Source organism: Crinia signifera, chromosome 3 (genome assembly GCF_055691185.1).
Source record: "Crinia signifera chromosome 3, ASM5569118v1, whole genome shotgun sequence".
Taxonomy (NCBI): Eukaryota; Metazoa; Chordata; class Amphibia; order Anura; family Myobatrachidae; genus Crinia; species Crinia signifera.
In genome coordinates this window covers 208,897,084-209,185,441 of record NC_139219.1, presented here as the reverse complement: position 1 = coordinate 209,185,441, position 288,358 = coordinate 208,897,084, and the positions used below count along the sequence as shown (strand labels likewise).

Here is a 288,358-nt window from a genome sequence, read left to right as displayed (position 1 = left end):
GGGGGGCGCAGGGAAGGCAGGGCTAGGGGGCAGGGAAGGCAGGGCTAGGGGGGCACAGAGAAGGGAAGGCAGGGATATGGGGCACAGGGCAGGGAAGGCAGGGTTAGGGGGGCACAGAGAAGAGAAGGCAGGACTAGGGGGCACAGAGAAGAGAAGGCAGGGCTAGGGGGCAGAGAAGGCAGGGCTAGGGGGGCACAGAGAAGGGAAGGCAGGGCTAGGGGGCACAGGGCAAGGAAGGCAGGGTTAGGGGACACAGAGAAGAGAAGGCAGGGCTAGGGGGCACAGGGTATGGAAGGCTGGGTTAGGGGGCACAGGGCAGGGCTAGGAGGGCACAGGGAAGGCTGCGCTAGGGGGGCACAGGGCAGAGAAGGCAGGGCTAGGGGGCACAGGGTATGGAAGGCAGGGCTAGGGGGGCACAGGGCAGGGAAGGCAGGGCTAGGGGGCACAGGGTATGGAAGGCAGGGCTAGGGGGCACAGGGCAGGGAAGGCAGGGCTAGGGGGGCACAGGGCAGGGAAGGCAGGGCTAGTGGGCACAGGGTATGGAAGGCAGGGCTATGGGGGCACAGGACAGGGAAGGCAGGGCTAGGGGGCACAGGGTATGGAAGGCAGGGCTAGGGGGGCGCAGGGCTAGGGGGCACATGGTATGGAAGGCAGGGCTAGGGACACAGGGCAGGGAACACTGGAGAAAAGTTAGGCTGTAAGAGGGTATGGCATTGAAGTGCTAGTTCTTCAACAGCCACTTCAGCCAACTTATGTATGTCTCTTGTTGCCATGGGGCCGGGTTCCTCCTGCAGCAGAGATCATGAAGGAGCCTGCAGGCACACACGGAGAGCTCTGCCCTGCTCCCAGTAGTGCTTTGCAGGAGGCGGGTCTCACACACAGGCAGCAGCACTGTGGTTATGGAGAGGCAGTTGAGCTCTCTCCTCCCTCTGCAATCTGCTGCTGTCTCTCCCCAGCGGTGACAGTCTCACACACTCTGTTGGGGCAGGGATTAATTGCTAGTAACACACAGCTCCCTGATGCTGCTGTGCACTGCAGTGTGAAAAGGAAGTTCATCTCACACTGCACACAGCAGCACCAGGGAGCAGCTGTGTCTTACTAGCGAGCTCCGTGCCTCCTCCTCCCCCCCGGGACATGACAGCCGGGACAGTGGTATCGGCAGTAGCCCCCCCCTCTCGCCGGGTCTGCCTCACGGTGGCTACGCCACTGCGTAGGGGGAGCATTACAGAACAGCGCGGGGGGCGGCGCTTTAGCAGGAGGCTCTGACGCCGGGCAAAGCGGGGAGCGGGGGAGCCGGCGGCAGAGAGCACAGCTCCGGCGCCATGTGATATGTCGGCGCCTGGAGCTAGTGCTCCACCGGCTCCACCCTAGCTACGCCCCTGCTGTCAGGCACAAAACCCCAGAAACATACAGTACAGTAGGTGATCACTGTGGTGTTATAGGCTTACCTTCAAGTTAGGAAAGTTCTGTAGGATATCATCATGAACCTCTTCCACTGATAAAATGGTGTCTAAGAGCTGTACGTCCGCAAAACTGAACTGGTTTCCAACTAAGAAGTTCTGATTTTCTAAGGCCTGAAATAATAAACAAGTTACCATTAGCTGTATACCATATACTATAATTTGGTACTCTTTACTTAGAAGGGCGCCCATCTCGGCCATCTCGGGCATTGAATGCACTAAAAAATCAGGTGCAATGCGACAGACGAGATGCCCGAGATTTCCCATAGGGAACAATGTTAAATGTCTCAATTGACCCGATTTTCCTGTTCAATGCCTCAATTGACCCAATTTTTCCATAGGAAACAATGTTAAATGGGCCACAGAGGCCAAATAGGCACCCTGAAGTGAATAATGGCCACCCGAATTGTTAACGCCACCCCACGATCAACGTCAACCCGAAGCGTGGCGAGCGCAGCGAGCCCGCGAGGGGCGGCGGTACGCGTCCTACGACCTTTTTATACCCCCACTATCCACGTCGGCGTGGAGTTGAGAATAGTCGAGCCCGAAGCGTGGCGAGCGCAGCGAGCCCCGCGAGGGGACGCGGATACCTTCACTGGTATCCGCGTCCCCTCGCGGGCTTCACAGCTGTCCGCGTACCCTCGCGGGGCTCGCTGCGCTCGCCACGCTTCGGGCTCGGTGGCTCGCTGCGCTCGCCACACTTTCTATTCTCAACTCCACGCCGACGTGGATAGTGGGGGTATGAAAAGGTCGTAGGACGCGTACCGCCGCCCCTCGCGGGCTCGCTGCGCTCGCCACGCATCGGGTTGACGTTGATCGTGGGGTGGCGTTAACAATTCGGGTGGCCATTGTACACTTCAGGGTGCCTATTTGGCCTCTGTGGCCCATTTAACATTGTTTCCTATGGAAAAATCGGGTCAATTGAGGCATTGAACAGGAAAATTGGGTCAATTGAGACATTTAACATTGTTCCCTATGGGAAATCTCGGGCATCTCGTCGGTTGATCGCACCCGATTTTTTAGTGCATTCAATGCCCGAGATGCCAGAGATTTTTTACTAACGATGCCCACGATCAAAATCGTGGGCGCCCTTCTAAGTAAAGAGTACCTATAATTTATTAATTATAATTATATAATCTATAATATATTTATTAATACTATATACCCTATTCCTCATCCTGGCAATGTTAGTAGTAGTAGTAGTAGTAGTAGTTTGTTTATTTATAAGGCGCCACAAAACTAATTACAAGGTAACGTACAGGGTGTGTTGATAAAATACAGCATAAATAGGGGGTATATTTGGTCGCATGCGATGCAATGCGGCCGATTTTTCCGACCCGATTAAAAAATCGGGTCCCATCGCATCTGATTGCATGCCTTAAGTTAAGGCATGCAATCAAAAAATTGGGCGCCCAGATATTACACAAGTACCACGAAAAACAATAGGATAAGTAGGAACGGATGGAGGGGTAGGGTAGGCAGGATAGGAGGAGCAAATGTTAGACTTGGGTATGCTGCATGCTATCAGTGATTTATGTTAACATGGTTCACTATATCTACAATAATATAATTCTATATTCCTTGTTACAGAGGTTCTGAGGGGCAGATTTATTAAGCTGGGTGAAGTGATAAAGTGTTTATCACCGGCCAATCAGCTCCTACCTATCCAATCAGCTCCTACCTATCATTTTTCAAACCAAGCCTGTAACTTCACAGGTAGGAGCTGATTGGCCGGTGATAACAACCAGACACTTTATCACTTCACCGAGCTTAATAAATCTGCCCCTCAGTCCTCTAACTGTACTGCACAAGTAAGTTAAACTTTTACTGGGTCAGTAATTATCCCATATTTTTTATTTTTGATCATTTTGTCAAGAACACTGTGACTTTTGTAATATTTTCTTGATCATTGAGCACTGTCCAATTGATTAATTTAATTAGACGTACCTACCTTCTAGCATGAATTACCTAATAAAAGTTAAGTTTTAAATTGTTCAATTATCATCAGTAAAGTGTGCCCCAAAAAGCCTTTGTTGTTCTTCCTTTTTCTGTCACTGTTTTCGGTTGTTATGCTGAACACTTTTGGGAGCAACCAACCAGACACCACTGTTCTATTGATTGTCAGTGGTAATTATGTTGGTTAAATCAAATTATGTACGTGATTATTAATAATTTAACTCTGCTCACCAGTGTCACTCCCGACCCATATTTTATAAATTCAGTAATTATCCCACCTACTTCCATATAAGGAATTCCTCAAAACATGGCCTGTTGGAAAAGCTGAGAACCACTGATCTACAGTACGGACACATTTCATATATTTTGATAAAGCCTTTAAGTCCCATTTAGCATTGTACCATAACAAATATGCTAAAGTGAGCACCACAAAATCCTTGGAAACTTGAATGGGCCTGCATCTTGGTTTAATTCACATCAGAATATGATATAAATGTGAATCACTTCACGATCCGGGCAAAGTAGGGTTGGGTGCCTAAAGGGCCTGGAGCTGGAAACGTTCAGGGGCCTATTATGAGAAGAGGAGGTGGTGAAGCCAATGCCATGCCATACACTTTAAGCCGCAGTGTTTCCCTAAAAATGTAAAAGTACAAAAATTGCAGAAATGCGTAAAAAAGGAATGCAATTTTAATACTTGATGATGATTACGGCAGACCATGTGGCCAGCTGGTGTCTCTCCGGTAATCATTCTGCTGTCATGATGGTGGGCCTAATTTTATGTGGAGGCTTAGAGCTGTAGCTCCATAAGCCCTTTGTTAATATGACCCTGAATCCAGGCATTAAGAACTTATGTTTACCAATAATGGGCTTATGCAGGCTTTCTCTGCGGTTTGCCTTCAGAGGTTATTCGAGCGGTTTACATACAGTGGGCACACTGGGTGAAATTAGCTGCCAGTTTCTCTCCCCTCCCCCTGCCCAAAGTGGCAGCAGCCTCTCCTTCCCTGTGCAACCCAGCCAGAGTAGACGCAGCATTATCTTCCTCCCCCAAATCGAGAGTAGCAGTAAGGTTCTCTTCCCACCTCCACCTCCTTCCGAGCAGCAGCTGCAGTAGCCTCCCATCTCCCCGCCCCTATAAGAACAAAGGCATTATATGTGAGTGGCACTGCTAGGGGCATTACATTGCAAGTGTCACTAATGGGGCATTACAAACAGCAGTAGTTGCCGGCTTCTCCCCCCAAGCGGCAGCCACAGTAGCCTCTCCTCTCTCCCACCCCATCAGGACAGAGGCATTACGTGCGAGTGGCAGTACCAGGAGCATTAAGTGCGAGTGGCAGTACGGGGGCATTACATGCTAGTGGCACTACTGGGGGACATTAGGTACAAGTGGCCCTATTGGGACATTGCATACAAGTGGCACTACCGGGGGCATTGCATGTTAGTGGCACTACTGGGGGGGGGAATTAAGTATGAGTGGCACTACTGAGGCATTGGGTACGAATGACACTACCTGGCATTATGTGCAAATGTGGCACTACCAGGGGCATTATGAGCAATAGTAGCCGCCGGCTTCTCCTCCCAAGCTGCAGCCGCAGTAGCATCTCCTTTCCCTTACCCCATCAGAGCAGGAGCATTACGTGTGAGTGGCACTACTTGGGGACATTATGTGTAAGTGGTACTACCACGAGCATTATGTACTAGTGGCACTACCAGGGGTGTTTTGTGTGAGTGCCACTACATGTGAGTGGCACTACCGAGGGCATTATGTACGAGTGATCTTCCTGCAGCTGCAATGGCCTCACCTCTCCAGCACACCGTCAGAGCAGGAGAATTATGTATGTGTGGCACTACTGGGGGCATTACATGCAAGTGGCACCACTGAGGGCATTACGTATGAGTGGCACTACCAGAGGCATTAAGTGCAAGCAGCACTAGCATGGGCATTACATACAATTGGCATTGTGAGAAAATGGCACTACTGGGGGCATTATGTGTGTAACCAGAACTACTGGGAGCATTATATGAAAGTGGTACTAAAATGCAATGGGCAAGGGCACAAAAGATGGGGTGCCATGACACCTCGGGCTTCAGGCCTGTCGTTACCATGCCTGGTTTCCCTCCAAGATCTAAACATGGACACAGCATATTTTAATTTTCTGTCACAGGATACTCCACAGTGACTCCTGCATGACCGGTTTGCCATCTGACCACTGCAATCAATAACCTGGCACTGGTTAATGTAAAGAGGGTCAGAAAAACACTCCCAAATTGCGAGTGGACTTTCTCAGCATTTGAGAAATATGGTGCAAGTCCCCATCCTTCCACATCACCTGACCCCAATTCCTTGTTCTATCAGTTGTAGCTGATTCCAAGAACATAACCACCATTTACCATCAATTGCTATTGAAACCCATTGAGGTACCATCTGCATTATCACTCACTACCAATTCCAGCCACCACTGGTGTCCACCATCGGTACCTGTTGGCAACAGTGTTCTCCCAGAGGGTGTGCTACACAAGTAAATCTTTCAGCTGCAACTCAACACGGTGTAAGTCATTAGTACCACATCACATCTATCGGTACACATTCAATAATTCATCTCCATTGGTTGCAGCCAATATCTTCTTAGGTTCCAGGCAATCCTAGTATCTCCTTCTGTTCCAGCTGATTCCACCAATGCCTTCATTACAGCCATTTCAAAGACTCAGACCCGGTCCTTGTGGCCCATTAGACTATGTTTACCTATTGTAACAACCTGCTGTGGGCCTCCCTGCCCACTCCTGAGTATTTGCTATCTGTCCACACCTTCAGGCTCTGAACTCTGATACCCTCGGTGAGAGTTTACTACTGTACCTATGCAAAGAAAACCATTAAGCCTCCTTGTTGTCACTTCTCTCCAGCCCTAGAGCCATGTGCCAAAACAGGTCAGACAAATCCCGCAGGAGTGACAAACAGCAGATATACTAAGCCGTGAAAAGTGATAGAGTAGAGAGTGATAAACGCAGTCTGTTACATGGCAGTGAGGACTGTTGTGGATATGTCACACCTTCCGTAAGGAGTGTGTGGAGGAAAGGGGGGCGCAATTGACAAGGGTCGTTTCACCAGTGCAAGCTGCTGCTTAAAACCTGATTTTAGTGGAAACCAGTAACGTAGACTGATTCATAGCCACGCCCTCTTTTGCATGCGGGCGTGGCTACCCTCATCCGCCGCCTATCTGCCGCCGCTTCAGAGGGGAGGGGAGGAGAGCGCTCAGCACAGGGCGCATATCTCCTAGTCCTTCCCCTTCACTCTGTCTATCTTTTTGTCCCTGTCCATGCCGTCAGCCAATCAGTGCTTGCAGGCAGGCTCCTGATTGGCTGCGGGAGCGTGAGCCAATCAGAGATCGCGGGCCGGCAGCCAAACAAGAGCCAGCCCGCGAGATATGGCTGACAGGGAAAGACTCCTAGAAACAGTGAGGGGGAAGGCGATATGCGCCCTGCGCTGAGTGCTCCCCTCCCCTCTGAAGCGGTGCGGTGGCACTGGCGGCAGGAGACACAGGACAGCAGGCCAGGGGGGACACCGGACTGGGGTGTGGGCAGGAGGGGCATGTGCTGCGCTCTCCCCCGCCACCCCCACCCTCCCTAGCAGCAGCAGCAGATGGAGACAGCAACAATGGGGAGTTGCTGGTATGAAATTCTGGCACTGTGGGGCATATGTGTATCTGGCACTGTGGGGGCATATCTGGCACTGTGGAGGCATATGTGTATTTGGCACTGTGGGGGAGTATCTGGCACTGTGGGGGCATATGTGTATCTGGCACTGTGGGGAATATCTGGCACTGTGGGGGCATATGTATATCTGGCACTGTGGGGGAATATCTGGCACTGTTTGGGCATACAGTATGTGTCTCTGGCACTGTGGGGGCATATATGGCACTGTGGAGGCATATGTGTATTTGGCACTGTAGGGGAATATCTGGCACTGTGGGGGCATACTGTATGTGTATCTGGCACTGTGGGGGAATATCTGGCACTGTGGGGGCATATGTGTCTCTGGCACTGTGGGGGCATATGTGTATCTGGCAAAATGGGGGCATATCTGGCACTGTGGGGGCATATGTGTATTTGGCACTGTGGAGGAATATCTGGCACTGTGGGGGCTTATGTGTCTCTGGCACTATGGGAGCATATGTGTCTCTGGCACTGTGGGGGCATATGTATCTCTGGCACTGTGGGGGCATATGTGTCTATGGCACTGTGGGGGCATATGTGTCTCTGGCACTGTGGGGGCATATCTGGCACTGTGGGGGCATATGTTTAATGGACATCACATTGTGCGGTGTAATGGGCATCATGGTATGGGGCGTAATGGGCATTACAGTGTGGGGAGCATTGGTTAATTGCCATCACAGTGTGGGGTGTAATGGGCATCAAGGTGTGCGGCATAATGTGTAATCCGCCCCCTTCAGTGATGCCGGTGGCCGGGCCCGCCCCTTTTCTTGACGGCGGCAGCCGGGCCAGCCCCTTTTCATCACGGCGGCAGCCGGGCCTGCCCCTTTGGCAGCCCGGGACTGCCCAAAACAGTGATGTCGGCGGGCCCGGTCTGCCCCCCCCCCTTACGCTGCCCCCGTGCAGTGGCGCCCTGCCCACCCTAGTTCCTAGAAAGAACACTATCAATGCTTAGTACATCTGCCCCATAATGTGTAACATGGCTATTAATTGCCATTTGGGCATGTTTGTAAACTATTGGTTGAACAAACTAAGGAGTAGATGTCCATTTATAATGACCCTAGTTTTATTTACAATATCTACAGTAAATATGCTCTCCTCTACCTTAGAGACACTGCTGTCCCTCCAAATCAGTGCTATAATTTTTTTTAGGTACATAAAATAATACATAAGCATGTATTGCCCCAACTCCCATCCCCCCCCCCCTCTTTGGTGTTTTCAAGGTGCTCTAGGGAAGCAAAAACATTTTCCAAAATAGTGGACGCATGTAGAAAATGACACCATATAATAATGGGTGCAATATAAACAGGTGCACACTGGATCTTACTTTGTTATATACTGGAAAGTATCTATTCAATGCTCTGTCTTTGATGAGATTTCGTTGTTTCTTCTGCTCATCTTCATTTAAGAAGGACAGTGATGAGACCAACGTCATCAGGTCAGTGCATCCATCTACATACATGTCAATACTGAAATGAAATTAAGAACTGACAAAGTAAAGTATATAAAGGTCTTTAACGGTTAACTTTTACTGTATTTATATAATAAATTATATTATACCCACATTTCAGCTAAATTGAAGAGTCAGATTCTTAGGTACTTGTGGAGTATCACGGCTCCCATCGCATGCCATCGCATGCCATATATAGTGGCATGCGATGGCATGCGATGCGATTTTTACCGATTTTGGCCGTTTTTTTTACAAAATCGTATGCATCGCATGCGATTTGATCGCATGCGATCGCATACGATTTTGCACTGAAAAGCATCCAAATGCATTGGAATTTGTATTAAACATGTTCAATGGCCCCCAACTGGCATTTTTGAGGCTGTACCACCCCCACTATCAACGCGAACCCGAAGCGTGGCGAGCGCAGCGAGCCCGCAAGGGGCGGCGGTACGCGTCCTACGACCTTTTCATACCCCCACTATCCACGTCGGCGTGGAGTTGAGAATATAAAGTGTGGCGAGCGCAGCGAGCCACCGAGCCCGAAGCGTGGCGAGCACAGCGAGCCCCGCGAGGGGACGCGGACACCTGTGAAGCCCGTGAGGGGACACGTATACCTGTGAAGGTATCCGCGTGCGCTCGCCATGCTTCGGGCTCGGTGGCTCGCTGCGCTCGCCACACTTTCTATTCTCAACTCCACGCCGACGTGGATAGTGGGGGTATGAAAAGGTCGTAGGAAGCGTACCGCCACCCCACGCGGGCTCGCTGCGCTCGCCACGCTTCGGGTTTGCGTTGATAGTGGGGGTGGTACAGCCTCAAAAATGCCAGTTGGGGGCCATTGAACATGTTTAATACTAATTCCAATGCATTTGGATGCTTTTCAGTGCAAAATCGTATGCGATCGCATGGGATCAAATCGCATGCGATGCGATTTTTTTTCATACGATGGGCATCGTCGGAGCCGTGATACTCCACAAGTACCGATTCTTACAACACGTGCCTGTCAGGGCAGCGTCACAGCACACGCCTGTCAGGGCAGCGTCACAGCACACGCCTGTCAGGGCAGCGTCACAGCACACGCCTGTCAGGGCAGCGTCACAGCGCACGCCTGTCAGGGCAGCGTCACAGCACACGCCTGTCAGGGCAGTGTCACAGCACATGCCTGAGTTTCAGGGCAGAATAACAGGGCAGTGTAAATTTCATGCTTGACTATTCTCAACATGACATACTGCATGTGTATAATGCTGGCCGGGCCTGTCAATCACCCGTGGAACCCCGCCCACCGTTATATACACTGGTTTGAGTGACAGATCTGGCTAAATATATAAGAGATTACCTATCTTACATCCCTATTTTCTAGAGATGTGCGGGCTCGGATTCCCCAGATCCGAGCCAGCACGGATGTCATCAATCCGGGCCCGGATACGAGCAGCGCTCGGCGCTTCCCGCCCGATTCGAATCCGGGCGCACGGGCAAAACGTCATCGCCCGGCGTCGGATTCTCGCGAGATCACGGAACCCTTAAATTCCGCAACCTCGCGCCGCCATCTTCACTCCAATCTCGGAGAAGGGTAGGGAAGGGTGTGCTGCTGCTGTGTGTGGTCTCTGCTGGGGCCCGTGCTGCTGTGTACTGTGTCTCTGCTCAGTGATCAAGACATCACCATTGCAAGAATGACTGGTGCTGTGTTCTGTCTCTCCTTTGTGCTGGGGCCTGCCTCTGCTGAGTCTGCTCCTGTATAGTCAGTCACAATGTGATAGTCCACTGGTGCTGCTAGTGCCACTGCCTGCCCTGCACTGCCTAGTGTCTGCTGCAGTCTGCTCTCTGCTGTTGCCACTGGCTAGTGCCTACCAGTTCCTATTGCAGTATATAATTCCAGTATGCTGTTGCCCCTGGCTACCAGTACCTATCACAGTATATAATTCCAGTTTGCTGTTGCCACTGGCAGTGGCTACCAGTATTTTATTTATTGCAGTATATAATTCTAGTCTGCTGTTGCCACTGGCTACCAGTATTTATTGCAGTATATAATTCCAGTCTGCTGTTGCCGCTGGCTACCAGTATTATTTATCACAGTATATAAATCCAGTCTGCTGTTTCCACTGGCTACCAGTATTTATCGCAGTATATAATTCCAGTCTGCTGTTGCCGCTGGCTACCAGTATTATTTATCACAGTATATAAAAATCCAGTCTGCTGTTTCCACTGGCTACCAGTATTTATCGCAGTATATAATTCCAGTCTATTGCCACAGGCTACCAGTATTTATTGCAGTATATAATTCCAATCTGCTGTTTCCACTGGCTACCAGTACTATCAGTCCAGGGGTGCCCACATGTGTGCTGTATCCATCCAGGGGTGCCCACATGTGTGCTGTATTTGTCCAGGGGTGCCCCCATGTGTCCTGTATCAGTCCTGGGGTGCCCGCATGTGTGCCGTATAATTCCAAGGGTGCCCCATGTGTCCCATATCAGACCAGGGGAACTGCCCTTTTTTTTTATGAAAATAAAATTAAGTTTTTTTTTTTTTTTTTTACTGCAAGGGCTGTTAAATGCGCTGTTGTCCAGGGGTGAGCCAAGAGTGCTGTATAATTCATGGGGTGTTGCTAAGTAAGGTGTGCTGCTCTTTTTTATAATTAAAAGAATACACATTTTTATTTTTACTGCAGGAATTTGTCTGCCGTATAATTCCATGCCTGCCGCCATGTGTGCCGTAACAGTCCAGGGGTGCCGCCATCTGTGCCGTATAATTCCATGTGTGCTATATCAGGTCAGGGGTGCCACCATCTGTGCCGTATAATTCCTGGGGTAAGCCAAGTCTGCCGTATAATTCATGGGGTGCTGCCAAGTGTGCTGTATTAGTCCAGGGGTGATGCTAAGCGTGCCATTTCAGTCCAGGGGTGATGCTAGGTGTGCCGCATCAGACTAGGGGGGATGCTAAGTGTGCCATATCAGTCCAGGGGTGATGCTAAATGTGCCGTATCAGTCCAGGGGTGATGCTACCTGTGCCATATCAGTCCAGGGGTAATTCTAGGTGTGCAGTATCAGCCTAGAGGGTATGCTAAGTGTGCCATATCAGTCTAGTGTTTGTGCCGCACACTTGTGTGGCTTATCATAGTTATCCAGCTACCTCGGTGCAACCTTTTGCCCTAAAAACAATATTGTAAGGTGTGAGCTGTTCAGAATAGACTGTAAATGAGTGGAAATGAATGTTATTGAGGTTAATATAGCGTAGGAGCAAAAAAAAAATAATTCTGCGATTTTAGCAGTTTTTATGCTTTTTTAACAAAAAAATCAGAACCCAAAACCCAAGAAATCCAAACACAAAACACTTAGGAGGTGTTTTGGCAAAACCCATTAGAACCCAAAACCTCAAGGTAATCAGAACCCAAAACGCAAAACCCGAAAAGTGGCCGGTGCACATCTCTACTATTTTCATTAACTGGGATATCTGAGGTTTTTGTTCTATTAATGTATATTCTATTCCATGTGGTACCTGTATTGGGTTTTGAAAATCTATAGAAATATTACGGTCCTATGAATATTTATGTTCTGCTTTATAATTAGCATAAATGTAGAAATGTTGCTACCTATTCTCTATTAGGCATTCATTATCAGTGCAGTTTGCTGTGCATGAGCTGCAAAATCGCAGCAGCTTTTTATTTCAGGCTGTGACTGGGTCTTTATTTAGTAAAATGCCTTTTTCGGGCTGTAAAACTGTCATCTTTTTTTGGCAGGCTGCCTTATACATTAGGCTATAACTGTATCTTATCAGTGAACTGCCTTCTGGTTCTGGCTGTACAGTAACTGTATCTTTTCCACTCAGTGTCGGAACTTGTGGTCATTTGGCCCAGGTGCAAAAATATAATTTGGGCCCCCCTCCTCAACTCCAATTTAAGTTAACAATATGGAGCACAGCAGTGGGTGGTAGCAGTGGGCCCCTTACTCTTTAGGGCCCTGGTGCAATGCACCTGCTGCACCAATGGTAGTTCCGCCTCTGTTTCCACTGAACTGGTACACAGTTTCAATTGAATCATATCTCCGGGTATTTCGCCCGTTTTAGGTTTCCGGGTGTGGACGATTTTTATTTAGTAAAAAAAAAAAGAAGAGAAGTACTTACAATACCCTTTCCTTTAGGTTCTTTCCATATATGTTGTACTTTCCAGCTATGTAATTCAGGATGGCTCGTGTTTGTACAAGCTTCATGCCATCTATTTCCACCAATGGGACTTGCTGAAACATCAGATCTCCAGCTAAAGGGCAAGAAAAACAAATGAATGAATTTGGTTTAAATATTTGGCACAAAATGATATAGGGTTCTACTACGAGGAATAAAATAAACTAGGGCACTACCAGTTTCGGATTTAAGGGTCGACAGTGTCTAGACAGAAAGTCAATAGGTCAACACCAAATGGTTGACATGCACAAGGTCAACAGTGACAAAAGGCCGGCACAAGAAAACATGACAATTAAAACGTTGCCATGATATTGTTAGGGCAACACCTGAGCACGTAGACCCCAAATAGTGTACTGCGTACCATCAGCTTTACTGCTCCCAATCATAATCCAAGTGGATGTAAAGCTTGAAGAAGTCCAAGAAAATTAAAGTCATGAAAGACTCATGGCAACCTTTACATGTGTCGACCATTGCCATGGCAACCTTTTGCTTGTGTTTACCTTTTGTGAAAGTTGACATTATGCAGATTCAGGGATTGATTGCGATGGAAACCCAGCCCGGGAAATTTCTGAAAACAGCCCTATAAAAGGGGTGAAGTCAATAAACGGTTTTACCGGGCTGGCCCTATCACATGGAATTTGTTAGTTTGGTATTGATCAGCTCTCCCTCTCTGCTGCCCCCCCCCCCCCCCCCACTCCCCCACCCCAAAAAAATACTAGCCACAGTCAATGGATGAAAGCATCCAGTTTGCGTTCCATATAGTGGAACACAAATCCCGGAACTGGATCATCAGGGCCTGTAGGCAGGAACTGCTGGCCTGGAAGGCACTGTAAATCAGCCAGGGGGAATTGTCCTGCAAACACCGGCGCCACTCAGGGTGTTATCTGTACTAATCTGTGTGAACACTGCTGCTCTGCCTGCTGGGGATTGGAGAGATGTGAACCGTCACTCACGCTCTCTGCAAAGGATCATTTATGATACATGCACAGCAGCCCTCCCGCAGCCACTTGGGATTTCTGGGGCTGGCTGGCTCTGGTGGCATGTGGGCTGGCTGGTTGGCCTGGTATACCAGCATGCCAAGCCGTCAATGCAGACAGGAGGCAGTGAGATAGAAAAGGGTATTAATGTGTTTAGGAGAGAGAGTGCTGGAGAGTACGCAGAGACCAGAGAAGAGCGAGAGAAGAAGCTTGTATAGACAGTTTTTCACTTTTTTTTGTGTCTACGTGCCAACAGAGGGTTTTTCATGCCCTAGCATCCACTACAACGTGGTGGCAGAATAAAGTGTAAATATAGTGTACCTGAGGCATGGTAAGTGCAGCGGGCCATGCAAGGGGAAGCGGTACACGCGTTCAACATTTGGAACAAAAGCAACATGAAAAATTCATGTGGACCTTTTGACTGTCGACCATCCCATTGTTGACCTAGTGCTTGTGTCGCCCATCCGACCCTGTCAAACTTAGTCATGTCGACCTATTTCTAGTGTTGGCTTAAGCCCTTCAGTGGTTGACCCAATGCATGTCGACCTAAAATTGGGTCGATCCACTGTCCCATACCAAGGGCGTTACTGCCATAGGTGCAAGGGGTGCAGCTGCTATGGGGCCTAGAGCTGAAGGGGGCCCATCTTTACTGTCTTAAGCTGTGTACACACGGTACACTTATCGCTGGCAATATAGTTAGCTTTTGAATATATATGAATGGTTTTAGGTGTTTTTAATACATTGTCATATCATTATACCCAGTCTTTTATATTTTACCTTATTAGTGCGTTGTGTATTTTTCATAGTTTTAACCATGCTCAATGGGATTAGTGGACCCGAAAGAGGACCACATAAGGATAGCCGCTTGCAATGCTGCAAGGGGGGCACCATGTGATACATAAGAGGACTCTTGTGCCCCCTCAAAAACTCACATGGCAAAGACCCTACCGGGCCCCTCTACATGACTGGGCCTGGATAGAGCGTACATCCCCCTCTCTCGTGTCACTGATTATTCTCCTTTCAGCTTTCTTGGTAATACTGTACTTCCTCTTGTGACTCATCCTAATTCCACCATCACTAGCAACAGGAACCATTCAGGGCCCTTGCTGTGTCACCAAAGTAATCCAACTATACTGTAAGTCAGTAAAACCCATCAATGTTAATTATACTATAGAATAATAAAAAATACAGTACATTTAGCCAACTTCTCATATTCTGTCTTTGTTTCATACAATTTTTCTTCAAACTGTGAATAAAAAAAACAGGATTATATTAAAATTGTAGGTATTTCCTCATATATTGTCTTGCAATGAAATACAGTATATTTGTGCACTACATGTAAAAACCATGGTGAAAACTAATGGTGCGAAGACACAAGGGTTGTTTGAATCTCCAGCTGAGAAGTGTTAAGCTGAGTACAAACTAGAAGACATGTGTACCCGGAAAGACTGCAGGATACAGGACTCAGTGGGAGAGCCAGCATTGGCTAATGCATACATAATTGCAGATGACTGCAGCAACCGAATGCCTCCGGCGGCCATGCTGCGCCTTCGCTAGTTATGTCTCCCGTCGGCCCTTCATGCATGCCAACAAGACGTCTGTCAGAGGATGCCAATGACATATGCGGGAACGCACATCTTCAGCAACACAGAGCATACACACTGGACGATTTGAACATTTTGTTGCTCCAACCCCTTGGAATCAGTTCATAGTTGTTCAGTGTATGCCCAGCGACACACTCAGCAAATGTATAGTGAACTGTAGAGATTATAGCTGGATTTCTATTAAATACAGTAGATAATAATGTTCCCTCCATTGATAGGAATCTGTTTCCCCTACCGCCTGTATTTTCGCCAACAGATCAGAATTCCAGACAGTGAACTTACAATCTGATATTATACTTACCTCCACACCAACTGCTGCTAACAGCCACCTAATACACTCCATTCTTCCACGTCCATTGAAGTAGTGAAGTATTGGTTTCTCAGCCATGATTTCTAGCCCTAAAATGAGAAATTGAATGAAAATAATTACTGAATCTGCATCGATGGCAGTTAACACTGTTCAATTCAGTGTTATTTTTTAATTTCATTTTTGACTTGATTTTGCTTCTAGAAGCAAAATCGAATCGAACACATGTAAAAAAAATCGCAGCATGTGCACACCCCATTAGGTTTATGTTGGGATGGGCTGTCAGTATTTTGACCGTGGGTATCCGGACTGCAGGGATCCCATACCCAAGGCCTGATTCAGACCCATATGTAGAAGATTCACAAATTTCAAGCTGTGCAATGCGTTAAACTGCATTCTGACAGGGGGCGTTGCGAATGTCACAAAATGGCTATGGCGACGTGGTGTTGCAGGATGCTGAATTTTCCCTGTCCTCTTTGGGGGAGGGCTGTGGTTGCCTAAATGACCCTAAGAATGGAGTATCTCCATCTAGGCCAGGGATGGGGAACCTTTGGCCCTCCAGCTGTTGTTGAACTACACATCTCAGCATGCCAAGCAACAGTTATAGCATGTTCAATTATCAAAACTGTAGCAGGGCATGCTGGGACGTGGAGTTCAATAACAGCTGGAGGGTCAAAGGTTCCCCATCCCTGCTCTAGACTTATCTTAAAAATGCGATAAGTAAAGCAAAGGGCAGCTCCCCCAATAGCTGTCCCTTGCAATCAGTGCTGGACCCTGAATTCTGGGTTCATTACCAGGAGTACCTCTTCACATGCACATAAGGATGCGAAGGATGCGAAGGATGCTGGAAAGGCTCAAACTGGATCCCTCTGAGCTAGCAGAGGCTGGTGTTAACCTCTATGTCAGAGCATTGGCATCCAGTACTTACCAAAAAAAAAATAATATATATATATATATATATATATATATATATATATATATATATATATATTGCATCAGTAAATACAGCCCATTGTGTTTATTACCTCAGCAGTGAATTTGCTGAATTTTGGAGTCACCCAGACATGTCGTGTTTTTCAGGAAAAATTAATGGAACATATAGTCAAGACATTGCCATGGTTAGAAATAATGATTTTTTTATTTGAAAGAATAATTTGAATACTCCTTTTGCAGCAATTACAGCATTTTAGCTGTTAATTTGTTGAGGTAATCTGAAGAAATTTCACGCAACAGTTACACAAGTTGGATTGGCTTGATGGGCACTTCTTGCATACCATACGGTCAAGCTGATCTTACCACAGCTCAATGGGGTCGAGATCTGGTGACTGCGCTGGCCACTCCATTAAAGACAGAATGCCATCTGCCTCCTTCTTCCCTAAATAGTTCTTGCATAATTTGGAGGCAATGGCGTAACTATATGAGGCCTGGACACTTGGGGGTGCCCGTGGACCCAGCAGACAATCCACTGCACCCTTTTAAATGTGTTTATTCTAAATAGTAGTACTGCCTGTGAACGGGTTCAGTTCTGCATTTTACTACTTGAGCGGGAGGAAGGGAGGGACTGCCGCTGCGGATGCCCCAGATGTCTATAGTGAACATAGAGGGGAGGGACTCAGAAGGAGTTGATGCTACCCGGAGCTTCTGCCTGCAGGAGAAGAAGGAGGTTCCGCTGTTGCTGACTGGACCCTGCCCTGGAGTCACTCTGTGGAAGGGAGGGAGGAGGTGTCGCTTCTGCTGGCCGCATCCTGCCCTGGGAGTTGAGTCGCCACTCCACTTCATGGAGTGAGGAGGTGTGGCTGTCTGAAGCTTCTGCTGCTACCTGGACCCTTACCGTTAGCTTCTCCGTGAAGGGTAGGGAGGAGCCTCAGGTGCCGCTGCCATGAGCTGCTGCTGTCCGGACAATGCCATGGTGCTCCTCCATGGAGGGAGGGAGGAGGTGCCATTGCTGCTGCCTGGACTCTACCTGGAGCTTCTGCCTGGACCCTTCTCTTTAGTGGAGGAGAAGGAATGTGGTGCCGCTATCCGGAGCCAGCCTGCAGACAACAGACATGGTGATGGTGAGCAAATCCTCCCCCACACACACTTGTCTGTTGCCTCCTACATCTGTGTATATATTGCACACCCATCAATCTGTCCGCCCATATTATGGTGCTCAGTCCTGTCTCTATGGCTGTTTGTCAGTCTGTCCTCTATACCTCCTGTCCATCAATATAGTGCTCTGCCCCTCATATGGCGCTCTGTCCATCCATTCCGCTCTTCTGTCCATATGTCTATGCCCATTTGTTCATTTATGCCGGCCCACAACAGTCTTTTCATCTATGCCCCCATATTGGGATTTTGTCCATCCATATTTGCCTCCCATCCACCTGTCATTCTATGCCCCATATGTTGTTTTGTCTGTCCGTCCGTCTCCCCATCTATTCCCCCATATGGTGCACTCACTGTCAGTTTGTATTTGTCCCCTCGTCGGCCTAGCCCACCCCTGTCCGTCATCTGTCTTTCTCTCCCCCTGAAACAGTCTCTTTTCCAGACAGTCTCTTTCTCCCCCTCTCTCACTGACACACTATCGCCGAGATACCCTCTGTACTTCCTTGTCTCTCCTCTTTTCTATCCCTAAGGCCCCCCCTCTCTCTTCTTGACACCTTGTCTCTCTCCCTCTTTCCTTGACACTCTATTACTCTCTTGCAGCCCCTCTTTCTCCCTCCCTAGAATTCGCTCTCTTACTCCTGCTCGCACCCCTCACTTTCTCTCCTGACACCCTCTTTGTCTCTCACTCCCTTTACTCTCTGCCCCTTCTCACCCCTTTAAAAATTTGCTATGGAGCCCTCAAAATTCTAGTTACACCCCGGTTTGGAGGTGTGCTTTGGATCATTATCCTTTTGGAGGAGAAAATTGGCTCCAATCAAGTGCTGTCCACAGGGTATGGCATTGCGTTGCAAAAGGTGTGATAATGTTCCTTATTCAAAATCCCTTTTACCTTGTACACATCTCCCACTTTACCTGCACCAGACCATCACATTACCTGCACCATGATTGACAGATAGCGTAAGGCACTCTTCCAGCATCTTTTCACTTGTTCGGCATCTCACAAATGTTCTTCTGTGTGATCATAACACCTCAAACTTTGATTTGTTGGTGCATAACACTTTTTTCCACTCTTCCTCTGTCCAATGTCTGTGTTCTTTTGCCCATATTAATCTTTTCCTTGTATTGGCCAGTCTTAGATATTGCTTTTTCTTTGCCCCTTCACTATTAATGTTGACACTGGTGTCCTACAGGTACCATTTAATGAAGCTGCCAGGTAAGGACCTAACAATTTCTCGCATGGAATCGCCTTTTTTTCATAGAACAAGAATAGTCTCTTTTTCTGGGCCTTTTGAGAGTATAATCGAACGCACATGTGATGATTCAGATATTCAACTAGCTCAAAGGCCAGTTTTATAGCTTCTCTAATGAGCAAACCCACTTTTACCTGTGCTAAAATAATTGCACAAGGGTTTTCCAATCATCCATTCTAATGCGATTAGCAAACACAATGTGCCATTAGAACACTGGAGTGATGATTGCTGGAAATGGGCCTCTATACACCTATGTAGATATTCTATTTAAAAACCAGAGATTTGCAGATAGTATAGTCATTTACCATATTAACAATGTACTGTATAGCGGGTGTGGTACAGGGGTCCGACAATCGGGATCCTAACAGTCATTATCTCAACGTCGGGATCCCGACTGGCCGGACCCAGACAGCATGGCGAGCGCAACAGAGCCCCTTGTGGGCTTGCTGCGCTAGCCACGCGAGCCACCTATTCTATTCTCCCTCTATGGGGGTCATGGACCCCCACGAGGGAAAATAGCGGGTGGCTGCCGGGAACCCGGCTGTCAGTGTTTTGACAGTCAGGATCCCGATGTTGGGTGAACGACTGTCGGGACCCCGTCCGGCACCCCTGTATAGCGTGTATTTTGGATTCATTTAATGTTATCTTCATTGAAAAAAAACCCAGTGCATTTCTTAAAAAATTAAGGAAATTTCTAAGTGACCCCAAACTTTATATAGGAAGTTTTAATTTTAAACTACATTTTTATAATTCTATAAAGTCTATAGTCTAGTTGAGTAGTTAGAATGGGGTAATTATTATACTACACATCTCAGAACTAATGATGTCATACAAATTACAGAGGTAAGAAATCTTGGTCTCACTTTGTTCTTATATTAAAAAAATATTTGTATATGTTGTTAATCTTTGTATCATCTAATATGATTAAGCATACTTGCCTACTCTCCCGGAGCCTGCTGGAGACCACCAATTTAACCAGTTTTATTAGTGCCAGGAAGAGTTATTAGTGCCAGGAAGAGTTGGCACCCTTCCTGCATCCTGCCCACTGTCTAGTGGGCAGAATTGGGAGATTTATAGAGGGGATCCTAGGGTACTTGAGAAGTGGGCAGGGCCTAGTGATGTGTTTCTATAAAAAAATCCTAATTTTGCCACCACCATTAGGCAAATATGCACCATGTAATCATGGAAATTTCTCCTTATAAAGGGGTTGGGCCCACCTGCCTATCCTATTCAGGCTTCTCACAGAAAGGAAAAAGATAAGGTAAGCAAGTATGGGATTAGCTGTATTTACCCAGCAAAGGACATACAATTACATAAGTGAACAAACCAGTTTTTGGAAGCAATCCTCCAGTTCCCTATAAAATATCAGTTTCTTGCCTGCCCTATATGTGCAATTACTATTTGTAAAATCTTAAAAACAAAGAAACCTAATTAGGATTTCTCTCTGTATTTCTTGAGATGCTTCTAAATGGTCTATGTATTCATGTAGATTGAGATATCTCACTGCCATGTCACATGCTGAAAAATGAGTTATGAACTTGTTAGCTGATACTTTATAGCCGTCCACTTTATCTCTCACTAAGGCTTAGGGCATAGGCACCTAATGTTCTATGTATGTATGTATGTATGTATGTATGTATGTATGTATGTGTATATATATATATATATATATATATATATATACAAATCTTCATATAGATCAATAAGAATGTCCTATATCATAACTTTGCTCATATAAACTGTTAATCATTATAGTAAATATGAAAAAAGACTCTGTGGTGAAATGCAAAAATCTTAAACCTCTTTAGGATTATAAAGGGTATCCATTAATCATGGATTGCGGGTAATTGCATTGCCCGGGACTATGCAATTAGTCCAGTTAAACCAGCGATAGTGCTGGTTTATCTGGGATTTTGTTTCACCTGGCAGGTGCTAAGCCTCTACTTATACAATACAGCAAAACAATAGGTTGTTACAGGGAAATTAGCACATTGGCTGTTTGCAGGGAGACTACTGAAAATAATGGTACTTATATGTTAGTTGGGCGCCCACTATAGTTAGTACGCTCATACCCCCACTATCCATGTCGTCATGTAGTTGATTTTCTATAGTGAGCCCGAGCCTGAAGCGCGGCGAGCGTAGCGAGCCCCGCGAAATAGCTTAGTGGGCGCCCAACTAACATATAAGTACCAAAATAATGAATTCAATAGCATACCGCCCAACATTTATTTGGGCGGTATGCTATTACACATCTCACCTCATGTACTAAACTATTTTTAAACTTCCCTGTGCAAAGCCCTTTTAAAACTTCAACCTCACAGAGAATGAGAAAGAGAGGTCCAAGCCATAAGAACAAAATGTTAAATAGAAAGCAGCTACTGTATGCCACATTGCATCATGTAAAAGGGTTACTTTATATCCCCCCCTAGATATTTATTTTTCAAATAACAGCAGCTCGCTACTTTTCTGTACCCTTTTAAAACCTCTGTATTTTGGACCAAAAAAGTGAAAACTTGATTTTATATATACTATTCTTGCAAGGATGTAGCACTCTATATTGTGTTTATTTATTGTAATCTGTCCTTTGCAAAAACATTGAGCAAAGGGCTGTAGTAAATGTAAAATAAATAAATAAATAACTTACCCTGTATCCAGGTAAATGATTCCAGCAACGTAAGACGTGTTTGATAATTTGGCCACACTGAGAGCACTGCAGGTGGTGTAAGGAATCATTGAAGGGCTATATAGAAGGACAAAGCCCATCCCACAATACTTAATAAAACACACATACATTCTCAACCGGTTTAAGGTAAATGTAGATAGTGAGGCAGAAAAGGCCTCCTGTATCAACAATCATGTTACAGTATGATGCTCACTACAAACTGATATTTCACAGCCACCATACTGTTAAGAAATCAGGATAACTAGCCCAAATATTGTGCTCCATTTTATTTTTATTAATCATGGACAAGTGGGAGATTATGTGTAATGTGTGATTATCTGTGATCACAAGATTCTATATGTGCAGTCTCTCCTGAAGCCCAGTGTTCAGCTGTAGAGGTTATTAGGGTCTCAGTACAAAATACAATTTACTGCAAAGGTGTAAAGCTGCCCATACACGGTCCGTTTAACGGATCCGTTTGGGACTTAAACAGCACACATCGGATCGGATCGCATCCCTTGTGCATGCAGTGTGCATGCACTGCGATCCGATACGATGTGTACCTAGTACAAAAAGTATGTGCAGCACATACTTTTTGTACCGTACTATGTGATGCGCGGGAGCGCGCATCGCATAGTACAGAACGGATGCCGGCGAACGGCTCCGTGTATGGGCAGCTTTAGTCTCTACAGCAGTGGTGTCAAACTCAGGGCCCTCCAGCTGTTGTGGAACTACACGTCCCAGCAGGCCTTGCCACAGTTTTCGCAATCCATTATATAAAATCTGTCGCAGGGCATGCTGGGACGTGTAGTTCCACAAAAACTGGAGGGCCATGAGTTTGACACCACTGCTCTGCACAATCATCTGCATCAAGTAAAGCAACATAAAATGTTTTTGTAGTTGTATTTGGGTTTCTGGACTATACAGAGCAATGTACAGTATGGATCAGGCATGTGCAAACTATGGCCCTACTGCTGTTGTGAAACTACAAGTCCCATCATGCCTTGCCACAGTTTTGCTACTAGGGAATGCTAAAACTTTGGCAAGGCATGCTGGGATGTGTACTTTCACAACAGCTGGAGGGCCAAAGTTTGGACATGCCTTGTATAGATGGATTGCTAGGCTCGTGTATAGCTTACAGAGAATGTCTAGGTGGAAAGACATTAGGTTAACATGCACAAGGTTGACACAAGTAAAAGGGGGACATGGAACAGGTTGGCATAAGTTTTTCAAAAAATGTTGGTGTCCATGGCAACACCTGAGCACATGGAACCCCAATTAGTGTACCGTCGCTGTGCTACCCAGGGCCGGTGCAAGGTTTCGTGACACCCTAGGCAAAAAGTCTGCCGCCCGCCCCCCCCATAAAAATGTGCAAATGTGTGTGTAATACTGTATATACACATGCCTATTTAATTATTTAAAGTTTGTCTTACTTTTTTTTCTTCACCTGCACTGGCAGAGTGCACACAGTGCAGGGGCCACGGTTTGCTCCTCTGTACTCCAACGAGTCACAACTTTCTGTCCCCATTGGCTCTACCAGGATGGTCCTCACTTTAATGCTGTAAGGAGGCCGTAGCAGCAGGGGTGGCCGCGCCTGTGTGCCTCCCGCAGCCAGCAGTACATACAGAGCATGGCTGCGGGCAAGTGTGTCTGCGGGCGGGTGGGCGAGCGTGTCTGCGGGCGGGCGGGTGGGCGAGCATGTCGGCACGGGCTCGGCACCGGGTGGGGGGGGCAGGAGCTGCGGCTAAGTTGCCAGCGAGGGCAGGGGCAGGAGCTGCCGCCGCCCGCCGCCGAAGTTTCCCGCTGGCCGCTGGCGCCGCGGCCTGATGACCGTCCGGGCGACAGCGACTGACTGACTACTGTCTGTCATCGCTGGCGGCAGGCCGGCGGCAGCCATGTACACGGGCGGGGGGGACGGGGGTAGTCCGTTATACTTACAAGCTCAGCTGTGCAGTTGTTGCTGAGCCTCGCCCTCAGCCTGTGTGGAGTCCAGCCGCTGCCTTCTTCTTCCTCCTCCGGCTCTCTCCTCTGCGGTAGCGTCGACGTGCGTAGCAGCTTCCTCCTGCTGCTGCTGGCCAGGCCAGCTCACTACCGCCCTTCAGTGGCCGGCGCCCTAGGCAAATGCCTAACCTTGCCTAGTGGTGGCGCCGGCCCTGGTGCTACCAGTGCACTCAGGGGTTTTTGCTAGTTGCCAGGGGGTTTCTTGCTGATTGCCGGGGAGTTACATGTTTGTTCCCAGGGGGTTACATGCTCTTGTGGGTATGGGACAAAGGGTTGACAGTAATTAGGTCAACAGTCAATAAAGCATATAAATACTCTGTAGTCAAACATACATATTATTTGAACCATTGTCTTATGTTAATTGTCTTTTTGGATTATTGTTATATCTGACACGGGTTACAGTCGACCCTTTTAAGGTCGGCATACATTGGGTCGGCCACTGAAGGTAAGGTCGAAAGTGTTGAGAGGTCGACAAGCATCTGGTGGACAATGGGAAGGTCAACATGAGTTTTTCAAGTTTTTTTGAGCCAACATGTGCCAACAGGCGGTATTTCATGCCCTACCATCCTCTACAGCGTGGTGGCAGAATAAAATAGTGTGCCCGAAGCATGACGAGCACAGTGAGCCACGCACGGGAACACGGTACTTAGATGGTGTCCATATCGACGTGAAAAACTCTTGTTGACCTTTTGACTGTCGACCTTCCGACCCTGCCATTCTTACACATGTCAACCTATTTCAGGTGTCGACCTAAGGCCTGACGACCTAAATTGGGTCAACCCAATGACCCCTACACACTAGGCGATATTGTTAACAATCACTCAGAAAGGGGCTTCTGAGTGTTTTTTTCACAGTATCATCTATGAGGGGATTAAAGGTTACATTGCCAATTGTAAAGTGCAGCGGAATATGCTGCGCTATATAAGAAACTGTAAATAAATAAATAAAATAATACATTCCCGGAGAGATACTTTAATCACATATGATTCAGAGGTGGACATAGAAGCGTCCCCCCAGCTGCATTCATTGGTGGTTGCCCATCTGTGACTTTATGCATATGGTGATGCAAAGTCCGTCCATTGTGTACATCCGTGTGTCTGAATGTGCGAAGATCGAGGTGACACTTTTAGTATCCATAGATGCAGTAATACCGATTGGTGCATCCTTTGACACAAACTGCACTGGCCACACAGCAGGCATAGTTTTCTAATCTGGTAGGGCCTCCTATGTGAGCAGTCAAACACCTGTGTATGCAACCACTTTATCGGCATGCCCCCGATACTCCCATTACACGCCCATAAAGGCAGATCGGGGGAAATTTGCTAAAATGGGAGGACTATTTTTCATGGGCTGTTGCTATGGGCAACCAATCAGATTCTATTATTATTATAATTTTATTTATAAGGCGCCACAAGTGTTTCGCAGCGCCGTACAAAGGAACAGTACAGGGAGACAAAACTTGTCATAACATTGAATAAATAACAAAAATAGAGTACAAATAAAGAGCGCCACAGTTCAATACACATTACAGCCTAAATATAAGTAGTGTGGACTCAATCATCATACTACTAGAGGCTTGTGGCCAATGATGGAGATGAGAATGCGGACGAAGATGGTCACTGAGTATGGGAGAGCTGTGAGTGAAATGTGAAGAGAAGAGGGCTTTAACAACAGGAGGGAAGAGGGCCCTGCTCGGAGGAGCTTACAATCTAGTAGGAAGGGGAGACCGACAGATTACATGAGGTGCAAGCAAGTGGGTGGTGGCTAGATAGCAGGATGTAAACAGGCAAGGGGTTGGAGAACCAGCTAGTTTATGCAGTGGAAGGGTATGCTTTGATGAATAGGTGAGTTTTCAGTGCCCGTTTGAAGCTTTGCAAGGTCGGGGAGAGTCTAATGGAGCGAGGGAGTGCGTTCCACTGAAGGGGTGCAGCACGGGCAAAGTCCTGTACTCTAGCATGGGAAGCAGTGATCAGGGTGGAGGAGAGACGACAGTCGTTGGCCAACCGTAGAGGGCGGGAGGGTGTGTGAATGGAGATGAGGTTAGAGATATATGGAGCAATGGAATTAGAGATGGCCCTGTATGTGAGTGTGAGGTGTTTGAAGAGGATTCTGTAGGGGAATGGGAGCCAGTGCAGATTTTGTTGAAGGGGAGTGGCAGAGTTAGAATTAGACAATCTATTATCTTCTAGAAGTGCTAAATATAAGTAGATTCTGATTGGTTGCCCATAGCAGCAGCATCCCGTGTGAATTAGAACTCCCATCATCTCTATGTTTCATCAGGAATGCACACCACATTGTCAATACAGCGTTCTCAAGAAATTACAACTGCAATTATGTACGGACAAGGGGCCTGATTCAGACCTGATCCTTAAGCTGTGTATACTTGCAGCCTTGCGAACAGGTCAGCGCCACCCATGCATCCCCTCCCTAGAATGCAAAGGAATGTGTATGAGAGCACATCCCCTTGCATAGGGTTGAAAGGGAGAGAAAACAATCGATGGTCACCAATTATCAAATGATTTTTCTCCCCTTCCAAAATAAAAGTCAGTCTAAATGGACTTATTTCCACCGCTAAATGCCATGCCTGCATTCCCATGGGAATGTCCAGCATTTTCATGGGGACGCACATAAAAAGCTGGACGTTCCCCTGATCCCCTGATACTTAATATTTGTGGCTAACCCGAATTAGCTGCAAATATTACATAGAAAATGGGCCACTTAGAGCAGTGGTTCCCAAACTGTGCGCCGCGGCTCCCTGGGCAGGGGTGCCACGTCCAAGGCCAGTGTCATAGAGACAGCGGGGAGTGAGCGCTGTGAGGCGGGGGGGGATTGATTGAGCGCTGGGAGCGGGCAGGAGTGAGCGCTGGGAGGGGGTGGGGTTGAGCCCTGGGAGGCAGTGGGGATTAAGTGCTGGGAGGGGGACAGGTTTGAGCGGCGGGGAGTGAGCGCTTGGAGGGGTGTGAGCAGCTGGAGGTAGCGGGGGTGAGCGCCGGGAGGCATCGGGAAGTGAGCACTGGGCAGGTGCGCAGAGTGAGCAACTGGAAGGGGCGGGGGGTGAGAGTGGGATGAGTCAGAGTCAGCCGGAGTCATTCGATGGTGACTGATTTTCACCCTACAAACATGTTCACAAGCTGTGCACAGGGGAGGGGAATGGAGTTTAGCGAGACACTCGCAGCCCAGCAAGCAGGTCTGAGTCAGGTCCTTAGTAGACCTTGGGCTGATTTTTTTTTTTTTATTGGCTCCGTCCTGGTGACCAGGAATGTACTGCATACAGTACATAGCATTGTTTTTGACCTAACTAACTAAAAAAAGGGACAGTTCGGTAATTATTTTGGCTTAAGGGTGCCTTGAAAAAGTCATGGAGACCCAAAGGGTGCCTTGGACTGAAAAAGTTTGGGAACCACTGCCTTAGCCCTAAGTCTAATTGTGTGGAATGGATGTGGTTTATTCTTTTCCTGTTGCTCTGTAAAACCTCTGCAATTAATCGAGTCTGGCTCTGCAAAAAATGATCATACAAATGCCTATATAGTAACCACAGCGACACTAATTTAGTGCAGACTTTATTTTTTTGCTGTGTCATGATGACAGTATATATTCTACAGCGAGCCTGGTGCAGTGGCAAACATCAATGAAAGCTCATTTGTGGATAAGCAGCGTTCTTGTCAATCAAAATGTCCTCATATATTTACGCTTTGAAATTTAGTAACGGACAAGGTTATATGTTAAGAAATGTCATATTTCAAAATCATTTGATAATTTTAATAGTGCAACAAAACAGGTAAAAGTCCTAAAAGAAAAAGATCAAATGTTTCATAGCAGAATAATGGCCTCTTCCCAGGCGTGGACTGGTAACATAGAGAAAAATACCAGCAAGTGGCTATGGGGGGTATGCAATCTGGGATCATGGCTGTCGATCCCCGCCCACAGCCGTGATCCTGGCCCATTTGCGGTCAGATCGACCGCATAAGACAGACGAGATTCAATGGGCGCAAAGGGGGCGTGGCCGCGAAAAATTGTCGATCTGCGGCCCAGATAACGACAATCCACGGCCGTTATCGGCAGAACGGGCCCGACAGCTTCTGAAGTCGGGCCCGTTCTGCCGTGATCCCGCATCAATACTGTCGTTAATGACAGCATTGAATAGGGAGCCGCCGCTATTTCCCACGTCGGAAATAGCGACGGCACATTGCAAACCTATTTCTGCTTGAGGGGGGGTGGGCCCTCCGGGGGACACACATTATATATATAATTTTATATATTATATATATACTGAAAGGGTTAACAGGGTAGCCTCTGGGAGACCCTGCTCACAATGGCGTAACTATCGCCCCGCAGTCTCCCTGCTCTCCCGGCTCCTTCTGCAATAAAAAATGTGAAACACAGAAAATGGCTGCCTCCATAATGCTGACGGAGGCCTCCTCTAGCATCCTTAAAAAACGGTCTGCTATACGGGGGCAGCCCTTTTCTGAGTGACAAGTTTTTTATGACAGCAGGAGCCAGGAGAGCAGGGAGACGGAGAGCCGAAGCGCAGACTGATTCGCTGGCGGAAGGTCCCGGGGCAGATTCAGCGGCACTATGTGGAGGGGTAAGGGGGTTGGGGAGGTCAAGGTGGGGAGGTTGTGGTCGTGCTGGGGGGGGGGGGGGGGGCGCAAAAGATTTGTGGCAGGGGGGAGATTTTTTCATAGTTACGCCACTGCCTGCTCATATCACTGTGTTGAGTGTCAAAGTCTTAACCACCTAGGTTTTACACCGATAGGACATATCAACACAAGCATAAATACAGGGGTCAGAAACGCATGTCAGAACTTTTTAAACAGCCATAGACCTTAAAGTGGGCTCTAAAGTGAAACAAGGCCACAGAAGCATTTTATTCTTTGCTGCTAGAAATGCAATCTTGGGGCCTGATACTGACTTGATCGCAGAGCAAAATTGTTCTCAAAATAGGCACAACCATATGTACTGTAGGTGGGGCAGAGAGAAATTTGAGTGGGGTGTGTTGAAACTGAAATTTAAATTGCAATGTACAAATAAAGCAGCCAGTATTTACCATGCACAGAAACAAAATAACTCACCTAAATCTAACTGTCTCTACACATGTTACATCTGCTCCACCTGCAGTGCAGCATGGTTTTCCCCATTTTAAGAACCAATTTGTCCTAGGATCAGGTCTGCTGCCAGCCCCAGAGCATTACAATCTTAAATGAAGGTATCCCAGCCTGCTCATGCCTCAGTGCAATAAGGTATGGATCATTGGATAGACATGAACTAGGTTGACATGCAGGAAGGTCGACTGGGTAATTAGGTCAACACAAGGATTAGGTCGAAATGGGTCGTTTAAAAAAAAAAATCCCAAATGTCGACACAGTCGACATGGACACTGAAACGTAGCACCGCGTTCCCTCACATGGCTCGCAGCTGTGCTCGGTACACTATTTTATTCTCCCAGCTCGCCCTAGTGGATAGTAGGGCATGAAATACTGCCTGTCGCACATGTCGGCTCAAATAAAGTGAAAAAACCTCATACATATTGACCTTCCCCATGTTGACCTAATGCTTGTGTTGACCTAACCCATACCTCCCAACTTCTGTGCTGATGAAATAGCGTCCGAAAAGGGGGCGGGGTGTATGCAAATGAGGGTGCGGCTTATGCTAATTAGCAGCAACCTCATTTTCATATGAGAATAGACGCTGTGCGCATGCGCACAGCGTCTATTCTATTAGATTGGGGGGTCTCCAAACTGCCACCCCCCGCAGCGGGACAATGCCTGCCGCGGGTGGGACAGCGGGACAGGACCCGAAAATTGGGACTGTCCCACTGTAATCGTGACAGTTGGGAGGTATGCTAATCCATTTCAATCTTCAGTCATGTCAACCTTCCTGCTTGTCGACCTAGTGACCGTATACCATGCAATATGACGTAAAAATGGTGTAAATACAAGTGAGGTAGCTTATATGAAAGGTTGACCACTATTGGTCGACACATGAAAAGGGTCAACATTAAGTTTTTTTTTTAACCAATTCATTCAAAACAGGTGTTTTTTATTCTTTACGTTCCCATTAGGCATACCTTATGCATTTTTAACTTTTTCATGTATTGACTGTCAACTAATATAGTGGTTGACCCATTGACTGTTGACCTAGACACTGTCGACCTCATGACCCATGCCTCAAAGAAGCAAAGCAAACTAATGTGTTTTCTGGGGCACACTTATCACTTATCAGGAGACAGGCTGTTATCTTCATAATGTAACCTTTATTAAAGTTGAGTAAAGTTGGCTTTGTATGAATAAATGACTTTCGGCATTCTAGCTTGATCACAAAGTGAGTGCTTGTTGTTAGTTATCCAGGTAAAGTAAATCATAGAACAGGTAATTCACCAATTTACACCAATCCCTGGGTGAGGCTCAATGGCGAAATTGAAATGGATCTTTCCCATCAACAATATCACAATAAAGATGAATTATTCATCTTGGAGTGATAAATATGGTCTCCCGAACATATCCCAACAACACAACCCGCACCTATTACAGTGACCCTGTATTATCAGACATGGCAGCGGTAATCAGCGGTATTCTTAGTACCCTCTCAGAGGGGTAAATTTACGAAGATGGGAGTTTTATTAAAGATGGGATGTTGCCCATAGCAACGTCTTATTCATCACCTTCTAGAAGAAGAGAATAGATAGAATCTGATTGGTTGCCATGGTACAATGCAAAAAAAAGGGGTGTTGGTGATTGGTGGTTTTGTTTTTTGTCAAATCTTTGGGGGAATTCAGTTACTCACAGTTTTTGTGGGTTTTTTACACCTAAAAAATTGCCCGTTAAGGTCCCTGACCTACAGTATGTGTTTCTGTGGCTGCAATCATGAGACTTTTTTTTTTTTTTGGGTGGGGGGTTGTATCTGCCTGTCTCGGTTGGTTAACAAAAAGAAAATCCCACATGAGTAAATAGCCCTGGGCAGGTCAATTAACCACAGGCCATTACCATAGCATATTACCATAAGTGAGCATCTCCCAAACCTTTTATCATTAACACTTGAATGTTATAGTCAGTTAAGGGGCATACTGAGGGTGCAATTCCTGCTATGGTATTTCCCCTTGAAGTGCATGGAGGCGATTTTGGCTACATGCACTTGCCATATTGACTATGTGCTATTTGGCCTATGGCCTAATACATTACAAGGGACATAGAGCCTGATTCAGACCTGTTAGCAAGGCTGCACTTTTTGCAGTTGGACATGTGAAGCGAGGGGTAGATTTGGGGGAATTATTGTGTGCACAGGGTAAGTACTGTCTGCTATATTCTTACACTGCAATTTACATTTCAGTTTGAACACAGCCCACCCAAATCTCTCTCTGCACATGTTACATCTGCCCACCTGCAGTGCAGCATGGTTTTGTCCATCTGCAAAATGTGAAGCATTGCCAACAGGTTTGAATCAGGCCAATAGTCAAATACACCTTGCCTGCTCTCTTTCCTTGAGATGCTGACCTCACTGGGATGCGCATCAGTATCGCAGCTATAGACTAACTTTTTATACAATTGTGACTATATCCCGCCATGTGTATGCACCTTTAACTACTTTTCATATCTCCCTTCCATGAAAGGGTATTAAAAGGTACGGACTAAGCTTTATATTAAGCTGGCCATACACTTAAAAGATTTATCCCCTTTTTCACTGGATTCCAACAGATCGGGCCAAGAAAATCCGGTGAAAAGTGCCTAAATTGTATGTGCCTAACTCCAATTACGATCCACGGTTCCCAGCGCATCAGATCGGGATAACGTAAGTGCTGCACGTAAGATTTGTAGATTTGTCGGATACGGCAGCACTTGCTAAAGGACTGCATACGATGTATGCTGCCTGGCACCCTGACAGCCAGTTGCCAAGGTATTGCATGTGAAGCTGTACCCAACACCTCGGTTTGGGGCCTCTAGGCTGCAACCATTTGCTTAATATAAAATAATGTACATATATTCATATTACCCATAAAAGGTGTTAATCTGCTTTGACAGATCTGACCCGCTGTGCACCTCCTTAGAATTACTGTTCAAGTAACATAGGGAATTTTGGTAATAAATGCTGAAATGACAAATTAAAATGGTGGCACTTGTTTCAAGTAATAGTGGATTTACTGCCCTTTGTCCTCCAGCTTTTGAGTGGAGCACCTCAAGGCCATTCTAGAGCCCCTTGTTTTCACTATCAGAAAACAAATATAGCTTTCACTATTATTTTTTATCAACTTTTGATTTACTAGGAGCTACATGAGGGGGGCTGCAATGCCATACAGTGACAGGAACACATACATTACTACAATCTCTGCTCATGCTCCTATTTTCTCTATGACAGCAACTGTTCTATCATGCTTACACTGCACAAACACAAGCTGTCATCTAATAGCTGTGTACCAAGCCATTAGACTAATGGTGCGTACACGCGCATAGATTTGGCAAAAGATCTTGGCATTCCCGACGGATTGAAACTACCAATCGCTCAAATCAATTTGTGTATATGAACGATATATCGGACGATGCATGTACCCGCCGGTCGTTGGTAGAGGTCGCTGATCTTTCCTGCATGCAGAAAGATCAGCGACCAATCGTGTATGTACGGTGAACGATTTGGTAAGGCTGATTGACTGGCTCCCTCCACCATCGTTAAAGATCAATCGTTCATGTGTAATCGTTTGCTCAATCGTTCATCATTTGACACCAAATCGTTTGTGCAGGAATTCAGAAGAAATTGTTAAAGACATTGAATCGTTGCCCAAATCTATCCGTGTGTATGCACCTTAAGTAGTGGAGGCAGATTTTCTGGCTATAGATTATTACCTGGGTGGACGTGTAGATAAATTACCCACAGTTCTTAGATAAGGTGTGCCCAAATGAAGAGGAGACTTTTGCTGAAGTGGTGTGGTATATGATCGCAGTGGGTAAATGTGTTTGCCGATAGATGGCGTGGCGTGTTTCCCAGTTGCGCATGTGTAGTGAATGGCTTTTCCACAGTTTCTTCCAATTCTTGCACGGTCAGATGCATGATGGATTTCTCCAGATCAGCGCAAAGAGCAAATTTCTTTACGCAGAAGGCGAGCATGCTTCAATAATTTATCACAGCATGGGCGGTGTACGGAGAGCAGTGTCTCACACGGTGCACCATATTCTGGTGGTGTCAGCGTTATGAGGCAGGACGCCATGGCCCGGGCAGGCACACGTTGTCACCAACCCTGCCACGATTTTGGCTGTGGAGGATCTCATTCCCAAATGATGCACTGTGCGAGACAATGCTCTCTGAACACCGCTTTCATCCTGTGATAATTGCACTGATCTGGAGGAATCCTCATTATGACCGCATAAAACGATTTTCCAGGAATGGAGGAATAGAGGTAAAGTTGTCCACTACGCGTGCGCAACTGGGATAACACCGCGCCATCTATAAGCACACATTAACCCACTGTGATTAGATACAACGCTGCTACAGCAAACGTCACCTTTTCATTCCAGCACACCTTATACCTAGCCCTATATAGTCCGGCGGCCGGATAGCCTCCTGCCAGTCCTGATTCCGATAGTCAGTATACCGAAATCGGAATTTCGAATATTAATTGCCTGACCATCAGGATCCCGACTTACAGGGCTATTCTCCCTTGTGGGGGTCCACGACCCACATAGAGGGAGAATAGAACCTGTGGTGAGCGCAGTGAAGCACTGAACCTGCAGCGTGGTGAGTGCAGAGAGCCCACAAGGGGCTTCAATGTGCTTGCCCCCCTGTCGGAGTACCAGGAGTCAGGATTCCGATGTCAGTATACGGACCGTCAGACCACTTTACCACACCACATAGTCCATGAGTCGAGTGAGCTCATTTTACATACTGGGCAGTTAGTAAGAAAAAAAAAAGAGGACATATTACTTGGCTGTGCTAGCCATGCAGCAGGAATAAATAAGCACACTGACATTTAACATCATAGGGTAAATTTACTAAGATGGGATGTTGCCCATAGCAACCAGTCAGATTCTACTTCATATTTTTTTTAGCACCTACTAGAAAATATTAGATATAATCTAATTGGCTGCTATGGGAAACATCCCATCGTCAATAGAACTCCCATCTTAGTAAATGTATTCCTGGTGATACAGCACATCTATCTGTGCCAGCCAGCACCCAACAGCAAGAATATAACATTGTGCAATTTCTGAAAGAAGGATCTGTACAGAATTAAATATTCTGTAGCAAATGTAGTATTGGAGCAAGAATCTGCATTACATTAAATTGTATGTAAGAGGTAGAGATAACCCTGTAGCTGGGAATATGAACACCCTGAAGGTGCCCATACAACGGTGCGATTTGGCTTTTTATTCCACTTGATTCCAATGCATTGGGCTGAGAAATTGGGTGAAGAGTGGCCAAATGGCATTAGTTTGACATCCAGTTCTGTGGTTTGGGTCAGAGGTCAGACATGCTGCACATAAGATAAATCGGATGTGCAGCCATCAGTGCACATCGCGGGTTCATTTTAGCACCTGCAATGTATTGCATCCAATTTCTGAACTCCCCCAGCAGCTCCCTGGGAGTCCTTTTACATGGGATATATCCCATGTAAAAATTACGCATCAAGTGCCAATTCGTATGTAAGCACTCCAGTGGAGCTCCCGAGGCAAGTTCAAGGGAAATCTGGTCTGACCTGTGACACAGATAAGTCTGACCAGTGTATGACCACTTATTTGTGAAATCTGTTGTACTGAGTAGTAGTGCTGGTGGAAAAAAATTATACAAATAATAACACAGGCTGGCAGGTATGTGGTACAGTTTCTTGACCAATATTACACGTGCGTGTGTTTGTGATAGAAAAACAACTAGCATGATTGGACACACTAGATCACATGAGCATGCATTATTTCCAAAGGATCGCTCACCTGTCAGAGTAACTGCATGCCTGAACTACTTCCAACTCTCAAAGACCTCATCACAGAGCCACAGCTATGTCACTCAATAACTGTAAACACTAATGCCATTAACAGAGGGTTCACTCTTGGAGAAGAATCATATCCCTACGCTTCTACTAGCAGGTAATAGGGCAGGGATGTGCTTGTTTTCTGTGAGTAGTGTATTTTGCTACGTTACGACGTGGCAAAGAGACCTGAAATAGTTGACTAGATCCACCCACTGCACAACCACATGTACACATCCGTTTGCATCCCTGCACAAGTATTCGGGAGGTGGGGGAGCGTACCTTCGGCAGGGCAGTGCTAAACTGCTCACTAGGCTGCGAAACATGCAACCTAGCGAGCAGGTCTGAAATGAGCCCTTAGCCTCTACCACCTCTGACAATAGCCTATTCCACTCATTCACTACCCTTTCTGTGAAGTAATTTCCCCGGAACCTACCTCCCTCCGGATTCAGTATGAAATCCCGGCAGTTGGGATCCCGGCGTTCAAAATCCCGACCGCCGAAATCCCGACAAGGGGGGGACGTGGATGGCCCCCCCCTTGCTGGCTCGCTGCGCTCGCCACACAACGGGCCCGGTGCCTCGCTACGCTCGGCACGCTAATTTACTCTCCCTCCAGGGGTGTCGTGGACACCCACGGAGGGAGAAAGTGTCGGGATTTCGGCGGTCGGGATTTCGGCGGTCGGGATTCCGGCGTCGGGATTCTTAACGCCGGGATCCCGCCCGCTGGGATTTTAACTGCATCCCCTCCCTCCAGTATCAGCACATGCCCTCCAGTTCTAACATACCTCTTCCTTGAAGAATGTTTCCATCCTTCATCTTACAAGAAACTCTTCTTCTGGTTATGACGGCATCTCATAGCAATATTAGAACATCTTTGGCGGTCCTAGCACTTCATCATACACTTTTCTTCTATGATATACTTGAAGTTGCATCTTTCATCTCATCCTCTATATTGGTAAAAATGGTGTTGCTCCTGATGCAGAGAACAAATACACTGATCAAACTAGAGGTCAATATCCCTGCTCAATATTTATTTAAAAAAATACAACAAAATCTCAGCTATAAGATAAGGCCCTTTACTCCCTTTGCTGATACTAATGGGTAACTGCTTTCCAAACTCGGTCCTCATGGAACCTTAACAGTGCAAGTTTTAAAGGCAAGTTAGTACCATCTGTAGTGTTAAGTTGAGTCTACATCGGCTGTACAATTGAATGCCCAATGTACCATGGGCACGTCGGCGGGTGTGTACCCCTGATATATTTGTGAACTATAGGCAGGCACAGGCAGATTGCGTTGGCCCTACAGATATATTGGCGCACATATAGTGGCTGACATCACAACTGGACGGGCACATGTAAATGTGCAACCAGTTGTAACATCAAGCACAACACAGCGGGTTGATGATCAGTAAATGTGTGTGCACTCACTGATCATCAGATCGGCCGTGAGCCCAATCCACGACCTGTCAGTCTAGTCTTTACCCAGCATTAATCACCGGACGTACCTGTGCTCCTGCTAGTTGATCTGGAAAACATGCACAGTTAGGGCTATTTCACACTGTCCGGCTCCTGCCGGACGGCGAAATCCCACACGGCCAGGAAGCTGTGCCGTGCACAGTAGTTGTGAATGGACACTATTGTGTCCATTCACACGGGATGGCCACGGCTTGGACGTCCGGTTGCAGCCGGATCCCGCCACTGGAAGGGTCGGCTGCCGGGCTGTGGCCATCCCCTCCATGAGAAACTGATATGTGCAGCATGGCTTCCGTGCGGGTTTTCGCCGCCCGGCAGGAGCCAGAATGTGTGAAACCGCCCTTAGGGTTCCTAGAAGTACAAGTATTGACTTGTGTACAGAATTGAATAAACGGATTTGGGATCAGGACAATTTTGTGTATTGCAGAAATGGGGTTTACCCACATACAGTATATTATATAAGTACAACACCATAATATTAACTTTTGAACACATTGTGAAAAAAAAATTAAAAAAATAAGTGATACAAAAAATTCTGTGGAAGGACATCAGAGAATTGTAAAGCTATTCCTATTATACAGTATTTACCAAATTGATAGTGGATGTTTTAAGCTGCAGGTCTTTTCAGAGCATTGAACCAAGGGAGTTATTCAGATTGGATTGCATAAGCATTCCAACCCGCAGTTGTTTGATTATCGGGAAATTGAGCATGTACAGGACACTTAATTCACATGTGCAAAATAGGTCCTGCAATTGCATCTCAGAAATGCGAACACCTCTTTCTGATTGACAGGCAGAAGTAGCCACAGGAAAGGAAGAGGGCGAAGGCAGCTGGCATTTGGTAAAAAGTTCCCAGGAGTGGTGAGGTCAAGGACTGCATCACATACACAGTTTCTTGGGCTTGTGAAGCTCCCTGCGACTGATAGTATATGTAAGGTCAGACTTTCTTAGGCTTGGCAGATGTTCGATATCCATCCTGAACTATGATTGCATCGCAGTTCTAGCAATTGCAAATGCAGAAGGGAGGTGGTGTGCACTTCTCCTAAGGATCGCATATACTAAGCTGCTGTGAGCAGCTTAACGTATATGATCCATGCTAAATGAAGGGTATCCGGACTATTTGTAGACAACAAGTAGATAGACAGCCATTAGGTCGACACCATTAGTTCGACAACTCAATAGGTCGACATGCTTTTAGGTCGACATACCATTAGGTCGACATGTCATTAGGTCGACATACCATTAGGTCGACATGTCATTAGGTCGACATGTCATTAGGTCGACATGTCATTAGGTCGACACTGCCATTAGGTCGACAGTCAAAAGGTCGACATGGGTTTTTTCACTGTTTTTTGACCCGACATGTGCCGACAGGTGGTATTTCATGCCCTACTATCCACTAGGGCGTGGTGGGAGAATAAAATAGTGTGCCCGAAGCATTGCGAGCGAAGCGAGCGATGCGAGGGGCTGCGGTTCACTTCAAACTGTGTCCATGTCGACTGTGTCGACATTTCAGCCAAAAATAGTGAAAAAAACCATGTCGACCTTTTGACTGTCGACCTAGACACTGACGACCTAATGGCAGTGTCGACCTAATGACATGTCGACCTAATGGTATGTCGACCTAATGGTATGTCGACCTAATGACATGTCGACCTAATGACATGTCGACCTAATGACATGTCGACCTAAAAGCATGTCAACCTATTGAGTTGTCGAACTAATGGTGTCGACCTAATGGCTGTCTATCTACTTGTTGTCTACAAATGGTCCCACATCCAAATGAAGGGCCCTTATTGGATCATATATCATCTGCAAGACATGAGTAATTTTGACCTTACGCAGGCTTATAGTCGCAGGTAGTATTGCGATGCCCAGGAAACTCATTGCAATGCGTTCCTTGGCTTTGCCACAGCTGGAATACAGGGGCAACATGCCTTCGTCTTCTCCAATTGACAGCTGCCTTTGCACCTCCCTGAGAATGCCACTGCCTGTGAATCGTGAAGAGGCATTCGCAATACAATCGCACATAAGCAGAATGGATCCTCACGTGCAGTTTTAAGATTATTGGGAAACTGTGGGTCGGAACGCTTATACGATTAAAACTGAATAAGGGCCAATGTTTCCATTTCTTTTTTTTATATTTTATATGAAGAATATACAAAAGTGTAAGTTTGGTGGTGTTTACATCAGTGAAAGGTACTAAGGGCCCGATTCAGACCTGTGCATTGGCTGAGTATTTTCACTGCATAACGAGCAGGTAAACACCACCCCACCAAACCCTCCCCCATCCCCTCGCATGCGACAGACAAAGGAAAAAAGAGCTACAAGCACCCAGCCGCCACTGGCCAGATCCCAGCAGTCTGGACCCCAGACCCGCCACCCCCCTCACAACAGAAAATGTAGGGACTAGGCCGCTGTGAAAGGGGCAAACCCGGGAATGTCCCTGCATGAGCACTGGACTGTATTCCCAGGTAAGTCCCTGCATTTTCTGGTGTGATTGAAAGGGGTATTAAACTCTAGATCTTAACACCTGGGCCATAATAAAACAATGAAATCACCCCCTGGTGGGAAGTCAATTGTTTTTCCTAATAGTTTCACCTGGGTATGGGTAAAATCCGGAATCGGATAAGACACCGGAATGCCGGGCTGGACATCAAACTCTGCTTTCCGGAGCTTGTAGTATCCGGTCCGGGGGTGTCCTGTCCAGGGGTGCTCCATCTGATGAGGCTGCTCTCACACCTGTCACCTGGGAGAGGAGAGGGGGGAGAATACAGCCTCACCGCATGGTCCGGGGGTGTAATAAAAACTGGAACGTTCCAGACCACACGGGGAGGCTGTAATCTCCCCTTCCCCATGTCCCTGGTGTGAGCAATCACAGGCATTCCCCCGGACAAGACACCCCCCGCATGGGACACCCCTCGGACCAGACACTATAAGCTCCGGAATGCAGAGTTTGATGTCTGGTCCGGCGTTCCGGTGTCTTATCCGGGTCCGGTTTTTACTTAGTCCCGTTTCACCTTTTCTATTTTCTTGGTGCAGAGATACTGTATACACTAGGAGCGACCCTATGGCTCTGGGCTGGGGATGCATATACAACCTGAAACCAGCAATTATTTTAATTACAGATTACCTTGAAAATCCACAATAGAAAAAAAAAACTTTATATAAACAAAACAAAATATAAGTTACAATTGAATAAAGTAATTCCTCCGCAAGTTGTATGACGGGTCCTGCGGCATTGTATGATTAATATAGGATCGCATACAGGAGATTGCATGAGGATATAGGATAGACATCTACCCCCTGATGTTGCTACTGAGGGAAATCTATGTAGAATATAATGACATCTACCTCAGCAACCAAGACAGCCGTTATTACGAGTAATATGGAAGGAGTATACAGCACAGTAGAACACCAAACGTGACAGAAGGAAGAATATAGGCCAGGAGACGATGTGTGTGTTTGGCGTATTCGGGACAGCAGAGGGCGCAAAACGAAGCAGCATGATGCAGCCAGCCCGCGCCCGGGCCGAGACACGTGGTGCTTGAGCGCGCGGCCCCGACGCAGAACAGGGAGGAGGTGCGGCCAGTGCGTGAACCAATGTGTTTGCAGGATCAGTGTGTCGTCGTTCCAGTAAATGTGCACTCCCCAATACGGTAAGGGGTGTTTTGCATTCACCAATAGTGTGAGTACAGATTTGCATAGTCGCTGCAATGCTGATAATCTGTATTTCAGGAAAGAATATTCATTAAAAAGCATAAATCCAGAACTAATTACGATGTGAGCGTTATTGTATCTACAGTGGGAGCACTGCGGAATCTCAAGATAGTTAGCACTAATAAGTCACTATGAGTTACGAACATCAAATTTATAGGAGACATATATACAAGCAGCGAACACTATGCTTCTGGATGTGAGGGCGATCTGGCTGCGACATCTGTCACCCCATTGATCGCTAGGGTTGATTCGGCTGATCTGGCTGGCTAGGCGGGTGTCCCCTTCCTCCCTCACCGCTTCACATGCGTCCCTCCCGAAGCTGCGCGCTCGGTCGAAGAGGATGGCCTTCCCCGGTAGAAGCACCGATCTTCGGTCAAGGGTATACGAGTAGCTGCGCTCCCCTGCTAGATCCTCCAAACAAGCACCAAGGTCCCATTGTAGGAGAGAAACGTAGGGTAGCTCCAAGCTCCAAGTCTTCAAGACACATCCAAGTTAGGCGCTGCATGTGGCAGTATGCCTTAGCTTTTGTGTTTTATTATTACCTTGGTTTTATTTTAGTATTCTTTTACTATTGATTTCAATTTGATTGCTTACTAGGGATGGCCATCGACGCATCTTCCATCGATGTTTATCCCGGATCCATTGATGGCTATAAACTATTCTATCAGCAGCCATCGATGGTTCCCACCATCGTCTACTTGCGCATGTGCAGAGGAAGAACAGGGCGGTCGCCTCCGCCAGGAGGTGCACGCATGCATCTGACACGCTGGATAATAAGGTTTCTTCTACACATGCGCGCGCACCTTATTATCCAGGGCGTCAGGTATAGTTCTATCGTGCATGCGCGCACCTCCCGGCGGCGACGGCTCTTCCTCTGCGCATGCTCCTGGCTCCTGCTCCGGAGTCCATCTCACTCTGAACTTGTCTTGATTCCGGGTGAGTGGTGCAACGCCTGCTCACTTCCCCGGGCTGCACTGAGAGACCAGGCAGGCCACAGTGGCGTAACTAAGGCTCCGCAGCCCCAGCAGTCGCGGGGGGGAGCCGGCGCAACAGGGGCGCAGGTGTTGGAGAGGTGCACTCGGCAACCATCTCCATGGCAAGGCAAACCCAGCAGCCTGCATGCTGTTTGCCCCCTGCAGCCACCGTCCCCAGTTATAGGCGGTTCCCAGCGCAATCTAGCCGCAGCGTTGTGGCGCTGTCATCTCTGAGTGACAGCGCCGTTAGCCCCTCAGTGCGCCCTTACCAGCCAATTTAGCGCTGCTTGCTGTTCTACAAAAGCGCTGGTGTAGCCTCGGGAGTCCAGCGATATGTGTCTCCGCAGCGCTGTGGGGTGTCCCAGCGCTGCAGTGTGCCTGTCAGCATTCCTCCTGTAATGAGGAGAGCGGGCTCTGAGGAGACGCTGTATCAGTGTGCTGGGGAGCTGGCAATCACCGCCCGTCGGTGTCTCCTGCATAGCTCCTGCAGCGCTATTTAATTGCCTTCCACATTGAACCCTCCAGCTCCAGTCTGCATGGCTCCAGTCTGCATGGCTGTGAAGATTTCAAGCCAGCAGAGAGACCTCCATAGACAATTGTCTGCTGTATATCCCTAATGCTGCAGATAAGTACAAACACTGCATCAATACACATGATGAAGTTTGCCTGTGTACACCTGCCTGTGATTGTGATCCCCCCCCAGATGCTGAGATGTGTGCCCTGTGCAGCGCCCCCCCCCCCCCATGACGCTGAGAGGTGCACCCTGCGCTGCACTCTCCCCACTACTATGCTGAGATGTGCGCCCTGCACTGCGCTCTCCCCCCACAATGCTGAGATGCACGCCCTGCGCCGCGCTCTCCCCCCACAACAACGCTGAGATGTGCGCTTTGCACCGTGCACCCTAACCATACATACACACACACCCTGCAGCCTATAACACTAACCATACAACTCCCCGCATCCTATAACCCTAACCATGTGGTGTATAATGTAAGGTACATTATGTAGTGGGGTGTATAGTGTTAGTGGCATTACAGTGTGTATTGTACAGTGTAAGCGACATTAAGATCTATTGCATGATGTATAAGGGTCAGTACGTGGGGGAGGGGGGGGGGGCGCCAAAAATATTTTGGCTTGGGGGAGCAAAAATTTTAGTTACGCCACTGGCAGGCCACCACCAGTGCGCGCACACGCACAAACAACTTCAAGACAGTCCCGACTCCCAATGCCTCTGCGCCGCATGACATGATGCATTGATGACATCATTCATCAATTCAGAAAGAGTGAGTCACAGTCTAGGACTCGGAGAGGGCAGTATAGCCGGGCAGCTGGCCAGCAGCCAGCAGGGGGGGGGGGGGAATCGCCATCGGATGCCATCCATCGATGGCATCTAACTATTCGACCCTCGCCTATCGAAGCCCAAAACATCAATCACTAGGTCCCGACTATCGATGTTTTGGGAACATCGATAGTCGATGGCCATCCCTACTGCTTACAGGTTTTTTTTTATGTTTTCAAAATTCCTAAACTATCATTTATATTGTACCTAATTACATTTAAGGCAACGATTTGATGTGGCAGCCGAGAGGACAGCGCAAGGATGCTGCGCGTGCGGGTAGGATGCTGCAGTACAGTGAGTGTCTTTTTTTTCTCCTTAACTCATGTTTTAAGCACTGAAACCCCCACAACCAGATATTTTTTAATTGCTATTGGGAGGGAACAAACCTGCCGTAATCCAAAATTGGACATGCGGAGGTGGCTGTGCGGTTGTGGATGTGTTCTGAGAGCGAGGGAGCCAGGGTGCAGGGACAGGGGAGCCGAGGTACAAGGAGGCCAGGAGCAGGGACTGCGGCACAGGGAAGTCTGGATTGGGGACTGGTGATCCGGGAGCAGGGGGAGCCGGGACACAGGGGATGGGAGAAAGGGGGGATGGGACACAGGGAGCAAGGATGGGGGACCCAAGGTACAGGGAGCAGGGACGGGGAAGCCGAGGTTCAGGGAGGGCGGAAGCAGGGACTGGGGCACAGGGGAGCCGGTCGGGCGCAGTAACGGGAATGCCGTGGGATAGGTGACAGGGAGCTGGGGTACAGGTGATAGGGGAAGGGAGACCCGGATTAAAGCAGCACTTCTAGAAGCTTATTTGACAGTGGCTGCTGTGATTGCACAGCAGCTGGATCTGCTGTCCAACCACAGCAGCTGGATCTGCTGTCCAACCACAGCAGCCCCTGTCAATGATGAACTTCTAAAAGTGCTGCTTTTACCATTTTCTTGTAATGGAGGGAATGCTACAATCAGAGAGAGCCTCCATACACAGCATGATGTGTACATGATCAGCGCATGAAAGTGGCAGAATTGTCAAGTGTGCCTGAAGGAACAAGAGTGTTTGTTTCCAGCAATTATACAATAATCTTTCATGTACATAGGCAATAATCAACCAAAACAGTTGTGTAGTGGCCAGATCTGACTGATGTAATCAGAGTATGGCCAGTTTAACTACTGATGACTAGTCAAAGAAGATAACCTTCTTACAAACAAAATGAACCCGCTAGTCCAGGCATCAGGTATAATATTTTAGAAGAAGGCATCCTTGTTACAACTGGGAAGCAAAGTACTCTTGCGCTGATGACAACAATTACCAGGATTTAGGGCCTTATTCTGGTTGGAGCGTCCGGGCCGTACGCGTACGTCCCGGTTTTTTTTACGATCTGCGCATGTGCAGATACGCTAATGCGCCGGCGCGAGCACTCCACAACGCTTACGGCCGGTGTCTCAACGTGCGAAAAAACCTGTACGCGAGCGTACGGGTAATGGGGCGGCATAGGGGCGTGTTGATGGGAGCGGCCGAAATAATGAGGGAAAATGGGCGTAAATATGGGCGTACACGGGGGTGTGCACCAGAAATGAGCGGTGCTACTACCGCACGATCGACTAAGGCACCGTTCGTTTCGGACACCAAACAGGCGGCCGCCAACCGACAGCTAAAACCACTCCTACAGTTACCGTTTGCCAGCGTGCGCCTGAGTTGGCTAATTAACGCTGATTAGTACTCAAACACATACACCTGAATGTAATAAGCAATGCTGCAGTCTATTAACTCCAAACCATGATTTCACTGCCTGCAAGTCACACATGCAGCACGCAAACACATTGGAAGCTTATGTTTCTATACTTCTCCACATTTAAAGGTTTGTTTAATTTAAGGTAAGAATCTTTTTATACGCTAAGGTAGGTATTTGATAAACAGACACATTCACTACCTGCTTTCATAGACTTTACGCAGTAGCACACTCAATCTACACAAGTCGACATGTGTCAACGTGTTCACTCTAATACTAACATAGGTTTTGTATTTAGGATACAATAACATAAACCACATCTAACACCTACAAACGATGTTTCTGCAATGTTTGAAGCACATGACCACTATTTTCAACACAATCTTTGTATAGTACCCCAAATTATGACCTGTACCACTATCTCATCTGCTATGATTTGGATTTCACTACACTCTGGATGTAAGATGCCACCAATCACATTATTGCACTCTCATCTCTCTAACAAAGGATTCCTACATCTGCTTATGACACTGTCAAATCATATATATTTTAAAAGTTATGCATGTTTGTTCACAAGCTAATTTATCATGTTTGGCCCATTCACACATCTTTTTTTAGGGAGGACACATATGAATTCCTACACAAATGTACCTTTTCACCCTTGTTTGTCTGCCTCACCCACTCCATGAGGAAAGCATTGTTCTGGACCTGCTTTTACCTACTACTGTAGGAGCTACCTCACCTGCACACAAACTGCTTTCTCACCTATTAAGTTGCTCTGCACATGTGCTGACACAAACTAATTAGCAGGGAAAAGTTGGATAGGAACATGGGAATGGCCATGGAGAGGGTTACACATGGGAAACTTCCACCACACTTCAACAAATGTTCAAAAATACCCTGGTCAGTAAGTACACATAAATCTAGTATTTGTTTCACACAAGAAATTACACATACCACCATTTAGATTTAATTTGTAAAATTAATTTATTTGCTGTTCAGCATCACAGCTTGACACTTTAATGTGAGAAATCAAAAAAAAAAAAAAAAAATATACACACAAATAATAAAACAGCCAGAACAAGAGGTTGCATATCTCCAAACATGTGTTACCCTGCAAATGCAATGGTGAAAGAAATGGGGACACCAGAATACGTACTGCAACAACCAGGGTGACTACTAAGCAAGATACACACCACCAAAAAAAAAAACCTGCATTTGTAGAGGTCAAAATACGAACTTTCATGCCCATGGCACGCAAATGGATCGATGGGCAACTCAGGAAGCGGATGTCCAGTGCAATTTAAACCTTTGGCCTCCAACCACAGAGGAAGTGACCCAGGTCTCATTTGGGCCCTTTTTTGCCCCTTTTAGATGGGGCCTTGGGGACAGGGGCCTTTGGGTCAGCTGGCTTTCGGCGTCTTCCCCTAGTCGCCACAGGAGGGTCAGCCGAGGTGGAAGGTTGGGGAGCAGCTTGGGGTGGGGCAGCAGATGGGGGATTGTCCCTTAGGGACCTGGCGGTGGACAGCTGCTCCGCAAGAAGTTCATTCTGGCGGCTGAGGTGTTGGCCAATGCTTAGCATGCCAGCCGCCAGAGTTTCATTAATGCGGTTCAACGCCTCAACCTGCAGCTGGTTTGTGGCCTTCCACTCCGCCAGAAAATCCGCCACCTGCTGCTGACGGATCGCAGCATCCACCCCTTGCTGCTCGATCCTGTCCAGCGTCACCAACAGGCTCTCACTCAATGTCTCCTGTGGCTGGGGCTGGGGGCGACGTCTTGATGGAGGCTGGACCACCTGCTCCACCTGTGGCTCTGCAGAGGCCGATGCTGCCGGTACATCCTGACTTTCTGCTTCTGCTAGGATAAGAATTGAAAACAATGTCACCATCACATACGCAATAAAAAATATCTTTCTAAATACAATGCATTACTGTGACTTACCATCAAAAGCAGCAGCAAAGACCTCCACCGGGAGCTCACTGTCCATATTGGAGATCCCCCTGATCTCCCCCACATCGATCACATCACAGGAGTCCAGCTCCAGGGGGGTAAACTCCAAATGGTCAGGCATAGGACCGCTCCCGGTGGACATGCTGTGGTTGTACCGGTCAGTCATCTTCCTCTTCAGGGCACTTTTGAAGTCAGTCCACCTACAAGTTTAAAAATACAAATATCACCATGAGATATGTGCACCACTGTGCTACGTGTAGGGTTACCACCTAGTCCCTTTAATTCTGGACACATGTTACTTACACAGGTTCTGTGGCAGTTTAAAATTAGGTGAAGTGGAGTCTTGAAGTCAGCCAGCCACAGAACCTGTGTAATTAATATGTGTCCGGAATTAAAGGGACTAGGTGGTACCCCTAGCTACGTGACATTTCCTAGTGTGGGTGATCTTTTGTGCCATGTGTGGCCAAATATTTCTTTGATGGACCAAACCATGTGCACTGCAGGTGAGGCAGGTGTAAAACCCCACCCAAATCTGATTATCTCTGCACAAGTAACACCTGCCTCACCTGCAGTGCACATGGTTTTGTCCATCTAAGAAATATTTGGCCAGAAAGAGAGAACTAGAATAAGGGCCTCAGTTCCTGCTGGAGACTGCTGAACAAATTGCCCTGACAAACACACTAACCTTTTCTTCACCGCGTCCCAAGTTCTGACCACTGGTGACACCTGGTTCACTTCCTCTGTGATCTTGTCCCAAAGGTTTCTCCTTGCACTGGCACCTGGCTTCCTGGTTGCCAATTCAATCCATTCGCGTGCCCTGGGCACGAGAATTCGCATTTCGGCCTCTACAAATGCAGGGTTTCTCCTTCTGGTGGTGGTATCCTGCTCAGTCATCACCCTAGATGTTGCAGCACGTTTTCTGGTGACCCCAGCTCTCTCACCATGCACCTGCTGGGTCACACCTGTTTGGAGAGATGCAACCTCTTGTTCTGGCTGGCTGCTTGGCCCTTGTGGAGCTGGTGGAGGTTCACCAGGGCCTGTTACTGAGGGGCCCGCTTGATCTTGCAGGCGACTCCTCTCTTGGGCCCTCCTTCTCCGCTCCTCTTCCCTCTTCTGTAATGCTTGAAGCATGGATTCGGCTTGTGCTCTCTGCAGAGCGTCCTCTGCTGCTGAATCGTCAGAGTCAGACATGTTTGCAGCAATTGTGGCCTGCATCTGACTGAATATTTATATGTTAATCTCCCGCCACGAACAAGGGGGCGTATATTTTTCCCCGCAAGGTATATGCAAATTTACGCCGATATTTCCCGCCGATAATTGCCGCTTAAATTACGCAGGTCTCAATGCACCTGTTCAATCACCCGTATATGTATCTACTCAGGTTGTGGAGCATTGTGGGCTACATCGTGAAATGTGTGCACCTGTCATTCCAATGATGAGTGTTGTCAGCTGGTATCTGTTGGAGTTCGTGTATGCTTTGTGAGTCACATTTCAAAACATCACGTTATAATGCTTTCCTTACATATGTAATGTGTATGAAATTGTCATACAGCAACATGTTGCATTGTGGCCCTTTAGGCAGCGTAGTTATAAGTAGAGTGTTGCGTGTATCATTTTCCGCCTACTGTATATACAGTACTCCTCCCCATGCATATCGCTGTATCGTGCCCCCTTTAAGCAGCGTAGTTATAAGTAGACGGTTGCGTGTATTAATTTCCGCTTACTATATATATATACAGTACTTCTCTTCATGGCAATTGGTGTATTGAGCCCCCTTTAAGCAGCGTAGTTAGGAGTAGACGGGGTGCGTGTATTATTTTCCGCACACTGTAAATACAGTACTTCTCTCTTCATTGAATGCATGCTGTTGGTTGTGGTGTGTATATCGGAACGGTCCGCGTAAGTTTCTATTCGCATCCAGTTTGTTAATATAAGAGGGATTAATAAAGTTAATACCAAACAAACAATTTTTTCGACCAATCAGCAAGCACCAAAAGTGATATATGTACCTGCAATTAATAACTGCGCCATTGCCAATATGACTTCTACAAGAGCCAGGCCCTTTTCTACATGTGAGCTTTTGGCCCTGGTGGAAGTGATGGATCGTCACCTGGGGCCCAGGGGCCCATATGTATCTAATGCGGACAAGCGGCGGGCGTATAATGCTGCCCGCCGCCTGATATTTTCAACAACCGGCGTCCGCAGAAGCCTGGGCCAGGTTGAGCGGCGCTGGTCCGACCTGCGCCGGCGGCAGCCGGTTCTACTCAGCAGCCTTCGCCGCCATATTGCCCGATGTAAGTTTTGATTACTAGTATGTCAGCGTTTTTTAGCAATGTTTGGTGTATTTTTTATAAATATGTTCCTGAGTATGGGGGTGTATATGGGGTGTATAGGGGGTGTATAGGGGGTGTATATGGGTGTATATGGGGGTGTATATGGGTGTATATGGGGTGTATAGGGGGTGTATAGGGGGTGTATATGGGTGTATATGGGGGTGTATATGGGTGTATATGGGGGTGTATATGGGTGTATAGGGGGTGTATATGGGTGTATATGGGGGTGTATATGGGTGTATATGGGGGTGTATATGGGTGTATATGGGGGTGTATAGGGGGTGTATATGGGTGTATAGGGGGTGTATATGGGTGTATATGGGGGTGTATATGGGTGTATATGGGGGTGTATATGGGTGTATAGGGGGTGTATATGGGTGTATATGGGGGTGTATAGGGGGTGTATATGGGTGTATAGGGGGTGTATATGGGTGTATATGGGGGTGTATAGGGGGTGTATATGGGTGTATATGGGGTGTATAGGGGGTGTATATGGGTGTATATGGGGGTGTATAGGGGGGTTTAAGTAGTTGATCAGTTTTTGGGTGTAGGATATCAAATAGTTTGCATGATAAATGTCTGAAATTTCACAGCAATGATAATTTTGAAGGTTATGAGCATGACTAATGTGAATTTTTCTTTCCCCCTTTTTTATGAAACCCAATCTTCGATTTCTATGCCATCAACATGAACATTTCAGCACGGGCAAGGGCACGCATTGAAGCCCGGGAGCAGGCAGCCCGGGACCAGGCAGCCCGGGACCAGGCAGCCGAGGAGGAGGAGGAGGAAGAGGAGGAAGAGGAGGAGGAAGAAGAGGAGGAGGAGGAGGAGGAGGAGAAGAAAGAGGAGGAGGAAGAGGAGGAGAAGGAAGAAGAGGAGGAGGAGGAGGAGGAGGAGGAGAAGAAAGAGGAGGAGGAAGAGGAGGAGGAGGAAGAGGAGGAGGAGGAAGAAGAGGAGGAGGAAGAAGAGGAGACCCAGGGTGCAGTTTTCACCCACACAATTTCCCCATCCCCCACCCCCTCCACAACCCCCACCCCCTCCACAACCCCCACCCCCTCCACAACCCCCCCCCCTCCACAACCCCCCCCCCCCCTCCACAACCCACACCCCCTCCACAACCCCCACCCCCCCCCCTCCCCACCCCATTTCCAACCCCCCTACACCTCTCCACCACCCACCCCCAAACCTCTCCACTCCCCAGTAACACCCAGTACCTCGGGCCAAAGACCAGGACCATCCTCCTTGCTCCTGCCTTCCCCAACCACTCCACAGCCAACCAGCGGCGCCCAGGATGGCTCAAGTAGCCGTAAGTAAATAATGTGTCTAATGTTGACCTACACATTTCTACACATAAGCAATCACAACAACCACATATGTGTATCCAACATCAACATTAGTTGCAACATATCACTGCAGGGCGACCATGAGGTGTGTCCTGTCCTTCTCCAGGAACAAGGGTCCCCTTGGTGGTTTTTTTGAGTGTGGCCATGCCTCACCCCTTGAATAATTGACATAACAGTACATCCAATGAGATATCCGACATTAGTGGTGTGGTAGTTATGTGGTGTTGGGTAACTCCAGTTCCCAGCATGATGTGCAACACAGGGCCAGATTATAATGGAGGCGCAAGGGGTCAGTGCCCCTGGGACCCCCTCTAGCTATGGGCCCCCTGTGGTTGTCATTTTTTTTTTTTAAAAAGACAATGTTTAAGTTATGTTTTTTTTTTTTTGCTAAATGTTTTGTGCATGGGTGGGGTAGTGCTGCAGCTTCACCTATCTGCCAATGTGACAATGATTTATGGTGCTGAGCATCGGGAGGCAAGGCACACTGATTGCACAAGTGTGCAGTGCTTTTCTGGGAGTTGACTAAGTCCCATGACACTTTGCACCAGAGGACAGAGGCTGAGAAGTTTGTGCTGAGCTCTGATTGGTGGAGCTCATTACATACTTCTCAGGTCCATGGAGAACAGCAGCAGCAGCTTAGTCATAGGAGGGTTTTTAATCAGAGGCAGCACTAGGACTGTGAGGTCTCCTCCAGAGTAAGGGGCAGAGGGACAAACACAGGCTTTTCATGTGGTGTGTGTATATATATATATATATATATATATATGGTGTCTATTATTATTCCGAGTGCCGCCAACCCCCTGTCTATATATATATATATATATATATATATATATATATATATATATATATATATATATATATATATATATCCCCTGCAGGTAACCATTGACCAAGTTTATTCTGCCTTTACTCTATGTTTTGACAGTATAATATTCGGCCATGCAGTGTGCGGCCAGTAATGACAAGTGCAAGGGGGCCCCCCGCTCTAAAGTACCCCGGGCCCCCCAAAGGCTTAATCTGCCACTGGTGCAACTTAAATGTCGAGATTGTTTTGGTAATAGTGTGTGAGGCCATGCGGATGCATGCTTTACAAACATAGCTGTAGGCCTATAATTTGTACAGCAATGTCCTAAATTTAAAATAGTAAGGAGTGCTTAAGCCACAACAATGTCATAACCCTTAAATAGCACAGGCTAATTGTGAGGTTAGAGGACAGTCCCCCAAAAACAAAGTACCAATTGGGATACAGCATACATTCATTGATGAAGGAGTAATTGAATTAATGTTATTTACTATGTACAGTATGTGTGTGTTAACATATTTTTTTTTAGTACTGTGTTTACAGCAGACCCATCTTCAATGTAGTTTAAAAATGTATGTGCCCTTCACACATAACTCACAACTTTTTATTATGTACAAATACAACAAACATTTGTTTATGTTATATATTAATTTTTTTTTTTATCCCTTCACTACAGACACTGAACAGCAGCAGGAGGAGGTGGCAGCCCTTATTCGGGAGATCTTCCTGACCCTTTTTTATTTTCAACTTCTTTTTGGCCTACTGGAGGCCCGCATTTAATTTTTTTTTATCCCCCCCCCCCTTATTATGTTTGTAATAAATAAAAGTTGATATTGTATTATAAATTGCCTGTGTTTTTAATAATAAATATGTTAGAGGGCTTGTAAGGGTAGGTACATACAGATGTGTAATGTAAGTTATATTAGTAATTTGAGGTGAGGGGTAATGATTGATGTGTAAATGTGTGTGTTTTTGAGTAAAATAACACATAGTGAAAATGCATGAATGTTTAATGTTTTTCGATTAAAACATCACACATAACATCAGGGTAGGTATACATGTTACACATTTTGGACAAACTAATTATGGACATAATTTAGTACATATACAGAAACACCAACATAACTTGATTTAAAAGTAACAGCAATATGGGGACACATAGATAGTGATTAAAATGCCACATTAGAACATAACAAATATACATGTAATGTGGTTTAAAATGTAGTTTTATTAGGTCTTTATTAAGGTAGACAATTGAGTTAATAGAAAACAATAAGTGAATAACAAATAGATTAATTAATCAATTGTCAGATTAGTAGTTGAGAGGCAAGATTTGCAGGTCCATATATGTGAAGGGTATGCCAGCGTGCACGGACGTACGCTCACTCTCACGAGCGGTGACATAAGCTGAGTTTTCCATTGAAAACAATAGGGACCCGTCCGTGCAAGCTGGCGTACGCTCAGATCGCCGCAAGAAGGCGGTGGGGAGACGGAGGAAAGACGGCCGTAGACGGCGCCGTACGCTCAGTCGTACGCTAGTCGACGGAGTGTAAGGGCTGGGCCGACCGCGTACGTTGCCGTACGCTCATTTGTACACCACTCCCCTTCTACGTTATTTCTGCCCGTACGCAAGCGGCCGATTTGTGGGTGGACTTAACCCTAACGGCCGCGTACGGCTAGCGTGCGGTAATTGTGAACGTACGCACGTTTGGCCGCTCCGATCAGAATAAGGCCCTTAAAGTGGTCATGGGGAGGTGGTGGTGCTCATTTACCATGCCATCGACCCCCCCCCCCCCCCAAATTGCACGCCCCTGCAAACTATAAGTTTATGCCCTACCTCCCATACATTATAATGAGTCAGTGGTCCTACAATTGTACCCCCAATTTAAATTATTTCACACAGTAGCACAATCTCATTCACATTACACTGCATGTAGTGCCCATTTCTCACAATCTGACACAGAGTGAAATCGCTGCCATGTGTACGCACCTTAAGATGTGAAATACACTTCACAGGTCATTTTGCTATGGGCAACCAATCAGAAGCTACTTCTTATTTATTTACCACCCTCTAGAAGATAGTAGACAGAATGTGATTGGTTGCCCATAGCAACATGACCTGTGAAGTGTATTTCACATCTTAAGGTGCGTACACACGGGGGCGATTTGTATAATATAGCGGGAAATATGGTCGCTAAGCGACCATTTTGCCCACAATGGGAGTGTGCACTGGCGATATATCGCCGGGTGCGCGCTCCCGTTTTTACCACTGTAGTGATCGCTGGTCGCAGGAACATGCTCCTGTGACCAGCTGATTACCACTGCCGGGCTCCCCCTGCAGTTTCTTTTTGAAAAGGAGAAACTGAGCAATATATATCCCCCGTGTGTACGGGGCTTAAGTAAACTTCACCCTCAGTAGTTCCCATTTTTCATGTTACGCTACACAGTAGTACTCCGTTTACATGTATGCAACACAGTAGTGTTGCTTATACACAATGCCCACAGTAATACTGCCTCTTACACATAGGGCCTTATTCTGGTTCACTCCTTCTGGCAAATTCCTTCTTAGATGGACAAAACCATGTGCTCTGCAGGGGGGCAGATGTAACATGTGTAGAGAGAATTAGATTTGGGTGAGTTATTTTGTTTCTGTGCAGGGTAAATACTGGCTGCTTTATTTATACACTGCAATATAGATCTCACTTTGAAGTAAAACCCCACCCAAATCTAATTCTCTCTGCACAAGTAACATCTGCCCCCCTGCAGTGCACATGGTTTTGTCCATCTAAGACGGAATTTACCTAAACAACCCATAATGCCCACAGCAATATTACATACGCTGTGCCAGAAAAGGAAGCTGCTGGGACAGTCTTTACTGTTGGAATTATGGTGCACTTGGAACTAGTTCCCCCTAACCTTAGAGGTGGTGAAACCCAGTACCCCGCATCTCCCCACCACTTTAACCCCTGGCAATTACCAATACAAATTACGATGGTTTCAAATAGTTACATAGGCCTACCTCCCAACATTCTTCTAAAATCGAGACAGAAAAAATTGGCGTGGTCTATACCATAAGGGGCGTGGCCTCACTGGGATGCTGCAGCTGCAGGCCACTGCTGCTGTCCGGTGCTGTGCCGGACATTTCAGGACGATGGAGAATGCAGGAGGTATGTGAATATGTCTGCTTCAAAAGAAGTGCACTGAGGTAAAATGGTTCTTGGTTCATAAACCTCCTAGTAGGCCAGCCCCCTATTTATATGTAGCCTCAAAAGGCCCCCATACACTATACGATTTTGGGACGATTTCATCCGATTTCGGCACTTTGGGCCGATAACCGGTTGAAATCGCCCCAAAATCGCAGGTGTGTGATGTATGATCCGATGCGCGGTCCCGTGCGCATCGGACCGGATCAGGGAGGTCGGACGGTCAGCACATAAGATCATAGATTTTTAAAATCCCTGTCAAATGACCGGCCGTTCTGTGATTGGCTGAGAGCTCTCTCAGCCAATCACAGAACAGCCGGTCATTTGACAGGGATTTTGAAAATGTAATAGCCGCCACTGTGCGTCCCGTCCTGTCCCGCAGCGGCAGCGCTGCTATTTGTGATCACAGCTGCCCGGCCAGGTCATCAGCACTTGCCGCACCCGGCACCCGCCGGGAACTCATTTGTGAGCCGCCGCCGCCCGCCCCCACTACTGCCGCCGCCCGCCCCCACTGCTCCTCACCGCCCTGCAGCTCCCCATTTGTTTTACATGTGATAAATCGCAAGCGATTTATCACATGTAAAAACTGGCTCATCAAGTGCCAAATTGTATGTGAGCCTCCCGGGGAGCTGTCGGGCGGCTCACAGGAGAATTGGGTCCGACTTGTCCTAAGGACAAGTCGGCCTAATGTATGGGGGCCTAAACAATACAATCATGCAGCAGATGGATTGCATGAAGGATTGTGAGCACATTGTATGTCCAAAAAACACCAAGGACGCCGGGGAGTTGAAGGGAAAGTTGGACACAATCATGATTGCAAGCAGGTCTTTCTGATGTATGCTACCGTAATAGTACAACCAATCTCAATCTTATAATTTATTTAGCACCTTCTAGAAGATAATAGGTAGTATCTGATTGGTTGCCCATAGCAATCCCATCTGAAATTTCCCCCTATAGCTCTATGTTACATATAGATATGTTTTGGTCTTCTTGCTCTGGGTGGCAGGGCTGTATCTAGGTGTGTGCCAGCGTTGCTTTGCATGCAGCACATCTGCACTGTGGGTGCACCGCTGGCACACTCCTAGTTTGCTAAGCAGGGAAGCGCCTGGCATGAGAGGTGCTCTCCGCATGCTGCCGTATGCCAGTCTGACAAGCAGCAGGATTGGCAGCGCTATGTGCCTCCGCTCTGAGACCCCCATACATTTTCTCCCCCGCCAGTGGCAGCCACTCAGCAAGAGAAAGAGAGAGAGGCCAGCGGGGAACAGGCAGGAGATTTTAAAACCCATTCTAATCAATTGGCAACCGCTGATTGGCTGAGAGGGACATCTATCTGATTTCAATGGGACTTTTGAAACCTCCTGCCTGCCCACCACTACCACAGCCTGTTCTCCGCCAGCACCCCTGCACTGCCAGCACAACTGCACTGCCAACACAACCTCCCCACACACTGAAGATAATGCTTGTACTCCTGCACTCCCAACACAACAGGTATTGTATGTTGCTGGCTCCTGCACGGACAACACCGTCTTCTCCTTCAAACTGACCTGTACTGCTGACACAGATGGCACTCCTTCATTGCCACCACCACGCTCTGAAGACATCGACAGCACCCCTGCACTGCTGACACCCCGTCACTGTAAGTGTACTATTGTTGTATCCGACACATACTCTATCCAACCTACACTATGGCCCTTATTTTGGTTCACTCGCAAAGGCAAATTTCTCCTCAAATGGACAAAACCATGTGCACTGCAGGTGGGGCAGAAGTAACATGTGCAGAGAGATTTAGATTTGGGGGGAGTTATTTTGCTTCTGTGCATTTTTACACTGCAGTATAGATCTTAGTTTGTAGTAAAACCCCACCCAAATCTAATTCTCTCTGCACAAGTTACATCTGCCCCACCTGCAGTGCACATGGTTTTGAGAAGGAATTTGCCTTTGCGAGCAAACCAGAATAAGGGCCTTTTATCCCACTCTATGGGTGGGATGTTCTAAAATCCGCAGCCCTCTAACGCCCCCCTTCGCCGGGTACCACATATTTAATAATCGCATATGCTCTAACATATGCGATTATTAACGCAAGGGACAGCTCTTGTGACGGATCCCTCACACAGCGCTGCGGTAAGAAGCCCATAGGCTTTTGCAGGGAGTTGCCAGCTTTTGCTGGCGATTCCCTCCGCAGCCCTGACACTGCGGAGGGGGGTTAGAGAATACAGAAATGAGGTAGAAACCCAGATAACCATAATCCTATTTCTGGTTTAGAGCATCCCGCCCTGTGTCTGATGCATACTGTATCCGACTCACACTATATACCGCAACATATCTGACCCACATTATGTTATTTGCGGTACCCGGTACTATCTGATACATTATGCACATACGTTATATATTTGATATTTTTGTGTCAGTGGTAGCACACCCCTAATAACTATAAATTACGAGTCTTTTTGTAATTACATGACAGGGTATTGTCTAATCGCTGTGCCCAATTATCCCCCCACAAATGACATAACTCTCTTGTTGGATAAAATTGGCCACAGCAGCCATCTTTATTGAAACAATACAAAATTAACAATAATCAAAAACATTCCCCACGGAAGGTGGTCCCCGAGGCCCTCAATAAATCAATCCACACCTCTAAGCACTTCCAGGAGTTGTTACCCCCAGCCGATAGCGATTGGCTCGAGGGCACCAATTGTCAACACCCAGTGCTCATTAATTAGCCTCACCCAGGGGAGTCCAGCCCCCTCATGGGGCCCTCCCCGCCGCATAATTAAGCCTCAATGCCACTAACCTCGAGGACCCCCCTCCGCACAGGCCACTGTGACAAAAGACAACCTATCAATAATTCTTCCTAAAAATTATAAAATTAGGGAGGGTGGGTGGGAGCTGTTCAGAAAAATCTCCCAGTGACCCCTATTTCCTGCCTGCACCCTGCTTATATACCCTTACTACACCCCGTTAAGCCCCTCCCCCTATGACCCTCTCCTTAGACACCCCTTCTATGACTGTCCAGCTAGTCAGCTCCCTACAAACCCTGTCAGGGGAGCCTACCCCCAGGCTTTGCCTCCAGTCCGGCTCCTACATGACAGGGTATTGTCTAATCGCTGTGCCCAATTATCCCCCCACAAATGACATAACTCTCTTGTTGGATAAAATTGGCCACAGCAGCCATCTTTATTGAAACAATACAAAATTAACAATAATCAAAAACATTCCCCACGGAAGGTGGTCCCCGAGGCCCTCAATAAATCAATCCACACCTCTAAGCACTTCCAGGAGTTGTTACCCCCAGCCGATAGCGATTGGCTCGAGGGCACCAATTGTCAACACCCAGTGCTCATTAATTAGCCTCACCCAGGGGAGTCCAGCCCCCTCATGGGGCCCTCCCCGCCGCATAATTAAACCTCAATGCCACTAACCTCGAGGACCCCCCTCCGCCACCAAGCACGGGGTTAAGCCCTTGACCCCGGGCGACCCCCCCACATCCGGAACGCTGTTTCTATTCCTTCCTGTAGTCCCAAGGACCAAACATCGATCCCTACAGCGTTCAAATGCACACCGTCTCCTCTCCAAAAAGCACCGGCACCAGACTCAAGTTCCTTGTGCCTCACCACCACCGCGCCGTTTCTAGCCATAAAACGCCCAATTGCCCTGTTGACTTTTATCCGTGCCTTATTGATCTTGTCAGCCGACCTTGCATCCCTCCAATAACGGCGCGGCCAATATCCGACCAAACTGTGATCACCTCTGGAAACATTGCCCATAACCGTAAGAGATCAAACTTGATATCCCTTATCAACTCCCTAAATGGTCTGCTCCCAAGGTCATTCCCTCCCACGTGCAGAACTAATATGTCGGGAGCCCTATCAAGCCGCACAAAACGGTGAAATTCCTGTAACACTCCACTCCATACCATACCGCGCTTCCCCAGCCAGCGAACCACTGCCTCCTCTCTATCCAAACCTAGCTGGCGGCCGTTCGGTCTGACATCAGCCCGCAAAGCTCCCCAAAAGACATATGAATGTCCTAAAATCCAAATTAGGCACGGGGAATGCCCTAAAATTAGAAAGAACACAATCAGCCTCAACAATCCCCTAAACGAACATATGAACGAAAACGAGACGATTCCCATCGCCCAATGCGCTTAATCAGCTCATCTCCCAAACCCAACCTAGCAGCCTCAGTTGCGGCCCCGATGCGGAAAGAGTGACCCGCGCATTCCTCCCCCTTTAGGCCCAACGTCCGCAGGACTGCTCTAAACACGCTAGTGAACTGGAACCGTGATAAAAAGGACCCATTCGCATGCATCAGCAAAGGATCCCTTTCTCTGCCCACTCTGACTTCCTTAAATAACCTTAGCCGTGCCACCGGGCACATATCCGAGCCTAGTACAGAGAAAAGAACCACCTTCTTCCCCCTCCCTAATTGATCCGTCTTAGACCTCCTCACCACTAGCTCCACCCTATCCGAGTATAAATCCACATCCTCCCCTAACAAACCTCCCGGCCTGGAGACGCTTGGACTCACGAGTTCACCAATCCGCAGTGCCCCGAAGAAGGCAAGCGAAAAGGCTACCCCGAACAACCTTTCCTCGAAATTTGAACTACAGACCTCACCCAACTTCCTGCCCATATTCTGCAACAACTGGAAGGACACCGGCCTTCTCTGATCCTGTACTACATGTCCTTTTCTCCAGCCTTTTAAAGCCTGCGCAATCAGGAAATTCTTTGTGACATCAGGCCTCCCACCTGCACGAAACCCAAAAGCTAAGCCCGACATATAGCGCGTGATCTTTGCCACTGACCAACCAATCTCCTTACAATGGCCTATGTATAGCAAGACAGCCAACTCGTCATCATCCTCCTTCAAACCTACTACCTCACGCCATTCTAACCAGCTCCGCCATTCCTGATTGTATGCCGGCCATGTATTTGGGGCCAAGGATTCCCTGATGAGCTGATCGACTACCCGTCCAGCAGAGCCCAGAGCCGACTCGGGAACCCGGTCCCCTCCCTGTCCGCCTCTGGTGCCAACTCCCGGAATCGTTCCCACTGTGAACGAGATAAAGAATCCGCAATGCCGTTAGAGACACCGGGAACGTGCCTAGCCACAACCCACAAATTCAAAGCCAGGCATTCCAATACCAACTGCTGCAAAATAGTAACCACCGGCGGTGAAGATGCCGACAATTGATTAATAGCCATGACCACCCCCAAATTATCGCAGTAAAAACAAATCTTCCTATCGCGGAACAGCTCACCCCAAACAACAACAGCAACCAAAATAGGAAACAACTCCAACAATGCTAAATTTTTAACCAAGCCTCTCTGCACCCAAGACTCCGGCCACCGGCCCACACACCAATGTCCCTGGCAATAAGCCCCAAAACCGCCACTCCCAGCGGCGTCTGTGAAAAGGTCTATCTCTGTGGCCACGCAAGTGTCTGACATCCACAAAGCCCTGCCATTAAAGGTTTCCAGAAAAGATGCCCACACCCGCAAGTCCCCTTTCAACTCACTACCTAATCTGACAAAATGATGAGGAAGAACCACCCCTGCTGTCGCTGCTGCCAGCCTCCTGCTGAAAATGCGACCCATCGGCATAATGCGACACGCAAAATTCAACTTACCCAGCAAGGACTGTAATTCCCTCAATCTGATTTTCTTCAACAGCAACGCCCTCCCTACCTCGGCCTTCAAACCCAGTAATTTTTCTTCAGGCAAGCGACACTCCATATTCACAGTATCAATGACAATACCCAAAAAACTGATCACAGTCGCAGGGCCCTCCGTCTTTCCCGGAGCAAGCGGGACCCCAAAGTCTGCCGACACCCTTTCAACAGTCCTCAACAGTAAATCACATACACCGGTCCCCCCGGGACCAATACATAAGAAATCATCTAGGTAATGAATAACTGAACTGCACCCAGAGACATCCTTAACCACCCACTCCAAAAATGAACTAAAGGCCTCAAAATAAGCACACGACAAGGAGCACCCCATCGGTAAACAACGATCAACAAAAAACTCCCCATCCCAACAACATCCCAACAAGCGCAAACTGGTTGGATGAACAGGCAGCAACCGGAATGCCGATTCAATATCCGTCTTTGCCAACATGGCCCCTTTCCCAAACCGCTTCACCCACTTAACAGCCGCATCAAAGGATGTATAAACCACCGAGCAGATGTCGGGGTCAATGCCATCACTGACCGACGCCCCTTTTGGGAAGGATAAATGGTGTATCAGACAAAACTTGTTCGCCTCCTTTTTTGGCACCACCCCCAACGGAGAGACTATCAAATCTGGCCACGGTGCCGCCCTAAACGGTCCAGCCATACGACCCAGCTGCACCTCCTTAAACAGTTTTTCCTGCACCACTTCAGGATGCTCCCTAGCAGACTTCAAATTCCTCCTAAAACTTCCTGACACCTGCACGTCAGAAGGTATCTTAAAACCTTCCCTAAACCCCTCCTCCAACAAGGCGGCTGTCTGCTGGTCAGGATACCTACGCAGATAACCCAGCATCCATTCCAGCCGAACTGGTGTCGCCCCCTTTTGAACTACTGTCTCGGGACTTCCCTCTGAAGCATTTATTTGCCCCATGGTTCCCTCCACATGATGAACATTCATGCTTGAATTTGCATTTTGCTCCAAACCGGCATGACCCGTCGTTGAAGGCAAAGCAGAGTCCCTTCTGCATGGCCGTCCCACTTGTGGCCTCTCTCGGCCCCCCCCCATCCCCACGAAAGGGCTGCCCACTTTTTATGGGGGCCGTTACCTTTAACCATAAAGCAATATCCTTATGATCCCAACGAATGTTGGGGCGAACCGCCTTCCTCTGCCTAAACTGCTCATCATACCTGAGCCAAGCCATGCCCCCGTACACACGGTATGCCTCTCCTATCGCATCCATGTAACAGAATAAGCCTGAACAATTGTCAGGTGCCTTCTCCCCAATCACACTAGCTAAAATAGCAAATGCTTGTAACCAATTTGTGAATGACCGCGGTATCAGCCGTTCCTCCTCCTCCTTTTTCTCCTCCTTGCGGGGCCTATCCAGGTTAAAACGCTCTAAGGGTAGTAATGAAAATATATCCACATATTCCCCTTTCCAAATCTTCTCCCTCACCTCCTGCTTCAGGTGGGCCCCCAATGGCCCCTCAAAACATACATACACCTCCCCTTTCGCAGTGTCACTAAGCCTCCCACTCTCTTCCTGCGTCACCACACTGCCCCCTTCAGCCCCTGCCCTGCTGCTGCTTTGCTCCCCGCCGGATACCAGCACCACGCTGCTCCCCGGCACCCCACTGCTAACCGGCACCCCACTGCTAACCGTCACCCCACTGCTAACCGGCACCCCACTGCTAACAGGCACACTATTACTGACCGGCACACTAATGCTAGCTGGTGTGCCCGAATTCTGCGGTGCCCATGCTGCCGCCGGGGACGGCCCCGCCCCCTGCCGCAAACCCACCAGCCAATCTGCAAAACCACTCAATAATTCGGTAAAGCCCCTACTCATTTCCCCCTGGGGGGGCTAACCCTCCCCCCCCCTGACTTTGTGCTAAAGCATTAATAGACATAGAGACAGACTCACCAGGCTGCCTGGGGGCTGTGAACCCAGCAGCCGCAGGTCCAGTGTCCTGACGGGTCCCAGATGAGGAAGGACCAGGTATCTCTCCATCGTCTGCTGACGCTGCCATCTCTCTTCTCCTGTCATCCCGACCTTCAGGTATAGCACCAGCCGGCGTGACCTCGTTGGAGGCGGAGCCAGCTGTGCGTCTCTCGCTCCGTGTACCAGGCCTGCGGTCCGCAGCCTGTACTTCTGCCCCCCTGGCACGACTCACCCCGCGCTGGGCAGCAGCATGCCCCGCATGCCCCGCCGCTCCAGGTCCAGACCCACGCAACGCCGGATCTTCTTGCACGTGGGGGGGATTCCCCCCGCGCGGAGGGTTCCGCCTGCATGTTGGATTCCTCCCAGACCTGGTCCTGCGGGCGGAAGGTGCCCGGCCCGCAGCCTGGCCTGGAGGGTCCCTGACGGGGCTCCTAGAACGGCGCTGAACCCTGGGGGACACAGATGGGCTGAAGCGCTCCGGAGGCCTGGACCTCCGAGGCCGTGCGCCCGCTGGAGCAGCCTCCTGCGTTGCTGCTCCCAGTCCCTCCAGCAGACCTGACATCTGCTGCTGCAGCCACTCTGTCCCTCTGGTGCCTGCTGCCTCCCTGAGGGCAGCCAGCGCTGCAGATACCTCAGCATCAGCGTTTGGGGAAGCCATGGGAGATGCAGTGCTGCTTAGCTGTTCAGAAAAATCTCCCAGTGACCCCTATTTCCTGCCTGCACCCTGCTTATATACCCTTACTACACCCCGTTAAGCCCCTCCCCCTATGACCCTCTCCTTAGACACCCCTTCTATGACTGTCCAGCTAGTCAGCTCCCTACAAACCCTGTCAGGGGAGCCTACCCCCAGGCTTTGCCTCCAGTCCGGCTCCTACAATAACAGGGGGTCATAATTTATACCAGCAATCATAATATTTAATCCTGTGCGGCATATTCCCCCACTCTGTTCTCTACTATCTGATACACACTGTATCTAGCACAGTATCTCACCAACACTGTACTCAACACACACCTAACCCTGCACTGTATCTGAAGCGCATTGTAACCCTGTGTGTTTGCTGGTGCAGTGTGGTGTTACCCAGCGAGTGCTGCTGCAGTGCGTTGTTGTGGCGCTGTGTGCAGCTGCTGTGGAATGTGTACAAGTGTCACTGTGTGATGTAATGTAAATGACTGACACTACTGTGTGGTGTCATGTGAATTGATAATATGTGGTCATCAGGGCCGGCGCCACCACTAGGCAGCTCTAGGCATTTGCCTAGGGCGCCGGCACCTGGAGGGCGGCAGTTCGCCCCTCACCCCCAGCGAACTGTGTAAAAAAAATTGCTGCCCCGGCATCCCTGCAGTGCTGGGGCGGTCAGGGGTGTCCGTGCCGTAGGGGTACCTGCGGCGCCGTCATGTGTATAAAGCTGGCTGCGGCCGGCGGGGTCCCTGTAGTGAATAGAAAATAACTAGCGCTATGCGCGCGGCGGCACGGGAAGCGCTAGTTATTTGCTATTCACTACAGGGACCCCGCCGGCCGCAGCCAGCTTTATACACATGACGGCGCCACAGGTACCCCTACGGCACGGACACCCCTGACCGCCCCAGCACTGCAGGGATGCCGGGGCCGCAAGTTTTTTTCCACAGGTACCACCCCCCCTCCCTCCCACCGGCACCGGGGCGCCCCCACCCCGACTCGCCTGGGGCGCTCCGGTGCCTTGCACCGGCCCTGGTGGTCATACCCATTCCCAGTGAAACCATGCCCCTAAATTTTTGCGTGCACCTAAGGTATGCACTGTCAGCATGAAATATTATGTTCTTACTGTATGTAACAAGACTTCTGAATGAGCTGTTCACTAGGTAAGTGCAGACTGTACATGGTTGCACCATTTGAGGGGGGGGGATGAAATTGGGAGCAGGCCTTAAGCCTTGAAAAGTGACAATGGAGAGGGATAAACAACCATCTCCTACCTGTAATTTTTCAAACACAGCTTGTGACATGGAAGTTAGCAGCTAATTGGCTGGTGGGTCATCACTCTCTATATCACTTTTCAATGTGGCCCACAGAGAGGAGAGTAAACTGCTGGAGGGACACATGGCATGGAACTGTTGGAGGGACACAGGCGGTGAGCTGCTGGAGTAACCTAGGCAGATATGTGTAAAAATGGGCACTACTGTGGGCACTATGTGCAGGGGGCACTACTGTGGGCATTTTGTATAAGGGTACTATTGTGTAGCATAAACTTGTACATTGTAATGGGCAGTGCTACCATGGCAGTGGGTATTTGTGATGTGGCCATTGCACGCACTGTACAGCGGCACAATGGCCGGCGTGTGACATGTTACAGCTGCGCTGTATGAACCCTGGCAGCTGTCTACAGTCTCACTGTTTTCCCTGTCCCAGGATCGACATGTATTCGGGATAGAGGAGGTAGCAGCCAGGGGTATGGATCATTAGGTCACCAGCATGTTGGTCGATGGTCATTAGGTCGACACCATTAGCTCGACATGCATTTAGGTCGACATGACTAAAGGTCGACAAGGTCATTAGGTCGACATGGGTAAGGTTGACATGGTCATTAGGTCAACGTGGTTAAGGTCGACCGTGAAAAAGTCAACATTGTTTTACGTTTTTTTTTTCCCCACCCGAATGTCGACACAGTGAACATAAAGACTAAAATGTAGCACTGCGTCCCCTCGCTTGGCTCGAATGAGATCAACTACCTCTCGGGACTTCTTTATGTCTTGACTGGGTGAGACGAACCATAGTGACACCGCTGTTTCAGAACCACATGTAAAAATGACTGTACATTGGAGTGTTACAACATTTAATCACTACAATGTTCAGAGCATATGACAAACACCTCTGGAGATACAAACATTTATATATTTTTTTTGTGTTTTAAAGCACACACCCAAACTTGGCAACTGGAGAGCAAAAACTTTTAATGGTTTTTATCAGGGCAAATGTTACAATTGAGCTATGAAAGTTCTGTAGAACAAACAAGAGAGGTTGGAAATGTACAGAATGTGTCAGTTGCAATAGCCAGATGGCATAGACTAAAATGTCATTACATTTCCGGGCCCAGTACATTCTAATTAGAATGGCGCTTTTGGCTGTAACTGCAGAACGGTCTTCACTGCATTCACATATTTAGCATCGGGTGGAGGTTTCCTCTGACTACCGGGCTGCAAGAATGCCTTGATTGTAGGAATTTTGCTTGTTCTCTCCTTGAATTTCTAGTCAACAGGAATGAAACCAATTTTAAGTTAAATGTTCATCAATTAAGATACATAATTAACTTGAATAAACAATATAAGTACCCATACTGTGATTTCATGATGCAGATACTAAAGGGCATAATTACTTGGTGATTTATTGCTGCAGCAAAAACAAATTGCAGGCAATATGGTCGCTCAGCGACCATATTACCAGCGATATTGCACCATGTGTACACAGCTTTAGGCTGCGGTAGGGTGGATTAATGTTAGGATTATAATATTGTATATTGGACATGTGGATGCCACTATCGGCGTGCATTCGGCTCTTTCCAGATCGCTCGACGCCCACCCACCCAGGCTGCATCCTCCTGCCTACAGCCCAGCATTTTTTCAATCCCGGAATTCGAAAACCCGCCCCGGGAAATGGCCTCCCTAGTACAGATGTAATCAATATGGCTTGTTCTCGAAATACTTGCTACTTTTACATGTAGAAAATAGATCTCTCCCTCTCCACAATCAGTGTGCAAATTTTAAATCCCCTCCTCCCATAGCAGAACAGGATTTTCTATCCCATATCTTATCCATTCAACAATCTTAGAATCCAATCCAAAACAGTGTAATGCTGGCCTACCTGACTGACCTGATCGTGTGCAGGTCACAAGTGCGATCGAACGAGTGATCTATGTGATGTGATTGTAAAGGCCCATATGGTCTGTTTCCGACTGCAGTGCAGCATGTATGATGGTGTATGGCCGGATTAACATCTTGTGCCCGCCCCCAACAGGCAGGAGTATGCCTGCATTCGCTGGGGCCAACCCAGCATTTCTATGGGTGCACCCACCATTTTTCTGGGCATCCCCATGAAATGCTGGAGGTCCACCCTGGAATGCCCCCTGTCTGTCAGTCAACTGTCATATTGCCAGCGAAGGTTACCCTTCGCATGGTCAATACGTAAAGGGACACCTCGCACATCGTACCGTGCGCGGCCTATCAATGTTCATATGGGCTGCGAATTGGCAGCCCTCTGAACGGGTCTGAAGTGGGCCCTTGGTGTATTCGAATGAAGGAAAGAACATTGATATGATCATCCTTCATTAGATCATTCGGATGTGTACTCAGGATCCGAGGCGCTTGCAGCTGCTTATCACACTCCCTGTGCAGCCGGGCCAGGAATAAATATGATTTTCATTGACCAGCTCAATCACAGGTATCCCTGGTTTGAGTTTTTTTTCAATCCTGGGATTGGTTTCCTTGATGGCAATTACATTTTACAAAATAAAGTGATAAATTATGCACCTAGGTCTCAAAGATTCCAAAAGTTAGATATAGTATTAACTGCACTATAGTGCAAACTACTGAGGAGGAAAGGGAAGTACGTGACTATTTCTAACTAAGCGAGACAACCTTATTTTAGATCTGGCTCGTTAGCTTATTTTCTCTACTAGCAGGATACATACACACGGAATCCTGTCATTTAGGAAGCCGCAGGTCAAAAGACTGTCCCCGCATCCAGATATAGAGAATCCCAACCCCTGTGACCTTAAACCTCACCCCCTAACCTCCCTGCAGCCCGACCCTAAGCCTTCCTGCTAGTGCCTAACCCCAGTACCCTGCCGCCTAAACCTAACATTCCCCTATAAAGTACCTTACTTCAATCCCCATCCCCACAGCCTAACCCAGTGTCCCCTCACTAATGCCTGAACCAAACCCCTCACCCCCCTTCCCTGTCCCCAAGCTTGCTCTCCCGCATACTTAATGGATTGGGATGCTGGCTGACTGTATTCTCGCGTTTACATTCTGATCTATTTGAAGTTCCAGCCACGGTCTTCTTGTGGCAGTCGGGATGCCAGCGCCGGTATACTGAACGCTGGTATTCTGACCACATCTGCTACTTGCAGCAAACAGTTTTCCTGCTCACTGAACATAATTAAAGCACCTTGAGTTATTTAGGAGAAAGTTTTTATAAGTACAATTATTATTCTAATAAAGTTTTACATTTCCAAATGGGAAATTACCTGAAGCTGAGGAAACTCAGAGAGTATATCAGCATTCTTTTCTTCCCCCATCAGAATGGCCTCCAGCAGAAGTACATCAGCCACAGTAAGTCGATTTCCAACTAGATACTTCTCACCATGATCTCTTAAGACCTTATACATACAGAAAATGCATGTCAATTCCCATTAACAAATACTAAAGAGCATATTCATCACTGTCCTATAGAGCCCGCTATTGACTTGGTATCTGACTCTGAGTTGCTTTGGTAAATACTAAACTACTGGACCAATTCAATATTACTCCACTACATAGAGAGCTGCTATGAAAACAAGCTGCCCCTGCGAGCCCCATCACGAACACTTCCGCCAATTGTAATTTACTCTGCTGTAGGGGGCAAAGGATTCCTAATCAAAATTCGGATCTACTTCAGGAAGACGTGGGCTCCAGTAACTAATGCCATGTAAAGGCATCAGTTCCCACAATCAAACTCCAGTAACATTCAATTATCAGCTTTGCGGTATTGGGTTCCTACACTAGTACATGGGAACAGTAGGCAATGATGGGATTGCAAGGAAACAGGCGATATTCATGTTATCTCCTGTGTTACCTTTATATGCATCACCTTATTCCTACAAAAGTAGGTGAAGAATAATCTCTTCACTTACTATAAGGGAAAATGACGGCGTCCATAATTATAATAGGTTCTGACCGTGATGTAGGACGATGCTGCTAAATATATCAGAGCGTATTAATATTGTTGTTAAGTGCTCATTCAGACAAATGTGTGTTTAGGAGCATTGTCACATACTGCAATGGAGAAAAGTTCCAAGGAATCATGCAGCAAATGTATGTTGTCTACTGAAGCATTGCATCATGGGAATATGTTATCAGAGTAAGCAGCATGGCATTGCCACAGTGCATAGCTACAAAACATGCTACAGAAATGTGCATACGCAAAACATCGGTCCCCCGTGCGACTGTGCGGGGACTGAAACAATTACAATAAAGGCCATTATACGGTGTATCTACTAGATAGAAATAAGAACATGTACAGATTGGAAAGGGCACAAAAAAATGTATTACCTTTTCATACACCGGGAAATACCGATGCTTTGCTTTTTGCACAATGGTATCAAGGTGTCTCTCTTTATTTTCCGGCACCACAAACGGAAACCACAAAATTAACTCCACAAAATCCATGATACCCTCCGCATACATGTCAATGCTAAAAGACAAAAAGACATAAATGAAGACATCACATATTGGCAGTAGAATTGGGTCTAACTCGTGTTTGTACCCAAATGCAATTTTCTAGGCTACAGAGTTGCTGAGGTTAGATAGTAAAGCGGCCTCCCAGAAATGAAAACATTGCTTTTGTATTCAGCCTAGTGGATGAATACAAAAAGTGGATAATAACCTTAAATTGTGGATAATATCTAAAGTGGTACTATGCTAAACCGCAATAGGGGTGTATGATGATATATATATATATATATATATATATATATATATATATATATATATAAATACCAAGGGGGTCCGGCACTCCACTGTGCTGGTTACTTCGGCGGGTGCCAGCAATACACACACTGTGTCATATAATTACCGGGAAAGCAGCAGTCCAGCCAAATAATTCAAAAACGATTTTAGTGAACGAATGTGGCAAATCACATAGTAACGTTTCAACACCACCGTGGAGCCTGATGACGACACGGTGGTGTCGAAACGTTACTATGTGATTTGCCACATTTGTTCACTAAAATCGTTTTTTAATTATTTAGCTGGAGTGCTGCTTTCCGGGTAATTATATATATATATATTTTTGCATAGTTCAGACAAGCAAATCCTGGCTCCATTGAACAGTGCTTCTGGGATCCGGCACATGGGACCATGCCATGATCGAAGAGGCATAAATTAATCCCATCACCTGGAGGAAAGTTGGAATTTGGGGCACATCTCTCCCCTTAATTTTGCATGAATCAATGTTCATCGCATCTCACAGTCCAGCAGCAGAGGTGGATGCACCATTGCTTTCTGCATTACAGGCTGTGCAGTATCAGGCAGTCAGGCAGGAGTCATAATGTCCCTTATTGCATGTGTTAACAGGGCTCCCGGTACAGAGCTGATTAATTCTGCAGCAACACTAATTTATCTACAAGCCAGAGAGGAGATACCAGTCCCACCTGGCTTTTGAGGCCCCTGAGGGAATTTCAGCTCCAGCACTTTCAAAACAAAAAAGGATCCTATGATAGCGCCGGTTAATCCATCTGGGTGGTGGTAAAATCCCCTCTAAGGGGAACCAATATATCCCTTCTCACAAAACTGCATTACCTAGCATTTGATATTATAGAGATAGGAAGTGTTCTATGTATAAATAGAAAGTTAACGTGGGAGACTATAGTGGATCTATAAAAAGATCCAGTTATTGATCTAGATACCGCTCCTGCTGTCCACTATAAAATCTATTGCATAGGACTGTTCTACCTAATTATTTCTAACTTCTGGGACACTAAAGACGAGACACATCTCTCATCACCCACCAATGCCGAGAGCACATGGGAGAAAGCAGCATGTTGAGTAGTCCATACGTTTAACCAACCTAACCTCTGCTCTATCATCACTTTCTGGGCACACTCATTCACGATCGAAGTGACAATTCCCTGCAAGGGCAATAGCCAACCAGGGGGGTCTCTTCCCTAACGTGAACAGAAGCAACCCATTTTTTCATATCCATATCTGCAACTGTCGCACGGCTAAAACCCGCTCAATTGCGGGGATTGGTTAAGCCAATCCACTAACGACAATCAGCAACAGTTGCCACGCAACAATCACACTGCAGGGATATACTGACACACCTTTATCTACTCAGTATCTAATTTCCATTCCTCACTATCTGTCTCCATTTCTGATTATTTCTTTCTCCCCAATACATATGTGAAACAGAGCAGTGTAATCTTGTGACCACCAGATGGCGCTATAATAACAAATATATTGATACTGTGCGTTTGCTGAAATTTTCCCCTCTTTCTTTCCCTGATACCAGGGGTACTCTGTCTTTTATCAATGTCATACAGTAGGATACATGTATACATATTTTTTCTAACTAGACATTGATAATACAGTGAAGAAAATTCGCAATTCACCCACTATATAGAGGTGTCCTCTAACCAATTCTTTATTATTATTAATTATCACTTAATATTATCACCGATAGATAGGCAGTCTCGTTTAACAAAGATATAGAAAACTGATCCAAAACGTGAAGAGAATACTGCCAAACATAGACGGGGGTTTCATACATAAGGAATTGTGTGTATATGTTCTGTATTTCACGTATGTCCAATGTTATGTCCACATTTATTATAAAACCATTTTATGATTAAAAATTAAACGTTAAGTTTTAATTAAGTGTGCCCCCAAACAAAGAGAGTACTTTTTCTCTTTCTTTGTTTGATTCTATCTTACTCTCAGGGGAGCACCTCCACACCGCTTATTTGTGTCAAGGCACATTGATTTATATATTGTGGATAACCTATCATTGTCATCTCTTATTTTGAAAACGATCCTCCTGGTGGGTACTAGTGCATAGGTATACTGTCCCGTTCCCCGATATCCCATGCCTACATTGTTTGAAGCTTTGCAGAATTTCATTCACAGACCATTGCATTGTATGCTATTGTATTGCATGCGATGCGATTTGATGCGATTTGATGCGATTTTAATATGTACAGGCACCCAGATGCCTGTTTCATATGTGAAATGGCCCCCCAGACCCCATTTTTAATTGTATACCCACCCTGATGGCTAAATGACCCCCATTGTTAAAGCCACCCCACTATCAACGCCAACACGAAGCGTGGCGAGCGCCGGTGGTACGCGTCCTCCGACCTTTTCATACCCCCACTATCCACGTCGGCGTGGAGTTGATTTTATATAGTGTGGCGAGCGCAGCGAGCCACCGAGCCCAAAGCGTGGCGAGCGCAGCGAGCCCCGCGAGGGGACGTGGACACCTTCACAGCTATACGCGTCCCCTCGCGGGCTTCACAGGTATCCGGGTCCCCTCGCGGGGCTCGCTGCGCTCGCCACACTATATAAAATAAACTCCACGCCGACGTGGATAGTGGGGGTATGAAAAGGTCGGAGGACGCGTACCGCCGCCCCTCGCAGGCTCGCTGTGCTCGCCACGCTTCGGGTTGGCGTTGATAGTGGGGTGGCGTTAACAATGGGGGGCATTTAGCTATCAGGGTGGGTATACAATTAAAAATAGGGTCTGGGGGACCATTTCACATATGAAACAGGCATCTGGGTTCCTTCACATATTAAAATCGCGGCAAATCGCATCGCATGCAATCTGATTGTATGCGATGCGATTTGACGCGATTTTTAGGTGCGATGAAGAAAATCAGGCGCCCAGATAAGTCACAAGTACCGAAACAACAAATAGGACAAAATATCAGAAAACGTCAGCGTGCATAACTATTCACCCCCCTAAAGTCAGTCCTTTGCAGAGCCACCTTTTGCGCCAATTACAGCTGCCAGTTGCTTTGGATAAGTCTCTATGAGCTTGCCACTGGGATTTTTGCCCATTCCTCAAGGCAAAACTGCTCCAGCTCCTTCATGTTGGATGGTTTTCATTTGTGAACAGCAATCTTCAAGTCTGACCACAGATTCTATATTGGATGGACATCTGGGCTTTAACTACTAGGCAATTCCGATGATGCTGTCTCCACCATGATGGTGTTCTTTGGTGTTGGGTTTGCACCAGACATAGCATTTTCCTTGGTGGCAGAAATATTACATTTTAGTCTCATCTGACCAGAGCACCTTCCTCCATACATTTGGGGAGTTGCCACATGCCTTTTTGCAAACTCAAAACGTGCATTTTTTCTGGACACTATTTCATAAAGCCCAGCTCTATGGAGTGTACGGCTTATTTTGGTCCCATGCAAAGATACACCAGTCTCTGCTGTGGAACTCTGCAGCTACTTTAGGGTTACTTTTGGCCTCTCTGATTATTGCCTTCCTTGCCTGGGCTATGACTTTTGGTGGGTGGCCTTCTCTTGGCAGGTCTGTCTTCGTACCATGTTCTTTCCATTTGAATATGATGGATTTGAAGGTGCTCCGGGTGATCATCAAAGATTTCGATTTTTTTTAAATAACCCAACCCTGACTTGTACTTCTTAATAACTTTGTCTCTGACTTGTTTGGAGAGCTCATTGGTCTTCATGGTGTGATGCCTCCTGCTTAGTGGTGTTGCAGACTCTGTGGCTTTTCAGAAAAGGTGTGTGTTTATACTGACAGATCATGTGACACTTAGATTGCACAGATGGACTTCATTTCACCAATGATGTGACTTCTGAAGGTAATTGGTTGCACCAGAACTTTTAAATGGTTTCAAAGCAAAGTGTGTGTGTGTGTGTGTGTGTGGGGGGGGGGGGGGGGGGGGGGGAGCAAATATGCATATGCCCATTTTTATTTTTTACAATTATTTTTTATATACATTTTTCTCATTTAACTTCACCAACTTATACCGTGTTCTCACTGCCAGTGAGAAATACACGGTTTTTCCCTGGCATTAAAATGCCGGGTACTGCAGGGACGGATCCCCGTTCTCACTGCAAGGCAAATTCCCGGGTGAAGAAGGTCTACCCGGTAATTTGCCTTTTAACACAGGTTTTTATGCAGTGAGAACGGGTCAACCCGTGTCTGCATACCCGGATCTCAAACACAGGTTAAAAGAAGGGTTTTACACGTGTATGAGATCTGGGTATGCGACCCTTTCACACTGCTGAAAAACCCGTGTAAAATGGCAAATTCCCGGGTCGACTTGTAGACCCGGGAATTTGCCTGCAGTGAGAACAAGGTATTAGACTATTTTGTGCAGATCCTTCACATAAAATTCAGATGAAAAAAATATATATATATATTAAATTACAGGTTGTAATGTAACAAAATAGGTAAAAAAGCCAAGGGGGTGAATACTTTAGCAAGGCACTGTATATATATATATATATATATATATATATATATATATATATAGTTGCATTTTACATTGCATTGATGATATTGTATATAAGAAATGGTCCTACAAAGCTTTCTCCATCAGGTCCTTCCCATGCAAGCCATGCTTCTCGGCAATGTATCGCAGTATGGCTTTAGTCTGTACTAACTTCTGCCCATCGATTTCCACCATTGGTATTTGTTCAAATAGCAATACTCCATCTGAAAAAGGCAAAACATTTTAATATATATATATATATATATACATACACACACACACACACACACACACACATAAACACATATATACACACACACCTCTGGCAATCAGAATCAGTGGCGGCTCCTACCTTATAGTAGGAGGGGGGCTGCCACTGCTGCTCATGGCCGGTCCCCGCTGCTCCTCCCAGTGCCTGTACAATGATGACAGGCCCCCGGATTGCAGCCCATAGAAGCGAAAGAGGCAGCCCCTGAGGGAGGGAACACCTCCCAATGGGACTGCCTTTTGTGACTGGCTGGTCAGACTTCCAATAGGAAGCCATTGCCAGTCACAGTAAAGCCAGTGCAGTCTCACAGACTGCATCTGACTTCACAGTGGCAGATTTTTTACCTAGGAGTGCTGCAGTCCTGCAGCCCATTGGTAAAAAGAACCCACCATTGATCACTGTGTGCGACAGCTTCTCCCTACTACAAAGCACTGTACTCTTCTCACACAGGGCCTTATTCTAGTTCCTTTTCAAATGGACAAAACCATGTGCACTGCAGGTGGGGCAGATATAACATGTGCAGATAGAATTAGATTTGGTTGGGGTTTTTCTTAGTGAGATCTATATTGCAGTGTAGAAATAAAGCAGTCAGTTAGTATCCCTGCACCGAAACAAAATAACGCACCCAAATCTAATTCTATCTGTACCCGTTACATCTGCCACACCTGCAGTGCACATGGATTTGTTCATCTGATAAGGAATATGCCTCTAAGAGTGAACTAGAATAAGGCCCACAGTTTTGTGGACAAGGGAAAGGCTGGCAACATTTAGCTACATCATTACTGACAGAAAGTCAGTGGGTTACTGTAAAGCCAGTGGTTAATATAAAGTTAAGGATTTGAAAGCACTTTCGATTATACTACAGAATTTGCACCAAAGCAGCAAATACTAATACACTGTTTTGTAAAGTAAGCTGTCATAGCAGAGACATTATTGTAAGTATACTCTATGCAGCCAGAACAGATATAATATGATAGAAATGTGCTAGTACAGGTTGAGTATCACTTATCCAACATGCTCGGGACCAGAAGAATTTTGCATAACGGATTATTCCGTATTTCAGAATATTTTTTATATTTCAGTGATATATCTTGAGGTATCTTGCATTTATGTTGTACAAACACATCAAACACATGACATGCACACAAATATATTTTATTTGTGCATAAAACAAGGTTTAAAAACATGAAACAAAGTTTGTGTACTATCTCAGGCACTTAGGCCCTTATTCTGATCGGTGCGGATATTCCCGCATTCTTACGGTGCGGTCCGCACGCCACGGTGTTTTGCCGCGTGCGGCCATCGTCCGTAGAAACGCCCACGTGTCCTCCGCATTCGGACGGACTCACTCTTTAAGAACAGGGCGTGTTTACGGACGACATACAAAGCATGCGTGTGCGGGAGAAACACTCCGATTCGGCACGGTATTACAGAGTATTACAGAGTATGCTCGGGAATACCGCATCCGAACGGGAGCCAAGCGGTGCTACCGCACGTAAGCGGAGTATTTACGCCAAACAACCCACTATGAAGTATCTTCTGCTATACATCACATGACCCACTTATTCAATTACCTATCCTCATAAAAAACAAATAAATTTTTTTACTTTACCCAAAAATGTGTGGTTTCATGAGTACATGTCGAATACACATGTGTATTGCTAGTATTAATATTCTGTCATGTCCATTGTTAGCAGTTTGAAAGTGTCTGACAAGTACAGCATATGTGGGTGTTTAGTACGGGTTCCTTGAAGCAGCAATGGTTTCAATTAAAGCACTGACAAGCGTCCTATTAGTGAGTAATGAGTAAAGGAGTAGATTCTATTGGGTTCAGGTGTTAATGGTTGTAGTCATTAGGCGTACGTTCGCCTACCGCATGAACGAGTGGTGTCCGCAAAGCAATAGTACACTTGTGGACACCGCACATTTCTGGCCTTTTTGATCGCGTGCATTCGGAGTGGTTTCCGAATGTACGCCCCCCAACATAAGTGTACTCCCCCGTGTCCGCCCATGTTTCCGCCCCGTTTTGCCCACTTTGAAACTACGCCCATGTGTCATTCCGCATGACGCCCATAATACGCCCCTATTTCCCGAATGATAGCGGTGAACAGTTCTGGACGGGATCTGGCCGAACTGGTACCGAGTCAATGCGTGGCACATGCGCGTTGCGTTCGCCACGCATGCGCAGACGCCGTAAAGACGCGATCCGAAAGTATGCGGTAAAGTCCGCGTCAATCAGAATAAGGGCCTTAGTTTGAATGCCAACAATCATTTTCTTGCACATATTTAGTGCCAGTTACATATCATGCCCAGCGGCATAGCTTTGTTTGGGGCGCCCCCCCGCCGTTAATGGGGGGGCGCCCCCCCTCCCCGCCCGTCCGGCCCCCCCGTGTCCCCTGTGCCCCTTCCCCCCATTGCCGCATGCTTACCTGTCCGCGCGTCCCGGCTCCCCTCCTGGCTTCAATAAATTCTATGCAGACGGACCACGATAAAATGGCCGCCCCCATACCGCAGACAGTTTCAGAGAACAGTCTGCTTTATGGGGCGGCCATTTTATCGTGGTCCGTCTCCATAGCATTGATTGAAGCCAGGAGGGGAGCCGGGACGCGCGGACAGGTAAGCATGCGGGGGATGGGGGGCGGGGGGATTACTATAGCACCGCAGCCCCCCCGGCGCCCCCATATGCGGGGGCTGCGGTGCTATAGTTACACCACTGATCATGCCCTCAATAGTGCTGCTACAGTTAGGTGTGGTATGACTGCCCAACAATCGGGATATCGACAGTCAGTATACAGACATTGGAATCCCGACTGCCGGTGCTCCGACGGGCGGCCAGTGCAAACAAGCTTCTTGCAGACAGGAAGGGACACAATGCACAGATACAATGTCTATGTCTACTGAACATGAAAGCATGAAAAACCCATGTCAAACTTTTGACTGTCGACCTTCCCAATGTCAACCTAATACTTTTGTCTTCCTTTTGACCCTTTCAATCTTAGGTCAACCTTAGGCATGTTGACCTTTTGTCTGTGTAGACCTAAGGCATGTTGACCTTCAGTGGTCGACCTAATGTATGTCGACATAATGATCCATACCCAGTCAAAAAAAGGGGTAAACAACAATTATTAATTAATAAATTAATTTTGTTAGGGGTGCACAATTGGAGGGGTGTGTCCATCACCGCCTACTGGGCGTGTCCATCACCGCCTACAGGGCATCAATGTAAACTAAATAGAAGGTGACTCATTTATGTATATGCACTTCAGAATGAATCATCCCCCCCCCCCCCAACACATACTAGAAACAGGGACAGTGCACGCCGACGGCGCGCTGCAAATATTTACACTGTAATGCCACACATTGTAATGCTCATTACACATAATGCCACGCACAGTGATGCCAAATACATATAGTGCCACACACCATAATGTCCATAACAAATAAAGCCCACATAAAGCCACACACTGTAATGCCAATTACACATTATGCCAAATTTACACCGTAATGCCTATTACACGTCACACACTCATTACATAGTATACCAAATGCCACACCGTAATGCCCATTACACGTTGCTCCTCACACTGTGATGCCCATTACACATTGCACCTCACAATGTGATGCTCATTACTCCTCACAACATGATGCCCATTACACATTACACCTCACACCGTGATGCGCATTACACATTATGCCACACACCGTGATGCCCATTACAGATTAATTGACACACTGTGATGCCCATTACACATTATGCCACACACCGTAATGACTATTACACATTATGCCATTCCTTTGTCAGACATGTCCCCCCTCCCTGTGTCAGCCCTGTCCCCATTCCCCTCTGTCAGCCCTGTCCCTATTCCCCTGTGCCAGCCCTGTCCCCCTCCCCCTGTGTCAGCCCAGTCCCCCTCCTGTGTAAGCCCTGTCCCCCTCCCCCTGTGTCAGCCGTGGCCCCCTTCAGCTGTGTAGTGATTGATATATTTTTTGGCTATCACATACTGTTAAGTCGGGACTGGCAGTGCCCACTGCTGTGCTGGCTGCTAGCTGCTCGGAGACCAACCCAGAGTGAAAGGGCTCTGTTACTAGTAAGTGCCTCACCATCCACTGACCACGGGTGGCAGGGACATTATGTGTTTAAGCAGCACTAGTGGGTGCATTATGTATGTGTAAGGTAGTGGAACTACAAGGGGGCATTATATTTGTAAGGAGCTCTAGTATGGGCATTATGGCCCTTATTCAGATCTGATCGCAGTACAAATTTGTTCTCAAAATGGGCAAAACCATGTGCACTGCAGGTGGGGCAGATGTAAAAAGTACAATGTGTATAAAGCAGTGGCACTACAGGGGGGGCATTATATGTGTAAGCAAAAATACCATTATGTGTATAATGAAGCACTGCTGGGGGGCATTATGTGTATGCAACACTACAGGGTGCATTATGTGTAAGTGGCACTAAAATGGCACAGGGTGTGCAAAATTTATAATTACACCATTGCATGGTGATGCATGATGTGTGGCATAATGTGTAATCAGCATTACGGTGTGGGATAAAAATGAATTAAGCATTATGATGATGTGTGGCATGTGCAATGGGTATTATGGTGTGTGGCATAAAGTTATTTAAGCATTACGGTGTGTGGCATAGTGTCTACTAGGCATTACGGTGAGGGTCATAATGTGTAATGGGTACTACGGTGTGTGGCATATTCTGTAATGGGCATTACAGTTGCTCCAGGCAACATGTTATCTAGCTACTCTGCTCCACAGTGGCTAATATATCTGCAGTTATTCAGTCCGCATTACAGGGTCCTGATCATTCTTGTTTTTACCCAATCCCCTTATGAACATTAGCTAAGGCAAATTCCTTCTCAAATGGACAAAACCATGTGCACTGCAGGGGGGCAGATGTAACATGTGCAGGGAGATTTAGATTTGGGTGGGGTTTTACTTCAAAGTGAGATCTATATTGCAGTGTAAAAATAAAGCAGCCAGTATTTACCCTGCACAGAAACAAAATAACTCACCCAAATCTAGCTCTCTCTGCACAAGTTACATCTGCCCCACCTGAGATGCACATGGTTTTGTCCATTTGAGAAGGAAATTGCCTTTGCGAGTGAACCACAATAAGGGCCTTTGTGTACAATCCAGACTCTCTGCCAAGTAGGAAACTTGATGACATATGTAAAACGAAACAATTAATACAGTAACATTAGACTACCATGCACTACAGAGATTTGTACATACTTTTAAGTAATGCTTCAAATTTTTCTCTTGTTTCCAGAAACTCTTCTTCAAACTGCACAAGAAAAAGATTTAAGATCTTAGTAAGTTAGTTATTATTGAAGTCGTCAATGTAATAGAAGTATGAGCTTAAATACAAGGAAACCTACAAACCTCAACACCAGCTGCGGCTAACAACCAGCGTATGGACTCCATTTTACCTCTGCCATTCAAGTAGTACAGTTTGGGTTTTGCAGACATCTTTCTTTTTTACCTGAATTTGGGGAAAACAAATACATAAATCAGCTGGAAATACTACAGAGAAAGCAAAATTTACTATGAAATATAGGAAACTTTGTCAAGTCACCTTCCTATCAATATTTCCATCACACAGATACAGCATAACTATCCCAACAATATGGCTTCTGCACAGAGGAAATTGGCCAATGCTCAATTGCACTTCTCCTTCATTAGGATGATGGACCCATTTATAAACTGTGCATAGTAAAAAGCAATCCTAAAGCCTGAAGGGCATATGTATCACAGCTTGCAGAGAGATAAGTTATGAGAGATAAAGTACCAGCCAACTGCATCAGCTGTAGCCCATAGGAACCGGCTGATAACACAAGGAGTGGGTTCCTACAGGAAGTCAGCTCTCTGCCTATCGCAACCTGGTCTTGGGGAAGGAAACATCTCCCAATGGGACTGTCCATCATGTGGGTTACTGGTGGGTAGGACTTCCAGGAGATATTCACAGTGAAACCAGTGCAGTCTCATGGAGAGCACCTGGCTCCAGGGCATAAAGTGGTCATGCAGAGGTGGGGGAACTAATTTCTTTATGCCACCTAATTACACCCCATCCCCTCCCCCCATTAGGCAGAGACAGGGCCAGTGGTAGGGTTTTTGGCACCCCCCTGCAAATTAGAATGCTTTCCTGTAAGAATTACTGTGCAGGGCCAATGTGGAGGTTAAAATGTTTCACCTCACCATTAGAGGTGGCGGATCTCAGTTCCACTCTGTTCCCCCTCACTTTAACCCCTGCCTGGCTCACTGAGATGCGATGAGGTGTCAAATTTTACTGGGGTGACTGTAGTCATAGGTAGTGTGCATTCTAGCAGCCTGCAGCTTTCAAAAACTATGCAGTTCTTCTTCCCTGCCTGGGATGACGCTCTATGCTGTGGTTCTTCTATCACAGGTCTGGTCTCTATATCAGTGCTAAAATACAGACCACACCATCTCTAATAAAATTACATTTCTATTGAGAAAATAGAGCTTGAGGGTCTGATAGCCAAACAGGCTGAAAATTATTTTTTGCTAATGCAATTTAGATTTTAGAGCCACAACCAAAAATTAAACAAATTATTATACTTTTGTTTTGGGGCCACATGTGTGATATTGAGGCACATTGCATAATGCTGTTTGTTATCAGCAATGATTTTTCCTGCAATCGGTATCGGTCTATAATACCTCATTTTTATCAGATCTAAAATAAAGGCAGACTGAGCATAACAGGGATAACAAACCTAATTCTTGATGCATATACTGTTATATATTTGCTATGAGAGTTGCCCTAAAAATAAAACCAGATGCCCAAAGATGATTGTGACAAAATGATCAGAACCGTTATTGAGTGTACTGGAATATCTTCTAGCACATATTCGGTCCCCAGCATAAGCCGGAAAGCATCTATTTGGCCACATAATGGGGGAGATTCTCTAAGAATCTCCGCCCCCTTCGCTGCCCATCCCAATTATAATTATCGCATATGTTCTAACATATGCGATAATTATAGCAAAGGACAGCTCTTGTGCTAAGAGCTGTCCTTTGCGGTGAGAGTCGCCAGGTACCAGCAGGTCCCGGCGGCTCCCCCCTCCCTCCCACACCCGGCGCTGCTGCTGCTGTGCCAGGCTCTCCTCCTCCCTGCACCCGGAAGAGGATCAGTGCAGGGAGGAGGTCACATGTCCGGGCATCACAGCTCTGTGCTGCCCGGACACAGGTGAGGGGGGAGGGGGCGATGCGGGGCGGCGGGGGTCCGTGCGGGGCGGCAGGGGGTCGTTGCGGGGCGGCGGTGGGATGCGGTAGAAGCCCATAGGATTCTATGGGGCATCGCCAGATTTTTCTGGCGATGCCCAACCGCGCGGTAACCCGGCGGGGGATGCTTAGTGCATCCCAAAATAATGGGGTTTTTACCGCATTTCTAGCTTAGAGAATCTCCCCCAATATCTGTATTAAAGTGTGTGAAATTTAACTTTAATTTAACCCACGTATGTAAGCCTCACTGAAGCAAGAAGCTGATTGATTGGAGAAAATCTTGGATATTGTGGACCTGGTAACTTTGCGAACCTGGGAGTGTGGAGTCTGGTACAAAGAGCTGAAAGGGGGCACATATACCCCATATGAAAGACTGCCCATAGCACACCAGGAAGGATTATCCTTATAAAAACCTCCATAAGGCCACAGGAGATATTAACCCTTTTGATGCGGGACTGGTAACAATATAAAAAGCCAGTATTACCAAAGCCTCCTTACAGTCAATATAGAGCCTCATAATAAGTGATCCAGAATTTTATGTTGTATGTCCTGTATGTGTATGTAGATATATGTTTTACTGTGATAGAAGTGCACTTCATAATTGTTTTTAATTCATGATATTCTGATGAAAATAAATATACCATGTTTTTAATATAAAATTGTGTTTATTGACCTGGGTGTAGCTGCGCCTCCTATATAGAGAGCTGGTGATTTATTCACCAACTCCGACCCCTATTAATTTAACTCTGCTTGTCAAAAGGTGTGGATCATTAGGTCAAGGGTCATTAGGTCAACCGTGAATGTTCGACATGTGAAAAGGTTGACACGAATTTCACAGGTTTCTATGTGTCGATATTGACATGGGCCACAAAATAGAGTAGCGGGAACCCCTACATGGTGCCTCCCTTGGCACACTTATTTACAGTTTCTTGTATAACGCAGCATATTCCATTGTGCTTTACAATTGGAATCCGTGATAGGACAGTAATCACAGACATACGTACATAGAGGTAGGCCCTGCTTGCAAGCTTACAATTTATACAATACAATTGTAATCCACGTGGATCATAAAGTATGAGTAAGATATCTGAATGAAAAAAAGTGTAGACAATTGCCAGGCCAACTTATTGCTTGTGCATACCTCCCAACTTATGTGTTGGGGAAATAGGGACACTCGCGCGTCCGAAAAGGGGGCGGGTGTATGTAAATGAGGGCGCGGCTTATGCTAATTAGCCACATCCTCATTTTCATATGAGAATAGACGCTGTGCGCATGCGCACAGCGTCTATTCTATTAGATTGGGGGGTCTCCCAACTGCCACCCCCCACAGCGGGGCAATGCCTGTCGCGGGTGGGACAGGACCCGAAAATCGGGACTGTCCCGCTGTAATCGTGACAGTTGGGAGGTATGCTTGTGTCAAGGTCAACCTAAACAAACACAGGTCTTCCTGATGTAAGGCATGGCTTGATGGGCTTCATTAAATGAATAGACAAGAGATCAATTGGTGAAGCACACAGGCGGCACTGTAGGGTGTTTTCTGAATGTTTCAGAGCTGCATACATGAAGCTATAGTAATGTATATGTAGACATAGAGGCCTCTTTATCATAGGTCTTTTTTCATAAAATTATCCTATGCGAAAACATCAGTTTTTATTCCCACTATGACTATGTACTAACAACCTAATGCTGGAGATTTCACAGTAATCTCCTGAAAAAGCATCACTGCAGACTCCATTATTATCAGTGGGAACGACTGACCACTACTGTATGTACTTTGACTCCGCTGATTTACGCCATTTTCAGATGACGCAAACCACTTTGTACCTATGGAGGCATTCTTGCCGTAGAAAGATTTATGATCCCTCACCCAGTGTCAGTTTACTAGGAGGAGTCTCACAAATGTAAAACCCTCCTCCTTCAATAATCCGTGACTATAACTCACAGTGACAGCAGTTATTACTACTGCGGTCTCTTATATTTATAGGCAATACATAGCTGTGACATTTTTGAAAATACTGTAAAAATCAGTCACAAAATGTATTGTTAATGTCAGCACTGCTGCCTTTTATTATACATAAGCCCCTTAAACTTGAACAGACAATTTTCTATATGATGCAGTGCCTTTGAAGAACACCAGGATGAATACAAACTGCAAGTCACATTGTCCTTTTTCAAATTCGATATAGCCGCCAGGGTGCCATTTGTCCCATGATCCATTGTAGAAGACGGAACAACTGGGCAGCCTGGGGGTAGCAAGGTGCGCTGCTCATCTCCACTGGCTATTCTCTGTTGCCAAGAGCTCCCCTCTGCCAGCTCCCAGTGGAGGGGAGCTCCTGGCAGCTGTGATCCTCAGCTATTTTTTTATTTTAATATTTTAATTTCAGTGGCAGGCGTGCAGTGCGCCAGTAACAACCTGGGCAATGAAATCCCCCCTAGGCAACGAGCACATAATATTCCATGGTAACAAGCATATACTCAACCCATGGCAACAAGCAGGAATTCAGTGAGCATGTAACTCCTGGCAACTACCATTGTAGGTAATATGACATAATGTGTAATGGACATTATGGTGTGGGGCATATTGTGTAATGGGCATCACGGTGTGCGGCATAATGTCTAACTGGCATCACTGTGTGTTATTTTGTGAAGTTATTTTGTAATTTCAGATAATTGTGTTAGACGTTGGGTGATCTGTTCTTTTCTTGTTCGTATAGCTGCTCCAGATTGCGCAAACAGGGGTATTGTCCCCATTTTTTGTTTCGTAATGCAGAATTGACATCACAGTGTTGGGTGTAATGTGTAATTGACATCTTGGTGTCGGGCATAATGTGTAATTCGCATTACAGTGTGGGGCAGAACGTGTAATCAGCATCACAGTGTGGGGCATATTTATGGTGTGGGGCTGAGGAGACTAGCTGGGGGAGGGCGGCCGCCACCTGCCGATCATGATCCACGGGCGGGCTCCAGGGGGGTGGGGTGGGTGCGGGCGCTACCCCGCCGCAGGTTGCCGCTGATGACAAGTGGGGGGGGGGGGGTAGGACTGTGGGCAACAAATTAACGGACGGGCTCCAGGGAAGGGGGGGGCGGGGGTACAGCTCACTCACCCACTCCCTGGGATGAATAGCTGGTACCGTACTTGGCAGCTGAGCTGATTTCTTCCTGCTCTCCTCAGGCGGAAGCTTTCCTGCTACTGCAGCTCAGTACCGCCCTCCAGTGGCCGGCGCCCAAGGCAAATGCCTAAAGCTGCCTAGTGGTGGCGCCAGCCCTGCATGCTGGGTACATCAGCATGGGAAGAATCTACAGAATGTGCAGACTTTTTAAACAATTGATTTATTTAGTTCTTAAATAGCTGTATAAGTTATAAAACAAGTTTTAGTCTGTTTTATTTACTAACGATATATTGGAGGCTCTATGAAAGGGGTGTAGATCATAGGATTGACCCTTACTAGGTCGAAAGTCAATAGGTTGACATTGACAAAATGTCAACACAAACAAAATGTCAACAGGAAAAGAGGTTGACATAAATTTTTTCAAAATGTTTGTGTCAGTGTCATCATGAACCCCCAATTAGTGTAGAGCTTTGCTCGTCATGCTTTGGGCACATTGCCTTGTTGCGCTTGGCACATTTTACCATTGCTAATTGTAGTCCACATGGATCATAAAGCATGAAAATGTCCAAGAATAGAAACATATTGTGAAAAACTCATGTCAACCGCTTCATTTGTTGCCCATTGGCATGTTGGCCTTTTGCTTATGTTGACCTTTTGTCAGTATCAACCTAAAGCAGTGGTAGCCAACTCCAGTCCTCGAGAGCTGCCAAAAGTTCACATTTTCTAGATCACCTAGTTGAGGCACAGGTGTATTCATTACTAACTGACACATTATAAATGATCCACAGATGGAGCTAATAATTTCACTTGTGATTCTGTGAGGAGACCTGGAAAACGTGCACTGTTGGTAGCGCTCGAGGACTGGAGTTGGCTACCCCCAGGGGCAGATTGGCCACCCGGGAAACTGGGCAATATCACGGTGGGTCGGTGCAGATTTCCCCCTGGCTGGGACGCCAACTGTTCTACCATGGCCGGTGCTGGCGTCATCCTGCGGGGAATATATGCGGCCGCCATATTTGATTAGGGCTGTGCTGCCCTTTGTGAACAGGATTCTAACGAATGTAATTGGGAAGAATATCAAATTTACAACCACCAATGGATGCTTTCAGGGCGTGCCAATGAGTTTTGATGAAGTATTTAGCAAATGGGAAAGAAGTGCCTGGAACAAAAATCCTCTTTGGGCATTCCATTCTGAAAGTGGAACCAAGAAGAATCGTCTGGTCCTTCAAGTCAAGAGCCAAAAAATACAGCTAATGAAAGAGATAAAACCTTATCACAAGAGAGCGTTGAAGATGCTGGGAAGCCTGCCGGGGAAATGAGAGAGCCTGATCTACCTGCACCGCATGGGGTGCATGACAGTATCCTACAGGCCATTAAACGGGCAGTTGAGGATGAAGATGCAGACCAGTTAACAGCCTATGGCTATGAAAAGATGCGTTTATCTGTTTAATGTCCTTTTCAGAAACGGGCTACAAATGGCACTTGAAGACAAAAGCATTTTAAATGTGGTCCATGACTGGCGCTGGATGGGGGATGTCTCGTCCCACCAATATGGGGTGGTTCTTAGCAATGTCTTTGATACACAGGTAGGAGATGTATACCTGTTCATGGAAACCGGGGGCTTTATTCCTAATCGTACGTGTTCACTTAAGGAATATTTGACTCGACATCTCAACATGCCATCTTCACAAGTTTCATTCCTGACTTACAAGGATAACCCCAATATATGGCTTGACCGTCCAATATCTACACATTTGCTGAAAGAATTGGCCCTGGAAGTCTTACACCACTTGACTCTGCGCCTAGCAATGTTGGATGCCAGGTTAGCTGTTTTTACTATATTGGTTGATGGGTATTTAAATACGTATAGCCAAGGAGAAGTGGATGATTTGGGAAGCACTGAGATCTGCTCCAAGCTTCCAAAAGAAATTCAGCAACTTTTGTGTTTTCCAGCAAGTTAGGCGAGACTTACAAGCTGACTTACAAGCAAAGTTTAATAAACGATAACCCCACTATATGGCTTGATCGTCCAATGTCTACATGTGCCTTGAGTCCTGTTGGAGAAAGTGCACTATATAAATAAAACTTACTTACTACACATTTGCAACTTTCTGTTTTCCAGCAAGTTAGGGGAGGGGAAGCAATACACGAATACATTGTCAATGGCCAAGGGTTTCTTACCCGGGTGGAAAAGACAAGCCAATGAATGCACTGAGGAAGCTTGATTTGACTCTCAACAGTGGGATTGCTGAGCTCTGTGATTGTTACCAACCGTCTCGCAATACATTGCCGTAACAAGAAGTGGAGAGCAAACAGTTGTATGCAATTAAAGACAAGTCCACTTATCTTACATATCATTGACTCTTAGCAGTGGGATTAATGAATGGTTATGCAAGATCAATTGTCCTTGGTCCCTCCGACCCACCCATATGTTGCGGAAATAGGACATGCACATGTTAGCTGATTTTACATCATTGGGTGATGGGTATTTAAATACAGATAGCCAAGGAGCAGCGGATGATTTGGGCAGCATTGAGATCTGCAACTTTGTGTTTTCCATTAAGTTAGGCGAAACTTACAAGCTGACTTACAAGCAATTTAATAAACGATAACCCCATTATATAGCTTGATTGTCCAATGTCTACTCATTTGCACAGTGAATTCGCTCTGGAAGTCTTATACCGCTTGGCTCTGCACCTAGCACTGTTGGATGCCATGTTAGCTGATTTTACATCATTGGTTGATGGGTATTTAAATATATATAGCCAAGGAGCAGCGGATTATTTGGGATGCACTGAGATCTGCTCAGGGGATGCAGTTTAAATCCCGGTGGTCGGGATCCCGGCGTTCAAAATCCCGACGCCGGAATCCCGAACGCCGAAATCCCGACACTTTCTCCCCCCGTGGGTGTCCACGACACCCTCGGAGGGAGAATAAATTAGTGTGCCGAGCGGGATCCCGACCGCCGGCTTTTCATGCCGAATCCCTGCTCAGAGCTTCCAAAAGAAATTGTTTTCCAGCAAGTTAGGCGAGCGGAAGCTATACACAAATACATTGTCAATGGCCAAGGGTTTCTTACACGGGTCAAAAAGAGAAGCCAATGAATGGAATAGCTGCACAAGAGCGGACCCTACTGGCCAAACCTAACCTCCCCTTCTTTATTATATCCCCTTTAGTATATGCACTTGCACTTGAGTCAGGTGCATTCCCTCTCCTTTGCCTTTGTCGTTGGTGGCTGTGTAGGCATGAATGGCCTTTTGCTGCTCCTACATCCTCTGCAGCATATAGAGGGTGGAGTTCCAGCACGTCACAACCTCTTGTTTGAGGTGATGGCAGGGAAGGTTGATTAGTTTTTGCTGCCGCTCCACCCTTCGGCAGGCAGTGGTAGAATGGCAAAAGTGTTCAGCAATTTTGAGGGCCATCACAAGCATCTCCTGTATGCTCCGGTCACTTATTAGGTTGTCTTCCGACGGCGTCTGGTTGTGTGATGCAGGGCGAGAGCGGCAGCGGCGGGCTCCTGGAACAGTATTCGGAATATCTTCATCTGCATTACAGTGTGTCTGTGAATCTGACACAATCATGTACATGTTATCTGTGCTTAAGGTACAGTGCTTCCATTAACACTGCAGAATGGCTTACTGGAGACACCCTATCTAAGTGTGATTCAGTAGCAGGACAGGTGTGAGAAGCAGCCGCCATTTTTAATCCTTGTCTTGCACTTGTGATTTCAGTATCTGGGTCTGCTATTGTGATATGTCATCACCATCAGCAGCATCCTCCTCTTCATCAACTTCCTCCTCAGCGCCAGCTACATCAATTTCCTCCTCCTGGTGTACAACATTGACAACTTCAAAATCAGGAACTGGACTATGGGTGATCCTTCCAGCATATGCAGATGGCATGCTGCAAATGGTGGAAGGAGCCGCTTCTTCCCATACAGTGATGGGAAGGTCAGGCTTCGCAGCCACCAACACCCTTGGACTATCATTGGGGATTTGTGATACCGTGTCTTTTAGAAGGCTGAATTGTTTGCTGTCTTTTTGTTGACAGCTTAACTCTCTTTACATTTCTAGGTTGGAGGAAAGGAGGATGAGGAGGGCTGGGATCGTCGTGTAAAGCTGGACCACTAGTCACGAACATTGGCCAGGCCCTTAGCCGTTCCTTGCCACTTCCTGTGGTAATTGGCATGTTGGCAAGCGTACGTTTCTCCTCCAAGGATTTAAATTTTTTTTCTTAAACGTACTTGCCTTTTTGGATTTCACACGCCCTCGACAGTGACATTGGGCATCGGCATTGGCAGAAGACGTTGATGGCATTTCATCATCATGTTCTATGTCTTGACTAGTGGCAGCAGCTTCAGCACTTGGAGGAAGTGGTTCTAGTACTATTGGAGCCTTCATATTTTGGTTCTCCATTATCTTTCCGGAGTACAGCCACACAGCAGCAGAGACAGAAAAATGTAAAAGGATTATTATTTACGTCAGTAACCCTTATTGTAAAAAAAATAATGATTTATTATTTTGCAGCACCGATGTGCAGTGTGCACACAGGTGAGTTGAGACTTGTACTACCCTAGCCTGTCCCAGCACACAGCAGCAGACACAGAAAAATGTAAATGGATCTTAAGGAATTTATTTAGGTCAGTAACCTATATGTCATTGATAATTTTGGAGCACCAATTATTTTGCAGCACTGGTGTGCACACAGGTGAGGTGAGACTTGTAGTACCCTGTACAGCTAACAGTCACACAGCAGCAGACACAGACAAATTGAAAAGGATTATTAAGAAGTCAGTAACCCCTTTATTATTGTAAAATATTTTTTTTTTTCATTTTGCGTGTGGCCTGCACAGGTGAGGTGAGACTTGTAGTACCCTCTCCCGGCTTACAAAATGAGTAGGGGTCCCCCGTATTTTAAGAACCAGCCCCAGGCCAAACCAGTCAGCAGGGTAATGCCACAGCTGGGGGGAGACTTTTTATACAAGTCCCCCCGGCCAAAGCATTCATCCCTACCGACCAGTCAGCCTGGTCAGGGGCCCTGAGGGAGTGGGGACCCCCCCAATAAAGGGGTCCCCCCCTCCAGGACTTACCTGACCAGGCTGAAGCCTGGTGCTGTCCCCGGTGACCCTGGACGGTGGGCATCGAGCTGATAGTGGTGTAAAAAAAAGAATAAACTATTGTTTAAAACTGTGGAACTATGAGTCCCAGCAAGCCTCCCCCGCAAGCTGTGACTTGGAGAACCACAAGTCCCAGCCTGCGGGACATTAAAGGGCCCGCTGGTTCCACAGTAATAAAAAAAGTTAAAAAAACACACACTGACACATTTAATACATACATTACACACACACTGGCCCTTATTCTGATCGGTGCGGATATTCCCGCATTCTTACGGAGCGGTCCGCACGCCACGGTGTTTTGCCGCATGCGGCCATCGTCCGTAGAAACGCCCACGTGTCCTCCGCATTCGGACGGACTCACTCTTTAAGAACAGGGCGTGTTTACGGACGACATACAAACCATGCGTGTGCGGGAGAAACACTCCGATTCTGCACGGTATTACAGAGTATTACAGAGTATGCTCGGAAATACCGCATCCGACCGGGAGCCAAGCGGTGCTACCGCCCGTAAGCGGAGTATTTACGCCAAACAACCCACTATTAAGTATCTTCTGCAATACATCACATGACCCACTTATTCAATTACCTATCCTCATAAAAAACTGCTTATTTGGAATTGGAATCAATTAGATGCCAATATATCCTTACAAGCATGCCTAACACATGCATTGCACACATTAACCCTTACAGCAATTGAAGTGCAATGGTTTCAATTAAAGCACTGACAAGCGTCCTATTAGTGAGTAATGAGTAAAGGAGTCGATTCTATTGGGTTCAGGTGTTAATGCTTGTAGTCATTAGGCGTACGTTCGCCTACCGCATGAACGAGTGGTGTCCGCAAAGCAATAGTACACTTGTGGACACCGCACATTTCTTCCCTTTTTGATCGCGTGCATTCGGAGTGGTATCCGAATGTACGCCCCCCAACATAAGTGTACTCCCCCGTGTCCGCCCATGTTTCCGCCCCGTTTTGCCCACTTTGAAACTACGCCCATGTGTCATTCCGCATGACGCCCATAATACGCCCATATTTCCCGACTGATTGCGGGGAACAGTTTTGGACGGGATTTGGCCGAACAGGTACGGAGTCAAGGCGTGGCACATGCGCGTTGCGTTCTCCACGCATGCACAGACGCCGTAAAGACGCGATCCGAAAGTATGCGGTAAAGTCCGCGTCAATCAGAATAAGGGCCACTGATACTTACCTATCTTGATCCCGTAGGTAGGTCCCAGGGTCTTGGTCCGGTGCCTTGTCCTGGTCCGGATCCATGTCGGCATTCGGCTCCATGTCGATGTCCATGTCAGCGTCGTCCGTGTCGCGCTAAGAGGCCAATAGAATCATTCTGATGATCATATTGTCCCCCGTATTTTGGGAACCAGCCCCGGACCTGGAGCCTGGGGCTGGTTGTTAAAAATCGGGGAACCCCTATTTGTCGGGTTCCCTGATTTTTAATTACCGGCCCCGGCTCTTTCAGCCTGGGGGACCCCACGCTGTTATTTTTATTTATTTATTTATTTTTCTCTTTTTTTTACACTCTGCAGTCTGCAGGGATCTGACTGATCCATGCAGACTGGCTGCACAAATTCGTATTAGCGGTCGTTAATACGAATGGATACGCCATCAGAGGGTTACAAAGCAGTCGTATTTGACTGCTTTGTAAATCCCCCTCTGGAACACGACTTGGCATACGACGTATTTGGTCGTAGCCATTCGTATTAAGAATACGAATGCAACTTTTTGCATTCGGATTCTTAGTAAATTTCCCCCATAATATACAGCACAGGCTCTGTCAGTATACCACCACACAACACTACACTAACACAGTCAGACTCAGCAGGTTTTCAGTCACTATCAGCAGTGTAGTAGTTAAAACTACTACACCACGCAGGTTGCACAGCGGGGTGGGAGAGTGAGCTCGCGGGCGGGTGCCAGGGAAGACAGCCAGACGTGCACACTGTTCAATCTCCTAGACTGGAGTGAACATGGCGCCCGCGCGGCCGTCCTTAAATACATGTAGTGACGTTGTCCGGATCTAGTGAGATCCGACAGCGGGATCTCGCTGCCACCAGAAAGGAGCGGTCCAAGTCTGGGCGGGAAAACCCGAACAGGCTTGTGAATGCATTCGGATAGGGGGGTGTTCAGGGGTGTCTGGATTCCCGAAATCCGGATGCACTCATCTCTAATAATAATTAGAACAAACCCCTAGTTACTTGTTAGATTCCAAAATGTAGCCAATGATAAATTACTCACAGAGTAGGAGCAGGTCAGCAGCAGCAGCTCTCCTTTCTCCTTGGGATACACAGGGAAGGTTGTAGTGAGACTGGAGCTACACAACGGTTGCTTGTCTAATGAGGGGTGTATCCTGTAACCACATCTCTTTTATTTTATTAAAGGGCAGGCCAGTTAACTCATAATATTGCAGCAAACAACCTGGCTTGGCTGCAGTTTGCTTCACATTTATGTCCTAATTCCAGTTAATTATTAAATAAAAGTTAAAGCATGTTGTAATATGAAAAAGGACTTTCATTGTGGTGCCTATTTACTTTGAATCAGTTACTATGACATGAGGGCATGCACTTAGCCTGGAGGAGAGAAGGTTTATAACACTTAGAACTGGGATATGGGACCTTTGGTCCTCCAGCTGTTGGTGGACTACACTACACTACACTACACTACAACGGTTTTTCTATTTGTTGCAGGGCATGCTGGGATCATACTTGCCTACCCTCCCGGAATGGCCGGGAGGGTCCCGCAAATCGGGTCCCCCTCCCGGTCCCCCGGGAAGGGGGGCAAGTCTCCCGCATTTCCCTACAGCCCCGGCTCCCCCTCTCCCCCCGGTCTAAAAACTATGACTTTCGCGGGTCCGCGGGGAGGGGGCGGGGCTAAATGACGCAATTCGCGGCATTTCACGTCATTTTTAGCCCCTCCCCCCACCCACGGACCCGCAAATTGAGGCTTCAGCCGTCATGGGGACAGGGCTTGATGACATCACCCGTGCCCCGCCCCCAAAACAAAGCCTCTACCCGCCCCCTTTCACTCCTCTCCGGGCTTCTCCCAGAAAGGAGTATGCCAAAGTCGGCAAGTATGGCTGGGATGTGTAGTTTAACACTAAGGTTCCCTATTCCAACTTTTAAGGTTCCCCATCCTGACTTTTTTACGGTCAGGGCAGTAAAATTATGGAACTCTTCCATGTGAGGTGGTGTTGGCAGATACAATAACGTCAATTATAATAAGGCTAGATAATCATTTATTAGATACAAACATCCAGGGATAGAACAGGTAATCAAAGTTTGAACTTGATGGACGTAAGTCTTTTATCAACCTAAACTATTATGAAACTATGTAACATTAACATTGTAACCTGGTTAATCTTTCCTCATAGTCCAGTGACTCTAAACCTTTAATCTATTTTGCAAGATATCTTTTTTTAATAGAGCGGAGCCCAAAACTGAACACAGTATTCTAGATGAGGCCCGGGGCCAGACTAATGATTTATACAGTGGTAAAATGGTCGAGTCTTAAGGTTGACAGTAAGAAAGGTCAACAGGCCATAAGTTGATATGCTTTAGGTCTACAGGGTTGAAAGGTTGATATGAGATAGGTCGACATGATTTTTTTTTTGTGTGTCTGTCAACATCCATTGACACGGGCACCGTTTATGTGTACTGCTTCGCTCACCATGCTTCGGGCACAGTGCCTTGCTACACTTGGCACATTATTATAATATACCCCCATACACATGGGGCGACTGAGCCTTCATGGAGAGCGATACTGATTAGCACAGATCGCTCAGAACACAGCAATGTGTGCAATTGATGTGGCACGCCCAGTGTTCTTTGGTGAGAGAACACTCACAATGACTAGATTTATACTGCATGCAGTATAAATAGTCCAGCGATGTTGACGTGGGGGCCTGCACAAGGCGATTGCAGGGGGGCCTACACACGGAGCGCTGCAGTAGCGACACAGATGACTGAGGCGTCTGTCAGTTCACTTACTCCTCTGCACACAATTACGTCATCCTGCTCAATGTGCACTGACCGCAGAACACCAAGAAAGGACGGAGGCAGGGCCGGATTATAATGGAGGCCCTGTGGTTGGCATGTATTTAAAAAAAAATAAAAAAAATATTTTTTTTGCTAAAGGTTTTGTGCATGGGAGTGGGGTAGTGCTGCAGCTTCACCTATCTGCCAATGTGACAATGATTAATGGTGCTGAGCATCAGGAGCCAAGGCACACTGATTGCACAAGTGTGCAGTGCATTCCTGGGAGTTGTCTAAGTCCCATGACACTTTAAACCAGAGGGCAGAGGCTGAGAGGATTGAGCTGAGCTCTAATTGGTGGAGCTCATTACATGCCCATGGAGAACAGCAGCAGCAGCTTAGTCATGGGAGGGTTTTTAATCAAAGGCAGCACTAGGACTGTGAGGTCTCCTACAGAGTAAGGTGCAGAGGGACAAACACAGGCTTTTCATATGGTATGTATTTATGTGTATGTGTGTGTGTGTATATATATGTGTATATATATATATATATATATATATATATATATATATATATATGCAGTTACCCATTGACCAAGTTTATACTGCCTTTACTCTGTGTTTTGACAGTGTAATATTCTCCCATGCAGTGTGCGGCCAGTAATGACAAGTGCAAGGGGGCCCCCCTGGCTAAAGTACCCCGGGCCCCCCGAAGGCTTAATCTGGCACTGGACGGAGGGAGCGGCCTGTCACTGAGTAGCACTGCTATAGGAATCATTTCACTTTGTACAGTAAACCACCTTTTTGCCGGTACAGACCATAAAAGGTACTGTGCCAGCTAAAACTGGACAGTTAGACAGTGTGCTAAAGGTGCACATTTACTGTATCAACTACTCTGCTGAAACAGTAAAAATATGTCCTAACTTTCTGAACAACACCTCCAAACAGTGACGTGCGGTGAGGTTACTGGTCAGTGAGGCACTGTCTTGGTGGAGCCAGCACCGACGGACTCTGTAGGGAACGCTTGGGTCCTGGTTGCTTCTGCGCTGACAGGCAGGTGTAGGAGCTGCCACCTGCATAAGCAGCAGAGACAGGCAAAACAGCTCTTGCCTGTCAGCGCAGAAGCAACTTGGACCCAGCGCTCTCCGCAGACCCCGTCAGCGCAGGCTCCACCAACCCGCCACCAGATTGCACTTAATACAGTATGTTACCTATAATAATTAGGCCCCATGTTCTCACACTATCCTCACAAGCTACACCACTAGTAGTACCCCTTACATATTATATAACCCTTATAAACTAGAAACCTACCACCCCTCAGCAGCAGCAGCAGAACATCAACAAAAAAACTTGGGCTGTGAGAGGGTTTCTGGGCAACCAAAATGCCACCTCTGTGGGCTACAGCCCCTTATATAATACATAACAATCACCCCTAACAAATACTACATACTACATACTTTATACTTAAATACTACATATATTTCACCCAACACAACATACAGTACATATGACCCCTCCATTAGGTTTATACTACATTTATATCACCCCTACACACCCCTTGTATCCTAGATACCTATCCCCCCAAAAAACATCTCAAATACTGTATAGCTATCACTCGCCCACACACTAATTTATACCTCTAACCCAGTGATTTTCAACCTTTTTACCTCGCGGCACACTAAATAGGACTTTAAAATTGCCAAGGCACACCCTAAGATCCCCACAGGCCAAAACACATTGGCCACCACAGGAAAAAACAAACCTATTGGCCCCCACATTAAAAACAATCACACTGATCCCCACAAATAACAATAATAAAATACATTGGCCCTTTACATGAAAAGAAGAGACCAGTAAATAACATTTGAACTGGTGGTGACTGTAAATGGGTTTGGGCATCTCTAGATCTGGGGGCACACTTGAGAACAGCTCAAGGCACACTAGTGTGCCACGGCACAGTGGTTGAAAAACACTGCTCTAACCCCTCCACCACTCTGCCCCTTTTGTACAATAAAAAATAACTTTCACCTTACCCCATATACCACGCACCTTCTACTTTTAGTTTTCAGCACTCCGCATGATGTGGCTGCTCTGCTCTCTCCCTAAAGGGCAGGAGGCGGAGCCAGACGGGTGATAATAAAATTAATGGGAGCCCAGCCAGGACTAGTGACGCTGGGTTAGTGCAATATGTATTGCTGCAGGCGCCTAGCCGGCGTCTGGCACCCATCGGCGTCGTTAGGTAAGCCACCCAACTTCCCTGCTGCCAGCCCCCACTGCCTGAAATCCACACAGTCAGAGCCGCTTGAGCCGGCGGCGGTGACAAGGAGCGGGCGGCACAGGCGGTGAGGAGCAGTCATCCAAAGGCAGTTGAGCAGCCTTGGATGCCAGCCTGTAGATACTCCACTGGAAGTGCCTCGGTGACAGACTTTAGGGACGTGCTTTCTCCGTTATGAAAGCACGCCCCTGTCACAGAGGCAGATGTGCCTGCCCAATCACATCTACCTCAGTGACAGAGGCGTACTTTCATATAGGCAGAAAAGCACGTCCCCGTCACTGAGGCACTGCCACAGGTGCCGTTTCTACAGCTTTTTTTGAATGGGCTTTTACAGCCCAGTGCTCGGCTTCGCCCACTGCCCGCCCCCTGAGTCTAGACATTTATCATTGTTAGCGGGAGGCACCGCACTTGGTGCCTCCTAGACCAATATATATATTTTTTTTTAAAAGGGGTAAAAATGATTATAATATAAAGCATATACTTATGACACATAATATGTGTCATAAGTATTCACTTTGTATTATTTTAATTATGGTTAATCATTAATGACAGGGGAGGCTCTGCCTCCCCTGCCTCCCCTGACTGCACGTCCCTGCCTCCAAAGGAATATATAAAATGTTATATTTGAAAAGTAATGTAACAAGTCTTAGCAATACACAATATAGATTATGGAATACAGTGTTTTGATTGCCTTTCATGTTTAGAGCCAGTTTTATACAAAGAAATGGTTGAGTAATGAATTATTTCTTGGCAGTCTGTTATATTGCTGATATTAAATTTACACAAGTATTATGTACACAATACTTTAAAACACGTCGGAACCTTACCTGCTTGGACCCCTTTGGGAGAGTCATCTACTGGATCTGGGAAACTGCTTTGTGGTGAACATATCCGGAACTGTTACCTTTAGCAATTTTGAGAACTTTTTTACAAGTTCTCCACTGAATCCAGTAATTTCTCCCCCATTGGGGACACTTTTTAAATATTGTTTATTGTTTTTTTAGCTACTTGTTTTCCTATTGTGTGTATATATTAAAATTGTGTTACACTATATATGGTCAACTCTCTTCCATTTATGTCTAGTGTGGGACTGATGCAAGTTGAATGACCAAAGAATACCTACAATCACCATTTCCAGTAAAACTATTGAAGCAATAGAGAAGAGGAGACGCTTATCCCCTATTAGGTATGTACGGTACCTTCTTCTCTTTCTATTGCATGGTGAAGGGCTCCTTGCTATCTACTCACTAAGGGAGGTATTCAATGTCAGGGGCACGGCTGTCGAGCAAGCTTGACAGCCGTGCCCCTGTCCCTTTCTCGCTTTGCTCGACTTGAGCTCGGCGGTCGGGATTCAATTTCCAGGCCGCCGAATGGTGAGAAAGGGGCGTGGCCGCGAGCAGAGGGCGGAAATAGACGAGCTCCGGCCGGGATCTCGACTATTTCCGTCTTTTCTCGGCAGAACGAGCCCGACAGCTTGTGATGTCGGGCTCGTTCTGCCGAGAACCCCTCCTCCATGCTGACGAGAAAGACAGCATTGAATAGGGCCCCGCAGCCATCTCCCCCGTCGGGAGATGGCTGCGGGAGCACTCCAAACATTGAATACCCCTGTAAATATCTATTAGGAATACCAAACTACCATTACTCTGAACCCTCCAGCGCAATATTGAGGCGGAGAAAAGGAGACGTATCCATTATATCTATTATATCAGGAACGTGAAGTCTTCCTTTATTTGAAATACAGGCAGAGAATACAAACCCTTTTTGTGTTCTACAAAAAAAAATCACTTTTGTACCTGTTCAAATGTGGTGTGGGGACACCACAATAGTGTTTTTCTCCACCAGCTGCTTCAAGCGCATATTATCACATTCTCTACTCTTTTTTCATGAAACCGGTAGAACCGGACAAAAATTTGACGACCCGATCAGGTGGCAGCCCTACAGAGCTGCTGAATAAAAACCCCTAGGGCAGCCGCCCACGAGGGTCCCACAAAGCGTGTAGCTGAGCTGAAAGCAGGAGGAGGCCGAGCATCGGTGACACAAGCCTGCCGTGTAATAGTATGATAAACTCTGCATTAATAGATCCACAAGTAGTACAGTCTCTGTGTACATTCCGGCACACTGCAACTCCCAAAAACCAATGACGACCATCAAATGATTTCTCCTGCTAGCGGAGGCACACAAGTGGATGTGTTTTCATACACATCCTCTCATATGGTACTGAGGGGAATAGGCAGCAGCAGGCTTTCAGGCAGGTGGTGTCTCATGCACTCGTTAAGCTGCGATGTTCACAGCTTACCCAACCAACCTGAATCAGGCCCAGTGTGTGCACCAAATAATTTTTTCCACCAATTCAAAACAATTAGTTGATGACACTTTGGGCCGCATTTATCAAGCAATATTTGCGGTTAAATCCCCGAAAACATCAGTTTTCGGGGGTTAACCGCAAATACTTAGTATCCCCCAAATGTATTAAAGGGGGACCGCAGCAGGAATCTCCGATCCCCCCCTTCACCGCCGCCGGCCGCATCCCCCATAGGTTTCTACGGGGGATGCGAAGCTGCCCGATGTATCAACATCGGGCAGCCCGGCATTGCACCCCTGGGCAATCGCCATTCTGATATGGCGATAGCCCATTGTAGCCTATGGCTACACATCGCACTGCCGAGCGGGGCAGTGCGGTCAGAGGAGTCGGCGGGGGTCAGCGCATAACCACGCATGCGCTGACCCCCCGGCTTCCGGGTCAGGGCTTCGCAGGGATGGGCTCCTATTGGAGCCCTGTCCTTGCTTCCTCATAATGATACATACCAGCGGTATATCACAATACCGCAATGCAATGTCATCACGCCGGCATCGCTTTATAATGATAAATGCGCCCCTTTGTCATTTATAGAGTACCCAACTTGATTCAGAAGTGAGCCAACCCAAGCAAGCAACTGTGGAAAACTATTTTACACAGCAGATGTGTTATATGTAAAATTAGACTTGTTAGTGGTGTATCAAACTCCAATCTAAATTGCAGTGTAAATATCATGCTATGCAACAATTGCAGCCTACATGCAAAAGCAGCCAGCATTTACCCTGCATGCAAAGAAAAAAAAGAAAGAAAGGGATGGAACATTGGAACTTGGCTTGTCCAGGTGCAGTTACTTACCCTTTACATGTATCCTCAGAATCAGGCCACATGCCTCACTTCTGACAGTTTAAATATACACTTGTACCTCAGTTTTGAACCCTACATGGTGAGACCATGAACACTTGTGTGGAGGCTGCACAAGCACTTTGGGCCTTATTCTGCTCGGTATGGTGGGACCGTATACGGGCGGATCATTTTTTTTTCATCTGCGCATGCTCACGGACGGGTCTCTTAGTGCTAAAAAACCTGTCCGCAAGAGTACGGTAATTGTGGGGCGGCATGGGGGCGTTTTTAGGGTAGCGGCCGGAATAATGAGGAAAACTGGGCGTAAACATGGGCGTACACGGGGGTGTGCACCAAAAATGTACGGTGCTACAACCGCCTCGATCGGTGAACGCGCCGTGCATTTTGGCCCAAAAACAGGCGGACGCCAAAGATAGCTCCAGACCACCCCTAGAGATACCGCATGAGAGTGGACGCCTGGGTCTGCTAATTAACGCTGATTACTACACAAACACATACACCTAAATGTCTAAGCAATGCTGCAGGCTATTAAGTGAAAACCATTATTTCTCTACCTGCAAGCCACACACAGCCCTCAAACACATTGGAAGCATATCTTTCTACACTTCTCAACATGTAAAGGTTGTTTTCATTTTAGGTAAGATTCATTCAAAGACCTGCTTATATATGTCAAGGTAGTTATTTTATAACCATCTACACCCATTCAGAAAGTGTTTTTGTATACTTTAAAAAGCAGGACACTCAATTCACAGAAGTCGACATGTGTCAACTTTTTCACTGTAACACCAACATAACTTTATTTAAAAGTTAAACCAATGTGGGGACACATAGATAGTGATTAAAATGCCACATTAGAACATAATAAATATACATGTAATGATGGTTAAAATGTTGTTTTATTAGGGTGTTTATTAAGGTAGACAATTGAGTTAATAGAAAACAAATATTGAATAACAGTTAGAATAATAAATTAATTGTCTTAATTATAGTTGAAAGGCAAGATTTTGCAGTGCCCTATATGTGAAGGGTATGCCACCGTGCACGGACGTACGCTCACTCTCACGATCGGTGACACACGCTGAGTTTTCCATTGAAAAACGGCGAGACCCGTCCGTGCACTGTGGCGTACGCTCAGATATACGGAAGATGACGGTATGAAAACGGACGAGACCCTTCCGTATTAGGTGACGTACGCTCTGTTGTACGCCAGTTAACGGTGTCTAAGAGGAGACCCGTCCGTATACGGTGGCGTATGCTCAAGTGTACGCCACTCCCCATTGTCGGTGTTTGTGACTGTCGGTATGAGGCTGTTCTGTGGGCGGACTTTCGCTCACCGTCCGCGTATGGGAAACGTACGGGAAACAGACCATACATACGTTTCACCGACCTAACCAGAATAAGGCCCTTAGAGCAGTGATGGCTAACCTTGACACTCCAGCTGTTGTTGAACTACACATCCCAGCATGCCCTGTATCAGTTTTGAGCATGGCCAAGTAGTAAAACGGTTGTAGGGCATGCTGGGATGTGTAGTTCAACAACAGCTGGAGTGTCAAGGTTAGCCATCACTGACTTAGAAGAAAGTGCCCTACCACGACTCAAAAATTACAAGTAAAAAAAGCATACCCTACCATTTAATACGCATAGATGAATGAGGACATGACCAGGAATATGAACAAAAGTAAAACTTCAAAGAGAGATTGTGAATAATGAATATTTGGCAAGAAAGCACTTTATCTAGAAAAAAATAATCATCAGGTAAACTCCCTTTTTCTGTACTGTAAACAGCAGGAGTCTGCAATGAGCTCTGAAATAAGGAGGACTTTAGGAGTGGACCCAGAGATGACTGCAGGCGAAGAGCACATGTGAGCAGCCTGCTGGACCAGAAAGTGGAAGTAAAAAAAGCAGACTGCACGTGAAGCATGCTGTGAGAGCAAGGAGCTGGGAGAGCTCTAAGGCGCCTTTCACACGCTCCGGCTCCTGACGGGCGTCGAAACCGCACATGGCCAAAAGCCATGCCATACACAGAAGTTAATAATGGAAATGATTGTGTCCATTCACACGGGATGACCACGGCCCGGCCACCCGGTTACAGCAGGGTTGCCGACTTTAAGATTCTCCTCTCTGGGAGAAGCCCGGAGAGGAGAGTTTCAGCAGCCGCTCAGGGGGCGGGGCTTACGAGTGACATCACTAAGCCCCGCCCCATGCTGGTAAAGCAGGGAATTCACGGACCTCCGTGGAGGGGGCGGGGCTAAAATGACGCAATTGTGCCGTTTTAGCTCCGCCCCCTCATCTGAGACCCGAGGATTGCGGCATTTTATCTGAATCCGGGAGGGTTGCCCACCCTTCCGGGGGGCCGGGAGGGGGGTCCCGATTTTAGGGAGACTCCCGGAAATTCCGGGAGGGTCGGCAACCCTGGGTTACAGTCAGCCATCCCCACCATCCTAAACTTCTGTGTGCAGCACGGCTTCTTGACCATGCAGGGTTTCGCCGCCTGGCAGGAGCCAGAGTGTGTGAAAGGGGCCTAAGGGCAGAATCAGCAGTGTGCTGAGAGAGTGAGTGAGCATGTTACAGCCGTGAGCAGCAGTGTGCAGAGAGGGGAAGCGGTCATCTATTAGAATGAACTTAGGTCTACAGTCATTAGGTCGACCCCACTAGGTCGACTGGCAGGAAGGTCGACCTGACTTTAGGTCGACATGGGCCAAGGTCGACATGACTTAAGGTCGAATTTGCATAAAGGTCGACATGAGGAAGGTCGACTGGTCATAAGGTCGACATGAGATTTTTCACTGTTTTTTGAGCCGACATGTGCCGGCAGGCGGTATTTCATGCCCTACCATCCACTAGGGCTTGGAGGAGGTTATTAAAGCTGTGGCGAGCGAAGCGAGCCACCGTGCCCGATGCATTGCGAGCGAAGCGAGCGATGCGAGGGTCCGATTCTCAGTGCTAACTGTGTCCATGTCGACTGTGTCGACATTCGGATAAAAAAAGTGAAAAACCCATGTCGACCTTATGACCAGTCGACCTTCCTCATGTCGACCTTTATGTAAATTCGACCTTAAGTCATGTCGACCTTGGCCCATGTCGACCTTAAATCAGGTCGACCTTCCAGCCAGTCGACCTAATGGGGTAGACCTAATGACTGTAGACCTAAGTTCATTCTGACAGATTCCGCAGAGAGACAGAGCAGGCGTGTTACAGGCGTTTTACAGCCATGAGCAGAAGTGTGCAGAGTGATGCAGGACAGACCATGAGGAGCAGTGTGCAGAGTGATGCAGGACAGACCATGAGGAGCAGTGTGCAGAGTGATGCAGGACAGACCATGAGGAGCAGTGTGCAAAGTGATGCAGGACAGACCATGAGGAGCAGTGTGCAGAGTGATGCAGGACAGACCATGAGGAGCAGTGTGCAGAGTGATGCAGGACAGACCATGAGGAGCAGTGTGCAGAGTGATGCAGGACAGACCATGAGGAGTAGTGTGCAGAGTGATGCTGCAGTGGAATCCCTGCTGTACAGATAAAAGTGAGAAGGGCTCAGCATTCGGATGCTTTTTGACCCAGGGCATTGTGAGTATGTGTTGCCCTGTACACTCACATTGAACACTACTCCACACTATCATACACAGAACGTTTGCCCTATGGCCGGTTTCACACACTCCGGCTCCTGCCGGACGGTGAAATCCCACACGGCCAGGGAGCCAAGCCGCACACAGTAGTTTATCCTGGAGGGGATGGCCACAGCCCGGCAGCCGTCCCTTCCAGTGGCGGGATCCGGCTGCAGCCGTGCGGGCGGGCCGAGGCCGTCCCGTGTGAATGGACACAATAGTGTCCATTCACAACTACTGTGTGCGGCACGGCTCCCTGGCCGTGCGGGATTTTACCGTCTGGCAGGAGCCGGAGTGTGTGAAACCGGCCTAAGGGTAACACTCCAGACAAGTAGAGAGGAGAAAAGAGCCTTATATTAGTAGGTATCTTAGGGATTTGCTGATTCTGTGACTCAGTGACATTTCAGCTACACCAACTCAATATAACAGTCCATGTGGGGAAAGAGAGTAACTGGTCCCCATCCCACTAGTGAACAGGGTCTATGCAAAGGACTGGGCTCTAATTACAGAGGACAGTGTCTGTATTACAGTGCCTGGGAATAGCACCATCTAGTGCATGGACTTGGATATACAGCTCTAATTGCTTTGTGTAATGTAAACCATTGGAGTACAGTTACATACCTCCCAACTGTCACGATTTTAGAGGGACAGTCCCGATTTTCGGGTACTGTCCCGCTGTCCCACCCGCGGCAGGCATTGTCCCGCTGCGGGGGGTGGCAGTTGGGAGACCCCCCAATCTAGTAGAATAGACGCTGTGCGCATGCGCACAGCGTCTATTCTCGTATGAAAATGAGGTTGCGGCTAATTAGCATAAGTCGCGCCCTCATTTGCATACGCCCCACCCCCTTTTCGGGCGCGCGAGTGTCCCTATTTCCTCCGGCCAGAAGTTGGGAGGTATGCAGTTAATTCTTTTTTGTTGAGCTACAAAGACAGTCCTGTTGCCTTCTATTACACAACAAGGATTATTTCACCACTACCTCGGACAGGAATTCCTTTCATTGTTCACGGAACTAAACCTAAAAACAGTTAAACATGGGTTTTATATATGCATATATATATATTATATATCCCAATTCAATTACACATGACTAAACCATTGGGAAGACTGGGACAACTCAGTAATATGTTTGCCTTCTTGCAATGTTTAGATGTGATTAGATAGAAGATACTTCATCTTTGCTTTAGTGTGTCTAACTTTGCAGGGTTAGCTGGTGTATTGAATATGCATTATGTGTGAAATGTATAACATGCTTTATCTGTGCACAATTGATTGACATTTATGAGTATCCACATTGCGGGTAGTGTCCCTTCCATTTGTTAATAGTTAATAAAGCGACTTCAAGTTGAGGTCTTTAACCTGTAATATCGCAGACTTGGCCTGTATTCCTTTTACCTCTCTGATGACCAGCAAAGAATTCTCTGTGGGCAGAGTTGTCACGATCACCGTGCCGAAGAAGGAGAGTTTCTGCATTAACAACTGGTTAGTACATTTCTATACACTTACACCATACCGTAGTCAGGCGGGTATTACACATGTGCTTGCAAAGTTCTAAGTATAACAAAATAAATCTACATCAAAATTTCAAGTTACAAATTTTGCCAACTGGTTTCTTTTGTCATGTTTTTTTTATTTTTATTTTTTAATATGTTTATTCAGAGCCATTGCCTGTAGAAGGTAAACAGTGTACAATAAACAGTGTACAATAAACAACTTCTCGAACATAACATACGGGTACATGTTACACAGTTTTGAGGACTTATTATCTGAGGTAATACTAAATACCAAGCCTCTTTAGGCCATTTGGCCCACTGGACCGGGGTCTTATAAACCAGTATTATAGATGTCTGTTGAGATTTGCTGACCACCGGTATAGGTAAGAGTGTTGTGTCTGCATATACATTCAGGGGTAACTAGGCCCATCATTTTTCATATAATATAAGGGGTGGGTGGAGATTTTTATATGATGGTGTAAATAAGGACTAAAGGGTTGGGGAGGGGTGGGGGGGGGGGGAGTGTACCTTATTGGATTTCTGCTCTGTAGATCATTATGAAAACTTTAAACATTCATTCAAACTACAATGTCCTTACGAGTCTCAAGTATCTTGTAGATATTCTGTCTCAATTCTGGGTCACGACTGTCTATGAATAGTGTCCAGACAGCGTAGAAACGTGAAGAGGATGAGTTCGCGTTTCGAAGGGTGTCGTATCGGTCGTAGTACATATATTTTAAGAGGAGAGTCTCGACCTCAGTTACAGTGGGTACAAGAGGGGTGATCCAGGCATTTAAGATAGTTTTTTTTGGCTACCGTCACTATAAGTGTCAGGATGGGGATTAGGTATAGTTGAGAAGGGGGGAGCGAACATGGGTCGAAATTTGCAAAAAGAAGAAGGGATCGGGTGGAGTGAAACTTTTGTTTGGAAGTTCCGATTTATGAAATATATTAGTTTAAACCAAAATTTCTTTATACACCTATAGTTCCAAAAGTTATGGAGGTAATTTGCTAACTGGTGTTTGCATTTAGGGCATTTCCCCGTTTCCTCGGGTACATAGTGACTGCGTTGTTGTTGGGTGATATAAGCTCTGTGAAGCGTTTTGATATGCACCTCCTGAAGAATTGAGGCTTTCAGCGTACGTATGGTGGAGTGATAATATTTATAGAGTAGTGTTTTGTCGTCCGATATTTGAATATCTTGCGACCATTTATGTGTTATCTTTTCCCATACGACCTCCGCCGGCAGTTCCGCTAGGGTTTGATATAAAAATTTGGTTTTGTATTTGCCGTTTTGGAGTTTCATGATTAAAACATTTAGCCACGGTGGTGTTTGGCTCTGGGTGTTCATTTTGGGAAGAGATCTGGCATAGTGCAGTAATTGATATATAGCGAAGTAGCTGTTTGCGGGGAGACCGAACCCATCTTGGAGCTCCCCATTTTGCCCCCGGGGGCCAATACCTGTGAAATAGCTGTGAGGCCCTTGTTTCGCAGACGGTGGAAGATCGAGCTATCCACACCTGGTGGGAACATTGGGTTTCCCCAAATGGGAAGCCAGTTTGATACGCGGGGGTCGTGGTCCAGAGCAGTGGAGATCGTCCACCAGGCTGTGTGGACATCTTTGAAGAGAGGGTTTTTGTAAATGTGTGTTGGTATGAGAGTCTTAGGTGTGTGTAGAAGAGCGGCTGGGGAGTAAGGGGAGAACATAGCGCTGTCCACGTGGAAGTCTGAGTAGTCACTTTTCTCTAGTAGCCAACCCAGAGCAAATCTACACAGGAGTGACCTCGAGTATTGCTTTAGGTTTGGGATATTGAGGCCTCCCAGAGTTTTGGGGAGGTGTAGCTTGTGTAGTGCGATTTTTGTTTTTTTGCCATTCCAAAGGAACTGTGAGAGTAGGGAGTTAATTTTAAGAATATCTTTATTCTTTAGTGGGATAGGGAGCATTTGCATCACATACATCAGTTTGGGCAGAATCATAGATTTTATGACTTCTGTCCTACCTAGCAGTGACAGAGGCAGGTCTTTCCACGTGGACAGCGATTTGGTAATGTTTTGAATAATGGGGTCATAGTTGCTGGAGTATAGTCGGTCCATTGTTACGGGTATGTATATGCCTAGATATTTTATCTGGGTTTTTTTAATCTTTATGCTGCGGAGATTTTGATCATCTGGGAAAGAGGGGGGTGATCCTCTCAATGTCATCAGCTCTGATTTGTGAATGTTAATTTTATAGCCTGAGAAAGTGCCAAATTGTTGGATAATATGGTAGGCTTCGGGAAGTGAATGTTGTGGGGCAGTAAGAAATAAAAGCATATCATCTGCGAACAGGGATACTCTTAGGTCTACAGATCCAATTTGAATTCCTTGAAACCTCGGGGACTGTCGGAGGGCAATTGCCAAGGGTTCCAGGGCTAGGGCAAATAGGAGGGGTGACAAAGGGCACCCTTGCCTGGTGCCTCTTAAAATAGGGAACGGGTCTGAGAGAATCCCATTACAGTGTATTCTGGATGCAGAGTTGCTATAGAGTGTGTTTAATATGGAGATAAATTTTTCGGGGAAAGAGAATTTACGCAAAGTAGTATATAGATGATCCCAGTGGACCATGTCAAAAGCCTTTTCCGCATCCAGCGAAAGTATCGCCAGCACGGGGCCCGACACGGCCCACTGGGACTGCTGCAGCACAGACAGCACCCTCCTGATGTTCATTACCGGATTGCGTCCCATAACAAATCCAGTTTGGTCTTTGTGGACAAGGGTAGGTAACATTGGTTTTAGCCTGTCGGCCAAGATCTTAGTTAGGATTTTGTAATCCAGGTCTAGCAAGGATATAGATCTGTAGGAGCCTGGGTCCGATAACTCACGGCCCGGTTTGGGGAGTACTTTAATTGTGGCTGTGTTAAAGTAAAGAGGGGCTTGATCTGAGTGTAGAAGAGAGTTGTACATGTCCATTAGTATGGGGGCGATTTGTGGTGCAAGGAGCTTGAAATATTCTGACGTCAAGCCGTCTGGGCCTGGGGCTTTCCCGGGCTTGAGACCTGCTATAGCGTTCAGTACTTCGTCTAGTGAAAAATCTTTACAAAGAGAATCGGACATGGGTGCTGTCAAGTGTGGCGTCGAAAGATGTTCCCAGAATTGTGTGGCTGCACACTCATCGGAAACGGGGGCTGAGTATAATGATTTATAATAGGCATTTAAGGTATTGGCAATTTGCACGTTAGTGGAGGTTATGGTGCCATCTTGACTTTTCAGAGGATGGATTGTGGAGGGGGAGTTATGCCCTTTGAGTAGATTTGATAATAATCTACTAGATTTATTACCGTACTTGTGGAATTTAGCGTTGGAGGCGAAAGTGTAGAGTGCTTCAGATTTTATAAAGAGACCCTCAAATGTGGCCTTGGCCTGGGTGGAGCTAAGCTTGGTGGCTGGGGTGGGAGAGGATTTGTAACCCAAGAAAGCGGTAGTGAGGTCTGCTTGGGCTTGGGCAAAAGCTAGGGCTATCGTTTTACGTTGGTATGAGGTGTGTGCGATTATAGTTCCTCTGATTGCAGCTTTGGAAGCCTGCCAGAATAGAGCAGGGTTAGTACGGGCCGTTTCTTTGTTGTTTTGTGTATATTCGTCCCATGCTTTTAAAACCACTGTTTTTAGGGAGTCGGATGTAGTAATAGATGAGGGGCATCTCCATGATATGAACAAGCTTTTTTCTGGTGACACTTTCAGGGATATCCAAATCACAGCATGATTGGATAGTGAGATTGGTTCTATATGAGACATGAGTATTTTTGGGAAAAGATCCGTAGAAGTAAGTATGTAGTCTATCCTGGATAGTGTGCTGGTGGCTGAGGAAAGACACGTATAGTCACGATCAGTGGGATGGAAGTTCCTCCATACATCCTGCAGGTGTAGTTGAGCTGCTAGGGCCGGGACGCATAAACAAGGGAGTTTTCTTGAAGTAGGGAATTGTTTATCTAATTCTGGATGGGAAATTAAATTTAGATCTCCACAGAGAATGATTGGGAGATGCATGTGTGGGGTGAGTTGTTTAATGATAGTCTGAAAGAACGTTTTTGAGTAAGCATTAGGGGCATAGGTGTTGAGGAGGATATATTGTGTTTGTGCGATAGTGAAGCATGTTAGAGTATATCTACCCTCTGGGTCAGAGTATAAGGTGTCGGCTGTCAGCGGAATACGTCTCTTGCTCAGGACCACGACCCTCCGGGCCTTGGAATTATAAGATGCAAAGGAATGCACCTGCCACTGGAGAGCGTTAAGCTTGGCAACCTCGGTAGGCTTCAGATGAGTTTCCAGCAAGCACACAATGTCAAGGTTTAATTTATTTAAGTACATTAGAATCTTTTTGCGTTTTTGTGGGAGTTGATGCCACCCACATTCCAGCTACCCAATGTTAACGTGGTCATCTAGGTAAACGGAAGGGGAAAGGAGACAATTATATACAAAGCATACATTGATCTATACTTGTGAAGAATAGCATCTGCATAATGGTACCTTGTTGGGGGAGAGGAGGGGGATGGTGGAGGGGGGGGGGGGATGAATTAAAGTGTAGAGTTCCAAACATAAAAATAACAAAACATTTCGTCATCGATATTTTGTTTATCGATGAGGAGTGGTGCTCCTAAACCTCGGAGCCCATAGTTGAACATAACAGTAGAGGTACCTAGACCTCAAATTAACCGTCTGTCACCCGCCAGGCGAAACTAGAAAGTGGGTAGATGTGATAACAGGGGGAGGGGGGGGGGGTAGAGAATATGGTAAAAGGGAAGAGAGAGGGGTAAACACATAATATTGCAAATATCAAGAGCATACTGGCATATCCATACAGTGTATGTCTGCAAAACCCATATAGTTAGTTTAGTTCAAGTGGGGGGGGGGGGTTAAGTATTAAAGTAGCATCAGGGGAAGGGGGGGGGAGAGAGGTACAGTGATGAAAGGATGACTGTCCATCCATAAATGGAGCGTTTATACCTTTTTCAGTGAACAATTGAAATATGGAGTAAGATGAGAGGTAAGGTAAAGGTTAGGGGGGGGGGGGGAGGCTAGAGCCTCGACAGTTGAGAATTAAGTGCGTTATTCCAGGAAAACATTATCCATCTACTACTACTATTGCCGAACTGGGCCCGCCAACATTCAGCAAACAAAATAGTGATTGGCGGACAAGTTTCCATATTATCTTGTAGTAACAGTGGGGAGAAAAGCTTATAGACCAGTGTCTCGCTGCTTAAGTATCTGCCGCCCAGTCCGTTTGTTGGTCTGCGGGTGGTGCGGCTTCATCTAGGTAGGCTTCGGCGTCCAGGTGAGAGAGAAAGTCTTTAAATGAGTTCCCCTCATAGATGCGCAGACGCGCCGGGTACAACATGGCGAACTTTATCCCGTCGCGGATGAGTCTGGAGCAGGTGGGGGCGAAGTCTCTCCTAGCTTTGGAAAGCTCGGCGGAATAATCTTGGAAAACGAGGATCTTATGGCCTTGCCATGTAATGTCTCTGGTTTTGCGAGAGGATATCCATATGAGTTCCTTATGTAGGAAGTTTAAAGTCTTGAATATTACAGCACGGGGTCTGGCGCCTTCCTGTGGGCGTTGAGAGCCTAGTCTGTGTGCGCGTTCGATGATTAGATCATTACACCTGTCTGTAATATGCAAGAGTTCTGGCAAGGTGATTCTAATAAAGTCAAAGAGATCCTGTCCTTTCACAGATTCAGGGATGCCTATCAGGCGTAAGTTACATCTCCTGGACCTGTTTTCAAGGTCCTGAACTTTATTATGGAGGTAGTTTATTTCCTTGTTTGCAGATTTAAGAGATGATTTCAAGTCAGTAATGTCAGCAAAGTTTGCACACACTGTTTGCTCTGTGGAAATAACTCTCTGTTGGAGCTGATCTATCCTTCTGCCAAGATCATCAGTCTGTGCCTTTAGCAGAGGACCTATAGCTGTCCTGATGGCCATAATCATGTCCCCATATGTGACTGGGGAATCGGGGGAAGGTAGGGTCTGGAGCGGTTGCGGGCACTCACTGTGTGAAGCGCTCTGGTCATCTTGGTGAGAGAAGTGCAGGGTGGGAGTGGGACCCCTAGAGTCTGGGGCCGGCGAGGTTGGTGCTGCTCGGCGGGAGCCGGCTTCTTGCGCCATCTTGGGACCTGGTGTCTGGCGGTCCTTGTCTCTCCTGCGGGCTTGGTTGCTCGGCATAGCGTTGTAATAGCGCTTCATACAACGGGGTGCAGTTAGGGGGGAGTTGGGTTAGTGGCGGGCGGCGGTTATGTAGGCAAAAAGCCGTGTATATTAGGTTTTCGGGCTACCAGGTATTGGAGCTGAAGTCCCCTGCTACAGCTGCATCAGGGGGCGGGACTGGGAGTCCTCACTCATATAGAATGTATAGAATTGCTGAGCCAGATGTCAAGTCAGTTTAAAGGCAAAATAAAATATAATACAGGGTAAAATGCAAACATCACTGAGCTCTGGTGGTGGGGTGGTGGAGGATGGTGGTTTCCACCTGTGGCTATAGACCTGGGAGAAGAGCAGGGGAGTATTGTAATCAGCATGCAGCACCTGAGCCCCTGCTGCCTGGTAGTTTGTATCGGTATAAAAAGTCAGGCAGGTGCGGTTTTTATAGTGAGGGAGAACACAGTCCCTTCAAAGTGCAGCAGTCTGATGATGAAGGCTTGTAAGGCTTATTAGTAGCCTGGGGGCTGAAACAGATAGCCCAGGATCTGTTGTGTGCTGGTGCAGCGTTTTAAAATGGCGGCTGGGCTTTGGGAGCAGGGAGGTTTAAAAGCCTGAAATCGCACCCACTATTTTTTTCTGAAGGGAGAACTTCACTTGGGGAAGCCTCTGGGTGCCCCGGCTTGGTAGCGTCTCCCGGCTCCGCTGCTCTACCCAGCGGGCGTCCCCGGTATCTGGGCGCTTAGCTGGATGGGTTGAGGGCAATTTCGGGGGTCCAGGCGCCTGCAATTAGTGAGTTTATGGCGTCCTTAGACGGAGCTCTCCGGATCAGCGTCTGATCTAGGTCCCGGTCAGGCCACGCCCCTTCTTTTGTCATGTTAAGATACCAGCTTTGTCTTAAGCTTCCAAGGGGAATATACATCACAGCTTGGAGACCGATAATTGTGAGAGATAAAGTACAAACATGGTCGACATGGTGAAAAGGTCAACATGACAGTGGACGAAACTGCATATGGTCAACATCATTTTTACTTAGTCATATTTTACCATACACATGGACTAGGATTGGTGGTAAAGTGTGCCAAGCACAGTGGTTGAGCAGTGGTAGCGCAGCAAAGCCCTTACCTGAAGCATAGCGTGCAAACGCGGTACACTAATTGGGGGTCCATGTGTAAGAAGATAAACATTCACATCGCCGAAACCTTAAAACCTTTTCATGTCGCACTTTTGCTTGTGTAAACTTTTTTTGGAGTTGCCTCAATGAATCAAACACAGCATGGAAAATGTAAGGCAGAAGCTGATTGGCTAGTATATTCTCTAGAGCTTTAATAAATGCTATAAATGTTAAAATACACAGCCAATATATACAATTTACTGTCTGAAAAATAACAAACAAGCTTTTCCTAAAGCAGCTACAATTACATCTATGAAAGGTACAAAGAAATGTCAAAACTCTGTATTGATACAATGGAAACTCTCATACTTTAATATTAAGGCATTTGCAGCGAATAATTCCAATGGCATTCATTGTGTCAATGAAAATTTTAGATTAGAAGTTGAAAATGATTGTCAGTTTATTATTTTAGGCATCTGCATCTGGGGACAGCTCTTCCCTTAAGACCACTGGATTCATTTGGTTGCCCTGCATTTGTTGGAGCTATATTTAAGGCCAAACAGCAGCATTTTTGGAAATGATACAAGAGTCTGCAGTGCAAAAAATAAATTTACAGCCCCATTAAGACAAACTGAAATAAGAACAATAGCAAAATGTATTCCACACTTAAACCTAAAAGAATGGGAATCTAAGGGTATAAAAACCTTACAAGATATATATTCAGTAGAAGGCTTAATGTCCTTTTCGCAACTACAGATAAAATATGATATATCGACAGTAAATTTTTATAAATATTTACAAATAAGGAGTTGGTTGGCTGAGTCCCCAACATCCGAAGACACATTGGAAAACCTCCCCAATATCTTGTTAAATAAAATAAAAAATATGAATTATAAAGGGGGAATTACATTTTGGTATGCCTATATATTAAATAATAAATTGGAGGAGAAAATTATACCACAATTTAAATGGGAGCAAGAACTTAAGGTGTCCCTGGATGAAGGGGAATGGACTAATTTGTTCAACTCAATTCATGGGATGACCAAATCCAGCTCCCATATAGAAAAAATTTTGAGACTGTTCTATGCGACGTATCTAACACCAGAAAAAATTAATAAATTTTGTCCTCAACAACCAAATATATGTTGGAGATGTATGGAGGAAAGAGGGGATCTCCTGCATGTCTTTTGGGCATGCAAGGGTCTAAAAAGTCTGTGGCACGAAATAGAATGTCTAATCTGGCAAGTAACAGGAGTAAAAATAAACCTAACCCCCCAAATGGTATTGCTACACATATATAACAAAGAAGAGAAAATAAAAAATAAATATGTAGTTAATCAGATATATATTGCAGCTAAAACAGCAATAGGCCAGAACTGGAAACAAACTCAAGCACCAAAGCTAAATTTAGTAATGAGTAAAATAAATTACGCATATAAGATGGAAACACTAGATGTACAAGAAAGTAATGTAACAAAAAAATGGCAAATATGGAGAAAATATGTGGAAAAAATACCACTTGGGGGGATTTAAGAACAGTCCCAAGACTAAGAGAGATCGAGAAACCTATAAAACCTTGGAAATAAATTATTATATAACCACTTGTAACAACTGAGATTAATGAACACGAACCTGTAAATGTTAAATGTTAAATGTTTTGTATGTGAATGTAAATGTATACATGTGAGATATAAATACATGAATGTTCATGTTAAATATATCCAAGCGTATGTAATGTAAATGTTTTAAAAACGAAATAAAAAATAAAAATAAAAAAAAAAGAGTCTGCAGTGCAGAAATAAGTGAAGGTTCCACTCTGAGAGTTCTGTGCAGTGTAGTCTTAAAAAAAGAACAAAAACAGACTGTGAGCATGTATTGGGTTGCGTCAAAGACCTTCAGCATCAATAATGGAAATACCGAAACGAAGTACAATTTGTTTGAGGCAACCTGACAAATAGCTATGGTGATCGTTAAGGCCATATAAACTGGAGCAAACGGTTACTGCAGATTATTTGCTAGAACCTATTTCTCAAAACACAGCACCTCATGTTTTATGAAAAAAAAATGCTAGAAAAAAAAACAAATCAAAGAAAACAATGTAACTTGTATTAAAGGAATTTTTTTTTTAAATGCGTGCCAAACTTTTTCAGGCTAATACGTTAGGTGGCTCTTCGCCACCCAAATTTACTGCCAAGTGAATGGTGTAAAGGCTCATACACACTAGACGATATTGGTCACAATATGGGTCAGAAAGGACTTTCTGACCCATATTGTGACCAATATATTCCAGTGTGTATGATGCACGCTCCCGTGAGTCATTGACAACCCCCTCATTTGTCCATGCATGTTCGGACGAGGGAGGACATTGTCAACAACGGCAATGCTGCAGCATGAACACCCCCCCCCATGTATGTGCACAATGATGATGGCACAGACATGGTAACCTCCCTGACAAGTTGTGACATGTTCTCCCATGTAATAGCAGCAGTGGCAGTGCTACCATGGCAGTGGGTATTTTTGGCTCATCCGGTGTGGCATAATGTGAATTTTGGCTCATTCCATAGGAATTCTAAATAATATCAAGTTGCATAATGTATAAAAAAGGGCACTAGTACTAGATAGTATAAAGGATCCTACTATTGTGGTATATAAGGGGTATATGGTGTGGTATATAAGGGGTATATGGTGTGGTATATAAGGGGTATATGGTGTGGTACATTACACTTAAGGACATGCCCCCTTTTGAGTGGCCATACCCCCTTTTCTGGAGCGTGCACGCCTTCGGTTCACACAGAAAAATAGGTTTAACTTTTCTGTACCCCCACTTCAAAATGTCTACTTTGACCACTGTGTGCATGTGTATTCATAACAGTAAGACCGCTTTAAACATCAGCCATGGGGAGGGGGGCACCAACAATTATCTTGCCTCTGGACAACTAGGATAAACTTACACCAATGGTGTAACGTGATTAAGAGGCACTACTATAAGAAGAAATAGGAATTAGGAGCACTACATGTGGTGAAATGTGAATAAGATTGGCTAGGGTGTCGGGAACTGGGGTTAATATGTGACCAAGCCCCCTCATTGCAAGACCACTGTGCCTTTGTAAAGTTAAGGAAGTTGGGCACAAATTTATGGTTTGCCGGGGCTGCTGAAAACAATTGACCTGGCTCTGCCTAATGTGTGTGGGTGAAGGGGGGTGGAGAGAATGAGATCCACTACCTCTCCAGGACCACTTTATGCCCTGCCTGTTTGGCATGAACCATAGTGACACTACTGTATAACATGTAAAAATGACTGTACATTGGAGTGTTACAACATTCAATCAATACCATGTTCAGAGCATATGACAAACACCTCTGGAGATGCAAACATTTATTTTTTGTTTGTGTTTTAAAACACACACCCAAACTTGGCAACTGGAGAGTATAAACCGCTTTTAATGTTTTTTTATCAAGGCAAATGTTACAATTGAGCTACAGTATGAAAGTTCTGTAAAAAGGTTGGAAATGTAGGTGTCAGTTGCAATAGCCAGACGGCATGGACTAAAATGTCATTACATTCCATGGCCCAGTACATGCTAATTAGAATGGCGCTTTTGGCTGTATCAGCAGAACGGTCTTCACTGCATCCACATATTTAGCATCGGGTGGAGGTTTCCTCTGACTACCGGGCTGCAGGAATGCCTTGATTGTAGGAATTTCGCTTGTTCTCTCCTTGAAGTCCTAGTCAACAGGAATGAAACCATTTTTAAGTTAAATGCTCAGCATTTGAATAAACAATATAAAAAGTACCCACACTGTGATTTTCATGATGCAGATGCTAAAGGGCATAATTACAATTAATAGGATGTCCTTTATTTCACATACTAGGTGGTCAGAATGTCCATCCTAACAATTAGCGGCGTAACTCTAAATTTTGCTCCCCCCTGCCCAAAAAAAAAAGTGCTGCGCAAAATGTACTGCACTTTATTTATTTATATCTAGCCGGTGCAGATCGGTCTCTACCCTGCATCCAGTGGCTGAGTAGCATGGAAGCGTTGTGGAGCATTTCTAGGCGACATATACATTATTTTAAATATATTTCTTTATATTGGTGTAAAAAGAATGCATATCTGTTATTAACAGAGGTCAGTACGATAGTACTCCCATTCCAAATTACACCACACAGTAGCACAACAGAACCAGTGGCATAACTAGCCATTTTGGTACCCTGCACCAGGTGACTGCCCCACCACCACAGTCAAAACAGGGAGAGTGCGCAGCAAAATGTAGGAGAGTGGCTTCACGAGAAAGGGGCGTCGCCATATAAAAGTACTAACAACACCGTAATGCCCATAACACCACTCACAGTAATGCTCAATTATGTCATACATCATGATGCTCCTTACACAATATGCAGCACACCATAATGCCCATTACGACACATTATGCTCCACCCTATGCCCAGAGTACTCCTGCATATGCCTACATCATGTCCAGTTACCAACAGTAGCAGCGCTGTAATTATATATATATATATATATATATGAGATTTGCGGTGAGGCACTCGTGGCAATTATAATCCAGAACAAAGCTAGCCAACAGGAGATAGCTGCTATCTCCTGTTGGCTAGCTTTGTTCTGGATTATAATTGCCACGAGTGCCTCACCGCAAATCTCCTACCAATCCTCTGTGTAGGCACCGGCGCTGCTGTTTTTGCTGTTACAAGGAGTGCCAAACCCCTGTCTCATATATATATATATATAGATGTGGACGACCCGGCACTTCCAGAGACTGAATGCAATAACCTGGGTGCCCTTGCAGGTATAGATAAACGTAGTATAGATGTAGACCCCTGGGGGTTAGAACATCACACGGCACTCCGGGATTTTCGTGAATATAGTGAAGTTTAATGCAACAGTTTCGAGGCTTAAAGCCCCTTCGTCAGGCTAACAGCAGGGATAAAGTACAAGTGACAAGGTGCTTACCTATATAGTGTATGAAAGGTCCCTTTGGCGCCATGGATCGTAGGCGGCATCAGACGTCGGAGCGGGAGTGGCCTGCGGCCGTGCTGACGCACGGAGACTCACCTCCTGTTTCCGGCTGTGTCTGGTTGGCTGCAGCGGCTTAGCGTCCCGTTGCCATGCACACAGGCGTGAGCTTGCGCCGTTGCCAGGGTTACTGGTGCCGCTGATCACTTGGCTGGGGACTAAACAGAAAAAATAGTGATATACAGTGCTGTGTGATTATATGTGGAAATATTCATACACCATAAAGTTAAAATGCAAGACAGCAGCAGGTAAATAATATATATTTAAGCGGGGATTAACTGCGGCAAAGCTGTAACCAGGATCAGTAATCGTATTGACACATACAAGTCGACCAACTGTGTCGACACTATATCAAAAAAATCAAAAAACTCAAAAAATGTCCCGAATGTTAGGTACGGATACTTTTAAAGAGGCCCTGATTTAGACACTCGATTTTAAGTGAGGGAGTTCCACATTATCCGTTCATTCAAGCCCTTGGGGGCTACAGTGTCCAATTTGTAGATCCATCGTGCTTCTAGCCTCAATAGTGCCTTGTGTCTGTCTCCTCCTCTCGGCATAGGGGGAACGTGATCAATAATGTAATACTTTAGGGAAGACAGAGGGTGTTGTAGACGCTTAAAATGAACAGCCACTGGTTGTTCCATGGGTCGATTTTCCAGCGCAGCCCTAATTGCAGATCGATGCTGCGCCATCCTTTCCTTAAATTCCCGTGTCGACATGCCGACATAGTAGAGCCCACATGGGCACACTATGACGTATACTATAAATCTTGTACTACATGTGAGTACATGTCTGATGCGGTATGTTTCATCAGTATGGGGATTTTTAAAGGAAGAACAGGGTATTAGATGTTGACATGTTGTGCATTTGATGCATCTGTAGCACCCATTGGTTTTAGTAGTGCGTGCTATATTTCTGCTGGTATCGAAACCCGTAATGTCGGTGTGGACCAGAAGGTCCCGTAAGTTCCTTCCTCGTCTGTAGCACGTCATTGGGCGAATTTTAGAGAAGCACGGGAGATTTTTATCGGTCGCTAAGATCGGCCACAGAGCCTTGCTAGCTGTCGGAATCAATCTACTATTCGTGTCGTACGTAGTTATCCATGGGAACACCTCCTTGTTCTTATTGCTGGATCCACTAGCATTAAGTAGATCATCTCTTTGTAGACGTAACACTTTATTTTTTGCTAATTTCAACTCCCTTAGGTTATAACCACGTTGGTGGAACTTGTTAATGATGCCATCTAGTTCAATCGGTAATTGGATGGAGTTACTGCAAATGCGGGCTGCTCGTAGCATCTGGGAATACGCTAACCCTCGCTTTAGGGGCGGTGGGTGATGGCTGCTAGCTAGTAGCAGCGTATTCCGATCTGTGTTTTTGTAAAAGATATTGGTATGTAAAAAGCCATCCTTCAGTGTGACAGAGACATCCAGGAATTCAATGTGCTCCCTATGCCAGTTGTATGAAAGCTTGATGGGCCCTGGCATGGAGTTGATGTCCTGCATCAGGCTGGTGAACTCCTCTGGGGGTCCCCTCCATAGCATAAAGAGGTCATCAATAAATCTACATAGTAGGATGACATTATCCTTTCTGATGCTCTCGCTGAAGAAGTGGCGTTCTTGCTGGACCATGAAGGTGTTGGCATATGACGGTGCCACCGCCGACCCCATGGCACAGCCCTCTAGTTGCAGGTATATTTGACCATCGAAACGAAAAAAATTACATGTTAGTACAAGTTCCAGTAGTTGGAGGTACAAGGTTTTATCGAAAATGAATAAATCTCCCAACGAATCCAGGAATTGTTGCATAGCAAGAAGTCCCTGATTATGGGGGATAGAGGTGTATAATGATGTTACGTCCATAGTACACATAATTGTGTCATGAGGCAATTTGGGTAATCTGCGCAAACGGTTCAAAAAGTCGGTGGTGTCTCTGAGGTGTGTTTCCTGTTGGATTACAAAAGGTTGGATTAAACTGTCCAATAGTTGTGAAATTGGTTGAAACAGGCTTCCTTTGGCCGATATTATTGGGCGACCGGGTGGTAATGTGGCATTTTTGTGTATTTTAGGTACACTGTAGAGTATGGGGAGAATGGGATGATTGGTGGTTAATGACTCCATAAGTTTTTTACTGATTTTGTTATCTGTAACTGCTTGTTGTAGTAGTGTCGTCAACTCCTTCTGATATTTATCCGTGGGGTCTGTATGCAGTTTTTTGTACACTTTAGTGTCAGATAGTTGTCTGTTTAATTCTGCTTTATATGTACTGAGATCCTGTGCTTCTCTAAAATTCGCCCAATGACGTGCTACAGACGAGGAAGGAACTTACGGGACCTTCTGGTCCACACCGACATTACGGGTTTCGATACCAGCAGAAATATAGCACGCACTACTAAAACCAATGGGTGCTACAGATGCATCAAATGCACAACATGTCAACATCTAATACCCTGTTCTTCCTTTAAAAATCCCCATACTGATGAAACATACCGCATCAGACATGTACTCACATGTAGTACAAGATTTATAGTATACGTCATAGTGTGCCCATGTGGGCTCTACTATGTCGGCATGTCGACACGGGAATTTAAGGAAAGGATGGCGCAGCATCGATCTGCAATTAGGGCTGCGCTGGAAAATCGACCCATGGAACAACCAGTGGCTGTTCATTTTAAGCGTCTACAACACCCTCTGTCTTCCCTAAAGTATTACATTATTGATCACGTTCCCCCTATGCCGAGAGGAGGAGACAGACACAAGGCACTATTGAGGCTAGAAGCACGATGGATCTACAAATTGGACACTGTAGCCCCCAAGGGCTTGAATGAACGGATAATGTGGAACTCCCTCACTTAAAATCGAGTGTCTAAATCAGGGCCTCTTTAAAAGTATCCGTACCTAACATTCGGGACATTTTTTGAGTTTTTTGATTTTTTTGATATAGTGTCGACACAGTTGGTCGACTTGTATGTGTCAATACGATTACTGATCCTGGTTACAGCTTTGCCGCAGTTAATCCCCGCTTAAATATATATTATTTACCTGCTGCTGTCTTGCATTTTAACTTTATGGTGTATGAATATTTCCACATATAATCACACAGCACTGTATATCACTATTTTTTCTGTTTAGTCCCCAGCCAAGTGATCAGCGGCACCAGTAACCCTGGCAACGGCGCAAGCTCACGCCTGTGTGCATGGCAACGGGACGCTAAGCCGCTGCAGCCAACCAGACACAGCCGGAAACAGGAGGTGAGTCTCCGTGCGTCAGCACGGCCGCAGGCCACTCCCGCTCCGACGTCTGATGCCGCCTACGATCCATGGCGCCAAAGGGACCTTTCATACACTATATAGGTAAGCACCTTGTCACTTGTACTTTATCCCTGCTGTTAGCCTGACGAAGGGGCTTTAAGCCTCGAAACTGTTGCATTAAACTTCACTATATTCACGAAAATCCCGGAGTGCCGTGTGATGTTCTAACCCCCAGGGGTCTACATCTATACTACGTTTATATATATATATATATATATATATATATATATATATATATATATATATATATATATATATATATATATATATATATATATATATATATGGGGGGTTCTATCGGAGAGCGCTGAACGGTGTACCACCTAGTTACTTCAATGCAATATACAACACTGATACAATGTGTGTAATGACAGTTGATATTTGTCCCTTTCCCGAATGAGACGTGCCAATCTGTTCAAGGTATAAAAAAGTTCTTTATTGAAACCCAACGCGTTTCGTCAGAACGACTTCAGGGGTAAAAGCAAAATGATTTTCAAGTATGTGGTTTGATCAACTTTTAGTACTCGTACAAGGTAAAATCCATATGTGGGGGTTAGGCAAAAGCAGGCTTAGTGACAAGATGTGGGTGTAGATCCGCGGATAATAAAGGATGTTTAGGTCCCTATTATGATGGTTCAGGGGGAAAAATCCGTAAGGTTAGTAGATATCAGGTCTGTAGATGCTGGAGGCACTAGAAGTGTTCCAGTAGTAAGTGACTCTGTTATATATATACAGGATCTATTTAGTAGATGATTTTGAACTTTGTAGTTTTGGAGATCATTCGATTATAAGGTGCATTAACGTGCAGAGTTCTTTTGGTCGAGTATGGGTGAATATGGTCCTTAATTGTAGGATTACTCCATTCCAATAGGTAAGATGGGTAAAGGCTCCACCAGCCTTATATGGATAAAATACAGCGATTGTCAGGAAATAAAAACTCAATCACAATGTAGCACTTTTCAGGAGCTCCTTCACTGGCTGGTAGGAGCTCCTGAAAAGTGCTACATTGTGATTGAGTTTTTATTTCCTGACAATATATATATATATAAGCACCCCACTGACGAAGTCTCTGACGAAACGCATAGGGGCGTGGCCAACGTGACGTGATCCAAGACCCTGGCAACCAGCACACGCTTCCAGCCTGCAGCAGCCGGAGACGCCGGCAATTATCCCCGTTCTGCCTTGCAGAGGTCCCGTGAGTTACAACCACTCTGTAGCGGTGACATTGTGTATGCTGAACTTGCCAGTGGAAATATTGTTGAATCTAGTGGTAACCAGTCCACTCCAGACGTATAACTCGGTACGAGTTTTGTACATAGAGTGACCACTTGCGTTTTTTTTATATTTGTCTTTTTAAATAAAACGATATTGCACTTTTGCAATAATATATATATATATATATTACAGAGGAAGACCGCACTCGCACACATCTAGTGCAACTTGGGGTGCCTTATAAAGAGTGTATATTTTTAGGTATACACCCAAATATAGTCCAGGGTTCCCACACACTTGTGTAGGATATAGGGCACTCGCCGAAATTAAGAGTGTTAAACTCAATAATTTATCATCAAAGGCATTGATTTATTCCACAGAAAAGGTGCTTCATATGCTCCAACGTTTCGGTCCTTGCCTTGGACCTTTGTCAAGGAGCTTGTTATGAAGAAAAGAGCCAGCGTGGTTAAAGGTGGAAGGAACCTCCAGGATGGGGAGTCAGCACCTAAGGTGATAAATTATTGAGTTTAACACTCTTAATTTCGGCGAGTGCCCTATATCCTACACAAGTGTGTGGGAACCCTGGACTAATATATATATATATATATATATATATATATATATATATATATATATATATATATATATATATATATATATATATATATATATATATATATATATATATATATATATATCCCAGTTACCGACAGTAGCAGCGTAACTTATACTGTACATAACGCCCACACCAGTTGCCGACAGTAGTAGCGCTGCCTATACATATGCCCACACCAGTTGCCGACAGTAGTAGCGCTGCCTATACATATGCCCACACCAGTTGCCGACAGTAGTAGCGCTGCCTGTACTTATGCCCACACCAGTTCCCGACACTAATTGCACTGCCTATACATATGTCCACACCAGTTGCCGACACTAGTAGCGCTGCCTATAAATAATGCCCAAACCAGTTGCCGAGAGTAGTAGCATTGCCTATACATATGCCCACACCAGTTGCTGACAGCAGTAGTGCTGCCTTTTACATATGCCCACACCAGTTGCCGACAGTAGTAGTGCTGCCTGTACATATGCCCACACCAGTTGCCGACAGTAGTAGTGCTGCCTGTACATATGCCCACACCAGTTTCCGACACTAATAGCGCTGCCTATAAATAATGCACACACCAGTTGCCGACAGTAGTAGCATTGCCTATACATATACGCCCACAACAGTAGTGCTGCCTATACATATGCCCACACCAGTTGCCGACAGTAGAAGCGCTGCCTATACATATGCCCACACCAGTTGCTGACAGCAGTAGTGCTTCCTATACATATGCCCACACCAGTTGCCGACACTCGTAGCGCTGCCTATACATATGTCCACACCAGTTGCCGACACTAGTAGCGCTGCCTATAAATAATGCCCACACCAGTTGCTGACAGTAGTAGCACTGCCTATACATATGCCCACACCAGTTGCCGACACTAGTAGCGCTGCCTATACATATGCTGACACCATTTGCTGACAACGTGACAGGCGCAGCAGCAGCCACAGAGGAGAGGACAACAGCAAGTGCTCCGGGGCCCGGCCAGGTGCCGGCACCCACGCAGCCCCCGCTTCCCCAAGCAGCAGCAGGGGCTGCCTTAAGGCCCCCATACATTAGTCCGACTTGTCCTAAGGACAAGTCGGACCTGATTTCACCCTGCAGCTCCCCGGGAGGGGGACACACGATTAAGCACTTGATGTGCCAAGGTTTGCATATGATAAATCGCATGGATTTATCATATGCGGTCCCCGGGGAGCTGCAGGAGGAGGGAGCCGTGCGGGGGACATCAGCGGGAGGGGGATGCCGGCTAATAGAGAGCCGAGCAGGGGGAGGCTGCATAGGGAGCCGGGCAGGAGGAGGGTGACAGCGGGAGCAGCGCGCCGGGCAGTGCGGATGACGCTGGCTGCCGGGCAGTGGCGAGAGCCGGGAGGAAAACAGATAACTTGAAAAAAAATAAATAAAAAGCCCATACAGAATGACTAGCAAGCCATTGATTGGCTGAGACCTCTCTCAGCCAATCGCTGATTGGCTGAGAGAGGTCTCAGCCAATCAATGGCACGGCTCCGGGGCTGGGCTGCACATAAGATTTAGCAAATCTTATGTGCAGCCCGTCCGACCTCCTGACCCGATGCGCGCATCGGATCGGACGGGGTGTCTTCAAGTGCGATTTGGGCCGATTTCACGGCCCGATTCATCCGAATCGGGTGAAATCGTGCCCAAATCGCATAGTGTATGGGGGCCTTTACACTATCTACGCCACTGTTGTCCCATCCCATCGCAGATAATTACCAGGTACAAGCTTTTTTGCTGGTTTGGCACGGTAATTAGTGCAATGTGAAAGGGGTTACCAGTTACAGCTAACAGGTAGCAACACCGGCATTCGAACCGGGTAAAAAGAAGGAGTTCATACCAGTTCATTGCCATGTTGCTGTGCAATGTGAATGGGTTAACCGTGTCAAGCAACCAATTTCCCGTTCACAGTATGGAGGAGGCAGCACCAGCTCTAAGCGCTCCTCCTCTGCCCCCAATGACGCTCCGCTGCGCCCCCTCATGATATCAGCAAACCAGCAATATTGTGGGTTCGCTGCTGCAGTCTGAACAGACCGCACCGGGACTGAACCATTTAAAAGTCCCCAACCCTGCATTTGTCTGAAAGCAGTATTAGTGTTAGGTACTAGGGGAAAGGTTAGAGTTAGGCTGCGGGAGAGTGGAGTAATGTTGGGATTAGAATACTGTATATTGGACATGTGGTTGCTACTATTGGCGTGCTAAACAATGTGATCCTATGGAAGATGGCATGTTTCCCATTCCAAACAATCAGATTCTACGTCTTATTTATTTAGCACTTTCTAGAAGAGAATTGATAGAATCTGACTGGTTGGTGTGGGAAACATCTCGTCTTCAATAGAACTCCCAACTTGGTAAACAGTTTTCCTGCTTACTGAACATAATCAAAGCACCTTGATTTATTTAGGAGAAAGTGTTTTAGAAGTACAATTATTATTCTAATGAAGTTTTACATTTCCAAATGGGAAATTACCTGAAGGAGAGGAAACTCAGAGAGTATATCAGCATTCTTTTCTTCCCCCATCAGAATGGCCTCCAGCAGAAGTACATCAGCCACAGTAAGTCGATTTCCAACTAGATACTTCTCACCATGATCTCTTAAGACCTTATACATACAGAAAATGCATGTCAATTCCCATTAACAAATACTAAAGAGCATATTCATCACTGTCCTATAGAGCCCGCTATTGACTTTGCATCTGACTCTAAGTTGCTTTGGTAAACACTAAACTATGTACTGGAGTAATATTGAATTGGTCCAGTAGAGTGCGGCTATGAAAACATGCTGTCTTTGGAAACCCCATCACGAACACTTCCGCCAATTGTAATTTATGCTGCTTCCACATCACAAAATGAAGGTTCGCACTGGGACTTTGAAACGGGTCAGTCCCCACAGCGAACAGGCAATATTGCCAGCTCGCTGACATCTGGGGGCACGTTGGGGAGTGGCACATCATCTGAGGCGGGGGAGAGGCAGCACTTAGAGCTGGCGCTGCTCCAGGCACTGCCTCCTTCATAGTGTGAACAGGAAATGGGTCGCTCAACCCATTTAACCCGTTCACAACACGGCAAAGAACCAGTAAGAACTTTGCTTTTTTACTGCTACGTATTGCTGTGTTGTTACCCATTTAAGGGACACTGTAATCCCCTTCACATCCCACTAATTACCGGGTCAAAACTGCTTGTACCTGGTAAATAGTTGCAATGTGAAAGGGGTATTACTCTGCTGGAGGGGACAAAGGATTCCTAATCAAAATCCAGATCTACTTCAGGAAGACGTGGGCTCCAGTAACTAATGCCATGTAAAGGCATCAGTTCCCACACAAACTCCAGCAACTTTCAATTATCAGCTTTGCGGTATTGGGTTCCTACACTAGTGCATGGGAAGAGCAGGCAATGATGGGATTGCAAGGAAACAGGAGATATTCATGTTATCTCCTGTGTTACCTTTATATGCATCACCTTATTCCTACAAAAGTAGGTGAAGAATAATTTTTTCACTTACTATAAGGGAAAATGCAAAAGTCCATAATTATAATAGGTTCTGACCGTGATGTAGGACGATGTTGCTAAATATATCAGAGCGTATTAATATTGTTGTTAAGTGCTCATTCAGACAAATGTGTGTTTAGGAGCATTGGGGCAGATGTAGTAAGCCTTAACAAGAGATAAATGCAAGGGTGATAAAGAGATAAACGTCCAGCCAATCAGCTCCTTTCTGACTTTTTTCAAACTCAGCCTGTAACATGGCAGTTAGCAGGTGATTGGCTGGACGTTTATCTCTCTTCATCAGCCTTGCATTTATCTCGTTAAGGTTTAATACATCTGCCCCATTGTCACATACTGCAATGGAGAAAAGTTCCAAGGAATTATGCAGCAAATGTATGTTGTCTACTGAAGCATTGCATCATGGGAATAGGTTAGCAGAGTAAGCGCATGGCATTGCCACAGTGCATAGCTACAAAACATGCTACAGAAATGCACCTGCACAGATACAAAAAAAAAAAAAAAACCCTGTGCCAACGCGCGGACCAAATAAATTACAATCCCAACTTATCAGCAGACCAATCCACCAATGATTGGTCTGATCAGTAGACCAATCCACCAACCAGGAAGGTTGTGTGCACACAATCTGCATGCTGTCAATCAAACGACCAGTCGAGATTGTATGATTGCATACAATCTCGTTCTGATGTATGGCCACCTTTAGAATAAAGGCCATTATACTCTGCATCTACTAGATAGAAATAAGAACATGTACAGATTGGAAAGGGTACAATAAAATGTATTACCTTTTCATACACCGGGAAATACCGATGCTTTGCTTTTTGCACAATGGTATCAATGTGTTTCTCTTTATTTTCCGGCACCACAAACGGAAACCACAAAATTAACTCCACAAAATCCATGATACCCTCCGCATACATGTCAATGCTAAAGACATAAATGAAGACATCACATATTGGCAGTAGAATTAAAGTAATTATGGGCCTAACTCAGTGGTTCCCAAACTGTGTGCCTAGGCACCCTGAGGTGCCTCAGGACACTTGCAGGGGAGCCTTGGGTTGGTGGACCATGACCAATTCATATTAGTTATGTGCAATGTAACAGGCAAAACCAGTGCTAGTGGCTGCCAATCATAATATATATGGACAAACAGAAGCAAATCCTGTCCCTCACCACATAACTGTGACATATAAACACAATGTACTTACTTTTATATTTTTTCCTGAATTTCTCAATAAGAAACATTTGGCCTAGGGGTGCCTTGAAAACATTTTGATGCTCTAGGGTGCCGTGATTCCAAAAAGTTTGGGAACCCCTGGCCTAATTCAGGTTTGTACCCAAATGCAATTTTCTAGGCTACAGAGTTGCTGAGGTTAGATAGTAAAGCGGCCTCCCAGAAATGAAAACATTGCTTTTGTATTCAGCCTAGTGCAGGGGTTCCCAAACTTTTTACAAGGAGTACAATAGTTTATTCACAGCACCCCTAGGCAAAAAAAAAATATACTAAATAAATAAATAAATAAATAAATAAATAAATAAAAGTGAATTGTGTTTACAATATAACTGAACCTAAGGATCACATATAAAGGGTTCTGTTTGTACACATTTTATGATTGGCAGCCACCAGAACTGGCTTTGTCCATAAATAATTTTAGTTGGTCTTGTATCACCAACCCAAGGCACCCATGCAAGTGTCCCAAGTCACCCCAGGGAGCCACGGCACACAGTTTGGGAACCACTGTCCTAGAGGATGAATACAAAAAGTGTATAATAACCTTAAAAAGTGGATAATATCTAAAGTGGAACTATGCTAAACCGCAATAGGGGTGTATGATGATATATATAGATAGATATATATATTCTATTTTTTTTAATTTATTTATTTTTTGCATAGTTGAGACAAGCAAATCCTAGCTCCATTGAACAGTGCTTCTGAGATCCGGCACATGGGACCATGCCATGATCGAAGAGGCATAAGTGCACCATATGCCTCCTAGCCAGTCATTTGCTGGCTAGGAGGCATATAGTGCACAGGACCATGATTAAAAGGTACACAGCAGGACTGAAACATTGGATTTATGCAGTCACTTTAGGGATTAAATACTTTTTTTGCAAATGAAAAATGTGGTGAGCGCACAGCCTACTTCAATAGGATCGGAATAGCCACTTTGTGGCAATCTGCAGCAGCACACCTAAGAGGACTACTTAACCGTGAGTGCACAGGGAGATATATATATATATATATATAGATATAGATATATATATATATATATATATATATATAGAGATATATATATATATATATATAGAGATATATATTATTACACACACACACACACACACACACACACACACACACTCACACACACTTCACCCCACTTGGCATTTTTCAGGTTTTCTTGTTTCAAAATCTAGAATTAAAATGGATTGTTTGAAGCTTTGCAGAATTTCAGTCACAGACCATGCCTACAACTTTGAAGAAGCAAAAAACAAATCGGGCAAAATATCAGAAAACGTCAGCGTGCATATCTATTCACCCCCCTAAAGTCAGTACTTGCAGAGCCACCTTTTGTGCCAATTACAGCTGCCAGTCGCTTTGGATAAGTCTCTATGAGCTTGCCATATGTTGCCACTGGGATTTTTGCCCATTCCTTAAGGCAAAACTGCTCCAGCTCCTTCATGTTGGATGATTTCTGCTTGTGAACAGCAATCTTCAAGTCTGACCACAGATTCTCTATTGCAGGCTTTCCCAACCACGGTCCTCAAGGCACACCAACAGTGCAGGTTTTAGTGATATCCAGGCTTCAGCACAGATGGATTAATCAGAATCACTCGGGTACTAATTAAAGTCACCTGTGCTCAAGCCTGGATATCACTAAAACCTGCACTGTTGGCGTGCCTTGAGGACCGTGGTTGGGAAAGCCTGCTCTATTGGATGGACATCTGTGCTTTACATACTAGGCAATTCCGATTGTAGGTTTCCCCTTAAACCACTGGAGTGTTGCTTTAGCAGCATGCTTCAGGTCATTGTCTTGGTGGAAGGAGAACCTCGGTCCCAGTTACGAATCACAGGCAAACAGGTCTTTAGAGCGTACGGCTTATTGTGGTCTATGCGAAGATAAACCAGTCTCTGCTGTAGAAATCTGCAGCTCCTTCAGGGTTACTTTTGGTCTCTGTGCTGCCTCTGATTAATGCCCTCTTTACCTGGTTTATGCCTTTTGGTGGGTGGCACTCTTGGCAGGTCTGTCATGGTACCTTGTGCTTTCCATTTGACTTTAATGGCGTTCCGGGGATCAAAAGATTTGGATTTATTTTTATTACCCAACCCTGACTTGTACTTCTCAATAACTTTGTCCATGACTTGTTGGAGAGCTCATTGGTCTTCATGGAGTGATGCCTCTTGCTTATTAGTGGTGTTGTAGCCTCCGGGGCCTGTCAGAAAATGTGTGTTTATACCGACAGATCACTTGGTGGACTTCATTTCACCAATTATGTGACTTCTGAAGGTAATTGGTTGCACCAGAAATTTTGAAGGGGCTTCAAAGCAAAGTGTGTGGGGGGTGGAACAGATATGCACATGCAAATTGTGATTTCAAGTAAATCTTTTTTATATATATTTCACTTAACCAATTTGGACAATTTTGTGCAGATCCTTCACATAAAATTCAGATAAAATAATAATTAAATTACAGGTTGTAATGCAGGCATGTCCAAACGGTGGCCCTCCAGCTGTTGTGTTGAGTCCCATCATGCCTTGCCACAGTTTTGCTATTAGAAAATGCTAAAACTTTGGCAAAGTATGCTGGGATGTGTAGTTTCACAACAACTGGAGGGCCACAGTTTGGACATGCCAGTTGTAATGAACAAAATAGGTAAAAAAGCCAATGGGGTGAATACTTTAGCAAGGCACTATATATATATATATATATATATATATATATATATATATATATATATATATATATATATATATATATATATATAGTTGCATTTTACAGTGCATTGATGATATTGTATATAAGAAATGGTCCTACAAAGCTTTCTCCATCAGGTCCTTCCCATGCAAGCCATGCTTCTCGGCAATGTATCGCAGTATGGCTTTAGTCTGTACTAACTTCTGCCCATCGATTTCCACCATTGGGGTTTGTTGAAATAGCAATGATCCATCTGCAAAAGGCAAAAGTATATATTATTATTATTATTATATACATACTATACACACACACCCTCTGGAAATCAGTAGGAGGAGGCCTGCTGCTAGTACTCCTGGCCGGTCCCCGCTGCTCCTCCCAGTGCCTGTGCAATTATGACAGGCCCCAGGACTGGCACATGGGCGGTACCCACATCAGTACTGCGCATTCTCCATCTTCTATGGGCTGCTTCGGCACGGAGACTGGCATATGCCCAGTACCGAACTAGGTACTGTGCATGCACATACCCCTGGTTCTATGGATTTGTCTGCAGCCCATAGGAGCTAAAGAGGCAGCCCCGGAGGGAGGGAACACCTCCCAATGGGACTGCCTTTGGTGACTGGCTGGTCAAACTTCCAATAGGAAGTCATTGCCACAGACTGCATCTGGCTTCAGAGTGGCAGGTTTTTTACCTGGGGGTGCTGCAGTCCATTGGTAAAAATAAACTACCACTGATCACCGTGAGTGACAACTTCCCCCTACTACAAAGCACTGTACTCTTCTCACACAATTTTGTGGACAAGGGAAAGGCTGCCAACATTTAGCTGCATGAAGACTGACAGAAAGTCAGTGGGTTACTGTAAAGCCAGTGGTTAATATAAAGCAGCAGTTCACAAACTGTGTGTCCTGACCCTAAAGCGGGTCCCAGCCTTCTCAGCATGGGGTCTGGACTTCATATTGCTGACCATCAGACTGATGACTTTTCTAATCTCAGTCAAGCTGTGTACACACGGGGGCGATATATTGCTCAGCATTTCCTTTTCATCAGTGACCAGAGCTGATGAAAGGGAACCTCTGCCGGGGGAGCCACAGAGGGGATCAACTGGTCTCAGTGGGGCTGAAAACGGGAGCGTACACCCAGCGAATTATTGCCGATGCACACTCCAATTGCTGGCAATCTGGTTACTCAGCGACCATATTGCCAGTGATAAATGCCCGTGTGTACGCACCTTAAGTGATTCAGAGTCTAAAAATCTGTTGAATTGTCTGTTAAGGGCCATACACACTAGAAGATTTTAATTTCAAAAGAGCAAGAGATTTTCACGAGGTGAAAGACTTTGTTGAAAATCTTTCATTACTTGTGTACTAGCACGGCGCCCACGGTAATTAGTCGACCGATTTTTGATCGCATCGCATGCCATACACCCGATGGCATGCGATGCGATTTTGCCCCATATACAATGTTAAATGCACCCCCACGCCACCCCCCAAGTACAAACGTGAACCCGAAGTGTGGCGAGCGCAGCGAGTCCGCGAGGGGTGGCGGTACGCGTCCTACGAACTTTTAATACCCTCACTATCCACGTCGGCGTGGAGTTGATTTTATAATGTGTGGCGAGCGCATCGAGCCACCGAGCCCGAAGCGTGGCAAGCGCAGCGAGCCCCGTGAGGTGACACGTGTACCTGTGAAGTTCTGCGCATCCGCTCGCCTTGCTTCGGGCTCGGTGGCTCGCTGCGCTCGCCACACTTTATAACATCAACTCCACGCCGACGTGGATAGTGGGGGTATGAAAAGGTCGTAGGACGTGTACCGCTGCGCTCGCCATGCTTCGGGTTCACGTTTATACTTTGGGGGTGGCGTGGGGGTGCATTTAAACATTGCAAGCACCCATTAGGGTGCTTATACAAGTTATAATCGCATCCCATCGCATTGTATGACATTGTGGAACATCATGCGATATGGTCTGCGATGCGATGGGCGCCGTGATGTACACAATTACCAATATTTCAAATAAAAGTCTATTTACATAATGGTCTGCGTTTGAATTCCAAAGGTGGGAGCAGCGGCCATTTTATTCAGTGCATTTCTGTTCTTGATGCCTGATTGAAAACTGATCACTGGGCTGCATATATTGAGAGCCCAGAGATCAGGTACATGCTGCCCCATCTGGGGAAATCCCACCCATGTTCATGGCTGCAATTGTATTTGAAAACTGTGCATGTAGGGAGAATTCCGTTCACCTGCGCCAACAGTATATACTCTACTGCCATAATATAATTAGGGTTACCACCTTTGTTTTGAGAGATTCCCTTACAGTGGTCCACCCACTGCTTGCCCTTTACGCACCTTATCATGGTTTTTAATATTTGCTAAATATTTTATTCTTGATTTTGCACACCATAATGCCACTTACACATTATGCCACACATCATAATGCACATTACATGTTATGCCACACACTGCGATGGCTATTACACATTATGCTATACACCGTGATGCCCAATAAGTCACATACCATTGCCTATTACACATATTGCCACACACTGTGATGCCCATTAAATATTATGCAACACACCGTGATGCTCATTTCATATTATATCACACACCGCAATGGCGATTACATATTATGCCACATTAGTACTGCTTACCTACATGTTAATTGCTAGGGGTTTCTTGCTCAATGCTAGAGCCTTCATGCCATGGGTTAGTAAAGTGCTAGTTGCCAAGGGGGAGTTACATGTATACGTTACCACCATAAAAAAAAAAAAAAAAAAAAAAAATTATATATATATGCAGAAACATAACAACAGAGGAGCGCTCCATAGTGTAAAACTGATTTTTTTTAATTAGCATAAAATTGCTCCGGTGCAGTCTAGGTGGACTCGTACCAGAAATAAAACAGGTGTGGGCTGGGTACCACAAGGCGTATAATAACAAAGACCAGGCTTATCTCCTACCACCTCCGGGGCGCTGCGAACACGATCGGTATCCCGTCGGGCTCACACAAAGTGGGACACGGCGTTCCGAGAGTCCTAGCAGGAACAGATGAGGCAGGGGAGACCCGGCGTACAAGCAGGCTGACTTCACCAAGCCCTGCCCTAACGCGTTTCGTATAGGAACTTCGTCAGAGACGCCCTCTGACGAAGTTCCTATACGAAACGCGTTCGGGCTTGGTGACGTCAGCCTGCTTGTACGCCGGGTCTCCCCTGCCTCATCTGTTCCTGCTAGGACTCTCGGAACGCCGTGTCCCACTTTGTGTGAGCCCGACGGGATACCGATCATGTCCGCAGCGCCCCGGAGGTGGTAGGAGATAAGCCTGGTCTTTGTTATTATACGCCTTGTGGTACCCATCCCACACCTGTTTTATTTCTGGTACGAGTCCACCTAGACTGCACCGGAGCAATTTTATGCTTATTAAAAAATCAGTTTTACACTATGGAGCGCTCCTCTGTTGTTATGTTTCTGCAGATTGTTGTTTGATTCCTGGGGTCCTGGAATCTTGCGGAGTGAGCTGCAGTCCGGATTGGGACTTAGTGTACCTTTGAAAAGGGTTGGCCTTAACCCATTGCTAGCTGGCTGTGAGGATCGCAAACTAGCGCTGGATTGATACACCTGTGCACTTTCTATATATATATATATATATATATATATATATATATATATATATATATATATATATATATATATATATATATATATATATATATATATATATATATATATATATAGTAACCAAATAAAGGGCACACAGGGTCTTCAGGTAGGTGAAAACAAACGGACTGGTTTATTACACAGTCATAGGTGTGTCAACGTTTCGGGGTCGCCCCCGTCGTCACTTGTCCTGACGACGGGGGCGACCCCGAAACGTTGACACACCTATGACTGTGTAATAAACCAGTCCGTTTGTTTTCACCTACCTGAAGACCCTGTGTGCCCTTTATTTGGTTACTTATCATTGGGACTGCAAGGTTCCTTATTGCAGGCACCAGGGCAAGCTACCTTGGCTTACACCCAAGTCCAGGAGTGCCAGTTCTCTTGCTTTATATATATATATATATATATATATATATATATATATATATATATATATATATATATATATATATATATATTTATATTTTTTTTTTAAGAAATATGAAGCGGCACTCCAGTTCTTTAGTGAAATAAAGGGGATTCCTTATTTAAGCATCATTCTACGTTTTGGTCTGTTACCAGACTGTCATCAGGAGTGCCGCTTCATATTTCTTCAAAACCTACTTATTTGCAGTAGAGGGCACTGGCCAATTTACCTACATTTGGCGGGAGTGCCGGATTTACATCCAAATAAATAATAATAATAATAATAATAATAATAATAATAATAATAATAGGTGGCCAGTGGCAGCGGTAACGTATACTGTACATTGTTGGCCTGCACAGCAATGTATACCTTGCCGCCATAAAAATTAGACATTGGTGCCAGTAATATATACATTGCTGGCACGTGCCAGCAATGTATATATTACTGGCTTATTATACATTGGTGCCAGTGATATACAGATTGCTGGCATGTGCCAGCAATCTATATATTACTGGCTTAAAAAAACACATTGATGGGCAGTTGTATTTATATGCTCCACACTATGGAGCAGAGCAGCCAGCCAGGGGCGAGGCATTCTGATGGGGGCGGGGCGCTCCGCTTGTCTGTGTGGCCTGGCTGGGAAGACGCGGCAGAGCAGATCAGCTGCGTTGGCACGGCGGCGGGGTGAGTATATGCACTGGTGGGGGCGACAGGGGTGCAGGCAGCGGGAGTGGGAGCGGCCGGTCAGCTGGGCTGAAAGTTTCTGATCTTTCAGCCCGGCTGCCATACACACCTGGTGATGATGGCCCAAATATGAGCCATCATCGCCAGGCGTGCTGGTAAAACCAGCAGACGGACCACTTTGCTAGCAATGATGCGGGAGTCAGGCATCGGTGGATCATACACACTTGCAGACTTTAAGCTGAAAATCGTTTTGAGCGATTTTCAGCTAAAAAAAAAAAAAAAAAAAAAAAAAAAAAATCGGCAAGTGTGTATCATACTTGCCTACTTTTGAAAACTAGTTTCAGGGAGATTATAGTTGGTAATAGATTTTTGCAAAGTGCCCCATTGAGGGGGTGTGTCATGCGCCACCCAAAGGGCGTGTCTAGTTCTATATATGAAGCGATTGTGACACCTAGAAGCGTGGGTGTGTACTGCTACATCAGAGAGGAATCTTATAAAATGACTTATATCCAGATGTAGATGAGCCTCAGAGCAGTTAGTAAGAGCAACTATACTTGGTAAAGTGCTGGGAAATGGTGCAGATGATTCAATGTAAATTTATCTGTTTCTTATTCCTTTTTTCCCCAAAAATGTAACAGTTATATGTGGGCTAGGTGACATGAGGGAGATTGCGAGACTAATGAGGGAGAGAGGGAGATTGCTGCTATATCAGGGAGTCTCCTGCAGAATGCAGGAGGGTAGGCAAATATGGTGTGTATGCACTTTACTTTAGACTCCTCACATCACAATGCTGCCATGTATGTGCTGTCTGCTGACTACACATGTCCTTCTGTAGTCACTTGCTGGGGTCCTGTAATTATTTTTATTGTCTGATGGGGTCCCAGAGCAAAATAGTTTGAGGACCCCTGATATAGAGTTAAGGAATTTAAAGCACTTTCGAGTATACTCCAAAATTTGCACCAAAGCAGCAAGTGCTAATACACGGTTTCCTAAAGTAGGCTGTCATAACAGACATAGGTGCCGATTTATCGTATTGCTGGTGGGTGCTCAAGCCAAAACTATAGGGATGTGGCTTCAAGGGGAAGGTGTGTGGCCACAAAATAACACCAATTTATATTACGCAGCACAGTTTTACACATTACAGCACAATGTAACGATACACACCAATATATTTTTGTTCTATGGAATTAATAGTATATCAATTTGACATCATTTTGTGCCTCCAGAGTGCTGCCATTGTTGCATGTGCTGTCTGCTGAATACACGTCACATGTGTAGTCAGCAGATAGCACATGCATTGATGGCAGCATTGTGGAGGCACAACATGATGTAAAATAATTTATATATTATACAGCCAGATTCCATAGTACAAAAATATCTTTATCAACAGTTATCTGTGCATCATTTCTCTTCCTGAGGCTCACAGGTAACTGTTGATAAAGATATTTTTGGACCTGAGTCCTAACTGAGCATTGCAGTGAGCAGATATTTACTGGTCTGGGGTGGGGGCCTGCAAGCTGTTGCCTGCCTCCTCCTCGCACTGTAGGCGGCCGGGCCCGGGGGCGCACTGTGTGATTGTGCACGGAGGAGAGGGAGGGTAAGGTGGGCAATGGTGCCAGGCGGCCCCTGGTGAGCGTGATGCAGCAGGACATGTAAGACAGAGTGCGCGGCCGGGGCGTGGACTGCAGGCAGGACAGAAGTACAGTAGACCGGCCGCAGCGTGGGTATGATTTGATTCAGCACTGCTGCAGCCTGCAGTCTACCTTTGGCGGCCCAGCAGAGGCCAGAGGGACTTGGGGGGTGGCCAGTGGGTGCTCATGAATTTCTGTGGTTGCTCAAGCCCTTGAGAACCCACAGAATCGGCACCTATGATAACAGACTTTATTGTAACAAAGTTTGTGTACTCTCTCAGGCACTGAAGTGCCAGTTACATATCATGTCCTCAATAGCGCTGTTACAGAAGGGTGTGGTAGGACAGGATCCCGATTGTTGGGCAGTCAGTATACAGACATGGAAATCCTGACTGCCGGTGCTCTGACAGGGGGGGGGGAGGGCGAGAGCAAAGAAGCCCTTTGCGGACTCGCTGCTCTGGCCACACTGCGGGTACGCTGGCTCGCTTCGCTCCCCACAGGTTCTATTCTCCGTCTATGGGGGTCGTGGACCTCCGCAAGGGATAATAGACCCAGTCAGTCGGAATCCTCCTGTCAGAGCACCGGCAGATGGGATTCCGATGTCGGTATACTGACTGTCGGGATCCCGATTGTCAGGCAGTCATCCGGCACCCATAACATATGTACCCAGTAGTACTTAGATTTTTTTGTTTCAATAAGGGATACTCAACCTGTATATTATTTATAAAAGTCCAGCTGAGAAGTTCAATGGACAGGGTTGAATATGTACAAAGGAAAAATAGTTATAAATATAGTAGTGGCAACAATCAGTGTAGCCTTACTTTCTACTTTGGATCTTATACAAATTTAGCCACAAACATACAGTCACAGCAGATTTCGTGGCTAGAGTGACAATTTTTTCTGTAGCATATTGCATTTAAGCAGCACTAGCAGGAGCATTAAGTGTGTGTGTACGGCAGCGGCACTACAAGGGGGGCATTATATTTGTAAGCAGCACTACTATGGGCATTATGTGGGTGTGTAAAGCAGTGGCACTACAGGGGGCATTATATGTGTAAGCGGCACTACTGGAAGTATTGTGTGTATAATGGGGCACTGCTGGGGGGGCAATATATGTGTAAGCAACACTATAGGGTGCATTATGTGTAAGTGGAACTAAAATGCCATAGGGTGTGAAAAATTTATAATTACACCATTGCATGTATAGCGTTACTCTAAAGCATTATGGTGTGTGGCATAATGATAGGCATAAAAGTTAATTACGCATTATGAAGTGTGGCATGTGCAATGGGCATTATGGTGTGTGGCATCAAGTTACTTAGCATTACGGTGTGTGGTCTATTAGGTATTACGGTGAGGGTCATAATGTGTAATGGGCACTACGGTGTGTGGCAAATTCTGTAATGGGCATTACAGTTGCTCCGGGCACCATGTTATTTAGTTACTCCTCTGCTCCACAGTGGCTAAGATTTCTGCAGGCACTGGCATAACTATCAAGGGTGCAGCTGCTATGGGGCCCAAGCTGTGTCTGGGGCCTGCAGCTCCCCTACACCCAGTCCTGCCTTTCCTAAAAGACTGCCAGCTCCCTCTTCCCCACTACCCACCGGAGAGCAGCACCTAGCAGAGAGCTAACAATCCTCCCCCTGCCCTGCACAGGGCTGGCCGTAAAACACCGGTCTAACATGCAGCACTGTGGCCTACACTGTCACAGTGCTATTTCTTATACCGCTGCCAGCCAAATCCCATACAGCGCTCCTGGACCAGCAGTGACTCATGCGATCCATTTATCGTATACAAAGTGTGTGTAAGTGCACCCCACCCTCGTTCCCTGCACAATGTATGCACTAAATGTTTTTGTGTGTCAGTGAGCCCCTGGCCCCTGTTGTGTGTGTCTTTGTACCCCTCTACAGTGTGTGTGTGTGTGTGTGTGTGTGTGTGTGTGTGTGTGTGTGTGTGTGTGTGCGCGCGTGTGTGTGTGTCAGTGTTCCCCTTATAAAAGAGTAAAATATTTATGTGTGTGGGTTAGTGTGCCCCTGTATATGTGTGTGTCAGACTGCCATAGCTGAAGTTTGCCTCAGCTGGCTCTGGGCAGTGCCGGGATTTGAATGTCACCACCTCTGTTAATTTCATGCTCCTCTCTATCGCCCCCTAACACCCTCCTTTTACTCACTCTCTCTCCCTCCCTCCCCCCCCCCCAAGGGGCATAGTAGTGACAATGAAGGGGGGCCCCTCTGAAGATTTTGCTATGGGACCCACCAGTTCCTAGCTACGCCCCCCTGTCTGCAGGTATCTAGTTCAGGTCCTGGTCATTCCTGTTCTTACCTAATCCCCTTATGAACATTGGCCCTTATTCTGGTTCACTTGCAAAGGCAAATTCCTTCTCAAATGGAAAAAAAAACATGTGCACTGCAGGTGGGGCAGATGTAACATGTGCAGAGAGAATTAGATTCGGGTGGGGTTTTACTTCAAAGTGAAATCAATATTGCAGTGTAAGACATCTGCCTTCATAGGACATCTTTGACCAAGTGGATGTACAAGTTGAAATTGAGATATTCAAAATCAGCTAGTGTGGAAAAGTTGTAACTTGACCTGAATAAGAAACGTGCAAAGCATTTTGATCTGAGTCTGAGTCAACATCTTCTGTTCTGGCAAGAGACCTAAAGTTTCACTTTTTTTTTTTAGCTGAAAATAATTAAACCTATGAAGAATCTCATGAACCATCATTTCGCATTCGATGTTCCAGCCATCAATGTTCTAATCATTATTCCAAGTCATCAGTATACCCAGGCAACCCCAAGTAAAATACTTTGCCCTCAGTGTGGTTATCGGCTCATAGCGCTTATGAACTTCATCAGTACGCTGCACTGCATCTTTATCATCTTCTTTGTCATAGTCATTGTGTAACAGTCCTGTTGCCGTGCATACCTTACGCTCTGCCAGTTGCCAAGTAAGTTTAATTTATATAGCGCACTCTCTCCAACAGTACAATCTTCTTTGTTATCATCTGTTTCCTTTTACTCCTGCCTGCTTCCTGCTCATCCTGCCTCTGGGTGCACTACGGTACAATTTATGTACAAGGGTCTAATCAGACCTCCCCGATTCATTCATTGGTCCGAGCCTACACCTGAGGCCTTCTTCACATTGACTCAGACAACAGGCATGACAGCAAGAGCATTCCAGGTCTACAGAGAAGCAACGAGAAATGGAAAGAGACCCCTATTCAAACAGGGATGGTTTGTTGACAGTTCATCATGTCGACATATCCATAAAGACATACTGAATGTTAACATGGTCACTGTCGACAAATTATACTACACCCATATGCTATGCAAATATTTGACAGCAACTCTCAGGCATAATTCTAAAATCAGATATATTGTTTATTGAAAATAACAAAGGGGGTTGATCCTATTATGCGCGGATGATTCACGAGTGTGAATCATCACAGACCCGGTGCACTTTATGGCGGGCTGAATTTGCTTAAGAGTGCTCGCACTTTTAAGTGAATTTGGCCCTGTGAGAGGCTTAATTTGGGTGCCGTTTCCAGCGTTTAAACGGCACCCGAACGGCAACTCACACCCTTCAGCAATAATAGGATTGACCCTAGATTCTACTGCAGGAGTCCTCAAACTATTTTCCTCTGGGACCCCATCAGACGATAAAAAATAATGACAGGACCCCAGCAAGTTGCTGCAGAAGGTCATCACATCACAGACAGCACATACATGGCAGCATTGTGGAGGCACAAAATGATGGGAGGAGTCTAAAATAACAGACAATTCAACAGAATTTTCAGACTCCTTGAATCACTGGGGGAGATTCTCTAAAAATCTCTGCCCCCCCCCCCCCCCAATCGCAATTATAATTATTGCATATGTTCTAACATATGCGATAATTATAGCAAAGACCCAGCAGGTCCCGGCGCCTCCCCCCTCCCTCCCAGACCCGGCGCTGCAGCGCCGGGCTCTCCTCCTCCCTACACCCGGAAGAGGATCAGTGCAGGGAGGAGGTCACAGGTCCGGGCAGCACAGCTCTGGACACAGGTGAGGGCGCATTGCGGTAGAAGCCCATTGGCTTCTATGGGGCATCGCCAGATTTTTCTTACAGCATCCCAAAATGCTGTAAAAACACAGATAACAGGGTTTTTACCACATTTTTAGCTTAGAGAGAGATTAGAAAAGTTATCGGTCTGATGGTCAACAACATAGAGTCGCGACTTTATTCTGAGAAGGTCGGGACCCACAGTTTGAGAACCCCTGTTCTACTGGATATGCTATTGAAAGTTATTCATTCTATCAGTGGTGTCCAGCAGTACATACAGTATATGCAAATCACTGTTATTTACTAGGCAGTATTGATCAGCAATACTTTATTTCCTTTTTATGTGCTTACGGACCCAATTTAACAGTCTAATAGTGGACATCAAACAAAGTGTTTCGTATAAAACTGAACTAAAAAAAAACAGAAAAAAAAAAAAGACAAAACTGTGGGCCAAATGTAATAGTGTGAGAGTTTTAGAAAGTGAGAGATTTTGGGAGAGTTTTCCCATGTTTTTTAAAGCAGCAATCAATTACATGGCAAAATCAACCTGCCTCTTCACCCGGCAGAGTCTACTGTTCATCAGCGACCATCTGAGCTCCAGGAGTGGATGAGTGCCAGATGGCTGAGACTGAATCATCAGAAATCCTGATGATAAATCACAGGACAAAGACGGCAGCATAGCCAACTGAAAGGGGGGGGGGGGGGGAGCACTAAAAAACCTCTGATCATGTGCGGAATCTTGGTGTTGTCCTGGATAGTGGCACTTAAACATCAGGTGTCAGCCACAATCAAGTCCTTTTCTATCTTCTAAGGAATATAGCCAGAATCAAGCACTTAATTCCCTCTGAAGACCTGCCTGAAGTCATACATGCATTTATATCATCAGGCCTAGACTACTGCAATGCTCGCTACCTGGGTCTCACATCAAAAGAATTGCACCACTTGCAGCTGGTACAAAATGCAGCTGCTACACTATAAACCTGGGGTAGCCAACCCTAGTCCTCGAGAGCTACCAACAGTGCATGTTTTGCAGGTCTCCTCACAGAATCACAAGTGAGCTAATTAGCTCCATCTGTGGATCTGTTAAAATGTGTCAGTGATTAATGAGTGCAGCTATGCAGCAGCTAGGTTGTCTGGAAAATGTGAACTATTGGTAGCTCTCGAGGGTTGGCTACCACTGCTATAAACTAACCAGCCCCAGTCCTGCCACAACTCCCATTTCAAGATTGGCTTACTCACTTTCAAGGCCCTACATGACCAAGGCCCAAGGTACCTGCAGCAGCTTCTGATTTCTTACTGTCCTACTAACAGTACCCAGAATTACCCGAGCTTTCAACTTTGTTGCACCAACTCTATGGAACTCTCCTCCTCACACAGTGCGAGAAGCCCCCACTGTAGGGATTGGGATAATTTGGTAAAGGTCATTAGATCGACAATGTCCATGTCGACAGTCAAAAGGTTAACATGGGGTTAACCCCATGTCGACCTAAACATTGTCGAACTAACGACCTAATGACTGTCGCCCATAATGCTGTAGACCAAATGACCGCATACCCACTGTAGAACCCTTTAAGAATAGACTAAAAGACGTACCTATTTAGTCAAGCATTTTACTGATATCTACTGTTAAGCTTGTTATTTTGAGCTGTAAAGACAATGGTAAAGAACTTTGAGTCCAATTGGGAGAAGTGCTATGTTTTTATTATTATAAAAAATAAAGCAGTCAGTATTCCCTGCACAGAAACAAAATAACTCACCGCACATCGCCGGCTACCGCAGAGATAAATATTAGGTACTTGTGTATTATCACGGTGCCCATCGCATCGCAGACCAGAAGGCATGCGATGGTATGTTCCGCGATGTCATACAATGTTAAAATTGTATGGCATACAATGCGATTATAAATTGTATAAGCACCCTAATGGGGGCTTACAATGTTAAATTGACCCCCACTATGAACGTGAACCCGAAGCATGGCGGTACACGTCCTACGACCTTTTCATACCCCCACTATCCACACTGGCGTGGAGTTGATTTTATATAGTGTGGCGAGCGCAGGGGACGCGTATTACTTCACAGGTATATGCGTCCGCTCGCCATGCTTCGGGCTCGGTGGCTCGCTGCGCTCGACACTATATAAAATCAACTCCACGCTGACGTGGATAGTGGGGGTATAAAAAGGTCAGAGGACGCGTACCGCTGCGCTCGCCACGCTTCGGGTACACATTCATACTGGGGGGTGGCGTGGGGGTGCATTGAACATTTGAACAAAATGGGGGAGAAAAGAGGACTCTTTTTGGGGCACTCTTATGATAGGATGATTTTATCAATAAAACTTTAACTTTATTTGCTATATTTTTAAAACGGGGCTTACTCTTGGACGAGGTAGCCTATGTCACCAAATTTCGCACCAGTTTAGCAGTGAGCTTTTTACCTTATAGGCTATGTGCTGGGAATTTTGGCTCGGATGTGATTGGTCCAATAGTGAGACCAATCCAGGTAGTGATGTTTCGCTAGTGAGCCACGTGGCTCATTTTCATTGGGGCTCGTTAAGAGGCAAATTTGTTAAGTTTATTGGGGTTGTTTCCCCATTTTGGGGGAGACTGCTGTATTTGTTGGCCCTTGGTGGGTCGCCGCAGATGCCTTGCTCCTGATTGGGTTTACAGTAACACAGCAGTAATTTATAATATTCTACTAGCTCTCTAATGGTAGCTTTCAAAAGTAAGTACAGATAGATTTTCACAGTTCTAGACTTTGGCTGTAAGTGCTAATTGGGTGTGTCAAGTTTGCACAGCTTCTGTTCCTTGCACATTGGTGCTTGGAAAAGAAGAGAAAAAAACATGATGTGAACAAGCCGTCGAGGCGAAACGCGCGTCATCCATAGATCCGCTGACCACCAGCGCCGGTGGTTCAGCGTTAGGAGACTGCACAGCAGCAAGCCGCACGCAGCTCCAGCTGCAGAGAAGGAGAACCCACCCGGCACATACGCGCCGTTCTCCCCTCTAGCTCTCTCCACCAACCCACCTGCCTCTGCTCCCAGAGGGAATCAGCAGCCATAACGGAGGGACCTGGTAGCCGATAAACTGACAGACTGGGACCACATAGAAACACACTACAGAAAGGTACTCTATTCGCCCTCTCATCAGTGACTTGCCTTGGCTGTCCCTGCTCTGTCCGTGCACAACAGGGCAACCAGGCACTTAACACTGAAAGTAGAAGCGATATCTATACCTACTACTCTGCCTACAGAGTAGTAGGTATAGATACTCTCATTTACAGAGTCCTCTGTGGGAGATTTACTCAGACTACCAGTTGTACAATATACTCATGTTTGTTTGGAATCTTGCACACGGAACAGGGAAAAGCACAGATCAAGAGATCTGCACAAACAATTAGCTGTGCATCATACTCCTATCTGTTTGAATTTGATACACGCAACAAATGTGTTATATTGCTGTTTATTCTATGTGTGATACATGCAACAAAAGCGTTACAATTATCAATTAACCCCTTCCTGACAGAGCCAGTTTTTGCGTTCCTGACAGAGCCCTTTTTTTCAAATCTGACATGTATCACTTAAGTGGGTATAACTTTTTTTTGCTTTTACTTATCCCAGTGATTTTGAGATTGTTTTCTCGTGACACATTGTACTTCAAGTTAGTGGTAAATTTTGGTCGATACAGTCTGTGTTTTTTTGTGAAAAATACCAAAATGTCGTAAAAAAATGGAAAATTTTGCGATTTGCAAAATGTTAAATTTTCTGCTTGTGAGACAAATAATCTTACCACTCAAAATAGTTAATAACTAACATAGACCATATGTATACTTTATGTTGCCATCATTATTTCAACCTCATTTTCATTTTTTTGGACACTAGGAGGCTTAAAATATGAATAGCAAATTCTCAAATTTTCAAGAAAATTTCAAACACTGATTTTTTTAGGGACCAGTTCAGTTCTGATGTGACTTTGAGGGACTTGTATGTGAGACACCCCCATAAATGATGCCATTTCAAAAACTGCACCCCTCACAGTATTCAAAACAGCATTTTGGAAGTTTGTTAACCCTTTAGGTGTTTCACAGGAATTAAAACAAATTTTCTAGAGAAATGTGACTAAAAATTGATTCCCCCAATTCTTTGGTTTTCATAAATATCCTATATGTGGCCCTAGTGTGCACGGTGACCAAACCACAGGCTTCATAATAGAAGGAGCACCTACTTGATTTTGGAGCCTCCTTTTTATGAGATTATTTTTTAGGCACCATGTAGGTTTCTAGGCACCATAAGATGCTAAAAGTTAGGAACCCCCCCACAAGTGACCCCATTTTGCAAACTACACCCTTCAGGGAATTCATCAAGGGGTATAGTGTACATTTCAAACCCCCAGGGGTTTCACCAATTGTGGTACAACTGGGCAGTGAAAATGAAAAAAATTAATTTTTCATTTTCACAGCCCAGTTGTATCAAAATTGGTGAAACCCCTGGGGGTTTGAAATGTACACTATACCCCTTGATGAATTCCCTGAAGGGTGTAGTTTGCAAAATGGGGTCACTTGTGGGGGGGTTCCACTGTATGGGTGTTTCGGGGGTCATTCAACCAGAATCTGTGCTGCAAAATCCAAATATCACTCCTTCCCTTCTGAGTCCTGCCATGCACCCAACTGAAAATGAAAAATTGAGCCAGATCTGCATTTTTGTGTAAAAAAATGTAATTTTTTACAGAAAAATGCAGTTCTGGCTCAAAATTTTTCATTTTCACAAGGAATGAAGGAGACAAAGCACCCCAAAATCTGTGCCCCAATTTCTCCCGAGTACGGCAATGCCTCACATGTGACCAAAAAATACCAGTTGGGTGCATGGCAGGACTCAGAAGGGAAGGAGTGATATTTGGTGGTGGAATGAATGGTGGGTGCTATGTCGCATTAGCAAGACCCCCGAAGCACCAATACAGTGGAACCCCCCCACAAGTGACCCCATTTTGGTCACCAGCTTTGGGAGGGGGGCTGGCGCTGCGGCTGGCGGGGGGGTGGGAGGGGTGCTGGCGCTGCGGCAGCCGGGTGGGTGGGAGGGAGGGGGGCTGCCGGGTGGGAGGGGGGGGGGCTGGCGATCGGTGGTGATCGGTGCTGTACTTAACAGCACCGATCACCACCGATCACTGTGTTACCGAGCGGCTTAGCCGCCGGTAACACAGAAAACGCTGCAATTGGCTGTTCACATTTGAACAGCCAATCGCAGCGATCGCCGCGAGGGGGGATGTCTGCTGTCAGGGACAGCAGACATCTCCAAACTGTCACCGCGTCTATAGACGCGGTGACAGTTTAAAACCATGACGTATGTATACGTCTTCGGTCGGGAAGTACCTCCCGACCATGACGTATATATAGGTCATATGTCGGGAATATCATATATATATATATATATATATATATATATATATATATATATATATATATATATATATATATATATATATATATATATATATATATATATATATATATATATATTTCAGTTCATTATCATTATTTTTTTAAACTTTTTATGCAGCTCATGCTGCTGCTGAGGCTGGCAGGGGGGGGGGGGGAGGGGGGTGCGTGCGCTCCTGACGCTGCGTGCGCTCCTGACGCTGCCGCCGCCGGGTGAGCCTGCTGCCGGGCCGGGTGAGTGCCGGGTGGGTGGGAGGGGGGTGCTGCTCATCGGTGGTGATCGGTGCTGTACTTAACAGCACCGATCACCACCGATCCCTGTGTTACCGAGCGGCTTAGCCGCCGGTAACACAGGAAACGCTGTGAATGGCTGTTCAGATTTGAACAGCCAATTACAGCGATCGCCGACCGGGGGGGGGGGCACCCCTGCCCCCCCTGGGCGGCGAGGGGGGATGTCTGCTGTCAGGGACAGCAGACATCTCCTAACTGTCACCGCGTCTATAGACGCAGTGACAGTTAGAAGCCATGACGTACATGTACGTCAAATGTCGGGAAGTACTTCCCGACCATGACGTACATGTACGTCAAATGTCGGGAAGGGGTTAAGGAGATATATAACTCTCCAAACTGCTATTTACAGCAAAAATATAAAAAAAACTCTGTTGGTGTATAAATTAATTCCCTCTTTGTGCCTAAAGTGCAAAAGACCAGCAGCTGTGCAAGACTGACACGCACAACAAATACTTATAGCAAAGGCATAGAAATGTGTAAATTGCTCTTTTAATGCTATCACCAGAGAGCCAGCAAATGCCACGTATCTTTGCTATGTTACTGCTGTTTATAGCAAAGAATTAGAATTGCTTAAGTTATATTTTTGTACAACTACTGTAGGAGCCGGACTGGAGGCAAAGCCTGGGGGTAGGCTCCCCTGACAGGGTTTGTAGGGAGCTGACTAGCTGGACAGTCATAGAAGGGGTGTCTAAGGAGAGGGTCATAGGGGGAGGGGCTTAACGGGGTGTAGTAAGGGTATATAAGCAGAGTGCAGGCAGGAAATAGGGGTCACTGGGAGATTTTTCTGAACAGCTAAGCAGCACTGCATCTCCCATGGCTTCCCCAAACGCTGATGCTGAGGTATCTGCAGCGCTGGCTGCCCTCAGGGAGGCAGCAGGCACCAGAGGGACAGAGTGGCTGCAGCAGCAGATGTCAGGTCTGCTGGGGGGACTGGGAGCAGCAACGCAGGAGGCTGCTCCAGCGGGCGCACGGCCTCGGAGGTCCAGGCCTCCGGAGCGCTTCAGCCCATCCGTGTCCCCCAGGGTTCAGCGCCGTTCTAGGAGCCCCGTCAGGGACCCTCCAGGCCAGGCTGCGGGCCGGGCACCTTCCGCCCGCAGGACCAGGTCTGGGAGGAATCCAACATGCAGGCGGAACCCTCCGCGCGGGGGGAACCCCCCCCACGTGCAAGAAGATCCGGCGTCACGTGGGTCTGGACCTGGAGCGGCGGGGCATGCTGCTGCCCAGCGCGGGGTGAGTCGTGCCAGGGGGGCAGAAGTACAGGCTGCGGACCGCAGGCCTGGTACACGGAGCGAGAGACGCACAGCTGGCTCCGCCTCCAACGCGGTCACGCCGGCTGGTGCTATACCTGAAGGTCGGGAGGACAGGAGAAGAGAGATGGCAGCGTCAGCAGACGATGGAGAGATACCTGGTCCTTCTTCATCTGGGACCCGTCAGGACACTGGACCTGCGGCTGCTGGGTTCACAGCCCCCAGGCAGCCTGGTGAGTCTGTCTCTATGTCTATTAATGCTTTAGCACAAAGTCAGGGGGGGGGAGGGTTAGCCCCCCAGGGGGAAATGAGTAGGGGCTTTACCGAATTATTGAGTGGTTTTGCAGATTGGCTGGTGGGTTTGCGGCAGGGGCCGTCCCCGGCGGCAGCATGGGCACCGCAGAATTCGGGCACACCAGCTAGCATTAGTGTGCCGGTCAGTAATAGTGTGCCTGTTAGCAGTGGGGTGCCGGTTAGCAGTGGGGTGCCGGTTAGCAGTGGGGTGCCGGTTAGCAGTGGGGTGCCGGGGAGCAGCGTGGTGCTGGTATCCGGCGGGGAGCAAAGCAGCAGCAGGGCAGGGGCTGAAGGGGGCAGTGTGGTGACGCAGGATGAGAGTGGGAGGCTTAGTGACACTGCGAAAGGGGAGGTGTATGTATGTTTTGAGGGGCCATTGGGGGCCCACCTGAAGCAGGAGGTGAGGGAGAAGATTTGGAAAGGGGAATATGTGGATATATTTTCATTACTACCCTTAGAGCGTTTTAACCTGGATAGGCCCCGCAAGGAGGAGAAAAAGGAGGAGGAGGAACGGCGGCGGTATCGGCTGATACCGCGGTCATTCACAAATTGGTTACAGGCATTTGCTATTTTAGCTAGTGTGATTGGGGAGAAGGCACCTGACAATTGTTCAGGCTTATTCTGTTACATGGATGCGATAGGAGAGGCATACCGTGTGTACGGGGGCATGGCCTGGCTCAGGTATGATGAGCAGTTTAGGCAGAGGAAGGCGGTTCGCCCCAACATTCGTTGGGATCATAAGGATATTGCTTTATGGTTAAAGGTAACGGCCCCCATAAAAAGTGGGCAGCCCTTTCGTGGGGATGGGGGGGGGCCGAGAGAGGCCACAAGCGGGACGGCCATGCAGAAGGGACTCTGCTTTGCCTTCAACGACGGGTCATGCCGGTTTGGAGCAAAATGCAAATTCAAGCATGAATGTTCATCATGTGGAGGGAACCATGGGGCAAATAAATGCTTCAGAGGGAAGTCCCGAGACAGTAGTTCAAAAGGGGGCGACACCAGTTCGGCTGGAAAGGATGCTGGGTTATCTGCGTAGGTATCCTGACCAGCGGACAGCCGCCTTGTTGGAGGAGGGGTTTAGGGAAGGTTTTAAGATACCTTCTGACGTGCAGGTGTCAGGAAGTTTTAGGAGGAATTTGAAGTCTGCTAGGGAGCATCCTGCAGTGGTGCAGGAAAAACTGTTTAAGGAGGTGCAGCTGGGTCGTATGGCTGGACCGTTTAGGGCGGCACCGTGGCCAGATTTGATAGTCTCTCCGTTGGGGGTGGTGCCAAAAAAGGAGGCGAACAAGTTTCGTCTGATACACCATTTATCCTTCCCAAAAGGGGCGTCTGTCAATGATGGCATTGACCCCGACATCTGCTCGGTGGTTTATACATCCTTTGATGCGGCCGTTAAGTGGGTGAAGCGGTTTGGGAAAGGGGCCATGTTGGCAAAGACTGATATTGAATCGGCATTCCGGTTGCTGCCTGTTCATCCAACCAGTTTGCGCTTGTTGGGATGTTGTTGGGATGGGGAGTTTTTTGTTGATCGTTGTTTACCGATGGGGTGCTCCTTGTCGTGTGCTTATTTTGAGGCCTTTAGTTCCTTTTTGGAGTGGGTGGTTAAGGATGTCTCTGGGTGCAGTTCAGTTATTCATTACCTAGATGATTTTTTTATGTATTGGTCCCGGGGGGACCGGTGTATGTGATTTATTGTTGAGGACTGTTGAAAGGGTGTCGGCAGACTTTGGGGTCCCGCTTGCTCCGGGAAAGACGGAGGGCCCTGCGACTGTGATCAGTTTTTTGGGTATTGTCATTGATACTGTGAATATGGAGTGTCGCTTGCCTGAAGAAAAGTTACTGGGTTTGAAGGCCGAGGTAGGGAGGGCGTTGCTGTTGAAGAAAATCAGATTGAGGGAATTACAGTCCTTGCTGGGTAAGTTGAATTTTGCGTGTCGCATTATGCCGATGGGCCGCATTTTCAGCAGGAGGCTGGCAGCAGCGACAGCAGGGGTGGTTCTTCCTCATCATTTTGTCAGATTAGGTAGTGAGTTAAAAGGGGACTTGCGGGTGTGGGCATCTTTTCTGGAAACCTTTAATGGCAGGGCGTTGTGGATGTCATACACGTGCGTGGCTACAGAGCTAGACCTTTTCACAGACGCCGCTGGGAGTGGCGGTTTTGGGGCTTATTGCCAGGGACATTGGTGTGTGGGCCGGTGGCCGGAGTCTTGGGTGCAGAGAGGCTTGGTTAAAAATTTAGCATTGTTGGAATTGTTTCCTATTTTGGTTGCAGTTGTTGTTTGGGGTGAGCTGTTCCGCGATAGGAAGATTTGTTTTTACTGCGATAATTTGGGGGTGGTCATGGCTATTAATCAATTGTCGGCATCTTCACCGCCGGTGGTTACTATTTTGCAGCAGTTGGTATTGGAATGTCTGGCTTTGAATTTGTGGGTTGTGGCTAGGCACGTTCCCGGTGTCTCTAACGGCATTGCGGATTCTTTATCTCGTTCACAGTGGGAACGATTCCGGGAGTTGGCGCCAGAGGCGGACAGGGAGGGGACCGGGTTCCCGAGTCGGCTCTGGGCTCTGCTGGACGGGTAGTCGATCAGCTCATCAGGGAATCCTTGGCCCCAAATACATGGTCGGCATACAATCAGGAATGGCGGAGCTGGTTAGAATGGCGTGAGGTAGTAGGTTTGAAAGAGGATGATGACGAGTTGGCTGTCTTGCTATACATAGGCCATTGTAAGGAGATTGGTTGGTCAGTGGCTAAGATCACGCGCTGTATGGCGGGCTTAGCTTTTGGGTTTCGTGCAGGTGGGAGGCCTGATGTCACAAAGAATTTCCTGATTGCGCAGGCTTTAAAAGGCTGGAGAAAAGGACATGTAGTACAGGATCAGAGAAGGCCGGTGTCCTTCCAGTTGTTGCAGAATATGGGCAGGAAGTTGGGTGAGGTCTGTAGTTCCAATTTCGAGGAAAGGTTGTTCGGGGTAGCCTTTTCGCTTGCCTTCTTCGGGGCACTTCGGATTGGTGAACTCGTGAGTCCAAGCGTCTCCAGGCCGGGAGGTTTGTTAGGGGAGGATGTGGATTTATACTCGGATAGGGTGGAGCTAGTGGTGAGGAGGTCTAAGACGGATCAATTAGGGAGGGGGAAGAAGGTGGTTCTTTTCTCTGTACTAGGCTCGGATATGTGCCCGGTGGCACGGCTGAGGATATTTAAGGAAGTCAGAGTGGGCAGAGAAAGGGATCCTTTGCTGATGCATGCGAATGGGTCCTTTTTATCACGGTTCCAGTTCACAAGCGTGTTTAGAGCAGTCCTGCGGACGTTGGGCCTCAAGGGGGAGGAATACGCGGGTCACTCTTTCCGCATCGGGGCCGCAACTGAGGCTGCTAGGATGGGTTTGGGAGATGAGCTGATTAAGCGCATTGGGCGATGGGAATCGTCTCGTTTTCGTTCATATGTTCGTTTAGGGGATTGTTGAGGCTGATTGTGTTCTTTCTAATTTTAGGGCATCCCCCGTGCCTGATTTGGATTTTAGGACATTCATATGTCTTTTGGGGAGCTTTGCGGGCTGATGTCAGACCGAACGGCCGCCAGCTAGGTTTGGATAGAGAGGAGGCAGTGGTTCGATGGCTGGGGAAGCGCGGTATGGTATGGAGTGGAATGTTACAGGAATTTCACCGTTTTGTTCGGCTCGATAGGGCTCCCGACATATTAGTGTTGCACATGGGAGGGAATGACCTTGGGAGCAGACCATTTAGGGAGAGGAGACGGTGTGCATTTGAACGCTGTAGGGATCGATGTTTGGTCCTTGGGACTACAGGAAGGGATAGAAACAGCGTTCCGGATGTGGGGGGGTCGCCCGGGGTCAAGGGCTTAACCCCGTGCTTGGTGGCGGAGGGGGGTCCTCGAGGTTAGTGGCATTGAGGCTTAATTATGCGGCGGGGAGGGCCCCATGAGGGGGCTGGACTCCCCTGGGTGAGGCTAATTAATGAGCACTGGGTGTTGACAATTGGTGCCCTCGAGCCAATCGCTATCGGCTGGGGGTAACAACTCCTGGAAGTGCTTAGAGGTGTGGATTGATTTATTGAGGGCCTCGGGGACCACCTTCCGTGGGGAATGTTTTTGATTATTGTTAATTTTGTATTGTTTCAATAAAGATGGCTGCTGTGGCCAATTTTATCCAACAAGAGAGTTATGTCATTTGTGGGGGGATAATTGGGCACAGCGATTAGACAATACCCTGTCATGTAGGAGCCGGACTGGAGGCAAAGCCTGGGGGTAGGCTCCCCTGACAGGGTTTGTAGGGAGCTGACTAGCTGGACAGTCATAGAAGGGGTGTCTAAGGAGAGGGTCATAGGGGGAGGGGCTTAACGGGGTGTAGTAAGGGTATATAAGCAGAGTGCAGGCAGGAAATAGGGGTCACTGGGAGATTTTTCTGAACAGCTCCCACCCACCCTCCCTAATTTTATAATTTTTAGGAAGAATTATTGATAGGTTGTCTTTTGTCACAGTGGCCTGTGCGGAGGGGGGTCCTCGAGGTTAGTGGCATTGAGGCTTAATTATGCGGCGGGGAGGGCCCCATGAGGGGGCTGGACTCCCCTGGGTGAGGCTAATTAATGAGCACTGGGTGTTGACAATTGGTGCCCTCGAGCCAATCGCTATCGGCTGGGGGTAACAACTCCTGGAAGTGCTTAGAGGTGTGGATTGATTTATTGAGGGCCTCGGGGACCACCTTCCGTGGGGAATGTTTTTGATTATTGTTAATTTTGTATTGTTTCAATAAAGATGGCTGCTGTGGCCAATTTTATCCAACAAGAGAGTTATGTCATTTGTGGGGGGATAATTGGGCACAGCGATTAGACAATACCCTGTCATGTTTTTTTCTCTTCGTTTCCAAGCACCAATGTGCAAGGAACAGAAGCTGTGCAAACTTGACACACACAATTAGCACTTACAGCCAAAGTCTAGAACTGTGAAAATCTATCTGTACTTACTTTTGAAAGCTACCATTAGAGAGCTAGTAGAATATTATAAATTACTGCTGTGTTACTGTAAACCCAATCAGGAGCAAGGCATCTGTGGCGACCCACCAAGGGCCAACAAATACAGCAGTCTCCACCAAAATGGGGAAACAACCCCAATAAACTTAACAAATTTGCCTCTAACGAGCCCCAATGAAAATGAGCCACGTGGCTCACTAGCAACACATCACTACCTGGATTGGTCTCACTATTGGACCAATCACATCCGAACCAAAATCCCCAGCACATAGCCTATAAGGTAAAAAGCTCACTGCTAAACTGGTGCGAAATTTGGTGACATAGGCTACCTCGTCCAAGAGTAAGCCCAGTTTTAAAAATATAGCAAATAAAAGTTTTATTGATAAAATCATAATATTATAGGAGTGCCCCCCCCCCAAAAAAAGAGTCCTCTTTTCTCCCCCATTTTGTTCAAGTGTATACTCGGACTCATGGGAGCACCACCAACTGTTCAGTGTCTGTCCAATTAGGTACATAGACACACACCTTAGTTGGTACCAGGCTACTCAAGCCGAACCCCACTACGTGAGGCAAGGATATCTCTTGACCCCCCCCATCCCTAGTGGGTATAACTTAGTGCGGGATCCAAACAAAATCACATCCCCTACGTGCATTTAACATTGTAAGCACCCATTAGGGTGCTTATACAATTTAACATCGTATAGGGGGCTTACATCGCTGTGATAATACACAAGTACCAAATATTATAATAATTATGGCAAAGGACAGCTCTTGCGTTAAGAGCTGTCCTTTGCTATCCGACTGGTGATGTCCAGCGGGTCCTGCCGGGTCCCCCTTCTTCCCCTTACCCTGCCTGGATACTGCCGGGCGGCCTCTCCTCCTCCTCCTCCTCCCTCTGCACCCGGAAGAGAATTACAATGCAGGGAGGAGGGAGATCATAGGTGAGGGGGGGGGGGGGGGTTCGGTGGGTTGCGGTAGAAGCTCATAGGCTTTGGTGGGGCATGCTGGCGATGCCTCCCGTCGCGGTAAACCAGTGTTTTTTTTTTTTTTAGAGAATCACACACTGCAGTTTTTACCGCATTTTTGCTTTAGAGAATCTCCCCCTCTGTCATGTAGAAAACTTGATGACATATTTTAGAACCAAAACTATTCATACAGTAACAGGGACGGATTGGCCCACCGGGAAACCTGGCCATTTCCCGGTGGGCTGGCCCAAAAGTCATTAAAAAGGGGCCGGACGTGCACCCCCATGGACTGGCTGGGCCACGGGCAGTGGCCGCAGCACTTTGCCCAACTCCAAAATGGCCACTGTGCATGCAGCACCTCCCAGGCTCCCACCTCCCATTCCCAGTAGAAGGTGATCCGCCTGCCACCCCCACTCCTTCCGGGCATACCACCGCTGCCAGCATCCCCCCCCCCCGGCATACCAACACCGTCACCCCCTCCCCCATAAACTACCATGCAATACAGAGATTTGTACATACTTTTAAGTAATGCTTCATATTGTTCTCTTGTTTCCAGAAACTCTTCTTCAAACTGCACAAGAAAAAGATTTAAGATCTTAGTAAGTTAGTTATTATTGAAGTCGTCAATGTAATAGAAGTATGAGCTTAAATGCAAGGAAACCTACAAACCTCAACACCAGCTGCGGCTAACAACCAGCGTATGGACTCCATTTTACCTCTGCCATTGAAGTAGTACAGTTTGGGTTTTGCAGACATCTTTCTATTTTACCTGAATTTTGGGAATAAATACATAAATCACAACACGGCTGGAAATACTGAAAAGCAAGATTTACTATGAAAATAGTTTTAATATTTCCATCCTACAGATGCAGCATGACTATCCCAACAAAATGGCTTCTGCACGGAGGAAATTGCCCTTCATTAATGTGCATACACACTGTACAATTTTTCTGAACGAAATTGTATCTCAGTGCATTTCAGTCTGCATCCCCAGTCTGTGCTTCTATGCCCTTACCTGCGTACCCCACTCTGTAGTCCTATGTCCCTCCTATTCCTATGTCCCTCCCTGCGAGTCCCAGTCTGTCTTGATATGTCCTTACCTGCATGCCCCACTCTATATTCCCATAGCCATTACTACCCTGCTGTGACAGCCGCTCCTATACCTGTGCTTCCCATATACAGCCCTCTGTGCCCTCCCATTATTGCCCTGCTGGGAGATCAGCTCCTATACTTGTGTTGCCCCCAATATCCCCCTGTACTTTTCCATTACTGCCATGCTGTGAAAGCCACTCACACAGCTAGCGCTACCATTAGTCAGCTGCATAAAGGGACCCGCTCCTGAGGGGCCCCACTGAGTTCTTTTAACACAGAAATTACGGGATGGCCTTCATCTACATCTCACTGAGACACCGTCCTACCGAATACCTGCCCCACACCCTGACACTGAATACCCTTGGTGCCATGTAAGGGTTGAGTTAAGGGGCATGGCTTCTGTCAGGTGGGAGGTGCTAGGGGTGTGGCCCACAAGGGTGGGTGTAGAGGGGTGAGTTCCACCACTTTAAGCACTGGAGATAAGTTATGAGAGATAAAGTTATGAGATATAAAGTACCAGCCAACTGCATCAGCTGCAGCCCATAGAAACCGGCTATGGTTTATGATAACACAAGGAGTGGCTTCATACAGGAAGTCAGCTCTCTGCCTATCGCAACCTTGTCTTGGGGAAGGAAACGCCATCATGTGGGTTACTGGTGGGTAGGACTTCCAGGAGATATTCACAGTGAAACCAGTGCAGTCTCATGAAGAGCACCTGGCTCACAGAGATGAGTTGAGGTGTAAAATTTTACTGGGGTGACTGCAGTCATAGTTAGTTTGCATTCTAGCAGACTGCAGCTTTCAAAAACAGTTATTCTTCCCTGCCTGGGGTGTCGCTGGATGCTTTGGTGCTTCTAGCACAGGTCTGGTCTCTATATCAGTACTAAAATACAGACCATACTGTGCTTGAAGCACAATATTAGAGAGCACCAGCCCAATCAAAGACCAGGAACTGCGCAGGTTGCTACAAAGGAGTTTTTTGGGGGGAAAACCAGTGCTATTTATGTGCTTGCTTGAATGTGGAGTGAAGCAGACCCAAAATGGATTCAGGTGGACCGTACTCCAGTTTACTTCTCTTTTCAATTGCGCGCGCGCGCACACACACACACACACCTAACAATATCTATATGTGGATGGATATCACTGGTCAAAGAACAAATGGGATTCCTGTCACTCTGCACTTGCAGACACTTACTTTAAGTTTCTGCCTTGCATGCCCATAGCAATTTCTTTATCCTTTACATGTCCGGTTTGCATGATATGAGCAGTCAAAACGTAATATGACACTTAACAATGCTATCTCGCGTTCCTCTATCAGGTGCTTTAAAATACGCTCCCAATGCTCAAGATTAAAAAAGCACTTAATATCCAAATGGTAAAAACATGAAGAACAGTTAAAACACACAACAGTTCAGAGACACGGAGCAGAGAAGCGGTGAAGGAGAGATGTTCCGTCTGCAGATGCTGCTGGTAAGAGTCTGCTCACCACTCTCAGATGGATTCTCCCATCCACTCACAGACACGCTGGCCAAGTGTGCGGCATCAACGTGTTTTTTTTTTTTTTTATATTTTCCCTCCCCCCCCCCCAAGATGTCTGAATGATTTGGAAGGTACATGCAAAGCGAAGACTCTATGGTTTCTTAGCTTTGCATGTTCCCCTGCACAGGAACAGGGCGGGCAGCTGACGTCTGGTGAGGTCAGCTGCCCATCACTGCCCAATTTCCATGGGAACAACCATGAAACGCTGGGCGTTTTCATGAGCGGAGCCCTTCGCCACCGCCCAATACTGGTGTGTGCGAATTGAACCGTGCCCTCTTGCACCCAGCGTGTGCACAATTATGAGTTAGACATACAGATGGAGCACTGTACATCCTGGCTGGCGGGTCGCCAGAACGTCCCCGCTGGCGTCCTGCCAGCAGCCTCGCCATCCATTATACTGAGACGAGCGTGCGTCGCACGCGCGTCGCCGGGGCGAAGGAAACCCTGTCCGTCTCCGCCTCAGGGAGACAGACAGGGTTGGGGGGGGGGGTGCGGGCAGGTGGCGGGGACCCCGGGTTACCGCCGACAAGCCGGCGGGGACCCGGGGGAGCGGATGGAAGCGCCGTCGGCAGGGGACGCGCGCGCCTCTCGTGCGCGCGTGTCCCCTTCTCGCCATCGATATGGCGCTGATGGGGGATGGCGGCTGGCGTCGCCAGCGCCATCCCCTGCAAGGATGGGACATACTCCATCTGTATGCATTGAGTATTACATAATAAAGAAACTGAAGTTGTGATGTGCCTGCAGGGTACAACATTTGGATTTGGTGGTATAAGCAAATTGGTCTATCATTATAGGTCTACTCTAGTGCAACACAAACACACTAATCACAAATGTAAAATAAACATGTATATCCCCTCCCAGAATGCCTAGGAGATTTTTCTCCCTGACTTGATACAAAGCCAGCTTTGTGAATTCTAGGCTGGAAGCCAACTTCCCTTTTGCCTATTCAGCTGCGAGAGAGACTAGAAGAATGTTGGCAAGCACAGTGCATCACGCAATCTGATATTCATTCCTATTATGAAGGCAAGAAAACATTATGAAAGTAATGAAAAATAGCAATAACAAAATTGGTGAAAATATAGGGCCATTACTCAGAAGTGGTTAGATGGATCATTTATTATGCCACACACTGCATATAAAATTACATTTCCATTGAGAAAATAGAGCTTGAGGATCTGATAGCAGATAACCACACAGGCTGAAACTAATTATTTGCCAAAGCAATTTAGGTTTTAGAGCCACAACCAGAAATTAAAAAAAGTTATTTTACTATTGTTTTGAGGCCACATGTGTGATATTGGGGCACATTGCATAATGCTGTTTGTTATTAGCAATGATCTTTCCTGCAATCAGTATGGGTCTATAATACCTCATTTTTATCAGGTCCAAAATAAAGGCAGACTGAGCATAACAGGGATAACAAACCTAATTCTTGACACATATACTGTTATACATTTGCTATGAGAGTTGCCCTAAAAATAAAAAACCAGATGCAGTACTTGTGTATTATCACGGCGCCCAAGATTTTCATCGTAGGGCATTGTATTGGTTGCATCGCATGCGATTCGACCCGATTTTTAATAGTACAGACACCCTGATGGGTGATTACTATGTTAAATGCACCCCCATTGTTAACTCCACCCCCACTATTAACGCCAACCCAAAGCGTGGCGAGCGCAGCGAGCCCACGAAGGGCGGTGGTATGCGTCGTCCGACCTTTTCATACCCCCACTACCCACGTCAGCGTGGAGTTGATTTTAGATAGTGTGGCGAGCGCAGCAAGCCACCGAGCCCAAAGCGTGGCGAGCCCCACGAGGGGACACGGATTACTTCACATGTATTCCACGTCCGCTCGCCACACTATCTAAAATCAACTCCACGCCGACGTGGATAGTGGGGTTATGAAAAGGTCGGAGGATGCTTACCACCGCGCTCGCCATGCTTCGGGTTGGCGTTGATAGTGGGGGTGGTGTTAACAATGGGGGTGCATTTAACATAGTAATCACCCATCAGGGTGCTTGTACTATTAAATATCGCATGCCATTTTAATGGCATGCGATATTTTATTGTACAGTGCGGGTCTTTGGACCTGAAAATCAGGTCCCATCGCATCCCTTAATTAGTGGTATGCGATGCAATGGGCGCCGTGATAATACACAAGTACCCCAGATGCCCAAAGATGATCGGAACCGTTATGGAGCGTACTGGAATATCTTCTAGCACAGTGGTAGCCAACTCCAGTCCTCGATAGCTACCAACAGTTCACATTTTCCAGACAACCTAGCTGCTGCAAAAGGTGTTCTCAATACTTAGTGACACATTTTAAAAGATCCACAGGTGGAGCTAATTACTTCACTTGTGATTCTGTGAGGAGATCTGGAAAACATGCACCGTTGGTAGCTCTTGATGACTGGAGTTGGCTAACCCAGTTCTAGCACATATTCGGTCCCCAGCATAAGCTGGAAAGCATCTATTTGGCCAAATAAGATCTGTATTAAAATGTGTGAAATCAAACTTTAAAATGTACCTGTGCTTGTCAAAAGGTGTGGATCATTAGGTCAACCATGAATGAAATGGGGGACACGAATGTCACAAGTTTCTGGTGTCGATATTGACATGGGCCACAAAATAGTGTAGTGGGAACCCCTACATGGTGCCTCCCTTGGCACATTGATGCTCCTTTTACACCCAAATCCGACCCAGCATTTGGAACAGGGATCCAAGCCAGGCCAGATCTGGGATTTGTACCGTTTACACTCCCGTACCTACCCGCAGTGTAAATGGGGGCGGCGCTTGAAGAGGACATCTCCAAGTGTCGGGTCCCCCGAGAGTCGTGCTGGGGGCATGGCCAGCACAAAGGTAAGCTGCTGGGCTGCCCCCAGCCAACCCCATCTGCGAGGTGAATGGATGCCGCACACAGGCATCCATTCACCTCCTCCCTGCCTCCAGAGTTCAGCAGCGGAGGCTCCATGTTGACCGCAGGATGCTGCGGTCAGGAGGTTGGGCTTCACCCATTGCTGTAAACGGGAGCCGGGTCGGATGACCCGGCATACCAGCTTACACTGCCCTCTACCCAGGTCCTGCCTGTGTGCTACCCTGGTCAGGACCTGGGTAGAAGTCCTGTGTAAAGGGACACAGGTTAACCCTTTATTATACCACCGCTGACCCGGGTCCAAGAGGGAAAAAAAACCTGGCTTTTTGCGGCCGTGTAAAAGGGGTATTACTTATAGCTTCTTGTGTAACACAACATATTCCGTTGTGCTTCACAATTGGAATCAGTGATAGGACAGTAATCACAGACATCCGTACAATCTATACAATACAATTGTAATCCAAGTGGATTGTAATGTATGAACAAAACTCATGTCGACCATTGCAAGGTCAACTTATTACTTGTGTCAAGGTCAACTTAGTGCATGTCGATCTTTTGCCTGTCAACAAATAGTGGTATACAAAAATGACCTAACAACTGGAACCAAGCAAAATATCTTGGGTAAAACAATGTAAGCGAATACACTGCGCACAGCAGCCTTACAGGTAGCTCGCATAAAAAGCGGTGTCCAAAACCCTCCACCACAAGGACAACTAGAAAGAAATGCAAAGCAAACCTATGTGGCGCTTTCCAAATGTTTCCATATGGTGAATTAAGACTGCAGCTGTTCTCTCCAAGGGATACGGTTGGTCGACTTAAAGATGGTCAACAGGTGGTTAGGTTGACAGTCAAAAGGTCGACATGGGGTTTTTCACAGTTTTTTTGACCAGACAGGCGGTATTTCATGCCCTAGCATCCACTAAGGCGTGGAGGGAGAATAAATTGTGTGCCGAGCGCAGAAAGACACCGTGCCCGAAGCATGGTGAGCACAACAAGCCATGCGAGGGGGACGCGATGCACTTCTAACGGTGCCCACGTCGTCATTCGGGTAAAAAAACAAAACCTTATGTTGACCTCATGTGCATCGTAAGCGGGTCGTCCTGTGGTGTACCCCGCAATATAGTGTGATAATCCCTATGACCAGAGCTTGATTTGGATAGAAGGGGTTAAAGCCTGCACTGGTCATAAAGGTGAGAGGGCGGCCTGCTGTGCTCCTGCTAGACCGTCCCAATTATCCCTCCCCTTGAAATCATACTCTGAGACAAGTTTTGGGATTAAATCATTGGCCACAGTTTTATTCACAATCCTTAACCAACGTTTTGCAGGGTGAGGACAGAGAGCGGTGGGCAAGGTGCAAGAGCCTATCAATGCCGATCATTGATTCGCGCTGGGGCGTGCCACATACCTACGCGGTAGGCCCTCGGCAACGCCCCCTCCCGTTCCTGGGAGCCAGCCCCTGCAGATCACTCTCGCCTGGCGCGCAGCCGATGGCCCGCCGTTGAAAGCTGGAGCCTGGCGTGCGGCCCCCACGCCGAGGGTGAATCTGCCACCTCAGCTGGTTCCCCTCCTCCGCCTGCCTTGCGCACCGCCTCTTCCCGCCACTGAGGTTTCCGGGTATTGCCCGGGCACCGAAAAACCCCCACCCTGCACAAACGCCCTTCCCTCACACTCCCTGCGCTTCCCGGAGTGCGTTGTTAACCAGTCGATGCCAATGCCCGACAAATGCCCTCCATCCACCTCATACATGCCCTTGATCGTCGGGTTGATATCTGCATGTTGGATAACCCCCCTTCACACGCTTGGCTACTGCCACCTTTACCTTCTTCCTGGTCCTTCCAATGGCTCCTCCTTTCTTTGCCTCGCGCCATACCATCCTGTGGATGCTGCTGGACGACAGTACCCTAACCCTAAGTCGGTGCTGACCGTTCTTACCAGGTCAAGGGATCTGGCATCCCCTAACTCATTACCTCCCCGATGACCAACTATCGTGTCCGGCGTGCAGGCCATCCCCTTGCCCAGTGGCAATGCCTCCCTGGGCCCGTTCCACCTCATCCCCCTCTGCCAGAACCAAAACATTCGTCCTTCGCTCCTTGGCAGCCCTAGCTGCCTGCCGTAAGGCCTGGCCGCAGCCCTGACTTCGGCCCAGTGAACGTAGGAGTGGCCGACAATCCATATTTGTTTTAGGTTTGCATTCCCTGCGGAGGGGGAAGAGTTAATTAGCTGTCAGCTTGTTGGCGACCAGCTTGGCATAAATCTTATAACGATCCGATTTGCACCTACCCGGCGCTCTGCTCCCAGCACCTGCGCAGCCTTCACTAGCCACGGAAGTGGCCGCCCCAATCCTCAATGAATGGGAGCTAAACCTACCTGTCGGCCACCGCCTGCCGCTACGCCCTTCTTCAGGATAGCTGAAAACTGGTATTTGGTTAGCGGTGACCCGTTCTGCGTGCGCAAGGAAATTCCCCTTGCTCGCTGTCCTCATACCTACAAAGGCCCTAACCACTGCCACCAGGCACGTTGCCGGGTCCGCGTGACGGTTAAGCTGGACCCATTTACCCTTGCCCTCCTGATCCGTCTTTGACTTGTGAATCTTGCACAGCGCCGCCTGCTCAGTTACTGCCACATTTCTATGCTGCGGGCCCTCTCCTGTTGACAACCTCGTTCCCGCCACTACTAAAAGCCATTGCGAATGCCGCCCTGAACAGGGCTGCTTCCCTCTGGCCCTGGCAGACAGTTGTAATCTGGTCCCACAAAATCCACAACCTTTCTATTGTGATGGGTTGCCTTGCATCCGGCCTCTTCGCCTCCATTCTGGCCCAGACCCTCCTGGTCATATGCACTGCGAATGACTTCGCCCTGTCGACCCTGCCACTGAGCTTGTCGAAACAAGATGCCTGCCAGCAAGGCGCCTAGCCGGGATTTTAAGGCCTGCTCCTGCCTGAGCTTGGCCAAGAAAGCCAACAGCTGCTGCTGCGCGCTGAGTCTCTCGGCACCTACCGTAACCTGGCAATCCTTCCAGCAATTCCATGCCACCTTGTATGCTTCCCAAGTCCTTGGTGCCGGTGACCGCTCCGCCTGGCTAGCTAACTCGGCTTGCCTATCTGCCAGAGGCATGAAGGGCATGTTAGACCTGCTCTGACAGCTTCCCCGTTCTGCCGCGACAGCGTGTCCGCTATCACGCTCTTTCCCCTGGCACATGCTTTTCCCTGAATGTAATATTGTGGTGACAGCGTGTCCGCTATCACGTTCTTTTCCCCTGGCACATGCTTTGCCCTGAATGTAATGTTGTGGCGCAGGCATTTCACAACCAATCTCCTAACCCGCCTGACTACTGGTGATGATGACGCCCGCTGGCTGTTTACTGCCTGCACTACCCCCAGGTAGCCGCACCATAATTGAATTTGCCTGTTGGCCAGCCTCTCTCCCCAGATTGTCACTGCTACCAGTACTGGGAATAGCCCCAGAGCTGCAAGGTTCCTGGTGAGACCTGCTTCCCCCCGCGTTGGTGGCCGCCACTGGGCACACCATTCTCCCTGCCAGTATGCCCCAAAGCCTGTGGCTCATGCGGCATCCGTAAATAAATGCATTGCGCGATTGGGCCGCATAGGCTCTGGCCACATATGCACCCTGTTTAGGCATTGGAGGAATTCCTCCCATACTAGCAAATCTCTGCACTTCCTTGTTGATGTGCAGAAAGTGATTTTTCCTTGCTATGCTCACAGCGGGCTTGCTCCCGCCGTTGCTTAAATATCCTGCCCATCGGGATCAACCTGCAAGCAAAATTGATGCTTCCCAACAATGATTGGAGCTGCCCCGGTGCAACCGTTCTTGCTCCGGCACAATACCTGACCCCTCTAACCAGCTTTCCCACTTCTGGCAATCTGCACTCCTGCTTGGCCAAATCAATCTCTATCTCCACGTAAGACAGAACTGCTTTGGGCCCTTGCGTTTTCAAGGAGCAATGGGCACGCTGAATTCCTTCAGCATTCCCTCCGCAAGAGGTTGCACTATGGCGAGATGGGTGGCCCTGCCACCACGCAATCGTCCAGGTAGTGCGCAATTGCCGCTGACCCGGTTCTCTCTTTCCAGCACCACTGCCGGCATGAACTAACTGCTTCAAATATGCGCAAGATATAGCGCATCCCCTCAGAAGACATTTGTCTATAAGATGTACCCATCAAAACTTAGCCCCTGTGACAAAAAACTCTCGGGGCGCAGGGGCAGCAGCCTAATGGCTGACTCCATGTCAAACCTTGTCATAAGCGCCCCCCCTGCCTTGCGCTCGGACTATCCTGACGGGTGAGTCGAACGACTGGTATTGCACTGAGCACTCGTCCCTGTCCAAGGGCATCGTTTACCGATGCCCCTTCCGGATAAGACAGGTGCTGAATGAGCCTGAATTTACCAGGTGCCCTTTTGGGAACCAGTCCTAACCATTAGCTAACTATTCCTGCCAATGAGGGAGTTCCGAATGGCCCTTTCATCCTGCCTAAAGCCTGTTCTTTGATGCTGTTGTCCCTTACCGCCCCGGCTGCTCCCCAATAGATTTCAGGGTTTCTTGAGCTGCCGGAGGGTGTCACATTCCTGGTTATAGGTATCCTAACCCCCCCCCCCTGCTCCCATCCCAGATCCAGCATAGCCTTTGTGTGGCTGTTATCACCCTGGGGGGTGGTGGGACACCGCCTCCCCCCTCTCCCCTGGCCCATCAGAGCTACTTCCTGCAATAACACCTAACTGGCATGGTGGAGGCTACTAACCTGCCCTCCGGCCGTATAACAAAGGAATTCCTATGGAAAATGTCCATTCTGCCTCATTGCACACGCCAATCCATAGCCAATGCCCGTAAAATCATTTTTACAGTGGCTAACTTATGCCCCTCTTGCGTGCCATAAGGCCCTGTCTTTTAATATAGATTGCCTGTATGTTGGTTTGTTGTCCCTCCGTGTAGGGGGGGCCTGAGAAGAACGCCACCCCCCCTTTCCTCCCCTGTACCGGGACGTGTGCCTTCTGCAAACCGCCCTAGGCACCCTTACAACACACCCACATCATTGCTAACATCCTGGTTCTTATAATGCATAACTCTCTAGCATAGCTCAACATTCTAAGTCCCTTGCATGTTACCTAGCATTGCTAACAGTCATGCTCCCCTTCTTGGCATATTACATCCTGGACAGCGCATATTGTCGTCCTATTATTACTATTATCATCAGATAGATAGATAGATAGATAGATACACACACACAGGGTTCCACAGCACCCGGTTACGGAGTACGCATAATCAAACAGGGAAACAGTAACTACTAGATAGCATTGCTAACCTCTGGATAATGTCTATACATATCATGGCATAGTACATAGTATTGCTAACATTCTGTATACTGTCTACCTTGGCATACTACATGCTATTCAGGTTATCAACATTTGTTTTACCAATCCTGTGCGTCGTCTGCTTTTCTCCCGCGTCGACCATGGTGACCTTCTTCTCATGCCCCCCGCTATCTGCGCCGCACAATGCGCAAGGAGGTGACATCGATGAGCAAATGGGTTCTGGCTGAGACGACGTGAAATGCTGAAGCCACGCCGACCATAGCGGTGCCCGTCAATCGCTTTCCTTGCCTGCTCCCTGCAGCCCGATGGCCTGCCGACACCTTCTTGGCCTGATGCCTGTGCTCCCTCCCTGTGGCCATTAGGCCCTCTGTGGTGATCCGCGGGCATCACCCTGGCCACAGCCTCATGGTATCCCCTTGCCCGGCTCCTGCCGCCACACCCAGGCGGACTCTGATGCTTTCCTTTGTATCTCCTCCATCCGTGCTGATAAACATGCTCGCCTTGATGAAAAGCTTGCTCCTCTTCTGAGCGACTAGCGCGGCTGCAGCAGAGCCTTACTGCTGCACCGTGGTGCTAGCTGCTCCATGCTGGCGCTGCCAATACTACCTGCTTGATTTTTGATATTCCTCCTTGCTGCTGGGCACTTTGATGTGCTGCGGCCACTAGGGGGAGCCCCTCCCAGCCGAGCTACTCTGTGCTGCTGCTCTCCTCCCCCACTTCCTCAAAGAATTTGCTGCTGCTCCCTTTGTCCTGCTGGACTCCTCCCCCACTTCCTCCTCGTGCTCATGCTGGCTGTGGGATTAGGCCCTGGAAGCTGTAAGGAGGATGGCTGGATGCTGCTGCTGTAATCCCTCAGACGATGCGGATAGGCTTCCCTGTGTCTCCCGGCGACGACGTTGCTGGTGCAGATCTCCCGGCAGCTGTGGGGCATGATGACACAGACTGCTAACGCTCAGCTCCACTCCCTGGGTAGCTGCTGATGGCGCTGGGGATTTCCACTACTCCCTCTGCCTCCTAGCTATGCCTGTGCCGTGCCCCTGTGCTTCTGTCCCGCTGGTTGTGGCTTCTCCTCTTGTGCTGTATGGATGCCGGCTGTATGCTGCTGCTGCTCCGCTTGCCGCCTCTCCTCTCGAGCCGTATGGATGCCGGCTGTATGCTGCCTCTGTTGCTGACGCCCCTCAGACCCTTTGGGCAGTTTTCCAGCAGCTGTGAGGCAGGCTGATGCCGACTGCTAACGCCCTGCTCTGGTCCCTGGCTGATAGATCTCCCACTCGGTGCTCGATACAAGGTAAGGAGGCCTTGCCCTATGTCCCCTCTGCGGCCTGTGCTTCAGTTTCAAGCTGCTGGGTGAAGTCTACAACCCTGCTCTGATCGTGTTCTGATGATGTGTGCTCAGCCTCCCCCTGCCCCAGTCTTTTAAACCCCTTCCTGGCAGTTCCCTCCCCCTGGTGCTTCATTGGCTGCCCTTGTCCCCCAAGTGTGAAAGGGGGCGGGGATACCATCCCGACCCCCCCCCCTTTGTTGTGCCAGGTCACCAGTAGCGCGGCCTGCCCCTCCCCCTTATGCCGCGTCGGCGCCATACCGTCACCTGTGCTCCCTTAGGGATTATCAAACTAACTTTTGAACACCTTCATTTGTGACTGAATGGAGGATAGCCAGAAGTGGGGGTGGGGAGCAGCCAGCAAGCATTTATCTATTTTGTTAAAACTGTACCACAAAGCATTCTTGTCCCTGTGCACACACAGCAAGGAGAACTAGTCATTACTAGAACAGTCCTTTCGATGTAAAGGGCCCTATTCAGACATAAACAAACACAGGTCTTCCTGATGTAAGGCATGACTTGATGGGCTTCATTAAATGAATAGACAAGAGATCAATTGGTGAAGCACACAGGCAGCACTGTAGGGTGTTTTCTGGGGACTATGTAGAGATTACAGCCTCCCCATATGGTCCGGACCGTTACGGTTTTTTGTTACATGACCGGACCATACAGGGAGGCTTTATTCTCCCCCCTACTCCTCTCCCTGGTGACAGGTGTCACATAAAGTCCCAGACAGGACACCCCCCAGACTGCAGATTTTGGGGCTTTTCTGGGTCTGGTTTTACACATACCCGGTTTTCTGAATGTTTCAGAGCTGCATACATTAAGCTATAGTAATGGAAATGGTACTTGTTTCCTAGCACGGCGCCCGTTGCAGGTGATCGCATACCTTAACTTAAGGTATGTGATGGACGCAACCGACGCGATTTCAGGGCTATTTTTAGCCTTTTCCCCGACAATTAAGAAATCGCGTCCATCGCATGCCTTAAGTTAAGGCATACGATGCGACCGATGCGATGGACGCGATTTTACATAGGGAACAATGTTAAATGGGACAATGGACCCGATTTTTCATTGTATACCCACTGTTATGGGTATTTTACATGTGAAATGCCCCCCCCCCCCCCATTGTTAACGCCACCCCACAATGAACGTGAACCCGAAGCGTGGCGAGCGCTGCGAGCCCGCGAGGGGTGGTGGTACGTGTCCTCTGACCTTTTCATACCCCCACTATCCATGTCAGCGTGGAGTCGATTTTATATAGTGTGGCGAGCCCAGCGAGCCCGAAGCGTGGCGAGCGCAGCGAGCCCCGCGTGGGAACGCATAATGCCTGTGAAGTAATGCTCGCCACGCTTCGGGCTCGCCACACTATATAAGATCAACTCCACACCGACGTGGATAGTGGGGGCATGAAAAGGACGGAGGACGTGTATTGCCGCCGCTCGCCACACTTCGGGTTGGCGTTCATCGTGGGGTGGCGTTAACAATGGTGGGGCATTTGACCCATTAGGGTGGGAATACAATGAAAATTGGGGTCTGGGGGGCATTTAACATTGGGCCCAATGTAAAATCGGGTCTCAGGGACCATTTTACATTGGTTCCGATGTAAAAATCGTATCGCATGCAATTTAGTTGCATGCGATGGACGCGATTTTTTAGGACCCGATGGATACAATCAAAATCGCAGGCGCCGTGCTAGGAAACAAATTCCATGGAAATTTAGACAGAGGGCCCATTTTGAGATGGCGCAAACCACTTTGTACCTATGGAGGCATTCTTGCGGTAGAAAGATTTAGGATCCCTCACCCAGTGTAGGAGGAGTCTCTAACAAATGTAAAACCCTCCTCCTCCAATAATCCGTGACTATGGGCCCTATTCTAGTTCACTCTTTCTGACAAAATCCTTCTTAGATGGACAAAACCATGTGCACTGCAGGGGGGCAGATGTAACATGTGCAGAGAGAATTAGATTTGGGTGAGTCATTTTGTTTCTGTGCAGGCTGCTTTACTTTTACACTGCAATATAGACCTCACTTTGAAGTAAAACCCCACCCAAATCTAATTCTCTCTGCACATGTTACATCTGCCCCCCTGCAGTGCACATGGTTTTGTCCATCTATGAAGGATTTTGTCAGAAAGAGTGAACTAAAATAAGGCCCTATAACTCACAGTTGGGCAGATGTATGATCAGACAATATGGGGGAGAAGGGTATCAGCGCACGTTATGTGCACTGATACCGCTCCCCCCCCCATGTATGACGGCACCAGCGTGCGGTAATGGACAGGGGTGCTATGCTATATCGGCGCTGCTATCTAAGGGCTAGATTCCTGCTTCCCCTCATTAGCCACGTGAAGCAGTTAGGGGATACCAACAAGATGTACTAACATCTTGCCGGCCGAAGCAGGGGAGTGCTAACACCCCACTCCTGGAGACAGCGCATTCAGTTAATACTGATGCGCCGTCTCCCCCCCCCGGCCGGCTCACTGCGCATGTGCGGGATCTCGCTACTCTCACAAGATCCCCAGCGCAGCTCAGAGCCAGCAGCAGGGACAGCGCTGTCCCTGCTGTGGGCATAGGGCTCCGCCGCCTGCAGCTGTCGAAGTCGATAGGATAAATTATGCTGGTGCGCAGTACGGAATACCGTAGCTGCGTTATGCCCCCTGCCCCACACGGCCGCGCGACAGACACCTGCTCGGCGGGTGTCATAGATCAGGGGAAGCGCTATCCCCTTCTTTAGCGTATATGCCCTTGATCACCACTTCATAATTCTACCCCTAAATGATAGCAGGCTGAATGTATGAACAGTCAGCATCGCTGACCGTTCCACCCGCTGCTGCTTTTGGCTTCGCCAGCAACAGGCAGGCGAAGCCCTATCTAAACAGCAGGGACAGCACTGTCCCTGCTGTTAGCTCTGGGCTGCACTGGGGATCTCACGTGAGCAGAGAGATCCTGCGCGTGCCCACTCGAGCCGGCCGGGGGACAGGAGACAGCGCATCAGTGTAAACTGATGCGCTATCTCCAGGAGGGGACATCGCCGGAGGGGGGAGTTAGCCCTCCCCCGCTTCAGCGGACAAGATGTTAATACATCTTGTCGGTCTCCCCTCCTGCTTCGCCTCGCTAATGAGGTGAAGCAGGAAGTATTATAGCGGCGCCAGTGACAGCAGTTATAAATACTTTTTTTTTTTTTTTTATAGGCAATACATAGCTGTGACATTTTTGAAAATACTGCAAAAATCAGGCACAAAATGTATTGTTCATGTCAGCACTGCTGCCTTTTATTATACATAAGACCCTTACGCTTGAACAGATGATTTTCTAAGTATACGATGCAGTGTATTTGAAAAAAATAAGGATGGATACAAACTGCAAGTCACATTGTCCTTTTTCAAATCAGATATGCAGATTCTTCATAGGTTACAGTTTAAAATAGGTTACCCATACTTGCCTATAGGGTCATTTCTGGAGGTGGACAAGCTGTGCAGCCGTTCGGTGCGCCGCACCTGCCACCACGTGACTGCACGGCTTGTCCGCCACTGCTATAGTCCTCAGGGTGCAAGCTGCCCCATGACCCATTGTAGGAGCTGGAACAGCCTGGGGTAGCGAGTTGCACCACTCACCTTCGCCGGCTATTCTCTACTGCCAGGAGCTCCCCTCTGCTGGCCCCCAGCGGAGGGGAGCTCCTGGCAGCCGCGATTCTCAGCTAGTTTTTATTTTTTCCATTTAATCAGTGAGCGCGCCATTAACCCCCTGGGCAATGAGCATGTTAAATGCCATGGCAACGAGCAGGAAATCCCCCATGGCAATGAGCATGTTATCACCCCATGGCAACGAGCAGAAAATCCTGCATGGCGATGTATAGGTAACTCCTGGCAACTACCATGTAGGTAAGATACACTTATGTGACATAGGGGGTTATTCTGGTTGATTCATAGCAGGGCCGTGTTCGCACGGAGACCAATACTTTTGTACTGCCCATGAGCATTTCTGCGCATATGCATACGAAGGATCGTTGCACCCATAGCGAACAGACTCGCCGGGTGCATGCACCCAGGACAGCGGGTGGAGAGGGGCGGCGGGCATCTCCATTAGCATATGTGAAAACCCAGCATTTCATGGGCGTTCTCATGCTAATGAGGCCATGACGTGGGTGCAGGGATGGGCAGCTGACACCACTGGATGTCAGATGCCCGGCCATTTCCTTCCCAGCATGCACGCATATGTAAGTGACTTCAGAGTCATTTTTATATGCGGGCACTTTAACCATCATTCAATGGTCCCTGACCATCGAATGATGTGGGTGGATCCCTCTAGGCTGCGAATGGAAATTACTGGGTAACATCCATTCGCAAGTCCCTGTGAGCGCATCGCCCTTGTGAATGGGTGGCGCCAGCCTTGCAAGGCGGGGTTTGGTGGACTTGCAAGGCTTCGAATTCACAGCCTTGCGAAACAACCAGAATAAACCCCATAATGCAGGGGTTCCCAATCTCTTTCTAAACACGTCACCCTAGAGTATCAGAATTTTTCCAGGCGCCCCTAGGCCCCCCAAAAAATATATATCAAATTAGTAGATTGTGTTTATATGTGCTTATTAGGTTCAGTTATGTGGTAAAGGGCAGGATTTGATTCTGATTTTAGACATTTTATTATTGGCAGCCACCAGCACTGGTTTTGTCCAGAAATAATTGATCATAAATAATTTGAATTGGTCCTGGACGACCAACCCGAGACACCCCAGGGAGCCTAGGCGCACAGTTTGGGAACCACTGCCATAATGTATTATGGACATCACAGTGTGGGGTGTAATGGGCATCACAATGTAGGGTGCAATGTGTAATCGGCATTACAGTGTGGGGCATATTGTGCAATTGGCATTACACAGGGGTTAAAGTGAGGGGGACCTCCAATGGTGAGGTGGAACATTTTAACCTCCACATTGGCCCTGCACAGTTATTCTCACAGAAAAGCATTCTAGTTTGCAGGGGGATGCCAAAAACCCTACCACTGGCCTGGTCTCTGCCTAATGGGGGTAGGGGGTAAATAGGTGGCACAGAGAAATGAGTTCCCCCACCTCTGCATGACCGCTTTAAGACCTGGCATTACACAATGCAGTGCATGCATGCTACATACAAATAGCTACAGAAGTTATAAACATGGTATAAATACAAAATATTGTATGTTGTCAAATAGACTCTTAAAGGACTATGACTTTTAGGGACTAGTCAGCATACAAAAGATGGGTAGATTTGCGACACTTCCGATAACGATATCAGCACCGCTCAGGGATAAACAATCTAGTGCAGAAACCAGCGGCTCCGAAACTGGGTGCCACAGAGCACTTGCAGGGGTGCCCTGGGTTGGTGGTGCAGGACCAAATCAAATTATTTATGTAATAGGCAAAACCAGGTGCACATGGCTTCCAATCGTAAAATATGTGGAATCCACTCTCTCACCACCTCAATTATCCTAAGGATGACAGATAAACAGTTTATTTAATGTCATTTTTTTTTGTAAAGTACTAAATCAGGGTTGCCTACCTGACCCTCTCCTTCAGGCAGAAAATGCTGTTCCTGGACGTCACTGATAATGTATGATGGGAGCTAGGATAATTGATAAGAAAGGTGTTTCCCCACAGGTGATGTTAATCATACATTTCCAGGGAAGGCCAGGAACAGACAATTTTCTCCTTGAAGGAGAGGGTCAGGTAGGCAACCTTGTACTATATATGAAAATATAGTCCTAGGGGTTTCACAGACAATAAAAATTCAAGCAGTTGTTATATATAATATAGCATACTTGCCTACTTTTTAAAACTAGTTTCAGGGAGATTATAGTTGGCAGTAGAACTTTGCACAGAGCCCCACTGAGGGGGCGTGTCATGCTCCACTTAAAGGGCATGTCTAGTTATATATATGGAGAGATTGTGAATGTGGCACCTAGAAGCGTGGGTGTGTACTGCTTAGGGTTACCACCTAGTCCCTTTAATTCCGGACACATGTTAATTACACAGGTTCTGTGGCAGTTTAAAATCAGGTGAAGTGGAGTCTTGAAGTCAGCCAGCCACAGAACCTGTGTAATTAATATGTGTCCGGAATTAAAGGGACTAGGTGGTAACCCTAGTACTGCTACATCTGAGAGGAATCTTTTAAAATGGCTTATATACAAATGTAGATGAGCCCCAAAGCAGTTAGTAAGAGCTACTATACTTGCTAAAGTGCTGGGAAATGGTGCTGATGATATCTATTGCTCATTACTTTTGCCTGAAAAAAAAAAGTAACAGTGTAATGTGGGCTATGTGAAATGAGGGAGATTGCTAGACTAATGAGGGAGATTGCTACTATTTCAGGGAGTCTCCTGCAGAATGCAGGAGGGTAGGTAACTATGCAATATAGTCAAAAATTATCTTGCAGCATGTACACACCTATAGGGTGCATCAGGTGCCAGCAGTAGTCAGGATCACCTTTGTATGGAGTACAGGGTCACTTTCACGGCTGGTTATTTAGCATTCAGAAGTAGAATACTCAACATCAGTATTTGTGATAAAAACAGAACTTGTGGTTCTATATGAACTGGAATAACGTGGGTAGTGCATTCTGTTCAGACTAGCCCTGGGAAGTGAATAACCTGATTGCTGCATGGTGTAGGGAGGACCGCAGCTTCTGCCTGGCTAGTGACACGTATATAACTGGACTGATAGTAGGCAGTGAGTACTCATTTCATCAGTTCATTTATACCTGTAGCTGATTACTTTCTGCACTTTAATACAATAGAAATACTAATTAGCACAAACCACCTAGTAACTTGTTAGATACCAAAATGTAGCCAATGATAAATTACTCACAGAGTAGGAGCAGGTCAGCAGCAGCAGCTCTCCTTTCTCCTTGGGATACACAGAGAAGTCTGTAGTGAGACTGGAGCTACACAACTGTTGCTTGTCTGGTGAGGGGTGTATCCTGCAACCACATCTCTCACACTCTTTTTAAAGGGCAGGCCAGTTTACTCATAATATTGCAGCAAATAAGAAATCTGATATTTGCAGCTGCACAGAAAACAACCTGGCTTGGCTGCAGTTTGCTTCACATTTATGTCCTAATTCCAGTTAATTCTTAAATAACAGTAAAAGCATGCTGTAATATGAGAACATTTGTTGAACTTAAACAAAATCTAAACTACTTAATCAAATTGACAAAAATGGTTTGTGTATCAAATGCATACATATAGGGTGACCAACTCATCCCTTTAATCTGGGACACATATTAATTACACAGGTTCTGTGGCTGGCTTTCACCTGGTTTTAAACTGCCACACCTCAAGACTCCATTTCACCTGGTTTTAAACTGCCACAGAACCTGGGTTGGTCACCCTACATACATCCCAACATGACCCATTCCATGAGAGACACAATGCTCTGCTCCTGGACTTCCCTCTTAATGGGGGGATGCTCTAACATCTGGAGCCCCGGGCCTTACCACCCCCCGTATTGTTACTAATTGTATATGCTACTAGTAAAGCAAAGGACAGCTCTTGCATTAAGAGCTGTCCTTTGTGATGCGGCGCTGTCCCATGTGCAGAGTGACGATGTCTGGCATGCTGGGAGGGATCCGTGATGGATCTGTCGGTACTTGTTTCCTAGCACGGCCACACCGATTAGCAAAGGGGTGATCGTGTCGGAAAAATCGCGTCGGTCGCATCGCATGCGATGCGACCGACGCGATCGACCCGATTTTTACATAGAATGAAATGTGAATAGGGTCCCTGGGACCCTATTTCACATTGGATTTAATGTAAACTATTCCCCAGACCCCCAATTTTAACCCCTGAACGCCACCCCACAATTGACGCCAACCCAAAGCGTGGCGAGTGCAGCAAGCCTGCGAGGGGCGGCGGTGCGCGTCCTCCGACCTTTTCATACCCCTACTATCCACGTCGGCGTGGAGTTGAGAATATAAAGTGTGGCGAGCCCCGTGAGGGGACGCGTATATCTTCACAGGTATGCGCGTCCGCTCGCCTCGCTGCGCTCGCCACACTTTATATTCTCAACTCCACGCCGACGTGGATAGTAGGGGTATGAAAAGGTCGGAGGACGCGCACCGACGCCGCTCGCCACGCTTCGGGTTGGCGTCAATCGTGTGGTGATGCTCACAATGGCCTTGCATAACCCATGACTGGGCCATATACAATGTTAAATGGGTCATATTGGCCCATTTCACATTGTTCCCTATGTAAAATGGACTTAATCAAGTCCATCTCATCTTGTGCCATTATAATGGCACAAGACCGACCCGATGCTCCCGATTTCAATGTTAAAAATATTTTAACATTGAAGCCTATGGCAAAATCGGGGGCATCGCGTCGGTCGCGTCGGGGGCCATGTTAATGCTCGCGACCGACGCGATGCCCCCGATTTTTCCTTTGCCGGCAAAATGGACCTGATTTCAAAGGAAATCGGGTCCATCGCGGGCATCGTGTACCTTAACTTAAAGGTACACGATGCCCGCGATTGTGGCCATGCTAGGAAACAAGTACCGATCTGTCAAACAGCGATGCGAAGAGAAGCCCATAGACTTCTACGGGCGATTCCCTCCACAGCGCTGACCCGGCATTTGGGTTTCAGAGCATGTGAAAATGCAGTAAAAACCCAATCATTTCCCTCACCTGTGTTTAACAGGTTAATTGATAAGAAAGGTATATTACCACAGATGATGGAATAATAAACTAAGAGCAAAGCACTGTGTCCCTCCTGGAGAGGGAGGTATGCATAATAGCAATATGGCATGGTTGCCTACCTAACCTGTCCTTCAGGGAGACAATGCTCTGTTCCTGGACTTCCCTGGTAATGTATGATTGCCATCACCTGTGGTGAAACGCCTTTCTTATCAATTACCTAGCTCCCCACAGGTGGTAGCAATCATACATTACCAGGGAAGCCCAGGAGCAGAGTATTTTCTCCCTGAAGGAGAGGGTCAGGTAGGCAACCCTGCCATATGGGCTGGGTCAGAGGGTCTCAAACACTGTAATCAAGGCACAACAACAGTCCAGGTTTTAACTATATCCGTGGGGGTGCCGGACAGTTTCCCAACAGTCATTACCCTGACGTCGGGATCCCGACAGTCAAAACCCCGACACTCGGGGTCCCGACGGCCACCGGCTATTCTCCCTAGTGGGGGTCCACGACCCCTATAGAGGGAGAATAGAATAGGCGGCGAGCGTAGCGAGCCACCGTGCCCGCAGCAAGCCCACAAGGGGCTTTGTTGCGCTGCCCCACTGTCTGAGTTCGGCCAGCCAGGATCCCGACATCAGGCTTATGACTGTCGGGACCATATACCACACCAATCCATGGCTCCCGTGGTGTAACAATGGTGCCACAGACTATACCTTCCGACATGACCCTTTCCAGGAGGGATACATTGCTCTGCTCCTGGACTTCCCTCATAATGTATGATTACCATCACCTGTGGTGGAACACCTTTCTTATCAATGAACCTGTTCAACACAGATGATGGTAATCAATCATACATTCAGAGGAAAGTCCAGGAGCAGAGCATTGTGTCCTTCCTGGCATGGGTCATGTGGGGAAGTATGACAGACCCCATGTGGCTTGGGGTCTGCAGGGCACCCAGAAAATGCCTGGCCCATACCTCCCAACATGACCCTCTCCAGGAGGGACATAATGCTCTGTTTCTGGACTTTCCTCTGAATGTATGATTGCCGTCACCTGTGCCAAACAGGGTAATTGATAAGAAAGGTTGCTTCCATTCTGCCGGGTTCACGGCTCTCACCTGAGCCTCACTCCCCCATGACAACAAGCATTAAACGCCCTTGGCAGAGCATGTAATCCCCTGTGGTAATCAGCATGAAACCCACTTGGCAATGAGCATGTAATCCCCCATGCAATGAGCATGAAACCCCTTGGCATCGAGCATGAAGACCCTGGCATTGAGAAAGAAACTCCTAGCAATGAGCATGTGAGTAAGTGGCACTTATGTGGCATTATATGTAATGGGCATTACAGTGTGGGGCATAATGTGAAGTGGGCATTATGGTGTGGAACATAATGTGTAATGGGCATTACGTTGTGTGGTATAATGTGTAAGATTCATTACGGTGTGGCATAATATGGCCATGTAAACTTGCGAGCAGGGCCCTCCTACCTCTATGTCGGTTTGGTTCTACCCAGTTTGTTTAATCACCATTGTTTCCAATTGTAAAGCGCAACGGAATATGCCTCGCTATATAAGAAACTGTAAATAAAATATTGTTACGTAACCACTCCTCTAGTTTCATATGACACATGGCCACGCATGCACCTATGGTGCGCACTTATAGTACCACTAAGAAATAGTTTCTACTTGCGCCACTGTGGGTATAGACCAGAGATGGCATAGATTGACAGACGAGCAGGCAGAGCACTGTATGGGGGTATACAGTGGCTGGGTCAGGCAAATTCATGGAAGCCGAGGGCAGTAACCTCTCAAGTCACCAGCTGCAGGTACATGAATAGGGGAGGAGGCTGAGGAGGCACCCGGGTAGGAGGAGTCGGGAGAATGCTACAGCTGCTACTCTGCTAGCCTGGTGGCCAGTGAGCAGCAGAAGTACCACCAGTCTGCACATGCACCCTCCCTTCCCTCCTCCAACCTGCCCGACCCCATGGCAGCAGTGATTAAAAAAAACGGGGGGAAAAAACAACATTTTTAGAGGGTGCAGTGGGATTGCCTTGGGGCTCCCCAAGCTGCCGTGCCCCATAGCAGCTGCATTCCCTCACCTTCTATAGTTACACCCAGGGCTATGGAGTCGTTAGATAAATGTTCCGACTCCTCGACTCCGACTCCTCTGTATTAATATGCGAATGTATTTGATACATTCCTTGAAGGAAAGAAAGGCAACATACATATTATTACTACAGAAACTAGAGGCTGGGAAGCCAAAAGTCTACTGTATTGAACAGTTTAAGCAAATGACAAACACAATGAAGTTTTATTATTTTTTTTATTAATTAATTAAATGGCTGGATAGTAGCAGTAGGCATAAACATCAGGAACAGGAACTTTACCAGTTCAAAGATAAAAACCACATTATTTGGTTGTTTTGGGAACAAAAACAAAGCTTATCTATATGAACCAAAATCAAACTCTGTAAAACCTAGAAATGGTTTATATTAAACTTGAAATGTAGTTATAGGCTTAGCAAATGTATAGATAGACAGTTTCTTCCAGAAACACGTACACATGTCTACCCTCATACAGACAAGCAGGCATGCAGGTTTTAAAATAAATATAAACACGAACAGTTGAATCCAAGAAGCTGTTCCATCAAGTCCTTCTAAGCTCTTATAGCTATAGAGAAGAATCTTCACTCAATAGGAAAGGTTCAGAAGTGTGGAGCATGAGTTCCGCATGCTTTGTGACGACAACAAAAATCAACGAGCCACAATCTCCACTGGTTTGCTTGCTCGTCACCGTTCAATTCATGGACACAAGGAACGATTTCTTTACCGAATCGTTACTGGCGACGAAAAATGGTGCCTGTACATCAGGATTCAGTATATAATCCCGGCGGTCGGGATCCCGGCGTTCAAAATCCCGACGCCGAAATCCCGACAAGGGGGGGACGTGGATCGCCCCCCCTTGCGGACTCGCTGCGCTCGCCACGCAGCGGGCCCGGTGCCTCGCTACGCTAATTTATTCTCCCTCCAGGGGTGTCGTGGACACCCACGGAGGGAGAAAGTATCGGGATTTCGTTGGTCGGGATTCTGAACGCCGGGATCCCGACCGCCGGGATTTAAACTGCATCCCGTACATCAATATGAACCAGCGTAAGGAATGGCTTAACCAAGGTAAACAAATGACCCTGCGCATGAAACAAGATCTTCATCCGCGTAAAAAGATGTTGTGCGTATGGTGGGAGAGCTTGGTTGAATGAATTTTTCGAGTCTACACCAGGTGATTTCTACCAACAAGGTATTGAAAACCTTATTGAACGTTGGAAATAAGTTGTAAACTACAAGGGAGAATACATTTATAAGTATTGGTGCTCCGAATTGTGCGTTGCGTTCCATATAGTGAAGCACATGAAAAGCATGCTTTTTCACGGTCACTTAACGTGTTCGTTTTGCGGTTATGTGAGGCACTGCATGCATTGGTCTTTATTCTTACAGTAGAGAAGTCATTAATTATAATTTTCGGAGTCGGTGCATTGTTTGCCGACTCCAACTGCAGGTACTCGAAATTTCCTCCGACTTAGACTCCTCGACTCAGACTCCACAGCTCTGGTTACACCACTGATGGGTAGAGTGTTAAAATTCCAGTAAACATATTGGATTGCAGAATTTTGCAGTGAGAACCCCAAGTCCAGGTTAAGGTGGCCATTTTTTTTTTTTTTTCGTTGAAAGTTGTGTAATGAACATATCACCTGTTTGGTCAGGACTCTCAGGGGATGATATATAAAAGCCTTTGGAGAGGCAGATCAGCTTCTGTCATTTCATTGACTGTGATAGATAATTAAGTTAGAAACTGATTGGTTGAATGCGGATAGTAGTTTAGTGCGACTCTACCTACAGCTGGTCCTGGACTGCTGCACTGCTGACACGGTCAGCAATAACACAGCAGCATTAAGGGGCTCATTTATCAAACCATATTTGCGGCTAAATCCCCGAAAACACCCGTTTTCAGGGTTGAGCCGCAAATATTAAGTATCTCCTAAATGTATCAAAGGGGGATCTCCGATCCCTGCTGCGATCCCCCCTGCACCGCCGCATCCCCCATAGGTTTCTATGGGGGATGCGAAGCTGCCCGATGTATTAACATCAGGCAGCCCAGCTTCGCATCCCTGGGCTATCGCCATTCTGTGATGGCGATAGCCCATTGTAGCCTATGGCTGTGGGATCGCACTGCCGAGCGGGGCAGTGCGGTCAGATGGATCGGCGCATTACAGCGCATGCACAGACCCCCCGGCTTCTGGGCTTCACAGGGACAGGCTCCTTTCGGAGCCCTGTCTCTGCACCCTTCTAATCATACATCCAAGCGGTGTAACTCAACACCGCAATGCGATGTCCGGCGATGCCACTACCCTAAAACTTTTGAAGGTCACACAGCTCACACAAATGATTCAGTATGACTCATTGAAATGCCGCTGGCACGGGATGCAAATGCTGACAGTGAATGTCGGGTCACGGCCTCATCACCCATTGCACCACCAGGGCTCCGTGGAGCAGGTATCCCAAAACACTAGCTGACTGTGTAGCCCGGGGGGGGTTGTCACATGGCACTGCCCCCCAAGCCCAACCCGCCACTGCTTATTTATTCAGTATAGGCTTGGACTCTTAGGGGTCTTGTATATGAAGGGTCTAGTTAGAAAGGGTCAGCTTTAAATCAATAGCAGCGTTATACTGACGTAAAATAGAAGTTAAACAGAAGGCAAACGACAAAAGAACATTTCTACAAAAAGTCTGCATTACAATCAGAAAACTCAGGCTCATTATGTGGCCTCTCCTTGCCTTTGCCATGAGAACACCTGGACCAGGCCAACCACCCCCTACAGCTGAGAAGACCAGGACTGTTCCCAGGACTACACCTCATGAAAAAGTTTCCGGTTACTGTGGAAACGAAACGCGTCGACTTCACTTCCGCCTGTCATTTCCGCTTGTGGGGAACCTCCGTGGCCGTGCAAAGCCGAATAGCTGCGCTCCTTCTCTCTTCAACTGGAGCCGCTACCAGCCAGCCCAAACGAATTGTCTCAAGCCAGCAGAAAGCGCACATATTGCTCTAATCACCGCCGTCCTTACAGGATCCGCTACATATGGCAGACTCTCACCTGGGGCTACCAATAATCTGCCTTGTCGGGTCGAGCCGTTGGAAAAATCCGGCTCCCCGTATCCTGCTATCTACATACTCGAGCGGAGGGTGAGATATTACATCCATTTTACGCTGGACTGCACATGCTTGCTAATAACAGACTATCTGGCGTTTATTGCTTGATCGCTAACCAAGCTTACTGTGCCCTAACTGACTGTTTTGCGCTATACTAACCATTGGCTTGCCTGACATTCACCTCCTATTAATCTTATTGGAATTTACCCCTCATTAACCTTTATAGTGACAGATACGGAGACTCTCACACCAACCACTATTTCAAAGTGCTTTATTATTGCCATTGGGCATATTTCAATTATATAGTCTTTGATCTTTCTAACTTGATAGTTTTATATGCATGTTTTTCTTTGTCAATGTCTTATATGTAATTTGTGTCATTTATACTTTATGCCTTCCTTTTTATATACAAAATATATTTTTACCTACAGTGTGTCCAGTGATCATTTTACCTGGTGGGCTTCACACAACAACTAAGAAATTATACCCAGCAGCGCAAAGTGTTTATTTCTTTGTTCCCTGTCGGGGGCAAGCCTACATAGTAACACTTCCAGCATATGTGAATGTGCTCCCCACTTTCGCACACCCACCCATTCCGCTCCCAGACCAGGATATTTATTATTTATGGCCAAAATAATGATTGCCAAGTTTCCCCCTTTTTGTGGTCCCCATGCAAAGGTGTTTTTTTTGTTTAGGCTGTCCCCCCTCCCCCCAAACAGTGTACTTCCACCTCACAGTGTGCTATTCCTGTAAGAACACTACACAGATTGCACATCCTGCCAGCCTTGACCTACGCAGTGCACCCAATGGTTGCCTAGGATGGTTCCCCTGTGGGCAGGATGTGCTTAACTTGGATGTTTCCGTGCAAGGTATGTCAAGTTATCCAGCATGGTGAGAAAATTGTGTATCAAAGACTTTTGGGCATAAGTTCCCATATAGATCTATTTACAATCTACTATTGTAAAGCGCAACGGAATCTGCTGCGCTATATAAGAAACTGTAAATAAATATAGATCAATCACACCAGGCTGCTCAGTGTTAAAAGTAATCCTCTAAGAAAAGTGCAGTATTGTCAGACATTAGCGTAAATGTTTCTATGGCTTCCTAAGCCTTAGGGTTGGTACACACTAGAGCAAAATCAGACGATTTGCCGTACTGGAACATTTAGTCTAGCTCGTGTATAGGCACAATTGTGCGCTACCAGGGGATACATACGACATCCTCTGCACTGCCTACTGCATGGTCAATCAGACAATATCGTATGCAATTTTGTGATCATGTATTGTGTACGGCCAATGATTTTATCACTTAGTCTGATTTGGCATCTGTACAAATTCTTCAATTAACTAGTGCTCGTTTTATTGTGCAAGTAAGTTTAGTTTATATAGCGCATGTTCTCCAACAGGACTCAAAGGCATTTTACAGACATTAAAAACAATGCACATAGGCGGTTATTCTGGTTTATTCACAAGGCTGCGAATTAGCAGCCTTGCGAGTCCACCAAACCCCACCTTGCAAATGCCCGGCAGCCCGCCCCCCCCTCACAGCATGGGTTTGCCTGCACAGGCTGTGAATGGATGTCTAGCATGCTGCAGGGAACACCGCACCCACATCTTTTGATGGTCGCAGACCATCGAAAGATGTGGAAGTTTCACGCATATAAAAGTGACTTTCAAGTCACTTACATGTGTGTGTGCACGCTGGGATGTCAGTGATGTCAGCTGCCTGCCCCCCACACCCGCGTCACAGCCTTGTTACCATGAGAACATCCATGAAATGCTGGGCGTTCCCATATGGCAAAGGGGCTGCCCCCCCGCCCTTCTCCACCCCCCGCTCGCTGTGTAGGGTGTGTGCACCCGGCAAACCAAATGTTTGCCATGGGTGCACGTATCCTGCATCTGCACATGTGCAGAAATGCGCCTGCGAGTGCACAGAGGACCAAACGGATATGAATAAGGGCCAAAGTGTGTACAGAAGTAACAATAAATAGTGTACATTCAAAAAAAACCCCGATAGTTTGGTCGTTTGCTAGATTGTACAGTACTTATGTGCAATATAGTTGGTTTTGGACTCAAAAAAAAAAAAAAAAAAAAAAAAAATCGCCCCAACCACTGACCCCTAGATGCTTTTTAAAAAGTAGTTCATTCTTCTTCTAGGGTTTTGGTAACAGAACAAAAAAATCAAATCAAGCAAAAGATGTAAGAAAACAGACTTTTATTGTAAGATCTGTAGAAAGTGACACATGCAATAAAAACCGTAAACAGTAATTGCCTAGAAATTAGAATGCAATATATACAAGGGCATTTGTAGTGACAACATATACTAATAAGCCAGAACATTATTAGCAGTTCTTCTGGTATAAAGACTGCACAGGAAAGGTAAGGGATTCGGTCAGGGACCAATGGAGAACAAGTATTGACATAATACACACTTATTGGCAAATTCATCATTAACATGTAAATAATAGAAACAAGCATGTCAGTTACACCAAACCATTGTATCAAATTCCTATTTGGTCCTTTTAGATCATAGAAAAAATGCAATATATGTGTGTGTGATTATGTATTTATAGCCAGTCAATATATGGAGCCAATACTAAGCAAAGCCCCTGCAGGCTGTACAACATATTTTAAAATGATTCTCAGTGGACACTTAAAATATATAAAGAACAACCTTTCCAAAATAGGCGAATTGATAATTTTGATAGCTGATATTGTATATATATGATATAATTCCCTAAGGTCTGTCCCATCTTTAATGCACATACAGCGAAAGCCAGTGAGAACGCCACCCACACAAAAGCTACTACTTCCAGAGATGGGACAGGCCTAGCACTGCTGAATAGGGACAGGGATAGGTAAAGAAGGGTGGATGGAATGGAGCAGATTGGGTTGTTGGAGAGAGATCAGCAGCAGGCAGAGCACAAGGCGGAGACAGACGGAGGTGACCTGGTACTAATGTAAGTACGTGTGTGTGTGTGTGTGTGTGTGTATATATATGTATATATATATATATATATATATATATATATATATATATATATATATATATATATATATATATATATATATATATATATATATATATATATATATATATATATATATATACATACATACATACATACATATATATATACACACACACACACACACATATACACACACACATATTATTTGGGCTAAAAGCAGACAATAGCCATGAAACTGGGAACACATTAAGATGGGATCATTTTGAACGATATGACCAATGTGACATAATCCAGTGTGTACACACCACCGTGCACTCCCGTGGGTCAGTGTCTTCAGGTTGGTTATGCATGCAGCTCAATTTGATTATATTACCAGCAATTTTCAGCACATAGTGCGAAGCGCACAGACTACCTACATCTACATCTGGTATATCACACACCAGAATGAGGCACAACATATTGTAAAGGTTGTTTAGAAGAACGTACAGTGGGCCCAATTCAGGTAGGCTCTGAATGGGGCGAATTTGGCCCTGTTCCAATGTTTGAGAGTCTGTGCATGCGCGTATTTGTGCATGTGCAGACCCCAGCAACGAATGGCTTTGGCAAGTTACACACGCGCCGGGCCATTTGTTGCAGGGAGGGCGGACAACGGTGGGAACTGGTCTCAGCCATGGGAAAGCCCAGGGTTTTATGGGCGTTCCCATAGGTAAGCCAGCAGGCAGATGCATGCCAGGGGTGGGCGGCTGATGTCACAGGATGTCAGCTGCCCTCCCTATCTTCCTCCAGGTGCACGCAAATAAAAAAATCAGTTTTCCCTGATTTGTGAAGGCAGGAGAAATCATTCGATGGTCGCCGACTATCGAATGATTTCTCCTGCTAGCAGAGGCATCAGGCTTTCACAGCTTACCCAACCAACCTGAATCAGGCCCAATGTGTATGCACTAAATCAGTTCAACACAATTAGTTGATGACACTTTGTCATTTGCAGAGTACCCAACCTGATTCAGAAGCGAGCCAATCCAAGCAAACAATTGTGAACTGTGGAAAACTATTTTACACTGCAGATGGGGTTATACTGTATGTACAATTGGATTTGGAAGTGGTGTATCAAACTCCAATCTAAATTGCAGTGTAAATATAAAACTGTGCAACGATTGCAGCCTACATGCAAAAGCAGCCAGGATTTACCCTGCATGCAAAGAAAAAAAGAAAAGAAAGAAAGGGATGGAACATTGGAACTTGGCTTGTCCAGGTGCAGTTACTTACCCTTTACATGTATTCCCACCTCAGAATCAGGCCACATGCCTCACTTCTGACAGTTTAAATATACACTTGTAGTAAACCCTACATGGTGAGACCATGAACACTTGTGTGTGTAGGCTGCACAAGCACTTCGAGCAGTGATGGCTAACCTTGACACTCCAGCTGTTGTTTAACTACACATCCCAGCATGCCCTGCATCAGTTTTAGCATTGCCAAATACTACAATTTTAGCAGGGCATGCTGGGATGTGTAGTTCAACAACAGCTGGAGTGTCAAGGTTAGCCATCACTGACTTAGAAGAACACACCACTGACTTAGAAGAACACACCTTACCACTAAATTACAAGTAAAAAAAGCATACCCTACCATTCATTTAATACACATTAGAATTATGATAAATGAGGACATTACCACGAATATGAACAAAAGTAAAAACTTTGTTTTTAAAATGTAAAATTTCAGATTATGTCCTGAGAGATTGGTAATAATGAATATTTGGCAGAAATCACTTTATCTAGAAAAAAAATAAACATCAGTCCACTAAATGTTATTATAACTATATAGAAATATTCAACAATTATGCATAATGCATTCGTTGTTACATCTAAATCATGTACTTGCAAAGTTCTAAGTATAACAAAATAAATATACATCAAAATTTCAAGGTACAAATTTGGCAACCGGTTTCTTTTGTCCTTTTACATGTTCTCATGTTAAGATACCAGCTTTGTCTTAAGCTTACAAGGGGAATATTCATCGCAGCTTGGAGACCGATAAAGTACAAACCCAATCAGATTCTGCCATTTTTCAAATAATATCTGGACTTTAGGTTGACAGCAATAAGCTCAAGAGTAAAACACAGCCTGTAAAATGTAAGGCAGAAGTTGATTGGCTAGTATTTTCTCTCAATTTTATCTCTCGCTGTGCCTAAATACATACCCCAAATGTTAAAATACACAGCCAATATATACAATTTACTGTGAAAAATAACAAACAAGCTTTTCCTAAAGCAGCTACAATTACATCTATGAAAGGTACAAAGAAATGTCAAAACTCTGTATTGATACAATGGAAACTCTCATACTTTAATATTAAGGCATTTGCAGCGAATGATTCCAATGGCATTCATTGTGTCAATGAAAATTTTAGATTAGAAGTTGAATATGATTGTCAGTTTATTATTTTAGGCATCTGCATCTGGGGACAGCTCTTCACTTAAGACCACTGGATTCATTCGGTTGCCCTGCATTTGTTGGAGCTATATTTAAGGCCAAACAGCAGCATGCTTGGAAATGATACAAGAGTCTGCAGTGCAGAAATAAGTGAAGGTTCCACTCTGTGAGAGTTCTGTGCAGTGTAGTCTTAAAAAAAAGAACAAAAACAGACTGTGAGCATGTATTGGGTTGCGTCAAAGACCTTCAGCATCAATAACAGAAATACTGATACGAAGGACTTTCTGACCGATATTGTGAACAATATCATCCATTGTGTACGATGCATGCTCCCATGCGTCGTTAACAACCCCCTCATTTGTCCAAGCATGTTTGGACGAGGGAGGACATGGTCAACAACGACAATGCTGCAGCATGAACCCTCTGGTTGCCGGCTCTGTTGCATACGGCATCGGCAAGTATGTACACACTTGCCGATGCCCTGTCCGCCCCACCACCGACATCGGCAAGTTTATGGGGCTTAAGTTGTTTTACTACAGGAAGTAACTGCACTGTATGGCTTAGCAATGCTGAGAAGAACATCAAGTAGTTTGAAATGAATGAACTTCCCAGAAGACAAAAACAGCATCTGGATATTATTACTTAAAACTCAAAACAATAAACCAGTTATGCATGCAAAGCAGCCTGCACATCACAGGACATATTTCCTGGTGGTTACTGCATGTATGAAAATCTCTGCCTGGTAATAGAAGTAGCCATATGAAAAACACTACTATATACTGTATGCTTTTGAAATAAGAGAAAACTTTAGGTGCCAAAAGCACCAACTTTACCAACATGCACTGCATGAGGTATTACCCAGATCGCAGAAAAGTATGCCTCATCTTTCATCCACTTCCTCACAATAGTGGCGTGGGTAGCCACTCGCAGAACCAGAGCATAATATTCTGCTTATATTGAACTACTTATTTATATTGTATACTTGCATAGAGACTCCTGAAGGACCATTGGTGGGGAATCTGTTTATAAAAATGTGCTTTGAAAGAAAGAAAAAATAAATAAGAAGGTAGATTCTTGGAAAAAAGGTAGGCACTGTATGTTTGGCACTGGGAAAACAGAAGTGCTTTACATTGCTATCTGCGCCCACCATATTTGGCTATCCAGTCTGTTCTTCCATGGATTGGCTGAAGAGGGGGTGGCGGTCTGGGAGATAGTGCAGGGGAGCTTTTGGATGAAGAGTTCAAGGTAGACTGCCCCAGACACAATCCAGATTTCAAAGGCCCAAACTCTAAACAGAAAATAAAACAGTATTGTATTATTGTTACATACTTCATTTCTGTTGATAAAATGTGTTACTGACTGAACCTAAACTGCAAAAAAGTATTCACAAATGACCTCTTTAGCTTAGCTTCATAAAGCAATATTTGTCAACATACAGTACGTGACATCATTGATAGTTCATCTCAACGTTTTCTATTGAAACCTTGTTTTTATTTATTTTTTAAAGAAATCCTTATATAAACAGCTGAAATTTACCAGATAATGTGCCATTTCATGCAACAGCCCAGTTAGTATATGATCCCTATTTAGAAAAAGACACTAAGGGGGATATTCAATCGCCGTCGAGCATCTCCCGTGGGGGAGATGCTCGACGGGCCCTATTCAATGCTGTCTTCCCCGACAGCATTGAACAGGGTTTCCTGGCAGAACGAGCCCGACATCTCTAGCTGTCGGGCTCGTTCTGCCGAGAACAGCCGGGAAGTGACGAGCTGCCGGCTGCATCTCGTCACTTCCCGGCCGCAACTCGCGGCCACGCCCCCTTCTCGCCCCGCTGCAGGCGGGACATTGAATCCCGCCTGCATGTTCTCGGTCGAGCTGACCGAGAACGGGACTGGGTTTCGGCAGGCGAGCAAGCTCGTCTGCCGTGACCCGAAGATTGAATACCTCCCTAAATCTGTTGAAAATAAACCTACAGGCCAGCTCCCAATTCACAGTGAGAAAGTATACGGCCGCAGTACAGATTATAAAATTAACTCCCAACATTATAACCACATAAGTCCCAACACGTATCAAGCCCAGAGACTTTAAATTTTGACTTATTTGTGGACACTTAAAATCCCAAATAAGAAAAAAAGAGCCAGGTAGGACTATAACTATTATTTAATTAAATGTAAACACGACCAATAATATCCTGCCCAGAATACAAAAAAAACAGAACACAAATCAGTGACAAAACATTTTTACACATAAGTGTAGCACATCAGCAAATCATAGACGGAATTCTTACAAAGAGTCACTCATGTTCCATAAAAAAAAAAAAAAAAGATATATATATATATATATATATATATATATATATATATATATATCACACATCCCAGCATCTGCCAGCTCTGAAGTCTTTTCATACGATTCATGTATTGGCACAAAGGACTAGCTTCTTACATACAGGACTGAGGTACTATTCATTCAGTTAATTAGTCCGCACAACCAGTTTTTAGTAGATTGCTGAAAAGAAATATAACCAGAACTAGCAGCTCCTCTACAGAGTACAGTCTGCGACGAGAGACTTTTGCAAATGTTGCACAATTATATTGTGTCTTTAATAATCTATGTCTACACTATGGGGGAAATTCAATTGCTTTTGAGCACCAATCACATCTTATGCCCCATCTGAAATGATTGGCGAAATTCAGCTTTTTTTTTTCGTCGCACAAGTCAAGCCTAAATAAAATCGGTACTTGTTTCCTAGCACAGCTCCCATCGTATGCCATCGCATACCACTAATTAAGGTATGCAATGGGACTCGATTTTCGGGTCCTAAGAACCGCACTGTACAATTTTAATATCGCGTTGCATCGATTTTTTTTAATTGTACAGGCACCCTGATGGGTGATTACCATGTTAAATGCACCCCCATTGTTAACGCCACCCCCACTATCAACGCCAACCCGAAGTGTGGCGACGGTACGTGTCCTCCGACCTTTTCATACCCCCACTATCCACGTTGGCTTGGAGTTTATTTTATATAATGTGGCGAGCGCATCGAGCCACCAAACCCGAAGAGTGGCAAGCGCAGGGAGCCCCGCGGAATACATGTGAAGTAATCCGCGTCCGCTCGCCACGCTTCGGGCTCGCCACACTATATAAAATCAACTCCACGAAGACGTTTCGGGTTGCCGTTCATAGTGGGGGTGGCGTTAACAATGGGCGTGCATTTAACAGAGTAATCACCCATCAAGGTGCCTGTACAATAATAATAAAAAAAAAACGGGTCTGATCGCATCGCATGCGATCGAAACGATGGCATAAGATGAAAATCGTGGGCGCCGTGCTAGGAAACAAGTACCAATAAATCGGTTTGATCTGTGTAAAATGGCCTAACCATATTAACCCTGTGAGTGGTGACATCTGCAAGAGGTGCAAAATATCCGCTAAAAAAGGTCAGCGTCACTCGCTAAATTCAAGCAAAATATTGCGTGTGTAAAAAAAAAAATATAATAATAATATTATATATATATATATATATATATATATATATATATATATATATATATATATATATATATATATATATATATATATAATTTTCTTTATAAAAAGGTAAACATAGGTAATAATGATGAATAAAATGTTTGCTTGGCAATTTTTACACCTACTTTGACAAATTCGCTTGGCACTCAAAGGGTTAAGTCCTGGATAGAGCGCCTAAAACCAGGACTTCTGGGTGATTTCTGGCTAGACTACTCATGGGTCTGCTAGCAGAAATAATGCCATTGGGATAGCAATACTGCAATTCATTTTTTTTTTTTTAAGTTGATTTTTAGCATCATGTGCATTATTAAATTGATGCAGTAATAGTGTATAGTTCTCATTGGATTGCAGTGGTGTGGTTTCTTATTTCTATTCCATTAGGTTAGTCACCATATATAGGGCAGCTTTGATTCATTTTAATTTTTCTCTTATTTATTACAGCATTTATTAGGGATATTTAATTAGTGCCATGAGGTGTTTTTCTCTCCTATGACTTCTATCCATGGGGAACCTTGAGGTAAAAATTTTATACAACCTGAAAGGGGCAGACAATGCAAGGAACTACTAAGAAAACAATGTAGTAGACAGAGGTTCCCAACCCCAATCCTCAAGTACCACAAATAGCCACGTTCTGTGGATCTCTTTATTCATACATAGGTGTGTTAATCTAATTTGCTGGATCAGTAATTAACCCACCTGTATCCAGACATAGGGCCAGATTCAGTAAAGCAAAAAGTAATAAGTAAATAATGGCTGCTTTTGCATGTGTTTGAACACACCCCACCCAAATCGAAATCTCTCTGCATATGTTACATCTGCCCCTTCTGCAACGCAACATGGTTTTGCTTACTCGTGTGCTTTTTAAATGTAACCTGTTGGGAAAACATGAGGGTGGAGAGCGACTGTACAAGATAAAAATCATGTTTGTCTACAAATAATGAATTCAGACTCCACTAAATACTTATTTATAAACGTACTAGGAGATGGCTCTGTAAGTGGTGCTAAACGGGTCTTTTGTCCAATAGAACTTATTTCTTGTTTTAGGTAAGTAGGAACGTAACCAGTTACTGCGCTGCCGTCTCCAGACAGACCTGAAAGAAGAAGAAAATCTCTTATGCCATTACAGACAAAGAATTCATATAGGAATGTGGCATTAGGTGCCCATACACTGGTGCGTATTATCTGACCTTAAAGTCAGACAAAATTTCCCTGCAGATCTCCTGGAGGCTTATATCCGATTTGGCACTTGATGTGCCATTTTTCCATTGCATGCAATTTATCTAATGCACATCACATGTACCATCAGAGTTATCTCTGTGTGTTTGTGGATGAGTGGGTGGGTCCGGGAATATGTCAGTCAAGTACATCAGATAAATTGCATGCCATATATCTAATGTGCTTAAAATAGGCCCAATTTGTACCGGACGAGTGCGATCCAGATTAATTTTTTGTACAACACGTTCAATCTGTTAGGTCCAATCTGATGCGATTGGGAGCACGCATCAGATCAGATGTGCTGTGAAACACATGCGATTTGGCCTGCTTACCGGCACAATACATTGGAATCAGACAATATCTGGCCAAATCGCACTAGTGTATGGGCACCATTAGTTTGTCAAACTGCAGACTAGATTGCAATGTGTGCAACTATATCAATCTTTAACATTCTTGGAAACTCTGCAGCATTAATATAGCATTTGATACCGCAAAATACACAATTGCTCCATATAAAATGCAAAGACATAGATCACTACATTCAGGTGTACTTTACATAGATATTTAAGGCCTCAACTTAACAGTCAATATAAAACACATACATACCTGGTGCTGCACCAAAAGCTTTCATTGGCTGACTAATATTTGGCCACTGGGAATAGGCATTACTTGCATCTTTACTTGGGTTATTTATAGCACGGTTCTTAATGGAGATTCCTTCATAAGCAAGACATAAAAGATGTTAGTATGCTTGTGCAACACCTGCAGAAACATAGCAAAGGTGGGCCCCCTTACCTCAGTAATAAAACAAGATAAAGATAGATCGATACAACTTTATTGTCATTATCCTAATTTAGGACAACAAAATTCAATTTAGCATCCATCCGTACACATACATATTATAAAAAACCAGAAGTCCATAACAAATTTACAATGAATACTTAAAACCCATTAACCCCCCGCCTAAGCCACATTCCCTATTTAATTTAACAATAGCCCTTGGAAAGAAGCTATTCTTCATCCTAGACGTCCTATTCCGTAGGCACCTGAACCGCCTACCTGACGGTAATAGCACAAATAATCCGTTTGCCGGATGAGTGATGTCTTTTAGAATATTGTGTGCTCTTCGTAAGCAGCGTTTACTCTGATTCTCCTCAGCAGACGGGAGTGTAGTACCCATTATACGTTGGGCCGATTTAATCACCCTCTGTATAAGTTTCCTTTCTGCAGTGGTACAATTTCCATACCAAACAGAAATGCAGCTGGTCAAAATGCTCTCCACTGCACATCGATAAAAATTTAGCAATATACGCTGTGACAGTTGATGTTTTTTCAACATCCTAAGGAAAAAAAGGCATTGATGAGCCTTTTTTACCAAGCATTTAATATTGATTGACCAGGTTAGGTCCTCAGAAATCTGAGTCCCCAAGAATCTGAAGCTGGAAACACGTTCCACACATACCGTTAATTTGTATCGGCATGATTGGGGTAGATTTTTCTTCCAAAAATCCACCACAATCTCCTTAGTCTTGCTAGCATTAAGAAAGAGATTATTTACTCCACACCAATCCACCAGATGCTGAATCTCATTCCTATATGCTATTTCATTGCAATTGTCAATTAACCCAATTAATGTTGTATCGTCTGCAAATTTAATGATGGTGTTAGAATTGTAAACCGACTTGCAGTCAGATGTAAAGATAGAATAAAGAAACGGGCTCAATACACAGCCTTGCGGCACTCCAGTATTCAGCCTAGTCGATTCAGAGCTCACTGTACCTATCCTGACTACTTGAGGCCTATCGCTTAAGAAATCCCCTATCCAGTTACATAATGGACCGTTAATCCCTAGATCTACCAGTTTTGAAACTAGTCTAGTTGGTAACACCGTATTGAACGCCGAACTGAAGTCGACAAACAACAGTCGGGCGTACGTATTGTTGTTCTCCAGATGTGAAAGCACAGTATGAATTAACAGAGAAACTGCGTCATCAATACTTCTATTGCTGCGGTACGCAAACTGGAATGGATCTAAAGACGGGGAGAGACCAGCCTTCAGATGTACTAACACCAACCGCTCAAAGCACTTCATGATTATTGGTGTAAGAGCCACTGGACGGTAATCATTCAAACTCATCGGCCTGGGATTTTTAGGCACCGGGATGATAGCAGTACTTTTAAAGCAAGCAGGAACAGCCGACGCAGACAAGGACATATTAAAAATGTCTGTAAAGACCCCCGTCAGCTGTTCAGCACAAGCTCTCAGTACTCGTCCCGGTATAAATTATAAGAAACCATTAATAAATAAACTAATACCAGTTTGGTTTCCAACTGTAAAGCGTAACAGTATATGCTGGTGCTATAGAAGTAAACTTTACTATTGATGACTAGTTTTAAGGCCCGTCCAACGGAGGGGGCAAAGGTTTATGCTTATTCAATTCTTATTCCACCTTCCCTTACCAACAAAGCAGAAGCTGCTGCAGCAGCCAGAGCAAGTATCCAACTATCCACCTCCCCTTCCCAATAACAGAAGAGCATAAGCTGCAGGTACAGAAGATCCTGAAAATCCTCAATGAATAAGCAAACAGTCAAGAGAAAAAAAAACCTGAGGGGATCGATCTCTCATGGATTTCACAGCGATATCTACAGTGTTCAATACACAGACCACTCTGCTGATGAGTCGCTTAAAAATTTCAGTTTGTCAAAAGTTTTGTAAAGTGAAAATCTTTTTCATTTAATTATAATCCTGTAAGTCAGTGGTTCTTAACCCTGGTCCTCAAGTACCCCCAACAGTGCATGTTTTGCAGGTCTCCACACAGAATCACAAGTGCTATAATTAGCTCCACCTGTGGATCTTTTCAAATGTGTCTGAATAATGAGTGCACCTGCTGGGTGACCTGGAAAACGTGCACTGTTGGGGGTACTTGAGGACCAGGGTTCGGAACCACTGCTGTAAGTGTTCACTTAAGGGAGTCCGTTTATTGTGTTGTAGTCAGAAAGTCATAAGCTTTCCAATGACATACAGTATCAGAATGAATTAAAACAACAGAACACTCTTAATGGTTTGCCCAATTAAATCCATTTTCGAACTTGGATCCATCCCTTAAGATGATACGGTAGTGTGCAAAGTTTGAAGATTATTAATTAAAGCGTTCCAGAGTTATCATGGAACATCTATATATCTATATACACACACACCATTCAATTATACTGTAGATTAATTATAATGGGTCATTACTTATGGGATGAATGGCTCTATCCATGTCACAATAGACTGCAATTTAATAGAGATTAAAAAAGATGTCAGAGGTACATTGGCTGCAGGGTAACATTTGCAGAAGGAACTACTTGTACTGACCAGGCAAATACCTGGAGTGCTTCAGATAATGTTGCTTAGCCGATGTTCTGGATGCTGCTGTGTCTTGCCGAGAGAAAGATGACTGTGCAGGTCCAGCTGGACCACTGTGGTCCTCTTTCTTCAAATCCAAAATGCTCTCAAAACTGCATCAGCAAAGTAATGTAATAAAATCAATAAATTAGAAATGTAGTAATAACCATGAGAAAATCCTATCCATACAGCATTCCTTGTCTTATATAGTGGGTGTATGCACACAAAGAAGACATACAGATCTACACATAGGGGGAAAAAAACAGGTCATGTTTACCTACAAAGAGCATCTTCACTTGATCTGAGCTTTTCATTCTTCATTTCAGTTCTATTAACTGAAGAGTGAATATCAAGATCTTTCAGGTCTTCCCATTCATCGGCTCCCTTCAGTGTTCTAGTGACATGTCCCCATCGTCGCCTATTCTTTGCATTGAGATTAGTACTGTCTAAATCCGACAAAGCTTTCTGAAATGGGAACAAACTTTTATTAGTCCCTACTAGTGCCTGTTTTTGGAGACCCCATATCACTATTTGTAGCCTGTGACTTTCTGCTTGACCCCCCCCCATGTCCAAAGTCCCACACACAGCCCTGTGCCTCAAACAGGGCTAATGTAATTATCACCTAGTGTTCATTCTAGCATTTTGCATCTTTCAAAACCCGTGCAGGTCCTCTTTCTTAGTGTCAGGGCAGACATAGCGGAGTAACGGGTACTGTTCAGCGATACTCGCTTGGCCAGAAGGAGCTTGCACACAGTCTCCAATATGGCTGCCCACACATTCATGGTATGGCTGCATCACGCTGTGGTTGGACCGGACGGCAGGATTTCAGGGTGGACTCCGCTATGTCTGCACTGACACTTCAATATACGTGTTCACACAGTGCTGCACTGTATTTCCCCTGAAATCTGGTCGGTAGTGGCCGGTTCCTGTTCTGCAGGATCCGGCCCACTTCTGTGTGTAACCCTAACAGCCTGGTGCAGTGGGTTTGCCAAGTGTGGTCCAAGCTTTACCTGGAAAGTCACTTTTTGACTTTGTGTATGTAGCAGTCTGAGGTGTCGCGCTTCTAGTACAGTCTGGTCTGTATTGAAATGCAGCAATACAGACCAGACTGTACTAGAAGCGCGACACCCCAGGTAGGAAAGAGGAACGGCACAGGTTTTTTAATGGGGCAGGGTGCTAACATGAACACTAATCACCTTCTACATTGGATATAACAATGATTGGCTACAGATCTGCCTGGTCATGACTACTTGAGGTATATGGACATACCAAATAAACAGGAACAGACAATGTAATACTATGTGTCTAGGCCACATACAATATGGTTATGGGCAGTACGGACGGTGTAATGGTTAGCATTACTGCCTCACAGCGCTGAGGTCATGGGTTCGATACCCACCATGGCTCTAACTGTGCGGAGTTTGTATAATCTCCCCGTGCTTGCGTGGGTTTACTCCGGGTACTCCGGTTTCCTCCCACAATCCAAAAATATACAGATAGGTTAATTGGTTTCCAACAAAAAAAAAAATTTACCCTAGAATGTCTGTGTGTGCGTGTACATGTGGTAGGGAATATAGATTGTAAGCTCCACTGGGGCAGGGACTGATGTGAATGTTAAAGTATACTCTGTAAAGCGCTGCGGAATATGTGTGCGCTATATAAGAAACTGTTAATAAATAAAAATAATAATAAATAAAAGCATCTGACTATACAGACAAGTTAAACAATCTGCAAGCATAATTTTGGGTTGTGGGAGGAAACCAATTACCCACTAAGGAAACCCATGCAAGCACAGGGAGAATAAACAAACCCCAGTGTGGAGTAGATGTTGAACGATTCCACTCTATGGTACAATACAACCATAAACTGCCTGCTAAACTTATGCTGCCTTATACGCTATAGGCTAGAAATACTCCATGCTACTTACAGAGGGATATGCTCGGTTGCTTAATTCAGGCAGTATTTGGTGGTTTACTGAAATCTTCCCTTGGGAGACATCAGCGGAATCTGCCACAGATGTGCTCAACTTCAAAGGATGTCCATTCGATTGGCTTTGCTGCAGAGCTCGAGATGAAAGGCGAATGTGAGATTTTGGTGGAGGCTGCAGCGGTGGCACAGGCTTCATATGTAATGGAATTTGCTTTTCTTGAAGGTCTTTCTGTGGTTTTGTTAAATCTTGAATTCTTTGGGGTGTTCCAAGTGCCTGACCCAAATTAAAATAAGGGTGCCTGAGAGCCTAAAAATAAATAAACAGAAATTTATGTAAAATTTTTACTATAAGAGTCTATTGTATGCGATGTGGAACCAGTCAGGTGTCATAGTTTTTTAGATTTAGCCCAAGGTTCTCAAGGTGGAAGCCTGCACATTCTAATACTACCATACATCTACTAACATCAGATTAAGTCAAATGAAAACATGCACCGAAACGAATGTGTGCTATACGTATACTACATTAAATGTTATATCTTAACAGCAGTGATGCTTCACCACCACTAATAGGCCTGGCCTGGGCATCATTTCCCCGATACCTCATGTTATCAAGTATTATGCTGCACGTGTCGGGACCTCGATCTTGTGTGTTTTTGCCCAATAAAAGCCCCCACTAATTGGATACCGCGATAATGGCCAATGATCATTAGCTATTTTTAACAGCCAAAAATACATTGGCTATGATAGAATAGTCTATACACTCAGCATTTTTTCCTCTCTTTCAGTCCTGCTGGAGAAAAGCGCTATATAATTTAATATTATTAATATTATTATTACACAATTGGCAAATTCAGCATGGCTTGCTGATTGTCAAAAATAGCTATTAGGTGTGATAGGTCGGGCTGTGGTCACGCCCAGTGTTTCAAGGGCTTACCCATGAAAACGCTGGGTGTTCCCATGGTAATTGGGGCAGGCAGCAGAAGTCACCAGATGTCAGCTGTCTGCCCTCTTCCCGTACAGGGACGAGGGCAGAGAGAGAGTATTTTATATCTGTGAGAACCTTAGAAATCATTCACTGGTCGTTGACTATCAAATAATTTCTGCCCCCATTTGCATGGGTGTGGGTGAAATCTGCATGCGGGTGGCATTTAGAAGACCCGCAAAGCTGCGAATGCCACAGCTTTGTGGGTCAATCAGAATGACCTCCAATATGAGACACATGTTTAGCTTGCTTTTGGCTTCTTATTTAGCATACAGAAAGGGGGAAGTGTAGCAGCGCTGATTAGAGTAAATATAATTAAAATACCATAAAAACAGTGCAGATTGGACTGATTGTACAATTTAAAAGAAATATAATTTATTAAATGGTGAGACCAAACTACATCTTGAAAGACCCCAACATCATCTTTGGGAGTTTCCATCCTGGGTGTCTCCCCTACTCTGGACGGTGACTCGGCCCACATTCCAACTCAGGGCCTTGAGTCCCAGGGAGAGCTACATCACACCCCTACAACGTGCCTACAGGTGGACGGTAACCCAATTTCGCTTATTGCATTTGCACTTTATGACTACATTTCCAGGCGTAATAGGAACGGACAGTCCCACATCACTTGTTCCCCCAGGACCTACCCCTTGTGTTTTATCAGCATATTTTGGTCTCACCATTTAATAAATTATATTTCTTTTAAATTGTACAATCAGTCCAATCTGCACTGTTTTTATGGTATTTTAATTATATTTACTCTAATCAGCGCTGCTACACTTCCCCCTTTCTTCTTGCATAGTTCGGACGTGACAACCCCGACACAAACCAGCAGCTGCTAGTGACTCAACACAAGTCACGGCGCCACCCACCCCGTACCCCTCCCTTGTGGAGAAGTACAACACTTTCTTCTTATTTAGCATACACTCACATTTGTCTATTATCCCTGCTAAAGAGGAACGGGGCTCACCTTACTTGCTGTTGGTCTCTTTTTAGGGTCCCACTGCAGCATATCTCGCATTATCTGAATGCCATCAGAGCTTGCATTGGGGATTAATGTTTTAAGGTTGTTTGGTACACACTGAGGCCAGCGAAAATTCATTGTACTTGCCAGCTGGTAACCTTCAGGCCAGTCAGTCTATAAAATAAATTGAATTAGCAGAACATAACAACATACAATACCATATATGTTTGACAGTGCAATCTTTCTGGTTGAAGTGAAAATCTGCTATTGTATGGGAGCAATGACAAACATTTGCTCCCAAAGGCCGGAACATTGTTAAAAATGGTTGTTCGTATAAACTGATTAAATCAAATGGCTTTAACCAATTTGCTTGACCATCAGACAGAGGGGTATGATACCGCTTCTCCATGTATGAAGGAGAAGTGTGCACGCCGATAGAAGGGGGAACAGTCAGTAGCAATGATTGTTCCGACAGCTGAAGCTATCCATATCGACAGCTGCAGGTGTCCCTGCCAATACACCGCAGAAGACGTGTGAGACCTTGCCCATTGAGCTGGCAGAGTGTTAGATGCAGCGCAGTAGCAGTGGGTGCCCTGTGTAATTTTTTTTTTCATAAAAGGGGCCAATCGTGTTTGGTGTGCCATGAGTTGAAAAAGGTTGAAAATCACTGCTCTATATCCTATGGTACAAGAGGCCTGCATACAACATGATTTTTTGGTATCTCTCAGGGACAATGTAGTCTCTCATGTAGACAACAATTGCTGTATAAAATTGGTGGCTTCAAAGGGAGAGGGACCACGAAGTGTCAAGCTATTCTTTACATTTTAAGTCCTCACAATCTTTATCAAAGAGCCTCAGGAGGTATGTTTCCATAATAATTGCAGACTTAATTTCTCCCCACTGGTAGAGTACCTAGATCCCCGAAGCAGCCAATCACTGAGGGGGGCTGCACGATTTTTATCACTAGTCAAGGTGATTTGATTCGGATTCTTAGGATGTGAGCAGGATGCAGGAGGGTCCCTACTCTTTCAGAGTCTGTAAATATTCTAATACTCTTAGTTAACAAAACTGCAAGTAAAAAAGTTTTTTTATTGTAAACAGTACAGATTGGCTTCATATATAAACATTTTTGAACAGTCATGTAAAGACAGAGCAGTGGGAAACCGGTGGCCCTCATACCTTCTTTGGAGTTCCTAGAACTTGGCAAATCTTGAAAATGGTGTCAATTTCACTGGAACCTGGGAATAGAGGCCTCAGAGTATAAATTTCAGCCATTATGCAGCCGACAGCCCAGATATCAATGGGAGAGTTATAGCTGGTAGATCTAAGTAAAACCTCTGGTGCCCTGTACCTGTGAATACAGACAAAATGTACCATCAATGGGTGAATAGCAATAGCAATTTAGCACTGCCAGTTCTAGGTAATTATAAAGCAATCCAATGAGTATCATACAGCATGCCCCACGAACGTGGTCAGCTAAAACCACCAGGTCCCCCGCAGCTGGGTCATATTTGAAATCTCTGGAATTCTGGGTAACCCAGACCTCCATAGCCTTGGATACCCAACAGCCCACCTGAGCTGGGCAATGTAAGACACCGGCAGCAGTATATATAGTTTTTAACGTTGTTTCCAATTTCCGGTCAGAGATTTTTTAGAGAAGCTTAACTTTCTGCTAACAGAAGGAAAAGGGTAGGAGGATATAAATCTCTGTGACAACTGAAATTTTTTATCCAGGTGCTTCCAAGCATCCGATAAATAAAGGTCTAGTTCCACAGAGACAGGAAAGGCTGCTGGCTTTTTGTGTCTCTTACCAAACATAGGGCCTTATTTTGGTTCATTCTTTCTGACAAAATCCTTCTTAGATGGGCAAAACCATGTGCACTGCAGGTGGGGCAGATGTAACATGTGCAGAGAGAATTAGATTTGGGTGGGGTTTTACTTCAAAGTGAGATCTATATTGCAGTGTAAAAATAAAGCAGGCAGTATTTTCCCTGCACAGAAACAAAATTACTCACCCAAATCTAATTCTCTCTGCACATGTTACATCTGCCCCCCTGCAGTGCACATGGTTTTGTCCATCTAAGAAGGATTTTGTCAGAAAGAATGAACCAAAATAAGGCCCTCAGTCGGTCGGGATGGGACCTGATCCAAATCCTGTACATTAAGGGTTAATTTAACCTTGTCAATTAAATCCTCCAGCCCCTGAGAAACTTGCTCAGGTTCCTACAGCCTCAACCTCGGCCACATCAGGGAAGTCACCCTCCTCTAATGCAGACATGTCATCCCCACAGTCATCCGACTGCACTACCAGCCTTTAATGCAATAATGGAGGTGGGGGCGGTCTGTGAAGACACACCAGGTGCCAGGGCCTTATGCTGTGTACACATGGTGAGATTCCCTTGCTATTCGACTTTATGGTGTGTACACACTGGTACAATCAGCATGAGATTTTGACTATATAGTCCAAATCACATGCAGATCGCACAGGTTTTTTACCTTGCGATCCCTATGCGTGCTCCTGTGGCAGCACAAATCGAAACCCAGAGAGACAGGGCTGCAATGGCCATATAGTGCACATCTGCACTATATAGTCACAATCACATTCATGTCAAGTGGCTTGCCATGCAATTCGATCCCAGTGGGGAACTGATTGCATCGGGATCGAATAGCAAACCTAATCTACCGTGTGTACACACCATTAGCTCAGAGGCTGAAGGCCCATACACACTAGAAGATTTTCATTTCAAAAGACTTTGGTGACAGATATATCTTTCAAAAATTTTGGCAAAGTAGTGCATACACACTGAACTATTTTCCCAAAGAGCTAGGAGATTTTCAGGAGGTGAAAGACTTTATGTAAATAGACTTTTATATGAAAGATTTTCAGCAATGATCTGATCAGAACTGATCACTGGGCTACATATATTCGGAGCCCAGCAATCAGGTTAACGCCACCGCACCCAGGGCGAAATCCTTCCCATGTGCACAGCTGCAACTTCATTTTCAGCTGTGTATGTAGGGAGAAACTATTCACCATCAAATGACGCCAGTAATCCAGGACTACTCAGCACTGCGATGACTGTGGGGGTGGGTCGCTGATGACTCAGAATGGCTGGCGAACACCTGAATTTTCTGGTGAACTCCCAGATAATGGTAAGGACAGGCCCCAAAATGTCTGACTGCTGTCAATAGGACCGCAAACGACCAGCGATCACAGGTGTTTGACAGTGGCAACGGAAACGCATATATTGCTGGCGCAGGCCAGCAATGCAGGTGTTACCCCATAACAATGTACGTTGGTGGGCAGTGGTGTCGGCGACGCTATACGGAGCAGTTGGAGTGAGCACTGAGCAGCACTTCTGGGGCAGGGACAAGGGGAGGCAGCGGGGCGGTCCGCCGGGCTCAAAGTGGCTTGTCTTTTAGCCTGGCGGCCGTGAGGGGCGTACACACACAGCGATGATGGCTGATAAACCAGCCATCATCGCTGGCATACTGGTAAAACCAGCAGACGGGAGATTTTGCTAGCGATGATGCGGGAGAGCGGATCATCATTAGTCTACCATCGGTGGCCCATACACACTGGGCGATTTTCAGCTGAAAATCGCCCAAAACAGCCAAAATGAGCGATTTTCAGCTGAAAATCGTCTAGTGTGTATGGGCCTTAACAGACATTACATAAGATAACCGTGAGGTCCATACATCCTGTTGGGTTGTTAATGCAGGAGGGGCTGCTGCACATGTTTCACAGAGCAGGGCACCCTGAGAATGAGAAGTGAACTTAGAGTTACATTTCCTGCAGGTCAGCATCTTAGAAGTGCCTCCTGCCATCTCACACAAGAATACTCTATACACTGTTAGTATAGGATAGTAAGAATTACTGTACAGGAGAGAAGCACAAAGGAAAAAGGCTATGTCACAATAGCGCTATGGTATACGAATATGCAGAGAACTAGGACAGCAAATTTATACACAGCCTGCACTCTCTTGACAAGCCACTAAACCCCACTTTCTGACTCACAGATCTTGGGGTAGAGGCAGCGGGACACAGGACAGCCTGGCTTACTTCTCCCTAGCAGCATGCGTGTTATAAAATGGCCACCGCAGGAGAAAAGGCTGGGGCAGCTGGGAGCCAGAGCGCGCAGTGTAGCAGACCGGCGGCTGGCCCTGCCCCCTTTGCTATGGCGTCTGTATTGAAAATGGCCACTTAAAATGACACTTTTTTTTTTGCCTGGGCTGCCTTCTAGCTGGGAGTCAGGGTGTACTCTCCACTGCCCAGCTGTGGACATAAAAGCAAAGGACCCCAATGTGCGCTGCGGTATCCGGTCCTCACTGCAACGGAGGTTACAGCACCACATGCAGTGGTGATAGAGAGCCCCAGCAGCGCCCGCATCGCAAGTAGGTAGTGGACGGCGCTACCTGCCTGTCCTGTCTGAGTAAAAAAACCTCCGATCCCTGCTGGGATCCCTCATGTACCGCCGCCAGCCGCCATTTCCAGTGCTTCTATGGGGAAGCGAAGCTGCCCGATGTATCAACAACATTGGGCAAAAGTGCATTGCACCCTCGGGCTACCGCAATTCTGAGATGGTGGTAGCCCATTGCAGCCTATGGGCTACACACCACACATCTGCCAGGGCAGCGCTAACCATGCATGCTCAGATACCCCGACTTAGCACATCGCAGGGATGGGCTACTTTCGAAGCCCAGTCCCTGCATGTTAGGGATGATATATCACACGTTAGGATCGCATTGTAAAATGCGATCCTTGTTGGCAATATTCCGCTCAGATCACATTGTAAATTCGATCAATAATAAATGGGCCCCTTAGACTGCCTTGGGGAGAATTAGAAGGGGAGGAGCTAGCCACACTGTTTAATATCTAAAGTGCCCATGCTCCTTGTGATCGCCTTCTATTCCCCACTGTAATGCACTGCAGTGCCACCTAGTGTATGAAGGAGAAAAACAGCAAACTGGGAGCATTGAATACTGCCCTATAGCTAAGATTCAGAGGTGGCTTATTTAGAATTAAAGCAAAAAGTTCTGTTTTTGAATACATGATTGAAACCTGTCCACAGTGCCACTAGTCGACGCAACAGCTGTCGACCGTGTAAATCCCACTATCCACGCCAACCCGAAGAGTGGCAAGTGCAGCGGTACGCGTCCTACGACCTTTTCATACCCCCACTATCCACGTCGGCGTGGAGTTGAGAATAGAAAGTGTGGCGAGCGCAACGAGCCACTGAGCCCGAAGTGTGGCAAACGCAGCGAGGGGACGCTGACACCTGTGAAGCCTGCGAGGGGACGCAGATACCTGTGAAGGTATCCGCGCTCCCTCGCCACACTTTCTATTCTCAACTCCATGCCGACGTGGATAGTGGGGGTATGAAAAGGTCGTAGGACGCGTACCGCCGCCGCTTGCCACTCTTCGGGTTGGCGTGGATAGTGGGATTTACACGGTCGACAGCTGTTGCGTCGACTAGTGGCACTGTGGACAGGTTTCAATAGTGTACCCCTAGACCCAACTAAATTTAGATGCTTTAGCGTCTAAATTTAGATGTACCCCTAGTCCCAACTAAATTCAGAGGCTTTAGCGTCTAAGTCCAGAAACCCCCGGTTTGTTAGCGGCTAGCAGTTAGTCCGGTTTTCTGACGCTTTAGCGCCTACGTCCAGAAACCCTGGCTTGTTAGCGGCAAGCAGGTAGTCCGGTTTTCTGGCGCTTTTGCGTCTAAATTTAGCGTCTGCATGGGGGACTCCCCCTTTGATAGCGATGTGCCGGGGTGTCCACTTTTACATGCCCCCGTTGTCAGCGGTGCGCAGGGCTGCCTATTTCACCGTGGAACTACAAGTACCACAGTGACCTGTCAGCGCCTGGGCAATGCAATGCTGCTGCCCGGCGCTACACTGATAACGTAAGCTGACAATACGTAGCTTACAGCTAGAGCAGTTAAACAGAGCTTCTGGCAGGCTGCCAAGAGACAGAGTGTGCGCGCGGTGGCGCCGTGAAACTACACAAGTACCATAAAGAAAGTATAAGATTTAATTGTTAGGGGGTAATTAGGGGCCAAATGTATGTAAGTCTGTGTTTATGTTAGGTGTGGGGGCGGGGGGGTTGATATTGTATTGTCTATCCTTGAATATGTCACAAAATTGTAAAAAAAAATTAATAGCAATGTGGTATATAAATGTATGATGAATTTTTTACTTGAATAAAACTCAAATTAAAAAAATAAGATTTAATTGTTTATTTATAACCAATGTAAATACCGCATTTAAATAAAATCACCAGCGGTGTCTGGTTGGGGGTGCTCCCAAACAATGTTCAGTACTGAAACTGATATTGCGGGTCATAAGAATGACCTAAAGAGAACACAGACCACATCGGTTAATTTAAAAAAAAAAAAAAAAAAAAAAAAAGGGGATTTTGGTCCTACCTGTAAAATCCTTTTTTCTGAATCCATGGTGGACACTGGGACAGTGGGGTGTGGGTGGAGCTTCAGCTACAGGCACCAAGTAGAATAGAGTTCTTCAAGTGCAGCCCAGGCTCCTCCTCCTCCACGCCCCTACAGGCTTCAGTTTGTTCAACAGCTTACCCGCAAGGTACAGGAAAAGGAAGAGAAATAGGAAAGAAACCAGCAACCCAAAGGAAGAATAAGTTTCAGGAAGGTGTAAGCCGACCCCCATTACTGTAGATCAGTGTGCGAGGGCGGGCGCCCAGTGTCCACCATGGATTCAGAAAAAAGGATTTTACAGGTAGGACCAAAATCCCCTTTTTTCATTCATGCCAATGGTGGTCACTGGGACAGTGGGCTGTCCCTTTTACGGGAGGGAACGCACCTGAGCTGCACTGATGACGCGTTGCCCAAAAGCAGAATCTGCCCTGGCGAACGTGTCAAAATGGTAAAATTTTAAAAAGGTGTGTGGAGAGGACCAAGTTGCCGCGCGACACAACTGTTCTGCTGAGGCTCCCTGATGAGCCGCCCAAGAGGCTGCTACCGAACGCGTGGAGTGGGCTCTGACAGAGGATGGAACTGGCTTATTAGAAGATACATAAGTCTGTTTTATAGTTAGCCGCAACCATCGAGCCAATGTCTGCTTCGTTGCCGGCCAACCTCTCTTGTTTGCATCATAGAGCACGAACAGGGCCTCTGTCTTGCGTAAGGATTGAGTCCTATTAACGTAAACTTTTAAAGCTCTTGTAACATCCAAAGAGCGTAACTCTGGGGAGTCCTCCAACTGGGAGAAGGCAGGGACAACAATATCCTGGTTTATGTGAAAACTGGAAATAACTTTGGGCAGGAACTCCTTTTTAGTTCTTAAGACTGCCCTGTCCGGGTGGAACACCAGATACGGAGATGCACTGGATAATGCTGACAGGTCGGAAACTCTTCTGGCTGAAGAAATAGCCAGTAGGAACACCGTTTTCCATGTTAGCCACCTGAGCTCTGCAGATTCTAGGGGCTCAAACGGTGGTTTTTGCAGTGCTGAGAGTACCACTGTGAGGTCCCAAGGCTGGATTGGGGGCACAAAGGGAGGTTGTATGTGAAGGACGCCTTGTAAAAAGGTCTGTATAGCCATCCTCTTTGCTAATTTCCGCTGAAACAAAATAGAGAGCGCGGAAACTTGGACCTTTAAGGAGGACAACCTAAGGCCCAAATCCAGGCCCGCCTGCAAGAAGGCCAGGATCCTGGAAAGTCGAAACTCCCTAGGCGGGAGGTTCCTCTTCGCACACCAGGTGAAAAAGGCATTCCAGATTCGATAGTAGATCCGGGAAGAAGCAGGTTTCCTTGCTGCTATCATGGTTTTTATGACTGGTAATGAAAATCCCTTCTCTCTTAAAACTTCCGTTTCAAGAGCCACGCCGTCAAAGCTAGTCTGCCTAGATTCGGATGAAGGCATGGTCCTTGTACTAGCAAGTCCGGACGAGCTGGCAGTCTCCAAGGTGGCTGCAGAGACATCTCCCGAAGGTCTGAGTACCAGGCCCTGCGGGGCCAGTCTGGGGCCAGGAGGATTGCTGTGGTCCCTTCTTGTTTGAGGCGTCTGAGGACTCTTGGTAGCAGTGCCACTGGAGGAAAAATGTAGACCAGGGAGAATGGCCATGGAGCCGACAGGGCATCCACCAGATGTGCCTGTGGGTCCCTGGAGCGAGCCCCGTAACGGGGTAACTTTTTGTTGACGCTTGAGGCCATTAGGTCTATTTGCGGGAGTCCCCATCTGTTGACTAGTTCCTGGAACACATCCTCGTGGAGCCCCCATTCGCCTGACTGTACCTCCTGGCGGCTCAGAAAATCGGCCTCCCAGTTCTGAACCCCTGGTATGTGTACCGCTGACAAAGCTAACAGGTGATGTTCTGCCCACTGCAGAATTGATGTTACCTCCCTCATGGCTGCTAGGCTCCTGGTCCCCCCCTGGTGGTTGACGTATGCCACCGCAGTGGCATTGTCTGATTGAATCTTCACCGGTTTGGAGTGAATCAGAGGGCCTGCTGACTTGAGGGCTAGCAGGATGGCTCTTAGCTCCAGTATGTTTATTGGGAGCAGCGCCTCCTCCCTCGACCAACGGCCTTGGAAGGAATGTTCTGCCAGAACAGCTCCCCACCCTCGGAGGCTGGCGTCCGTTGTTAACATCACCCATTGAGGGATGACAAACTGGCGCCCTTTTTGAAGGTTTAGAGGACTGAGCCACCATGTGAGCGACAGACGTGTCTGCCTGGACAGAACAAAGGTCTGCGATTTCAGGCTTGGTTGGGAACGGTTCCAGTGACGCAGCATTTCCCTCTGCAGGGGCCTGGAGTGGAACTGCGCAAATTCCGCCATGTCGTAACAAGAGACCATCTTGCCTAGGACCTTCATGCACAGGTGCACAGAGACCCTTTGTTGCTTCAGGAACAGTTTCAGGAGGTCTCTGAGGAGTATCCACTTGTCCTCCGGCAGGTAAACCCTGAGAGTTTTTGTGTCTATCAAGGCTCCTAGATGCACCATCCGCTGTGATGGGGTTGTTGAGGATTTTTTCCAATTTATGAGCCAGACGTGGGTCTGCAGGAGGGAAACAGTTAGCTCCAGATGCCTCTGGAGTGTCTGTGCGGATTGAGCCAGTATCAAGAGGTCGTCTAGATATGGTAGTAGACGAACGCCCTGGGCCCTTAGGGCCGCCGCCATGGTGGCCATGATCTTTGTAAAGATTCGTGGCGCGGTCGACAGCCCGAAGGGGAGGGCTATGAACTGGTAGTGGTTGCTTTTGACTGCGAACCTGAGGTAGCACTGGCTGTCCGATCGAATTGGCACATGGAGGTAGGCATCCTGGATGTCCAGGGATGCCATGAAGTCCCCCGGTTCCAGAGATTGCAGGATAGACCTGAGGGACTCCATCCTGAACTTGGGGATACAGAGATGTTTGTTCAGGCCCTTCAGGTTGAGGATGGGCCGGTATGACCCGTCCGGCTTTGTCACCAGGAACAGGCTTGAGTAGAAACCTGCTCCTCGCTGAGAAAGTGGGACAGGTACTATGACCCCTGCTGCCAGCAGGGTGTGAATGGAGCTGGTCAGAGCAGCCGCTCTGTCCTTCTCCCGGGGCATGCTTGTTGTGAAAAACCGAGATGGCGGACGCCCCTGAAAGGAGAGGGAGTAACCCTGGGCCACTATGGTGTTTACCCACCTGTCGGTGGTAGTGGCCTGCCAAACCCCGGCAAATGACAACAGGCGACCGCCCACCTGATGTGGTTGGTGGGCCGCCTGATCCTCATGCTGAGGGCTTGTCGGCCTGTTTTGGGGCCTGACGGCGACCCGCCCAGGACTGTTTGGTCTTGGGAGCGGATGGACGCCTTGTGGGGGCCTGCGCCCTTGATGAAGGCTGACCCCTGGGCCTCCCCTGTGGACGGAAGGTCCGAAAGGACTGAGATCTAGGCCTAGCCGGTGCCGAAGGCAGAAAAGCTGTTTTGGACGTTGCAATGGTGGCTACAATCTTGTCCAGCTCGGAGCCGAACAGAACCTCCCCTGAGAATGGAAGGGCCTCCAATGCCTTTTTGGAATCAGAATCTGCGTTCCAAGTACGCAGCCACAGTGCACGCCGGGCAGCAATTGAAGAAGCTGAAATTTTTGAGGAGAGGGCAGCTGCATCTATCGCTGCCTCTTCCAGGTATGTGGCCCCTTCCCTAATGAGGTCCACCGTTGATAACAATTCAGAGCGACGTGTGCCTGAGGAAATCTGCTCCTGTAGGGAGTCAGCCCAAGTTGCAATTGCCTTTGCTACCCAGGCTGAGGCCATAGCTGGTCTTGCTGACACGCCAGCATTGGAGAACACTGATTTTAGGCAGTGTTCAATCTTCCTGTCAGTAGGGTCCTTAAGAGAGGCCACTGTAGGAATGGGAAGGGTAGTGGCCTTAACTAGGCGGGCTACGTGAGCGTCGACCTGTGGAGGCTCCTCCCATTTCTTACGGTCCGCTGGAGCGAATGGGAAGAAGGAAATCAGGCGTTTGGACACTAAAAACTTTTTGTTAGAGTGTTGCCACGCTTCAGATAAGACCTCATTTAAGTCTGAATTTGAGGGAAAAAGAGCCAACTCCTTCTTTTTCTTTTTAAAAAGAAGTGTGTCAGGTGCTGTGGCCTGGGTGTCCTGTATATTGAGAGACATCCTAACAGCTTTAACTAAGGAGTCTACTCTGGACTGGGTCATTCTTTCCTCCTTATCAGGTTCATCTATGTCAACATCATCTATGTCAACATCTTCGTCTGTGTCGACCAGCACCTGGTCACCCAAGTCATCCCCAGCATCTGATTGATTAGAAGCTAAAGGAGCTTGTGCTTTGCGTTTAGGTGGAGCCCTCAATGCAGATTGCAGAGAAGCAGACACCTGGACTAAATCCTGAACAGAGGTGGATAAACCCTGTACCCAGGCCGGCTCTGATGCAGCAACAGCAGGCTGAGCTGGCAATGGCTGCGCAGCCGACTCTCTGTTTGCAGCTAACTGAGTAGCTAACTCCTTCATGGCTGCTGAGAGAGTGGAAGCCCAACTGGGTTCTGTTGGGACTGAGGGGCCCCCCAGGGAGTCCTGTGCAGAACAGCGTTCACACAAACCAGCTTGCTCCTGTATGGAGGAATAATTCTCCTTACAGTTAGTGCATGTATAAGCATGCAGCTTAGGTGAATCCCTAGCTGGCTTTGCTTTGGGGTTTTTCTGTGACATTTTAACACAGACAGGCCCTGTGTGCACTGGTTACAATAATACAGTGGACAGTAACACCCTCTGAAACTATAAAGGTATACAGATGGATGACAGTAGAAAAGACACTATACTCTCTGACACTCAGCCAAATACTGAGGTACAGAGGGCTGCAGACAAAACCTGTTCCTGTAGCGTGTAGAGGAGCAGGGATTCCGGTGCACCTCTCCCACAGTGTAGTCCCGCGTAATGGCGTCTTCAGTATGCTGCTGGGGCGTGGGGAAGCTAAGCTCAGGCGGGAAAACAGCGTTATGTCGCTCTGAGCGTGGAGGCGGGGAGCTGTGGATCAAGGCCCCGCCTCCCCTGGAACCATCAGTGCCCTGCGCCATTAACAAAAATGGCGCTCCACAGTACGGCTCCCTGGTGGTCTAGTGGCCGCGCAGAAAAGACTGGGTGCCACTGCCAGGGTCACCCGGGCTGCACCCCGCCCGGTGACTGGACCGCACATATAATGGTGCGCGCGTCCCCTCACATGGAGGTCCCGCTTACCTGTGGTGGAGCGCGGCGTCCTCCGTGTCATGAGGAGAGCGGCGGGTCTGGCTATGAAAGTCAGCGCGCCGCTGCCAGCCACAGGGGAGCAGCGTAACGCTGTCTCCGTGTAAAAAAATTAAAATAAAAAAAAAAAATTGAAGATTTCAGACAGGGCACGGAGCCCTGTCCCATGGTACCTGTGCCTTGAGGCACCAAGAAACAACTGAAGCCTGTAGGGGCGTGGAGGAGGAGGAGCCTGGGCTGCATTCGAAGAACTCTATTCTACTTGGTGCCTGTAGCTGAAGCTCCACCCACACCCCACTGTCCCAGTGACCACCATTGGCATGAATGAAAAATATATATATATATTAATGTCCTGAGGCACTCGCAACTCCTTTCATTCAATTCAAAGTGAAGAAATAAATGACAGCATAGACCAGAGGCTGTGATACCGACGTTTCGGGCTTGTATACCCTTTATCAAGACATGTCTTGATAAAGGGTATACAAGCCCGAAACGTCGGTATCACAGCCTCTGGTCTATGCTGTCATTTATTTCTTCACTTTGAATTGAATGAAAGGAGTTGCGAGTGCCTCAGGACATTCACCCTATATATCTCCCTGCAAAGGGATTGAGAGCACCGGCACCGTTTGTACGACTAAGGAGAGTGCCAGGCATTTGAACAAATATATATCTCCAGATGTCTTGCACCCTGTGGTTGATACTTTGCACACGGGTCCAGATACAGATGTGGTTGCAATGAGGATTTGTACCCAGTGAAGCAGTAATCATCCTACTGCGCATGCCTCAATACTACAGTCTCAACGCGTCAATGTACTTTTAGGATGCCATTAGTAGTGAGGAACTCATTTCAAAGTGATTTACAGGAAGGGGCCATTTTGGGAAGGAGTGGCCACAAAAATGAAGGAATGTCACATTCTTTCTCAGCGCCGGAGCAATTCTGCGACACCAAAAGGTATAATCAGGGAGTCAATATTCCACACATCTATATGGGGCTGCTCTTTTCTGGGGGCTGTTACGCTTGTTGCTCTGTAGTTCTGAAGCTTTAAAAATCACAGCTGCATAGACATTAGTGACCACATCTGAATCAGGCCCACAGTGTGATGCTATGTACCACTTTGCCAAAGAAAAAATATTTGGCACAAGAAAATGCAGATAGGTTTTACAAATATGCTGAAACAGTTTACATGCATATAGATGTGTCTAGTCTTCACTTAGCCCTTTTACTGGCACCCTGTGAACACAGCCTGCCTGTGCTGCATGGCATCTAGTCGCATTAGGTGAAGAGCTTTAGCCTAGCTCCTCCGTATGTGCCGGGCACACCCACATCAGTGACGGCAGCAGCCAGGATGCCGGTGAGGCCATGCCCACTCCTCAAGCATGCACACTCTGGCAAAAAGCACCATTTAGTTCACCACAAACGTGGCAATTTAACAGCACCAAAACAGAAGTGAACTAAGAAGCAAAACTAAGTATGCCATCTAGTGTTCTAATCGCGAAAGACCGCTCTGATACCAGTGGCCCGGTCCATGCATCATTATGCTTTCATTTAGGACTTTATATTAATTATTTTTAGACAAAATATACTAATCCTATGCACTTATAAGCAAAAGAGAGGGCAAAGTAGCAATGCAAAGGTGAAGAAAAGATATGAGCGATGACCACTTCCACCATCTTAGCTGCAGAGTGGTGGAAGGATCAGACGTACTAACATTTGCAAAGACTGGAAAAATCATTCAATGGTTCATGAATTGCGACATGATAGCAAATAGCGATCCATTTGCATATTTCTCGCAATTTAGCAAGGAGCATCTTTTCTTTCAGTCCAAGGCAACTTGTCAGATCAGGTCTGAATCAGGCCCATAATCAGGTGTCTATGGTCTCATTTAGGGCAAACAGATACCAGGATAATATAAAACTTGAATTATTACAGTATCTAAAATATATCCTTACTTAGTAAATGAACTGTTGTAAGACAGAGCAAACATCACTGTAAAGGATAATTATTCTGTTACAGTTCTCATACAGTTGCCTGGCTTGGAACCTACATGAAAAAGAGCCTGTAAGCAAAGAGTTGATATTTACCATCTGGTTGACACATAATCTGTGTAAGGTGGTCGTGATCTGGTTTCTCGAGCCAATCCAAAATCTGCTATTTTCACAAGTTCTGGTCCCATGCAGAGCAGATTTTCAGGTTTTAGGTCTCTGTGAAAGAACCCTGAAAATCAAAGGAGAACAAAATATGAGGGTTATTCAGCTTTGCTCGCAATCCTAATGATCATCAAACAACCGCACATGCTTACGGATCAGAGCGCGCTTACGCACAGATCATAGCGGGCATGTGCAAGGCCAAATGGTGATGAATATAATTGCAAACCCCTTGCAATTTGAGTGACAGGAAAGCCAGGGTTTGGGAGTTGACACCAGTCTTTTTCTGGGAGTGTCATAAAAAAAAAAAAAGACCGTGCCCAGGCGGTCTCAATGATGGCGTGGAACGTTAGCTCTGGCCCCGATCAGCCTGTATCTGCTGCAGACTTATGGACGGGTCAGAGAGTGATGCACAATTCAACAGACTGGGAAAATCATTTGATCTTGAGTTGCAAATGGATTTGCAGATGGCATGCGATCAGTGATCCATTTGCATGTCACTTGCAGACTTACACAGGGTGCAATCTCAATCTAGAACAGGGGGGAGTTAGTCAGTCGCACAAGACTAAAATTAATGCAGGTGAACCCCCTTCAATTACATCATTGTATGTGCTCAACGATTTTTGACAGGGTCGGGGTGTGCTACCATTGGACATGTGGAATTGGAAAGAATTTGAGAAAGAGAGGCGGAGATGTCCTGTATCTGTGCACCAATTTGCTCTTGGTGCACCGATACAGGACATCTCCCCTTCTCTTTCTCAAATTCTTTGCAATCTCAATCTGTCTGGGCAGCAGCAGCAATCTGATTGCAGTCCTCTGCAAATTTACACAGCAGCGATCAGGGCTGGGAAGTAATGAGAGACGATTTTTGTCACATTTTGTAAAATGTCCGATCGGCCAATGTAATAACGTCCGAGTTCACCAAAACTCAGAACGTGTCAGCTCCAAATGAGAGCGGTCAGAAAAACTCAGATCCAGATGTTTTGCCCATGTTAAAAAGAACTTGGCCAATGTAATGTAGAGAAATGTTTAAATGACCTTACAAGTACAAAATAGTTCATATAATGTACATGTCATTTTTCTGTTTTTCCCCATGAAATGCATGTTCTTAACGTGGAGATGCTAACTAGACACATAAGCAACGTTTGCTGATTAAATTATCTATAGCATGCCTATATACACTGTTGGCTGAGAAACAATGTAGCATTATTTATGTACATCCAGTCGCAATTAGAGAAAAGTCGCATATATAGATCATTGTATGAGAATGTATCTGCATAACAAATAAGGTTACACTGACTCAATTTAAATGGCATAGCATTTACAAACTGTGTTTTGGTACTGTGAGTTATGTATCAGCATGTCATTTGAATTATGTACATGTAGTGTCACATGCTTTTAATAGGTGTGTAACCAGCAACCCTGGTACAAAAGTGTTAATATTCTAAACTAAAAAATTTCAGTTGTGTAAAGGCCTTACCGTATTTGTGTATAAAAGCTAGCCCTTGCAGTATCTGGTACATGATGTTCCGGATGGTAGATTCAGGAAATAATTTGTTCCTGTAGAGGATCAAAAAGAAGCATACAGTATAATTCAACCTTGTTGTTTATGATGTGGCTGCAACCTGCGGCTACACACCAGTACTTTACTAATTAATATTGAGCTCAACACTGGGAAATGGTACAATCACTATAGCTAATGTAACTAGAAAAATGATGGCCAATTCTGTCCAGAAATACATACCGATCTTTCATCAGCTGGTACAGATTTTCCTTCATGTATTCAAATACAAAGTAGAGGTGATCATTTTCTCTGATTACTTCCTTCAGTTTAATGACATTGGCATGATGAAGCTTCCTCAGTGACTAGGATATAAACAAATGTGTAAACCAGCAAGTACTCACAATTAAATTGGTACCATTCAACAGAGTTCTTTTCATTTTAAAAAAGTGCATTGTTTTATATACTGGGTCACCTCAGTCTGCCCTCATCCTGCCGCACCCCACCACATCTATATATGTTGTTCCAAACCCTGCTCCAGCCCTGTCCAGCCATCGCTGCTATGCGTTGCTGCAAACTCCATACTTGCCTTGTTATCATCTAGTTCTCCTCCTCGCCTAGGTTAATCAGGTCTCCCTAGCAGCGTGAGCCACTGGGCGGACATGCCCCCCCTCCACCGCTGACGGATGTGGATTGGAAGATCTACTTGCCATGCTTCAGGCCATGTAGCCCACTTGAGGGTAAAGTATGAAAAAGTCCCAACCCTCCATTTTGTTTTTTCTTTAAATTGTTAAAAACGCATTTCGACTTTTGTTTGTCGACCAGTGCCATATTGAACTATTGGCTGTCTACCTAGATACTGTAGACCTTTCAACCACTTTCCACACTGCCACTGTGCATGCATATGTAGGAGACAAAGTGGAATGATTATAGACAGCATGCAAATTCAGTAAAACTGCACATTTATATAATGGTCTCAGGGTATGGCAATTGCCGCCCTTTTGCATTCATTATGTACTTTATTTCACAAACACACATTTTTTGGACTACGGAATAGAAGCAAGCTGTAGAGAGCTACAAGAAGAGTGAAATACAAACACCATACAAGGGTATGCATCCAGTGCTGCCATGAGCAACCACTGCTGTGGTTTCACAGAATAAAAAAAAAGTCATTTACATTTATGACTTTTCTATATTTATCTTCTCAGCACCCCAGGTACAGGTGTGTCTGCATACAAGCCTGTTACGATGTGATCTCGGTTATATCAGCAGATTATAAATATACTCACACCTGCTGTAAGACAAATACTGAAGAGTCATCATGCTGCATGGTTGGTGTGCAGATGGGGTTTTATTGCAATACAGCCTTACATTGATCTCATTGGGGAATTCTAAATATTTATTTTAATGTTTTAATTATGCACCCTTATCGATATTTTAATTAATGCAGAGCTTTCTGGTGCTGGTAATTTCATCAAGGGAAAGGGGAGACAGAGAGAGACACTGATGTATTCCTGTGTTAGATTTATATTACATGTGGTGTCCAAAACCAGAAGAAAAAAAAAAAAACATACGCGTGGGAGGCATCTGGGGGACTCGCAAGGCTGCGAAATTTGCAGCCTTGCGAGTCAACCAGAATAAGGACCAAAGTCTTGCACATCCTGCTTTGTGCAGGCTATTACATTAACCACTGCCTTGTAAAAAGACTGAATGTAAGTGAGTATCCAAAGCGAATGAAAGAGTCAAAGTGGAAAACCCAGAAAAGAGTATTAGGCTATACTGGGACAGAGGTTTGGTTCTACCCTCCTGGTGTCACATTATGACAGGAATTTAATAAGCTACAGTAAATTACTAATGTTATTTGATCCATCAGAGGTTGTCTGGGACTAAAGGTCCATACACACTGGGTCGATGATTGGGTTGGACTATACCCCGCATGTATGGACAGCGATGATCGGGTTGGACTATGCCCAGCATGTATGGACAGCGATGATCGGGTTGGACTATGCCCAGCGATGATCGGGTTGGACTATGCCCAGCATGTACAGATGTAGCCGGCTACATCTTTGCAGGGGCTGGCGCACCAAGACGCTTGCGCACCCCGTGGCAACGGAGCCTGCATATGTATTAAAGCTTCAATTATCATTCTGACCTCCAGTATGCGGACTAGGTACCATGCAAATAACTTAAAAAGATCAGCAGTCATATGTAAAACACATACAAGAGGATACATACTGTATGAATATAATCACTACATCTCAGTGATGCATTTTAAAAGCTACCATTGATAAACAGTAGTATTTCTACTCTATAGCTGAACAATAGCTATATACCTCCTCCATGCACTCAGTGTGATTTGTGGTGGCAGCTACTACTCTCCTAAACCATGTGCAAAGTTGATGCCTGTAGCAGGTGAGTGTCGTTTGACCAAATATACACAAAAGCATTGGGCAGTAATAGCAGAACATGCCCACTCTGCACCCTAGCACTCGCTTATGAAAACAAAACATTTACCTTTAGCTCTCGAAGATTCATGCATTCCTCCCAGGAATAAAACTTTCTTTTCATTCTGTTGCATAAAAAAAAGAAAAAGAAAAAAAAGGTACCAATTAATTTCTGTTATGCACAATAAATGAAATTTTTTTTTTCAGCATTAACAACAAGGCAAAACATTATTGACAAACATTTCTGAAATATTGGGGTAAGCTAAGGATTGACACCACTATTGGATGTGTATGCACACAATTCAATTGCTCCCCCAAAAGAGTCCTTAAGAAATGCCATAAAAAACACATACAGAAATGAATTAGGAGAGTTCCCATATGAAGGCTCTAGTTAGAAACGGCCAGCTTAAAATCAATAGCAGCATTATACTGGCGTTTCATTACTTATAACTTCATTGGGTAGCAAATGTTAATGGGCTCCTCCTCTCTCTCCGTTTAGTTAACAGGGAATCCTATGTAGAACACTACTGCATACTATTGCCGCTGTTTGTACTGATATTATATTAGGTCATTTTGCTAAACTGTGCTTTTATATAATTGTAGTGATTACATTTCATGGGTCAAACAAAAGGTTATTGTGGTTTTATATCTGTGCTATGTTAAGAACTTTGAACTATAGGGACAGTGTTACTGGGTTGTGGTATAGCAGGTCGACAGGGTTTAGATCGCAAGGTAAGGTAAGACGGGTTGACTAAGGGTGGTCAACCATACCATGGTCAATCTAAAACTAGTTGACCCGGCGTCCGGATACCGCGTTACTGACCTTACATCGGTTAGATTTTAATTAACACCTCTTGCTGGAGGGGGAGGTAGTAATCAGGATGATACACATGTTTCTGTAACCTTATTTATTCAGTATAGATTTGGACACTAGTCCTTTAGGACTCTAGGGTGTCTAGCATTTGAAGGGTCTAGTTAGTAAGTACAAATAACAAACTAAAATGACTACATAAACACTGCATTACAACCTCTCCTCACCTTTGCCATGAGAACATCTGGACCAGGCCCTCCATCCCTACGTATGATAACTCCAGGACTGTTCCCAGGCCTACCCCTAATGATGAGCAGGGAGCTGTGGGGCAAAGCCTATGTAGCACCACTTCCAGTGTACTTGAATGTGCTCCCCACTTTCTCACACCCACCCGTTCTGCTCCCATGAGATCAGGACATTTCTGACTATCAAAATAAAGATTCCCAAATTTTCCTCCTTTCTGTGTTTTTATCATGTATTTGTTTTATTTTTTCCTCCCACAGTGTATTTCCAGTGCTATTCCTGTAATGTATACCTCCGCAGATTGCACACCCTGCCAGCAGTGACCTACACAGCGCACCAGCTGGTTACCTTAGATCAGGGCTGGGCAACACCGGCCCTCCAGATGTTGATGAACTACACATCCCAGCATGCCTTGCATCAGTTTCAGCATGGCCACATAGCAAAACTAATGCAAAGCATCCTGGGATGTGTAGTTCATTAACATCTGGAGGGCCGGTGTTGCCCAGCCCTGCCTTAGATGGTTCCCCTGCAGGCAGGATGTGCCTCATGTGGATGTTTCCATACACTGTATATCATACTACTACACAAGCATCCACTTCCCATATCTGCATTGGGTCATTATATTGCTCTCCTACCACACAGTGTAACCCTCGTATTGCGCCCAACATGGATGCCTCATCTGGTACACTTGTGGATGAGATGAAAAATACATGGACCTGACTGTATTATTTGTATCATTTCTTCTAGGGGTAAGCTATTCCACCCAGAGTAATGCAACACAGTGTGCCCAAAATGTCTTCCTCACCTGGTGCCTTGTTTGGGTGGAATACAACTTGTGGAAGTTATTATATAAAATGTCTGCACAAACACTACATTGTGCCTACTGTATTATCAATGCTTTCTTTTAGGTCTGTGTGACTTATCTATTGCTGTATTACTCAAATCAGTTGTATTATGTGCATTGTTTTGATGTCTGTAAAGCACCTTGAGTACTGTTGGAGAAAGTGCGCTATATAAATAAAACTTATGTACTAGTTCAAATGTTCTCCTTATATGTTATAAATTACATTAAAAAAGCTTCTGAAGAACATATTTGAAGACTGCATGCTAACAGCTAACATAGGTTAACAAATGGTTCCAGACATTTAAAAGGTGGCAAAACCCTAAACAAACATGGAAAAATTGGCAAAAAAAGTCAAGGGGAATATGTTGTAGTGGATTTTTCACTCCACCCTAAAAAAAAAAAAAATCAAGATAAATCTGCACCACCAGACACATTGGGGCTGATTCATTTGTTTTGTGGTCTCCCAAACATAAGAGGCACCAAGGAACGGAAAGCTATGGGAAAATACTGGAGCGACAGTCTGAGAGAAGGAGGAAAAAAAAACACTACGTGGACAATAGGCAAGAGCATTGATGACCTAGTTTATGGGTTTTTGTTTTATTATTATTAGTTATGTTTTCATTGTGAAGTATATTTGTCCTGTCCCTGTAAAGTGATGTAATTGATTGTATTTTGTATGGAAATAAGAATAAAGAGAATTGAAGGAAGAAAAAAAAGAGACATAACAGGCACCAAGCACAGCTTTTAACTGACCCTCCTTTGGACAGGTATGCCCCTGCATGTGTGGCCACTGAAACACAGTTTAGCCAGGAAAAGCCACTAAACTTCTGGTATTTTCTCACATTTCATGCCACACCTCAGGATGCTGCAAACTGAAATGTGTCTCTCTGGCTGCATGCACTCTGTAATGGAGCAACAATTAAATTGCGCCATCTAGTGACAGCCAGGAAGATCAACTGTTGAATTACCGGATTCAACTGTTGTTTCCCATGTAATAACAACATGACAACAAATATTAATAATGGCATCAACATGTGGGTTACGCTATCACAATTTAAATGAATCGCAAGCAAATGTTTGTGTTTTATCTTCTTAACAAGTTAACAGAAAAATCATATTTCCAAATCATATTTCCAAATATACTCTGAAATAGTGAAACTAAAATAGAATTAAAAAAACAAAAGTTTTTACTTTTTAATAGCAACCAGCTCTCCAGATTCCGTGCTTCTTGCAAGAAGGACGGAGCCATAGGTGCCATCTCCAAGCTGTTTGAATGTTGTGTAACGGTTCATGGTGACAGATCAAGGATGGAATGGACATTTCAATGGGAACAGTGTAGTCCAGCAGTAACTGAAAATCTTAATGGAATCACAGTGAAAGGAGAACGGTGCACTGTAGGTAGTCATGCTGTAAATGACAAGAATGTAAGATACGATTTAAGTCACTTCTGATTAGTAAAAAAAATATCACATGGCGGTCAACATTTAAACATTCCACCACTGCCTTACAATATATTAAATTAAACCTTTATAAATCTGTATTGCATGTGAAAGTTCCAGAATATATTCATCAAATCACAAAATATAGCAAGGCTAGTTAACGTGAAGCAATCCAGATGCACAAAGGGCTCAGATGGCCATTCCAAAGTCTCTCATAATGAATAATGTGCCAGTGGTTGCCATGGCAGAGGGCACCACAAAAAAAAACAAACAGGTGGTTGTGGCTTTAGATTTCCGGTTTGCAAAAAAAAAAATGCTTAAAGATTAAAAGGAGAGCAAATATCTTCACATCAAAAGCTTTTAGTTTGCTAAATAAAAATGCAGGCAGTGCAAATAAGAACAGTTCAAACCATTCATGCAGTAGTATTACCTTATGTGTGGTAACACACAAGGGACATGGAGGAAAAGCACTGTACACTAGTAATTAGCCTGACTTCCTGTAAAAATCTCCATGGAAAACAAATAGTATGTGCTGCCTCCCTTAGTAACATGTCATGGGTATAAATGGAATGTACCTGGGGGATGAACTTCAGCCAAAATCAATAAATATTAAAAGCAATGAGCGTAAGTTACTGTAAATGTGAACAATACATTTAAATATTGCTAGCTTACTTAAACAATGTATAAAACATTCAACGCATTCTTACAATTGTAAAAACTTTGTAAACCAAAGAAGCAGGTGACAGGTCATTGAAAAAAGATTGTTATATCAAAGTAGAAAGCCACTAAAACCAATTAAGTACTGTTCCCAGCTAGACCATGTTTAACATCACTTGATGTGCCAAAAGTTTAAAGTGCCCTACACACGGGCTGACGAGCTCTCAGCAAAGCTACATCGCTCAGAACACAGCGCTGCAGAGAACTGTGTGCTGAGCGAGGTGTCAGAGTCAGTGTTGTCCATTGAGAACATTGGCCCCAAACGATTAATAGCTTGCGTGCAGGATTCAGACCGGTGGCGTCGCACATTTAAATCACTGTGTAGTCTATACACACACAAAGCGATTTACATGCGTTTTCAAAGTGATTTAGAAAAACCGTTCAAAAAAATGCCTGAATGTCGGCCCGTGTGTAGGGCCCATTAGACTTTCATAAATGACAAACTACTGAATTACCAAACATAAAATAAACTAGATGAGTACAGCAGGAGAGCGAAGGATGCATTTTGCAGCCTACCCCAAGGGCCTGAATCACGGCCGCAAATTTGCACAGCCAGCAAGCAGTTTAGCCTTCGTCCCGCTCTAGAGAAATTCTGCCTTGCGAATTAATGTGCTCTCTGTGTGAATGGATGTGTACCGCTGCACACCCATGATATTTTTTGTCACTCCCATGTAACGGTCACTTCTCACCAGCACACGCCCACTCCCTGTCAATCACCAGGCGTACGGCCAGCTAAAAGAAACATTTGCAGGACTTGATCGCAGCCGGCCATTATGCACGCAGATTGCGGCCCATACGCAGTACATAGATAAAATCGCCCACTGTGCGATTTCGCAGCCATGCTATCAGGTCTGAATGGAGCCCCAAGTTGTTGCAGAACTGATGTACTATACTCATGTTGGGAGTTTCAATATTCGAGTCAGAAAATCTCTTATATATAACTGCTGCACTTCTCTTTTAAATAACCTTTATTGCTGTTTATAAATCTGAGTGTTCCTCACTATAACATATATTAACGCTTAATACATATCAAAAAGGAGAGAACTGGATGCAGATAAAACTATTACTAAATGAATCACTTAAGAAATATTAAACCATAGATACGTTTGGATCCTTTTTTTCCCTTTACACAAAAGAAAAAAAAAATGCATTGGGTCGCCCATTGAAGGTCAACATAGCTTAAGTCGACACCTGAAATAGGTCGACATAAGCATTTGGTCAACGGTCAAATAATGGACAATGGTGTTCCACTCTTTTCTTTTAGCCGACAGTCGGTATTTCATGCCCTACCATCCACTAGGGCATGGAGGGAGAATAGTGTACCCGAAGCATGGCGAGTGCAGCAAAGGGACTTGGTGCAGCAAAGCAGTATCCATGGTGACCAAGTTAAAATTTGGGACAAATAAGAAGTGTTCAAACCATTGTCGATCTTTTGACTGACAACCTAGCCATTTATACTTGTGTTGGCCTTCCAACCATGTCAACCTATTTCAAGTGTCCACCTGCGCTATGTGGACCTTCAGTGGTCGATCCAATGCATGTCGACCTTGGGTTGGCTGACCCAATGACCCATACCCCTGTGATTTCATGTCGAGACCCTCCCTAGTGTTCAAGCGAGCATAGGAATGTTTATCTGTAATAGCAAATCAGCAGACATTTAAGTAAGCACAGCCAGTCTATAACATAAAGCAGAAAGGAGATGGGGTTACAAGCAAAGGCCACTGGTAGCCCTTCTCCGTTTGATCTAATGAAAGTGATTATAAACATACCATGCCTGATGAAGAAAGAATGTGTGTGCGTGGTGCGCAACCAAACAGCAGCTGACACGGGGTTGTCAGACCCCAATGGGTTAAAAATTAAGAAAAAAGGAGTGTCAGCGCTGGCTATGCCAATGATTGAATCAGATGGTTCTCAAAATATATAACAAATTTAATAAACATAAAAAATACAATATAATTGGAAATCAATGTATTAGATAAAAAGGTGTGAATCAATTGGCTGAATGTCCAATTAATAATCTTTAAAAGTATATCACTGGGATATTTGGGCTTGGTGGCACTTAAAAACTGACAATCAATGTTACCATCCTGGGTGGTCTGGTGTATGGATGTGTCCAGACTGGTGACTGAAAGTGTCCTGAGTTTGTCCTATGTGTTCAAGGACTCACGGTTCCCACTTGTGCAGCATTCCTCTTCTTTTTGCTGGAATAATTAGGGATCAGGCGGTTATCCCAAATGCGATTGATCCAGTTGAATATCGAGGGACATCTGTGGGTAGGTCGGACAGGTCACCGGTTCAGCAAGGATGGTGTCAGTATGCCTGGTTTATAATAGCTCAACGCGTTTCCCCGGAAGGTTTGTGCATCCGGCTTCCTCAGGAGCAAGCCTGATGCAGAGCAGAACGTATGACAGGTATATTCAAAAAGGTCCACGAGGGTTTTTTTATGGAGAGGATCGCCGAACACAAGACATCCTCGCCGCTTAACTCGCTCGCCTTATTCTTTGTTCTGGGGAATCCGAGCCATCAGAGGAGCCCGCTGCATATAGCCACGAATCTCACCACTTTGATGGCCACACTCGCCATTTCCTCCTCGCTTTCTAGGAATAGCGGGGTGTAAATGGCGAGTGCAGGGGGTCAGTTGAATACCGAGGGCAGGCTATGGCAGCAAGCAATAGGCACTGCTCGCAGTCATACCTCGCCTAATCAGCATTGAATACACCCCAGTGTCTGTAGGACACAATGGAGAGTTGGATGCACGTAACAGGTTGATAGAACAGAAGGATATGCAGGTTTGGCCGAGAGTGACAATACATGTGTTGAGATGTATTTCTTCAACAGGACTGGTACCATTGGGCAGTGATGATGGTAATTAAAATCAGTGTATGGATAGGAGTTGTCCGCTGGCAACACTGCATATGGACAATAATGTGCATTTAGTTTCTGCCACCTTGTGTTTACGCTGCATAAGAACCACATGATTAATGACAGGTATCTAAAAGAAGGACCACATCTTATACATGAACTAACATTAGAAGACATTACAAAATTCACATATGTGAATGTGGACAGAATAATGTACACAATTCAGGAGCCTTTGAAAACCTACATGTATAAACCTGGAAACTTACAGGCATGTCCAAACTACGGACCTCCAGCTGTTGTGAAACTACAAGTCCCATCATGCCTTGCCACAGTTTTACTATTAGGGAATGCTAACACTATGGCAAGGCATGCTGGGACGTGTAGTTTCACAACAGCTGGAGGGCCGCAGTCTGGACATGCCTGCTTACACCTACCAGCACGTTAACAAAGTCGGGCTGAGGCTAGCAACCTCCTGTTTACTCATTTTGCTCTTGGGACCTGGTTTCCCCTACTGAATTATGTAATGTAATCTGTATACTTGCCAGCGCAATTGCAGCATTCATATGCTGTTATTATGGATGTATAACCTTGTTGCTGGATCATAGAGCCACATTGGTCATTTGATTCAAGTACTGTATAATTTTCATTTTTTCTGCAGTCTTCACTATAGGAGATAGGCAGCTTTTAGTAGTTATAGCTTATTAATCAGTATCTGATCCTATTTCACAAATCGTGTATGAATAGGGAAAATAAAACAGTTGTTCATATAGCTACAGTACCCTGTTTATCTCTTATATATTTGGCTACATGTGTCAATCATCCTGAGAGTGTGTCTAATGCTGGGCGGGGTCACACATGAAACTCCACCCCCCACCCAGCCTTATACACGCACACCACACATAATACACACACGTAGCCAAATATATAAGAGATAATACACACATATTGGCCCCTGCCTGCACTACACCCCCGCAATACCACACACCTATAATACCCACAGACACATGTAGCCACATATATAACTATCACTCTGACCCGGCACCTGCGCTCACCCCTGTCTTGCGGGATCTCACGCACCACCCACACGTTTAAGGCAGCACTATCCCACTCGCGCGGCAACTCCCAGTGCCACCCCAGCACGCTCCGCACATACAGTGCAGCCCTGTGCGCCCGCTGCCTGATAAATCCTCCCGCCGCCATCCTGAACCGCTCACACCGCCACAGGCACCTTGACCCTGCGCCCAATGACTGACACGCCCTCCAGCCACGATACTACTGTGCCCGATGCCTGTCACTACCACCCGCCGTGCACACTAAGCTCCCACTCACCTCACACTTGCCTCTCCACGGACACCAGACCGGCACCCAACAAGACACAACACTGCCCACTATACCACCAACTGATCACAGGTAAATTTTGGACACTATTGTAACAACGCCTACACTCTGTACATATGCTACTGCACCTAGCCTGCAGCACAACAAATAACACCCCTTAATGCTACCACAATCCACCCCCACCCAAAACTAATACCACACACACACACACACACACTCTCTTTCCACCACTATATCTGTACTGTCTTACCTGTCTACCCTTCTGGCTGGTGCAATCACCATGTGGCGCCGACGAATGGCTGCCTGGGTGCTGTAGAGCTCAGTAAATATGTTGTCCATGTCCCTCATTAGAATGCATCTAGTGCATATCTGTATGTGTGATGTATATCTGTACTGCCATTGTTGCCCGTTTTGACAACCCTTTGTATTACAGTATGTGCATTATTTTTAATGTCTGTAAAGCGCCTTGAGTCCTGTTGGAGAAAGTGCGCTATATAAATAAAACTTACTTACTACTTACACTATACCACCAACGCATGCACTTTACACCTAAACTTACAGAACTCCAACAAAATCCATAACCCAACATACCCCTAACCCACAACACACACCCCTCCACCCCCACACACAATTCACCAAAATACAAACATAATTAAAAAACAACATTATTTGTAAATTTAATGGGGCACAGCCCCCTACGACGGTGTGAAGAGTGCCCGTAGGGTGCAATGAATCACCTAGTCCAATGGTTCCCAAACTGTGTGCCGTGGCTCCCTGGGGTGCCTCAGGACATTTGCAGGGGTGCCCCGGGTTGGTGGTGCAGGACCAATTCAAATTATTTATGGTTAATTATTTATAGGCAAAACCAGTTCTGGTGGCTTCCCATCTTAAAATGTGTACAAACAGAAGCAAATACTGCCCTTTACCACATAACTGAACATAAGAATCGCATATAAACTCAATCTATATGTATTGTTTTGTTTTTTTATGGCCTAGGGGTGCCGTGAAAAAATCCTGATACTGTAGGATGTCGTGATTCAAAAAAGATTGGGAACCCCTGACCTAGTCACTAATATAAGTCTGGTTCCAAACCTATTGGGGCCCATACATCTACAGATTGATTGTCAGATTGGGCTGATTGGAACACAATCCTGGTAATATCTGAATTACATCTTTTGGCAGTTTTCCAGCATTTCAAAGGAAATGGTCAGCTGTCATTTGCTCTCATCCATTACCAGGATTTTGTTCCAACCAGACCAATCTGACAATCGATCTGTAGATGTATGGACACCTTAAGTTCAGAATAAGTGCCACGTCTTTATAATAAATATATGTATAGAGAAAAATGCAAGTCAAATCTACATTTTTCATTATACTGCTGCTGTGTGTATAAACACATTGCTAAACTTACATGAGACTCTTGCACACAGATGTGACTGTGTGTGGTATGTGCATTGCGGTCTAGCACCGGCACCAACCTACCTCATGTAGTTTTGGCACAGCTGAGTATGAACTGTGTCCCTCTATCGGCTCTCTGGTTCCGGTGCCCTCATGCCCTGCCGCCCGCTCCCCCTCCTCTTACTGGTTCCGTTACACACTCTCGCCAACTTAATGGCTACATACCCCCGCCCGCAGCGCCGCTACACTCTCCAATCCATACAGGTCTCTGCACTGATCATTACCTCGCGCTCACGTCACGACCGCAGCCTAGCCCCGCCTCCCCGCACACAGGCCGGAACCAAGCGTCCGCCTGTCCCAGCCTCCTCTCTGGTCTTACAAGCTTGTTGTCACTCTTCTCTCTGGTTCCGGCGATCTTATCTTGCCAGCGTCAGTTTCTCCTCTCTGGTTCCGGTGTTTTCTCTACTGCGTTCGGTGCTGTGTGCCTGCTGCTCCCGGCGCTGTCCTCGCACTCGGCTACCGGGTGTCTCCGTTCAGTCATGGCTGCTGCCCGCAGGTCTCGTTCAGACTCCCGCTGCGTCCTGCGTTTCTCCGACCGAGAACTGTGCTGAGCTACGAGGAGCCCGCGGCCGCCCAGCATGGTAATCCCCGGGCAGCCAGCTGTGTGGTGTTTGTGACTGTGGTGGGCGCCGCTGTGTATGTTCGTGCGGGGCCAACTGGTGCCCGCTGCTCACGTGATGTGGTGGGCTGCCCAATGGGAGCTCGTCAGGCCTTGCTGCTGCCCCAATCCCGGAGGGTGCATATAGGAGCGCCGCACCAACCCCTCAACCAATCCCCCAGCATGTCATGCACTTGCTTGCTGCGGTTGTGTTCCTAGGTGTCTAGAATAAGGTTAATCAAACTATAAGAAAAAAGAGAACGACCTACTTATCAATGGTGGTGAAGGACTGCTAGGATACTACTGCCCCTTACCCTTAAATAGTACAGGGTATTTCAAAAAGGTGGGCCCAATTTCAAAGCAATACATTCCACAATGGAAATGTTACAATGTTACAATTACACAAAAAGTAAAAAAAAAAATGGTTCTAAACACCCCTCTCCCGCTGTACGGAAAACACTGAGAATGTCCCAAACCAGTGACTTCCACTTAAGTCATCACTGCTGTGATCATTCAGACCGGTCCCTAATGGCAGCATGAAAACACGCCTAGTATGTGCGCTGAATGTCGTTAAGAACGCACGCTTCTCTGCATCATTGATGCCCCTTCCATAATGACGCATGGATGCCCGGCATCGGTAAGTGTGTGTGCACTTGCTGATGCTGGCATGCCACAGCTGCCAATATCTGCATTGGGGGGCGGGGGCTCGTTTAGTTTGTATGGGGCTGTAGTCCATTGATATTCCTATGCCCATGCCCTTTCTTGTGGTAAGTTTCAGTCATGGGTGGTATGCGGTTGCAGAGATTTAGTGATTTTGATTAGTCCCATGTTTTTTAAACACCCTGTATAAATGGTTATGGATCATATGGTCTACAGTGAATGACCCAACACCAAAAGGTTGACATTGACAAAATGTCGATACATTAAAAGGTTGACATGGGTTTTTTGTGGCAATAATCACACCTGAGTATGTGTACCGTTACAGGACTTGCTTCTCTCGCCATCCTTCGGGCCAAGTGCCTTGCTACGCTGCGCTCAGAACACTCTACAGTTCCCAATTGGAACCCAACTGGATGGTAAAGTAGGGATAGACATTGCATCGCAATGTTTTACTACCATCAATGCTTTTGTTCCGATGGTAGTAATCTTGCTATTCGATGGCGGCATTCCAATGTTTGTCTCCATCGAAGGTAAACATTTAATGGTGTTCTGATGGTCCCATCCCCCAGCCAGCCACCGTGCTATATGTTAGGGCAAGCGTAATTTTTTTTTTTTCGCATGCGCCAATCATATGAATTCTTTCTCTATCTGAATCTTTTGTTGCGGTGGTGAATGACCAGTGGATCGAAAGATGTGATGGTGGGCTTTCAATGTCCATCTCTATGCTAAAGTATCAAACAGTTAAAAAAAGAAAAAAAAGGAAAATCCTGAAAAATAAATATTCATGTGTCGTTCTTTGCCAAGTTGACCTTTTTTTTTTTTTTTTTGTCAATGTTGACCTTTTGCACGTCAGCCTATCATCCAGATACCGTGTAAGTAAAGCAAGACATTGGTCCCCCCAGCTCACTGAATGGTATTAGTAACCAATCTTGAACACTACATGATAATAGAATTCAGAGATATTGGTTACATATACCTGCGCAGGTGTGTGATATGCCCCCAAGCCACGTCAAGGCTTCTCTGTATATTGGGGGTCCCTAGCGCTATATCTAGGTGCAGGCTGCGGCACCACAAAAACTATCATAAGCTATATCATCCAGATACCATATAAACTCATACTATAATTCAGTGCAATTTTTAGGATAAAATATGTAATAACATTATGGAAATCCAAAATAGTGTCTACAGTTTCAGCACATTCCCAAAGTTTAGTAGTAATTCCTTAAATGTAAGGAAAAAAAACAAAGAGGATACTCAGTGGTGAAATACAGTATTTATTAAATAGAAGCGGCAAAATGTAATGGGTCCAAATTTATCAGGAGGTATGTGATGCCAGACAAATTATGATTATTATCATTTTTTTTTTTTTTTAAAGCAGAAATCATTTACAAGGCAGAGTCTTTGCAACATGTTAAAATATATCAATAGTTTTCAAACTGTTTAGCTCTGGGACGGTTATGGTACTGTATATTAGACCTTCAATGTCTAGGTCTATAGTCATATGGTCAACCACTAATGTTAGACAGGGTACAAGGTCGACAGGGTCAACATGGTCAAAGGGTCGACATGAAAAAGGTTGACACGTGTTTTTCATGTTTTTGGTGTCTGTTGACATGGACACTTAAGTGTACCGTGTCATGCTTCAGACTCGGTGCCACGCTGCACTCAGCACACTATTATATTCTCCCTCCACGCTGTACTGGATGGTAGGGCATGAAATAAAATCAAACTTTTTTTGACATGTTATAAGAATGTCTAATCTGTAATTTGATGCTTTTTGGAGATGTTTCCATCTTTCCTTGGCTTCTTTTTGCACATTAAAATTAATTTTTGGGTGGGGTGCCCAAACTTTTGCTCCCCACTGTATCCTCTCTCACTTTCTCTTTCACCCTTGACATCCTCCTGACCCCTAGCCAAAACTGCTGGGTCACTGCAATCCATTGTATTTTGTGCAGTAAGGAACACCTCTCCTTATGTATAAATTCCTATTTCATTATAGGTTGTAAGCTTGCGAGCAGGGCCCTCCTACCTTTTTGACTGTCTGTAAATACCTAGTTTGTTGTATCACTGTTTTGAATTGTAAAGTACAACAGTGTTTGCTGCGCTATATAAGAAACATAATAAATATATAATGAATGCTTTCATGCCAGCATGTATGTGAACGTTTCATTTTTGGCATAAAAGTCTATGATGTGGTGATGATGTGCACATTGGCATGAATAACAACCCACTGTTTTGGAAATGGTCTAATACATTACATATTTGGGTGGGTGTATATATAATGTAATATAAAATAACATCCGGGATTACACTTTGAAAGTAAATTCTCTTTAATGAAATGGTGCCAGCATCTTGGTGCAGTGTGTAGCATTTCTGTGCATAAAGACACATCTAGAGTCAGGTGCTACTCTTCTGCAGTCATTTCCTTGTGTACAAAACAGGGTGTGTCATAGAAAGTAAATCTACGGTTGATGCCAAGCAAAATGGATACTCATTATGCACACAATTTCTAGATATTATTTGACATAAGGTCCCATTTCAAAGTTAGTCAAGTGTTAAAAACAGTCCATATAGCTGTCACTTATAAACCCATTCCAGCACGTTTGTGGCCCACAACCAATCAGGTAAAATATTGTAAACCTTCCATCCTAGTACCACCCTTCTTGTGGCATTGGGCATAGTTCAGAGGTGTATGCAGTACCGAAGTTTGTGCAATATTTTTTTTGCTTCTGTGTTAAAAGACTAGGAAACCCTTGGTGTGCACACACGAACCGTGAGTGCGATGGTGTATGCAGTTGTGTACAAAATAGCTATTACTTAAGATGGCGCTTACGATAGCTGAGATCCCTGGCCTAACAAACTGTACTCAGTGGATTCAGAGTCTTATCTCACTTTAGCCTACTCTCCGCTGAAAGGGTGTAATTTAGTGTCAACTTTGTATGTGCTAAGAGTTCCAAGTGCATATAGGGCATGTAGTTAGCATGCTTGGAACAGACTGATGTCTTTGACCCTGTTTGGGGCTGGTGTCTTTACATGCCCTTAGTGATTTCGGCTGTTTCCACAAGTGGATGGCCTCATATCGATCTCCTATGCTACATCCCTTCTACACAACCCTGGTACTAGTTTGTTTTTCTTAGGAGTAATACATTATTATCCATACAAGCCCATATCTGACACATAATTTGGGATGAGTATGTGCAAGGTGATCCTCCTAGTGAGTTTCTCTTTTAAGCAGGGTACTGAAGCTACCAGCTCTTTCTTTGGAAGGTGTGAGTATGCTGGTCACCAAGCCAAGGTGATATTGTGATTGGTTGGTTTATTCCTCCCCAAGCTGTTTTCTCACTTTTTTTTAATTCTAAAAGAGAACATAATCTATACTTTTCAGTCTTGGTAGATTGTAAACAGTCTCTTGTTTTAATTCTGAGCCAGCGTCCAGTTTATATAAGGGTATCTTCTAAAATAATATGATATTAAAGGTGTATTGATGGGTTTTCCAAATAATTTCCAAGGCATATGCTGTTCAGGGGAGCATACCTCTTTTGTACCCCTTCCACACCCGGGTTACTGCCGTGTCTACCTAGGTCAAGGTGCAGTGTGAAAGCACCACAGCTTATACCCACGCGTTTAATGTGAAAGTGCCAGCCCCTGGTTGTAGATGGGTTGGACCCAGGATCCAGTTCCCGGGTCTGACCCAGCATATTCAATGTGAAAGTGTTATTAGTGTCCTGTCTCACCCCTATGGTCAGTGCATTCTTGGCCCTATGGAATCAGATTTGTGACAATGTAGTCCACCTTAACCAAGCTCTAGGAAACCATGTAGTAAGGATACCATGCCTCAGCTTTGTTTTATTTTGCCTTCTTTTAATCATAGATTGTGGTAAAATGCAGGCTTGTGAAAAGCTATATATAATAGCATGCCTCCCAACTGTCCTGATTTTTGCAGGACAGTCCAGTTTATTTTAGGTTGCCATGCTGTCCCACCTGCGGTCATCAGTGTCCTGTGGTGGTGGGGGTAGTTGGGAGTCCCCCTGTCACTTAGCAGAGCAATAGCCGCAGGTGCTTGCGCACAGTGTCTATTCACAGGAGAGAGGGACAGGGGACGTAGCTCATGATTGCAGCACAATCAGCCCCTCCCATCAGAGGCAATGTCCCCTTTCCGTAACCTAAGTATATAATATATATTAGGCATGTCGAAACTGTGTCCCTCCAGCTGTTATGAAACTACACATCCCAGCATGCCTTGATATAGTTTTAGCATTCCCTAATAGCAAAACTCTGGCAGGGCATAATGGGACTTGTAGTTTCACAACACCTGGAGGGCAGTAGTTTGGACATGCCTGATATATACAGTATAGTCACAATATACCATACGACTTAAATGAAAGCCTTTCCCTTTCATGTAAACATGAATTGAAACACACTTATCTGCTATTCTGCCTGTTTAAGTAGGTTTGTGTTATAGGGCAAAATGCCGCATAGCAGTTGTCTATAATATTTCAGGGGTTGAGTGGAAGGTGTTAGACATTCTCCTAAAATGCACATGAGATTAATGTAATTAACTGTTCTATAAATAGGATACATTACCATATTTAATAAGCATAATCTTTATCAAATCAAATTATGGAGATAATAATAATAGTTATATTTTTTAATTTATCTTAATTACCAGGCGGAAGGTGATGAAGATTGTTATCCTGACATCCTGAAGGATGAGGAAAATAGAAGATCCGGCGAGTCAAATCTCCAGGTTAATTGTCTTTTAATCTCTCCACACGCACTAACACTTTTGTGGTTTTGGGAATTTGTACAGCATATGCAAATGCTGAGGTGCATGGAATACTTTCAATAAACTGAGGGGGACATTTTTAGGAAAATTTCGCCCAAAACAAAAAATGCAGTTTTGGTGCAATAGTTATATTAAGGGGGGTATTCAATATGTGCTGATATTTCCACCTTTGGATATTCAGTGGTGTCTCTTCCGAAAGCATTGAAGACTTTCAGATTCTACAACATTAAAAATTGACGGATCTTGGGGGCGGCAGGCATTTCTCCAGTCAGCAGCGGCCGCTGTATCAGCGCTGATACTGTAGTTGTGGCAGTACTCTACAGCAGCAGCCACAGCTTCAGTATCAGCACTGATACAGCGATCCCTGCTGACAGACACCCTGATAAATTTTTTATAGTTGAAGCAGAATTGTCGGAAAAGGGCGCTGAGGTGACAAATTAGCGGCTGATTCCAGGAAAAAGCACAGGGATTGGCGAGTAATTCACCGATCCCTGTGTTTTCGGTCTATCAGAGAGGCGAAATTTGACCTATGAATATTGAAAATGGTCGATATTTCTGCCTGTGAGAAATATTGACCAACATTGAATACCCCCCTAAAACTCTTGAAGGGTTCCTTTCTTCTTCTTACCATCAGGTTTTGCCTTAAAAGTGTGCACAAAATCCTGAACCTCTGTCAACTCAGAGGCAATTACATTTAGCCCCATATCATGCTTGAGCACACATGAAGTTTGGATAAATGCACACACACAAGTTTGGGAGTAGGCTTTACTCTTAATTCTTCTAAATATATATTAAGGTCCATGCAATTGGGAGTGAGTCTGTAAAAGCAAACTTTCATAGAACGTGCATACATTGCGTGGGAGCACAGCTCAGAAATGCAAGATACAATTACAAATGGCAACTCGAGGAATTAGCAGTGAGGCTGCACAATTTCTGTACAAAAAGCAACCTGGGAGAAGTTCACAAAAAAGTGAGGAAACATCCTTTACTCCAGTGGCAATGGAGATGACTGTTATGCTGCTTTCACACCGCAAAACCTTTATTAGACCAGGTATTTAAAACTGTTTTTAAAACGGGTCAGAGCAAGTTTACCCCCTTTCACATCTAAATACCTGGTCTAAAGCAGGTTTGCGGTGTGAAAGCGATGGTGAAAACGGTAAATTCTGGGCAGCTTACCACCCCCACCCCCCCCCCCCCCCCCCCTCCCTCAGGGCCGTCTTAACATGAGGGCCCCCGGGCTTATTCATCATATTCAATCATAGGCAAAAAAAAATTTCAGCTAATTAAAGTCCTTACAGTATTTTAGGGTTCAGAAAAATGTCTAGAGTGATTTTACTTGCATTCTAATACAAGATTATGCAATGTTGGAAACGCTTTTAAACTCCCATCTACAAGATAACAAGAAAAAACCCTTTCCCATTAATACAACATATTTACTTACATTTTGAACATAATTTAACCCAATCACTGATGTTTTTAGACAATACACCTAATTTTATTGGCTAAATTTTTTTATTTAAACCACTTCATGTGCATGAAGAGTGTCCCAGAGGTTCTGCGCTGTGTTCTTGAAGGTTTACTTTAACATAAATAATTCCTCCCTGCTCAGGGGAATGTGCACAAACATATGAATTTCCATAAAAAAATGCAATGCAGGTTTGAATTGCAAAGCAATTCATGTGACACGTGTTGTTAGAATGGCTCGCTGAGGCCAACTTGCTCCTAATTGTATAGTTCCAATAATATTTAGGTGGAATTTTAAATGCAGCAAAATCGTGGTCTTTTTAGGAATAGAATAATGTAATATCAATCTTATCTATCTATCTCAAGCATGCCCAAACTTGTAGTTTCACAGCTATTGTGAAACTACAAGTTCCATCATGCCTTGCCACAGTATTGCTATTAGGGAATGCTAAAACAATGGCAAGGCATGCTGGGATGTGGGTGTGAAATGCCGCCTGTCGACGGTATTCCATGTCGACCTTTTCACTGTCAACCAATAGTGGTCAACCTAGTGTCAATCTATGTCTGCGACACTCCAATGAAGTAGATAACTTGTGTGCATTCGCAAGGTATCCAGGTGACACCCAGGAAAAACATTTCACAGAGAGAGCTGTCCTCCATCAAGGTGCAAGTACAAGGTGTGGGGTAGCACAGGTTGCTAAATATTTCTAGATGCACCTGCCTTAGTTTTGGTCTGACTTAGGGGGGTATTCAATCTTCGGGTCACGGCAGACGAGCTTGCTCGCCTGCCGTGACCCAGTCCCGTTCTCGGTCAGCTCGACCGAGAACATGCAGGCGGGATTCAATGTCCCGCCTGCAGCGGGACGAGAAGGGGGCGTGGCCGCGAGTTGCGGCCGGGAAGTGACGAGATGCAGCCGGCAGCTCGTCACTTCCCGGCTGTTCTCGGCAGAACGAGCCTGACAGCTAGAGATGTCGGGCTCGTTCTGCCAGGAAACCCTGTTCAATGCTGTCGGGGAAGACAGCATTGAATAGGGCCCGTCGAGCATCTCCCCCACGGGAGATGCTCGACGGCGATTGAATATCCCCCTTAGAGGTAAATTTACTAAGGCTTCAATACAAAGAGGTGATGTTGTTCATAGCAACCAATCAAATTCTGTTTCTAATTTTCTAGGATGCAATAGAAAAATGATAGGCATAATTCAAATGGTTGCTATGGACAAAATCAACTCTTTATTTTTAGAAGCTTTAGTAAATGTACTCCTTAGATTCAACACAGTGGAATAGAAATGCCAATTTTATTTTTGTTCTTCTACATGCTTGGCCTATCAGGAAGAACTACAGAAGTTTAGAGCTCGATGGATGTCTGAACTTGCTCCGGGAGTAAGTTCTTCAGGGTTAGAGACTCAGCTCCGCAGAGGGGCAGTGAGAGATACCAAAGCAAAGCAAGAATTGGCTAAGGAGGAGAAGGTAATTTATAATTCATTGCTACATTCCTTTTTATTACATGCTAGTGGTACGGTAATTATTTTCTTCACTTCACTGGGCATGCTTTGTTATGATAGAGTGATTTATTATTTTTGTTTTTTATTTTATTAAAAAAAAGGTTTGGAGTTTATTAAGACAATAAATTATGCTTGGGTACTTGTGTAGTTTCACAACGGCAATTACATAGTCAGCGTAGTGTCCCCGTCAGAATCGGCATAGTGTTTCCGCGGTCAGCATCCCTGTCAGTATCAGCATTGTGTTCCCGCAGCCAGCGTAGTTAGCATATTCAGCACCCCTGTCAGTATCAGCATCGTATATCCGCAGCCAGCATAGTAAGCCTAGTCAGTACGTTTGCGGTTAGCCAGAGCTTACGTAGTTGGCGTAGTCGTCAGCGTTATGTAGTTAGCGTAGCCAGTCAGCATTGTGTCACCACTTACTGTTTCAGATGGATGACATGACAGGTGTGAATGTGTTCCTGAAACACCCCCACTATCCATGCCAGCCCTAAGCGTGGTGAGCGGACATATGCGTCCTCTCGACCTGTTCATACCCCCACTATCCACGTGTGGCGAGTGCACCGAGCCCGAAGCTTGGCGAGCGGCCACGTAAAACGAACCCGAAGTTTGGCGAGCGGCCACGTAAAACGAACCCGACGCGTGGTGAGCGGTCGAGTATTACTTGACGTGTATTCCGCGTCCCCACGTGGGGCTCGCTGGGTTCGTCATGTTTCGGGCTCGCTGCGCTCGCCACACTTTAGTAAATTAATTCCATGCCGACGTGAATAGTGGGGGTATGAACAGGCTGGGAGGACACATACCGTGTCCCCTCGCCATGCTTTCAGCTGGCATGGATAGTAGGGGTTTGAATTGGAGGCATTTGCCAGTATGTAACATGGAGCACTGGCAAATGCGTCCTTTATTGTGTATGAGATGCACTAGCGCCCCCTTCCCCTTTATGCACAAGACGCACGCGCTACTGAACCCCTAACACTGTCCGTTTCGCTAAAGCAGACATGGCAGGGTTGCCGTACCCTGCCGCAAGAATTACTGAGATGCACAAGCGTATGAGACGCTTGTGCGTCTCAGGCAGATGGGGGCGCCTCTCCACCAGCGCAGGGGATCTGGTGGTTACCGGCGCTCACTAGGCTTTCCGGGGACACTATGCTGACTACGCTGGGACACTACACTGACTGCGTAGCGTAAGGTGCCGCTGTGAAACTACACAAGAACCTATACTTGTCTTAATACAGCATTTCCATGGTACATTGTTGTAATGTTCCAACCCAGCAGTGCAGTTATCTCCTTCAGGATAAGTATAAAGACTAATATAAAGTATAAAGACTAATGTTTTGACCCACCTCTTTCTCATCCAGGCGAGAGAACTCTTTCTTCAAGCTGCAGAGCAAGAACAAAATGGGGCACTCTATGAAGGTATTTGTTTATATTCATGTGTATCCTGTAGCCGCTGTTTCTGACATTATGGTATTGGAAATATGGACTGCCAGACAAATCGTGTTGTCCAATAGCCCCATTAAATACTGGGTCTTATTCAGAACTCCATTTATGCGAGGAAGGAAAAGAGGTGTACCTTTTCCCCAGGCTTGTTGGAGGGAGCTGGGTCAACTGACACTTTATATAGTCCTCATTTGCAATGATGATAAAGTGTAAAAATCTCAGCAGTAAAGCAGGTGTGGTTAAGAAGTGTCTGCAAAGTTCAGCTTTTATGTTTTGTCCTAAACGTCTGTTATCATACGATTTTGAAACACGAACTCCACCTTCAACCTGGAAATTTACATGTCTGTCTGTCTATATCCTCATTAGGAGCATTTTAAGAGAGGAGGAGTCATTGAGCTTTCCACATTTGTGTATGTATGCTTTTGATTCCCATGATGTTGCTCAGGTAATGGTTCTTACGAGACTTAAAGTGGTCCTGGAGAGGCGGTGGAACTCATCATCTTCTGCTACCCGCTCTCATGCTGAATGAATGTTTGATTATATACGCCTTTTCTTGTGCTCCACCACAGAGTGTGAAACTGTGACATATACCTGTTCCATCTTCCTGCTGATTTTTGTAGCGTTTCTGGAGAGTTAGGGATAGTTTGTGTGGGTCCCTGTTCACTGCAAAACCTAGATGTTCTCTTTGACACCTGCAGAACAGTGCTGCTTAAGAGAGCTGTATTTGGTGACATTGGGGTAGATGTATTAAGCCTGGAGAAGAGATAAACTAGAGATAAAGTGGAGATAAAGTGAAAGGAGATAAAGCACCAGCCAATGAACTGTGTTTGAATATGACAGTTGGGAGTTGATTGGCTGGTGCTTTATCTCCTTTCACTTTATCTCCACTTTATCTCAAGTTTAACTCTCCTCCAGGCTTAATACATTTGCCCCACTATGTCTAATCTTGACAGCCTGGATTCCATGGAAATAGTTCTGAATATGGATTATCCGTTGTCAGCTCCTATGCCGATATTTGATGGTTATAGTGAAAGTGGGGTCTACAGCCGTTATTTCCTGACCTCACTGCTCGCACCCACCCCACAGCTGAAGAGAGTGTGAAAGTCATGGATTTCTGTCTTAGGCTGTCATTTTGCTATGGTTTGGTGGCAAGAAGGGCTCTCTGCAGGCTTTGCTCTGTAACCTGGTTATTGATCGTTTATTTATTTTCTGGGGTTTACTGGCATAGATAAGATGACTTTTGACTTTGTCGTCTGCATCCTTTATATCCTTAGCAATACCGTATCTTCAATTTGTCTTTAGTGATAATTAGATAAATTATGGATTAATGATTTGAAAGTGACCACAAAGCTTTGCACCAAATTTGTAATTAAAGGGAATTTGCTAGATTTATAACTAGTGTGAAAATGTAATCCTCCTAGCATCTAATTTCCAAATGTCCTGGTTAGAAGTTCTTAGATTTGTGATGAAGTTTTTTGCATGAGGCCAACCTTCACTAACGGTTGGTAGTTTATCAAAACTAAAGCGTCATGCAGAGATTTGTGCAAAAAAAAAAAAATACAGCATTAAAAGCAACCTTTTGAATTTTACAAGCTCTTTTTTGGTATATTGATGTGGGGACTTCACACCCATTAAGCTGGCACCCGGGCAGGATGTATATATGTGTGTGTATATATCTATGTCAGTGTGTTTATGCTGTGGAGGCCAATCTCTGAGGGTGAGCGGATCCAAATTGTCTAGAAACGGCCATGATCTTTGCCCAACCTTCGGTGGTGATTTCAGAAGTTTTTACCTTGATTGGAACATACTAATGTATGTTTTTACAAATTAAGCTTAAAGTTGACAAAATAGTCTTGTCACAGCAAGTCTGCATTTGTCCATGGTGGCTATGCCACTACCAGTTCTTGAAGAACTGGTAACTTTGTCGCCATGGGGCCATGCACAATGGTCATGTAATAACAGCCACAGGTGTCGGGCCTCTTTGCCACAGGTTTCCAAGCCTGAACAAGGGTTTCTTTGCCTCAGGATCCCAAGCCAAAAACGTTGCTTTCATTTGTGTCAACAATAACATTTTCATCAATGCTCACCACATTTTTTTGTTACTTTTATTAGCCTTCACTAGGGATAATGTGGGGATCACTCCAGCAAGAGACCAAGTTAATCTTTTTAATGAACACTATGGTCCCCAATGGCTTAAACGAAGAAAACAGCTATGCGGCTTTCCTGTGAGTCATAGCTATATCAGAATTCCTAAAAAAAAAATGAACTCAGACTATAAGTACCTGAGATCTACTTTATAACTCACACACACTTTGCACAATATATATATATATATCAAGCTGCAATGTTCTAATACAAATGAATGTATGCATACTAACAGGCTCTGTTATACTTAACAAAAATCCATTAAAAATCAACTAAATCAATATATCAATACCAATGATCCCAAGTGGATCTGTTCGCAAACCACTTACTAATATGGACAAGTATAATAGTTTGCACGATTACGTCAGTAGCTATCTCACGTCACGTTTTAATGGCTTCATTTTTTTCATTTTGATGTACACGTTTTTCGTTTAATTCAATATCACTCCCCTGATATACACTCGACACCAGTAGTCGTCAACATTTTTATAAATATATTTTATCAATAATACTTAATAAAACTATCTCATCTCTATTATATTTTATTATTTCACATAGAATAAACAAATTTGGTACTTGTGTATTATCAGGGCGCCTGGCTACGCTACGTTTTCAACCAGCCATTATACCCCCACTATCCACGTCATACCCCCACTATTCACGTCAGTGTGGAGTTGATTTTGTAAAGTGTGGCGAGCCACCGAGCCCACACTTTATAAAATCAACTCCACGCCGATGTGGATACTGCGGGTATGACGTGGATAGTGGGGATATTAAGCATTGTGTATTTTTAGGGCTCCAGAACCACTTACGTAGTTTACGTAGCCAGCATAGTGCCGTATTGATATTCTGAATACACCACTACGTAAACTACATAATGGGCGCCCTGATAATACACAAGTACCACAAAATTGATAACATTATCAATTGTCACTAAGATGTCAAATTTTATTTCACCCAATGAATAAAATAAATATTATAGAACGTTTTGATTTGTATATTCACTCACTTTGTCTCTCTCTCTCTCTCTCCAGAGATCCCATATTTGATACCCTGGCTCAATGTCACACACCAACACAACTATCGTTCCCCGTCAAACTCAATTCACTAGTATTCGTTATTAACGCCAAACAAAATCACTGAATGCACTAATAATAGATTCAAGTTCAATACACTAGACTTACATTTCTTATACACCCATACACAATATTATAATATTAAAAATGAACAGACCACACATGCTATATACAGACATCTCTAACAAGAAAATAGTATGTCTCAAATTGCTGTTACAAACAAATAACTCTCAACCAATTCCGCATAAATAAATTAAAATACTTCTGCTTCTCCTTCTGAGGTAAATTAATATTGCACCAGTTCTCTTTCTTACAAATAAGCATAATAATGAATTAACTATATGATCGTAGTCACTAGTCCGCCCACGTCTATCAAAAAATGGGGAGGAACGTATGAAACGATATCAGCCCTGATTGGCTGAAACATGAAGTAACTGCTATTTAAATCCAACGAGGACTCCCGGACGGGTTGCCCTGAGAGAGCCATCCTGCGAAACGCTCGTTGGCCTTACCAGCCGTGTGGTCGTCTCTGTGTGCCGCTCCGCCTAATGTGAATTATTGTCAGCCTCACCATACTAGTCCTTCTACGGATTCTAATGTTCTTGCTTTGTTGTACCCTCAACTGCAGCAGACACCGTATTGTCCGCGCACACGGCAATCGGTAGCACAGATCCCGCAGCAGGGTGTCGTGTCTGCCGCTAACAGTTGTACATTAAGACCATACTTCTGACACTGCATAGCAGACAGGATTCTCTACCACTGAGTTGTCACATTTATTGGCTCATAACTAATACTGTCTTATTAATACATATCAGATCAATAACTGCTCCAGTGTGAACAACCTCAACTCTGCGGAGATATACCAATTATATGGTAATAAAAGGTGGATGGTTGTCATGCAATTTAATTATACAGCTACCACCTTCTATGGAATAACAACACTGTAGAGCAGTGATTTTCAACCTTTTTCAGGTCGCGGCACACCAGACAAGACTTCAAAATTGCCAAGGCATACCAACATTTTTTAATCAGATATTCCAGATATTTTGCATACCATAATGCCAGTTACATGTTATATCACACACATTAATGGCCATTACAAATTATGCCACACATCGTGATGCCAATTACAAGCTATGCCATATACCGCAATGGCCATTACATATTATGCCAGGACTCAACAAATTTCTTGCAAACGAGGGACAATATGGACAGTGCCAAATTTTTCAACATAATGCCAACACACCGCACACCCATTATATAGTATACCACATTACACATTACATGTTATGCCACACACCGTAATGCCCATTGCACATTTTAGTGAACTTTGTAATTCCGATTACACATAAGCCCACACATGATGCCCATGACATACTATGTAACACTCCGCAATGCCCATGACATACTATGTAACACTCCGCAATGCCCATGACATACTATATAACACTCCGCAATGCCCATGACATACTATATAACACACTGTAATGCCCATGACATACTATATAACACACCGCAATGCCCATGACATACTATATAACACACCGCAATGACCATGACATACTATATAACACACCGCAATGCCCATGACATACTATATAACACACCATACACATTTGACACATAAGTGCCACTTACCTACATGCTCAATGCCAGGGGCTTCATGCTCGATGCCAAGGTGGACTGAATTTGCTCGTTGCCAAGAGGGACAGAACTGTGCAGTGGCCCACTCCTGGCTCCCATCCGCTATTTGCAATTCAATGCACCGCCAGTAGTGTGCAGCAGGGAGGGAGGGTGGGAGCAGTAGGGTGGGAGGGTATCTGCAGTGGGGTGGGAGGGTGGCTGGGAGGGTATCTGCAGTGGGGTGGGAGGGTGGCTGGGAGGGTATCTGCAGTGGGGTGGGAGGGTGGCTGGGAGGGTATCTGCAGTGGGGTGGGAGGGTGGCTGGGAGGGTATCTGCAGTGGGGTGGGAGGGTGGCTGGGAGGGTATCTGCAGTGGGGTGGGAGGGTGGCTGGGAGGGTATCTGCAGTGGGGTGGGAGGGTGGCTGGGAGGGTATCTGCAGTGGGGTGGGAGGGTGGCTGGGAGGGTATCTGCAGTGGGGTGGAAGGGTGGCTGGGAGGGTATCTGCAGTGGGGTGGAAGGGTGGCTGGGAGGGTATCTGCAGTGGGGTGGAAGGGTGGCTGGGAGGGTATCTGCAGTGGAGTGGGAGGGTGGCTGGGTGGGAGAGTGGGTGGGAGTACACCATACTAAGTTAGCCGGCCCGCTCACCTCACTCCCCCCCACCTCCTCCTCCCAGTGTGCGTCCGTGTGCAAACCCCCCTCCTGCCTGTGCTTACACGCCGACGACCCCTCCCCCCTGTCAGTGTGCGTCCAGTGTGCCGCTCACGGCTCCCCCGCTATGTACGTGTACGGGAGAGAGACGTGCTGTGCTGATATGTAATATTCATATCTCCCGCTGCTGGACCACTAGCCAATGGGCGCTCGCGGTCCAGCAGCCACCAGTTGATTGGCTGCTGGACCGCAAGCGCCCATTGGCTAGTGGTCCAGCGGGATATATGATAATTGCATAGCAGCACAGCACGTCTCTTGACAAGTGCCGGACAGTGCACAGCGGGGGAGCCGCGAGCGGGCGGGCAGTGCGCACATGGACGCACACTGACAGGGGGGCGGGGAAGCATTCCCGGACAGCCACTTAGCGCCGCACGACCACACACAACCCATGACAAATGATGCCGAGCCGCCTGCCCGTCCCCCCTGTCAAAGTGAACAAAGTGGTGTGTCGCCGTGACCCGAGGCATGGCGGCACACCTGTCAGCTGGCCGCGGCACACTAGTGTGCCGCGGCACACCGGTTGAAAATGTCTGCTGTAGAGTCTCACCACATCATAATCAGGCCTCTGTGTCATCGTGAATAAATTGTATTAAACTGTATATAAAATTGGCTTCACAGGATACGTAAAGAGAAATCGGTATATTGTCACATCTACTAACAAAAGACTAACCGTAACTACTGGGGTGCCATAGTAAATGTGAAGTCAAATAACTGCACATATCGTAACAACACAGATCAGCTCAACATACGGCAAACCATCGGACCGACTGTTTAAAATATGATGCAGCAACTGTGATAAATGATAAAACATATAACATCACACACAGAGGAATAATTGATATTTACCATATATCTGAAAGTCCAAAATCATTAAAAGTGGCACAAGGGTACAACATACTGTTTATTTGCAGAAATGATACAAATTGTATAGTTACTATGTTGCTATATGACATCTGTAAATAACAGAGTCATCACCTGGAGTGAAACATAGAGGCTGACTAACTCCAAATATACAAAAAGGAGAACATTAAAAGGCACACGGAATCCCCACACGTGCTTTTTAAACACACACTTTATTCACTTGTTTGTGTTATATGTTATGTGTTACATATTTCGCAGATTTAAGTAGGTTTGGATAATAAAAGTGACATTTTAGAGGTGTCATATTTTTTTGAGGTGCACTACACCTAGACAAACTTTTATTTTCTTGTAAATAAGTTAGCCTTTACTATCCGTGATGGGAGGCTATTTCACTGGTCCACTTTTGAGACTGCACCACCAGGTCAGGAAACAGGGCCTGTCCAGTATTATCCTAAGCTGATTTTATGTCCTGCTGTCCACGCTCTGCTTTAAGATCCTCAAACATCTGGGTGAATACTGGGGGTCAGCTTGGAATCAGGGAATCTTTGCTCTCATTAGTTTGATAATAGAGCGGTAAGGGCTCCAAAAGGCTAACATCAAGCCTTCTACTAGGAAAGGCCTCAGTCTGTAGGAGGTCTAGTTGCTAATGTATGCAATGGATATGTACAGAGATGCAATTAGCGCCCACGTGTTGACCAGCTCGGATGAAATGTCCTCTTGACAGAGATTGTAAAGAAACACTACATTGGCCAAAGTGATAAAGCTGTCAGACTCAAGTGAGTCTCTCATCTACAGTGGTTAGCTACATAGTAATATCTGTGGGTGACACATTGTGCTTACACCTGCAAACTCCACAAGACAGCTCAGCAGCTTGCTGTTGGATGCATGCACCATCTTGCATTTTGCTGTTGAGTATACTTGGTGGTCTTTAGCAGAGTCCTTGGCAAGAGCATGTAAGGCAGGAATTCTCAACCACGTCCTGAAGGCACACTAACGATCCAAGTTTTAGTGATATCTATGCTTCAGTGCAGGTGACTTAATTAGTACTTCATATATTTTGATTTAAGCCTGTATAACACTAAAACCTGTACTGTTAATGTGCCTTGAGGACTGAGGTTGGGAATACCTGGTGTAAGGCCTAGGTGAAAGTTGTTAGATCAACACATGATAGCAAATGTTTCATGCTCTCACTTGAGGTGGGCAATGTTGTTCTCACCCATTTTGCCTTTCCCCCTTTTAGTCCTAAAGGTGCCCATACATTGTACAGTAATTTCATGTGCTTGGTCTCGATCTCATCGCATTGCACGCAAATCGCATTTGCATTTGATTTTATGTGATGCGATCGGGACCTAGTTCAAAAAGTATGTGCAGCACATACTTTTTGATCTGTGGAATGGGATGTGCGCGGGAGTGCGCATCGCACCCGCAAATCGTACCGTGTAAAGCATCGGATGAGTGAATGTCTCTTGACAGATCTTTCAGTTTTGCTTTTTTGGACAGCAGTGCACTGGGCCCCACCTGATTAGCCTTCATCCGCCTGGGAAACAATTCTACATTCAAACAGCCCTCCTAGCCGTGGAGCGCAACAGATTAAGCTTTATTTTAAGTTAGCTGTGGTTATTATCACTGCAGCAATCTCACTCACGGTCTTTTTAGCATGCTTATGATGCTGCTTAGTTCTTTCCTAGGCAGCAACTGAGGACAGTAGGTTTTTTCTGCCCTTGTAAACAGTAAAAAAAGTGAGAATTTGTCAGCTTGTGCTGGTACACCACCTTGTTCTTTTCCTGCACCTTCATAGATATGTTATTTATGCTATTGGGCGATCGATAACCTTCCCTAAGGAAGAGAATATGTTTTAAATAAATGATAGAAAAATATTGAATTTATTTATATATTTACTTACAATTTCTTATATAGCACAGCATATTCCGTTGCGCCTTACAATTGAAAACAACAGTGAAGATCTTTAAATAATCTGAGATATAATTAGCTGAAATTAAAATATATGCGAAAACTAAATAAATCTTTTCCCTAAGCAAGAAATCCATACCGCTCCTCCTCCTCCTCCTTTCCGTGATTCAAGAAAAATATTTTTCTGAGTTAGCGAGTAATTGGCTCTTTCCACTGGCATTAAGGAAGTAATGTAACAGAAGCTGAAGGTGTACTGAGTCAATATTGAATGTTTGGATACATGCAAATTATGCTTATGCTGTGTACACACGGTCCGATTTCCTTTCCGATGTTGACGATATAGTCAACATCGGATCAACATCGGATGCAGATCGCAAGGGTTTTTGGGGGCGGCAACCCCCTTCCAGAGGGCAGCCACTTGCACACAGCATCAAAACACTAGCCCACAGCGCTCAAAGTATATTGTTTTCCGCAAGGGTTTTAACCCTTGCGATCCCGATCCGATCCCGATGCGCATTCACGTATCAGAAGCCAGAAAGTCATGGCTGCCTTGTCTATATAGTCATTATAGGATGCAAATCGGATGTGCCTTAAGATCCTATCCACGATCCTATCTGATCAGATCGTGGATAGGATCTTAAGGCACATCTAACGTGTGTACACACCATTTGATACCACACCTGACTTCTTTTCATAATACATTTTATGCCTATCCGTTATTACCTGTCTTTACTAAGCTCATCTATTTCTGATATCTATCTATTTCTTATTAATGTAAGGGCAGACTAGATGAGCCAAGCAGTACTCACCTGCCAGCAATTTGTATGTATCTATGTACACCCATTGTACACCTTTTGTGCCCCATAAAAACAGTTAAATTCCTTGTACACTGATATTAAAGTACCCAGCTTCTGTACTCTTAACATGTATTGTATTAGTCTTCCTCAGTTTGGATAGGGGGGGAAATAATTTATGCAAATAAATACTATTCATTGTAAAGAATGCATTGAGCGTTTTGTGTTTTAAGAAAAGTCAAGCCACAGTTTTGCTATGAAAAGTATTGCAAGGATGTTTTCATTCTTGAATAATGATAGGCCCATGTGACACTGAGGGAGGGTCATTTTATTGAGTGTGTAATAAGGTCAAAGTTCTAGCTCTTCACATTTGTGTACACACTTTACTCGTTTCAGGAAGTGTTTCATGTTTTAAAATGAATTCTGTACAAGGATAGGTAAGAGCTGTCACGTTCTATGTATTGAGTGAATCTACTCTATTTTCTTCTTTTTTATTTTTACAGCCATCAAGTTTTACCGTAGAGCAATGCAGCTTGTGCCCGACATAGAGTTTAAAATTAATTACAACTGGTCTCCAGATGGTGACGGAGTAGGAAAAAAATTGTATGTACCAAGAACTAATTAAGTTTTTTTTTTTTAAATCTGTGTATTGTTTTTTGTTGTGCTTGTTTTGCATTCCTTGTGCTGAATCCATGCTAGTGAGGTGAAATGTGGGGCTTAACCCATTCACTGTTTTTCACCTCTGTGCTGAGCCTATGTGAAATTTTTGCAATGGCCACCTATTTAACCAGAATCTGTAAAGAAAAGCGTATGTAGTTACCACAAAGAGTATACCTTCTTTTTCTCAGAAGGCTCTGAAAGTTCACAAAATGTCATTATCATGTTAAATTCTTATATATCATGGTAAAAAAAAAAATCGGTACTCTTTACCTAGAAGGGCGGCCATTGCGGGCATTGCATGCACTAAAAAATCGGGTGCGATGCGACCGACGCGATGCCCACGATTTCCCATAGGGAACAATGTTAAATGTCCCAATTGACCCAATTTTCCTGTTCAATGTCTCAATTGACCCGATTTTTCCATAGGAAACAATGTTAAATGGGCCACAGAGGCCAAATAGGCACCCTGAAGTGTGAAATGGCCCCCACAATCAACGTCAACCCGAAGCGTGGCGAGCGCAGCGGTACGCGTCCTACGACCTTTTCATACCCCCACTATCCACGTCGGCGTGGAGTTGAGAATAGAAAGTGTGGCGAGTGCAGTGGATACCTTCACAGGTATACGCGCCCCCTCGCGGGCTTCACAGCTGTCCGCGTCCCCACGCGGGGCTCGCTGCGCTCGCCACGCTTCGGGCTCAGTGGCTCGCTGCGCTCGCCACACTTTCTATTCTCAACTCCACGCCGACGTGGATAGTGGGGGTATGAAAAGGTCGTAGGACGCGTACCGCCGCCCCTCGCGGGCTCGCTGCGCTCGCCACGCTTCGGGTTCACGTTGATCGTGGGGTGGCGTTAACAATTGTGGGGGCCATTTCACACTTCAGGGTGCCTATTTGGCCTCTATGGGCCATTTAACATTGTTTCCTATGGAAAAATCGGGTCAATTGAGACATTGAACAGGAAAATCGGGTCAATTGGGACATTTAACATTGTTCCCTATGGGAAATCACGGGCATCGCGTCGGTCGCATCGCATGCGATTTTTTTGGTCGCATGCGATGCGACCAACGCGATTTTTTTTTACTAACGATGCCCACAATCAAAATCGTGGGCGCCCTTCTAGGTAAAGAGTACCAAAAAATCTACCTAAGGAGATAAAAGCGCTTTGTTTTTATATGCACCCCGGACTGGTAGAAGAGTCCAGAGTGCCGTAAACCAGGGGTTCCCAATCTTTTTTGAATCACGGCACCCTAGAGTATCAACATTTTTTCACTGCACCCCTAGGCCAAAAATAAATTTATTAGATTGGGTTTATATGTGATTCTTTGGGTCAGGTATGTGGTAAAGGACAGGATTTGCTTCTGTTTGTACACATTTTATTAATGGCAGCCACCAGCATTGCTTTTGCTCATAAATAATTAACCATTAATAATTTGAGTTGGTCCTGGACCACCAACCCAGGGCACCCCTGCATGTGTCTCGAGGCACCCCAGGGAGCCGCGGCACACAGTTTGGGAACCACTGCCGTAAACCATTGTATTTTAATATATACTGTGTATGTGTGTGTATATAATAGAAACTATATCTAGATAGATAGATATTTATTAACAAATTCTTATATAGCGCAGCATATTCCGTTGTGCTTTGCAATAGGAGACAGTGATAAAACAAGCTGGGTATTTACGGGCAGTCAAAGTTATGAAAGATATATATATATATATATTAGTGTTGGGCACGTTAACGCGTTAATATCGCGTTAACGCGCCAGCACATTAACTGCGATTAAAAAAAATTAACGCAGTTAACGCGCGGGGGGAGGGATCACTGCAGCGGCAGGGAGTGGGGAACGGGGCTGGGGTACCGGGAAACGCATACCCTCCAACAGTACCGAATTTGCCGGTACAGTGCCGTTTTTTAACGGTCTGTACCGCCAAATTCAACCTGTACCGAATGTACCGGTTTTCTTAAATAATTGATAGCCGGGCAGAGAGCGCTGTCTGCGCGCGCTGCCCGGCTGGATCTAGTCTCTACCTTTAAGTGAAAACAGTAGCAGCAGCCTGGTGGTGACCCGGTCCCTGCCCTGCTCCCCTCCGTCAGTAATATTATCAATTCCCCTTGTCTGGACGGCCGCGAGCCAATAGGAGCTCGCGGTCTGACAGCCAATCAGGAGCGGCTGCCAGATCACAAGCTCCTATTGGTTTGTGGCCGTCCAGCGGCAGGAGAGTTGAAAATACAGATGGACTAGACTGCTGCTCTTGCTGCTAGGACCTGCTGCAAGGAGGACAAACGCCCCTTTTGTGAATGCATTACAGAACTGATTTTGTTTGTGTACACTGCAGAGTACACAAATGCCATGCTTTAGAATAATCACTTTAAAGGGGGGTTGGAATAAAAGACAGCATATTATGTATACAGTATACCCTATAGAAATGCATCAGCCCTGCAGTAGTACACTCTATATAAATGCATCAGTCCTGCAACAATATATGTCCCCAGACTTTGTACTGTATACAAGTGTTGTCATGTAAGACCATGGAATTACCTGCATATGTGTCTCTGGCACTGTGGGGGCATATGTGTCTCTGGCACTGTGGGGGGCATATGTGTTTCTGGCACTGTGGGGGCATATGTGTATTTGGCACTGTGGCAATCCCCCTTGGCAACGAGCATGAAACCCCTGGCAAGGAGATTTTAGGTAAGTGGCACTTATGTGCCTATTAGCGCGATTAATCGCAAAAATTTCATGAGATTAATCGCGATTAAAAATTGTAATCGTTGCCCACCACTAATATATATATATATATATATATATATATATATATATATATATATATATATATATATATATCTGCACGACATTATGAGACGGATATCCATTTGCAATCTTGACTTTGCGCAGATTCCTACTATGTATATGTGTGTGTGTATGTATGTGTATATATATATATATATATATGAGAAAAAATACCCAGCGCAAAAAGTCCAACAGTCTTAGTATCAGGAAAGGTCCGAATGTCCCATAATGTGTGCAGCTCCAATACAAGGATCCAACCACGAATCCAAAATGGGGTATGCTTGTAGAAAAGAGAAGAATGAAGCGCACCAATCAGCAATAAATTTGACAAATTTTACTTATATAACTGCTGACATACATAGGGTTAAAAGTAGAAAGCTTGCCGTGTGGACAGAGCTATGCAGCCGGACCAAGCGTCGATGGAGAACCGCAGCCAGTGATCAGTTGCAGACGGAGCGCATCAGGACCAGAGCAATCAGCCAGGAGCTTCCACAGGTACAGCCCCGGGCGTGGTTACCTGTTCCCGACGTGGTGACGTCCTGGTCTGGTCCGTGCTGTACCTGTGGAAGCTCCTGGCTGATTGCTCTGGTCCTGATGCGCTCTGTCTGCAACTGATCACTGCCTGCGGTTCTCCATCGACGCTTGGTCCGGCTGCATAGCTCTGTCCACACGGCAAGCTTTCTACTTTTAACCCTATGTATGTCAGCAGTTATATAAGTAAAATTTGTCAAATTTATTGCTGATTGGTGCGCTTCATTCTTCTCTTTTCTACATATATATATATATAAGTATATATATATAACTTACAGGAAGCCAAACAGAAGGTTCTTAATACTCCTAGAACTAATACTCTACATCCTCGTACTAGGGATAATCTTTCAGACAGGATGATCTTGGCTTGCTGTGTTCCTTATCCAGAGGAGTCCTCATTCTACATTCCCTAGGACCCTTACACGTTGTCAGACGGAATTTGATGCAGTTGAGCTTTAAAAATTAAGATCCTCTACAGGATCCGATCTTTTAGAAGGACATCTACATTTTCCTTGATCCATTTTTGGAATACAGTTGGAACTTGATGCAGCTGTGCACTATATGTTAAATATCCTCATAGGATCCGTCTTTTTAGAAGGTTTACATACCGGGAGTGAATATTTTCACTACCCACCTACATACGGAAATTTTACCCCTGAGGAAGTCGTATCGACGAAACGCGTTGGGTGTATTTCCGTGTTCTGTATGAATTATACTGCACAGATGAAAACTACATGTTTTTAATAAATGTTGTATTAAATCAAAAATTGTGAATATTGTGCTGGAATTACCATTGATTTTTGGTTATTGGTCATATTCTGGTGGTGGAATTTACATTAGGGGCGCACTCTGTTTTTCTTTTCTCTCTCTCTCTCTCTATCTATCTATCTATATATATATATATATCTATATATATATATATATATATATCTATATATATATATATATATATATATATATATATATATATATATATATATATATATATATATATATATATATATATATATATATATATAGTTGATCGAGATGTGCAGCACTCCAGTCAGAATCATTCGAAAATCAGCTTTATTTAGAGACAACGTTTCAATATCCAGTCGATATTGTCATCAGGTTAAAATACATCGTATGACAAACACTTTAAATACACAGTGAAATCAGTGTCAGCTGGAGTGTGCAGGAGACTCGCGCCAAACGTGTCCAAAGACAACGTCAGCGTCTGCCTCCGACACACCCCCACCGGCAAAATACGCATTACATCACCAGAAGCCATAGAAACAACAATAACAAAATAGAAAAGCCGTTCGGAATAAAACAAATACCCGTTCAGCCATAAGGAAATAAATATAGACATAGAAGTGTAAAAAATCATGTAGAACAAGAAGGCAATCGGTAAAAGCGCTTGTGGTAAACAACATGCACCGATTGACAATAGTCGACACTATGTCGACAAAACTCTAATTACATGCAATAAAAATAAAAAATACATATATATATATATACAAAAACAAGATCAAAAAAGCAATATAACAAAGCACCAGGAGAAAACATCTAGGGGGAATAAGTCAAGCAATAAGAAGTATGACACCATATCGCAGCATATCCTGTAAGTCCCATATGGTGGGTCAACCAATTAACACAGAGATAGACAAAATTACATCAAAAGCGAGGAAATGCCGGACTGCTCGTTGAGCCCATTCGGAGTCAGGGTCCCCAATCGTACAATCCAGCGTGCCTCGCACTGAAGCAACATTAGTTTTCTGTTACCACCTCTAATATGCACAGGGATATGGTCTATCATGCGATATCTGATGGTGGTCACACCATGTCTCGCCATCACAAAGTGCCGCGCAACCGGCTGATCGCTCACACCGGTTGCTATGGCTCCCTTGATGGCCGATCTATGGGCGGCCATCCTGTCTTTAAAAGGTCTCTCAGTCTTACCAATGTAAGACAGCCCACACGGGCAGATAATCTGATAGACAGTGTAACACGAGTTGCACGAAAGAGTGTGTCTAATGGATAGACTCTTCCCTGTGCGTGGGTGGTTAAACATAGCACCTGGTAACATAAATTTGCAGGATGTACAAGTACATCTCACGCAGCCCAATTTCCTACCCACCGGCTGGTTGGTAAGCGGTGCAGCATTGGATTTCACTAGGAAATTACCCAAATTTCTAGATCGTTTGAAACTAGGCAATAATTTAGTATTGCCAAGTCCTAGGTCCACATCAGATTGAATGATAGGCCAATGGTTGCGGGCAATTCTAACAATCTCAGGGCTAAGTTGTGTGTATGTGGTAACCCACGGTAAAACTTCAGGTTTTAAATCAGAAGAGTTATTGGATGAAAGCAGACTAGTGCGATCTAAACCAATAACTTTAGCTTTGATGGTCAGTAATTCGGATAATGGATATCCACGGTCAATGAACCGTTCGATCATGAGGTCCATTTGATGATTAGCCATCAACGGATCAGAAACAATCCGTTTGATGCGTAGCAGTTGTGAATAAGGTAAACTTCTTACCATCGCTCTCGGATGGCAGCTGGAAAATTCTAATAAATTATTGCGGTCAGTTTCCTTTTTATAGAGGTCAGTGTAAATATTACCATCCTTGAGAGTAATGCTCACATCCAAAAAACTGATGCAAGACTGGTTATAGGTAAACGTAAATTTAATAGAATCCGCACCGGCATTGTGCTGGGTCAGAAAATTACAAAAAATATCAGGTGGCCCCTTCCAAAACACCAGCAAATCGTCTATATAGCGATTATAATAGACGATGTTGCTGGCGATGGCGGGATTGTCAAAAAATAAAGTTTGCTCATACTCAAACATAAAAATATTGGCGTACGAGGGAGCGACCGCCGCCCCCATCGCAACACCAATCTTTTGTAAAAAGAATTTATTATTGTAAAGAAATTTTTTTTTTTCTAAAACCAGTTGCATCAGTTCTAGGATGAGGGAGATGTCTGGACCTTTATAAAGTACATTATTGGTAAGAAAATGTCTAAGCGCCGCCAACCCCAAAGCATGGGGGATGGAGGTGTACAGCGCAGAAACATCGATGGCAAACATCGTGACCTCACCATCGATATGTCCTAAGTCAATGAGTTTTTTCAGTAGTGTATTGGTATCCAACAGATACCTCGGGTGCCCCCGTATACACGGCTGAAAAAGACAATCCAAATATACAGAGACATGCTGCAAAAGGGAACCCCGTGCAGCCACAATGGGTCTGCCGGGGGGATCAATAAGCTGCTTATGTACCTTAGGGAGGCAATAAAACAAGGGCACAATGGGGAAACTAGGAATCAAAGCATTCATTAAGTCAATGGAAATAGCATCTTGAGAAACAGCTTCAGAGAGTAACTCACGTAATTCTTTGGCAAAAATAACAGTGGGATCACCAGGCAACGAAACATAAGTCCCTGAATCGTCCAAGTGGGTCATCACTTGTAGGTGGTATTTGTCCATATCCTGGACCACCAGGGCGCCCCCTTTGTCGGCCCCCCGGAAAACCAAGGAGTTGTTGGAGGCTAGATTTTTCACAATGTCCCGTTCAGTTTTATTCAGATTGTTAAACTGCGTCCTGGGGGATTTAGACACTGTTTGAACCTCAGAGTTCAGCATGCGGTTGAATGTCCGTATGGACGCATTAAAGGATTGTGGATCATAGGTAGATCTTGGTTGTAACCTCTGCAGTGGTGTAGGTAAGGGTTCTTTAGTGGGTAACACAGATTTAGCCAAAGATGGTTTGGAGAAGTGTTCTTTGAGACGCAATTGTCTCGCCAATCTGTGACTTTCAATGTCCCATTCAATATTATTGAAATCTGCAGAGGGGATAAACGACAAGCCTTTGGACAACACTTTGGTTTCTGCTGATGATAGTTCGTATGTAGATAGATTTATAACTAGCTCTGAGTTTTTGGTGTTTTTTTGCCCCGACCTCTGCCGCCGCCACTGGCCACCACGCCTGGTGAATCGACGGGAGCGGCGATTTGTCGCCTGGTCCTCACTCCTAAAGGGATTTTTTTGGAGTTGGACGGTCTATCAGTCGCATCACTGCTGGATGAATGAAAATCTGTCGAAGATTGGTAGTCTCGCTGAAATCTGCCTCTGTTACGTCTGAAAAAGGGTTTTTTTGAATCACCCTCTCTCTGGGGTATTGTCCATTGGTATACAGTATTCAGTTCGTAATCAAGGTCGACTTTGTTCTTTTTTTCTTTTTTAAATTTAATCAACTCTCTTTTATGAATCTGTAGTTGTGTGTTAAGTTTCTCATACCAATCCACTGATGTGTCATTTGCCAAGTTGGGTTTATGTGCAGACTCGAATTGTGCAATCTTCTCCTTACAAAGTTTGACTTCTTTGGTCGAATGTTCAATAATAAGTAGCATCCAATCGAGAGCACATTTATTGGCTATGGCTACCCATTTCCTGCAAAAGGATGGGTCATGTTTGCCAATCGTGGGTGAATTCTTAATTCTCAAACCGCGGGGAATCTTCCCAGCGCGGTGATAGTCACTTAATGAAAGACCATGAAAGTAATAGTCAATCTCCCGTTTCTTAATTTTCAACAAGTCCCGATAAAGTTCCTCGAGTGGTGTAGCCTCAGCTAGACCCTCAAAGGCATCAGAGTAGCGTATAGTGTCAGCTTCGTTAGCAGAATAGCTGAACACATCACCTGCCACATAGGTAGTCTGTTGGTAGCCACTTGCACTACTCCCCGAGGGATTAGGCTCCTCCATATTCGGTTTCTCCTCACCACACGTGTATAGTAAACAAGGACGGTGAAATAAAAAGGACAGAGCTTACAGTCCTATTCACTGGATGAACAATCCAAGATGTCGGGGGTGCCTTCGGCAGGGGAACAAGGTCAAGCCTCCTGGTTCTCCAATATATAGCGCAGAATGCCAAGCACTTCCTCCGTTAAAATTGCTGTATGGGTGCCCGCACCGGGGGGTATTAGATAGTTGATCGAGATGTGCAGCACTCCAGTCAGAATCATTCGAAAATCAGCTTTATTTAGAGACAACGTTTCAATATCCAGTCGATATTGTCATCAGGTTAAAATACATCGTATGACAAACACTTTAAATACACAGTGAAATCAGTGTCAGCTGGAGTGTGCAGGAGACTCGCGCCAAACGTGTCCAAAGACAACGTCAGCGTCTGCCTCCGACACACCCCCACCGGCAAAATACGCATTACATCACCAGAAGCCATAGAAACAACAATAACAAAAAAGAAAAGCCGTTCGGAATAAAACAAATACCCGTTCAGCCATAAGGAAATAAATATAGACATAGAAGTGTAAAAAATCATGTAGAACAAGAAGGCAATCGGTAAAAGCGCTTGTGGTAAACAACATGCACCGATTGACAATAGTCGACACTATGTCGACAAAACTCTAATTACATGCAATAAAAATAAAAAATACATATATATATATACAAAAACAAGATCACCATATGGGACTTACAGGATATGCTGCGATATGGTGTCATACTTCTTATTGCTTGACTTATTCCCCCTAGATGTTTTCTCCTGGTGCTTTGTTATATTGCTTTTTTGATCTTGTTTTTGTATATATATATATGTATTTTTTATTTTTATTGCATGTAATTAGAGTTTTGTCGACATAGTGTCGACTATTGTCAATCGGTGCATGTTGTTTACCACAAGCGCTTTTACCGATTGCCTTCTTGTTCTACATGATTTTTTACACTTCTATGTCTATATTTATTTCCTTATGGCTGAACGGGTATTTGTTTTATTCCGAACGGCTTTTCTATTTTGTTATTGTTGTTTCTATGGCTTCTGGTGATGTAATGCGTATTTTGCCGGTGGGGGTGTGTCGGAGGCAGACGCTGACGTTGTCTTTGGACACGTTTGGCGCGAGTCTCCTGCACACTCCAGCTGACACTGATTTCACTGTGTATTTAAAGTGTTTGTCATACGATGTATTTTAACCTGATGACAATATCGACTGGATATTGAAACGTTGTCTCTAAATAAAGCTGATTTTCGAATGATTCTGACTGGAGTGCTGCACATCTCGATCAACTATCTAATACCCCCCGGTGCGGGCACCCATACAGCAATTTTAACGGAGGAAGTGCTTGGCATTCTGCGCTATATATTGGAGAACCAGGAGGCTTGACCTTGTTCCCCTGCCGAAGGCACCCCCGACATCTTGGATTGTTCATCCAGTGAATAGGACTGTAAGCTCTGTCCTTTTTATTTCACCGTCCTTGTTTACTATACACGTGTGGTGAGGAGAAACCGAATATGGAGGAGCCTAATCCCTCGGGGAGTAGTGCAAGTGGCTACCAACAGACTACCTATGTGGCAGGTGATGTGTTCAGCTATTCTGCTAACGAAGCTGACACTATACGCTACTCTGATGCCTTTGAGGGTCTAGCTGAGGCTACACCACTCGAGGAACTTTATCGGGACTTGTTGAAAATTAAGAAACGGGAGATTGACTATTACTTTCATGGTCTTTCATTAAGTGACTATCACCGCGCTGGGAAGATTCCCCGCGGTTTGAGAATTAAGAATTCACCCACGATTGGCAAACATGACCCATCCTTTTGCAGGAAATGGGTAGCCATAGCCAATAAATGTGCTCTCGATTGGATGCTACTTATTATTGAACATTCGACCAAAGAAGTCAAACTTTGTAAGGAGAAGATTGCACAATTCGAGTCTGCACATAAACCCAACTTGGCAAATGACACATCAGTGGATTGGTATGAGAAACTTAACACACAACTACAGATTCATAAAAGAGAGTTGATTAAATTTAAAAAAGAAAAAAAGAACAAAGTCGACCTTGATTACGAACTGAATACTGTATACCAATGGACAATACCCCAGAGAGAGGGTGATTCAAAAAAACCCTTTTTCAGACGTAACAGAGGCAGATTTCAGCGAGACTACCAATCTTCGACAGATTTTCATTCATCCAGCAGTGATGCGACTGATAGACCGTCCAACTCCAAAAAAATCCCTTTAGGAGTGAGGACCAGGCGACAAATCGCCGCTCCCGTCGATTCACCAGGCGTGGTGGCCAGTGGCGGCGGCAGAGGTCGGGGCAAAAAAACACCAAAAACTCAGAGCTAGTTATAAATCTATCTACATACGAACTATCATCAGCAGAAACCAAAGTGTTGTCCAAAGGCTTGTCGTTTATCCCCTCTGCAGATTTCAATAATATTGAATGGGACATTGAAAGTCACAGATTGGCGAGACAATTGCGTCTCAAAGAACACTTCTCCAAACCATCTTTGGCTAAATCTGTGTTACCCACTAAAGAACCCTTACCTACACCACTGCAGAGGTTACAACCAAGATCTACCTATGATCCACAATCCTTTAATGCGTCCATACGGACATTCAACCGCATGCTGAACTCTGAGGTTCAAACAGTGTCTAAATCCCCCAGGACGCAGTTTAACAATCTGAATAAAACTGAACGGGACATTGTGAAAAATCTAGCCTCCAACAACTCCTTGGTTTTCCGGGGGGCCGACAAAGGGGGCGCCCTGGTGGTCCAGGATATGGACAAATACCACCTACAAGTGATGACCCACTTGGACGATTCAGGGACTTATGTTTCGTTGCCTGGTGATCCCACTGTTATTTTTGCCAAAGAATTACGTGAGTTACTCTCTGAAGCTGTTTCTCAAGATGCTATTTCCATTGACTTAATGAATGCTTTGATTCCTAGTTTCCCCATTGTGCCCTTGTTTTATTGCCTCCCTAAGGTACATAAGCAGCTTATTGATCCCCCCGGCAGACCCATTGTGGCTGCACGGGGTTCCCTTTTGCAGCATGTCTCTGTATATTTGGATTGTCTTTTTCAGCCGTGTATACGGGGGCACCCGAGGTATCTGTTGGATACCAATACACTACTGAAAAAACTCATTGACTTAGGACATATCGATGGTGAGGTCACGATGTTTGCCATCGATGTTTCTGCGCTGTACACCTCCATCCCCCATGCTTTGGGGTTGGCGGCGCTTAGACATTTTCTTACCAATAATGTACTTTATAAAGGTCCAGACATCTCCCTCATCCTAGAACTGATGCAACTGGTTTTAGAAAAAAAATTTTTTCTTTACAATAATAAATTCTTTTTACAAAAGATTGGTGTTGCGATGGGGGCGGCGGTCGCTCCCTCGTACGCCAATATTTTTATGTTTGAGTATGAGCAAACTTTATTTTTTGACAATCCCGCCATCGCCAGCAACATCGTCTATTATAATCGCTATATAGACGATTTGCTGGTGTTTTGGAAGGGGCCACCTGATATTTTTTGTAATTTTCTGACCCAGCACAATGCCGGTGCGGATTCTATTAAATTTACGTTTACCTATAACCAGTCTTGCATCAGTTTTTTGGATGTGAGCATTACTCTCAAGGATGGTAATATTTACACTGACCTCTATAAAAAGGAAACTGACCGCAATAATTTATTAGAATTTTCCAGCTGCCATCCGAGAGCGATGGTAAGAAGTTTACCTTATTCACAACTGCTACGCATCAAACGGATTGTTTCTGATCCGTTGATGGCTAATCATCAAATGGACCTCATGATCGAACGGTTCATTGACCGTGGATATCCATTATCCGAATTACTGACCATCAAAGCTAAAGTTATTGGTTTAGATCGCACTAGTCTGCTTTCATCCAATAACTCTTCTGATTTAAAACCTGAAGTTTTACCGTGGGTTACCACATACACACAACTTAGCCCTGAGATTGTTAGAATTGCCCGCAACCATTGGCCTATCATTCAATCTGATGTGGACCTAGGACTTGGCAATACTAAATTATTGCCTAGTTTCAAACGATCTAGAAATTTGGGTAATTTCCTAGTGAAATCCAATGCTGCACCGCTTACCAACCAGCCGGTGGGTAGGAAATTGGGCTGCGTGAGATGTACTTGTACATCCTGCAAATTTATGTTACCAGGTGCTATGTTTAACCACCCACGCACAGGGAAGAGTCTATCCATTAGACACACTCTTTCGTGCAACTCGTGTTACACTGTCTATCAGATTATCTGCCCGTGTGGGCTGTCTTACATTGGTAAGACTGAGAGACCTTTTAAAGACAGGATGGCCGCCCATAGATCGGCCATCAAGGGAGCCATAGCAACCGGTGTGAGCGATCAGCCGGTTGCGCGGCACTTTGTGATGGCGAGACATGGTGTGACCACCATCAGATATCGCATGATAGACCATATCCCTGTGCATATTAGAGGTGGTAACAGAAAACTAATGTTGCTTCAGTGCGAGGCACGCTGGATTGTACGATTGGGGACCCTGACTCCGAATGGGCTCAACGAGCAGTCCGGCATTTCCTCGCTTTTGATGTAATTTTGTCTATCTCTGTGTTAATTGGTTGACCCACCATATGGGACTTACAGGATATGCTGCGATATGGTGTCATACTTCTTATTGCTTGACTTATTCCCCCTAGATGTTTTCTCCTGGTGCTTTGTTATATTGCTTTTTTGATCTTGTTTTTGTATATATATATATATGTATTTTTTATTTTTATTGCATGTAATTAGAGTTTTGTCGACATAGTGTCGACTATTGTCAATCGGTGCATGTTGTTTACCACAAGCGCTTTTACCGATTGCCTTCTTGTTCTACATGATTTTTTACACTTCTATGTCTATATTTATTTCCTTATGGCTGAACGGGTATTTGTTTTATTCCGAACGGCTTTTCTATTTTGTTATTGTTGTTTCTATGGCTTCTGGTGATGTAATGCGTATTTTGCCGGTGGGGGTGTGTCGGAGGCAGACGCTGACGTTGTCTTTGGACACGTTTGGCGCGAGTCTCCTGCACACTCCAGCTGACACTGATTTCACTGTGTATTTAAAGTGTTTGTCATACGATGTATTTTAACCTGATGACAATATCGACTGGATATTGAAACGTTGTCTCTAAATAAAGCTGATTTTCGAATGATTCTGACTGGAGTGCTGCACATCTCGATCAACTATCTAATACCCCCCGGTGCGGGCACCCATACAGCAATTTTAACGGAGGAAGTGCTTGGCATTCTGCGCTATATATATATATATATATATATATATATATATATATATATATATATATATATATATATATATATATATATATATATATATATATATATATATATATATATACATATTGACCAAATTGCGCACAGTTCTCAATGTGAAGACACAAAATAGGAGAAGCGCACACATGAGCAAATAAAATCACAGCACCTAACTAATAGTAAAAACCTCACATACACAGAGGTTAGGGGATAACAGTGTGATGTCACCAATACATGCATACGATCAGCCAGGCAACCACGGAGAAGGAATCAAGTCACGCAGCACAGCCGCATGTGGACCGGGAGCAGAGCCGGATAGACTGATTTTATTTTCTCATGTGTGCGCTTCTCTTTTGTTTCTTCACACATCTAGATAGAGATATCGATCGATTGATAGTGTTCATTCTAGCACCCTCCAACTTTGAAAACCCATGCAGTTCCTCTTCCCTTCCTGGGGTGTCGCTGTCTGCTGTGGTGTTTCCAGCACAGGTCTGGTTTGCATATCAGTGTTGATATACAGACCACACTGTGCTAGAAGCACGGTACTTGTGGAGTATCACGGCTCTCATCGCATGCCATATATAGTGGCATGCGATTTTTGCAGTTTTTAATCATTTTTTACAAAATCGCATGCGATCGCATGCGTTTTTTAACAGAAAAGCATCCAAATGCATTGCAATTAGTATCAAACATGTTCAATGGCCCCCAAATGTCATTTTTGAGCTGTACCACCCCCACTATCAACGCGAACCCGAAGCGTGGCGAGCGCTGCGAGCCCGCCAGGGGCGGCGGTTCGCGTCCTACGACCTTTTCATACCCTTACTATCCACGTCGGCGTGGAGTTGAGAATAGAAAGTGTGGCGAGCGGACGCGGACACCTGTGAAGCCTGCGAGGGGACGCGTATACCTGTGAAGGTATCCGTGTCCCCTCGCGGGGCTCGCCACGATTCGGGCTCTGTGGCTCGCTGCGCTCGCCACGCTTTCTATTCATAGTGGGGGTATGAAAAGGTCGTAGGACGCGTACCGCCGCCCCTGGCGGGCTTGCAGCGCTCGCCACGCTTCGGGTTCGCGTTGATAGTGGTGGTGGTACAGCTCAAAAATGACATTTGGGGGCCATTGAACATGTTTGATACTAATTTCAATGCATTTGGATGCTTTTCTGTTAAAAAACGCATGCAATGCGATTTTTTTACTATGCGATGCACATCGTGGGAGCCGTGATACTCCACAAGTACCAGAAGCACTACAGCAGACAGTGGCACACCAGGCAGGGAAGAGGAACTGCATGGGTTTTCAAAGGTGGTGGGCTCTAGAATGAACACTAAAATATAATATACAGTAGATATACATAAATATAATGTGTGTGTGGCAAGGAAGTGGCACTCGGAGACATAGTTATATTGACGTTTAGGGGAAACACCCCGTCATCAGGATGACTTTGTATCCTGATGACGGGGCGGTGTTGCCCCTAAATGTCGACACACATATACCAGAGGCCTCAACCCCTCATGTCATTAGGCTAGCAATCTCCCTCATTTCAGCTAATCCACATTAAACTGTTACATTTTTTGGGAAAAAAGGAATTATAGATAGATACATTTACATTGAATCATCAGCACCATTTCCCAGCACTTTAGCAAATATAGTAGCTCTTACTAACTGCTTTGGGGCTCATCTACATTTGGATATAAGTCATTTTAAAAGATTCCTCTCAGACGCAGCAGTACACAGCCACGCTTCTAGGTGCCACGTTCACAATCTCTTTTCACAATCTATCCATATATGGAACTAGATACGCCCGTTGGGTGGACACACCCCCTCAATAGGGTGCTGCACAAAATTCTTTTACCAACTATAATCTCCATGAAACTAGTTTTTATCTATCTATATATAAATCTTCCACCCATCAACACACAATTCATTCTTGCCAATATAATAGTTTTTATATTGTGTGGTGAAATTGGCTGGTGGTCACATGCAATAACTGATTAAGAGCAACCTTTTCTTTCAAATGGTGCTGCTCCTGCATGTGTCTCTGGTAGTGTGGAGATCCCCTCCCCAATCACATTCCCTCATTTTTCTAAAGCTTTAAAATAAATGAAAACCAATGCATTTTTGCTGCATGCAACACTACGTCTTGTATAGCTTTATCTGTGAAACGGCTTTAATAAGTGTTCACCCCTCGGGTCTTATGCATATTATCCTGTCACCAGGGTAACATTGTATAACTGAAGACTGGGGTAGAATGTGTTTTGCTCATAAAACCTGTAACCTTTATTTTATTTCTTTCCTGCAGTATGGAAGATGCCAATGACGACGGCAAGATGGCAGATTTATTCTCCTACTTCCAGCAGCAGCTGACGTTTCAAGAGTCCTCACTTAAATTGTGCCAGTCAGAGTATGATGCCAGCCAGACTCATATTTCTGGTGTGTTTTTGCTCTCATATTCCCTGTTCCATTGTCTTATCTTAAGTTACAGGCTATAGGGGGTTATTCTGATCCACTCGGAAAGGCACAATCACTCTATAATGGACAAAACCATATGCAGTGCAGGTGGGGCTGATGTAACATGTGCAGACAGTGTTAGATTTTGGTGTTATTTCTGTCTCTGTGCAGGGTAAATACTGTCTGCTTTATTTATTCTTACACTGCAATATAGATATTAGTTTGAAGTACACCCCCACCCACATTTAACTCTCTCTGCACATGTTACATCAGCCCCACCTGCAGTGCATATGGTTTTGTCCATTATAGAGTGAGAGTTAGATTTGGGTGGGGTGTCCTTTAACTATTTTGCAGCAGATTTAACAGCAACCTGCTGTCATTCTGTGGTGGAGTGTAAGCACTGCACAGATTGTTATGATCTGTACAGGCTTTGTTTTATGAATATTGTCAAAAAGGGTCCAAATCATTAACCAGCCTTGGGACTCTAAATCTAGGGTGGTATTGCAAAATAGTATTAGATCCCCACTATTTTGCAATAAGTAGCACTTGGCTGAGGCAAATTACACTATAGCGGGGGCGTGGCCTAGCGGGACATGGTGTAAGACGTGCTCTTACTGAGCTCCTGACCCTACAGCATCCGACCAGCATCCTGAATAAGAGAGGGGACCCTAATAACTACTCCTGTGGATAGGAGAAAGTACCCTGTACCTGCGCCAGCTGCCGGGAAAATTCTGTGCTGTGAAGAGGGTGAGCAGCAGCATCATCCCTGCTCCCCTCGTGCGCCCTGTGTTGGCCGGCGCCATCTTGGAGACGCGACCTGTTCCGGACTGCGGGCGCTGCTGGAGCTGAGAGGCGGGGGACTCCGCCGCCCGAGGTGGGGCTGTGATTGCGACGGCCTGCAGAAGAAGCGGCGGCTGTCTCCGGACTGCGGGCGACCCCAGGGGACGGATCCCGAGGCACCGAGGCCGCGGACCCGCCGGCGCCATATTGGAGGTGGCAGCAACATCGCGTCTCCGGCGCTGGTGAGTGAGGGAGGGAACTGGACGGCAGAGCAGCCGGGGAGCCTTCGTTCTGACTTGGTGCCGGGCGCGGAGGCTGGGGGACCCTGCGACAGCGCGTGGGGCCACCCTTGGAGCTGTTGCTGACAGTGCTGCGCAGGACTAGCGACGCCACTTTAGGGAACAGCCGCTGACCCTGCCTGTGCCTGCCCAGATCTGCACAGACAGAGAGTGGGGACGGAGGGCCCTTGGGGCTGCAGCGCTTGAGGGACACGGAGCTCGCCTATGTGAAAGGCCTTGATAACACAGCTGAAAACTGGATGGCTGCTCCCTGTGCCCCCCTCCTCATTACCCAGCTCCTCCTGCCATCCCCCCCCTTTTGATCTCTCGGGCCTTTGCTGAACAAATCCTGGAAGGACTGTTCTCTAATCGGAGTGCCCTCATCTAAAAAGATTTAGACGATAAGCCCTGTGGACTACTGATCTGTGAGTACTCTCCCCCCCTATTTGTGTGCCTGTGATATACTACAAGGACTGTGTCTGCTCCCTACGCGGGTCTTGATATCTTGCTTTATGGGCCGTAAGTCCGGGCCTGCTGCTGCGGCGAGGTTGGCTAAATTTGCTAGAACTGAGCGTGATCCTGTGCCACCACCCCCTGCCCCTATCCCCCCTCCGGCTCCTGATCAGCAGCAGCCCCCCTCCCCGATCTCTGAGATGGAGGAATCTCCTGAGGTTACACTTGCACAACTCCTGCAGGCCATTACGGATTCTGAAAAACGCCTGGCTGACAGGGTGGGGGAGGTGAAGATTGACATATCCTTTATCCGGCAGGACATGCAGAAACTGCGGGATCGGGTTGGAGAGGTCGAACACCGGGTCTCAACATTAGAGGATGCGTGCGCCCCCATACCTGACCGTGTTTCTGCCCTGGAATCACGTATGACAACATGTCAGCAGAAGTTGACGGATATGGAGGGGAGGCTCAGGAGAAATAACGTCCGTTTTGTGGGCCTCCCGGAGAAGGCAGAGGGCACTGATCCAGAGGGGTTTCTAGAGAGATGGCTGATCTCCCTATTCGGAAGAGAGGAATTCACCCCACAGTTTGCAGTTGAAAGGGCGCATAGAATCCCCACCCGCCCTCTCCCCCCAGGGGCGCCTCCCCGCACTTTTATTGCAAAATTCCTTCACTATAAGGATCGTGATGCGGTCCTGAGACTGGCCAGGCTCAAGGGCCCGTTGGAGTGTGAGGGGGGTAGAGTGGCCGCCTTTCAGGACTTCTCACTGGAGGTTCAGAAAGCCAGATCCCAATATACCAATGTGAAGCAGAGACTGAGATCTCTTCAGATTAAATATTCCATGATGTATCCGGCACGGCTCCGGGTGGTTGATGGTAACCGAACCCATTTCTTTGATAATCCGCAAGCTGCTTCGACATGGGCAGACCTACAGCCGGCTCCGAGGGACCTTCCTCCCTGAGACTGCACAGGACTCTAACAATTTTCCTCCCCTTTCCTTGCAGGGTACATGATACTTTGCGCTAAGTGGTATTGAATTTAAACATAATTTGCTAATTTTATTTGGCCCCTCTCTAAAGATACTAATGTATGGGTCAGGAGCTACATGTTCTTTAGGTTATAATAAGGGTTGCCCCTTAAGGGCTTATAAGTTAGGAGTGCTGACTCCATAGAGGAGGTATAGCTGGTTAACGGTTAGGGATTAAGTGTACCTATGTTGGGGTTGGTATGCCGGGTGGGGGGGGGGGGGGGGGGGTTATTGCTCTTGTTTGTTTTATGGTACTGTGTTTTTTTTTTTTTTTTTTTTTTTTGTTTTTTGTTTTATGATTCTTCAAGTGTGTGTAACTTTGCTATTTGTGATCCGGGGACAGTATGTGGGCAAGTGTTTTACAGTGAAATGTCTGCTTCCAGTGACCTCTCTAATGTTTTATGGTGAAGATTGTTGGCTGGAATGTAAGGGGGCTCAATGACAGGATAAAGCGTACATTGGTGCTGAACCAGGTTAAATCGTATTCCCCCGATATTGCCTGCTTATTTGAGACCCACCTGACGGGTAGCCGGGTGCTTGCCCTTAAGAAGCCTTGGGTGGGATGGGTATTTCACTCGTGCTTCCACCCGAACTCGAGAGGGGTTTCAATCCTTATTCATAAAAATGCGGGTTTTAAATGTCAAAAGGTGCAGGTAGATCCAGCGGGATGTTATGTTTTTTTGGCAGGTACCCTACACGACCAGCCCTTCGTTCTATTGGGCATCTATATACCCCCCCCTTATCAGCCCTCTATATTGCACAAGGCCTGTATTTTTGCCCAGGACTTTCCTCTCTCCCCAATTATTTGTGTGGGTGATTTCAATGCAGTGATGGATGAATCCCTGGACAGATGGCGTCCGGCTGGAGATGTGGGAAGGAGCGGGCCCACTGCGTTTGCCCGCTTGATGTCTGAGCTGGGCCTGGTGGATGTCTGGAGGCTCCGGTTTCCATCTGCCCGGTCCTTTTCCTGCTTTTCCGGCTCCCATGGAGTCTTTTCGCGCATTGATATGGCCTTGACGTCCAGGCGTCTGGTACCATCTGTGACGGCTGTTGACTACCTACCGCGAGGGGTCTCTGACCACTCCCCGGTGTACCTAGGGGTGGAGCTTGACTCCCCCCAGGGAGCTAGATTCTGGAGATTTAATCCATTCTGGCTGTCGCAGATGGGGGCCGCCTGTGAGCTGTTAACGCTTTGGGAGGAGTTCTTTGCAAACAACCCTATAGAGGACAATAGCCCCCTAGTCTGGGATACGTTTAAGGCAGTGTTGCGGGGCTCCTTGATCTCCCGAGTGGCGCAGCTAAAAATCTTTACGCGTAAAACAGAGGCTGAGCTGGAGAGGCGGTGTGTTGAGCTTGAACGGAGGTACCTGAGCTCGGGTGGGGAGACGGACCGGGTGGAGTGGCAGATTGTACACAAAAAGTGGACTGAAGCTTTGCTTGACAAAACTAAGAGACGGCTACTGTTTCGATCACATGACTTTTATACCCAGGGGGACCGCGCGGGTAAATTCCTGGCCTATTTGGCTAGAGAGGACCTCCCCCCCACGGTTATACATAGTATTAAACATAGTGACGGTACTCTGCACGAGGGCACTCTTCCAGTTGCTGCGGTCTTTCATGATCATTACCGTTCTGTGTATCAGACTGGGGCCGACTACACGGTAGAGGAGCTGGGTGACTTTCTGGGTCAGATAATTGTCCCTAGGCTGGGTGAGGACTCAAGGAGTCTGTTGGAGGCCCCCATTACCCTGGAGGAGGTGGAAATAGCCATCAAATCATTCCCTAACTCCAAGGCCCCTGGGGTGGATGGACTTCCGATTGAACTGTACAAAACTCACTTAGGTTACTTTGCCCCGAAATTACTCCTGCTTTTTAACTGTCTTCTGCAGCAGGGTTCCCTTCCCCCGTCCATGTCGGAGGCTCTGATAGTTTTAATTCCTAAACCTGGGAAGGACCCGCTGTTTCCGGATTCCTACCGGCCTATCTCTCTGTTGTCCACAGATATCAAGGTGCTGGCTAAGCTTTTGGCCACACGCCTGAATGCGGTCGTGCTGGAGCTTGTACATGCTGACCAAACCGGCTTCATGCCAGGGAGGTCGACGGCTCTTAGCCTGCGTCGCCTGTTCACTTATTTGCAGTGGGCCGGGGAGGGATTGGAGGATGCGGTGATTGTCTCCCTAGATGCAGCCCGTGCCTTTGACTCGGTGGAGTGGGGCTATCTGTGGGCGGTGTTGACAAAGTTTGGGATAGGGCCAAATTTTCTAGCCTGGATTAAATTGTTATACTCTAAACCGGCAGCCCGACTTAGGATCAATGGTTATACCACAGATTCATTTGCCCTGGGTAGGGGTACTAGACAAGGGTGCCCCCTGTCCCCTTTGCTTTTCGCCCTCGCGGTGGAACCACTGGCATGCCACATTAGAGCTTCCCCTCGGGTGGGTGGCCTCCTGATTGAGGGTAGGGAGGAGAAGATTGGGTTATATGCCGACGACATGATACTTTACTTAGCCAACATGACATCCACACTCCCCTTTCTCCTTACTTTAATGTCAGAATTTGCCCGCTTCTCTGGGGTGGGCATTAACTGGGATAAATCCGTGGTGTTCCCGTTGCTCCCCAATGTTGCGAGGCCCTCCACCTATGACTACCCGCTTCGTTGGTGCACTCAATTTAAGTACTTGGGCATCCAGGTCTCCCACTCCCCAGCGGAATTTATGACCCTAAACTTGTTGCCTCAGATAGATGCACTGAGACAGCGAACTCGGACCTGGCAGTCGCTCCCCCTGTCGGTCACCGGCAGGGTGAACCTGATCAAAATGATCGTTCAGCCCAAATTCCTGTATATTCTGCAGAACTCCCCGGTATATATCCCTGCCTCTAAATTTAAGCTTATTATGAGCTGTATCGCTACCTTTGTCTGGGGTGGGAGACGAGCCCGTATTGCAGTTAAAACTCTGTGCAGGTCACGGTGGGATGGGGGGCTGGCGCTGCCTGATCTGAGACTGTACTACCTAGCCGCTCAGCTTGCTCAGTTGGTGGAGTGGATGGTGCCGGCTGACTATGGCTACTTACCTATTGCACTATTGGCTACGGCGGGGAAGACTTTCTCACCCTTGCAGTTTTTACTGGCTCGAACACCTTTGGCGGCCCTCCCCCCTCTCCTGCAGCAGGCACGTAGGGTCTGGTTGGCGGCGGGGGTGGTGAGGGGTGACCAAGCCATAGACTCTAGATCGCCCATATGGCGTAACCAAGATTTTCCTGAACTCTGCAAATTGGGAGCAGGCAGGGAGTGGGTATCATATGGGGTCACTGAGATTGGGCACCTCTATCGGGAGGGTGTAATATACTCCTTTGAACAGATACAGGACGCGTATGGTATCCCGAGAAATTTTTTCTATAAGTACCTACAATTACGGCATGCGTTGAACACGCAGTGGAGGGGTACTGCCCCTAATCTGACTGACAGTCCGATTCATGCACTGGTCCGTGAGCTCCCGGACAAGAGACGGGTCTCTGCTCTATACTCCACCCTCCTCACGTTTGCCGGGGTTGGCCAGCTAGATGCACTGCGGGGTAGATGGGAGGCGGATCTGGGACCCTTGGATGATGAAGATTGGTCCCATATGTGCGGGTCACCTAGACGAGCCACGGCATATGCCAGATTCCAGCAGATCCAAATGTATATTTTGCACCGGGTCTACTGGACTCCACATAGGCTGTTCCAAATTGGGGGTACTGCAGGTTGTGAGTGTCCCAAATGTGGGGAGGAGGGGGCGGATTTTTGGCACCTTCTCTGGAGCTGTCCACAATTGCAGATTTACTGGAGTCAGGTACTTGATAAGATCAGAAGTACAGAGGTACAAATACCTGCCCTAGACCCCCGCCTGTGCATCTTTGAGTTAGGAATGGAGGAGACTTTCCCCAAATTTCAGAGGATTTACCTGAACAATCTCTTCATGCTTGCCCGGGTGTGTATTGCGAGGGCATGGATGAGTCCTAATGCACCCTCTATACACATGTGGATAGCGCTTGCTAACACTACTATTTCACATGAAAAATTTATGTATAAGAAGCGTAAATGCCCAAATAAATTTGAAAAGGTCTGGCACCCCTGGACGTCTTCACCGTTATATATCCAAGAATCTAACACATAGCCTGTCATAATCCCTATAACAGGGTTTACTCAATGTAACATGGGCTTATTCCACTGCTTGTCTCACCAAAGATTGATATGATAATGTTCCCACGGATCATATTATCTGTATTTGATGATGCTACCAATTATCACTATGTATGATATGCTGTACTGACATGATAGTAATGATGTATACGCACACTTGAAACTGATTTGTTTTTTCTTCTTTTCTTTCTTTTTTTGTTTTATTGTAATGTAGTGTACTTTATTTACTGAAAAACTCAATAAAAATTCACGATTTAAAAAAAAATGACACTATAGCAGGGACAAACAATTTGAGGTCTCCCTGCTATAGCATCAGCTAGTCCCAAACTGGTCAGCCTAGGGATCCAATCCCTAGTGAATTGGGAAAAATATTCCTAGGAAGCTTCCTCATCCCCTGGGTCCCACACTCTGACCATTAGTGCATCCAAATGTATTCTTATGGACAGCAACTCTCAGTTGCCATGGAGTTCCAGGTGAAGCAGTAGCGTAATATTTATTTTTGTGTGTGTTAACAAAATAATTATATATATGTGTGTGTGTGTGTGTGTGTGTGTGTACGAAATGGTCCTGGCACTCAGTCAGTGTCTGCAACGACTTGGGTGCCCCTCAATCCCAAAGGGAGGTATACAAACAATACAGCAGAGGGCACTCACAAGATTTTTAAACTGTACGGCGGCAGTGGGTACAAATAATTCAACTGACACAAATGGTGTGAGTCAACGTTTCGGGAGGGTAGCCCTTTATCAATGGATCGATCTGCTTAGTGCTGGTTATTTGAAAATGGGGGGCCCCTCATAGATACCCCTACTATTTTATAAGAGCAACCTGGTCTCAGAGGCCTGGGGCTGCTGATTTATTTATCTTTCTAAAATTGTTTATTAAGATTCAGCTTTTGCATCTGTGTTCGTCTAGAACAGGCATGTCCAACGTTAACCCTCCAGATGTTGTGAAACTACACATCCCAGCATGCTTTGCCACAGTTTTGCTATTAGAGAATGCTAAAACTATTGCAAAGAATGCTGGGATGTGTAGTTTCACAACATCTGGAGGGCCAACATTGGACATGCCTGGTCTAGAAGAGAACACTGATCACGCTCTAATGAATTACTGCATTATGACCTGTTTCTTGTCTTTGTTTCTGTGTGCCTTAGTGCTGCCTATGGAGGTGCTGATGTATATTTTCCGCTGGGTGGTTTCCAGTGAGCTGGACCTGCGAGCATTAGAGCAACTGTCGTTGGTCTGCAAGGGCTTTTATATCTGTGCCAGGTACCCCACACAAGAATAAGAGCATTGGGGCATTTATCTATGTAAATAAAGGGTGAACAAAGTGACTATCAAACATTAATATATTAGAGCTAAACAATAACAACAGATGACCTAAAACTGGAAATCGTAGGAATTGATTGGTAGTTACAGCTACAGCCATGGCCAAAAGTGTTGAGAATGACACTCAATTAATTTTCACAAAGTCTGCTACCTCAGTATTTATCATGGGAATTTGCATATACAGCAGAACATCATGAAGAGTGGTCAGATGAATTGCAATGTCTGTATTTGCCATGACAAGACCTTAGGGCCTGATTCAGACCTGATCGCTCATCTGTAAAGCAGCCAGAATGTACCCTGCACTGAAACATATAACCCACCCCAATCTAACTCTCTGCGCATGTTACATCTGCCACACCTGCAGTGCAGCATGGTTTTTCCCAGTATTGTCCTTTTTTTGCTTTACTTACCAAGCTGAATCGGTCACTAAGTGCAGATATTCAACTATATGCTGAGTTGTACACATCTATGTGACTGCATGACCCCTCTCCATATCCTTGGAGCAAGACGTCTGCCTGAATTGCAACGGCTCTTGTACTTAGCCCACAATTCCATCTAGATGATACACCAGTCTATCACTGTGTAATCCCTCCATTACTACCCAGTACAGTCTGTTTAGCTGCTAGTGGAAATGGGACTCTAGAGTATGTACTGTAGTTATTTACGCTGAGATATGGAGCATGCCCAGTACAAAATAAAGCTAGATCTGGGAAAAACGAAATTGCATGCAACTCTGCAGCCGCCCCATTATAATTAAGTAAATGTGTCGGAGTTACTGAATGAGTGGGATCACACTAGAAATAAAAATGTGCTAGGTGAGAACCAAGAGGATGGAGTGTTCAATGATTGAGGAAGGATGGTAGGCTTGCATGTTGATAGTTAGCTTGAAGAGTTGCAGAGCAGGGGAGCAGCCTTTGAATGCTTAGAAAATGAGTTAGAGGAGCCTAAAGTACATTTTATTGGGGAATTAGGTGAAGGAGTTGAATGACAATAGAGGTTAAATAGAACAATACTAGGAGGGGTTATTGATGACTCCGTAGCAGTGGCACCAATCAAATAAAATATTGCTTGAGAGATTATGGGACATCTAGAAAAGGAGAGGAGAGAGGGTCAAGATCACTAAGGGGCTGATTCGGGATCACTCGCGCACACACACACCAGTATATATCCAATACATTTTTGGGATGTAGACCATTTTCATAAACATAACCAGGTAGAAGCTATGGCCTTGGATAATACAGGGAATGTCCAGAGATTGGTCTCAATGTACGTACAGTCCAGAAAGCACTGCAGAATTATCTGTAAAGCCCCCCCATCCACGGTCCGTTTTGTACTTTTAAAGTACACATCGTATCGGATTGCATGCCTTGCACACGCACTGCGATCCGATAAGATGTGTACCTAGTACAAAAAGTATGTGCAGCACATACTTTTTTCTACAGTACTATGTGATGCGCGGGAGTGCGTATCGCATAGTACAGAACAGAGCCGGCAAAAACGGAGCGTCTATGGGCTCCATAAGGCAAAGATTGGTGCAATCCACATACAGTATGAAGGCCTGCTGAGACCTCATCTTGTTTAATATTATCTGCGTGGGAATGGTTTAAAGGATATAACTATATACTTAATAAAACCATGAGATGTAAAAGGTACATTTTTATGTAGCTTTTAGAAACTGGCATTGATGGCATTCATTGTGAAGGTCGTTACCTCAGTTAACTATGCAGCACGTCTGAAAAGATGCTAATGCCGAAGCTGCAGGGATTTAGACACACACCATCAGCATCTTTTAATAAGTTGGGGCCAGTACAACTGCCAATGAAGTTAGTCGCTGGCTGAGGCACATGCACATTTGACAAGCCACCCCCACTACCATCCGGAAACTCTTTCTCATGGTCACTCACCTTGTGAATAAATCCTTGCTGCATCTGCTGTCACTAATCCATCACTACGCTTGTGCAGTGCACATGTGACAGGGCCAGATGCACTAAGCTTAAAAAGTGATAAACTGGAGAGTGATAAACAATCAACCAATCAGCTCCTTCCTTACATTTTTCTGTGACATGGCATGTAGGAGCTGATTGACTGGCTGTTTATCACTCTCCATTTTATAATTTTTTAAGCTTAGTGCATCTGGCCCAGTCTAAACAACATTGCTCTGATCCATAAACCTCAGCATTGTGTCCACCTGTAAACCGTAGCCTCCTTTTTTATACCATAAGTCATAACAAGACATTTGTCAGCAGACAAATCCATTTTTTCTCCTTAATGTTTCAGGGATCCAGAGATTTGGCGCTTGGCATGCCTGAAAGTGTGGGGCAGGAACTGTGTGAAACTCGTACCTTACGTCACATGGAGGCAGATGTTTCTGGAGAGGCCACGTGTCCGATTTGATGGTATATCTTGTTTTAGGTTTGGGCTTGGTAACGCTAGTATAATGCACGTCTACACTCTCAATAAAAACATTCTCTGATTTAGGGTAGATTTACCTTTGATATTTAATTTTCTGTATTATTGCTCAATTGGCCTTATCATATATTTTATCATTACTCATACTGTACACACAAATAAATATTTGTGGGTACCCACTGAAAATCTGTGTTTTCAGTGGATATCCCCAAGACATGGGATTAAACCAGGGTTTATTTTGCTTCTTGATATTAGTTTAAACTGTTCAAGTTTCATTGCATAGTATTTCTAATTCCCCGTGCACACAGGGCGACGGAAGCTTTGTTCTGAGCGATCTAGCATAGTTCAGATTGCTCAGCACACAGTGCTGCACCAGGGATGTGTGCTGAGTGATCTGTCACTGCCCGTGTTCTCAATAGAGAGAACACGGATGATGACTAGATTTATACTGCATGCAGCATAAATCTAGTCAGACGGGACCTTTCATCGCCGTCGCTGGGGTCATACACATGGAGCAATCCTTGCTTCATTTCTAAGCAATGTAATCAGATTGCTTAGAAATGGGGCTGTAATCGCCCGATGTGTATGCCCCATGAAAATCTATTTGTTTTCCTGTTACAAGACTGTTGGCATTTTAGTTCTCTAGTGTGTACTTTTGTTGCTGTTACAGTTGGACAACAGGAAACATTTGTGGCAGTTAATGTTGCACACAACTGTGTCGCAGTACTCCGCTAACACATTCCAACCACTTTCCTGTTAGCTCAATTACAACAGCCAAGCTTAGCAGTCCTTCAGTAGCTTCTACATGCAAATATACATTTTTAAAACAAGTGGTACATTGTGCAACACATACTGGTAGATATGTTTTCTGTAGCTCTGTTGAGAAAGCCAGCACTGTAAAAAGTGTACTTTATGTAAAAGCAACAAAAAGAATGAACAAATAGTGGTGTTAATGGGACTGCACACCTAATGGAATATCCCCTTTATATGTATTTATTCAATAAAATTCTATCAGCTCTCTCGCTTTCCCAGGTATATGTAAATACATGAATGCTGTGATTTTCTTCCAGGGGTGTACATTAGTAAGACCACATATATACGCCAGGGAGAGCAGTCTCTGGATGGTTTTTATCGGGCCTGGCACCAAGTGGAATATTTTAGGTATACTTTCTGTTTATTTTTATACCTTCAACAATAATCTCAGTACGTTATGATGGTGATTTTAAAATGACTAAATTTATTAGCATATTTAATGGCACTAAATGTGTATTTGTTTATTTTTTTAAATGTTTAACCTTTCTTCCAAACCAATCTTTTGTAAAATATTTACCATAGGTATATGAGATTTTTTCCTGATGGCCAACTTATGATGCTCACCACACCAGAAGAGCCCCATACAATTGTTCCTCGTCTAAGGACAAAACATGCAAGGTATGTCTTTATATTCTATATCCCTTTTATGCTGCTTGAATATTTTGAGTTTGTAACAAAATTATAAAGTATACCTTAAAGAATATATAAAGCATATATTTTTTAAAGATTTTTTGGTACTTGTGTAATATCTGGGCTCCCGTTTTTCTTATGAGACCGCGTCCCCTCGCGGGGCTCGCTGCGCTCGCCACGCTTCGGGCACGGTGGCTCGCTGCGCTCGCCACACTATATAAAATCAACTCCATGCGTATTTGGATAGTAGGGGTATGAAAAAATGGGGTGTATTTAACATGGGAGCCCAGATAATACATAAGTACCGATTTTTGTATTAGTTTTGGGTCTGAAACATTCCCTAAAATAATTTTTACCTTGAAATGAAAAACCTTATAACAGTTTGCATCTATTCTAAAAAAATACATGGTAGTGGATTCCAAACTGTTCATGGCACCCTTATGCTCTCAAAGACTGAGAAAAAAAACTTTACCAAAATGTGGGCACTGATCTGTAGATGTATCAATTATATGTTAATGAAATGCCAATCGCTGCAGTAAAACCCCGTACACATGTGGGGGGGGGGGGGGGGTATGCAATCCCGGATCAGCAAATCGGCAGGTGGGATTCAATGGCCCTCCTGCCGATCAGGTGTCCCCGTAAATGATCTGTGGCCGTGATCGCGACAATCCACGGCCGTTGTCGGCAGAACAAGCTCGGCAGCTTCTAAAGTTGGCCTTGTTCTGCCGTGATCCCTCTTCAATGCTGTCAGTAAAGACCACATTAAATAGTGTCCCGCTGCTATTTCCCCTGTCGGAGATTGTATACCTCCCCCATGGTGAGATATTGGCTTTAACTGAATTTTGGGAGCACCACAAACCTACGAGGACAGGGGGGGGGGGTATAGTGCTTATGTTAGTAAATACAACTGATTAAAAAAACAATGTTTTGAGTCTGTGCAGATACACATCTCGTTTTCTTGATAAATGTAATAGACCCTGGTTATCTCAAATGTGAATTTATTTAGGGATTTAAAACTGGAACCGCATCTTAAATGAAATGGGCAACCCCAATTGTAGCTGAGATGTTATATCAAATACCTTTTATTTACAGCTCTGAAATTAATTTTCTAAAACAATCTTTGCATGAATCCTTTATGTGTGCATTTACGTCACTACTTTACACCTATGCATACTGAAATTGTTAGGTCCTTGGAAATGTTTGGTTAACTTTTCATATAGATCACATCCACTTAGCCTGGCACAGTAAAGATAACATGCAACACAGTCAACAAGTCACTAATGTAACAATAGACCTTTACTTCCCCCCTCCTTAAAACGCTAATGGCTATGCAGAAATAAACTAATTTATGAACAGCAAAGTGTCATTCACTAGTGTGCAAATATACTTCTACAGCAAGAATTTATACACAAAAGTGACAGCATCTGCATTAATGAATACATTTTCATTCTTGTGTCATAATATGAATCAAGCACTGCAGATGGTATAAATTGAATATGATTGTGGTACTGTGTGACTTCATTTAAAATGTGATACTATTGTGTGACCACACCCCTTTTGTGTGATGTGCACTACCCCTTTGTAAAATATGGGAGAAAGGGTGCAGCTTTAGGAGGATATTCAATGTTGGCCCTGTCCGGTTCTCTGTCTGCTCAACTGAGAATTTGCAGGGGGGTTTCAATGTCCTGCCTGCCACGGGCCGAGAAGGGGGCGTGGCTGGGAATCGGCGAGCTGCGGCCAGGAGCTCATTTATACTCGCCCGTTCTCGGCAGAACAAGCTGACTGCTTGTGAAGTCGTGCTCGTTCTGCCGAGATCCCCTGTTCAATGCTGTCGAGGAAGACCGCATTGAATAGGGTCCCGCAGCCAATTCCCCCATCAGGAGATGGCTACAGGAGATTGAATTAAAGTTTACAGGAGGGCCAAACACTCCAGCACTGGCCCTGGGGTTGAGCATAAATTGAGTGCATGAAGGCACTTATGATTTCACTTGAGATGAGATTATTTAAATTGGATACAAGGTTGTAGGAGCACTAGATTTGATTGTTCTTGATTTATGGGTGGCAATGATTGGACTGCATTGTTTATTCACATAGAATGCATTTTATTTCTTCAGTTCTAATTTTATGGAAAAGTCCACTTCGATTAGTGTCATGAAAACTTTCCAACAATGGTCATCCCATTGTCCCTTTGAATCATGATTGATTTAGTTAATAAGATGATTGATTTGGTTAATGAGGCTAAGGGGGTATTCCGTGTTCTTCTGAAACATTAACATTTTTAAAAAAAATTCCGGTTTCTCTCCGCTCGACTGGTGGATTTGCTTCCACCTGTCGAGACTTCCATCTATTCATAGTTTCCTTCAAGCGAAACGCCTTCAAGTGTAAACCGTCCAATGAGATGGAAAGTGGGCGACATGAATTATCTTTTTTGCCTCAACAGTTTGTGTATAAACTGTGTGTTTGTGGTGTGGTCCTTTCACCATTTTGACTTTCTGCAGAGATTAGAAGGTACTCGCACAAGGCGAGTTAAGCAGCGCTTATGACAATGAATGAGACTCAATGATATAAAAAAGTAACAAATTTTACTAAAAATGGTGTACACAGTAAAGCATTACATGTATAATCAAAGGTGGACACCTTTGATAAAGCTGCAGGACGCAGTGAAACGCGTTAGGTGAACCCTGGTGCATCCTCTCCCCACCTCTGGACCTTGCTGCTACAATATACCGATTGTGGACATTTTCACTTTTCCTTGTCTGGACACGACTCGCTGGCGGACACCGTGCTCCAGATACCGCTGGTAAACAACATCTACACCAGTGTGGCTCCTCTCTGGGCACGGAAGCCATAATTGATCCTTGCTGGTACTCCCATCTGGGCGCATCATCTCAGAATTACCTCCGGTGTTCGAGACTACCCACATCAGCTCTCACACCCCAAAAAGAGGACTGGAATACATTGAGCGACCCTCTACACCTCCAGCGGTAAACATCAACCCACCGCATACATTGTGAGGATGTTCCAGCTCCACATTTCTTCTAAAAGGATCCAGAGTCTTCCATTGGTAATGTGCACTTACCCACCCCTCTAAACAAGGAAAAAATTAATCTATATTAAGTTTTGTCCATTGAGGCGGGGACATTCATCTTTTTATCTCGTTAATTCCAATTTACTTTTATTACCCACCTTTCCCATTATTGTGTTTCTTTATTGTTATATTATACATGTAATGCTTTACTGTGTACACCATTTTTAGTAAAATTTGTTACTTTTTTATATCATTGAGTCTCATTCATTGTCATAAGCGCTGCTTAACTCGCCTTGTGCGAGTCCCTTTTCTCGTTTCTTCAAGTGAGGAGTGACTACCCTCACACTAAAGCGGCTGCTTAAATTGCAGAAACAGCTCACTGTTGAGCGCCTGATTATTCCTAGTGAATATTTTTCCTCCCAGAGATTAGAAGGTGCTGTAGTGAGTTTAAATTATTATAGGTCATAATGCTAATTGTTCGTAGGTACAATTTTGAAGTGAAGTTTTACCATTTGCATCATTTAGGGGATCTAAAAACCCCAAAACTAGAGGCATCATCGTTCTATGAACCTGCACATTGTTATGCTCCAGTAAATGTATGAAGTGTATCACTTTCCCATTTATGTGACCAGCTCTGCTCCTGTTGTGACCTAAAACAAAAAGATGCTGGTCCTGCTCCTTTTGATGAGCGTACCCTATGCAGTTAGCTGATGCAAAGGTATCAATTACTCCTACCAGATTATAAACAGTCAAATGTGTATAAGTGCAGTAATGGAGAAAAAAAGCGATTGAGAGTTATTGAATAACCCTTTAAAAAAAATTATAATTAAAGCAATCTGCAGTAAAAATGTAAAAACCTATTTTAGTATTGGGAAACAATGACATGGCTGATGGGTAGGCTTTTTTTTTTTAAATACCGTTATAGCAAAATGTGATTTTGTTTTCCTTTTTAGTTTAGAAGTATTCCCTTTCGATGTGAGCTTGTCTGTTGTCTGTGTCTGTCAACGTTAGCTTACATTTTATAGCTCTGCCTATCTGTCACACAAAGTAAGCCCTTGTCTCTGTAGCACACATCTGCATAACCAGTGCTTGTATTTTATATCCTATAGAACTGATTCAATGTTGCTTGGCCATTTTCGTCTGTCTCAAGATACAGATAACCACACCAAAGTTTTTGCAGTTATAACCAACAAGAAGGATGAGGTATGTCACTCACATGTTTCCCATGTATTGTCTATTTGCAAGGAAGTAGCACTGAGATATAGATCAGTCCTCATACGTCTAGGCTCAATACACCATGCAACTCTGCTAGCATCTGACCCCCCTTATTTATTTTGCTGAAGATGCTTCTTTTATCACAATGTTTTGTGATTAGGCTGTACCAGGAGACTGCTAATTCTCTTTATATCCGCATACTGAGCAATAGAAATTGGCATAATAAAAAGCTCCAGCCGCTTCAATCTAGCACTTCTAATACAGACACACACAAATCTGCTAAGTGTTATATAGCAAATCAATCAGCACAGTTTCTCAGTGCATCATTGCTGCATCGCATTACGACTAAGATACACTTTTGGCAATAAAACTGCCAACATTAGCAGAGTCTCTCAGGACCTGGCAGCAATGATGTATAAGGGTACATCTGTATAGGGTCCATTGGTTAGCAAGAAAACATAGAAAGAGGCTAAATAACAAAATAAGCCTCACAATGTTCCCTTGTCACCACATAACTATATACTTGGTCAAAGTTCCTCTACTAAATATTTTCTAACCAGTTTCCTTTATGTCATTCTCCTGAGTGCCAACCACTGCTGATTTCTGTAATCATGTTTTTACTTTTACAAGCGCTTGAGGATTATGGCTGTCGATCCCTCCTGACAGCAGTGATCCTGCCCCATTTGCAGTGTGCCTGACAGCAAATCGACTGGCAGGATTCAATGTCCCTTCTGCCGATCGGCTAGAAGGGGGGCGTGGCCACGAAAACGGCTGTGGATTGTCGATCTGTGGCCAGGATCATGACAATCTACGGTCGTTATCAACAGAACGGCCTGACAGCTTCTAAAGTCAGGCTTGTTCTGCTGTGATCCCTCTTCAATGCTGTCGCTAAAGACAGCATTGAATAGGGCCCCGCCGTTATTTCTCCAGTTGGGAATAGCGGCAGGGGATTGCATACCCCGCATAGAATCTGAATGAGAAATACAAAGATCTACCGAAGGACTGTAACCTATTTTTCTCATAACATACAAATTCTATAGTCTTTTATGTTCTATGTTATTTGCAGAAGTCAACCGAGTACCAAAGGTATCGTTATATCCGTCGCTCCCCGGTGCAGGAAACTGACCACAGCTTTCATGTGGGGCTTCAGCTCTGCTCAAGTGGGCGCCACAAATTCAATAAACTGGTTTGGATTCATCATTCTTGTCATATTACTTACAAGTAAGTTTGAGGGAAATTAATGAAGGGATATGTTGGTTTAAAATTGGTTTGCTTATAATAGGCCATACCCGCAATCTGTAATGTCAACATAATGACCAAATCCGCATAAAATCCATGGTTACTGTGATATCGTATGATATTGAAACAAATTAAGTACAGTGCATAGTGTTTGAAGTAAAACCATCTTCAGATTTTACCATGCAATGGTAAATACACTAAACCTTCTAAAAATGAAGAGTTAATTTTGCCTATAGCAACCAATCAGATCCTCTCTGTTATTTCTCTATTGCATCCTAGAGAAATGATAGACAGTCTGATTGGTTGCTATGGGCAACATCACCTCTTTTCATTTTTAGAAGCTTTACTAAACGTACACCTTACTGTCAGCTCAGTGGCACACCACAGACCTTGATTAGTTATTTAAACTACTATTCAATTGCATTTCTTGTCTATAGTGGACATTATTTGGAAGGATTTCACACTACATTAATTTCTTGCAGATCAACTGGAGAGACGGCGGTCACAGCGTTTGACATTGATAAAATGTACACACCGCTGTTCTTTGCTCGTGTGAAGAGTTTCACTGCTGTATCGGAGAAACCTCTTTAAGTTGGAAGGTCTTCTCTTCATTCTTGCATGGTTTATTCCGATTGAAACACAGCATTGCAGCATGCTGCATATACTTCTGTGTACCCCCTGCTGAAAACAGTGGGTGCTTTCTATTTTTCTTTTGGGTCATATAGGGACAAACTTCATTTTCTAAACTTGAAATTTTGCCTCTAAATACGTGTGTTTTGCAAGATGTTTTGAGAATACATACTGTTTGCCCTGCTGATTTATTTTGTATGTTATTTTATTCCGCACAATCACTTAAAACAGTGGTTCCCAAACTTTCTGAATCATGGCACCCTACAGTATCAGAATTTTTTTCACGGCACCCCTAGGCCAAAAGTTTTTTACTGAGAATTTCAGAAAAAAATATTAAGGTAAATAAGTTGCGATTTAATTGTATCCCTAGGTCCAGTTATATGGTGAGGAACAGGATTCACTTCTGTTTACCCAAATATTTAATTATTGGAAGCCACACACACTGATTTTGCCTATTTCATTGACTATAAATAATTTGAATTGGTTCTGGACCACCAACCTGAGGCACCCCAGGGAGCCTAGCTGCACCGTTTGGGAACCACTGACTTAACACAAAGGTTAACAAACCAAGTATTATTTCTAAGCCATCTTTCAAAATCCTGGGCCTTTTTATAGGAAAGCATCCAGTTGGTAAACAATGCACACACTCATTTGGTTGTAATCATCCTCCCAACGCAGTATTGCACTTGACTGGAAAATAATACGTTGGTTGGGCATTGCGTTGGTAGGATGCGGTCACAAATGAAGCCTCTTCACCCTTTTGCAAGGCCAGAGTAAAAAAAAATAATACACTTATAGGTCACCAAAGCATTCAGGGGTAGATGTATGAAGCAGTGATAAGAGTGGAGAATTGTGCCATGACAACCAATCAATTTGTCAAAAGAAATGTATAATTTTATATGTAGCAGCTGATTAGTTGCTAATGCATACTTCTTCACTGGCTCACTTCTTCATACATCTACCCCTCAGTTATATTGGAATACTTTTGGGGCAGTTGCTTACTGAAAAAGTGAGGTTTTACTAACAGTACTGCAAAGGAAGAACTGGATTGCTACCTAGAAATGTTTATTTACAAAAATCAGTCAGCATTATATATCATTCTGCATATACTGCAAATTAATTTCTTTAGGTAAAAATATATAATAGAAAGAGATTTTTTATAAGCTTAAATAGATGTTTAAGGGATTTAAAACATGGTGATGGTAATTAACTATTGCTATTGCAATATATACATATATATTATGCTGTTTAAATTGTGTGCAATATTTCCAAGGTTTGTAAACCATCGGGCAAAAGGAACATTGGTTTGTAACCTAGCAGGAACTAGGCAGCCATTTTGCAATGGAATAATTTCTACAAAGCCCTTGTTATTTCTCTCCCCTCTCCTAACCTCTGTTTTTTATTTTCCTGATGAAAGTAAATCTTATTTTTTTAAAGGGAAAGTAAGATCTGAGCACCTTAACTTCTTTAAGTCCTCAAGGGCTGGTTTGGAAACACACCTGATTTTCTGGATTTTCTTTTTAATTATTTGTCACTTTTAGTGTTGCTTTCTGTGTTTTTGGGTGTCCGACTACTTCAACTGGTTTCAGAACTTGCTCATTTATTGCGGCTCTTTACACAGGAGCATGTATTAATTTGAAATGTACAAGATGGAGACAAGTGCATTTTCTGATGTAGATTTGTAATCGTAATAAAATAAAATCTCCCTTTTGGAAAAAATATTTTGCATATTTCAAAAGCATAACCATCACTGGGCATCTCACTCAGGGTTACAGTATAGTAGACTTCCAGGGGACATTTTTGTCTTTAAAAAGCTCAGATGTTTATCCATGAATTTCCCACACCTCTATATATTTGCTAAAGGTGTCAGATCACACGCTTGTTGGGGTTTTTACACTTTTATTGTGATTTATTGAACACTTCTTGTACCCATTTTTGAGTGAAGTGATCTGGCGCTCTTGTGACACATCATCAGAATTTTGGACTGCGAATTGATTTGGCTATGAGGTAATCCGCAAATCATGCCTTGTTCAGAACAGGTTTGAGAACCACCTGCTTTGGCGTATCTAGTCTGATGTATATATTGTTGTCATTAATGTGTAATGATCACACACCTTCCAGTTGTTACTATGCAAAGGGTACAGTGCTGGTTCCCCTGTAAACTAACATTGCTCAGTGTCATGTTTTTTACAACACATAAGTCACCAGGATACGTTGCCTTTCTATTCAGCACAACAAACCATATTGTATAATGTGACAGGGAAATATTTGACCACACAAGGAAGTAAAAGTCTTTGTTATGCTCTTCTTTGTAAGATAGATTTGACAACTTTTTTGACATGTTTTTGGCAAAGATCATCTTGTATAATGATTTTAAAAAAAGCAGATGGCACAAACCTATACATTTTGTTTAATGGCTTACTGTGTACTGCTGTGTTTGTTATCTAGACTTGAAATAGATTCCTTCTAATTATATAATGAAGGAGGAAAGCGCTAATTTCTAAGGCTTGTGCTTTATGCAACTTGCCTGTTGTTGTTTTTATTTTATTTTTTGGCGCATGTTTTAGAAATGAATATTCTTATTTCCTTGGCGCAGGGTCCTGATGACATATCCAGCCTCTTGAGTACTACTGAACAGGCCCAGTTTAGAGTATGCAGTAGGTCTCCTTGAATGAAGCCGCTGACTTTGTTGATGTGCATGTGCTTGGATAGTATGAATCCTTTTGGCATTGAGCACTTGCAGCTTTTCATTACTGTTATAAACTGTGGGGCCCATATGACTTCTGTAAATAGCAATGTTCTACCCAGGATACATTTTACTGGCACATCATCCTGCTCCAGAGGATGGCCAGAATTACTTTACTTCTGTGACTGGCCCAGCAAAACGGATCCCTCCCCATCTTTGAGAGAGGGTGTCAACGACTTAAGGCTTGCAACATTTTCTGGTGAGAACATTGCAATGCCCGAACTAAATACCAAAATACATTAAAAACTGCAATGAAATAAGAGTATCAAATTGAATTGCACATATAAAATACAGTGCGATTTTATAAATAGTGATTTGATACATCTAGTGTGTGTGTCTTAATGTATTAAGAGCTCATGTCAGATGTGTAACGTTGATGAATTATTTTGCGATGTATAGACCGCTACGGTACATCTCCTCAGCAAGAAAAAAAATGATTGTATTTGTGCACACCTGTAATTGTCAATCGTTTTAAGTGATTTTTTTAATAAGGAAATGGACCTGTAATTCATGGCGATTGGAGGGGTCCGGTGATATGACCATGAAGCCTGTAGGATTGTCCTGGTAAATTGTTCTGAATATAATGAGAACTTCTCAGCTGGCATGTGCATCAGGCGTGTGTTGTAACCAGGATCAGGTCATCTGTCTGTTAAAATTGTGCTAAATCTGTCAGTTCTACAATAAACGTCCTTCAAAACATGTCTCCAATTTATTTTATATGCAAAACATTACTAGAGTCTCTCTCATTTTAAGAACAGGGTGTGGTATAGCTCAGAGACCATATATACGTTGGCAGCTGAAGGTCAACATCAGCAACAGGTTGACATGATAAAGGTTGACGTGAGTTTTTCATGTTTTTTTCCATGTCTACACCTGGACCTCAAATTGGTAAACCATCCAATTGCTAAACTTGTATGCTTCAGGCCAGGTGTCTCTCTCATCTACCGTTGAGCTTGGCACACTTGATCCTTCCTAATCAAAGTCAACGTGGATGGTAAAGAATGGTAAAAAATTCTTAAAAACTCTTCTTCTTTTGTCAACGTTTTGCTTGTGTGAACCTTTTGCAATATTGACCTTGAAATTGTCGGTCAACCATCGGGATACATTAAGAACTTTATTAGGTACTCTTTACCTAGCACGGCGCCAGTGATTAGCATCGCGGTCATCGGGGGTAAAAAATCGCGGCCATCGCATGCACTAAAAAAAACGGGTGCGACGCGATGCCCGCGATTTCCCATAGGGATCAATGTTAAAAGTGTCAATGGACGCGATTTTTGTGTTCAATGCCTCAATGCCCGCGATTTGTCCATAGGAAACAATGTTAAATGGGCCACAGAGCCCTAATAGTCCCCCTGAACTCTGAAATGGCCCCCACAATTGTTAACGCCACCCCACGATCAACGTGAACCCGAAGCGTGGCGAGCGCAGTGGTACGCGTCCTCCGACATTTTCATACCCCCACTATCCACGTCGGTGTGGAGTTGAGAAAAGAATAGTGTGGCGAGCGCAGCGAGCCCCGCGGACACCTGTGAAGCCCGCGTTTACCTGTGAAGGTATCCGCGTCCCCTCGCGGGGCTCGCCACGCTTCGGGCTCGGTGGCTCGCTGCGCTCGCCACACTATTCTATTCTCAACTCCACACCGACGTGGATAGTGGGGGTATGAAAAGGTCGGAGGATGCGTACCGCCGCCCCTCGCGGGCTCGCTGCGCTCGCCACGCTTCGGGTTCACGTTGATCGTGGGGTGGCGTTAACAATTGTGGGGGCCATTTCAGAGTTCAGGGGGACTATTTGGGCTCTGTGGCCCATTTAACATTGTTTCCTATGGAAAAATCGCGGGCATTGAGGCATTGAACACTAAAATCGCGTCCATTGACACTTTTAACATTGTTCCCTATGGGAAATCGCGGCCATCGCGTCGCACCCGTTTTTTAGTGCATGCGATGGCCGCGATGGGCGCCGTGCTAGGTAAAGAGTACCCTTTATTAAATTTTTACCATTCAGCCAGGTAACACACTATGCCATATATCACTACTGCTTAACCCAGTGGTTCCCAAACTGTGTGCTGTAGCACCCTGGGCATGTTGTCCAGGACCACTGAAAATTATTTTTGGTAAGTGTAACAGACCAAACCAGTGCTTGTGGCTTCCAGTCATAACATATGTGGACAAATAGAAGCAAAGCCTTTCCATCACCAAGTAACTGAACCTGAGGATGACATGTAAACACAATTGGCTTAATTTAATTAAAACATTCTCAATAAGAACTTTTGGCCTAGGGATGTCATCAAATAAAAATTCTAATACTCTAGGGTGCTGTGATTCAAATCCACTTGGAGAAAATGGGGGGTCTCCAAATTGGGAGACCAGTATAGAGGGAATATCCTCAAATCGTTCCAAGAATTGAGTTCTGATTTCTCTATACCTAACGCCTCCCTCTATAGGTCTCCAATTGAGACATTCCCTCACTACACAGTTCAGAGAAGACTCTCTGATGCTCGCTGACTCCCAAGTGAAGGGGCCTGCTGGTGGGTACAACATGCCATCATTTGGTGTCTACCCTTTGCTCCAATATTCAGTTATAAGCCCATACTACCAATTACTTAAGACTCAGTGGGAATTGGACCTGGGTCCCATTATGGATGATACATGGGAATTAGCCCTTGCCATTCCCCGCATTAGTTCTTTGGGCCAAATGCACTAAGCCAGGGGTAGCCAACTCCAGTCCAACAGTTCACGTTTTCCAGCTCACCTCGCAGGTACACAGGTGCACTCATTACTGACTGACACATTTTAAAAGATCCACAGCTGGAGCTAATTATTTCACTTGTGATTCTGTGAGGAGACATGGGAAACGCTAAGTGTTGGTAGCTCTCGAGGGCTGGAGTTGGCTCTCCCTGCACTATGCTTTAAAAGTGATAAAATGGAGAGTGATAAACAACCATCCAATAAGCTCCTGCCTGACATTTTTCAAACACAGTCTGTGACATGGCAGGTAGGATCTGATTGGTTGGTTGTTTGTCACTCCATTTTATCACGTTTGAAGCTTAGTGCATCTAGCCCTTTGACTGTTAGATTTCAACAGATCAAATACTTTATAATCCACAGAATATATTACATGCCGGATAAATTGCATTGAATGGGAGGCATTTCTGTCTCAATGTGACCCAAATGTGGAACCCAGGAGGGCTCTTTCTGGTACCTAATATGGGCATGTCCCCATATAGCATGGGTCTTCAACCTGTGGCCCTCCAGATGTTGTAAAACTACATGTTCCAACATGCATTGCCACATTTTTTCCTATAAGTGCATGCCACAAAACCTCAGGGCATGCTGGGACATGTAGTTCCACAACATCTGGAGGGCCACAGGTTGAAGACCTGTGCCATATAGCATCCTTTTGGTCAGGTATTATAGACATTATAGCTAATACCGGCATTAAAAAAGATGTTTTGTCACCCATGGTTTGTCATTTAGCTACCATAAATGAGGACATTTTGCATGCACCGACTAGACAATATTTAGTTGATCTCTGCACCTTGGCCAAGGTGTGTATTGCCAGGACTTGGCTAACTAAAAATTTCACGACTGGATATCGTGTCACGACTGTAACAATCCCCCATGAGATATTTACGTATATGGCCAGGAAATCAAAATCTAAATACTAGGCAGTGTGGTCCAGTGGCGTAACTATAAAATTTGTTCCCCCAAGCCAAAAAATTTTCCTGCGCATTTCAAAAAAGTATGTGCGGCCTCGCTTAAAGGGTTAATGCCTATTAACAATAGGTCACCCATCGTAATGTCCCTTAAACATTATGCCATACATCGCAATGACCATTACACAATATGTGACACACCGTAATGCCCATTAAACATTATGCCACACACCACAATGCCCATTACACAATATGCCAGACACCACAATGCCCATTATGCAATATACCACATAAGGGATGCTTATCTACATGCTCATTTCTAAGGGTTGCATACTTCATGCCAGGGGTTGTACGCTTGATGTCAGGGTGGATTACCCCTCCGTAACTGGAAAGAAAAGAAATGTCCTTGATAAGGTGCACCTTAAGAAAATGCAATAAAATTTAACTTTTATTCATATATCATTTAAAAGGCTGCGAAAATTTTAAAAACATTTGACATACAACATAAATGGGGTTAACACAGTTTAAATCTAAGGTGGCAGGCAGACACTGCTGTTCAAATGATAAGTTTTATTTATATTTAATGCATGTATGTCCTTTGCAATATGGTGTGGACCTCCTTATATTGGTAAGTCCGCACTCAGATTGTACAGTGTGTAGACACCCAAATGCGGTGCAACGAACGCAGGTCCACTGGACTTTCTGCGGAATTGCCACACGCTCAAATCGGGTGTACCGTAATAGGAGTGGGTAAATACCTCTAGTGACTCCTACTAGAAATCTATAGCCCTGTGGCTAGTGTCGACACTTGGCCCGTCGACTAAATCCTTATATAAATGTCAATAAAGGTAAGTGTTGGAGACTCGCGCTAAATGGAAGTATAATGCATCTCTCTATAAGTCATTCCAAATAATCCTCATGAGTTATATCTGGATACCCTCTTGATACACATAAATTGTGAGGGAATGAGTTACCAGAGGGGATTATTACTCAGCACAGGTACCACACCCATACACTGCGCTTATTGCGCTAATATGGTCCCTAGTAGTTTAACCTGGATACCCCTTCATGTGCTGTAGCTGTGGGGAAATAAATAACCAGGGGGCATCAGATGCGCTTTGTAAATAAATTGCGCTGATCTGGCCCTTACTAGTATAGCCTGGATACCCCTAAATACATACAGCTGTGGGGGAACAAATTACCAGAAGATGTCAGATGCGCTTTTATAAATGAGTTGCGCTCTTGTCCTCACTATAATAAACTGGATATCCCTAGATGTAGACAGATTATGGGGTAATGAATAACCAGGGGGGACCAGTGCTGAGGTGTATAATATAAACACTCTCAGACTGTTGTGGTAACGCTGGAACCTATGGCTCAGGGTGCACAGAGAGAGATATTGGGAGAAGATAGACACTCTCCCAATGTGGTTGTCGCGCAAGGCACACGGGCACAAGTCTCAATCACAGCTCAGGACCGGAAACATATAGTAGGACATACACATAAATCAAAATGCATTAGTATGAAAAATAATAAACAGCTGTCTGCCTGCGCACCGCTAGCTTAGCGGTGCGCAGGCAGACAGCTGTTTATTATTTTTCATACTAATGCATTTTGATTTATGTGTATGTCCTACTATATGTTTCCGGTCCTGAGCTGTGATTGAGACTTGTGCCCGTGTGCCTTGCGCGACAACCACATTGGGAGAGTGTCTATCTTCTCCCAATATCTCTCTCTGTGCACCCTGAGCCATAGGTTCCAGCGTTACCACAACAGTCTGAGAGTGTTTATATTATACACCTCAGCACTGGTCCCCCCTGGTTATTCATTACCCCATAATCTGTCTACATCTAGGGATATCCAGTTTATTATAGTGAGGACCAGAGCGCAACTCATTTATAAAAGCGCATCTGACATCTTCTGGTAATTTGTTCCCCCACAGCTGTATGTATTTAGGGGTATCCAGGCTATACTAGTAAGGGCCAGATCAGCGCAATTTATTTACAAAGCGCATCTGATGCCCCCTGGTTATTTATTTCCCCACAGCTACAGCACATGAAGGGGTATCCAGGTTAAACTACTAGGGACCATATTAGCGCAATAAGCGCAGTGTATGGGTGTGGTACCTGTGCTGAGTAATAATCCCCTCTGGTAACTCATTCCCTCACAATTTATGTGTATCAAGAGGGTATCCAGATATAACTCATGAGGATTATTTGGAATGACTTATAGAGAGATGCATTATACTTCCATTTAGCGCGAGTCTCCAACACTTACCTTTATTGACATTTATATAAGGATTTAGTCGACGGGCCAAGTGTCGACACTAGCCACAGGGCTATAGATTTCTAGTAGGAGTCACTAGAGGTATTTACCCACTCCTATTACGGTACACCCGATTTGAGCGTGTGGCAATTCCGCAGAAAGTCCAGTGGACCTGCGTTCGTTGCACCGCATTTGGGTGTCTACACACTGTACAATCTGAGTGCGGACTTACCAATATAAGGAGGTCCACACCATATTGCAAAGGACATACATGCATTAAATATAAATAAAACTTATCATTTGAACAGCAGTGTCTGCCTGCCACCTTAGTTTTAAACTGTGTTAACCCCATTTATGTTGTATGTCAAATGTTTTTTAAATTTTCGCAGCCTTTTAAATGATATATGAATAAAAGTTAAATTTTATTGCATTTTCTTAAGGTGCACCTTATCAAGGACATTTCTTTTCTTTCCAGTTACTGTTCTAAAATCTATGTCCATAGGTAGCACACCCCTGTCTCATAAATGAACTATTGACTACACACCTTAGGGGTCCTATTGTTCTTCATTTTCTGTCTTGTGCGACTGACAACCCAAACCCTCTTCTCTCTATGGATTACCCCTCCCCCTCACTGCGACTGTGAAAGAGCCAGGCAGTGCAGTGCACAACCCACCTGGCAGGTCAGTAGCGATTTCAAAACTTGTGCAGGCTCCCGAGCCAATGAGAGCTCACGATATGACAGCCAATCCGGAGCCACTACTGCAGCTCTTGATTGGCTCTTGACTGCACCAGCACGTGTTTTGAAATAGCTGTGGACCTGCCAGCTGGGTTGCCCACCGCTCTGCCGGGCCAAGCGCACCACTTTGCTCCAGGGCTATACTGGGTGGAACGCACACAAAAAAGCAGCACTGGGCAGAACACTGTACACCAATTGGAATGTAATTGTGTCTGATTTTTAATGGTCACTAGCAAGTGTAATTTGAGAGTGTGATCCAGCTACAGCAGAAACCACTTTACAGTCGTCTTACCTCCTGTCCGCTCATGCGTGTGGCCTGAGGTCGATGACCAGGGTTGTAAATCAATTACTGAGGAACAGGACCACCATAGCTATCTGAAGATCCCTGCCACCGACCTGTACAGACTGACAACTGGCCTGCCACATTGCTATGAGGAGGGTTGGAGGAAGCAAGCAGTTCGCAGAGGAGGAGAATAGAGAGAGCAGAGCTGGGGATGTGTGCACAGCCTGGAGTGTTCTGTGTTTTCTGCGTGCTGTAGTTCGTCTGAATCAGCGTGCGAGCAGCACACGCCGCACAGTGCACTCACCTACAGAGCTTGTTTCTGCTATTCCCTGCAGCCTGCGTGCTCAGCCACTCACTGAGCCGCAGGCTGCTATATGAAATACGATTGGAGAGCGAGCCATCGCTCTGCTGTCCTCTACTTCTATATGGCTCTGGCGGCTGTCAATCTCTGCAGGGATCCCGAGCAGAGTGCTCAGCGCAGCGCAATGACACTGCCTGTCCCTGACAGGTGCTGGCGCCCACCACAGACCCCACTGGCGCTGCTCCTCCAAGCAGCGGCGGGGGCTGCCACATGGTGGCTACGCCACTGGTGTGGTCAAAGCGGCAAGACTTCCCTTACACGCTAACCGGTATCTAGCTGTCTATGCTTAATAAGAGACTTATACAGGGCCGGTGCAAGGCACCAGAGCGCCCCAGGCGAGTCGGGGTGGGGGCGCCCCGGTGCCGGGGGGGGGGGTGGTACTTGTGTAAAAAAATTGCCCCGGCGTCCCTGCAGTGCTGGGGCGGTCAGGGGTGTCCGTGCCGTAGGGGTACCTGCGGCGCCGTCATGTGTATAAAGCTGGCTGCGGCCGACGGGGTCCCTGTAGTGAATAGCAAATAACTAGCGCTTCCGGCGCCGCCGCGCGCATAGCGCTAGTTATTTGCTATTCACTACAGGGACCCCGCCGGCCGCAGCCAGCTTTATACACATGACGGCGCCGCAGGTACCCCTACGGCACGGACACCCCTGACCGCCCCAGCACTGCAGGGACGCCGGGGCAGCAATTTTTTTACACAGTTCGCTGGGGGTAAGGGGCGAACTGCCGCCCTCCAGGTGCCGGCGCCCTAGGCAAATGCCTAGAGCTGCCTAGTGGTGGCGCCGGCCCTGGACTTATAGCCCACGGCCGGCCACCACCCGCCACAGTTACATGCCCATATATACTCCACATCAGGGCTGGGCAACACCGGCCCTCCAGATGTTGATGAACTACACATCCCAGCATGCCTTGCATCAGTTTCAGCATGGCCACATAGCAAAACTAATGCAAAGCATCCTGTGATGTGTAGTTCATTAACATCTGGAGGGCCGGTGTTGCCCAGCCCTGCTCCACATGGTGTTATCTGTCTTTATTTCTATGTACATGTAATTTGCCACGACTGCATTGACGATTATAAACAGAAATAACGAGTCAAGCCCTACTGACTTTAATCTAATTTGCTTGTTTTATTTAATGTTTGTCCTTTTCCTTTTATTGTTTTCATTGTTATTAATTGTAATATGTATGTTATGAAAATAATTGCATTTAAAAAAAAAAAACGTTTGGCGGCCCTTTTGTTCTCCTGTGCACCATTCCCTCTTTACTTCTGGATCCCCGGTTATAGCGGTTATGCAGACATCTTCCTGTCACACTTGCAAAATAGCATTCTGTCTGCTTAAAAAAAAAAAGCCAGAATCTTCAAAGATGTGTAAAATAATAGAAAAACAAGTGGTAAATATGCTTATGTAACAACAACTGATTGTGGTTTATTTAAAGACCTGCAGATAGACACTGACCACAGCTACAGAAATTGTTTTAACCATCGGTATCAGTATTTTAATCAAATGGTAAGAAAATAAGTGATTGCTCCACACTTTACAGTTTTGGCATGATATAGCAGAAAGTCATATTGACAGAATGATTACTAATCTCTAATTTCTCAATTATAATACACATCAGCACCCGTCTGTTCGTTTTAAATAAAAACTGCCAAAAACAATGTAATTAAATTTAATTTGATTAATTGGAATGAAAAAACATGCAGTTTGATGCATTCTTTTTATCTTATTTTGAACGGTACTACTGGTCCTAATACAGCCTACTCCCTACAGGCCACCAATACATCCACATTTCCCATAATCCTTTCCTTTAAGGCAGGCATTTCCAACCACGGTCCTCAAGGCACACCAACAGTGCAGGTTTTAGTGATATCCAGGCTTCAGCACAGATGGTCTAATCAGAATCCCTCAGATACTAATTAGGTCACCTGTGCTCAAGCCTGGATATCTACAAAACCTGCACTGTTGGTGTGCCTTGAGAACTGTGGTTGGGAATGCCTGCTTTAAGGGGACAATGTTCTCATAGGTGATTTGTGAATGTATTCACTTGCCATTTAGTAGATGTCATTAAAGGCATGTTATTCCAAAGTATGGAACAGCCTCAACTTCCAGGCACACCAGTGAATAGTTTATAAGACTACTGTATAACAAGCTGCTTTGCGGCCTGCTGCTGATGCGAGTACACAGTGTCGCTTATCAGCATTGCATTCTCACGCAGGGGCCGATGGTCGCCTCCTGTCACTAGGCAATCAAGACCCTGGGCTGTTACTG

At 45.6% G+C, this 288,358-nt stretch overlaps 5 protein-coding genes and 1 long non-coding RNA gene across 14 annotated transcripts in view; 2 read left to right on the top strand and 4 right to left on the bottom strand.

Moving 5' to 3' along the window:
• The window catches only part of LOC146064157 (glutathione S-transferase 3-like), a 44,712-nt gene extending 5,121 nt beyond the window's left edge, over positions 1-39,591 (bottom strand). The window contains exons 1-8 of one of the 6 annotated variants that reach the window (XM_083177341.1): positions 39,402-39,591; positions 35,361-35,548; positions 17,461-17,662; positions 15,624-15,721; positions 14,913-14,964; positions 12,685-12,817; positions 8,449-8,590; positions 1,449-1,574 (exon numbers count right to left, since the gene is read on the bottom strand). In XM_083177341.1, the coding sequence (XP_083033467.1) occupies positions 1,449-1,574; positions 8,449-8,590; positions 12,685-12,817; positions 14,913-14,964; positions 15,624-15,721; positions 17,461-17,572 (663 nt within the window). In that variant the 5' untranslated portion in view covers positions 17,573-17,662; positions 35,361-35,548; positions 39,402-39,591. Of the gene's footprint in view, positions 1-1,448; positions 1,575-8,448; positions 8,591-12,684; positions 12,818-14,912; positions 14,965-15,623; positions 15,722-17,460; positions 17,663-21,611; positions 21,708-35,360; positions 35,549-38,648; positions 38,966-39,067; positions 39,154-39,401 lie in introns of those variants that run through there. The other 5 variants (XM_083177345.1, XM_083177343.1, XM_083177342.1 and 2 more) reach the window with 5 other exon arrangements.
• Positions 1-55,056, top strand: part of LOC146064160 (uncharacterized) — a 103,349-nt gene extending 48,293 nt beyond the window's left edge. For both annotated transcript variants that reach the window (XR_014471759.1, XR_014471758.1), the window contains 2 exons: positions 42,303-42,374; positions 54,920-55,056. This is a non-coding gene — a long non-coding RNA (uncharacterized LOC146064160). The remainder of the gene's footprint in view (positions 1-42,302; positions 42,375-54,919) is intronic.
• Positions 55,057-63,959: 8,903 nt separating this feature from the next.
• Positions 63,960-90,399, bottom strand: LOC146064156 (glutathione S-transferase A4-like). The gene is made up of 7 exons (XM_083177340.1): positions 90,245-90,399; positions 77,911-78,010; positions 77,761-77,812; positions 72,337-72,469; positions 67,331-67,472; positions 66,268-66,399; positions 63,960-64,270 (listed from the first exon to the last, which is right to left on the bottom strand). Exons 2-7 carry the CDS (start codon positions 77,995-77,997, stop codon positions 64,130-64,132), a joined length of 687 nt encoding a protein of 228 aa, XP_083033466.1. The 5' UTR covers positions 77,998-78,010; positions 90,245-90,399; the 3' UTR covers positions 63,960-64,129.
• Positions 90,400-113,204: 22,805 nt separating this feature from the next.
• Positions 113,205-170,130, bottom strand: LOC146064155 (glutathione S-transferase A4-like). Its single transcript, XM_083177339.1, has 7 exons — positions 169,985-170,130; positions 151,664-151,763; positions 151,514-151,565; positions 127,494-127,626; positions 124,245-124,386; positions 122,426-122,557; positions 113,205-113,509 (listed from the first exon to the last, which is right to left on the bottom strand). Exons 2-7 carry the CDS (start codon positions 151,748-151,750, stop codon positions 113,369-113,371), a joined length of 687 nt encoding a protein of 228 aa, XP_083033465.1. The 5' UTR covers positions 151,751-151,763; positions 169,985-170,130; the 3' UTR covers positions 113,205-113,368.
• Positions 170,131-180,129: 9,999 nt separating this feature from the next.
• Positions 180,130-222,093, bottom strand: CILK1 (ciliogenesis associated kinase 1). 2 transcript variants are annotated; one of them, XM_083177334.1, is made up of 15 exons: positions 221,959-222,093; positions 215,312-215,527; positions 212,293-212,347; positions 210,022-210,143; positions 209,758-209,837; positions 208,215-208,347; positions 195,606-195,777; positions 194,433-194,600; positions 192,479-192,787; positions 190,829-191,016; positions 190,522-190,664; positions 187,770-187,880; positions 186,926-187,039; positions 183,562-183,702; positions 180,130-183,450 (listed from the first exon to the last, which is right to left on the bottom strand). In XM_083177334.1, exons 2-15 carry the CDS (start codon positions 215,410-215,412, stop codon positions 183,380-183,382), a joined length of 1,908 nt encoding a protein of 635 aa, XP_083033460.1. In that variant the 5' UTR covers positions 215,413-215,527; positions 221,959-222,093; the 3' UTR covers positions 180,130-183,379. The 2 variants fall into 2 exon arrangements, with proteins under 2 accessions (XP_083033460.1, XP_083033461.1); XM_083177335.1 differs by having other exon boundaries at positions 183,422-183,702.
• Positions 222,094-222,249: 156 nt separating this feature from the next.
• FBXO9 (F-box protein 9) lies at positions 222,250-279,495 on the top strand. Of its 2 annotated transcripts, none has more exons than XM_083177337.1 (13): positions 222,250-222,515; positions 227,862-227,939; positions 230,772-230,909; positions 232,300-232,357; positions 242,005-242,104; positions 257,893-258,023; positions 265,912-266,026; positions 268,364-268,482; positions 269,566-269,656; positions 269,831-269,926; positions 274,076-274,169; positions 275,248-275,402; positions 275,903-279,495. In XM_083177337.1, the coding sequence occupies exons 1-13, from the start codon at positions 222,513-222,515 to the stop codon at positions 276,009-276,011; spliced, it is 1,287 nt and encodes a 428-aa protein (XP_083033463.1). In that variant the 5' UTR covers positions 222,250-222,512; the 3' UTR covers positions 276,012-279,495. The 2 variants fall into 2 exon arrangements, with proteins under 2 accessions (XP_083033463.1, XP_083033462.1); XM_083177336.1 differs by lacking the exon at positions 222,250-222,515 and adding an exon at positions 223,054-223,169.
• Positions 279,496-288,358: the final 8,863 nt, after the last annotated feature.

What these genes read in the sequence shown, in the direction of transcription:
- LOC146064156 (XM_083177340.1), bottom strand. Translation starts at nt 77,997, where the DNA reads ATGTCTGCAAAACCCAAACTGTACTACTTGAATGGCAGAGGTAAAATG. An exon ending in TAGCCGCAGCTGGTGTTGAG is followed by an intron (nt 77,813 to 77,910) that starts GTTTGTAGGTTT and finishes TTTCTTGTGCAG; the next exon opens with TTTGAAGAAGAGTTTCTGGA. An exon ending in ATTTGAAGCATTACTTAAAA is followed by an intron (nt 72,470 to 77,760) that starts GTATGTACAAAT and finishes TGCCTTTTTCAG; the next exon opens with ATGGAGTATTGCTATTTGAA.
- LOC146064155 (XM_083177339.1), bottom strand. Translation starts at nt 151,750, where the DNA reads ATGTCTGCAAAACCCAAACTGTACTACTTCAATGGCAGAGGTAAAATG. An exon ending in TAGCCGCAGCTGGTGTTGAG is followed by an intron (nt 151,566 to 151,663) that starts GTTTGTAGGTTT and finishes TTTCTTGTGCAG; the next exon opens with TTTGAAGAAGAGTTTCTGGA. An exon ending in ATATGAAGCATTACTTAAAA is followed by an intron (nt 127,627 to 151,513) that starts GTATGTACAAAT and finishes TGCCTTTTGCAG; the next exon opens with ATGGATCATTGCTATTTCAA.
- CILK1 (XM_083177334.1), bottom strand. Translation starts at nt 215,412, where the DNA reads ATGAACCGTTACACAACATTCAAACAGCTTGGAGATGGCACCTATGGC. An exon ending in TGAATCTTCGAGAGCTAAAG is followed by an intron (nt 210,144 to 212,292) that starts GTAAATGTTTTG and finishes TTTATATCCTAG; the next exon opens with TCACTGAGGAAGCTTCATCA. An exon ending in AGCTTTTATACACAAATACG is followed by an intron (nt 208,348 to 209,757) that starts GTAAGGCCTTTA and finishes TTTGATTTTCAG; the next exon opens with GGTTCTTTCACAGAGACCTA.
- FBXO9 (XM_083177336.1), top strand. Translation starts at nt 223,146, where the DNA reads ATGACGCATGGATGCCCGGCATCG. An exon ending in GGCTTTTATATCTGTGCCAG is followed by an intron (nt 266,027 to 268,363) that starts GTACCCCACACA and finishes TTAATGTTTCAG; the next exon opens with GGATCCAGAGATTTGGCGCT. An exon ending in TAACCAACAAGAAGGATGAG is followed by an intron (nt 274,170 to 275,247) that starts GTATGTCACTCA and finishes TGTTATTTGCAG; the next exon opens with AAGTCAACCGAGTACCAAAG.